Source organism: Callionymus lyra, chromosome 15 (genome assembly GCF_982586985.1).
Source record: "Callionymus lyra chromosome 15, fCalLyr1.hap1.1, whole genome shotgun sequence".
Classification (NCBI taxonomy): domain Eukaryota; kingdom Metazoa; phylum Chordata; class Actinopteri; order Syngnathiformes; family Callionymidae; genus Callionymus; species Callionymus lyra.
Genome location: NC_141832.1, coordinates 18,390,841 through 18,667,002, shown reverse-complemented (window position 1 = coordinate 18,667,002; position 276,162 = coordinate 18,390,841). Strand labels below are relative to the sequence as shown.

Genomic DNA, 276,162 nt, shown 5'->3' with positions numbered 1-276,162 from the left:
AGCTGCTGCACACTCACACTTCTCAACCCATGACCTGGTTCTCGGACGCATCAGGGGTCAAGTCAACGTTCCCATATTAGCCTATAAATAGACCCTGGCAGCTGGTTATTACCTAAAAAGGAACCTTTCAGCCCTGATGTAGGCTCTTACTGCAACCTTTTTTCAGGTTGACATATTTATTGATCTTTATCTTAACACTTCAGATATCAACAAGGTGAAGGATTCATTTATTTATTTGTATTTGCTTTGTTTAATTTTATTATAAAAACGTAAATAAAGTTAAAATCGCGATATTTTCGCAATATTGTTTAGCAAAGTATCCTTTATTTCCATTTCTTTGAACGAACATTTTATAAAGTGTTTTGTTGTTTTTTTGCAGCCTAAGTATTCCTTAAGCCTACTTATAATTTTATATAATAATTTGATATTTTCATAGATAAACACAGGTTTTAAAGTATCCTTTATTTAAATTTCTTTTTGCAAGCTTTTATGTTTACCCATATTGTTTAGCAAAATATCCTTTATTTAAATGTATTTTTACGAATGTTTTATAAAGTTATTTTTATTATGTTATATTTAACCTCGATTATATACAAAAACATAATATTTTTGAGCAACATACCCTTCATTTTGAAATCCTTTTTTATTTTTATTTAAACCTTTAAATAAAAAAAATTCGGCATTGATTTAATATATTTTAAAAAATACGTTTTAGCAATAATTTTTAGAAAAAGTATAGTTTGTTTCAATTGTTATTTTAAATAATACATAAAGTAATAAAGTACTGTATTATTCCCGATTATGAGTAGTTTTACATGATATCCTTTAGTTAAATTTGTGGTTAAGCATCTCTCCGATAACGACAAAAGATTCAGGTGCTGTTATTTGCTTAATGTGATTAAACTGTGCGACTTTAGGCATTTTGAATGTTGTTTAAAGGAAAATGTGTTTTACTTTCCTAACCTGACAATTTGTTTTAGCTCTGAGCCCAATTATCTGATTGTTGTGATGCAAATGATGTTTGCCAAAGCAAAACGTGTTATTGTGTCAGTTGAAATACATTTGAAAATATTTGTATATCATTGTTTGGAATTGAGGATCACTAATGAAACACAAACACATTCAAATAAGGTTCTGCTTTTTTGTTTAAGGGTTTATTTCATCAGTGGATGCATTGCAGGCAAATTGTATCGCAAAAGTTTGAAAACAATTGTAAAACTCTCTACACTCACTCAAAATGCAATTATTCCAACTTGGACAAATAGCTCGGACTCACCCCAAATCCAACATTGGTACGTCCCAATGTTTTTTTTAGATTTACCTTTTAGTTTTCAGGGTTTTTTGGATCCTAATGGTTTCAGGAAATCAGTCTATAAAATTAAAGTCAAGTCACAAAACCAAAAAATTATATCGCTTATAAATACTGATAGTTTGAATCAAGGAAGTTATAGATCTACTCATAAGAAAGAAAATACAAAAGCTAAAACGTTTTTGTGATCTAACAGGAAATAATTAGATTTCCTCTCTAGTAGAAAAACCCAAACCTGCCGCACATTGAAACCTTATTCAATGTGAGTCTGTGGTAAAAGGTCACTCTGTGTGTAGGTCTTTTATTTTCTACATTTAAGAGTAGATTCTTGATTTTTCTCAGTTAAAGTGACTGTTTACTGTACACAGGCTGCTACCAGGGTGACTTCCTATGTTCTCTTATGTCTTGGCCTTTCATAGTTTTTAAATTTGTAGGTATTTTTAAATTTGTATTGCTTTTGATTTTTCAAGACCTTTACAAATAATTATTACTTACTGACTTACTTACTTACTTATGTACTTGGTTCCGACAGGTGGCGCTATACAAACAAGTGAGTAAGACATTTATATAAATGGTTCACTGAAAATATTAATTTAATAATTGAGTTTTAGTTGTTTAATGTAATTTGGACCAACTTTCTTTTGTTTAATGGAAGTTTAACTGGAAGCTAATACAGAAAGCTCCTTTTTACGTTATGTTTCATGTAAAGTTCATCCATTTCTTTCAGTTTGAAATACATGCTAGCACCTTTTAATTTGACGACTCGATACACAAACCCGCACAAAAGGCCCGGACAGAGCAGGTTTGAACTTCAAGCGTCACAGTCATCGGAGCTAGCGTGTCGGCTAACAGTCCGTCGTCATCCGCCAGCTAACAAGATTTGATCACATTGTGTCAATGTGTGGACGTCATGACACCCCGCCCTTTTGTGTCTTCACACATTCGTCCGTAACCGAGCAAATATCTGAAGCTGATGTAACGACAGACGGGAACAAAGGATGGAACACGTACACCTGCTCGAATATACCTGTGGCCTTAAAAAGAGGATATGTGAAGCTGAGCCACTTTGTTCTGCGCTGTTTGCTGCTAGCATGAAGACACACACCAAACAAAGCATCAGTAATATAGTCGGCCTCGCACTTTGTTTGCCAACTGTCTCTGCTCATTTGTCGCTTCGCCTCGGGCTTTGTTTGATGTGCACTGTGACGACCGCCGCCGACAAACTGACCAATCGGACGGCGGTTGCAGCTGCAGGAAGTGAAGCAGTTGTGAAGCAGTTTTCAGATAATTCATTATTTAAAAAAAAAACATGTATAATAGCAAGTTACAGTCAGGAATGGGGATGTTTTTTGGCAGATAAACTTCAACACAACCACATAACTTCACTAATTACCGCACAGGAGTCACTGGTACCGACCAAAAAAGTGATCTCCCATGATGCCTTTCTACAAACTGCTCTATTTAATGTCAGCTGATGGGTTACTACAAAACTGTCTTGAGCTGTGTCTCAAATCACATACTTCACTCGCAGTTAGTATGCATCAGGATAATGTACGTACTAACTAGTACGCTAATTCTCGACAGATAGTATGTCTCAAATCAAACACTGCTGCTACACACTAACCCGAAATTACTCGACAGCTTCTTCTTCTACTTCTATTTAACGATGATTGCGAGCAGAAAAATGAGAAACAAAATATTCGCAAGATATTTACGGCGGTATCAGCACTGGAGATGTGCTACTGCTGGCTGAAAATGCACCTGTAAGTATATATGTATATATATATATAATGACTTAACTTCCGTTTACACGTCAACTTCACTAAGATGGCGGCCGTTTAGGGTAGAAAGTGTCCATCGATCCATAATCAGTTTTGTTTGCGTTTTGGTACACCAAATATTACATTTTCTGATACTAAGAATTGAGACGCACTTATGCAGTAAAAATACGTTTAAGTACGCAAGTATGCAATTTGAGACACAGCTTTGGAGTTATTTTTTGCTATGTCAAAGGGCTTAAATGCTGTGATTGGTTAGCTGGGCGGCAAAGCTTTATGGGATTTATTCTGGTCACCGTTACTGAGAGAGGGTTGTTGAGAACGATGGCAACTTCAAATAAAGTACCAAAAAATATAATATAAATAACAACATAAAAGTCAGTACTTAACTGAATGCCAGCAGTTTTCAGAACTGCAATAAACAAGCCTTGAAATTTCAAACCTGACTAACAGTGGCATCTCTTCCCAGAAGCTCCGCACACCGAAATCTGGATCGACATGCAAAGTGCAGTTAAGTACTTTTGGCAGCGGGGCCACGGAACGGATTGTCCTCCCAGTTCTGGGCTTCGCTCCACTCACCACAGTGTGCAGGTGGTGTATGGAAGCAGTACATTTCTGCCTGTTGACGCTCCCAAAAAAACTGAATTTCGCTTCTCAACCTGTGAGATAATCTAGCGATTGTGGTCAACTTGTACAGATTGTCAGTCCTTCCGAAGGTTGTTGGAGGTAAAGACGGCCGACGACAAATCCACGGGTCATGGGTTCATTTTGAGCCTCACCCGTTGTGTGTGTGTCCTGTTCTGTGCGGCAACAGGGGCTGAAATACATCCACCTCCACAACCGGCAACTATCCTCTGACTTGTCGTCTTCTTGTCAGAGCTGTCTCAATTAAAATACTCGCAAATCTGTCCGCGAACAAAACCGGGACACTCCTGTTGTCTCGCCTCCTGACGCCCGTATAAATAGCCCTTAATAAATACAACATCACCGGGCAAAAGATGGCATAGAACTCCATTCGCCACTTTCATGCTGATCCGTTAAACGCTCCTGTGGAAGAGTGTGGCTGTAATACATCCATCAAGTCCGGGGTCTTTCCTTGCACTCTTCGCCAGCTGGAGGAACCTGGACGACGTCCAAAGGAAGCTCAGCTGGCGTTCTTATCAGATGCCCGGACTGCTTCGAACCAACTCCTTCCCACGAACAAGCAGCTGCTCCATGCCAAGCAGGAATGCCACCCACCTTTCCAGGAAAACTCAGTTCGGAGCCCATCATTCTTTCCTGTCATGACACAGGTTGGAGCCAGGTACTCAAGAGAGACCAAGCCGGCCATAACTCATTACGAGGTCAGCATTCATAGTTTTATTCACTCGGCGTGGCCGTAATCTTTATTTAGAGATAAAGCACGAGCATCCAGGAGAGGCTCGGATTAGAGCCGCTGAAGGAGAAGTCCGTTGAGGTGGGTTCATATATTTCACAGTAATCAAAATAAAATGGTAAAATTAATTTCTCTCTGTAATTAAAAGAAAAACATCAATTTCAACACTGGATTAATGTATTTATAATTACATTTTACTGTTTTTTTGGATTACGATGTAATAAAAATCAAATAATATTGTTCTATTAGCATATGTTTACCAAATGAACATTTGTTTGATGCATTTTATAATAATAATAATCATCACTTTTCGGTTTTTACAAAAACGTTCATTTTATAGAATAATTTAATTATTTAAGGCCCAATCCGTATGATTTAAAATGGTGTTTCTGGCTCCCCCTAGCACTTCAAAGTGTAATTGCAATTTCATAAATTCTCCATTTTGCAACATCTGGTGTTATATTCCTGGTAGTTAACAAAAATGTTGTCACTGGCCTTTGGTGCTTGGTTGTGATTTTTCTATTGATGATTCTGTGTATTCTCTTTTATTCAGTACTGACAACAAAATCATTCCCATGTTGTGTTTGTAAACGTTTATTTTCCGTACTTCATGATGCCATTTCCTACCTGCATTCCCACATGGTTGTGCAAGAACATCACAGAAGTTGTTGAGCTGCATTTAACCTTGGAATACGTCATTTTGAAAAGGAAGAAAAACATTCGACATCATTTGATTATGTTTTAAACTTTGTTTTATTTAATTTTACTGTATTTTAATAAATCCACACTCTAGTATTTTATCATTAATAATTCATAATTTTTTAGTTATTTTAAAATCATGCTTAAACAAAGAAAATTAGTTGGTTTAGTCGTTAATATGAGAAGCTAACGTTTATTCTTCCCACAGTGGGGAAATTTGAAATGGAATTTAACTTTATTTTAATCAAAATAAGCCTGGAAATATTTGAATAATATAATCATTATAACACGTGCAGAGTTAACAGAAGATTTGTTGGACTATGGACTAAAATACAATCATTTATTGTATCATTTTTATGATATTTGTCTTTCCCCTATTCATTATTTTGTCTAAGTTTATGACTGCAGTATGCTTTATAGTAGCTAATCAAATATATTACAGTTTTGGGAAAAAAATAATGCATCTTAAAGAAAAAGGAGATATTTTCTCAACCCTTTATATCTGTCAATTATACTTGTTTTGACTTTGAATCTCTTTTTTTTTGTAATAAACAAAGTAGGTAATCAATTATAAATGTATAAATGTTCTGATACAACCATGTATTAGTCAGTATATGAAGACAATAATAAAAAAGGATATTTAAATAAAATAATATTGTCAACATGTTTAATATTTATTTTTTGTCAAAGTGTAAACCCCCCTCAGGTCCACTTCCACTCATCCTAATTGTTTTTGTTGTTTTGAGAGCTGTTGCTGTTTACACACCTCCATGTTTACTCGGCAGGATGACAGCAGCTGTGTTGGAGGGTGGTCTAGTATGGCAACAGCTCTCCTTTAGCAACACTTCTACTGTAGTCCAGAATGGATTTGCACATTTTTCCACATGAAATAATCCACATCTGGTGCAGACAAGATCTCCTGTCGCTGCACATATGTTATCAGGAGAAGGATAGACTCGATAAAAACTGAGTGTTTTTTGCTTCTTCACCTGTTTTTAGACAAAAAGTCAGAAAAAGTTAACAACATCCTGCTCTGTAATCGGTAATAATTGCTTATCTGGCTCAGGTTTTGGCAACTTGTCATCAATTCTACATTCACCTCACTTTCACACAGTCAGCATGCTAAATATAGCTGAAGGACACTGGCTGCTGGCCCGGTCACCGCCCCCCCCCCCGCTCGACCGACCGACCCACCCACCCAACACCACCTCTAACTGTCGATAAGTGAACTTCTCCTTCGCGGTCGGCGTCTAACCTGCAGTGTCACAATCATTGACAGCACAAGTTAACTGTACGTTTTTTTCACCGTGGTTCCGCACAAGGAAGGAAAAGATAAAGAATTAAGGAAGAGCGACGGTTTCCCAACAGATTCTGCTCGTGCGTTATTGACTGAATGATGTGAGACTTTTAAATTCCGGCGTCTCAACATCAAAGCGTGTTTTTTTTTTTTTTTTTAGTAGATAATTACCTCAGACAAGGAGGTTATTTGACCACATGCATGCAAGCTGTTAACAAAGTAGCTTTCAGGAAACGCTGACGACGGGGAACAGATTTTGAAAACGCATGTTTTAGCGGTTAGCATAGCTACTTAAAAGCTTAGCGGTGTTTTCTTTTTTATGCTATATTTTCTTTCCTTCTTTTAAGAGGAATATATACATCTATATTATTATATTAGAATTACGTGTTTATAACATTTCACTACGTTACACAACTATACTATGAAGTCTAATAGACCCTGAAGAGAAAACAACAAATGTGTTCACTATTAAAACAATAATCAACGATGCTAGCCTAGCTTGCTAGCATAATGGTAGCATTTTAAAGTAGTTTCATTGGCCCATCGTGTTTGAGTTGGACCCCATTTCAGAGTCATTTAAGTCAGACTTTGACATATGTAATAACACACATAATCACAAACATTTTCAAAAGTTGAAAATGTTTGTGATTATGATTAAAATCAAATGGATAGACTCGCGCAATAGAATAATTTGGAAAAAAGTCGCAGGCCGAACAAAATGTACATAAACAAAACTTCACATAAAAGGAAGTATGAGTCAGATGATTTTCTCTTTTCAATTTTTTTAGGAAAGGAACTTAATCTGAATTTTCGTCTTCATTTCGACATAAGTTTTGATGTCATTGAAGTCTCTGTATACTTGTATGTAGACTCTCTGTTCTTTATTTTATCTTAAACACATCTCTTTGGGTCCTTAAATATCTATTTGTGCAAACCATCGGGCGGGCCACATACAACTACTTGGCTGGCCAGATTTGGCCTGCGGGCCTTGATAATATGATCAGTTATACTCATTTAAAATGGCTGGTAACCTTTCCAGGGTGTCCCTCACCTTTTGCCCTAAGTTGCTGTGACGGGCTCCTTTTCTAAAGACATAAGAGGAAAATGAATGAAAAGATAAATCTTTCAAGGATCAATGAAACATACATGTCAGTGGATGTGTACGTTAGCAATGCTTTAGCATGTTTTAGCGCTGCAGCTGACTGTGTCTTTAAACAAAATCGAAGCGAGTTGTTCACATTTCATGCCGAACGATGAGAACGCTGCATTTTCCAGATGGTGCTAGAAAAACAAGCTCGCCGCTTCATAATGGATCCATAGTCTAATGGCAGCCAAGGCAGACTCCCCGGGTGTAGAATATCATGCAATTTCATAAACCCGAGGAGCCGCCACGCAACACAATTATTCTTCCATCGCACAGGTTCCGCGGCCCGTTTACGTGTCGACAGGCTGAGCCGGCGTGGAAAAGCCTTGGAACGCTCCGGGGTTACTGTTGTGGGGTAGCCGGAGCATGGCGGCGGGTGAGGGTTAACTGGGGCAAAAGCGGAGGTCAGAAGTTGAAGCTGCGAGTGTTTTCTGAGGACTTCCATTGACGAAAAGGCCTCCGTGCCACAGTTTTCCTCGGAACAGATGTGCCCGCAGATGTGTGATCCACGAGCCGATGTTTATATGAGTAGAAACCTGCACCAGAATTGGACGGAAAGACGAACGTTCTCGACTTGGTTTTTCGACACGAGCCGTCATTTGAGTCCACTTGATTCAGAGGAGACAGTTTCCGTGTCACTTTCTTCCATCGCCGTTTTTTACCGGGAGACGGACCGACTGTCACAAACAATCCAAACACAGCTTGATGTTTCACAGTTGGATTCCAGGTCAAGTGGTGCAATGGTTAAAGGTTTCCACAGCAGCCCTATCCCATTACATGGACCAACAGCTGTCAAACAGCAGTCCTCTGTTTCCTAATCCAGAGTGAACGGTTCCAGGTCCAACCCCAGTCGGACCAGGAGGGAACAGTGCTGACGGTGGAGCGAGGCGTGATGAGGGTTTAAGTTCAATGCTGGACGCAGCGGGGAAGGAAGTCCCATCTGAGTCATGGTCGCAGGGTCACGGAGGGTCAGTTCCTACCCTAAATCCTCAGGCCAAAGTTGTGTCAGATAACCTTCGACCCCCGCTTCGACTGGTCTTTAGATGTGATTTGCTTTGAAGAAAAAAAGTGCCTGCAGACCACATTTCTCGTGTTCCTCGGTTTTCAAATAAAACCTCAAAGAAAGAGGTTTTTTTCACAAGACTGCTTGAACAAATCAACCGACTTGATCAATCATCGGGACGGCATACGGCGATCCTCGCGGCCCCCTTTCAGTTGACAATCACTGGAGTTCTGCCGTCGGAGATGCTGGCTGTGATGCGGGGCTGCGGTGAAACCTAATCCTCGCAGCTGAAAGTCAAAGGGGAACAAGCTCGGGACTCTTAACAGAGGCACACATGCAGCTCAGGAAGTTACTGCACATGGCTCTGTCTCCAATCATCTTGACACGTGCAACTTGCACCGACTCAGCCGTCGTCGTTGGCAACCTCGCACACCAGTCTTAACCAATCGAACCTTGTTGAAAGAAGTGGAAAATATTTACCCTCTTAAAAGTGTGCCTTATGTTTTAATTTAGGTTGTGCTTACCGGCCTAGAATGGATTTTATCTGCTACACTTACAAATCTGTCAAAATGTTTTCATGCAAGTTTGATAAGCTACAATACCAGAACGCTGGATTTCGTAGTATTACTCTGCAAGGAGTTTGCTGGCAAGGTTCTGTAGTGTTACTCAGCAAGCTGTGTAATTTTACTCTGCATTGCCCTGCTTTATTACTCCGCAAAGTTCCGTAGTTTTACACCACAAGGTCCTGTAGTATTTCGCCGCAAGGCACTTTAGTATTACTCCCCGAGGCTCTATAGTTTTAGTGGACAATGCTCTGTAGTATTACTCCGCAAGCTGTGTAGTTTTACTCTGCAATGCTCGGTGATATTACAATGCAAAGCACAATAGTACTACTCCGCAAAGTTCCGTAGTATTACACCACAAGGTCATGTAGTATTTCGCTGCAAGGCACTTTAGTATTACTCCCCGAGACTCTGTAGTTTAAGTGGACAATGCTCTGTAGTATAACTCCACAAGCTGTGTAGTTTTACTCTGCAATGCTCGGTGATATTATCATGCAAAGGTCAATAGTACTAATCCGCAAAGTTCTGTAGTATTACTCCAAGAAGTTTTGTAGTATTACTCCACGAGATTCTGTAGTATTACTCCTTGAGGCTCAATAGTACTACTCCGCAAGGTTCTGCAGTATTACTCAACGAAGTTTCGTAGTATTACTCCACGAGACTCTGTAGTATTACTCCTTGAGGCTCAATAGTACTACTCCACAAGGTTCTGTAGTATTACTCAACAAAGTTTCGTAGTATTACTACACAAGGCTCTGTAGCATTACTCTTCAAAAGCTAAATAGTACTACTCCACTAGGTAACATAGTATTATTATTACTCCATAGGGGCCAAGTCTGGACCGTGCAGTCATTTTCTATGGCCTACTGAATAGTTGCCTCAAATTTTCCCCATTAAATAAGTTTTTGAATAAAGCAAAGAGCTGATACAGAGACAATCGAAGGCGGAATTAATTAAGATGAATAAAGACTTGATCCCTGTATAAACCTCTTGTTGAATACAGTTTGGGATAACAGACATGAGACAGGGACATGGGTGGGGGGAAGGAGGGTGCTCATAGGGTGTGGTGCCACCCCAATTTACTTTTCAAACTGATGTCAACTGTCGTATTGCAACCTCTCAAAAGTTCCTGTCCCCATGTTGCCATATTTCTAGATGCACCCCTGTGCAAGGACAAGCAAATTGTAGTTGTAGACAACAGTAATAAAGTACATGCTATCATGTTAACAACAGAGTAGCAACTACACTTTATCCCCTCTTTTATTTTCAACGTTTTTTCAACGTTACTACTCTCTACTATACTTCCACGTCAATCTGTACAGTTACATTTCTACTTCTCAGTGTAATGAAGAGATGCAGCCGTGCTACTTTCAAAACCAATTATTCAACATGTCCTGGTACCTCAACCTCACACCATATCGGGTTTTCTTCGACACATCCAAATGTGTACGAGTGCCCGGGTGTTAATCAACGCCTCGATGTCACATCCTGTGAGAGGACACAGCGGATTTCCCGGGACTGCCATGCTGTAGTTTTGTTAATGAAGCGGATTATGTTCAGTAATTCTATGCTGCAACTTGATTTTCTGGAACTCCTGTTGTATTATCAGTTTTATCTTGCCCTTTAAAGTATATACTTTATTGAATATTGTTTTGATTGTTTAAGCGCTTTGTGACCCTGGTCTGGAAAAGCACTATACAAATTAAAATTACTTACTTACTTACTTTTTTGTGACTACTTTGGTTTTTTTAAAGCCACAAACAGGAGTTGGAGATATTCTTTTTTTTTCATTTGAGCAGCAGGGGCTCAGTGAGGAGGCTCTAAAAATAAATCCAATGTTCCTCCAGGTCGGTGAGGGAAGGGGCCCCAGGCGTATTGTTCGGGGGGTTGGAGGATCTTGCCCAGAGAGTGCAGATATAGACCGACAAGCGGTTGCACTTTAATAATAAAAACACTTGGATTGATGATCCTCTCATATGTTCGGAGCGGCCATCCTTTTCTTTACTATACTAACGTGGGTGTAAATGTGGGGCAATGTGCATTAGAGTGTGTCTGTGACGGGGTGAGGGGAGGCTAGGCTTGTTGGAAAAGATGCATCTATGAGGCTTTTATTGATCTACAACAGCCTCGGGGGACCAGCCGGGGACAAGGGTTAAAAGTACCTAAAGGGGAAATCCAGTATCCTAATGTACGCACACTTTCTAAAAAAAAACTCTGATTGTGATTCAGTTGTATTCATAAAGCCGAAGCGGCGAGCGAGGGGTTAAAAGCCCTTCTAGGTGAGGAAGGAGTTAAAGCCAGCTGACTGGGATGTGTGGAGCGTCTTGGCACGGAACAGAAAAGGGGAAATGAAGGGATATTAAATGAGAAATGAGCATGAGCACTAAGAGGCAGGATGTGTCACGTGTTTGGCTTTAGCACCGGTCGTCTACCTCCAACCCCCATGTCTTCGCAGACGGCTTAGCGAAGTGGAGGATGGTTGCACAAAAGTTTCGACAATTCAGAGTAAAGATTAAGTGCTAAAAACCACAACTTTTTTTCACAACAAAACATCCTACCACTATCACTGGTCTTTTGTTTTCCTAAACTCTGTGTGGTGAAGAAAAGATGAATCAATTTGTTATAAAATTGACCTATTTCCAGACAAATTTGGAGATTTTCATTATTTATACAGCAGATGCATTCAAATTTAAGAGAGAAAAAAAAGGGGTTTAACAAAAGTGTAATTTTGGGCGTCAATTTGGAGCTAGCACTGTTAGCTTCTACCTTTTAAGTTAAGCACTCAGTTTACTTTAGATTACAGTTAAAAAGGTTATCCATGAAATGTTGGTCACAAAGATACAGTGATTTTACCAATACATAGTATACATGACAAAATCCGTAAAACCATTACATTTTTGGTGTGAAAACCCACAGCTACTATAACTTGTATTTTGCTACGGGTATCAGTAGTACTCTTAATACTGGTCTCACTAGTATTGTAAATATAAACTGTACCAGTATGAACAGTAATCCATGCAGTCTTTTATTTTCCAGGACATAAACAACATAACGAGTAAACAATAATATTTATTGAGTCATTCAAATATTTAATTTGTTTTTAATTCGTTTTTTGAGAGTGCCATTTATTTTTTTTACAGCAGATTAATTTAAACTAGAACACTTAGTATCTTATGCATCATTGTTGTGTTAATTTAAAGATAGTACTGTTAGCTTGCAGCTAAGCTAGGAGGTATAGCATTCAGTTAAGAATTTGTTTCACTGCACATTATAGTTACAAGTTATAATTGTATATAAGAAATGTTGGTTGCAAAGATTAAGTGCTTTTACAAATACATAGTATACATGACGAAAACGCTAATTCCACAAACTTTTTTTTTCTATCTATTGAAACTTGTGTTACGCTTCCAGTATCTACTGTAAATACTGATCTCACTAGTATTTTAAAACTGAACCAATGGGACCTTTTATTCAATGTGATCCTTTGTTTTCCTAAACACACACAAGTCAAAAATAATATTAAATTTGTATTTAATTTACCTACTTTTTTAATCCATACAATTGTGAAAACGCCATTTTTCTTATACAGTAGATACACTAAAACATTAAGAATAGAGGAATACTTTAAGTGTAATATTTTGGTTGATTATGAGCTAGCACTGTTAGCTTGTAGCTAAGATAGCAAGTATGTAAGAAAGCAAGTATTCAATTGACCTCATTTTCCAAATCATACTATGGTAAGAATACCATTTTTTATACAGTACATTTTTAAAATTGTAACATATCAAATATAAGTATAACTTTGCTATCTTTGGGTATATTAGGAGCTTTAGCATTAGCTTCTAGCTAAGTATAGCATTCAGTTTAGAGTTTCCAGTTGAAGTGCTTTCACCATAGATAGTATAAATGACAAAATCGGTAATAACATTTTTTTAATCACAAACTTTTGCAACTCGTAGTGTGCTCCTGGTGCCAATATTCCTGTAAATACTGATCCGGTAAAACTAAACTCTACCAGTATGTCCTGCAGTCAATGCGATCCTTTGTTTTCTTAAACACACACAATAAGTCAACAATAATATTTAGCGTGGTGATATAATAGTTGAGTCTATATGAACGAAATGAACCTACTTTTCCCACCTCAGACACATTTGGAGAGTCTCATTGTTATATACACACATGATTTTACTTTCTTTTTTTTTTTAAATATACTATAAATAAAGCGTATCAGAATTATTTTTTCACTCAAAATTACAGCTAAACATGCAACATATTTGGAATGTTAGTAGTTATACACTGTGTTTTACCCATATACTTTACATTTGTTCATACTTGTGTTTAAACGCATCTGGACATCACACAATGTTGTCGGTTGTGAGCTGCTCAGAATGTGTGCTGTCACTGTGACTGGAGGGGGGGCGGGGCCACTGGTGGGAGGGTCTTCCCGGGGAGTGTCACCGTTCGGCCAATCAACGCGCACACGCCAGATAGAGGGGGCGTGTCGCCCCGCCCACTCCATACTGTCCCAGCTGCAGCACGCTTTTGTTCCAACTTCACTTCTTCTGTCGCTCAGGAACTCAGGGTCCAAAACACGACAATGCGTGGTTATTAAAAGTCGATGTTGCGGGTTTTTCTTATTTTTAAAGAAGGACTTGAGAAGTTATTTGAGACTTCTTGGATAGTCTTTGGATTTTTTTTTTTTTTTTTCGCTGCTGGAGGATTTCCATTTGGACTGCTGTCATGTGTAGCGACCACCTTCACTCGATTGGTTCTTGAGCGTTTGTTCTTGATGCTCACCCCCCCACCGTGTCGGATATCTATGGAGAAAAAGTCGTGCGTGTTGTCACGCAGCTCCCGGAGTGACCCGCGTCCGAGACAGCCCCGTGAACCCTGACAAAGTCCTCCTCGAAAAACACACTTTTAAACCCCATTTGAATGCCTTTGCCAGGAGTTTGCTGGTTTCTGTGCTGCAGGCAGGGCTTCAGTTTGCTCGGACGCGACTATGGGGAGAAAGAGGAGGAAGAGTCGTTCGAGTTGCGCAACAAGGAGGACCTGGCTGTGAATGGACGGGTAAGAAAAATCCACCTGCGCGGGCAGCATCTCACCTGACATAGACCATAGATTCATAGTTTAATGTCTAACCCTTGTCTCTCAAAAAGTACTTTTCTAAGAGTTGCATTTTTTTTTGGATGTCAGTTCTGTGAAGTAACGTTGCATCATGTGCTGGTGAACATATTTGCTCAACTGTCTTGTGTGAATCATTTTTTTTTCCAAAGCAAACCTGTATCACTGGTGTCTGCACGTTGGTTGAGTTCATTTCATGTGCCTTGACTAGTTTAAGTTACATCCAAGGATATGTAGTGGTAAAAAATTCAACGGATGAAATGAAAAAATCATAATAATACAAAATAAACTAGTTTTTGTCAATATAAATGACTGTTAAAAATTCACAATTAACATTCTTTTTTATTTATTATAACTTTTCAAAAGATTATTAAAAAATGTCAAATACCATGACTTCAACAAAAGGCCACCTAAATAAATATATATACATATACACGTTTTGTATTTAATATTTTGGTTTCTTCTCGCTGCAGTGTTTTTTAGATAGAGATAATGAAAAGAGATAACCATTCATTCATTTCATTAAAGTGCAACTAAAGGGTTGATAAGTTTCTCTTAAATGGATCTTAAACCTGTATTGTACTCAACAGTGTCTGTTTGTACATAACTCTCTTAACATTGAGATATTTACATTTGAGAATGTGCTTAAGCCCCGCCCACTGAAAACACTTTCTGGAGATGAAATAGTGTTTGCCATAACCACACCCACTCTGCTGTGATTGGTCAAAATTGTTCGGTTTTGTCGACGCGCGTCATCAATCCTTAAAGTGTCCACCTCCAGGGGACTCATTGTATGAACAAAGCAGGGCGTGATTACAGCTGGCTGATGGAGGAGTGAAGACCATTATTGCATCATGATGGACTCTCGTAACCTCTCGTTCGCTGAGATTTGAGTCGGGGATGAACATTATAAAGTAATAAGTTCAAAACATGGTCATTACATGGGACTTACTGCATCTTGGAGAGGAAGACTTCAACGTTTGAAACAATATGAATAAGTCAGGAGAGCTGGAGTTAAACATTAGTTACCCTTCAATGTGACCCAATATTTACGCTAACTAGGTCTGGTATTGGATTAGTTTAGGACACTTGCGTGAAACACTCATGGCAGTCATTTAATGTTGCCCCCAGGATGCTTTGTTCAAATCAATCTAGATAATGTCCATGTAGATATTGTGACCTTTTACATAGTTTAAGGTCAGCAAAGGATTAAAGGTTATGAATGTCAACTAGTATACAAATACTTCTTAAAGGATTACAAACTGATGATGCAGGAAAAGGAATATGAAGAGTGTTTTTACAAAGGCTTATAAACGCAAATGTATAGACCCTGCAGGGATAATGGATTAAATGTACAATTTGTTTAGCCCCAGCGATTTACATGTCTTAAGGATTTTGGCCCCTTGTCTGAATCAGTTTGACACCCCTGGTTCAGACAGTTTAAAAAATACATACATCCCAACCCTTATGTGATGGAGTTTAACATCCCTGATCTAACACTTGCAGATACAAGACGTGTAAGTGCTAGCTAGGTACAGAGCCAAAGCTAACTGTTGTTTAAAATATCTTAACTTGCATTCTATTTCTGAGGAAATTACATGGACTTGCTTTTAAGTTTTAGCCCTCTGGTGGGTCTGGAATATATATATATATATTTTTTACTTCAGAAGCTGGTAAGAGATTAGACTTCCTACACAACACATTATGAAGTATTTCAAGTCAGCCTAAAGGGTTGCATGTAAAGATAATCCACTTATTTATGAATAAAAAAAGTAAACTCACAATTCTGAAACAAATTGAATCAATATTAACAGAATTTTCTCTGTGATAAAAGTGAAATTTGATAAATTGGTGCTGATTAAATAGGTTCTAAATCAGGGGTAGGAAGTTTGATTTTATAAGGGGCCACATTATATAACATGATGGTTTCAGGGGCCATCTAAAAAATAGATGCAATTAAAAGAAATGATCTTTTAAAGGGTAAAAACCTTAATAAAAGCACTACTTTTAACATCAACAATGTTATAAACATAAGCAAAACACTTTATTTTATTATTAAATATTTAATTTTAAATACTTTTTGTTGAGTGACTCATTATAAATGTGCAGATTGGCAAAAACAAAAGATGGCAATTACAAATATATGTGACATTATGCAGTTTTATTGAATGTTTTCTGTTGGGGAAAGAAAATCAAAATATTACAAATTAAAGTTGTTTTTTTTGTGCATTAACTGTATTAAAAAAAAAGAAAGGGAAATCACTTCAAGTTCTTTTTAAGATGAGAAAAATAACTCCAGCTGAGGATTACTACAAGCCATTGCTATTATAAGCTTGTGTCTTTGGAACAATGCCTCGAGTGTGTTCTTGCAAACTGAAACAACAGCAAGGATGAATTGTTTACAAACACTTTTGTGTTTGTTTATATTGCAGCAGAAGTATTAAAACAATAATAGCTCAGCAATTTTTGTTGCCTTTTGGACGGAGCTCACTCATGCGGAGTTTCTCGCTCGGGTCAAATGTTATGAGGATGATTCCAGGTTACAGTTTCACTCAGGAATTGCTGCTAAAGTGTAACTTTTGCGTTGCTTCAGAGGGAGACTTTGAGCAATCCCGAACACACACTCACTGATGCAACTCTTAAACTTGTTGAACGGATCCTGTGTATTTGGCCTCCATTCGCCCCGTTTGCAAATAAGACTGCAGCCTTGTCTTCTCTGTAATTTTAGTCATCTGATCAGGCACAGAGAAGTCAGCATTGTCCACCCTCTTGTGAAGGGGCATTGTTGAATTAAGGTACGTTCATTCTCTATGATATCCCCCACTGCCCCTTAATAACATTACTTTTTTTTTTTGGTTGTCTCTTTATCTATAAGATGGACCACTTGTGGTTATTTCTTTTTCTACTTCTGCGACGTTACGTTTCTCAGGAGATGTCGAAGGCAGATTCGTTGCACAGTTATTGCCCCAACAGAAGTCAAACAGTACCAGCAGCCGCCAGATAAGGAAACATCTGTTTCTCAGGGGTATCCGATGAGGTGTCGCCGTCTTTTTCTTGGCAATCTTATGAGTCGCTTAGTAGCATTTGCAGCTAATTTCTCTGCAGCATTGTTTTTTTTTTCCTCAATTAAACTCTGAGAAACGGATGTTAAGTAATGTTCGACTGATGGTAACTACCCCTTACATTAACCTGTCTCTCCTTGAAACTACATAAATTAGTATTTGACTGGGCTTTACAGTACTTGTGTGACAAATCATGATCACGATGGCATTTCCCGATCAGTGGAGTTTGTGGTGAACAATTTTTTTTTTTTGCTAGATCAGTCTGTGAAAATTACTTCATGAATTGTCTTTCAAATTCTCAAATGATCTGTCGGCTGACTAGCCGGGTCTATTCACACCTGGAAATTATGTCAAAATATATCGGAAAAGAGTGTGATATTTGATATTGGTGACTAGAAACACAAACAACAAATACACAAATCAACGTGAATACTTTCAAAAGCAAAAAGGTCCAAATATTTAAAGATCTTGTCTAAAAGTTGCATTTCCACTATTTTCTAAAGAAAATGACTCAAGAATTTCAAATATTGAATCGTATAAATTAACATGATGAACAGTCAGGTAAATACCTGCAGAAAATTTCAATTTTAACTTAAAGTGCAAAATAAATTTTGCCTTTACAAATTCTGCCTTTACTTCACACAAGTTTCATAAGTCACTGGAATTGCAATTTGGGAGAAATATGTGCGAGAAGGCAGTTTATATCTTCGGTTGAACTCGATATAGTAATAGTATAGTAATATTTTGTTATGCATATTTCACGTAAGAATGAAGTGACCTAGCCTCGTCAAATTTCGAAAATCTCTTAAAATCCAGACAATAACGGTCACAGTGAATGACTCATTTTTTATTAGACTGAAAGCATGACCAGTAAAAGAAACAGAACAGCTGTTAAACTATACCCAGACCCATGAAAACTTCGTTTTTTAACCGCCATTTAGTCTTCTCAAATTTGAGCAAATTAAACGGGTTAATGCATCATAAAAACTTATCTAGAGACGATAAGTCGATTTAAGATTTACTGCCACATAAACCGTCTGTACTTCAACTATGCACCGTTGGTCTATAAAACCCTACCTTGTCCGGTTTTACTTTCCAAACGTTGAACTTATGAACTGATCTCTTGATCTCATGTGTCCAAATATTGATGCAAATACCTTAATCTTCTTATAGAGTTGATGTAAATGTCTACAGAGTTAAATATGACGATTGATGAGCTTTGGTTTTTATTGAAGCAGGAAGTCAAATATTGATGAATTTGAATTGAGCTTTTCGGATTGCTTCAAAATGGCAGGAAGTGTCGACACTTAAGAAATCAGTCTTTGTGAGGCGCAGGTGTTTCCCCTTTGAGCGTATTGATTTTTCATTTGAAAGCAATCAATAATAAATAGACTAAATTGTGTTTCCACCGATGGCTGCTTCCACTGCTCAGCTACGGAGTGGGTGAATGAAAAAGAAGTGTGTCAATAGCGAGGAGGCAAGAATTAAGACCATGTCTGACCCACTAAGCGAATTTCATCAGCTGACCTGCCGCTAACCACCAATTGGTTCAGCCGCCGAGAGCGACTCTCTTCAGACTAATGACTGTGTGAATACTGTTAAGTTTCAAAGAGAACTTGGATGTTCAAAATGCTCCGATCGATTTTCTAAGTAGTTTCGTGATTAAGTGAGCGAGTTCTACTTAATCAAGAGCTGAAAAAGCTTCAGTTGAGGACAACAAGTCAGACTTTCTTTGTCTGTGTGTCCCCCCTTGGGCGTTGTGGTCTAAGCCAGTGATTCCCGACCCCTGTTTCGGGACACAGAAGGAGACAAGTTTCTATAATTTATTTTCTATGAATTATTACTGTTTTAAAAAGGTTTCTTTTAAAAAAACATGGTATTTTCTTTGAAGTAACATTAGCCTGTGCCTCTTGACTACTTCAGGTTGCTAGTTTCAGTCAGGTTTACTTAAAGAATAAATCTGTAAACTAGTGGAAAGATGTTCTTATATGAAGGTTGGTCCGTGACCTTAAACTGGTCCACGGTGCGAAAAAGGTTGGGGACCCCTGGTCCAAGCCACAGACTGTAGATAATATGGAAGTAGTATCTGTCACCCGTTATTGTTTCTATCACTGAATCATGATTTGGGTCGCGGCCATCTTAGAAAATTGGGTATCCCCGGTTTATACACACTTGGATCAGGAGGTGGAGTTTGGGTTGACTGAATTATGATATGGAGATGAAGCCCATATAAATGAAGGTATAGTTGCTAATATGAACTCGCTTGTCAGTCAAATCAACCACGTCCTTAGTATAGAAAACTAATAAACTGGAATATAATCAAAAGTGAATTGAAAAAAACCCAAATAATCCCTGGTAGATTGTATGCCGAAAGGTGAAATTATTGTGTGCCATTCTTTTTAACCTAGTCTTTTAAATATGTTTTTTAAAGCCTCAAAAGTCGGGTTGGCTGGGTGTGTAAGTGATTTGAGGGATTTTTGTAGCCAGCCTCTAGTGGTCACTTGATGAACTATAGCCTTTTGCACTTACATTGGCTTTACTTTTTAAAAAAGGATGTTGCCCCTTAGTCTAAACTCAAATACGTTTTTTTATTTTTTGGCTCCTGCAAGAGACGACCACAGCAACCCTTGGCCTCGGTGGAGTCTTCAAAACCATCACCACAATCTCCAACGTTTGTTATCAAAAGAGGAGTTCATCGTCTACAGTACCAAATACAGGACACTGCACCACACCAGACCTCTTGACTGAGACATTTATATAGATGGATGGTACTGAAGCCACATCCAAACCATGTCTCCTTCATATTTACAGTCTCCATTCAACAGCTGCCCAAATAGTTGCACTGAGATGAATGCTTCCCAGTGTTTGGACAGCAAGTCGCTAATTTTAGGAGAGGAAATCCCTCATTTAAATACATGTTTCCCCAGTAACTTCATTCAGTTTTGTATTCATCTCGAAGCAGCGTGTACCACAAAACTACCAAGGCAAAGTGTTTGGATAGAAGTGTGGACCAGAGTAACATCCTGTTAAGTTCTGGCACGTCCAGGCAGCTTCCTAGAACCATCACTACTGCCCTCTGTCTCCAGAGGTGTAATGGTTCACTGGTTTGTATTTGGTTTCCGTTGCGTCTCTGCCTCACCACCTCCAGGCCACACATCTGTTCTTCAGACCGACACTGGCTGAGCCCAAGCATTTCCTCATGGTTACTCAGCCTCCCAGGAGGGTTTGGAAGGCTTGAGGAAAGCGAGAGTGAAAACCAGCCATGGGACGAACACATCACGACATCTTTCCCCTCAATGCTTTGCTGGGCTCTGGGATGATTCATCTCCTGCCCTTCCAAAAGAAGAGCCTCTGCCAGGGCTCTCTGCGTCGCACGCTATCCATGTTCCCTATCCCGCAACCCATTAGCTTCTCTGGAAAGTTGTTTTTCTGCAAGTCACGTGATTTACTAGCGTATTAGACCAAATAAAACTCCAGCCAATGTGGCAATTTACTCAAATTTTGTGATGGGTATATATTGAGGTAGCAACAGTTTATTATATAATTATTGTTTTAGTGTGATTCATTCTGTTTTTCTTTATTTCAACACAATCCTACGGCCTTTCTTGTATTTGCAATAACTACCAAGTTGAATAGTTACCAAACACTTTTGATTCAAAACATATTTTTTCGGCGTCTGTCATATAAATAAATCTTAAATTGCATTCAGGCTTTTAAATTTGCACTTTGTGTTTTCTTAATATTTTGGAGTTAAAGAGGAAAGCAGAGGGCTGTTTCTGCAGGGGGGGGGGGCTATACTTAGGCTAGCCTGGCCAGTAGTGCAGCATGGTCTGGGAACTGCGAGAGGCCCTGAGCTGACATGGATTGGGTTTCAGGTAGACCAATAGTCCCTAGCAGAGAACCAGCCAGCCCCAGATCCACACTCAGGGCTCTGGTTTTGGAGAGAAAAGCAAAGCCGTTGGACATACAGTGTTGCCCTGCACACCGAGGGATGAGTCCAAATTATACACAAGTGAGCTCTTAATTCTGGGTTTTGTTTGAGGTCACGATGGGAACCTGGCCGCAGAGACTGAGGAAGGGGAACATCCTCTCGGATCCCTGGCTAACGGAGGGGGGAAGTCCTGGAATGAAGTGTTCATTGTTAAATCCATGAAATCTAATTTTTTATGTGTCTGGCTGCAAGTGGGAGCCTTGTTTGTCATCAGGGGAAACTTACCTCAGATTCCATGAAACGTCCAGAGGGGGATGTTTATGTCAATCACTCATTATTCATAGTTTCAACTAGTTAGTTTTGCACCATTATTAACCAATAAAATTATGTGTATAACTCAACAATTTAAGCATCGAAATGTTTTTAACTAGTCAAGACAAATTGATTAAGTTATTTGAGAATAATAATTGACCTTATTAGAAGCTGGATACGTGCAGCTCTCCTACAAAAGAGGCCTCTGTGTTCTAGCGCTACATTAATGAACGTGTCTTGCATGCAATATTTCTCAACACAGGATCTCCTCTTGCAACTGAAAGCCAAGCAGTATGAGAACAGAGGAGCTCTTTTAATCCCCGTGCCAGAAACGGCCACATGGCCTTTTAAAAAAAAAAATTTAACCACAGAAGACAAACCGTTAAAGGGAAAGCGGCTACCTGTAGGCGACTTCTAAGGACAGACCGGTGTTTGTTTTTGCTCCGTCATTTATTTCCTCTTTTTCTTGTGTTGACAGAGTCCAGCTGAGGTGACTATGTCTCAACCAACCCGCACAGCCAACGGAACTAATGGGTAAGAAGTTATGGAAGCACTTTAGTACGTTCTTGATGACTTGTACACTTAAATTTCAGGCCTTCTTAATATTTATTCTTAATGATAAGGTCGTCATGGGCGAATAAATTGTCTACCTTTCTCGCTTTCTTGACCTTTAACCTTTACAAAAAGTTTGTTTTGTATTTAAGACTACTAAGACTCGGCTCAGCTCAACACTATTCTGTTACGTCGCGGGTCCACCTGCCCTTCTACCTACTCGGGTGGGCTGGGGTGTCATAATATAGCGCGCCAAACTTGGATGCAAAGGTGTACTTTCCTGACACCAACAGGTCTGGACCTAGTCTGCCAAGAACGGAAAGACTTTTTTTCTGACGGACAAACTGTACTCGCAGATTTTTTTTTTTTTTAAATAATGGCTGGTTTGTTTCTTCCATTAGAAGTTTCGCTGATTATTCTTTAGTGACTTCTCTGACAAATCGGTGGCCAGCAGTCGGTCCACGTCAACTTTTTAAAGTGCCAGCTCAGCTAGCTTGGAACCAGAGCAGAGCAGGTACTAAAAATAATATCTGCTTTGCCGTACCTTGCTGGTGGAAAGGCGACACAAACCGGTTGGTGTCGAGTAGAGGAGGGGCTTATAGACGAGCTGGTGGAAAGGGGCCCATTAGTCCCTAGCATGTCCTGGGTCAACCCTTGGACCTTCCCAGGAAGGTGTATGTAAATGGGCTACCTTAACATTTTGGGTCACTACCCAAAGCTAATGGTTGTCAGAACCATAGTCTAGGATTCCGACAAGCAGATTTGAACAATGGCTGCTTCATATTTTGTTGCGAATCTTTCCATCCCAACATGGTTTTCCACCTGGATGTGCTGAGAAATGTAGTACTATTTAGTACTTTAGAGGTAGGGGACAACCAAATAACGGTGGAAATGAATCCGAAGGACACTGGTTGTATTAAACAATTTCCCGAAGGAGACCTCCAAAGTTGTTACCTTACCTTACCTTACCTTATAGCTGTCGTAACAGGTTTGGTACAACGTCGCCTTCCACAGATACAGGGAACCTCACATTTTTTTTTAAAATTAATTAAACAGTGGCTGAACCTTTAAAAAAAAGTGTAATCTTGTGTCGTTAACGAAAAAAACTGGTAGCGCCACACTATAAACAATTACTCTTACAATTACCATTTTGGTTTTCATGCTTTAAAAATAGTCTTTTGCCACAAACTTTATCTGGATTTACTCGTAACCAGACTTTTCTATTTGCAAGGCATCGTTATTTGGCTGTTGACTGAATCCCCCACTGCTTCTCACGAACTTCTCGATTCAAATGGTTGCGGTTGACAAGAGCGGGCCAGTGACAATAAAAAAAAAAAAAGAAGTGATTCATGGTTGGCTGTCCTGTGATCTCAGACACTGATGTGGCCAGACTCTGCTGTCTATCGCTGCCATCAGCCCCCCACCCCCGTCCTCCTTCAACACACACTCACTCACATCCACAGACGCACAAACCCCCTTATCCACAATCACTACTGTACATCTGCAGACTGGCAGGCGATGAGTCACAAAGCTTGTGTGGCTATCGAGCACATCAAATGACCAGACCGTAGTCTACGACAATATCGCCCAAGAATGTAGATTTGTGTGCAATCGCATCAGGTTTTCGGAGGTTTTTTTTTTTTCTTCTGATGAAAAGAAGCGAGAAGGAGAGCTGGTTAGGTGGAAGGAGTGAGTCAATCCTCTCAGCGCAGCACACCCTTCGGAGAGGTGTGGCTCTTTGTTTAAGCAACTGTGTCCGTGTCTCCCAAAGTGGAAGTGGCCCGAGGAGGTATGGCATCATTTACTGCTGGTTTTTTAGGGAGTGTGTTAAGTGCCTGGCTGTAATCACCACACTGAGTGCAGAGATTAGAGAGCAGGGTGCGTGGTCATTACCTGACTGATAACAGGTCACGCCTCGGCGTTGGGCTCTATTGGGAAAGAAACAAGCGAAGGTCACGGCACCACTGTAAATACCTACAAGTCTTATTTGCCACACGGGACTTTCCCTCCCGTTTACTGTAAAGGTGATTAAAAAAAATGGGTGGACATTGAATTCAGACATTGGTGTTGATGTTGAAGTGAGGTAGCCAAGTCAAGAGGTATCATTCTATTTGGGACCCTTTTCTTTTGGGAACTTAAGTCACAAATACCCAATACATATCATCTTCTCTGATCATAAAATACACATTTTGATATACCTGATGTTGCCAGGGCAAGTAGGGTTACATAGGAAATTAATAGAAAGTACAAACGTATAAATGGCAAATGAAAGCTAAATAATCCAGTAAATATAGACAATTGATGGCCCTTAAAATTGCAAAAATCATCCTTACTTGGAATGAATTAAATATGTTTTAATTGTTAGCAAAATTCAGGCATTTTTTAAAAATTCATAGGGGTCTTTCTCCCTGTTACAGTGTTGATACATATCATTTGATAACAGCAATAGAAAGTGTCTTTTGCTGTCTTAGATTGAATATAATACTAATACAGAGGCAGTAGTCATACAAAAAAACGGTCAACATTGACCAGTTGCAGTTGCAGTCAATTACCATAATTATTCTGTCCATAATTCTGTAAAAACTTCTTGTCTTACTCTTACAGTTTGGTTGTTTTTTAAAAAGTAGCTTTCTGGACACCCTTCACTTTCTTTGTATGAATTCTTTTTTTTTCACTTAAGCGAACCTGATACTTGCATAACTTGACCCGCACCATAGAGATATCACAACATTACACATATTTCAGTAAAAACACCACCACAGGAATGTCAGCAAAAGCCTTCGACAGGAGCCACCAAAATAAAAGTTGAACAACTCCGACCAATTCTTTAACCGCAAGTCGGATTTTGATTCCAAATGAAACTTGTATGTATGGACTAAAGTAGTATAGATTATTATAATAGTAGTTGCATTGCAATAAGTAAAATGTGTCTTTTTTTTCAATTTATTCAAAGAATTTAGTTGAGTTATTATACAGATACAAAATATCTCTGGTCTCAAGTGGTTAAAATCTTTTTGAACGATACATCGTTGATTAAAAAAAGCGAATACATTTAGATTTTTTAAACAACATTCCAGCAGTGCAGGAGTTGGAATGCGAACCTCATGTGTCGCTTATTGCAAGGCAGGATAATAATAAATTTGACGACTCATTGTTCCGGAGTAAAAAAAATAATTACAGCTTACACAATAATGTGACGTCCAACTTTTGATGTAAATGTGAAATTGTTGCATCACATTCCTATGAAATGATGATATATTGGACTTTTTCAGTGAAGTTTTGAACATTTTTACTCTAATATATACTAAGGCAGGGTGACAATGCTTCAACTGTATTATTAAGTACCAGTCAAACCAGTCATCCCACATTTCTAGACATGTATCACTAGTGGAAAAGGTAAAGTTTATACGTAATTTCAAAAAGAAGTGAGTGAAAATATGTTGATGTATCGTTTATTTATGTTTAAGCGATTACGTTTTTTTCTCTTCTTTACTGCGCTACAAGTCACTTACTCTGATAATTGAAGGTAGGTTTTCCTTCGGGCTCGGCGGGTGACATTCACAGACAAGACAGGTCTTAAAGTTGTCACGTCAAGTGTCCTGCCATAGACGCGTGTTTGCACAATCAACCCTCAGCAGCAGATGGCTTAGTCCCCGGTAGGTGTTGGTGATGGAGGTATCAGTGCGGGGCAGACGGGACAGGATTCCCTCTGTGTGCGTTCAGCACAAAGTGCAAAGCAGCTTGTTGCCTCCTGCTGAGCTCACGCTTGGATCTGTCTGACATCATCAGCGTTTCTCGCCCCCCCCCCCCACTGTCCTGAATCCCAGGTTCTCCTAAAAAGAGTGGCAACTTTTTGGTAGTGCAGCTGAGAAGAACCAGTGTTGAGGAATGTGTTTTGGAGAATAGGAGCGCGTGTATGTACGAACCATGTGGGTATTTGCGTGGAAAAGTAAGCCGTGGGCCCCTGGTAGTTGCATGTCTGTCATCGGCTCAAGCATCATGCTGTCACTCCACATCATCATACCTTATTTTCCACCCCGACTCGGTCTTTCCAAAAATAATAATTGCTTTTGTAACATTTTTTTTTCTCCCCCCCCCTCTCCCCGACTCAAAACATGACTCCCCCTCACCCCCTCTTTTCTTTGCTTAGTCCAGAGTTTCTTGGCTCTAGTCTTAAGTAAACAGCGTATTTTTAGAAGGGAGGTCATATAGGCCCAGTCTTAATCACCACATTCCCATTTTTCCCACCAGCCCAGATTCAGTCAGAGGCCCATGAAGTTCACTCACGTGCCCTGGGGTGGGGGGGTGGAAGGGGGGCAGCCGATTTGAAATGTATGACGGCGAGGATTACTTTCCATCGAGAGAGACGACGATCACAAAAGAGGAAATTGTTCAGTGGAAGTTCAACTCTCTGTTCCTAAAACCACTTTTGAATGTGGAGATGGTGCATTTTTAATGTTTTAAATGATATTTTAAATAGCCATCTTTTCTTTGTATTTACATTACCTCTGTTAGATTTCCATGACATCGGGCAATGGTATGGAACTATATCAATATTATCAAAATATTGGATTGTTGAATTTACTGTTATGTAATTTTTATGTAATTTATATTATTGCGGGTTGGGAAATGTTTAAAATGAATGTTTTTTTTTTCTCCACAAAGAGTATTAGTTATATTGTAATTCCTATAATTAAACAGAACATTTTCTCAACTAAATATTTTTTCTAAATATTGTCCAGTGGCACAACCATACCAACATTTTTAAATTGAATTTAAAGGGCCATGAAAATGATTTTCTTGAACTATTGGAATTACAATATCAATTTGTGTATCAATGTGTAATTTTATGTCATTTGGAATTAAATTATATTTAAAAAAAACTAACGTTTAAATAAAAAACATTTTTACTGTTAAATTCAACCATTCAATATTCTGAAAATTCGTTTAGCACTTTTAGTCACGAGCTGAGCAAATGTTGTAATGTTGAAACTGGAAGTGTCAAATTCCAGTGAATCCCTTTTGCTTTAATCTCAGTTGTATTGTTATTGAAAGTCTCATCGCATCTTAGTGGGTCACGATATAAACGTAAACATTTATCTTTTTTTATTTGAGTAAACCATCCGACAGGCCACATAAAAGGACTCGGTGGGCATGATTTGACACATGTAATTTAAAGCTATACATTTAAAGATGATGTAAGGAAAAACTCCAGATTGTGTTTGTTGTAGGCTGTCAGTTGTGGCGCCTCTCGTTCGATACACGCTATAGTATTATGTGTAATGGGCGCCATGCTAGTGTATATTTTCCAGCAGAGACAAGGACTCACTTTGTATGCTGCTTCATGTCAATGTCAATTCCACGGCGGTCAACTTGTCCCCCAGACCAAGGACACGGCTTCTCCCACTTTAATTAACGTCTGCCTTTTTGACAAGACCCTTTTCCTGAAATCAATAACCCCGCTTTAACCCGTTCCTGTTTTTATTAGATTTTTTTGCTTATTAATTTCATACCTAAAAAAAACAACAACCTCTGTTACTCTAGAAAGGTTCATGTTTGACAGCTGATGTGTGAAATTGACAGATGAAAGGACATCACTCTGGATGATTATTGATCCGATCGATACAGAAGCTGGTCGCTCCAGCTACTATTACAGTGTCTAAAGTAATTAAAGTGTTTGTTCATGGTTTCTGTGGACAAAAGGGAAGTTGGTGAACTGTACAATAACACGATCAAACCAAAGGAATTAGCAGGTTCTTCTGCAGGGTAATGGACTTCCTTTTTTTTTTTTTCCATTCCGTAATTCGAAATTGCATAACTTCCCTTTTTTTGTGAGAGAGAACACATTATCTCGACAAGATCAAAAGTTATGGAACTGAAATTCATAGCGATGAGGACAACAAATGACTCCTGTTGAAGATAGTAGAAGAAGGTTACAGTCCAAATACAGTTTTTGTCTTCGTGTGTCCTCGGACGTTTTTGCGATCTGTTCAGGGTGTCCTCTGCCTCTGGCCCCGAGTAGCTGGGATTGGTTTTAACCATCAACCCCTCTATAAAGATCCAAATAAATGAAAGAAATATACACTTTTATACAGTAATGTAAATCCTTTTTACGTGACAATTGAATCGGATACACTAAAATAAAATTGAATAACGGTGCTTTTTTGAGAACATAGCTCGATATAGAGATGTCAATCAAAATGAACTGCCATTGGTCCCGCCTTCCACTCTCCAAAAAAAAAAGCAAGGAGCATAGTTTCAGAGAACATTTAGAATTCAGAAAGCTCAACGTTATGAAGAACATCTACCCCTCCTTTTAAAAGTTGGGTGCATTCATTTAGAAGATACATCTAGAACTATGGGCAGTATAAGAGTACGACATGTCCTGCATTGGTGTTTGTAAAACAAGTTTTTGACCAGTTTAAGTTCTTAAAAACTCTGGTAACCTATGCTACATAAGAGCAGTGGTATGGATATATCTATATGAGCCTCAGGGCAGAGAAATACAGCCGACCCACATTCAACATGCATCCATCTATAATGCCAGTACACCCCCCCGACAATACTGTCAATAGTTGTCTCTTTGTCCTCATAGATCCGAACAGAGAGAGGATTTGAAAGGAGACAAATCGCTGGTGTGTTGAAAGGTCTCCTTGTGTGTGTACCTGCAGCTCGTGTGTGTACAAACACATCAAAAGGGGACAACATGCTGAAAAAAACGGCTTCTTCCCAGGAGCCGATTTGGGTAAAAAAAAAAAGAGGGAGCTTCTGTCTGTTGAAGTGAGCGCTCTCTGCTTCTCCTCTCCATATAAGCCCCATGTCAAATTGCTTCCTGTACTCCGCAGGAAGTAGCTCAGTGAAGGCCCCACTGTTATGGCCTCTGCTCAGACTTCTGGGAATGCGGGGGCAGCAGAATGTTGGGAAGAGGAGGGGGTTCGAGCAAAGATGCTGGACAGCTGTGGAGAGTCAAAACACTCGCTTTTAACCAACAACATGAACCCTTTTTTTTGGCTAATAGATCAAAACAGTGTGGTGGAAGCTCGTAAGGATTAACAGCCAGATCATTACACAACAGTTAAAATATAAAATGTCGAATATCATTTTTATTAGGAGGTTAATTTCACTGGAATGGTTTGTCTTCATCTATTTTTCTTTCAACCTGTTAATACATTTTATTTCAGTGTTTAAAAACCTTTATTATTGTTTTCTATCGTCTTCTCTGAACAGCCCACTGAACAAATACAGCAGGGTCAAAGTCGATTCTAAATAACGTCACTACTTTCCCTATCAACACAAGCAAACACTCACTGAATCATGGCTTTATTCTGTGAGTCATCTCCACCAGGAAGTAGACGCGAGAGTCAGATTGAAGCAAATGTTAATGGAATCGTAACATTTGACATCACACGCCAGGGCAGGAGTAATGACAAACTCAAAAGATAATCAACTATTTATTACAGTTTCTGATTGATTTGGAGCTTTGACCTGTGCAGGATTGGATGACAAGAGTTGGAACTTTTTCAGAAAATTTGATAAAACAAATAATAAACATGTGCTTTCCTAGAACTCTGATTTGCATAATTTGGTTGTGTAACTTTTAACAGAACATTTTTGCAAAAAGGCTCATAACAGCTAGAGATATATATCATATGACCTTTGAAACAGTGTCTATGCGTGAATGGTGCTTAAAGAATGAATGCAAAATGTAAAAACTTGAATAATAGGGATTTTCCAAAAAACTTTGAACAATACAAAGTTACTCCGTGTCAATAGAATTAAACTCTGTCTGTGTTGTGTTCTGTTAGTATAATTTTGGGGCTAAATCGAGCATGCATGAGAAGTGAGTTTCGATACGGAGCGAAAGTTTTGTGAATCGCTGCCTTGACTACAGTTTAGAATGCATAACTTCATAGGTAGAAAACGACAAAAGCAGCTATATAATCCAGCTTGTTACTACAGTTTATATCAGAACAGGTACCATAAAGGTACTATCCCTAAAAACGGATAACCATAGAACAGAGACACACAACCATTGAAATACACACACTCTATGGACAATTTCACTAAGTTCATAATTATCCTCTGTATGTTTTTGGACTGTGGGAGGAAACCGGAGTGCCCTGAGTAAACCCACACAACACAGGGACAAGATACAAACTCCACACAGAAAGGTCGCATGTTGACTCCCGACCTGGAAGCGAACAAGCAACCTTCTTGCTTTGAGACAATAACACTAACCATTGCGTCATTGTGTGCCCTTGAGAACTTACTTTGAAATTAATGGATATTTTAGCATCATAATCAGAGAGAACTTTATTGCCAGTGATGTTGGAACTAAACAGGAATTTTGTGAAAACAAAAACGGGAATTTATCGTAAATGCAAAAACTTAAACAATCGAACTTAACTGCATTTTTTTCCTGCCCTCAAGTCTTCTAACAAAGAAGCAAGGGCTGTGGTTTCAGGGAACATTTGGAATTTAAAATGTTACACGTAATGAAGAACATTGAGGATTGGTTGTAATTTGTGGTATTTTTAAACTAAACAGAAATATTACTTTTCAGTAGGATCCAAGTTCTAAAGGCATCTTGCCAAAGACTTGACTTATGACTTGAATAGACCCTACCATCAAGCTTTTTAGTAACGTTATTTTTATTTAAATATTTCTAAGGTTCACACTTCCAATACCTTTTGACCAATCACAATGGCCCGGAAGAAATGATGGATGTTTTAATGGTAGGAGAAAAATCCCTTGTTTTTTTCTGTCCGATATTCCATTTGTTAACATATTAAAAAAAACTTATAAATCCCCTTTAATGAGGTTAATACTTTTTATTCAGTTATTCAAAAGCAAAACAATGGTTAAATATATATTTTTTCAAACACTTGATTGTTAATACCAAGAAGGACTTTGAAGAATGGTCTCGATAAGGTTCCAAAAGTTGCCACAAAAGAAGGTATACCAGTCGTATTTAAGTCTGATGTTTGTCCTGCTTCATTCTTCGAGGGTATTTTTGGTTCAATGGCAAACAATGACAAGCCAGCCTGAATAAAAGGTCAATTCAGTTCAAGTGGCTGTTTATTCTGTTTCGACTGAGCTATAAATAAAGATGCATTAGACCAAAAACTATTCTGTTTTTTTTTTTAAACCGATGCTCTTAGCACTCCATGTTGGTACAAATGGTCATTTGTTTCAAATTAGCTCGTCCATAGCATGCAAACATCTACCCAGTAAACACCATAACACCATGTCTGAGTCTATATCTACTATTAGGAAGCCTGTCTGCATGCAATCCAGTTATGCAGCAGGGGTTAAAAAAACAACTCGCTATAAGAGCCGTCCTCTTATTTCTCTGTTTATTTTAACACGTTTCAATTGGAGACCGTGAGACGTTCCTCTTGGCTGCTGATGCGAGTTCCAGACTGTTACTTATGTCTTCATATGCAGAAAATAAATGTGCCCGTATAATGTTTCATTGCTCTCTTATTCGTATAGCAACACTACTGCGTGTGGGTTTTTCATCCAGGGTCCTCTAGAGTTCCTTTTTGAAACAAAAAAAAAACTTCTTATAGAACATGCCAATTTGCAGACAACGTTGTGGTCAGTGACAGGACAAGTGATTTAGCAGCTGTTTAAGAATTTTCCCAAAAAGGAGAGGATAGAGATTTCCACTTGTAAGAAGTTACACTTAAGAAATGATCAGTATATTTAAGGGAAACAATCATATTCCAGTCCTGTATCCACTGTATCAATCAGGTATTCACTTTTGTTTAGAAAATAAACTCTTATCAACACATTATCATTATAACTTTTGTTATTATAATAGGTTGTTGTTGTTATTATAACCTATTTGACTCGAGAATAACATTTATTTTTCAGCCAAGTATCCTTTTTGGTTGAGAAATTAAACTTCATTAACACATTATCATTATAAATAAAAGATATCAAATATTATTATTATAGGTTATTGTCTTAATTATAACTTTGACCTATTTAACACAAAAATAAACATTTTCAGCCAAGTATTTTTCAGAAAAAAATACCTTCATTAACACATTATTTTTTAATTTTTACATTATTGAGTTACTGTTGTTGTTATAATGGACTGTTATAGTGTCTCCCACAGTACCTGCTTTACAAAGCCATTTATCCGATGTTTAAAAAGCTGCTGTGCAACATGGAGCAATGAGGCAAAACTGCAAGTTTCTTCCGACACAACAGCCACGATTGTTTTGGTAACAATTGGACCATTACCCGTATCCCTGCAGGTTCTTAGAAAAGTTTTTCTTCCATTATTTTGGTCACACAAGGACTCATTGAAGCTTGTATCGTTGATTTATTCTTCGTTTATGTGAGGATAGAGAGTATCTGAAGTGGATCGAGTCGGTGATGTAAGCAGAGATGAAAAAGATAAGGTTATATTTGGACTCATTGATCCCTGACAAAGAACCTTCTGGTGTTGTCAGATCAATAAAGACATATATCAGCTCACGAATGTTTAGGTAACCGGAGGCCAAATATCCCCTGGAGAGAAAGATTCATTTCCTGAGCGCTGATCCCGAGAGGAAGGCGGACAGGAAAGAAGAAGGTTTTTATTTTCTCCTTCAGATAAAAACTATACATACGACTCAGATCGAGGAAGCAGATAAAACAAATCGTTAATTATTCAAACGAAACGAGGAGACAACGTCTCAAAACGGTCAAGACGTGGCAACAGTTTTACAGATGTTTCAGGGTTCAGGGCCCATCCAGACCCGTGACCTCTTGAACTTGTCTTCCCCTTGGCCAAAGTGAGCCCGGGGGGAAGGGAGGGCCGGCGGGGAGTCACTTCGGCGTCGCCGTGTCACGTTTATTTTCAGTCACTCGCTTGGTCTCGCTGGCCAAAGTGATAAAAGAGAGACGAGCTGTCCGCGGCGGCGTGGTATGCAACTGTGTGTGCTTGCGTGCTGCTGGGGAGGGAAAGTTTGAGAATGTCGAGGGCCAGATATTCAAGGAACTTCTAACCAGTAACCCACCCACCCCCCCATTTTTGTGACCTGATCCGAGGAGCTTGTTGTTGGCACGATGTTGCTAAAGGGGTGATGAGGAGGGTCACGATCCAAATGCGTGTCCTCTGCGGCCAATTAGCTGTGAGAAGGGAGACGTATAGGAGTCCAGCAGCCGTGGGATATTTACATTCTCCATCTCCTCCTCGTCGCAGGCACACCGTCCCAGACGCCTCCGAGGAGATGAAGAGCCTGATCATCGAGAAGGAGAAGATGAGCCTGGAGGAAGAGTCCGAGACGGTGGTCAAAGGTGAGTCGGCAAGCAGCCACTTGCATGACGTCCTTTTCGCTAACGCTAGATAATGACCTTTTAAAAGCTGATAAGGAATCATTTTAATTAACTAGTAGATGATTAATTATCCCAACTATTTACATTTATCTGACTTTGATGTCTTTAGGATTATTTTGAGTGTGTATTGGCGAGAACGATACGTATCACGATACAGGGTCAACAATGCGATATATTGTGATACTGTAGCAACATAGATGTATTTGTAGTTTAGTCTCAGTACTTGACTCTGGTGTTGCAGAATTCACAGACCACAGGACTCTGGATTCATTTGTTTTCAAACCAAAATATGTCCAAAAATCAGCTTTAAACGCTGCTAGAGTCGACTGTATCCTCTTGTCCTCAGTCATCGCGGGGATTTCATTGTTAAGCTATTATTAATTTATTAACATATTTAACAAAAAATATTTTTTTTAGGTAAAGTATGCTCTTTTCGTTGGAAAAATTCCTTATATCAAAACCATTTATATTGACATGATTATAGTTATTTTTGAGTTATTGTCTGTTAATATTTATTAAACAATTCAACAAAATATTTGAAAATATCTCAAAACATCAGCTTTAAACACTGCTAGAGTAACCTGTATCCTCTTGTCCTCAGTCATCGCGGGGATTTCATTGATTACCTATTGTTTATTTATTAACATATTTAACCAGAATTTTCTTTTTTTTTAGGTAAAGTATCCACTTTTGGTGGTAAAATACCTTATATCAAAACCATTTATATTTACATTATTAAAGTAATTTTTTAGTTATTGTCTTTGTTTTTTTATTTTAAAAATTTAACAACGTAATTTGTAACTATCTGAAAACATCAGCTCTAAAAGCTGCTAGAGTCGGCTGTATCCTCTCGTCCTCAGTCACCGCCGGGATTTCGCCGGATTTCATTGTTCCTTAAGCCGTGGCGGTTTAATTGCAACACAAAAATGAACAAGCCATTTGAATATTTGGATATTTTAGTCAGACAAAAATAAATAAATATCAAAACCATTTATGTTGACATCATTATAGTTATTTTTGAGTTAATGACTTTGTTATTATTCTTAAACAATAAGTATTTGTAAATATCTCAAAACATAAGCATTAAAATCTGCTAGAGTCGGCTGTATCCTCTGGTCCTCAGTCATCGCCGGGATTTCGCCGGATTTTATTGTTCCTTAAGCCGCCGCGGTTTAATTGCAACACAAAAATGAACAAGCCATTTGAATACTTTGATTATAATTCGAATTAAAAGCATTAAATCATTTAATTTACACAAAATGTATTTAAATAGAAACCATCAAACAACTATGATGAAAGTATCCATGCCGTTGTATATGGATACAGTATATCCTCTGCTGTATAAATATTTTCATTTTAATTAGAAAAGAATAAAAAATAGTAGGTAAAAAAAGGTTTTGGACGTTCTTCGGATCCTCCGCTGTGTAAATATTTTAATTTTAATTGGAAAAGTTTTCTTGAAATAGTTAGGAAACGTCAGAAAGGTTAAGATGAAAGCCACCTTTTAAATTGTTTAACAAGCGTTGTATATGTATACAGTATAGTGAATAAAATCTCGATATTTTCTCACACCCCTATAAATTCTTGCAAGCAATGTCCTGCTCCTGCGTTTTAATAAAAATGGCGTGTCTTGAAGAGTTTCTCGTTCATATCTTTATCTAATTAAAAAAGTTGGTTTTCTATGTCAAACAGGTGAGTCATGCCAGAACCCTGACTTGAGTTTTCTCAATATTCTAGCTTTTTTGCCAACGAAGCAAACGGCTTGAGCTTATTTAAAACCAGTAATGTGCTCCAATAATAAATAATACATTTGATTAAGCTTTTTTTAAAGTACTGTTGGGTTTCAGTTCTCTAAAATTCTCTAAAACTTCCTGCCCGAGTCGCCCGGTGCCGTCTGTCTCACATGTTTCATCACCCTAATTGTCCTGTAATAAGCACCGTTGAGGAGTCGGTGCTGTGCTGTCGCCCTGCAGCCAAACTCTGACCACATGTGGCCCACAGCTGCTCCCGCTCACTCCTCTCTGTGTGTGTTCACGTCGTCGTGGATAGCTACTGGCATCGCAGGCGCTTGTCATGCACGTCTGCCTGCTTTTGAGGAATGATCTCATAATATATTTTCGGATGACATTTTCTTTTTTTTTTTTTTTCATTTCTCTGGCCCCGGCTCGTTAACAAGGGCGGCCGGAATGCCTAATTCTGACGGCAGTTACCATGCGAGTTCGCAGAGTGTCACTCACACACTCCTATTCTTAGTAGTGAAGCAACTTTCTCAGAATTAGAAGGTATTCGTTGTCACTCATAAGTTTTTTTCTGCTCGGAGCCTTTTGGGAAAACGTCGTTGGTTTAGCAGAAAGTACACGATGTGACTTTATCTTGCGCTTAAGATTAAGAAAAGGTTTGATAAAACATAACTTTATATGTTTGGGATGGGTTTGTTTTTATGGTCTTTGGAAATCATTTAAAAGATTTGGCAGGTGAGCAATGTTTACACTGAGCACTTATATTGAGCAATAGTAGCAGTAAACGGTGAAATATGTATTCATGAATTTTTATAAGATCGCTCGTAGTCGCTTCAGGGCCAAACTAATGTGGCTTAAAAGAGTCGTGAGAACAAAATCAAGTTTCATTTTACCAAGATTTTTTTGTTGTCAACATGATTGAAACTGCAGAATCGGCAATAATACATGCACAAATTGACTTATATTCAATTCTGTTTAGAAACAGAAAAGTATGAATAGGCTGGCAAAAATAATAGAAACTTTTCTTTCCGCTTTCCTTTTCGCCAAAACCATCTTGTTTGTGTATTGGCGAGAACGATACGTATCACGATACAGGGTCAACAATACGATATATTGTGATACTGTAGCAACATAGATGTATTTGTAGTTTAGTCTCAGTACTTGACTCTGGTGTTGCAGAATTTACAGACCACAGGACTCTGGATTCATTTGTTTTCAAACCAAAATATGTCCAAAAATCAGCTTTAAACGCTGCTAGAGTCGACTGTATCCTCTTGTCCTCAGTCATCGCAGGGATTTCATTGTTTACCTGAGCCATGAATAGGCTGGCAAAAATAATAGAAACTTTTCTTTCCGCTTTCCTTTTCGCCAAAACCATCTTGTTTGAGCTGTTAGAAATTTCTCAATTACAGCTTGAAATACTTTGGTTGAAGCTAAAATACTTTAACAACATTTGACAAGTTCACAGTTAAAACATTCTAAGCCTGTACATGTAAGAATTAAACCAACCTAAATATTGTATGTTTGGATAAAATGTACAGTAATGGGACAAGATGTGTAATAACAGTTTTTTCATCTTATTTTAATCTCATTTTCTGTGATCCCTCTCTGTATTAACTTCACTGGCAGCCATTTACAAACTAAAGAACCCAAAGTTTGATCTTAAAAATAACCTAATTGAACTATTCAAGTAATTCATTTCTGTCTTAATCGTCCATCTGTCCGCAGATGCTTCTTTGTATTTCCTTCCCGCTGACACATTTACAGACTTAGAGCTTTGTATCCGTCATACTAACATTATATTTAACTGTGACAGTATTTGTCATCGAATCCACAGATCTACATTCTCCCTCGAGCAGCTATTGTGCGCATTGTCCCGCCCGAACATAAATAACCCGAAATAGAAGGTGAAGATGGAGAGGGACGAAACCGTTGGTGCACTTAATACCTCTAACTTTGCTCTCCATAAAAATATTTGAGCTGCATTTGCGGGGGTGCGAAATATAGAACGATTCCATAACATCACTGGATCTGAATAGACTCGAAGAGAACCTTCACGTTTAGCTTGATATGACTGGACGTGTCTTCCATGGATAATGCTTCAATCATGGTGGTGTATTAGTTTTGGATAAATGTGAAAATAACACTAAAAAGTCCATAGTTCTCTTTATAATAACCACATTAACATCTTAATAGCTATGACATTGTAATTACACAGTGCTTCAAGGCATTCCATGGTTTAATTTCTTTCTGTTAGTCACATGTTGCACATTGGTTGTATTCATAATCAACCTAAGAAAGTTGTTTTATATTTAGAATTAGAATGGGCCTAAAACGAAAGTAAGTTTTTCCTTTTTGTCGTACAAACTTAATTCCTTTTTCTTACGCTTATTCCCTTCTTCATTCTTACTTGGTAAACAAGTTCTTTAATTCAATAATTCCCGTTTTATTGGAAATTTGCGCGGATACAACAACCTCCCTGTTTGAGATCATTTCTCTTTTTATTTGTTTCCAATTCCCCCTTCAATGCCAAGCAACTCACAAGCCAATATGATGACAACCCAAATGATCAAACCTCCATCCAAATGACTGCAACTCTCTATGGATGCCATGTGAATCGGTTAATGAGCAACAGCCAGTTCTCCAGTTTCTTAAATGCAATGGAAAGTGGAATAAATGACACTGTCTGTTATCACGGAACAATCTGGTGAATCAACCCTTGTGCCACTTAGACCTTTTCCCCTCTTCTCTGGGCAAGAACACTATGCATTTAAAGAAAGAATGCCGCTGCTAAAATGTATATATTTCAATGAAGAAGACGCCTTTTGTCATCGTGAATCTGAGCCCTGAGCCGCCGAAGATAGAGACTGATTGTAAAACACGTGGACGAGTGACTGGGAGAGATGTTGACTCTGGTTTATTGACATAGATTTGTTGATTTACAGTTAAAATGAGCTGCACGAGGCCCTACTTTTTATGCTCCAATAAACCCCTGTTGACTCTGTCTGGGTCTGTTTTACCCTTAAGGGAAAATTGTTTGGAGTCTGTTGCAATGTAAAGCTCAACACTGGATGGAACATGATGTCAACAAATGGTAATGTTAAGCAAATGTCGATTGAAAATGATGTTTGTCGAGTAATGAGTGGGAATATTTACACATGCATATCCTCTTTGTACCTTTGTACTTTGTACTGTTTAACATTTTGCATGACATTAGCATTTAAACTTCCAGTGCACACTTTCATCTATTCTGACGCTTTCTGTTTTGCAGATAATGAAATGATAATACCACCTTTACCTCAAGGCGTATTTAAATTATAAAAATAAAAATCAACAAAACAGAACGCACAATGAATGCACAACTATAGCAATGTAGAGCATCCAACTCGAGACTAGCAGGACGAATCTCTGGTCTTTTATGTGCAAAAGGTATAAATGGTTTTGTTGTTTATATGTAATAGAAATGTATTGCGATATCATTTAACAGGCTGGAGAGTGAATGTGTAACTAGGTATTTTTTTTATACCATGCACAGAGTAGTATATTGCTTGTAGCGTCTAACTATAAAAATGAAGTACTTTATTTTATGATTCTTGTTAGATAAGTAAGTAAGTAAGTAATTGCTGGTAATGGATACATTTGGTTTATTCTACATTTTTGTGATGGACTTCTCAAGACATTTTATTTGTTCAGGCTTTTCCTTGATTTTCTGAGACTGTTGTGTTTGTCTCGGTGTTGTCCTGACCTTTTAAGTATTTATTATTTGGAGTACTTTTTGATTGTTTAGGCACTTTGAAACCCTGGTCTAGAAAAGTGCTCAATAAATACTTATTAATTACTTTCTTACTTATGTTAGCTAGCATATGTGTCACTAGTAAGCGACCAGGAAGTGACATATTTTTCTTCAATGATATAAAAGCTGAACTGCTTTTTCACAATTGCTCTTGTGAACATACAGTATATAATTGTTCTCCTTCCCAAAAGACTACTTGATGTTTATGCATAATATTGTATCAGGGACCCTTGCCTTTTTTATTTATATAGATACATGTTCTATTTTTGCTGTATAAATATATCCATTTTAATTAGAAAAGAGTAAAATATTTGGATAAAAAAGTTTTCTTGAAATTGTTAAGAAACGTCAGAAAGGTTAAGATGAAAGCCACCTTTTAAATTGTTTAACAAGCGTAAATAAAGGGTTTATTGGTGGGAAAGTACCTGAAAATGAAAGTGAAAAAAGTCTAAAAGATTAACACGTGAATGTGGGCAAATACTAACACAAAGTTCTAGGAAACCAATGTAGAGTAAGAAGGTACCAGGATGTGTAAACATTTGAAATAACCTGGAATTTAATGTTTAATTATGTCGAGATAATAATGAATTCTTCTATGAATTAAGACATTTAGTTGAAATAAGCATTTCTGGGGACATGTTTGCAAAAAAGGTTTCAAGACATATAAAAGTAGACTATAAGAAGAAACCTTTGAGCCTAAAGACAGAGAAGAAGGAGGGCGTTTGAAGTCAGTCAAGACACAAAAGGTCTGTTTTCTCAATATGTGTCTGAGGGTCTGGGACTGTGTGGGTCAGGGGCTACAAATGAAACAAATTAAGGGTGAGCCATAGCCCCCAGAGGAGGCATTAGCGGGGCACACAGAGCGATGTGATCCAGATGGGAGACGAGGGTCCTAAAAGTGTTGCTGCTTTTTCGTATCACTTGGATGGAAGTGTTGATGTGATTCTGTATATCTGTGCTAAAGACGTCGATGAAGCAGGAATGCCCTTCTCACCATGTCTGACACCCGTCGGCTTGTCTGCGTCCCTGTTGCGCGTCCTCAGGCGATCTTGACTCATAGTTTTTATTTATCCAGTTTGCGTAACTCTAGAGTATTGGCCGTGGCTATATCCGTTGGCGTCATGGTGGGTTTTAAACATGCCAGTTGCAGAATCTCCCCGTGACGAGAAACATCTCTGTTTGATATTGGAAATATGTGCGATATTCGATGTTGGAGTCTTGACTTGCGATATCGATATTAATGCGATATTTGCGCCAAGACGCATCGCCATAGGAACCGAGTCCAGCAAGCTGCGCCTCACCGTTCACAGACGGACAACAACGTAGAGTACAAACTGACAACTTTACAGAACCTGACACTGATTGGTCAAAGTGCGCATTTAATAAATGCTTAATTTATACAATAAAAAATAAAAAATGATTGCACAGTAAAGTGGAGCGACGTGGTGAGCACTTGGCAGCATCTCAGACTTTATTTCCAAGATAGAAAACAGAACAGATACCCAGACCAAGTCATGATTGGAACATAGCACGAGGAGTCCAATCTCCAGTTCGCCTTCTCCGAAACAATGTTGTTATTCACTGTACAGTGGTCCCTCGTTAAACGGGAATGTTACGTATCATATGTAATCCGTAAAGCAGCGACCAACCTTCCACCTCTGTACTGGTGACATGAACAGCTCCAATAATGCTTTGCCGCCCAGCTAACACAATCACATCTGTAGATCACTTTTGACAAAGCAGCAAAGACGTAGAATTTAAATACGGTGTTTTAGGGACCAATCAGTCGTTACTAAATAAAGCAGTGGGATTTCACTTTTTTTGTTTGCGGTAACTAGTGACACGCTCACCACCGGTTTACAACAGTTAGACCAATGATAAGAAGCTTTGATGTTCTTGATTGCAGCTTGCTACAACATACTTGAGCGTACACTGCCGTGTTTCTGGGTTAGTGGAACCGTAAAATGGTTAAGTACCATCAGTACCTTTTTGAATCCACTTGTATTCGGGGGTGTGATACCCGCCCCGTCTGAAGTGGTGAAAAGAACCTTCAGGGTTTTGGTTTTGGCTATATTTGTTGGGTTTACGATGGGTTTACACCTGCCACTTAAAATACTTTCTCAACTGGAAACACGCCGGTAAAGACTATTTACCGCCCACCACTCGCCCCTTTGTATTATTATTTGGATTGGCAGTCGATGCTCAAACCACTATAAGGCAAAGACAAAAACAGCTAGGGCCGGGAATCGGGGCAGATGAAAGTAATTTGGGAAAGAGTGAAAGCACAAGGAGGCAAGATGTGAGCTATAAGGGGGGCGCGCTGGCTGACAGGTGGCGCGCAGCTTGCTAACCGCGAAAGGAAGCCGTGATGCCCGAGTGGCGTCACTTCCAGTTTCACGAGTAAAGTTAAAGGTATGTCGCCTAATTGTTCCCTTTAAAGCGCCTTTCAAATATACATGCACCGACCATATGCACAGACTCGAGTCATCCCACAAGTATTGGCGTATAACATCCCGGCCCCCCACACTCAGCATCGAGTCCAGGTGGTCCGCTGCAATCCTCTGCCAGCCTCTCCGATAGCCCTCTGGTTGAACTCTAACCCTCGCGGGGATCTTCGTTCTCCCGGCAGCATCTGGCCACTTCTTCGCCAAACTAGTTTATTTATCGACAACAAGATTTAATTCAACTTTCGGAACAATTTGTGCACATAACTCACTGCTGTTTGGGAACGGTGGAACTGGGCCATCGCCGACTCCCAAAACCCCTCAAGACATTTCCAACACAACAATCTTGTATTGTAGAACCAGATCTGCCAAGACCAGCAGGCGTGCCTTTGAGCAACAACTCCGGCATGCATGAGTCTTTGTCTCCGTCGCACTTTTTACAGTACCCCTCTCTTCTTCCCTCAGTTTCTCTCTGTCGGCCACAGACTAGTAATTAAAGCGCCTGCAGACTTTTATGTCTTCACCATTAGCTGGCTGTATTTTTATCCCCCCCAACACACCCGTCGCACACATACTTTCGCTACATATCATGGGCGATCACAAGTTTTAGGGATTACTTCTGATTTAGACAGGCTGTTGGCTTGAGGCGCTTTGACAAGTTTGAAGTCATGGCACTCGTCCAAAAAAGGTGATTCATGTCAAGTTTTTCAACAATCGACAGTGATTTTAATCTTCATTTAAGTCTTTATTATTTTATTTTTTTATAACCGTTTTTGTCCATTTGATCATTGACGTGCTATTCCAGGCTTGTAAGAAGCAACATGCTTGTTATTATATAACTTTATTAAGGCAGTTATAGAGATATCTTTATCTATAAAAGGCACTTAAGTCTGCTCAGTAACCCTATCACTGGTGCTACAGGGGTCCTTGTATTTGGTCGGCAAAGGATAAAAAGACCAGAACTGCTTGTGCACTATAACTCTCTATTATTAAACTATATTAGAGCTCTGGAGCTCAAGTATTGAGTAACTTCGAGTCTTTTATAAGATGCAAGTTCTCCAACGTTTTTGGCTGACCATTTGCAACTTCTACATCATTTTGGACGAAAATTAAACCCTTTTTAGTACATTCAAGCATGTTAAAGGAAAACTTAACTGCATGCCCTTTGCATTATTCATTAAACTAATTTCTTGTCTTTTCTTATCTTGTAAAAAACCCCACGGCAACGCTGGCAAAAATGCAAACTTGAATAACCTGATGTTTCATTTGATTTTAATGGATTTAGACAAAATAACACAGCAATATTTACCCATGCTGGTGGAGTTTAGGGTTGCAGATAACACTTCAAATTCATAGAATGTGAACATGTACTACAGCATTTATTCAAGCCTGTTCAAAACAATAAATTACTATATGAAGACAGTTTTTTAATACCTTAAGTCTTTCAACCTGCCACAATAATTAATTTAAAATGAAAAAAAAACTTAAAATTATGTTTTACAACTTTAAAGGTAAAAAAAAGATATAATTTGAATAAAGGAGATCAATTATAGATCATATCTCTAAAATATAATTACTCCAAGAATATACAAATGATTATAAATTTTTATTTAATTCAATTTTCAAAGTTTTTTCCCTTCAGAAACGTACTAAATAAGCCGAATATTAAATGTACAATTCCTCTTTCCGCAGGGTGGCTGTTGCGCGAGGTTCGAGGAAATTGGATCAAGCAACGTCGCTTCTGGTTCGTGCTGAGCCAGGACTCTTTGGACTACTACACGGGACCAGAGAAAGGAGCCCGAAGACTGGGGACACTGGTGCTCACCAGCCTCTGCTCCGTCATCTGGCCCGACAAGCAGACCTTCAAGGAAACGGGTCAGTGGCACGCTGATATTTACACAAGCGCAGACAGACGAGCAGATTCGCGGCTGACTCATATTTGCCTGTAATCTCTGTTGATTCTAGTAAGTCGTGTTAATTCCCGGCTCTCTGGTTTTGCGTCAAATATTCTCTGGAGGTTTATGAGTTCAGGAAGCAAAGCTTGAGGCACTTCTAAGTTGATATCAATTATTAATGAACATGGGAAATATACACACGTATACATTTACTTTTGAAAATGAAAGACGTGTTGATAAACACCAGCTTTTATTGTCTTTTATCAGAAACAATCACTGTTTACAGCTGACGTGGTCAAAGTGTGGCCTTTTGACTGATTTTATGCAACATAAACTAGGCCAGAGTGAAAACATAAGAGCTTTTTTTTTCTTATTTTTTACTAGTTCACAATTAATATGTTTGATTAATATAAATCACACTTTTTAGGATTGTTTTTGTAAAATAATATTTCCTCAATTGAAACTGAAAACTGGAAAAATTGAAGTACCTTTATATTTAATATTATTTATATTATTATTTTAATTTGTCACACACTCTATTGAAATACAAACCAGAAAGAACTATGATAAAAATCAATTTGAAACCAAAAAATATAATCTAAACATTGATGTTGAATATCGAAACTGTATCTGAATAAAACAATCCTGTGTCAATATTTTCTCCCTACATTAAAACTAGTAAATTAAATAATTGAAGTATTGTATTACCTACACGTTTGTCCACGATTCCTCTATCATTTATATTTAAATAAGATGTATATAAAAAGATTAAAAAAAGAAATTAAAGTATAAAGTAGATGATGTTTTTTGATTTTACCCATTTTATTAAAGGCCCAGTCTTTAGAATTTAAAGTAGTGTTTCTGGTTCCCCCTGGTGTAAATGCGATGTCGTAAATTCGAGATTTAACTCTTTATTTTGTGTAGATTAATTTTTTTAACAAAGCTAGTTAAAGGCTTATTATTATTATTTTATTGAATTTTTTCATGTCAGTTTCTAGTTTTATCTTCCTGGTGAGATAAACCATCGCTCACTACTCTCTACTACATATGAAAACACTGATGAGTAAAGTAGTTCGGTCACATGACACTCTATGACACAGACTATCCAGACCGGTCGTCCAGACAAAGTTACGTAGTGAAGAGCATCGTTAAAATACCGTCTAGAGAGTTCCACTACATGAGTCATGACTGTTCAGAAAAAATGAAACCAACAACCAACAAAAATAATGTTCTTTAAGTTGATTTTTGATTGTTTGTGTTTTGTCTCTTAAACTGAGCATGAACAGATCTACATTACTGTAGCTACTGCAGGACGTTCTTTGTACTTCAGGAATCAGCGACTATGACGAATAAGTATCTCTTAAAATGATTGGAAATGGAATAACTCTGAAGAATGAACGACTGAGTCCAGAAAGGAACTCACCAGGAAATTAGTATTTAGTGTTTAAAAGAACCCTTAGTACGTGTATTGCATTACTACATAGCAAACGCTGCCAAGTCACGTAGCAGGAAAGCCTGATAACTGCCATGAGGTTTCAGATCAGACTAGACGGCCCGTCGTGTATCTCACACTTCCTCTTCGCCACCAGGAGAATCTTGAACAAGGACGTGTGTTGTGTAGCGTGTGCAGGAAAGAAAAAAAAAAAAACCTTGTTTGGTCTTGGTGTGGTCTGAGGTTGGTCTTCCACTGACCTTTAGTCCTCGGCGTGAATGAAAGAGGAAATCAAAGAGCCGGGCCGGTGTTGCCGAGGGTGTGTCGTTGTTGTACCCTTATGTGCAACCTGCCGCACCCCACACCAAACTTCCTGTTGGATAACCCTTTAGAGAAGTGTCAGTTAAATAAAGGTTAAATCTCTTTTTATGTTTAATCTCCCCAGGCTACTGGAGCGTCACGGTGTACGGGCGAAAGCACTGCTACAGGTTGTTCACCAAACACTTCAACGAGGCCGTTCACTGGGCCTGTGCCGTCCAGAAGATCATCGATACCAAAGCTCCAGTGGACACGCCGACGCAGCTCCTGATCCAAGACATCGAGGTTAGCTACGAAACGCGCATCACACCCTCCATAACCTTTTGACTTGATCAGATACAGACCACATGACTGAGACACACCAGAGATCTCGCTTATAGATCATTACTTTGTTGGTTACTTGGTTGTTCTCATTCTCACGAATATATAATAATAGAGGTTTGTGTTTCAAATTCAAGTTGTCAGTAAGATTTTTTCTATTGATTGCAAAGGTTGACTTATAATTTCACTTGTGTAAATAGCAAAGCTAATGTATCGTCAGTATGATGTGTAGAAAGTACAATGATGAATTGAACCTACACCTCAGAGCAAAGTTTCAATAGAAATTTTAGTTGCAACCATGATCCTGAGCTATACTAAAATGTAGTTGCACTTATTATTGCTTCCTAGACAAACTGTTAATTTCACTATCTAGAGACTTTCACTATTTAATACAACAGTTCCAAAGTTATTATATGTTGTAGACAAGACTAAGAAAAAAACAAAGTTTAGTTAAGTAATGGTGAGTCAATAGGAGCTTTGGAATAGTTTCTCTGCAACAATGGCCACATTATAAATGTAGTTTTTTTGTTACCATTTCAAGCTAGTTTACAGGCTTATTTTTCGAGTTAACGTGACCGACACAAGCGCCTTTATATGTCAAGAGTCACAGACTAATGTTACTTTGGAAAGTACTTTCAAAATGTATCGCAATTTAGACGGTAATATCAGGAAAACTGATATTATTTAATTTGGTTTTTTTTATATGCGTTCCGGTAACAAATGGCTTGCGGACATATTGTTGGGCACCGCAGTATATGAGCCTCGAAAATGTACCTAGCACAAGTAGATATTATCTAGAACTTTACCATTCTTTGCATCATGTTATATGGCTCACTATATGATAGTATCAAGATTAGGACTGCGGTATTGATTGGAGATTTCCGGTACCAATATTGGTACCTTCAATTCGATACTTGTTTTTTTGCTACCAAGTTTATAAGATCAAACGAAAAGAAAATGACATTATACATTGTACAAATCTCGAATTTAATTATTCAGCTTCAGTAAATTTTCGCTCTTATCTGTAAAATCTACAGAAAAAATAAATAACAAATAGTTTTCAGTGCAAAAGAACACTTGCTAACAAGTAACAAATGAATCCGATGTTCACTGCCTTTTCACTTTTAATCAGAAAGATCCACAAATCATCAAGATTTGATCTTGTGTGGGAACAGAAACATTAAAAGACAAAGTGTGTTTTGATACTCGGTACTACAAACACAGTTCAGTTTGTTGCCACACAGGAAATACCCAGTACTAATCATGATACGGTAAATTAAATCATTTTTATTTAATCCAATGTTCTAAAAATTTAAAAATAAAAATTCAAAATAATATTAAAAAAAAAAAAGGAAAACCACCTTAATGATTCATAATTGTTTCGGGAGCCATAAAATAATAAAAAAAATTCTTACATTTTTAATATTGATTTTATATCGGAGTCGAAGTATCGCAATATATTATGTATCAAAGTGTTTTCACACCTCAAGTCATTTTCGACTTTCTCTTAAATCATTAGCTTTTGGAAATGCAACAAATGGAACGCTAGCTCGTTGTTTTGAGAAGAATGTTGCAGCAGGAAGTGCTGGTCGTCTTGCATCACTCCGAGGAGAGCGGTGATGGGTACTTGTGGCAGGAGAGGTGGGGGTCTCGGTGTGAAGCAGCAGGGTCTGATAAGCAACCCTTGGTTTGGCCTCCTGTGTCTGTAATCTCTCAACACGAGCCTCTAATCTCAACGAAAGTGGTTAATCTGTGTGTCTCCGTCTGCCCCGGCCTTCAGAGGTTAGAATTCTAAAAGGTACGTTGAGTTCTGTTCGACGGCCCTCAAAAAACCCTCCCTTAGATGCCGAACCGTCTCACAAGACACACTTTCTTGAAACGGTTTTCGCCTTGAAAGTCAAGTTGGGGAACGAACAGAAGATGCTTTGTGTGGCCTCGGGTGGCTTATCTTTAAATCTCCACATTCATGTGCTGGCAGCTGACGGGGCAGAGGTAGCTGGCACACCACTTTTATCGCGGGGGCAGAGGCCATGTGTGGGATTGAGAGGTAGAACAAAGATCTGACGACGAGATTAGATGGTAAAACTGCTCATATTTATAAATCACACGCTTGGAAAAGAATGATTCCACTTTATTCAAATGCGTGTCAGGCAATCTTGTTATTCCTTTTTCCCTCCCTCCTTCCAGGCAGTGCAAGTGCTTTGTACTTCTGGGAAGCCATTATTATTTTGGAATATTTTTTTATTTGGCAATTAATACGAGCAGCCGACCGTTTTTGTGAGCTTTGCATTTCGTACCCTGATTATTTATGGAGAACGAGGAGAACTTTCTGCCCTCCGGCTTTGACAAAAACAATACAAGTTCAGTGCCGAGCACTATCGTCTACTTTCAATGAAACCTGATCACAGGGAAACTCAAAACAGGACTTCTGGCTCTTAATAATATGGTTTATTACTTTATCAGGTTCTGTTTGATGGATTAAAGTGAAGAACATTAGCAGCCAGTTACGCAAATCAGAGCTTATAAAAATATAAAAAGTATCGCAACCTTTGCACTTACGTGATAAAAGGATCATGAAGTTACTGCTTTATCAAATAAATTGAGATATTATCGCTCATTTAAAGTCGATGTCGGAAACGTCATTTTATTATGATTCATATGTCGGCTTCGTCTATTTACCTCTGCAAATGAGAATCAGTGGTTGAATTCTGACGTTGTTTTTGGATTACCATCTGGATCCAGACATATTTTGAAGGATTCATCAATAACTTTATTGAGTTCTACTCCGTCGACAAACTGGAGCTCTAGAAAACAAACATCGATCTATACTCAGTTTTGTGGGCGTGTTAGTACGCTTATTTAGTGTGCACGGCGCACTACATTCTGCGTACTAAGAATTGAGTCACACTTATGCACTAAAAATAGTTAAAACTTAAAAAAAAGTTTAAGTACGCAAGTATGCGATTTGAGACACAGCTCAAGCCTTTCTAAGGCCAGCCTCAAGTGGACACTCGATGAACTGCAGCTTTTGGCGCTTCCACAATAGCTTAATATTTTACTTGAATAAAACCAATATTGATTTTAACGGAAAATATACTTTCTACTGCACTTCAAATGCGATATTTTGTCACACGAAAAGAATTTGGATTTATTTTCTTCTTTCATTAAAGGGAAAACTTTAAAAGTGGAATTTGAGAAATGTATACACCAAATGAAAAATATAAAATATTAATTCTAACAAACTTTGAAACCAGCCAAATATAATAATAAGGCACAGATATGAAATGAATGCTAGATCTGTAACTAATAAATTGAATCATATTGTCAGTCGGGATTTATCAGGATTAACTTTATTGTGTGCAGTTATTCTTATGGCAATAAAAAGAACAAAAAACCGTCGATGCTGACATTTAGATCGTAATCTAATATACGGTGGTCATCGCGGGGTCAGAGCGAGAGCGACACGTGACAAAGACGCCGCAGAAGCACGTGTTCCACAGACTTCAAAACGTCTTGGCATGTCGGCGGCGTGCGGCGAGAAAACGGCGTCAACTTTGCCCCACTGAAGAGTCACGCCGGGACGACCGGTCGCAGGTTTCAAGGGGGGTCGTCGGAGGCGAGGACGAGCCAAAGTTGTGGCAACGTTACTAATGAGCAACAGGTGGCTGGAGGAGCCCGAGCATGGGAGCCATCTGCGGCGCTGCGAGGCATCCATCCACGCAAACACACTCGACTCATTGATACCAGCAGATAAAATATAACATGTCAGTCATGCTGCGCCGCTTTTGCTGGGTCATCACTTGACCTTCCTCCTTTTGAAAGTACCCAGAGTGGAGTTGTGTGACCCTGGTCAAGTCAACCTCGCTCACCCCTGACGGACAGACGCACTCAATCACCCTTTGACTCCTGGGGGCTCAGATGGAGAGGGGGGGGGGCGCTGGTGACAGTTTCCTCTTTACTATAAGCATATTTGTGTTCGTCTTGTAGGAGAACAAGTTCAACCCAGAGGTGGTGGAGCACATCTACCAGCACAACTCCATCCTCAAGTACACACCGGGTCCTCTCTACGCTCCACTGCTGCCGTTCCCTTATGGCAGCCTGGAACACACATGTGAGTACTCCAGTGACTGAAGTCGTATCCTCGAAAAAATCCCTAAAGTTTATATGAGTAGAAATAGAAACACAACAAATGTTCATTTTCAAGAGTAATGTAATTGAAAATTAGGATAATAAGTGTAACATTTAATGTATAAAATGATTAATGATCATTAAAAGTAACTACACAAGTCGACTTATAAAGTTTGTGGGTGTGTGTATTTGTGTAGCAGTGTGTGTATATATATGATAAAGTTTAATAAAAGTAAACAATCATTTATTATTAAGATGGAGTTGAAACTCCTCCTAAGAAAGTCATTTTCACACCAGCAGTGTGTGTACAGTAAACACCAAATGCACACACTTGCAAAAGTCGCTCGCAGGTACGACTCCACCAGCATGAAAGATGGCAGCTATTAATCTTCTCGCTAATACAGGAGATTAGTGTTTCCCATACGCGTTAGTTGTTGTTTTTCTGCAAAGATCCTGCGATCCGTATCGTAACGAAACGTCAGATATGATTGTTATTTAAGCAAAACATCTAATAAAGTAATTTAAAAAAAAAAAGAAGTTTTAAACTGAATAGTGAAATTAAAATAGTTTTATTTTTAAGTGCATTAAATAAACCATTACAAATTGGCCCAGACATTGACCTCAAAATCGTTTTACTGGATTAACATTTTTAATGGATTATGGATGAAGTAAATTATGTCTGAAAATAGTTTGGGGAAAAACTGAAAAATATTAAAAAATATATAAAATAACACCGTTTAAAAAGCTACTACAACCCAAGAACCTTTTGATCATGATCGGACAATTAAAATGACGATATAGTTTTTATTAAAACATTTTTTTTAAATGTATACATTGTTCTTAACAATCTATAAATAACAAATTTTGAATAAAAAGTTGCCATTCTCTACTTTCCTTGAATAGTTCCACGGTTTTACAGCTACAGCTACTGTTTTATGATGTTATACAGAGTTTTTTCTTTTATTAAAAAAAATGTAATGTTTATTTTAGTTGCAAGAAAACTCCTCCAATATCATTATTAGCCAGTGCAAAAAAGAAACCAAAAGAAAGACCTGAAGACAAATGTGTATGTGGTATCCCTTGTGTTGTCTCTGGGTCAAGGTGAACGACCTCCACCGCTGAATATGCATTTCTGGAAGCCTTGACCCCGAGACATAACGAGGGATACTACAAAAACATTTGTCTTCAGGCCTCCTTCAGACCTTAACACAAGGGTTAATAATACGTTGATTATTAATGGGGTCATGGGTCGTCAAAATGGTGCGATGGGAAAGTTCTGGCCCATGGGCAGCATGTTTCTCTGCGTTTATGAATGAGTAATAATATTTAAACAACACTCTGAGAACACGCTTCTTCTTTCTCTACCTAGCAACACTGCTCTAAATCCAAGAGGGCTATTAAAAGGCCTGTTCATCCACTTTTGTTTGATGCTATTTCTGCCACTTTTCTAAGCCATGGAGCTAAAAAAAAAAGGTGTTGCTATTAATAATATCATAGTGGAATAATTTAAGTGAGTTTAAATATAGATTCCAGCCCACAGTTATTTATGTGAAAGCTTCTAAATGTAACGGTTTGTGTGGATGATGACATTTTAAAGTCAAGAAAAAGAGGTTATTTCAGGCGCTGGAGCAGCAACAACTGAGCTCTGTCCTCCTCTAGACCACAGTGGGAAAGGCTACGGCTCGGTGCGTGAGGAGGCCGTGAAGCTCTTCAACTGCCTGCAGCAGCTCGAGTCCGCACGGGATCCCGTTCCCATCATCCAGGGCGTGCTGCAGACCTGCCTCGACCTGCGACCCCTGCGCGACGAGGTCTACTGTCAGCTCGTAAAGCAGACCAGCTACACGCCGGCGCCCAACACGGCCGCGCACCTGCGCTACTGGCAGCTGCTGACCTGCATGAGCTGCACCTTCCTGCCCGGCGTCACGGTTCTCAAGTACCTGCGCTTCCACCTCAAGAGGTGAGGCCGAGACACGTGTTCACGTACATACGTGATCCATATCCCCTTTTAAAAGTGTGGCTTGTGGGCGACTTGCGCTCTCTGCCTGTTTGTATCCGGTCCTCTGGAGGTCAGTTTTGTGTCCAGAAAGTTCCTGTTGTAATATATTTTATTATTTTTGTATTCATTTTATACATTTATTTATTTTGGAATTTTCAGCATTTTTTCGAGATTATTCTAATTTATATTCTTTTTTTTTTTTTTTTCATTCACTCAATATTTGTTTTTAACTATAAGATGTTTTGTTTTTGTGAATATATTTTCTTTGTGAATAGGTTGAGTTTAAAAAAAAAAAATGTTTAAATGACTTATTTATTTTAATCTCATCAATTAGTTCTGTTATTTACAAAATCCACCTTAATTGTATGAAATAAAATAGATATAAGGCAAACATAAAAGTTATTTTTTGTGCTAAATCTTTAATTTATGTAAAGTTCATTATTTGTCTGTTGCAAGTAATTTGTTGTTATTATTCTGGGTTCATTTTTGTTTTATACATTTGTTTTATGTATATTTTTTTTTTTGGGAAGATATTTATGTGTTTAATGTTTTAATTATTATACTAAAGAACATTAATATTTTTTTATTTTTTTTCAACTGTTTGTTTTGGTTTTATTATTTAAACTAGTTAAGCCTTCTATTCACCTACATATTCACCCCACCTATTATTATTGCCCTACGATCACATGCATGTTTCAAAACCTTTTTTAGCATTTGAATTATATATTTTTTAAGCCATGAACTGAGTGGGACAGCAGGTGAAGGGTCAGAATAGGCGAGGAACCGTTTCTTGAAATCACCATTAAGAGTGAAGAAACCTCTAGATTTGTGGAACTAGATCAGACTTTTGTACAGCCTGATCTATGCAGTACGAGGCAGTGGCTCTCAGACTGTATCTGTGTGTAACAAATGTGTTATTGCATTGTTATGAAAACAGTTTCTCCGAGCATGTTGCTACAGTCTCCATGTGTATTTGTTTACACAATAAGGCTCTTGATTCAATACATATCACGATACAGGGGCAACGATGCAATATATTGCGATATATTGTGATACTGCAGTAACAAAGGATATATTTGTAGTATTGTCGAGTACTTGACTCTGGTGTTGCAGAACTTACAGACCACATGACTCTTGATGAAGTCGTAACTGCGTTTTTTGTTTTGAAACCAAAATATATCTAAACTTCAGCTTTAAAAGCTGATGGAGTCCACTGTATCCTCTCGTCCCCAGTCATCGCTTGGATTTCTTGGAATTTTACTGTTACCTAAGCTGTTCCCTTAGAGGACGTAATGACTGCTGCCATCTACTGGCTGGAAGTCTAATTGTAGAAAAAAATGAACAAAGGCCGTAAATATTTGTGTTTTAATTGTAATTTTTTTCTTTATCGGAATATTTTATACTCAATTTTATGAAATATAAACCGTAAATTACTGATACAGTTTCATGAAAAAAAAAAACCCTCCTGTATTTAAGTGTATCAATATTTTCTTACACACCTACTTGTGTCGTTTTTCTCTTCCTGGAAGCTTCACTCATGTCATGATAGAAGTGAATGGAATCAAACGCAACTGTCGTCCCTGAACAACTTCCAAACATGTGTTTGGTGGTCACGTTGCACAGTGAAGAATTACAAAAAGAGAGTCATAAAAAAAACAATCATCGCAGACAGTATTTAAAAAGGCAGAGCAATGACAAGACATGAATTCTGGCCATCAAATCCAGTCCTAGACATCCATGCAAAAGAACCGGCGCCAAGACTTCCCACCACCAGTTTGGATATGGTAGCATGATATGCCTTTACATTGTTAGCATGTTCCCACAGACGGATCCAGTGTTTTTAGGACGGATTTGCAGGTTCTGAATTAGCCCCACTGTCCCGCACGCTAATCTTAGTTATTAGCAACTAATCTGCTGCCCCAATTTTCCTGTCTCGCACCATATCTATGCATGTGTCTGCACTGGGAATCGCTGCTGCACGCACCCAGGGAATGGTAGCGCTGTGTGTTTTGATCCCGGCGCTCTCACGATCTCTCTCTCTCTTTTTTCTCTCCGGATCAGTGTTCAGTCTGCAGCTGGGGCTAGAGCTGGGCAGTGGGCCCAGAACCCCCTTCATCCACTGGACCCGGTGTCCTGAGAAACCCCTGGGGAATGTCTGCCGTCAGACAGAATAGTCCAGAAGAAAGAGGAGCAGAAGTGTGGGGGGGGGGGGGAGAAAGAGTAGAAAAAAAGGGGTGACTGGAGTATCGGTGGGATCCCACAGACTCGGTGGAACATTCCTAATTATGTTTCGCGAGGACAAATCCCACCCTGTGGCCGTGGAGTTATGAGAGGGCCAGACGTGGTCGGACACAAGAGGCCCCTTTGAGTTTGTGTCGCGTTGAATGTCCTCGAAGATGTCGTTTGTTTGCCGTTGTTCCTCCGATGTTTACGCCCCGAGGATCGAGTTGCTCTTCCACTCTTTGTACGCTCGACAACCAAACCTCAGCTGGAGTCGACGCCGTCACCACATCTATGCTAGCGACGTAGGGGGTCGCTCCGGTCGATAGAAGTGGGAACACCTTTTCCTAGACCAGGTTTCCAAGCCTTGTTTTTGAGTCTAAACCAAAGAAAACGCACTTTATTATAAAAAAGTTGGTTTTCTTGTCATAGGTCTATGGAAGTATATCAGTGCCATTGGAATATTAATGTTTTTTTTTAATTGAAATTGTTTGTGGTATCCCTTTTTTTTCCATATGGCCTTCGGGTCACCTTGACCCAGTGAAACATTTCCTTCTTTTTTTTTTAAATAATTCAATTCAATAACTTCTGTATTCAAAGGTTGAATTGATTCTTATTAAATCATTATTTCAATAATCAATTTTTTAGTTTTTTTTGTTTGATATTTTGATATTAATTAACAATAATTCAAAAATAAACTATATAGATTCATTGTTTTTTCATTTATAGCCTTTTCTAATTAATGTAAAAATAGATGAACTATAATCAAACTTTTTTATGTTTAATTTTGAAGGCTACATATTAAAGAAGGATTGACTTTAGAACAAATATTTTTGAATAATTCTAATACCAAACAATTTTAATTCTATTTTTTTTACTAAATCAAATTCCTTTGAGTGATTAAATGAAATGATTAAATGAAATAACAATAATTCAACCTTTCAATATAGAAATTAAATTATTCGTTTTTTCAGTTATTTAAGTATTAAAAACAATATTCAATGCCTAAAATTCAAACATTCCACATTTAAAATGTTAAATTATAAACATAAATGTTAACAATATAATTGCTCCTGAACTTAGCCTGTTAAACTTGTTTGTAGATTATTATTTAATGATTAAAATAAACAAGATTATTCAACTAATAACGTATATAAAGAGTGATAGTATTACGAACTGTGTCACTATACGACACGGATGTCTAACTCGGTCGCACATCTGCCCAAAAATCTTTCCACAGTTTAAGTCTCAAGGCTGGAAAAAAAGGTTTATTTACTGAACATGCATCAGGCCAACATCAATTAACTTGCTGTGAGTTTGACTCGCGTGTCATTCGAGGACATCGCTTTTTCGGCTTTCAGCCCAAATGTAAAGCCATTGCCACCACAATCTTTCGATCAAAAAATATGTTTTTAGCCCAGTTTTATTTGTTTTTTGTGTGACTTTTCTATCCCTTAAATATGATTTTAAAAAAGTACATTTTTCCTAGCATAATTGAACTTAAATTATATACAATAAATAGACGTTTCCCCCTTATTTTTTGATGTATTGTGATACAGTTGATTTCTTTGACCTATTTACCTTTATCCTTTCTTTTTTTTTCTTGACTTGATAATACCAGTTACAGTACATTGCATATAAGGGAAGTAGTATAGATAATAAAACTAGTAATACGCCTGTTATGTTTTCACTTTTTTAAAAATGTGATGACGTTTTTATTTTCCCTTGTCGTTTTTTTTTTATCTTGAATTTAAAAATAAAATACACCAGACAATTTTAGGTCTGATACCCTGTTGGACTTTGCCAAAGTCAAATCTAGTTGAGTGTTATGATGAACACAGTACAAAGACCAGCCATAGGCATCGTTGTCAGGATTCCAGGTGGAGTTTTGAATCCAAACATCATGGTTGGATGTGAGCTCTCAGTGTTTGTGGTTACTTTAACTACACGCTTGTGTGGAGAGTTGGACGCCAAGGCTTTTTAATCCCGGATGGAAAAAATGTATTTTTCTTCCTAATGAAGTTTGCTGCTCCAGCCCTTCACACTTCTTCTTCTTCTCCTCCTCCTCGCCGCAGGATCCAGAGCCAGACTCCTGACTCGGAGATGGACAACTATGCGTCCTTCATCAGCGAGGCTCTGGAGAAGACCAAGTGTCGGGAGTGCGTGCCATCCTGGGAAGAGATCCAGATGCTGATGAGCCGACAGGAGATGTTATGCACGGTGCACTATCCCGGCCCCGGATCCTGCCAGCTCTACATCAGCTCGCACACCACGGCCAACGAGGTTTGGAAAACATTTGCCTCGGATTCTCTCGCTTTGAAGCGGGAACTTCTGTGTCCTCTAGCCAGCGCCGCCTCTGAGCTGATGGGTTTTGTCGTCTGCAGGTGGTGAGAAGGATGCAGGAGAAGCTCGGCCTGAAGGAGAGCAAGAACACGTTTGCACTGTACGAGCAGAATGCATTGTGGGAGCACCTGGTGATAGGAGGGGCTCTGATTGCCGACGTCCTCACTAGGTTTGCAACTTAAAATGGAAAATAATCTTCATGCTGTTTTCTTGTACTGAAGAAGCAAGTTTAATACCTTTTCCCAAATGATTTTGCTATTATTTTACTTTTTATATACATTTATTTATATTTATATATTTGAACTTTGTCATCTTTTGCACTTTTTTCTTGTTCTTGTTTTTATGAAACTCTCGTCTGCTGTGTACTGGAAACCCAATACCCCAAAGGAGATCTCCAGAGGGATTAATAAAGTCTATGTTATCTAATCTAAAATGTAATTACTAATTTCTTTAGGCCTATTTTTAATATAAAGCCCATTTCAGGTTCTAAAAAAGAATCTTTAAAGAGCAAAGTTTTAGCCTATCTAGCCTGGATCTTAGTTTTAACCCGCCCAAAGTCAGGACTAGGGGTCGTTTGAGGTCCTTCGTCAAAATTCAAATGGACTGCAACCTTTTTCATGTTGTGTATTTTTACTTCTTAAATATAATGAATTTTCTTTTTACGTGTCTCTACAGTTATATATTTTTTACATGTTTGTGAAAGTCAAATAGTGCTAATGATGCTGATAGGTAATGCTAATCAGACAAACAACGAAAACAAAGGCAATTATATTAGCATTTTTTAGTGTTGACTTAACCAGTTTGTAGAGTTTTCAATGCTAGGTTCAGGTTCCTGCTCATGTGTTTTTAACTATTTGTTAGTATTTTCGGTTTTGAAAAACAAAGTTTTTTTTGTAGAATGTATTTTTTTTACGTTAACAAAATCCGATTTTCACCTCATCACATCTCTCTGAACATAGATATTTTGTGGATTTATGTCCGAAAAAACAAACGTACAAAAAAGTGTTTTTCTATTTGAGAAAGTGTCTTGATGGTCGTTAAATCTCAACCTTAAATATCTGTTTGGGTCCTATCGTTGCATTTGAATACAAAACAAAGAGACGGCAGTTTTTTGAGCCACGAAATTTAAACTTTTATTGAGTGAAATATAAACCTGAGGCATTTAAAGTAGCCTTCGGCCTAATAAAACCGACGGGGCGAACCAGATTAGGCCCCCTGGCCTAGAGTTTGACGGCAAAACAAAATTGAAGTGGAATTATTTGAACATTGACTATGATTCAGGATCTTAAAATACTCTTTATTACGACTATAACTATTATAAGAGTCGGACGTAACACAGGTATGATGGACATGTGAAGCTCCAGACGGATGTTGGCAGAAAGTTTAGATCCGAGATTCATTTTCCAGCCCTGGGTTTTATCTCGTTTACATGGTAACGCATGACAAACAAAGACCCTGGTGCTGGGAAACGGGTCAGCGCGTTGAGGTTTAATCGGGTTGATGTGGTCTAACGTCTTCTCTGCTCTTGGGCGCAGCTTCTCCGCCAAAGACTCCGAGTGCAACTCCCAGTGGAAGCTGTGTTTCAAGCTCTACTGCCTCCTGGACGCCGACGGCATATCCGTGGACAGTCCCGAGTATTTGCTGCTCTTTGAGAAGGTACGAAGAGTCGTAGTAAATCCTGGTTTGTGGGAAGTTGTCTTTTCGGGTCTGATCCCGAATCTGGCCTCCACAGTGCCACGAGATGATGGTCCGCGGGCAGCTGCCGGCCTGTGAAGAAGACCTCCAGGCTCTGGCGGCGCTGAGACTCCAGAGCGTCGTGGGGGATTTCAGCACACACACGCCCTGCCCTCCTCTGGACGAACTGTTCCCGAGCGACATGCTGGAAACCCGGGTCCTCATGTCCCTCTCGGCCCCTCAGGCCCTGCCCCCGTGCCAAGTGGAAGCTCGGGACTGCCCCGAGGCGCAGCCGCGCTTTCCCTCGGGCATCCTGTCGGGGTCGCTGTGGAGCCACACGGCCACGGCGGCGCACAAGCAGCAAGCGGAGCTGGACCTGCGGCTGCGAAGCCGGTTGAAAGAAGAAGCGACTGCCGTGATGGGGTCGATCTTGGAGCGATGGAAAGGTCTGGCCGGATACAACCCACGGGACAGTATGGCCGCCTACCTCGCCATTGCCCGCCAGTGGTCGGGATTCAGCTGCACCCTGTACGAAGTGGACTTTTACATTGTGAGTATTTTTTAATATCCGTAAGTCTCTCGCTTTGAAAAATTACTTCAGAAATTTGTTGAAAGAGAAAAGATGTATGCATTTTCGTGGTTTTCCAAATCACCATATGGATCCATTAATAATTTGAAGGATTAGTCACTTGTTTTTTTGCACAATCCTGCATTCAGAATGAACTGCCCTTGCTCTTAAATTCAGTGTGTTATGCAGACAAGTTCTCAAACACTACTGCCCCCTGCTGTTATCAATGATTCTTTAAATGCTTTTACGCTTAAGTGCTTTTTCTAGGTTTATTATTTGACGACTCGCCAATAATTTTTGACTGTAATTCACCCGTATTTTGTGGTTCATGGTTACCATCGTTGTTGTCAGACTGTAAAAGCCCCTCTGTAGGCGCAGACCTCTACCAAGCAGCTCATTTCTGCCCACATAATGCGATTTTTCACCCATTGTTTTATTATTTTATTATTATAAATTTAAACTTCTTTCATTGGCTGCTGGGAACATACAAGGGTGTCAAAATATCGCAATTCTGTGCGACCCTTAAACACCTTCTAGAATCTAGATGGATAGATAGATGGATGGATGGATAGATGGATGGATAGATGGGTGGATAGATAGATGGATGGATGGATGGATGCATAGATAGATGGATGCATAGATAGATGGATGGACTGGTAGATGGATAGATGGATAGATGGATTGATGGATGGATGGATGGATAGATAAATAGATGGATAGATGCATAAATGGATGGATGGATGGATAGATGCATAGATAGATGGATGGACTGATAGATGGATAGATGGATGGATGGATGGATAGATGCATAGATGGATGGATGGATGGATGGATAGATGCATAGATAGATGGATGGACTGATAGATGGATGGATGGATATATGGATGGATGGATGGATGGATGGATGGACTGATAGATGGATGGATGGATGGATGGACTGATAGATGGATGGATGGATGGACTGATAGATGGATGGATAGATGGATAGATAGGACATGAAAAGGACATAGACAAAAGAAAAACACAAACAAAAGGATACAAAATAACACAATAAGGATGTGTTTATCTGATAAAAACACAACATCGTCTGATCTTGGATCTGTAATTGGAATTTCCGCTCATAACTCGGAGCTATTTGCTAACAGACGGAATGTCCTTGAACAAAGTAATACGACGAGGATGTTATTGATCCCAGCACCAGACCTGACACATGACATGCAGATGTCAAGAGTACGACAAGAAGAATCATTTGTTTTCAGCGTCTACATCCAAAGGTCTAACGACGATCTTTCGTCTCTTCAGAGTTCGTCGGGGAGTTTTTCCCAGAAGCTGTGGTTGGGCGTCGCCGCCTCGTCCGTGTCCCTGTATCGCCAGGGGGAGGCCGAGGCCCTCGAGTCCCTGCCCTTCGGCCAGATCCGCTCCTACGGCGTGTCCGACAGCAACACCTTCAAGATCACGGCGGGGGATCGCGACCTGCTGTTCGAAACCACCAAGGTAATAACTCACTTTTCAGCCGCTTAAATTAAAAATCCTGTCAATTTCCTGTGCTGCCGGGAGACGCGTCGTGAAAGCGTTTCCGCGCCGGGATGCCTGAGAATCATTTACTGTTCTGTGCCCCCCCAGACCCCCCTCACACTCCTGACAAAACCTCATTAATTTGGCCTAAAACGACAGCCGTCGCTAACCACACGCGCTGGCTTCCTGCCGCGGTTACTTAAAATATTTCAGAAAAAGCGTTTGTGAGCTGTGAAAACTTGATGATCACTTATTCAACAACACACTGGCTTTTATTGAAATCATAGCGACAGTGTCTTCTTAGCTTCACATTTGTACTCTTATTACTATACTCTTAAACCAGGGGCCACATTTCATACGGTATTCCCTGTGAGGGGCCATCAAGGAAAAATAAGGGAGCGAAAACTAAATAAAAACTAAATTTTATTGTATGCTATATAACTTTTTTTTTTTTTTTTAAACATAAAAAAGATCCAATATAAAACCCTTTCTACATATAATGTTTTATATTCACTTAAATATGTTCGAGGGCCAATGAATACTCACCAAACTGAACAAAAATTATATAGTCATATAAAGAGACTAGTAATGAATAATGTAAACAAATACAAAACAAAACGGTTAGTTTCTACATTATGTTTCGACCTCATAAGGGCCACATAAATGCAGTCAAAGGGCCACATTGGGGTCGTACTTATGTTCTAAACTCTCCGTCTGTACTCACCTAGCTTGTTTCCCTTCAGGTAATCTTCCTTTTATTTTCAGTCCTGAAATGTTAGTTAATGCCGCTCATCAACCAGTAACAAGTGTTCATTTTTACCTTAGCAACACCTGAGCTAGCACTGGTATCGACTTGCTTAGCTAGCAGGTATAGCTTTGCAACTTCTTTCACTTTACATAACAGTTGTAAAAAAAACAATACCTTCAGTCAAATGGGTTGGTAAAGTTAAACCTACCCTTGTTAACTACAAATTTACCAAAAATTTTGGTTATAATTGCGTATTTTCTACGCACCAACGCTCCAGTGCTGTGTCTCAAATCGCATACTAGTGTACTCAAAGTTAGTATTTTTAGTGCGTTAGTGCGTCTCAATTCTTAGTATGTGAAATTGAGTGCGCCATTTGGTACTAGTTAGTACGTACACTAAACTGATGCATACTAACTTCTAGTATACTAAGAGTAGTATGCGATTTGAGACACAGCACTGGTGTTTCACTTCCTACCTGTAATCCGCTACTGTTGAAAGAACTCCAGAGTCTAAGAGCTCTAGTTCCAATGGAATAGTCCCAAGAACAAAATTAGAAACTAAATTGTGTGAAAACTTTGTATTGACACGCGTTTGTGACATTTTAAGACTTTTTTTTTTCCCACGACGTTCCAGCTGCGCCACTTCCTGTCCGTGTTATTAATGTATCTTACCACTGTCGCGTTGTCGTAAAGACTTATTAATGTGACAGATTGAGTTGCCATGGATAAACGTCAGCAGGGTGAACAGAAGGGGGCTCAGCACACAGCCCTTGAAATGGTTTAATTTAACCTTCTTTAAGGCGTTAAATCAATATAGTATCCTTGTAATTTCATTATTATTATCATGACTGTGCCTCAGAAACAAATTTCACTGCAATAAAAGAAAGAATGGAACAGATCGGCATCAGCAGTTGCAGCGAGCGTGACTTCTTCTGGAAGATTCCGTTTGTTCAGCGACTGAGTGACATCATCTCGCCCGTGACGGTGCCAGACACTGGGACAAGACATCAATCTGACTCCCCCTCTTCTCTCTTCTCCCCCCCCCCCCACACAGCTGACTGAGATCATGCAGCTGATGAATGCCTACTTCAGTGCCACCCACCTTCAGCGAGGGAAGGGGGACGACGTGGGCATCACGCTCACGGACGAGCTGGCCCTCCGACACCTGACGTCTCCCAACGCCCTCCTGGAGCTGCCCTCGGAGACGGTGTGACTGCGGAGTCGCCCCCCCTGAAAAACTTCCCACAGTCCTCCTCCACGTGGCCTGTACCCCCCCCCCCCACTCCCTCTGCACCCCCAGGACCCTTCACCCGCCTCTGCTGGGAACGCCACTGCAGCCAAAACAAAGAGACGGCTGTTTTCGATCCACGAAAATAAACCCGAACTGAGAGCTTTACAGCTGAGGGGCTGGCCTGTGGTGGGCGGGGGTGGCAGGGGTCAGAAGGCAATGGCGGGGAGGGGGGGGGGGGGCTCTGTTTTTTTGCAGAAACCAATGTGGTCGCTGATGAGGTGTCACACACACACACGCAACCCCCCAAACCCGACCTGTCACGCAACCGCTCCTCCGCAACCCTGGACACAATGTGATCCCGCGACGTCAGAGTTTGGGTTTCTTCCATCACGAAAAGCTCTTTTTGGAAGCGTGTCCTACTTGTGTTTCCTCGAGAGCACTCGTCCGTCACGCACTGCTGTGGAGATCATTAACGCACACACACACACACACACACACACACACACACACACACACACACACACGTTCTCGTGCGGCCTTAAGTGGACCTCATCAGTGGCAGTTTTCATAAGACCGGGGGCCGGGGGGGGGCTGCCAATACCTGGAACTGTCGATGCAGCCATGCATGTGAACTCGAGAACTAGAAACAGATGTTTCGCTCACACACACACTTTCTGGAAATCCCAGATGATTGTGTATCTGCACAACAACAAAAAAAAAAACTCCCACCACAATCTGGATGTTTGGACTTGACACATCCCGGGCCGCTCGTTCGCAGCTCCTACCCCCTCGACGAGACACTCGTCCGACTGATCAGGTCATTTCGCTTCACGCTGTCGAAATAACAGGTGCTTTTATGTCGTCGTCTATTTTCACACAGAAAGCTAAAGTGGGTGAAGCCGAACTTTATCATTCGTCCATTCGACGTTTTCTCACGAGGGAAAAACAAACGCTCAAAAGAAACGTTAACCTAAATGTTTGGGAAGAATTTCAAAAGAATTCTTTTTTTTTTTTGAATAAATTATAGATGCTAAAAAAATCAATGAATGGAAAGGAACAAAGATAAGAAAATATTTAAAAAAAAGCTATCAAGATGTCAAACATCAAGGTTTGTCACCTTCGCGTCATCGATCCCAGAAGTCTCCACCTCCAAGGGACTTGTTTTACAAACAAAGCGGGCGTAAATGTATTAAGTAAGTAAGTAATTTTTATTTATATAGCGCTTTTCCAGACCAGGGTCACAAAGCGCTTAAACAATCAAAACAATATTCAATAAAGTATATACTTTAAAGGTCCAGATAAAACTGATAAGATGTTTTTATTTGTTCAGGCTTTTCCTTGATTTTCTGGAACTCCTATTGTGGAGAAGAATTTGGGAAGAATTTCAAAAGAATTCTTTTTTTTTATTGAATAAATTATAGATGCTAAAAAAATCAATAAATGGAAAGGAACAAAGATAAGAAAATATTTTAAAAAAAGCTATCAAGATGTCAAACATCAAGGTTTGTCAAACATCAAGGTTTGTCACCTCGCGTCATGGATCCCAGGAGTCTCCACCTCCAAGGGACTCGTTGTACAAACAAAGCGGACGTAAATGTATTATCTTAAATTCTGATAACAAAATTAGATCATTTTTGATCCTCAAAAAATGTGCAAGGAAATCTTTATCTTTGACTTAAATTCAATTAATTAATACATTAACAAAAACTGCCGACATGAAAATTTTCATTTTTCACCTTATGTTTTACTTCAAAGTAAATAAAAACCGATCAATTTCTTCGAGAAAACGATCTTTGTATATTGATGATATTGGATGAACGAATGATAAACTTTCACCCACGGTCATTGAACACATCACCTCCATGTCACGGCTGATCAGTCCAGGGTTGTTTTCATACATGTGCAGCAGACTGTTATTTTTTATGATTCACCTGAAAAGTCTTAATCGCCGAGTCGCGTGTGCCCCCTGGATTCTACCCCTTATGTGACACAACGATACTTTTTGGTTCTTTGCAAACACATGTAGCCATTTAATTTTGTTTTTGTGTTGACTCACAAGCCAATGATTAAGTGTAGTAAACGGACCAAAGATTTTTCTTTTAATGATTATTTTTTTTTGCTTTAAGAAAACAAACACTTAAGTTTCCACACGCCCCAATTTATTGACCCATAAATATTGAGTACACAATCCTGGCGCCAGAACTCAAATTTCAATCTTTTTTTTCTACTGCAGCTGCAGGCAGCTCCACCTTTAAGAAAATAAAAAAGTTTTTTTTGTATGAAGCTTGTTTGTATGCTGCATGGTACCTCTTTATGTAATGTGTGTGTGTGTATTTAGTTACTTTGCACTATTGTTTGTTTTTAACCTTCAAGGAAGTGCAATAAGACTATAAATACTGTATGTAATTAATAAAAAAAGAACACAATTTAACAGCTTTTGTTCAGCGTGATGTTTTGATTACATCTTTGTAGTTTTCAGTGGTTGATGAAGCTTCATGAAGCAGTGTCATGTTTTTTAAAGCTCAGTAGATGGCGCCCTTAGTTCAAAGATAATGTGAGAATTGGGATTTAAAGCTCTAGAGAGTGCCATCTAGTGGGCACTGAAACTGTATTTATTCGCTTTACCTGGTTTCTAAGATAAGGAATTGAACTCATGAAGAAATTAAATCTGAATTTGGGATCGACCAGTTCTAAGAGTTTGCATGTTAGTCAACTGAAACTCAAGAATATCTGTACTGTAAGTTTTATAATTTATAATGTAGTTTCTTGTCATTTTTTTCAATTTTATTTGAAATTAATAATGCATATTCAATTCCTACTTCTGTGTATGATTACATTTATTGTAATGTTTCTTTTTATGTATTTTCTTATTTCTCTGCAATTACTTAAATGGTTCTTATCATAATTTTCCCAGTAACATCTACTTTAACATTAATACTTAGTATTTGATTGAATTATGAGTCTATATTGCATTGTGGGTAATTTATTTTTCCTGAGTTTCTTTTTAATTCATTTTTTAAAATATCCAATTTATTTTTTAATTATTTTTTTTTGTAATTTGAAGAACAATATTTTGACGATTGATATAATTTTAATGTAGTTAAAAAAAGTTTTTTTCTTAAACCTCTCTACTTAAAAATCCTATTACCCCGTAATGGTGAATTTCTTTATCTACCTGTTGGGAATTTATATACATTCAATAAATAATTTAATATTATAATATCTTACATTATAAAAAGTACAAAATGTTTTGAATAAAACAAGTCTCTTGAGTAATTTTAAGAAAAAAGTGCAGCGTAGTAATATAACCTCCAATATTAGAAAACACGATTCTTTATTCTCATCTTCTCAAATAGGTCCAACAAGCAAAGCATCACGACGCATTCAGGGACTATTTATTTATCAGATATTTACATCTAGAGCGACAAAGTGTTCTTTGTACAAGTCCATGATGTTCCTGTGTTGGACATTTGTAACACGTGACACGCTCCAAGTTTGTCATGTGCAGCGATGACGATTAAATCAAGTTGACCAGCAGCAGAAACGGTCAATACACGGCGTCATGAAGTGACTGAAGACGTGAAGCTAACGTCAACCAAAAAGCCTCTGGTACAAAAATAGAGGAAACGGAGAAACGTTTGTTAAATATTGATGGAAGAGTCAGAGAAGATGAAAAGTCTAGTGCAGTTTACAGCATCTTTGTTATAAAGCAGGGAATCAGGCAAACAGTGAAACACAATAACTCGGAAAAACCGTTCACTGCTCCTGCGTTCCCCACGAGATGTAGTCGGGCCGCGTGGCCGCGCTGTACTCGTCCACCAGCTGCTGGACCACTTCTCTGGAGTTGTCCAGCTCGTCGAAGTTGTCCTTGAAAATGTCCTCCTTGCGAAACTGCTCCAGGAAAGCCTCGCGTTTCCGCAGCTTGTCGTACTGACGGCACGTTCGCTCAAACAGCTGTGGGTCCGCACAGGAAGAGAGAGACTTTCACAATAAAACCACGAAAAGACGAAATACTCATCCATCTTTAACTTATCCATTTCTATTTATCGTTACTAGCCTTAATAGGCAGAGCTTATCACCCTTGATCAAAACCATTTTTACATGGTTATGATGGAGACCTTTTTATGTTGCGGCTGCAGTAGCAGACTTGCGCTGTCCAGTCTTTGTTTAGTGAAGGCATTTCATTTTGGATACACGACTTATGTAGCTACGATGCAATGGGTTATTTTTTACACCATTATGCATCCTATGATTGTTTAGTACGATTAATTTGTATTTTTTCTTTTACCATACAATGTCTGGGGCTCACGAAAGAAAATGATTGACACAAAATATTACATGAAGTGATTAAACTTTTCAGAAAGTCTCAGAAACGGTTGTTTTGTGGCTTTAAAAAAAGCAATACAGAGTGCAGCCCTCTGCCAAGCAGCTCAATTTCAAATGTATCATGACTTTCACCGCAATATTCTTGTTCCCATTTCTCTTTCCTTGCTTTTGTAATATCATTTTTTGAATGCGCTCAGAGAGACGGCAGCGTTTTCCGCCGGCACAAAACAAAGCTACCGATCGTTGTACGACAACTTGACGAAGTCACTCACCGAGGAGATGCTTGTGTGGTTGGCCATCATCAGGCCACTCACTCTGTGAGCGGACGGCAGGTACGGGGACTTCCTGGACAGGGCCACCTGGATACTGGCGGGACCCCAGGGGATGAAACTGGCCAGTTTACGCTCCCGGATCCTCTGGAGGCTTTTGTGAACCTGCGGAGACATCGGTTATGTTTCGTTTCCGAACGCTTGAAAGATCTTCTCTCGGGCACCTGCGTGGGGTCCACTTCTCCCTGGATGATGTTCAGGATGGCGATGTAGCAGTGGCTCGGCTGGCGCTCCCTCCCCGTGGACACCATGACGTTCTTGGGCTGCAGCAGTCGCCTCATCACGTCCAGCACCGTGGTCTTCCTGACGCTCGCCACCTGAAGCGGTGAGTAAATGTTAAAAAAAAGTGCGACCCGAGGGTTGGGGAGGTGTCACTGACCGACTGGTCCGTGGTCAAGGGGGTGTAGCCGGTCATCAGGAAGTGCAGGCGAGGAGTGGGGATGAGGGAGGCGATGAGGCCGATCAGGTCGTTGTTCATGTAGCCGGGGTAGCGCAGCGTGGTGGTGCTGGCCGACATGATGGTGGAAACCTGAGGACGGTCTTAAGTCAGTCGCGAAGAACTAAAGATAGAGGAGGATTTTTTTTTTAAAATAAACTAAACTTAAAATGGAGTAAAAGGGAGTTTTTTCCCCCTCTGGCACTGGTTATCTGTCCAGGGGGGGCCTTGCCTCTCACCCTAGATAGCTGGGAAAGACTTGAAACCCTTAAGATTACGATAAAGTGTTCAACTAAAAATCTGATTAGAACAAATTAACGAGAGAGTGCAGGCAGGGTGGAACGTCTGAAAGTGGAATTGTTTTGTGAACAAAAATAATAATAAAAATATATATATATATATTTTAGCTTTTTAAAAAAAGATTTCTTGAATAAGTAATTGCTTCTTAAGAGTACACTTGGCTGTTAGAAAAGTCAGATAAGAAGATGCTTATGAAAAACAAAACCTTAATATAAGATAAATACACATTAAAAGTAAAAATGTATTACACTTGAGATACAAGTCTATCAAAACAGAAATTGCAAATAGTATTTTTTTCTTGTGCAACTTGAGAAAAACATGATGAAAAACAGTTAATCCGGTGGAGTCTCACTCACCAGCTGATTGATCTGAGAGAACGACGGGTTCTGAATGTGCAGTCTGTCCGTCGCGATGCGATTTAGAGCCGTGTTGTCCAGAACAACCTTGGATCAAAGGCAGAATTACAAGTGTCATTTTACATCATAACTTATGGTAAAAAAATCGTCATTTTATGGTCAGACTAAGGAGCAGACTTGGACACAGTGGAGGTTGTGTGCGAGGCGATGAAAGAGTGAAAAAGTGGCTCCAGGAACAGTGAACACTTGTGGACGATGACAAGAAACACTGCAGGGATTGTTGGGAAGATGCTATTAGCCCGGCGGCTAATCGAATCAGCACGTGGGCCGTGGAGGAGACCCAGTAGGAAGCAGATATTAATACGTCTGAGCTCTGGCCGTCTTTGCTAACGCAATTACCTTCTTCAGATTCAATAAATGGGATTTGTTAATCCTCACTGCGTCCTTGTCTGCTGAATATGTAAAGCAGAATCAGGCCAGGAAATCAGTTCCAATGAGACGACAGCAAAGTCTCATCGTCTCGTCGGTACGGTTTGTAGTTTTTGTTAAACTGGGAAACATTTTCTCACCTTTAGAGATACAAATTTCAAATTTACTAAATTGATCTTCAAAATATATTCAGAATTAATTAGACATGAGACTATTCATTTTTGGACAACTTGCTTAACTGTTACAATAGTGAAGCACAATATAATAATCTGACTATAATATATTGTTTTTTTTCTTCCATTTTGTCACATTTACTGTGATATTTTGGTTCATTTTGAACTGTCATTATTCATTTCTTCATTCATTCATTTTATTAATAAATGTGCATTCTCACTACTTCTCCTTACATCACTGATCTGATCCAGCCTTACACCCCAGCTCGGGCTCTGAGGTCTGTGGATCAGAATCTACTTATGGTTCCACGCACACGACTCAGTACCAGAGGAGAGAAATATTTTCAGGCTGTTGCTCCTAAGCTTTGGAACGATCTTCCTCTCTCTTTGTGCTTGATTCAGTCTACTGACTCCTTTAAGAAACATCTTAAGACGTTGTTCTCAGTATTATCTTGATTTTTAAAGTGTATATACTTTTTTGAGTATTGTTTTGATTGTTTAAGCGCTTTGTGACCCTGGTCTGGAAAAGCGCTATATAAATAAATATTACTTACTTACTTCTAACAGTTGTTTGATGTTACCCTTCACTACGCAACTTTGACTGGGCTCTGAACTATTTTACGACAATAGTACTGATGTGGCGCCTGAATTCATTTCCATAAGGTATAAAAGAACATAGTTTTTCCCCTATATCTAAAAAGGAATGGCCTCATTTTGTAAACAAAAGCAAATGCAGACAAAGGCAACCGTGCTGAACATTTTTGCAGACATTGTAATGACACTGTTCTAACATTGGAGGGAGGAAGAAAGAAAATGTTAATCTTACATAGTGGTGCTTTAACGCACTGGAATACAATCCCACTGAGTTAAGTTATGAGGTAAATAAGTACAATAATGATCATTAGTAAACATGAAGGAGAGAAAAATAAGAATCTGTGAATGATATCTTATATTAAAAATATAAATTGGTTCATTTGTTTTCTGTTAAACCTTAAAAAGGTATTAATGTAAAACCACTAATATTTTATTCTTAATTGAAAAACTAATCTGTTTCCTAATTTTGCTCTACGACATGATGCTCTCACCACACAGTCTGCATTCTGGGTGAGTCTCTTCAGAGTCAGCAGCGAGTTGTACGGCTGAACCACCACGTCGCTCATCTCGTCCTGGTTTGGGAAGACGGAGTACGTCTGCACCAGCTTCTTCGGGTACCTTCAGACAACAACACATCTGGTAACGAAATTAAAAAGGAAGGTGAAAATGTGGAAAGTGGCGTTTATTGACCTGTCGTTAAGTTTCTCCAGCAGGTAGGAGCCCAGCCCGGAGCCGGTCCCTCCAGCGATGGAGTGGCACAGGACAAATCCCTGTTGAGACAAAAGAGTCACTCATTACTTTGCAGTCTCAGCTCCAGACTGTGCCACGTGTGGCCTAAAGCCCACTGTAAAACTCCACTGATGCGGAAAGCTGAATGTGTGGGTGAGCTGCTGCCACTGTTCCTGGACACTTAAATAAATGGGTGTCGGGCTCCACCTCCGTCCCACCAGATTTAGAGGGGGGTTGGGGAGTGGAGCAGCAGTACCTGCTTTCCATGTTCACCCAGCTATTATCACCAGACGCTCGGCACGCCACTCCCTGCCAACGTACACATGCGTACACACGCCGGACCGACCTTCCCCGGGCAGAGCGCACACATGACTGCACACACCAAATAATAATGTGGGGTCGAGATGTGAATGACTTACAGAAATTGCAGACCTTTGAGGTAAAAGGCGGGTGTTGTTTTATGAGGCTAGCTAAAGAAAGATCAGCAAAAAATGAGGCTAAGAATAATTGTGAGGAGAGACGGCAGCTCGGTGAACACTGGCGGCCTTTTAACGAGCAGATTTCCTGGCAACTTCTATGGTTTAACATACACTTCTCTTTCATTTCGGTGCCAAGGATGCAAGAGGAAGGTATCGGCGCAGCTGTCTTCTTAGATGACAAAACACCATTTTGTTTGAAATTGACTTCCAAAGTAAACGTTAACAGGACAGTTACTTGATCCTAATGTTGGCAAATATTCTGGTTTCAACTAGTGAAAGCCAGAGATAACAAACTTGATATGTATTCGGGAATCTAGGAAAATCACAAAACTATGTTCTGAAAATGGTTGAACCTTCATATTTTAACAACTACACAGGTGAGTTAAACCTTTACTTCTACAACTAAACCCCAAAGCACTAAAACCATCACAATAGGAAAGCTTACAGGAGGTCAGTCCTACTTTTATTAAGATTTTTTTAACCCGTCCATCAGTCACGGTTCATCAATCCATTCTGAGCAACAACACAAAAAACATATTTATGTAATCAAATTTTAAATACCTCCAAACTGTCACTGCCATCAGCCTCTCTGTCAATGATGTCAAAAATGTCTTCTTGAATCTTCTTTCCCTGTACAAAGAAAGGAAAGAAATATAGACATTACTGCATCAGTTTGCTTTAGGCATTAATGGATGTGACTGTAAATATTTACCTGTGAATATCCACTCGCCCAGTTGTTACCAGCACCACCGCCGTGTTCTGACAGGTAGATATTCTCTGGGTTGTACAGGTTTGCATATGGAGAGTTGAGGATGGAGTGGATCACTCGAGGCTCCAGATCCAGGAGAACTGCTCGAGGGATGTAGTGTTCATCATCAGCCTGTAGAGTTATTCAAGTTAGTGCATCATAAAAAGTGTCAACAACACATACAGGAACAGCAAGATCTAACTCCAAGAAGACCGTTTTACCCCACACACTCCTTAATCTGATCGAAAAGGTTTTAAAATAAAGACTTTTAGACTCGATTAAACAAGCTTCATGTTTGTAAACCTACCATATTATTAGTCATGTGTATTTGCCACTTCCTTGGTTACACTGTTTATCACGTTCAACTCATTCACATTGTTTTCCTCACCACTAAACAACAACACTGATGACGTAGAACACATTTCCTACTGTATCAAGAATATCTAAAATTTTCGGATTGATCAAGTGTGCGCAACACATTAATCTTTCAACGTTTTCCAAGTTTTCACCCAACAAAACTCACTCCCAAAACATCTAATGCTAGCTAAATATTCATTGGTATCCCTATAATAATATACGTTAAACATGAATCAGTGAGTCTGCCAAATATTTTTCAAATCGATAGATTCGACCAGCCATGTTTAATGAAATTTTCCGTCACTTCAATTTTTTATTTAAACAACGTTTGCTGTGTTTGTTCAATCTGGGCTATGAATTTGCTTTTTCTATGCAATTTCCTAGCTGGAGTCATCTCAAAGGGATCAATGCAGAGAAGTCTCAAGAAATCCAAGTCTATTTTGAGAGCCACATTCTCCAATTTGACATCATTTAATTTATTTAAATGATTAAGATCATTATCACATCATGATTTTTCTGTTACTTTGTTAAGTAAGTAAGTAAGTAAGTAATATTTATTTATATAGCGCTTTTCGAGACCAGGGTCACAAAGCGCTTAGACAATCAAAACAATACTCAAAAAAGTACATGCTTTAAAGATCAAGATAATACTGGCAAGCTTTCCAAAGATAGCAACCTTTTTTTAAAAATTGAGAAAATAGACATACATTATATAAAATATATAAGTTGCGACATTTTGAAAGTTTTAGCACTGAACCCCTTTTGACTTAGTATTAAGGAGGTAAGTAAGTAAGTAAGTAAGTCATTTTTATTTGTATAGCGCTTTTCCAGACCAGGGTCACAAAGCGCTTAAACAATCAAAACAATATTCAATAAAGTATATACTTTAAAGGTTAAGATAAAACTGATATAACAACAGGAGTTCCAAAAAATCAAGGAAAAGCCTGAACAAATAGAAACGTCTTAAGATGTTTCTTGAAGGAGTCAGTAGACTCCATCAAGCGCAAAGAGAGAGGAAGATCGTTCCAAAGCTTAGGAGCAACAGCCTGGAAGGATTTCTTTCCTCTGGTCCTGAACCGTGTGCGAGGAACCATCAGTAGATTCGGATCCACAGACCTCAGAGCCCGAGCTGGGGTGTAAGTCTGGATCAGATCAGTGATGTAAGGAGGAGCCTGACCATGAATAGCTCTGAAAGACCAGAAATTACCTTTTTTTCCCGGTTTTATTAATCCATAAATTTCTTAATATTAATTAATAGAAAATGATAAACCACTGGTATTGTCTTTTCAAGACATGTTTGATAATACTGGTTTCATATGAATCAATTACGTTTTTAGTTTGTTACACACACACACCTAATATTAGGTGCAATAGCTCCATCTAGTGTGGACTAGGGTTCAACACATGAGCTGTGGTAACCTTAAACCAGATAGATCGAGTGTTCATCCAAGGAAAACGGGAATAAACAAAAGAAAACATGACATATGAAGTTACCTGATAGAAGAAAACATCCTTCCTGTCTGTCCCTTCAGTGGCGAACTCTTCGACGATCCCTTCTGGGCTGATACCATGCTCTGCACACAGCTGCTTCCAGAACTCAAACCCAACTGTGAAGCAGGAAATTGAAATGGTTAGAAAAAAACAAAACAACTAGCATAAGACATTGAAGTTAAGCTAACATGTCGACCACCGTTGTTTACAATGCATCTGTCGCTGTCATTAAATTATCATTACATGTAATAAGCAATGTGGATAAGCCGTTGTTAAAAACGTTTTATCTTGAAATATATAGTTCCATGACTGCGTTAAAAGCACAGCCGAGTAAACAGTTAGCAAACATCACGTAGCAAGACATGATGTGGTCGCTAACGTTTCTGCATTGAGGAAGAAAAAAAGGAGTGTACATCCCGTATGAAGACGTCACTCAAACGTACTTTGGTTCCCACATTGTCCCAGCTGTAGGGTTATGATTTCCCGAGGCATGGTCAGCCTTTAGTCGCCTTTATTTAGCGAAATAAAATGAAGAGAAACAAAACGGATCCCTGAACGCCTCACTGGCAGCCCGCTGCTTCCCGCTTGATGCAGCAGTGACGTCACATGCAGCCTCTTCGTTTGTACATTTATGAATGCAAAGATGACTTGAACTGAGCATGTCGCCACCTGCTGGCTCAATATTACCACGAGGTTCGCACACAGAAAAAAGTGTTTAAACCGATTTATGACAATTATATAACAGGTTTATTTACAGTTTATTAATATTGTATTCATGTTGTTTAAAAATGTGCTGCGTGGGTGACTGTCCTTTTTTACCCTTTAAAAAAATCTATAAACATGTTTATTTCTCCATAATTCATTGACATTTTTATTTGTGCAGACTTTTCCTTGATTTTCTGGAAGTCCTGTGTTGTTCTCAGTGTTATCTCGATCTTTTAAGTATTTATTTTATTAAGTATTGTTTTGATTGTTTAAGCACTTTGTGACCCTGTTCTGGAAAAGCGCTTTATAAATATAAATTACTTACTTTGTGACCCTGGTCTAGAAAAGCGCTATACAAATAAAAATGACTTACTTACTTACTTACTTACATAACAAACCATTTTTACAATCTCAGCCGCTATTATTATAGTTTATTAATGTTTTGTTAATGTGTTTATTCTTCAGAAAGACATTTAACACCCACAGTTTTGCTTCTTGCATTTCAAGTTCAGATCAACATTTGCTCGGTCATCTAGATAGTCATTTTAAAACTAAACTAAAAACACAATCAAATTTAACCAATGTATGCGTGTGATATCTTAGAGGTCTACGAGTTGACCAGAAATAAGTTTATTTTTTTCCTGTTTTATTAATCCATAATTTTCTTAATATTTATTACAAGAAATAATACTTAAACCACTGGAATCTTCAAGTTGTGTTTAAACAATACAATTCAATACAATACATTTAGCAATACATTTTTTTGATTCAGATTCTAAAATTGAGCCCCTTAAGCTTAAAACTAAACAATTTAAACTAACAATTGAAAACGCCAGGCAGTTATAGGCAGTTAACTAAATACTAAATACCAAGTAAGGATAAAGCAGGAATTGTATATACTAAGGAAAACACGTTAAAGATAAGATTTACATAATTAAAAAAATATATATTGTTAATAATTAACACAGGAGGCATAATATTACATACATTTTTAATAGTATCCTTATGAATGATTTAAAAGTAAATAAATAGATATTTGTAAACATCGCGTGTCACGTGATTGCATCACACGAGAATGTGTTACGTCACTTAATTGCGACACTTTAATTCAAAGAAAAAGATTGACTTTGTTTTAAAGTTAAAATATTGGTCGTTCAGTAACTTTTATTACATCATTTAAGAAGTGAATATAACAGACCAGTACCTCACACACACACACCTGGTGCTACAATTTAAGAAACTCGACTTTTGCGCGACAAAGATCAAAGTAAGTGATCATTTTGAGGAGAAATCGATTTTTCCCATTACCCGTGAACGCATCTAGAGGTGTCGGTCCGCGTGTGCACCGATTGGTGGATTTCGAGGCTAATGTAAAAAAAAAAACAGGTTACGCCATATTGACAGTCACGGAAACGAACGCGGTTGCTTAATGAAAATAACATGATAAAATACTAACTGTCAGTTCGATATATTCTCAATTCTCACCGAGTTTCATAAATGTTTTGTTCATTTTTTTTTAAGTATCGCGAGGTTAGCGTGTGGATGCGGACGTGGCTAACCGTTAGCTCAACAATCCTCTAGCATGTTGTTCAGTGTCGCTTCTCTCTCTGCCAGCACTTTATTTCGCTCCTTTAAAGTCCGGATTTTATAGACATTTACAGACGGGAGTAATGGCGGCGAGAGACTCGAGCTTTGGTCAGTCCGGGTCCGGCAGTGTTGGGCCGAGCGGGGGACGCTCCAGCGGCGAGAGGGACGACCAGGTGCGGGCTGTCAAAGCCGCTCTGCTGGCCAGGATTGGGCCTTACGAGCCGGTGCTGAACTACCTGCAGACGGTCCTGGTGTGGGAGAGACCTTTCCAGTGTGTCCTGCTCTACACCTTCATCTTCCTCGTCTATAGGTGAGTTTTTGATGTTCAACTCAAAATGTGTCATGCAGATTAAAGAGTGTTGGTGAGTGTGTGTTGTAGATAAGACACAACAACAACAACGTCTGCTTAAAGACTTGACAGGTGGATTACAAATGTTATCTGGAGATTCTTCTCACAAACAAACCGTTTTTAGTACTTTTTTAAACATTATAAACCTCCCTTCTTGAAATGACATGTACAAAGTGACCCCTCAAATCAAAAACTATCAAATTATACAAGTCAATCTCAAGTTTTTATTTTATATTTTACTTTAACATGTAAGTAAGTAAGTCATTTTTATTTGTATAGCTTTTCCAGACTAGGGTCACAAAGCGCTTAAACAATCTAAAACAATATTCAATAAAGTATATACTTTAAAGATCAAGATAAAACCGATAACACAACACGAGTTCCAGAAAATCAAGGAAAAGCCTGAACAAATAAAAACGTTAAACTTGATACAGATACTAAGGACTATATTTGATACCACAACGATAAAAAAGACCACTAGGAAATAGTTTTATAAACAAGAAAAATGCAAAAATAACCAGTGTAACAATTAACAGAACCACTCGTTAAATTTTGACAATAAAAACAGTTGTGTACAAAGAAACCGCAACTATCATGGCAAGTTTCAAGCCTGAGGCAGTGCAAAAAGTAAATTTAAATAAATAAACAAACAATAACAATTAGATACACTGACTAGACTACACTGAAAGACTCTATATAATTTTGGCAAATACGTATAATGTGTGCGAATGTTTACTGTTGTTGATGTATTTATCATGACTTTATTTATTATTGTGCTTATTTTATATTAGTTTTATGTTGTTTTTTTTAATTTATTTTCATTATTACTTCATTATGGTTCATATGTATTACTGGTTTTGTTGTTATCTTTAATATTGTAATACTACATTTCCCGAATGTGGGAAGAATAAAGGCATATCTTACTCAATATAGACTCAAGTTAGAAAACTGTTATTGTTTACAAGTTCATTGTATAATGAGGTGCATTTGAACAGAATATCCTTTTGTTTACCGTGTTCGGTTTAGTCCTATCAGATGATTTAATTTTATGGCTGGCAGCCCTCTGAGTAAATCCCAAAACTTCACAAGCCCTTAAGTTAATCCATCAAATTGGTACAATCTTAATAAATTCTTTTACCTGAATGACCAACTAAGGAATTACATTCTACTCATTTATTAATATCACCAAACAATTAACTGCATATTCAGAATTATTACATTTGTTCCTTTTTAAAAAGTACCATTAGAAAAGGAAAATACAGTTTCAATGAAAAACCTCTTATTTGTTATAGGCTTAAGGCATAAGCTGTCATACTTTTTTTTTTCTCTGGCTAAAACAAATACAAAACTATTTTTATAGAAGAAAGACGAGAAACATGAATGCTTAACTTGTATTAAACTTGCCAAGAGTCATTTCTTCTAGTCATTTTTAAGGAAAGTGCAATGCCATGAGCCTGCAAACAGTTCCACTTAACTGAGAAGTCTTTTGTATTTTTTTTTTCTTATTCAGTTTCTTTGTTCTGACCTCATACCGCCTGCTGTTCCTGCTGGCTGCTGGCTTGATTTTGGTGGTCTGCATTGATACATGGAAGAGCAAGATCTGGCCGCTCATCAAATGTAACCGCATGACTTTTACAGTACAATTTCAGCACTTGTTTTGTAAGTAGGAGATTGGCTCATTGCTAAGGAAAAGATTTTGAACTCAATAATAAAGAAAGTTATTTTGGTCGTAATAAAAAAAGACTCATTATTTTTGTTTTCCATCCACAGTCAGAAATCAGGAAGAATCTGAAAATGAAAGGTTTGTTTCGCCTCTACATATACTTAACATAAACATGAATCAACATAATTCTTTAAACATAATTCTTTAAATACTTTGGGTCACGCTGATCTCTTTGTGCAGCTGGGGTTTGGTGCAGCCCAACATTCTCAGTGTTCCCGAACTGTGCCACCATTTGGCTGAGGCCTGGGTCAGCTGTTCTGTCCTCGCCTTCTTGTTGATTCACTACAAGCGAAACAAACCAGGGAAGGTGAGTAAACCTCTTTGGCATGTGGCAACTTGACAATAAACGGCGACTCCCAGTTGGTTTAGTTGCCAGGTCAGGATTAATTGTGTGTTTGACAATGTGATGGATGAAGACAGTTTATGACAACATCACACTTTAAATCTACCTTGTGACGTACTTACGTTAACTTTCATGTCATGTGTTTTTCCCCCTCATCAGTTCTGTGTCCTGACCTGCACAATCTTCTTCTGCCTGGCTGTATTTGGGACCTACTTCCCTGGAGCGTGGATCATTTTTTCTCTCGGTAAGTTGCAGACGTTAAACCAGTTTAATTGAAGGTGCAGACATCCTGACTAGGTTGGCAGAGAAGCGGGGCATGACTGCTGCTGTTAAAAATGCATGGCCGGTGAAACAAGATCAGTGGGGCCTCAGCACCGGGTCCGTCCCTACGCGGTGATTAACACCAAGATCAGGGAAACATGCAGCTCAGTAAGGAGGTCAGAAAGAGGCCGGTTTAATCTAATAACCTGGGTAAGAGGGAGGTCTTGCCAAGGCCTGCTGACGTTCAAAACAATCAAGGCTGCACGCACTCTTTCTGTCAACAAGCTCCTCTTGTTGACTTTTGATCGGGATATTTGATCCTAGTGAATGGGTAGATGATGCTTCAGGAAGCATTGTCCTAATGTGCATAGACTACTGCTCGCGTGCTGAAATAATTACGCTATTCTGATTAAAAATAAAGCTGCAGTTTACAGGTTTTCTTAAAAGATATTCAACTGATGAATCTAAAATAAGGACCTAGTTGTCATTAAAATGTTTTAAATAGAAAAAAAGTCTTACAAATGTGATCACTTGACAAGTAAGATATTATATTGCTTTGAAATCGGAAAATATATGGCAACGTTTATGTATTTTAAATGAGAATTGGTTGTCCAACCAACAATTTCTTCATAGCAACGTGTAAGTGACGTGTGTATTTTCAGCAGGAGGTTCTTTTTTTAATATAACCTTACAGCAGTAGGCTTGAAGAAGTAGCAGAATCTTTCTTTCCTGCAGTGCAGAAGAATAAGTCTGAAACTGTTTTGTGGCTCACAGTCATGTGGCTCCGTGGGACCGTGACTATCATGTTTACAATACTTGTTCATGATATGTGCTTTTGTTTTCAGCTGAAAATGTTACCTATAATTTACACAACATTTTTTTTAAGAAATACCATAGGATCTCACAATATGATTGATATACAGTAGATTAATTACATTTTATAAACATGAAGTACATCGCATCTGAACGGATTTTGAAAGTCAGTTCAGACATAAAAACTCCTCCTGAGCTTTACACTAAACCTGGCAGACTGACTCTCCTGAGGACACTGTCTGGTGCAGTTCAGCATGGAGATAAACAACAACAACATCAGAGACGCATTAAAAGCCCAGAATTAAGCATGGCAGACAGAGCCAAAAGAGAGGCAATAGGCCTGACTTGCTGGTGAAGTTAAATGTTAGCAGTAATGTGCTGTTGTATTGCTTTCATTCCCAGGACTTGGAAATTAATTCATTGCTGATCACACTGCCGAAATCTTAACTTCTTAACCCTTTTTTCTATATATTTCTGATGTGTGATTAAATTAATGCCCGATTTACTTATGGATATAACTTATTGAACATAATTTAAAAATATAAATGTTTAAATAATCCTTAACTTAAATGTTCATCCTTGTATTGGATAGATGGATAGATAAACTTTATTACTGTACATTAAGAATCTTACACTCGACTGTCATCCACTCGCGAAATGTTGTGTACATCAGCAGCAAATGTGTTCAACCCTATTGTTAAAATAAGCCAAAAGCATTTGTAGTAATAATCTTTTTTCTCTCCCCCTCAGTGTTGTTGAATCTGCTGTTGCCTCTGCTGGAATACCGTAGGGTCTTTCACTATGTGGGGGTGATCCTGGAGCCGGCCCTGCAGTGGTTCGACTTCAGCGATCATGGATACATGATGTCAAAGCCCATTGAAAATCAGTGTAAGTTCAACGAATACAGTGAAAAAAACACTTGCTGATGTGTTTATAACAATAAAAACTTTATTATCCTTATTGCTGTGTACTGCAGTCCTGAGAAAGTCCATTTATAGTGCTGCTGGAGGAGATGCCAGTGACAGTGAGGAGGAGCTGGCTGCGTTCTGCCCGAAGGTCAGTCTCGTGTTTAAAAAAATAAATAAAAATGACATTGAAATTAAAGCCAGGGATGTGCTATCAAATGTACTTAGAGGCCGGTAATTCAGTAACCGTCAAATCAAAAGAAAGAAGACATAAAGTACAAGAGCATGAAAACTATATATACTAAATTATTAAAAAGAACAAAAAGCCAAAGTTAAACTGAATTTTGTTCAATTTATATATATTTAATTCTAATACTTATCACAAAACAATATGATATATAACACTTTCAGTTTCACTTTCATAGTTGTACATTGATACAGTCAAAGGGCTGCATGTGGCACTTTGCCCAGATCTGGTCTAGGCCCGGGGGGTCACATGCAGCCCTTTGACTGTATCGATGTACACCAGTACAGTTGTCGAAATGTCAAATGGCAGCCAACGATTGTAAAAAAAACAAAACAAAAAAACAAACAAAAAAATTATAATTTGAGTGACTATTCAGATCATTATTAGAAAGATTAGTTTTTTTTGTTCGGGTTTTTACGTTTACAATTTCTTCCACATATGTAGTCGAGGCTTGTAACCATTGTGTAACCGGTGACACACAGTTACGCTATATAACCACTAGGGTTCTACCTCTATTGAAAGACCTCCTAATCACATCACAACAAAGCCCCTCCAGTAGTTATGGAAAAAAAAGTTAATTGTTGTTGACCCACTTCCAATACTAAATTATAGTCAACAAAACATATAAATCACAGAACTTAATTTACTGTATTTTTCTTTTACTATAATCCTTATTTATTAAATCTGCTTTTACCTACAGAACTAGAACAGGTTAAATATGGTACACGAACCACCCTAGTATTACTCCACGAGTGACTGTGGTAACCCCCCCAGGCTCCATAGTGTTACTCTTAGAGTAATACTACAAAGGAGGACTTTGATTTTCTGGAACTCCTGTTGTGTTATCAGTTGTATCTTGATATTTAAAGTATATACTTTATTGAATATTGTTTTGATTGTTCAAGCGCTTTGTGACCCTGGTCTGGAAAAGCGCTATACAAATAAAAATTACTTACTTACTTACTATGTTAATTTTGTATTTTATGAACATTTTGTATAAGTATAAAAAACAATCGTTCATGAAAGATTGTCATCGCTGCCAATGAAGTCTCAAAACTTTATTGACACCACATCCCATGACGAAAACAAACACGCCTCATAGGTCAACTGCACAGTTACACAAGTAGATGTTGACACCACTACTTTATACCTGTATTTTCATTAAAGGCTTTATATATATTTTATTGGCATATTAAGGTGCATTTTATGGTGTTTTTTTTCATGCATTTTCAATTTTTTTTTTGATACTTTTAAAAATGTTTTCCATCGTATGATTGATCCCCTCACAAAAGTCTCAGTATATAATGTGGCCCCTGATGAAACGTTATTGCCCACCCTTGACCTCGACACACTGTTTTTTTATCATCCACTCCTAGTTCGATGATGCTGTGGTTGCTAAAGAGCTAGCACTCACCGACTCGGAACACTCGGACGCTGAGGTGTCTTACACTGACAACGGGACATTCAATCTGTCCCGGGGCCAGACTCCACTCACCGAGGGGTCTGAAGGTGAGTCGGGGGGAAGTCACTTCAAGAAACAAATCTATGCCAGTTTGTGTTGAAATGTCTTTGACTTTGTTTGATCTCGTTCAGATCTCGATCGACACAGTGATGCAGAGGAGTCGTTCGCTCGGGACCTCCAAGACTTCCCCTCCATCAACCCAGACGCCACACTGATGGACGACGACGACGACACCAGCATCGGACTGCCCAGCCTGGGCATGTCCGGGCTGCAAAGTCACCGGGACTCGGTGATGGAGGTCGAGGATCACCTGGACTCAGACCAAGACGACCTAGACGAGGACCTGTCCCTCAGCAGCCACCCGGTCGTCTCCAGGTTCACCAGCGATTTAACCGGGGAGCTGGCGGGAGTCATCGCCAGCAACATGATCCAGGCGGCGTTGGCCGGAGCGCTGCAGCCTCAGCCCCCGCCGCCCCAGCGCAGGCGCGGTCCCCCCCGGGCAGCCTCCCACCAGAGCCACCGCAAACAGTCGAGCGCCGAGCTGGACGCAGACCTGGATGCTGACGACTTTGAAATGCTGGATCAGTCCGAACTGAACCAGATGGATCCACTTGGAGGGGGGGGCTCGAGACAAGGGAGGAGCCAGGGTTCAAGCTTCTTGTCCAACCTTTTAGGTAAACCTCAGTAAAAGATGTGTGCCTGCGTGTGTGCGAGTGATTTAGAAAGCGTCTATTTTGAGGAATGGATGCAGCGTTTTTAGGTCTCAGCAGCCCTACTTTTGTTTTACTCAACAACACTGTGAAGATCCTTTTCAAGTCAACCTTTAAACCCTGATCATCGTGATGAAAATATCTTTGTAAACAGAGCAATAGAAGAAAAAAAACAGCCATGTATACGACCAGCTTCTTTGAGCCGGGACAGTCAGGGAGTCGATGAAAAGCCTCGTGAAACAGCATCTTCACGTGGCAGATCTGCCTGGGACCAAAATGAACATTCCTGTGTACTGAGCTGAGCCAAGTTGCTATGGTAACAACTATTTGGATTACAAGCTTAAGTAACAGTTGATCTTTTTATTTTAGTCAGCATAATGGAAACTCACTTAACACTTGAGCTGGTTTCTCATTTCTTACAAGTGAAATTCAAGGCCATTTTTCAGTTAAACTTAGAATGCATGACGATCCCTTTGAAGGTTTATATTTTGTGCGTTAGCCGAGTGAGCTCAGTTTGCCGTGTCAAAACGCTGTTTCAATGAACTTTAGCAGTAGAATGAACTTTTCACCTCTGTTAAAATTCTCTGACACTTCTGAAGTCGCTAAATGTAGAAATAAAATACCTTTTTAGCTGCGTGTTGCTGGTCAGTCGTCATTTTTGCTGCTCCTAAGTTTATGTTACAAAAGTCTGAAAATGCTGATTTATGTTTTGCAAATCCATTTTGAGAGTTTTAGAAATATACATTGAAGTCTAACTGAAGTATATTTGTATACCGAAGACACTTTCGTGTTCGGAAATACAGTTTGACAAAGCGATGAAAGTGTAAGTGTATTTAATCGGCTGTCTCTGGTTTTATATATTGTTCTGATGTGCAAAATCTATATTGAATAAATTTGTTATGTAATTAATTGTTTGTATTCCTTTTTACCTCCTTAAAAACCATGAACCTTTTCACCATTTTATCCTGCACATGAATGAAGATAAATACATTATATGTTTGAGCTATAAACAGCTGTCTATTTGAAAAACTTAATTAATATTGTTTAGCATCTAAACGTTACACCACGCTGAATTTTCTAAAAGTATTTTAATATTCGAAATTAAAAGCTGTACCTATTTAAAAAAAAAAAAAAACTAAACGAGTATTAAAAACAGAATATTTTAACTCGTTTGTGTTTCTTTAAGCGCCGGAAAAGAGTTTACAACTAGGTCTTTGGTGAAGATGTTTGACTCTAACCTGTTTTTTTTCTAATACATATAACACTAATATTGTTTTGAGCAAAAGTTTATATATGTTTTTATTTTCATAAACGTGACTTCTAGTGAAGGATGAATCTACTTTAGAGTCATTAAACATAGTTTCGCATGGTTTTATTCAGTTTACGAATATGTCGATTTTAAATTCACTCCACGTTAGCATCTTCACTTACATAGACGATCCTTGCTATGACGCGTATTATGCGCCAAAGTCAGAACGGACTAGAGAAAAGTTGGAGATCTGAGCGGATCCAAAAATGAGTAAAAAAGATAACGGTAAGTTCTGACCATTGTTTTGAGTGTAACGGAATGTTTTTATGGAATGAAATGCATTCTTAAATCCCACTGTAGTATGTATGCTAAAGCTAACCCGCTGCTTCATGTGCACACTTTAGGCAACATTAAAGTGTATAAATCTTGGCAAAACTGTCAACATCTAACCACATTTTATTTACAATGTATTATTCTAATGAATAAAAGTGTTGCCACAATTTAAAAATGAACGGCAATAAATAAAAAAAAAGCAGTGTATGTGGCTCTAGAGGGCGCTATATTAAAACCTCCATTATTTCTCACAACTTTATTTAAACTCTATCAATTACAGGTGCGGCCGTCATCCTGGACTATTTAAACGAGAAGAACCGTCCTTACAACGCCCAGATCATCTTCTGTAACCTCCAGAAACAACATGGTTTGGGCAAAACTGTGAGTCTTGGATCATAAGTCTGTAGTTGTGTTTGTTTGTTTTTTTCTTGCTCATGTGTTTTGTTTGTGACACATCAGGCAGTGGTGAAGGCCCTGGAGCTCCTGGCTCTGGAAGGAAAGATCAAGGAGAAGACGTACAACAAGCAGAAGATCTACTTTGCTGACCAGGTGAGAACTCACTTTGACTTTTTATCAAAACAAACGTCTTTAAAAAAATCTTTATTCGTGGTGCGACAACAACACAGGCTCAGTTCAAAGACGTCAGCGATGCAGACTTGAAGAAGATGGACGTCAACATCTCAGAGCTGACCTCGGAGCTTCAGTCTCTGAGCAGCAGCTGCAAACAGCTGTCCACAGGTGACACCTTAGGACTTCATTTCTCACTTTTATGTGCCTCTGACCTCGAGCGATCGTTGCAGATCTGAAGGAGCTCAACAGCTCGCTGACCACGGATGAAATGCTGGCTGAGATAAAGGAGCTGAAGCAAGAGTGCGCAGGATATAAAGCGCGCCTGGAGAAGATAAAATCAGCCGCTAACCATGTCACACCAGAAGAGAAGGAGAAGGTGAGAGAAGTTGGCTTCCTCAAGATCTTTGCTTCTATAAACGGATGAATTTGTGCTGACAGGTGTGCAAAGAGCGAGATGTTTACGTAAAGGAGTGGAGGAAGAGGAAGAGACTGGTGATGTGCCTTTGATTTCTCATTTCCTTTTATCCCAAGTGTATATCAGAATTTTAGGGTTCATCATTCAGAATTTTGATTCAAAAATTGATCAATTATAGCATCAAAACAATTTTTCAGCATAGCCGTGGTGTTGAAATCAATCATAATTGGCGTCTAAGTCCAGAACAAATGTATTTTTATGAACCCATTTTTGAGGTTCAAACTATTCTTAAAAATGTTTGTTGTCCTTTGGCAAAAAGTCACTTAAAATTCCTTTCCTGCGGGATCAGTTTTATTGTTATTGGAAGTCTCTTGATAATTGTTTAAATTGTTAATCTGTTACTTATCTTATCTTAAAGGTCAACTAATGTGTTGATTTAAGTGTATCTTAAATAGATGTTGGACCTGTATTGTATCATCAGTATGTGTCTGTTTTTGCAAAACTCTTAATTTAAATATTTACATTAGAAAATTTGCTTAAGCTCCGCCCACTGAAAACAGTTTTCTGGAGATAAAATCTTGCTTACTATCACCACACCCACTCTGCTGTGATTGGTCAAACATCAAGGTTTGCAACAAATCCCGGAAGTCTCCACCTCCAAGGGACTCGTTGTATAAACAAAGCGGGTGTGGTTATAGCTGGCTGGAGGAGAATTGAAGCCATTATTATGTCATAACGGACTCCGCTCTCGTAACCTCTTGTGCGCCAAGATTTAAGACGAGGGAGAATTTTATAAAGTAATGACTTCAAAACATGGTCATGATGACTAACTGCATCTTAGAGAGGAAGATTTCAACATTTGAACCATGTGATTGAGTCAGGAGAGTTGGGTTTTCTCATTAGCTGATCTTTAAACACTGATTTCTCTACAAACCCCCATATGAGATAAGAACATTTGTTTTATCGGTTAAACCATCCAGCTACTTAGTGAAACCTGGGGGTCTGGATTTGATCGGTCAAACGGGCCAGAAATGTGCTTAAAGACTGAACAGAAATTTGTCCCAAAACTTAAAAGGGATTAAAAAAAAAGTGAGTAGCCAAGCAACTTTGATTGTTTTTCCACAGCAATACACATAGTCTGAGTTACCCTCTATAATTTGATTTGATGGAGTAAATTTGCTTCAAGGTTATTAATCGATCCATAAATGTAGATGATTTCAATAGTAACACAAGCCCAGATCACATTTACTTCTACACCTCTCCAAGCAAATAAGTCTCTAGGTAGACAAGTCATGGTCGAGTGAAATCAAAGAAAAAAAAAAAGCTAGATTAACTTAAGTGTTTTGAAATAATTACATCTGTATAATAGTAGATTGTATCTGCTGTTGGACTTCAACTGATGTTGACTCATGAACTCGCTTTCTTTCGTTTCTCCAGGCGTCGGACATGATCGACGCCATCCTGGAGGGATATCCCAAAAGCAAAAAAGAACTTCTGGTGAGTCAGTTTTATTTATTTTCTTCCCCACATCTCCATCTAAACCCAGTATATCTTCCTCAGGATGAAGTGGGAATAGAAACAGACGAAGACAACAAAGTTGTGATGCCAAACAGTTGAAAGAGTGATAACATTTTTTATTATTATTATTTATAGAATATTCAGAACGAATCACATGACTTAAAAATGAAAATATATTTGTATTTACACAAGTTTGTTGATAGTTGTGGTTGTTTATTTTTCCCTTTTTTTTCATGTAATAAAACACCCCTGAGGTTGAACACAAGGAGGGAACGTCTTCTTCAATCAATCACCTGATTGTTGTTTTTTTTCTTGTCCACAAAACGTCCAGTTGTGGCGTTTAAACAAACTTATTTCCTCGTTTCATATTTAGACCTGATCTTTTTTTTTGTTTAAATTACACATACATTAAACACACATAAACACAAGTTTGGTTGTAGTCCTGGTCATCCTGACTAAAGTCAATTAAATACACACACAAAAAAAAGGAAATATTTTCTACAAATACTTAGTGTGGCTCCCTTATTGTCCACATTAAAACCAGCTAGAAGTCGGTGATCATGTGATTGAAACGAGCCCTGATGGTCAACCTTTGGGTTGAAGCTTGTTTTGGGGGTGTAAACTTCTGTAGAGTAGGTATGAAATCAGCAGACGTCACATGATCACAGTAAACGACGGTTGTACCAGTGCATTTGATTGAAGCTAAGACGCAGGTCAGAGTTGAAGGTCTGACGGTTAAAGCAGCGACGGTGTTTTGAGGTATTGCAAAAAAAATCGCAGGAGTGAGTATTGAGTCTTTTTTTTCTGTCAACCTGAGAAGAGACCGACATTCCAGAGCTCCGGCATTCACGGCCGTCAATAGAGGCGCCCGTTGATCTGGTGAAGGACTCCCACCACGAACTCTCTCAGCGTCTGAGGAGAGAAGAGGTGGGTTTTAGATGTCGTCAGAGGCAAAAAAAAGGATAAAAGGTCGTGAGCGAACCTGAGGCTTGAAGTGCTCCTCGATCCAGCTGAAGACGCACGCCGACAGCTCCTGGAAGCTGTTGACCGACACCGAGGTGGTGAACGACTGGAACAGCGAGTCCATGATGCTCTGAAAGATGTTGAACTTGACCTGGTCCGACACCTGGTCCTCCCCCTGCTGCGGGTGGTTCTGGTGGGCCTTCACGATGTGCTCGTAGTTCCTGTGGATCACAGACCTATTCACACCAACATCTACCAACAGCATGATAAACCCTTCATGGGACCAACTTCCAAAACACATCTTAGAAAAATAAAAAATTGAATAAAGCTGTAGCTTTCAATTGACTTTAGTTTTGACCTTGAAACCAACGTAATTAATGAAGGGCAGCGAAACACTCTTGTTCTTCTGGCAAGTTCTTCTTTTTTTTTCTTCTTAATGCTGTTCTTCAGGTGAGTTTTTCTTCATCTTGTTAGTCTCCTTCAACTTGTTCTTCAAGTGAGTTATTATTTGTATTGTTCTTCATTTTCTTATTCATCATGTTCTTCAAGTTCTCCATCTTGTTCTTCAGGTGGGTTCTTCTCAATCTCGTTCTTCAGGTGAGTTCTTCACCTTGTTCCTCAGGTGAATTCTTCATCTTGTTCTTCAGGTGAGTTCTCCATCTTGTTCTCCAACTTGTTCTTCAGGTTCTTTTTGTTCGTCTCCTTGTTTATCAAGTTCTTCATCTTTTTCTTCAGGTGAGTTTTTTGTCTTGTTTTTCTTCATCATGTTCTTCAGGCTCTTTTTTTATCCTGTTCTTCAGGTGATTTCTCACCTTGTTCATCTCCATCTCGTTCTCCAGGTGAGTTCTTCTTCATCTCCTTCATCTTGTCTGTTAGGTGAGTTGTTATTCATCTTGTTCTTCAGGTAAATTATTCTCCATCTTGTTATTGAGCCGAGATCTTCTCCTTATTGCAATTCTTTCAAAAAGTAGTTCTATCTTCAATCTCTAGCCATCAGTTCCAGCTCATTGACTCTCACAAGATTCGAAGCCATGAAACTTCGGTCAGTACCAGGTACTCTACCCACTGATCTATCTACAGTTACTCTACCCACTGATCTATCTACAGGTACTCTACCCACTGATCTATCTACAGGTACTCTACCCACTGATCTATCTACAGGCACTTTACCCACTGATCTATCTACGCACACTTGTTTTGTTAGATTTATTGCAACATTTATTATCAATTACAAAACATATTTTCATAATAATGATATTTTTTAAACGCCTTCTACATTTTAAACATGTTTAATGTATCAAAAGGTACTGTTAAAGTAGATCAAATCTACCGATATTACATATCGCCAAACAGCGCCACCATGCGGTCGTACGCGAGGGTATTTGTGTTTAATTTACTAAGGTGTTTTTGGGGAATTTATAATACTTGTTTATCCAGATAAGAAAAGTGTATAAAATATTAAACCAGACCCAAAACAAACACTAATGTTTTCTCACGTTTTCATGATCTTCAGCGCCGTGACCTCTTTTCTCAGAACAGAAACTTCCTCTTCTTGTTTCTTCTTTTCTTTGTGAAGAAAATGAATATAGTCGATGGCTGAAAAGAAGCAGACGAGATTAAGAAAAACATTGTCAGCCATGAAGAGGAAGCGCAGCCACAACAGCAACAAAAAAAACCCCCAGAAGCATGACATCTTACCTTTCTGCAGGACCGTGGCCTTGCTGATCTTCTGCGCTCCCACGGCGAACTCAGACTGCTGATGACACGTGGGCACGATGGTCATCAGGTCATCGTAACCTTTCTGCAGACATCGGAGAATTGGGTTTTTTTAATAACGTGGTGGAAACCACGAAGACAAGCCGCCTCACCTTGATAGCATCTCTTCTCTTCTGCTCGGCCTGCGTGTGCGCTTGTCTCCGTCTGTCCTTATACGAGTCCTTAAACGACGTATCGTGTCTGCAGTCGCTGTCTTCGTCATCTAGGGTAGGATTTTTAAAAGTTAATGGGCTACTTTGCTTACTATAGTAAAACAAAGGGAAGGAAGTGAAACAATGAGATTCTTAATTATAAAAACAAGTCACCAAATTAAATTAATCATTTCTTCGCTAGCTCCTCAGCACTGGCTCCCTTCAGGGCTGTGTGCTGAACCCCCTCCTGTTCACCTTGCTGACATTAGTGTTTCGCTAAAAAAGGCATCATATTGGGAAGGTTTGTAAACCACACAGCAGTGGTGGTACGTATCATTGACAGCTCTAAATACAGACAGGAAGTGAAACTACTGAAGAAAGTCGTCTACTAATTATAATCACTAGTATTGTTTATTTTATTTTCACCTGCTTTAAGAGGCATCTTTATTTATTGTGTTTAATAAGTGTTTTTTTTTTTTTTTATATAGGTATAGCTTTGAATTCCGTTGAAACCAATGTAATTAATGGAAAACAATTGGTCAAAACAATCTTCTTCTTCAGGTAAGTTCTTGTTCTTCAGGTGAGTTATTCCTAATATTGATCTTCAGGTGATTTCTTCTTATTATTGTTCTTCAGGTTTGTTCTTCTTAATATTGTTCTTCAACTTGTTCTTCTTAATATTGTTCTTCAACTTGTTCTTCAGGTGAGTTCTTACATCAATGTCTACACTCGGTCTCAGCAACACATTTCATTTAATTCCAAGTAAATAGAAAGACAAAAAAATCATGGAATCCAAGTGTGCACAGATCTAGTTGTGTGAGCAGCAACGATAAGAAGATTTCTGAAAAACTCACAAACACTAACTAAATTCAAATATCTGTTTCTTGTCCCATAATGGACATTAGAGGTGGAGGGGAAAAAAAAGTTTAAATTGCAATATATTGTTATACTCTTTTTTTGCCATTAATAATAAATACACTACTTTTTTAATATTTATTTATTTTTACACAAAAACACATTATGGGTATTATTTTGTTAAGAAACAGGTTCTACATAACACTAAGACAATGGGTATTGTTTTGACTGTTTAAGCGCTTTGGGACCCTGGTCTGGAAAAGCGCTCTACAAATATTAATTACTTACTAACTTACAACCCACTGTTCAGAAAATAATTTCCCAGTTTACATTAACTATTTTAGTAATGTCGGGCACTTGAATGTGTCCAGCTTTACGCCTTGATATGTGGAAATAAAGCACTTTAATGTTGTGGACAAGTAATGGGTAATGTGCAACAATATTTTTTGTAATTCTAATCTTATCTTATTAAGCTTTTTTTAAACTGAAACGGGTCCAAGTTTACCTAAAACAAGTTGCTACTGGTTTTTTCAGTATAAATGTCCTGATACTTTTAAGACATTTTATTAATGTAAATGCACTTTTATGTGTCCAGCTGCAGTGTTTATTCGTCTGTACACTGTTGTTCTGGCTGTCTCTCAAAATGTCCTTTTAGGTCTGTCCTTCCTTTCTTTTTCAGTTATATATGTATGGTGATACACTTTTTTTTTAATTGATTTTCACAATAATAATCAAACACAGAAACATTACACACACAGGTCAAGGTTCTAGATGTTCAGTCAAATGCAGATTTGCTTTAGAAAAGTATAGATAACAAGATAAATAGAATCTGAAAAAACAACGATAATAAAAGAAAAAGTAAATAACCCTTAGACTAAAACACAAACGTGATATATCTTTAATGAAATTTCTTGCAATATATTGAATATCTCAGATATCTGTGATATTATAATTATCATTTATTATTATTATACAGTATAGTGGGTGAAATATTCCCACAGTATTGAATCATAAGTTGCCCATATTGTACAACCCCTTATGGGCATCGAGTGAAAATGTATTTGAAATACATTCTGAAATGTAAGTAATTTGTATTTATATAGCGCTTTTCCAGACCAGGGTCACAAAGCGCTTAAACAATCAAAACAATATTCAATAAAGTATATACTTTAAAAGGTCAAGATAACACTGAAATGTTTGAGCGTTAAAGTAACAATCTAATCATGGTTAAACTTCATAGCAGGAAATGATTTTAGAATAAAACAACGTTCATTTTCAGATACATTACCTGTGTTGGGGACGGATGACGCACTGGTGGAGCCGATGCTGTTCGCCCTGGATACCACCGAGCCCTTCTTGCCAGATTCCGCGAAGAAACCTTGGAAGATCCGAAGTCAGAACTCAAAACACACACTAACAGGACATGACAGGAATATAAAACAAATACTCACTGGGGTCGAAGCCACTGTCGCTGAAAGCCCCGTCGGTCTGCTGAGCCATCGCCAGTCAAGACAGAAATGAGGGGGAAAGAAAGAATAAGAGACTCAGCAAGACTTGCTTGTAATGATGTTGTCCTACATCTGGACAATACATCCACTGGTCACATGACCCAGAGACTGATCGCCCACTGAGTTGTGTCCTGATTGAAAACGATTTAAGAAAGAATAAAGACCACCAGTGAGAAAGTAATAACTACATTATTGCTCTGGGTCACCAGCACACAAAGGTTACTGGTAATCGCAGCAGAAATATTGGGACTTTTTTTTATTTATTTATGACGAAACATAAGGAAACTAATCTATGACATATTATCAAAACATTAGATTGACAATATCAATGCCAACAACACGTCAACAAAAACTGATCGTCACACACGGTTTTCCTCGTGTAAAAGTCACACTTTCTGACGAGGATTCAATGTTTTTAAAAAGTTGCATCAAACTAACAAACGTTATCACTCGTACAAAAGCTAATTAGCAGCCGAGCTAACAAAGCGCTTCTGGTTACTGAACTTTGAGTCATAAAGACGAGCCGGTGACGTCAGCGCCACACGTACAAAAACACGATAGAATAGGTTTTAAGTGGAAGGGAAAAAAAGTGAAAGAGTTTGATAAAAAATCCATACTTTCCAGTGGTCGTCGGGAGACCTGGTCGGGTCAGTCATTTTGGAATGCGAAAATAACCACTGTCCATGGTGAGTTCAAGTGTCGTCCGGATAATTTGAAGTCAAGTCTGTTTATTGTTCGTTTTCGTTTATTTATTGCTTCTTTTTTTGTGTGTGCTATTCATACCATTATATATTGCCTGAATAACTACTGGAAATCGTGACTGACGAAAATAAATTAGCTGGTGTCAGTTTTTGTGGAATTTATTAAAAAAAAAAATTTGTTCAAAGATATATCCAAATAAATGCAGTAGGTTGGATTGGTTTAATACAAAATATCAAATACATCGCCAAGACAGGTTAATTAAAATTAATTATATGATAGTGTTTTTGTTTTACAGTTTTTACATTTTTTCTCGCAAATAACTGACATTTTATTGTCACATATAATCGGGATGTATCTTTTTTTTTTTAAATCAATGTATTTCACCAAAATATTCACACACAGCAACATTGCACACACAAGGCAAGTTTCTAGATGTTAAAATGCAGCTTTACTGATAAAGAAAGTATAGATAATTTATTGTTTTTTACAAATAAGTTAATGTTTTGTCTTTTTTTACGGTTTTGAACCCATTTTCCCTACAGCTCGCGAACGCAGCATTTTTCTTCGTGTAGCGCTACGGGTTGAGCAATAGGGGGCTCTGTTGTGCAACTGAATCACTCGACCTTTGACCTCTCGTGGTTAATAATGTGGCGTCAGGGGAGCAGCGATGTAGTGCAGATCGAAGTGTTCAAGTAGTTTAAAAAAAAAGATCACTTTTCCCTGAACCTTGTGGATGGTTTCACTCCTGCACATGCCTTGTAAGAACTCTAGGGCCTCTCAGTCTTGGTCATGTGACTTTTTATTTAAAAATTAAAATGTAACACTTGTTACATGGAGTGAATCAACGACACACTATTGTCTTCCAACGGCTTCGTTTTTCACCTTGCGCGCTCCACCCTGTTGCCATCATGTGCAGGAAGTCGCTCTTCTGCTTTTGCTGGTCTGTGGTTTCTATCTGTCACACTCCCCTCTCTTTCCGCTCGCCCCAACACTCCGACTCTTCTCTCACTATAACCGTCATGCGTAAAAGGTAGATGTTCTTTTGGGGCGTCGGAGAAGATGAGAGTCATCAGTTTATAACCTATAAGACCGTTTAGTTTCTGGCCTGTTGGTAGTTTTTTTTTGGACGACACACCTGTCGCCGGGTGGAAATGCTCTGATTTCTCACCGGATTCTCACCGGAAGGCGTTTGTGTACAGCTTTCCTCCTGGATTACGTGTGGAGACTAGTGATGGGGAACGTCGGGGGCTCCGAGCAGGAGCCGGCCGAGGGCCAAGAGGGCCGGGGATCCGCCGGAGGAACGTCCGGAGGAACGACGAGCGAGAAGAAGCAGCAGCAGCCGGCGACCCCGAAACTGCCCATGCCTGAGGAACAGGAGCTGGAGGAGCGGTTCAGTGAAGTGCTGGTGAGTATCTGCTGGAGCCTCAAAATCTTTAAGAAAAAAACCCTCAAGGATTTTAGAAGAAACTTGAAGAAAAAAAATTGGTAAAATGCTGATGATACAATCTGTGTAATACAAGTGTTCAAATAATTCCAAATAATTGAGGATATCTATCTATAATATTCAGCGTATTTAAGTTGTGGTTCAGTGGAGCGTTCGCCGCTTCGAGGGGGAAGTTGAGCAACACATGCACGCGAGAGACGGCGAGGCCGGAAAAGCGACTGTTTCACCATCGAACAGGCTTATGTGACGAGTCTCACGCCTGAAACTAAAAACTTAAAGTTGCTCTAATCCTAACTGAAATGTTACAAAAAAAGACTTTAGAAGTGCAGGTATTTGAATAGACAAACCCACTGAGTGATGGCTCTCTTAGAATCTTTTTTTTTTTTTAGTAAAAAGTACTTTTTAATGTCTGATTTTTGGTTAAACACACTGTTGCATCATTACACGACTTTTCCAGAAGTATGACATCACTTCCTTAAAGGCAAACAATGGACAGTACATCTAATGGATCCATTTGGACTGTTGTTTAAACCCAACAACATGAACATGAAGTAAATTCCACTTTGAAGCCATGATGAATGAATCTAATTAAGAACATTTATGACTGATATATATATATATATATATTTAAGGTTAGTGATGTGTTGCTTGTATATACTAGTAAATAAAGTAAAATCAATTTGTAAATGAATAAGTCAATTAATCAAGATTTAAATATTATTATTCTAAACATTCACATTTAATTAAAACGTCGTCATAAACTACAACAAAAATAACATATATTGCAAAATATATACTGTGTATATATATATATACACTATTTAGGATTAGTGATGTGTTACTTGTATAAACAAGTAAATAATATTTAGTCTGTTTTATAAGTATTAACTTCCTTAATTTGTAAGTGAATTAAGTAAAATAATCAAGATTTAAATGTAATTATAAACACAAATATTTTATTAAAACGTAGTAATTTTCTATAACAAAAATACACGTATATTGAAAAATACAAATTTGATAGTTGGATATAAAAATCGGGATCTAAGAGCATAAATAAGAATGAGATAAGAATTTATAAAAAGTATTCTTCTCTATCTCTCTATTTAAGTTTCACAAATGAAACGGTGTAATGTGACTTATTAGAAAAATACTCTTAAAAGATTGATTAATTTAAATGTTAAATGAGTAAAAAACTTGAATATTTTTTAGAATAATTTGTTATTTGATATTTACTATTTAGTTTATCATCATCATGAAGATTGTGGTATAAAAAATATTTATTAAATTCTTTATGTGTCTTTAAATTGAACCACCTGTAAAGTGTATTTTAATATTAAAAGTTCAAGTATTTTCATGAATAAATATGAGTCTGTTTCTGTTTAAATATGTAACTTGTGCCAAAACGATGAAGCATGAATATTGCACGTTGACAAGAGTCCATTTTAGATGTAGTGTGATGATGCATGTGCACGGGTGACCTGCTGACCTCTCACCACACTCTCACCTCTCAGAGCCACATGAACCTTCCCCCGGACAAGATGCAGATCCTGAGTCAGTACGACAACGACAAGAAGTGGGAGCTGGTCTGCGATCAGGTGAGAGCTTCACACCCTCTGCTAGATCGTTCTTCTCGATTGTGGTGAAGTGTGGTGAAAAAAAAAAAAAAAAAAAAAAGTTTCTGTTTTGGTGGCTGAAAGATCGGTCGTCATGGAAACGCTGTCATGTTTACACAAACAAGTGAATCACTTCAAGTGACTCTTGTCGTCTCTCAGGAGCGATTCCAGGTGAAGAGTCCTCCGTCCACGTACCTGAGCAAGATCAGGAGCTTCTACCTGGATCAAGTCGGGGTTCCTCGTCGAGTGAGTTCCTCAAAAACTTCTCCTCAGTTTCGATTCCTTCAATTTTAACATTTTGTGCTGATTCAGCACAAGAGGAAAATCCAAGAAGCCACAAAAGCTCTGAAGGACTTGGAAATCTCACTGCGCACAAACCACATCGGGTGAGTGGCGGACTTTTATTATAGTTCTAGAGAGTCGTGCCAAATTGTCTTCACTTTTTTTTTTGTGACTTCCTGTCCTCAGTTGGGCCCAAGAGTTCCTCAACGAGCAGAATAAAGGTCTGGACGTGTTGGTGGAGTATTTGTCTCACGCCCAGAGCGACGCCTGGTCAGACTTTTTTTTTAAATTTTCATTCGCATTTTCATCCACAAAATGCACTTTCATGATCCAACTTTTCTTTTGACGTCTCTGGAACGTCCAGGTTTGATGTGGACACAACAGAAAATGGAGGCTCCTTGTCTCACAGAGGGAAACCTGCTCAGAAGTCGCTGGAAGACTTGACCAAGAGCCCCAACGGCTCGCATGGCGTGACCAAAGCTGCTCGGGCACTGACAGTGAGGTGAGACATGTTAATCACGTGTAAATCAGTGTCATCACACTCCTTTTTTAAAATGATTGAATTAAATCATTTCTATATTGGAAAGTTGAGGTAATTATACATTTTTTTAATCGAATATTTTTAAACTTAATGTTTTTTACACATAGAGTTTGATGTTTTTATTCAAATCATTCATAAATAAATGTTTAACCAATTCTATTTTTTAAATTCAAAGCCTTTTAAATTCAATATAAAAATGTGCACTTTTGTTTCAGGAAATGAAAACATTTCCACTAAGAAAAATTCGAAAAGTTAAACAAATTTATAAACTCTGAAACAAAATAAAAAATTCTAAAACAAATTTGCAAATATTGATACAAATTGAAAAACTCCGAAACAAAATGACAAATTTTGAAAGAAATGTACAAACTGTGAAACAAATTTTTAAATTCTGAAAAACATTTACAAATATGAAAAATTTTGACAACCTCAGAAAGACATTTACAAATTCTGAAACATTGTATAGTGTTCTGAAACAAATTGAATAATAATGTTATAAAATAACAATATTAAGCTTATATTGTTTTGAGTTGGCTTTTAAGGATTCTCCACTAACATAAAAATGAATGTTAATTTATTCTTCTGTTAATCTAAAAATCCAAGGAATGAAAATTCACAGAAATATATGTCAATCAAAAAAACAAAACAAAACAAAAATATTTATAAACGGGCAAATCTTTGACTTAATTTTCCTTTTTTACTTTAAACAGACGAGGGTTGTACTTGCGATCACTGGTGTCAGACACAGTGTGTAATTAAAAATCAAATTCAATTTTTTGTATTTTATTATTGGTTTTGTTATATTGATTTATATGTATTAATTTAATAAAATATGCCAATAGGTTCAAACTAATGTGTTGTTTTGTCCTTAAATAAATTAAAAAAAAAACTTGCTTTTCTATGTCTTTGATTCATGATTTTCGTTATGTAAAAATACATTTTTTTTTCTAAATCATTTCTATGCTCAACAGAATCAGCTCGACGTTGGGAAACAAGATGCACAGGAGGATTCCTTCTGTCCAGAGAGACGACATCCATGTGTGCATCATGTGTCTGCGAGCCATCATGAACTACCAGGTACTTTTGTACACGTGACTTCACATGTACTTTGTCAGGTTCTCATAGTCGTGAGGATGTTTCGTTGTTTTCGTTATTTTAGTGGTCAGCAGGTGGCGCACTCATTTAAAAAAATCATGACAATTTTCCCCCCCAAAAAATTACAAACCTTAATAACTTATTTATAATTTACTTAATTCAGGAAACGCATTAATAAACTCTGAAACAAATTTAAAAGCTTAAACAAAATGACAAATTAACAAACTGAAACAAAATTTACAAACGCGGAAACAAAAGTAAAAATTTTGAAACCCATTTAAAAATTCTAAAACAAAATTACAATGTCTGAAAACCACTATGAAACACACTTACAAATTCTAAAACAAATTTGCAAATATTGATACAAATTGACATTTTTCTGAAACAAATTTGCAATTTCCTACACAAATTAACAAACTCTGAAACAAATTTACCTCAAAAAGACATTTACAACTTCAGAAACAAATGTATAGTGTTCTGAAACAAATTGAAAACTCCTGAAACAAATCTACAAACTCTAAACCACATTTATGTCTTATCTCTGTGAATTTGTTTCAGAAATTGTTTTAAACTCTGAAACAAATTCACAAACTCTGACCTGTTGGTTCCAGGAAATTCTATTGTATATGTGTCATAGTTTTTTCATTTGTTTTAGTCAATTGTATATTCGTTTCGCAAAATTGTAATTTGTTTCCAGAGTTTGAAAATTGTACGCTTCTTGCACGCTGTTAAAGACATCTGTTCAAAGAAATATACTATAGAGCACAGAGTGCCATCTAGTGGATAAATAATGACAATACTAGATCAGCCCATCACTAATTATAGCCTCAACAATTCAAAACATGTCAATCAATCAAATATAATAAACAAATAAAAATATTTCCTGTGTGATCAATGAAATACAAAAAAAAAAAAGTGTAGTAATTATTCTGATAAATTAAAAGTAATACAAAAAACAAGATGGAAGATTCTACAATGTGCATATTTAAGGGTTGGCTCTAGTTTTCAACTGTAAATAAAAGCAATTTATCAAACGAAATCCGATGCAAAAGTGATGTTTTATCAAGTTAACTCTCCTTCCTTCAGTCAGGATTCAACCAGGTGATGAACCATCCTCGCTGTGTGAACGAGATCACACTCAGTCTCAACTGCAAGAACCCCAGGTGAGTGTGTGAGTTAGTGAATGTGTGTGTGTGTGTGTGTCTCACCTCTTGCGGTGCTTCACAGAACCAAGGCTCTGGTGTTGGAACTGCTGGCTGCTGTGTGTCTGGTCAGAGGTGGACACGACATCATTCTCTCAGCGTTTGACAACTTCAAAGAGGTTTGTATCACTCTTTTATCTTTTTCTTCCTCATCATCTCACCATCAATACTCCTTCCTTTACCTGCACTTTCCGCGGGAGCAGTGATAAAATATGCACCACTAGGTGTCAGTGTTTCACCATGTAGTGGGTTCGGGTCGTGACCTATAGTATTTATAAATACCCTTTTTTTTTTTTACTGTAATACTTTTATGAATTGTTATAGTTGTATCTATTACCAGTTATTGATTTTTTAATTTTAAGGGAATTTCAAGGTAATTAATAAAAATATTATGAGCTTCAAAAATTTCAATTTTAAATGTTATTGTTATTTATCAAAAGGGAAAGTGTAAAGATATGAAATAAGTTATGATTGTAATAATGCAATACACGTTATACTTTTCTAATATTGTTAATTTCTCTTTTTTCTTTACATGTGTCCCTTTTTTAAGTACTTGTTCATCAGAATAAATAATCATCTCTTTTGTTTTGTATTTATTTAAAAAAAATAAATGAAATGCATTAAATAAAATAAGAGCCACTTTTCATTAATGGTCGAATCCATTAGACATCATTAACTGTGTAATTATTGTCTTAATGTAAAATAGTTACGTAAATGTGAATAATTAAAAAATAAATTGAATTTATTCAATAAATCCATAACAAACGTGATTGTTTGTTGATCAAATCTGTGAGATTCAACCACTCTTTTTCTACCATGTGCATCTTTTTTTATTCCAGGCGAGCAAAGAGAAGAATCGTTTCGAGAAGTTAATGGAGTATTTCATCTACGATGACAGCAACATCGACTTCATGGTGAGCGAACGGACAAGGATAAAAAAAAAAAAAAACAAGTTGGAAAGAAAAAACTAAAGATTACACCACGATTATTGTGCAGGTGGCCTGCATGCAGTTCATCAACATCGTGGTGCATTCGGTGGAGAACATGAACTTCCGCGTCCATCTTCAATATGAATTCACTCACCTGGACTTAGACAAGTTTCTGGAGGTAAGTACACGTTCAGGAAAAACGTCTTTGTTTTGTCTTTTATTCAAACGTAAATGAGAAAATAACTTGAAAAATTAGATACAATAGCATCCTATTTGTTTATATATATATATATATATATATATATATATATATATAAAAATATATAAAAATATATAAAAATAAATAAATAAATATATATATATATATATATATAAATTTCAAATCTAAATATATAACTTTTTGTTTTAGGACTTGGTTTTTCTTTTCTGTGTCAAAAAATAAATAAATATATATATTTATTTATTTATTTTTTGACACAGAAAAGAAAAACCAAGTCCTAAAACAAAAAGTTATATATTTAGATTTGAAATTTAAATGTTTTTTTTTCGTCTTTTTGATTTTAACACAAGATGGAAGAATTTGTAATTATAATCTACTTAATACAAACTGGGCAAATTGTGACCTGGGGTCCACTTACAGGCCGGTTGACGCTATTTATGCGGCCCTTAGTATTTTTACATTATATAAATTATCTTTAATTTATATTTAAATAAATATAATTTATTAGAAACAATTCAGTATGATACAATAAAAACACAACTTCTTACTTCAATATATTTTTTCAATTTCACAATTTGAGGGTTGTTGTTTTTATTTGGTTTATCTTTGTTATATCAACTTAATAACTACCAGAAGTTGTCTTGATATGACGCCGGTCAGAACCAGAACCTCGTCACATTACTATTATAAAAATAAATCTTAAAGTATTTCACTGAATAAATACTTCTTTCATCAACTGTGAAAAGATGATTTTGATATAATTAAAATGTGTGTGTTTTTTCAGAGTTTAAAGCAGACGGAGAGCGAGAAGTTGCAGATTCAAATCCAGGCTTACTTGGACAATGTTCTAGACGTGGGCGCTCTTCTTGAGGAGGTTGAGAACCGAGGGGGGGTGCTGGAGCATGTGGACCACCTGCAGGAGAACAACATCCAGGTCCGCCGAAAATCACTCGGCGTTAATATTCAGTTTGTTTTTTTAAAACTGTTTTTTATTCATGTCTTAGTTGAGCACTGAGATGCAGGAACTTGAGAAGCAGATGACGGAGAAAATAACCGAACTGGAAAATCAGCTGATTCATGCCACGAAAGAGACTGAGCTTCTAAAAGTAGGAATTCATCTCCATGTGTCTTGATCCGTCCGATTTCTAACTTGCCTCCGGTGCTCGCAGGAGAGTCTGATGGAGTCGATCTCTAAGGTCAGCGCTCTGCAGCAGCGGGAGCGGGAGAAGGAGCTGGACTTGGAGAGGGAAAAGGACCGGGAGCGCCTCAGCAGCGTGGCCTCTCAGGCCGCGTCCGAGCTGGAGCAAAAGGTCCATGAGCTCCACGAGAAGGGGCTGATAAGACTTGGTCGCACGGCTTCTGGGTCTCTGGACATACAGGTCGTGCCGGTCCAAGTCCAAGTGCCCGCTGCTGCTTTAGAGGCTCACTCTGGTGCCAGCGTTCCTTCTGCTCTTGCTCCACCGCCCAGTGGAAGTCCTGAGCAGACTGCCATCCCTCCGCCACCTCCGCCTCTCCCTGCAGGTTGTGGTGCGCCCCCTCCTCCCGCACTTCCTGCTTCACACCAGATTGGAGATGGGCCGCCACCTCCCCCTCCACTACCAGGTTCTGGACCACCACCTCCACCTCCACTACCAGGTTCTGGACCCCCACCTCCTCCTCCACCACCAGGTTCCGGGCCCCCACCTCCACCTCCACCACCAGGTTCTGGACCTCCATGCCCGCCCCCTCCACCTGGTGGTGGACCACCACCTCCCCCTGGTTCAGTACCACCACCACCCACTGGAGGTGCAAGCGCTCTTACTGGTAAGACATTTTCTAAATGTCCTTCTTTACCCGACATTCCAATAAAAAACGTATTGTCATTCATCTGACAATGTGTTTTTCTTAGGCCTAAAGAACAAAAAGTCCATCAAAACAAAGTTCAGGATGCCTTTGCTAAACTGGCAGCCGTTGAAGCCCAATCAGGTGACTGGCACCGTTTTCAATGAGCTGGATGACGAGCAAGTTTTGGGGGTAAGTTAGTTTTACTTGGATGTTATGAGGTAGTGCTGGGTCTCCAATGTACTTTACCAGGGGTGAAACAATGTGGTGATACTGGGTGATTGTTGCACTGTTGGCAAAAGTACTTGCTTTCTTAGTGCAGTAATGAAACGTGTCTTTGTCTTATGGACCATCTATGGTGATACAGTACCATGAGAAAGAAGTGCCGTCCATACCCACTGAGCAATTGCTGAAAATTTGTATTAATATTAAAGAGGATACGACTCTTGGCGTCACTAAAATTGGACACCCGGTTCCTGCACAAGTGTATCTTTACAAGTGGCCTTTTTACAAAATTTGGTTCCAGGGCTCGTTGCACTCTTGAAATACTCTCATCTTTGTAGTGTTTTCTGTAGGAGTAGGATCTTCGTTTTTGATGACCCTATGACCCACACATTTTACTTGCAAGTGAGAAAGAAGAACACAGAGTTTACCTGTCTTAATCCTTTCTGAAGCACAGAGCTGTTAGTTCACTGATATATCTTTGGCACATTTCACAAGCCTAACCTGAAGGTGTGTATTTTGGAGAGCCAAACAAAGGAGTATTGACACCTGTCACTTTCTTTGGACTGTGTAGGAACTAAACATGGAGCTGTTTGAGGAAAAGTTCAAGACCAAAGCTCAGGGAAATTCCAAAAATATACTCGACAATAAAACAAAGAAATCTCAGAAAGCTCCAAGCAAGACGTCGTTGATCGATTGCAACAAGGCCAAGAATCTTGCCATCACGCTGCGAAAGGGCGGAATCGACCCCAGTAACATCTGCAACGCCATCGAAAGGTTTGTTTGGTTCCTGATCTCTTTTTGAATTATCTTGCTTGACACCAGGTGTATTTAATGTTCAGGACTTTCTTGCAGATATGACCAAAAGTCAATTTCGATTGACCTCCTGGAGCTCCTGGAGCCTTTCATCCCGACAGACTTTGAGATGAAGCTGCTGAATAACTACGAGAAGGATGGACGTCCTCTGGAGGACCTGACGGACGAAGATCAGTTCATCATGCGATTCGGGAAAATCCCTCGTCTCAGGCAGAGGATGAACACCCTCACCTTCATGGGGAACTTCCCGGAGTCGGTCAAGCGGCTGCAGCCGGTGAGATTTGTGACCGTCGCAGCGTCGAATATTATCCGACCTCCTGACTTTGATGGTTTCATCCACAGCAACTGAACTGCATCATTGCTGCGTCCAAGTCCATCAAGTCTTCAACCAAGCTCAAGAAAATATTGGAGGTAAAGTAGTTAAATGTGGAGATCTTTGACAAACGTCTTCTTTAGATTGTAAAGATCTCTGTACTCACAGACAGTCCTGACTTAAATGACACATCAAGTGAATCCAATTTTTACAATAGGCCTGGCCTAGAAGCTTGGCCAGCACCCTCTGGCATAATCTATCGTCTAAAGGCTGATGCTTGGGACCCTTCTTCGCCCAGAAAGTCACTTTTTTTTGCCTTGGTTGACCCTACATTACTGTGCATCAGCCTGTCCAAGTATTGGTTCCTAAACTTCACCATGCCAGCCACCCACCCCCAAAAACACTATTAGCCCATGGCCGGGGGACACCCTTGCAAAACATAGAAAATCCTTAAAATATACAAATAACATCAACTTTTGTGTTTTCCCTTACTTTTATTCAATTTTCAAAATGTATTATTGGTTAAGCATTTTGGGGCAATCTTGGTTGTTTTCCTGTTTGGCTCTAAAGCCATACTTGATGAATGCTGCCTCATATTTTGGAATTTTCGATGACGATGACATTATTTTTTCTTGTCAAAAAAACTGTACTTATTCATGTTAACTAGTTAACTACAAGCTAATTTGTAACGGGTACAAACAGCCAGGTTGACGCAGAATGTGACATCATCACAGGTTAACCCTTGTATTGTCTCTGGGTCTTTCAGGCCTCCGGGTCACCATGACCCAGAGATAACACAAGGGTTAGGTACAATCTGGAAACTGAAATATCAAGGCAGTTTTCGTGTTGCATGTTCAGGGGAAATGATTTTAAATGTTTTATATTATTTAATGATTTATCAAATTCCATTCTTCCCTTCAATTTTCTGACGCCTCCCTAGCGCCCCCTGGCGGCCACCACTTAGAAAACCACCAGTAGATCATGCTTTCCATCACACAGGTGTTTTTTCTACATATGTTAGACACTCTCAGAGAGTTCTAGAACCTGTTCCAGAGAAAGACCATTATCTGAAAGCTTGCGTAACATTGTGTCTCCTCAGATCGTTCTGGCCTTTGGGAACTACATGAACAGCAGCAAACGAGGGTCGGCTTATGGTTTTCGCCTGCAGAGTTTGGATCTTGTACGTTTTTTATTTCCGTCCTTTACTTTGCATTTTGGAGAAATTAACTGTTTTTGCTTCAGTTGCTGGAAACCAAGTCGACGGATCGCTCGCAGACGCTGCTCCACTTCATCACCACCATCATCAAGGAGAAATACGCCGACCTGGCCAACTTCCACACGGAGCTGCACTTTGTAGACAAAGCAGCAGTTGGTACGTTAGTAAACGTTTGCTCCGAGTCTAGAGATGTAGTTAAAAAAAAAAACCTTCTGAATCTGTCAGTGTCCCTGGATGGAATCCTGCAAGACATCCGCTTGTTAGAGCGCGGCATGGATATGACTAGAAAGGAGCTGGCGCAGGACGACAACGTGGTACTGAAGGAATTCATCAGCATCCACAGCGAGTCGCTGGAGTCTCTGATTAAAGACAGCAAGACAGCGCAGGTTTGTTTCCACGAGGGAGACGCCGTGTAAACAGCGTGTCGGACTCGCACCTGTCACTTTTTTTTTACAAATCTCTTGTAGGAGGCGTACGGCTCCGTGGTGGAGTATTTTGGAGAGAACCCAAAGACGACGCAGCCCGCCATGTTCTTCCCGCTGTTTGTTCGCTTCATAAAGGCATATAAGGTGAAGAGTAATCTTGAGGAACATTTGTACGAGGCGGAGGAAGTGACTGGGTTTATTTACAGAAAGCAGAGCAAGACATCGAGCAGCAGCAGAAGAAGATGGAGAGCGAGATGAACGAAGAAAAGGACTCTCCTTCGCCCAGGAAAGCTCAGAAGGTGAATGCAATGATGGCTGTCCAGCAAATGCATATCGAGGGTGGAAATGAGCGACAGTTGGCGAGATCAATTCACTGAGAGGGAGTGAGACAGAGAGAAGGATGCAAGTAGAGTGAATAGCAGGGGAGGGAAAATGCACCTCATTATAGGCTGTTGTAAGGGGCCATCAAAAAAAAGGGAACGCTAAAAGGAGCAGAAAAACTTTAATGAAAACAGAAGAAAGAGGATATTATAAAACAAATGTAAGATGTAATTTGATTGTGTATTATGTCATTTTCCCACTCATTTTGTTTAATTCATTTAAAGATCCTTGAGAAAGAGACCAATTTTTATATTTTATAGATTTTGTAACCACAACAAAAAACAACAAAATAAAAAAGATGAAATTTAGATCTGCCATGACGTCATAAAATGAAGCAAAGTAGTTGTATTGTCGTGGAGTCATTTATTTATAATACACTTCATTTAGAAATGTATTTACAAAAACATTCAACAAATCAGTACACAAATACAATCGAAAAAATGCATACAAAACATGTAAAAAGACAGCTTTTTTTGGCTATTTATTTGTGATCATTTTTATAGTTTGACAGTGACCTCATGAGGGCCACAGAAATACAGTCAAGTCCCGCATTCGGCCCCTAGGCTGCACATTGCCTGAAAATGGTGTAACAATAGGAAATTAAGTCTAAGAAGGGATTTGTATTACACTTCAAAGGTTGGTTGGAGAGCGTCGTTTCACATTTTCGAGTGTAGAAAGACCACTCGGTTGCTTTCTCTTTCCAAACCACTCTTTAAAAAATGTTTTTTATAGTAAAACATGTGCTTAAATCCCGTACAATAAACGTTGGACAAGAGGCTATTACTAAGTAAAACCATGCCATTGTACTCATAAAAGGGTAAATAAGCATGAATGAATTTTATTAAAAATATTTTTCATCTTAACGCATGTGTCATTTCAGAGTCCTATGACGCCCAAAATGCCACAGATGGATCTGATAGCGGAGCTGAAGAAGAGGCAGGTGAAGCCGCAGGTGCGCGAGGGCAAAGATGGCGCACTGGAGGACATCATTACCGGTGAGTAGATATCAAGCCTTAAATGAAAGTAAGTGTCGTATATTTACCTTCAGTCGTCTCCTCAGATCTGAGGAACACTCCGTTCAGACGAGCAGATGGACGAAGACCCCCTCAGCGACCGGACACTTGAGTCACCTCCTTTCTTTTAACCTTAAAAAAAACAACTCCAGGAGCGGAACTTTAAAATATACTGTATATAACTTTGACGATACTCAACTGTTTTCTAACATTTTGTGTGACTTTGACGTGTAAATAGAATTGAAATATTTGGTTTAATAATCTTTTTCCCTGCTGATAAAAAAAAGTGCCTCTCGGTTCTGTTTTGTGGCTGGAAAAATCAAATAAAACAACTTTTTAATCAACATATTGGAAGTGATTTTGTTGTTGTAACTAGTCGGTATTTAAAAATCAGAATATTCCCTTTTCTGCCTTTACAGTGGGAATTTTAAGTCAAAATTAAAGGTAAAATATGGAGAAATATGTTATGATAAAGAAACATACAAACACAATTGAATCAGGCATTCAATTTTTTTTGTCAGATTTATTTGGTATTTTTGCACAAATATATACATTTATATTATAGTTAAAAGGTTAAGTTTCACATTTTCGAGTGTAGGAAGACCACAAAGTTTGAGTGATCAAATCGGTCGAATTATACCTTTTTCGAGCCTTCAAAAAACAACATTTTACACATTTGGGCAACACTTTTTTGCGCTCACATGGTGCGTCTGATATCATACTTAAGTATTCCGACATTTTTTTCCATTTTCGGACACGTCGATTTTTGCCCATTTTTTAAAGTTTGAGTGAAAAAAATCGGTCGAAATATACCTTTTTTCGAGCCTTCAAAAAACAACATTTTAAGCATTTAGGCAACTTTTTTTGCGCTCACATGGTGCGTCTGATATCATACTTAAGTATTCCCACATTTTTTTCCATTTTCGGACACGTCGATTTTTGCCCATTTTTTAAAGTTTGAGTGAAAAAAATCGGTCGAAATATACCTTTTTTCGAGCCTTCAAAAAACAACATTTTAAGCATTTAGGCAACTTTTTTTGCGCTCACATGGTGCGTCTGATATCATACTTAAGTATTCCCACATTTTTTTCCATTTTCGGACACGTCGATTTTTGCCCATTTTTTAAAGTTTGAGTGAAAAAAATCGGTCGAAATATACCTTTTTTAGAGCCTTCAAAAAACAACATTTTAAGCATTTAGGCAACTTTTTTTTGCGCTCACATGGTGCGTCTGATATCATACTTAAGTATTCCGACATTTTTTTCCATTTTCGGACACGTCGATTTTTGCCCATTTTTTAAAGTTTGAGTGAAAAAAATCGGTCGAAATATACCTTTTTTAGAGCCTTCAAAAAACAACATTTTAAGCATTTAGGCAACTTTTTTTTGCGCTCACATGGTGCGTCTGATATCATACTTAAGTATTCCGTCATTTTTTTCCATTTTCGGACACGTCGATTTTTGCCCATTTTTTAAAGTTTGAGTGAAAAAAATCGGTCGAAATATACCTTTTTTCGAGCCTTCAAAAAACAACATTTTAAGCATTTAGGCAACTTTTTTTTGCGCTCACATGGTGCGTCTGATATCATACTTAAGTATTCCCACATTTTTTTCCATTTTCGGACACGTCGATTTTTGCCCATTTTTTAAAGTTTGAGTGAAAAAAATCGGTCGAAATATACCTTTTTTAGAGCCTTCAAAAAACAACATTTTAAGCATTTAGGCAACTTTTTTTTGCGCTCACATGGTGCGTCTGATATCATACTTAAGTATTCCGACATTTTTTTCCATTTTCGGACACGTCGATTTTTGCCCATTTTTTAAAGTTTGAGTGAAAAAAATCGGTCAAAATATACCTTTTTTAGAGCCTTCAAAAAACAACATTTTAAGCATTTAGGCAACTTTTTTTTGCGCTCACATGGTGCGTCTGATATCATACTTAAGTATTCCGACATTTTTTTCCATTTTCGGAAACGTCGATTTTTGCCCATTTTTTAAAGTTTGAGTGAAAAAAATCGGTCGAAATATACCTTTTTTCGAGCCTTCAAAAAACAACATTTTAAGCATTTAGGCAACTTTTTTCTGCGCTCACATGGTGCGTCTGATATCATACTTAAGTATTCCGACATTTTTTTCCATTTTCGGAAACGTCGATTTTTGCCCATTTTTTAAAGTTTGAGTGAAAAAAATTGGTCGAAATATACCTTTTTTCGAGCCTTCAAAAAACAACATTTTAAGCATTTAGGCAACTTTTTTCTGCGCTCACATGGTGCGTCTGATATCATACTTAAGTATTCCGACATTTTTTTCCATTTTCGGAAACGTCGATTTTTGCCCATTTTTTAAAGTTTGAGTGAAAAAAATCGGTCGAAATATACCTTTTTTCGAGCCTTCAAAAAACAACATTTTAAGCATTTAGACAACTTTTTTTTGCGCTCACATGGTGCGTCTGATATCATACTTAAGTATTCCGACATTTTTTTCCATTTTCGGAAACGTCGATTTTTGCCCATTTTTTAAAGTTTGAGTGAAAAAAATCGGTGGAAATATACCTTTTTTCGAGCCTTCAAAAAAAAACATTTTAAGCATTTAGGCAACTTTTTTCTGCGCTCACATGGTGCTTCTGATATCATACTTAAGTATTCCCACATTTTTTTCCATTTTCGGACACGTCGATTTTTGCCCATTTTTTAAAGTTTGAGTGAAAAAAATCGGTCGAAATATACCTTTTTTAGAGCCTTCAAAAAACAACATTTTAAGCATTCAGGCAACTTTTTTTTGCGCTCACATGGTGCGTCTGATATCATACTTAAGTATTCCGACATTTTTTTCCATTTTCGGAAACGTCGATTTTTGCCCATTTTTTAAAGTTTGAGTGAAAAAAATCGGTCGAAATATACCTTTTTTCGAGCCTTCAAAAAACAACATTTTAAGCATTTAGGCAACTTTTTTCTGCGCTCACATGGTGCGTCTGATATCATACTTAAGTATTGCGACATTTTTTTCCATTTTCGGAAACGTCGATTTTTGCCCATTTTTAAAAGTTTGAGTGAAAAAAATCGGTCGAAATATACCTTTTTTCGAGCCTTCAAAAAACAACATTTTAAGCATTTAGGCAACTTTTTTCTGCGCTCACATGGTGTGTCTGATATCATACTTAAGTATTCCGACATTTTTTTCCATTTTCGGAAACGTCGATTTTTGCCCATTTTTTAAAGTTTGAGTGAAAAAAATCGGTCGAAATATACCTTTTTTCGAGCCTTCAAAAAACAACATTTTAAGCATTTAGGCAACTTTTTTCTGCGCTCACATGGTGCGTCTGATATCATACTTAAGTATTCCGACATTTTTTTCCATTTTCGGAAACGTCGATTTTTGCCCATTTTTTAAAGTTTGAGTGAAAAAAATCGGTCGAAATATACCTTTTTTCGAGCCTTCAAAAAACAACATTTTAAGCATTTAGACAACTTTTTTTTGCGCTCACATGGTGCGTCTGATATCATACTTAAGTATTCCGACATTTTTTTCCATTTTCGGAAACGTCGATTTTTGCCCATTTTTTAAAGTTTGAGTGAAAAAAATCGGTCGAAATATACCTTTTTTCGAGCCTTCAAAAAACAACATTTTAAGCATTTAGGCAACTTTTTTTTGCGCTCACATGGTGCGTCTGATATCATACTTAAGTATTCCGACATTTTTTTCCATTTTCGGAAACGTCGATTTTTGCCCATTTTTTAAAGTTTGAGTGAAAAAAATCGGTCGAAATATACCTTTTTTCGAGCCTTCAAAAAACAACATTTTAAGCATTTAGGCAACTTTTTTCTGCGCTCACATGGTGCGTCTGATATCATACTTAAGTATTCCGACATTTTTTTCCATTTTCGGAAACGTCGATTTTTGCCCATTTTTTAAAGTTTGAGTGAAAAAAATCGGTCGAAATATACCTTTTTTCGAGCCTTCAAAAAACAACATTTTAAGCATTTAGACAACTTTTTTTTGCGCTCACATGGTGCGTCTGATATCATACTTAAGTATTCCGACATTTTTTTCCATTTTCGGAAACGTCGATTTTTGCCCATTTTTTAAAGTTTGAGTGAAAAAAATCGGTCGAAATATACCTTTTTTCGAGCCTTCAAAAAACAACATTTTAAGCATTTAGGCAACTTTTTTCTGCGCTCACATGGTGCTTCTGATATCATACTTAAGTATTCCGACATTTTTTTCCATTTTCGGAAACGTCGATTTTTGCCCATTATTTAAAGTTTGAGTGAAAAAAATCGGTCGAAATATACCTTTTTTCGAGCCTTCAAAAAACAACATTTTAAGCATTTAGGCAACTTTTTTCTGCGCTCACATGGTGCGTCTGATATCATACTTAAGTATTCCGACATTTTTTTCCATTTTCGGAAACGTCGATTTTTGCCCATTTTTTAAAGTTTGAGTGAAAAAAATCGGTCGAAATATACCTTTTTTAGAGCCTTCAAAAAACAACATTTTAAGCATTCAGGCAACTTTTTTTTGCGCTCACATGGTGCGTCTGATATCATACTTAAGTATTCCGACATTTTTTTCCATTTTCGGAAACGTCGATTTTTGCCCATTTTTTAAAGTTTGAGTGAAAAAAATCGGTCGAAATATACCTTTTTTCGAGCCTTCAAAAAACAACATTTTAAGCATTTAGGCAACTTTTTTCTGCGCTCACATGGTGCGTCTGATATCATACTTAAGTATTGCGACATTTTTTTCCATTTTCGGAAACGTCGATTTTTGCCCATTTTTTAAAGTTTGAGTGAAAAAAATCGGTCGAAATATACCTTTTTTCGAGCCTTCAAAAAACAACATTTTAAGCATTTAGGCAACTTTTTTTGCGCTCACATGGTGCGTCTGATATCATACTTAGGTATTCCGACATTTTTTTCCATTTTCGGAAACGTCGATTTTTGCCCATTTTTTAAAGTTTGAGTGAAAAAAATCGGTCGAAATATACCTTTTTTCGAGCCTTCAAAAAACAACATTTTAAGCATTTAGGCTACTTTTTTCTGCGCTCACATGGTGCGTCTGATATCATACTTAAGTATTGCGACATTTTTTTCCATTTTCGGAAACGTCGATTTTTGCCCATTTTTAAAAGTTTGAGTGAAAAAAATCGGTCGAAATATACCTTTTTTCGAGCCTTCAAAAAACAACATTTTAAGCATTTAGGCAACTTTTTTCTGCGCTCACATGGTGCGTCTGATATCATACTTAAGTATTCCGACATTTTTTTCCATTTTTGGAAACGTCGATTTTTGCCCATTTTTTAAAGTTTGAGTGAAAAAAATCGGTCGAAATATACCTTTTTTCGAGCCTTCAAAAAACAACATTTTAAGCATTTAGGCAACTTTTTTCTGCGCTCACATGGTGCGTCTGATATCATACTTAAGTATTCCCACATTTTTTTCCATTTTCGGACACGTCGATTTTTGCCCATTTTTTTAATGTTTGAGTGAAAAAAATCGGTCGAAATATACCTTTTTTAGAGCCTTCAAAAAACAACATTTTAAGCATTCAGGCAACTTTTTTTTGCGCTCACATGGTGCGTCTGATATCATACTTAAGTATTCCGACATTTTTTTCCATTTTCGGAAACGTCGATTTTTGCCCATTTTTTAAAGTTTGAGTGAAAAAAATCGGTTGTAATATACCTTTTTTCGAGCCTTCAAAAAACAACATTTTAAGCATTTAGGCAACTTTTTTCTGCGCTCACATGGTGCGTCTGATATCATACTTAAGTATTGCGACATTTTTTTCCATTTTTGGAAACGTCGATTTTTGCCCATTTTTTAAAGTTTGAGTGAAAAAAATCGGTCGAAATATACCTTTTTTCGAGCCTTCAAAAAACAACATTTTAAGCATTTAGGCAACTTTTTTCTGCGCTCACATGGTGCGTCTGATATCATACTTAAGTATTCCGACATTTTTTTCCATTTTCGGAAACGTCGATTTTTGCCCATTTTTTAAAGTTTGAGTGAAAAAAATTGGTCGAAATATACCTTTTTTCGAGCCTTCAAAAAACAACATTTTAAGCATTTAGGCAACTTTTTTCTGCGCTCACATGGTGCGTCTGATATCATACTTAAGTATTCCGACATTTTTTTCCATTTTCAGAAACGTCGATTTTTGCCCATTTTTTAAAGTTTGAGTGAAAAAAATCGGTCGAAATATACCTTTTTTCGAGCCTTTAAAAAACAACATTTTAAGCATTTAGGCAACTTTTTTCTGCGCTCACATGGTGCGTCTGATATCATACTTAAGTATTCCGACATTTTTTTCCATTTTCGGAAACGTCGATTTTTGCCCATTTTTTAAAGTTTGAGTGAAAAAAATCGGTCGAAATATACCTTTTTTCGAGCCTTCAAAAAACAACATTTTAAGCATTTAGGCAACTTTTTTCTGCGCTCACATGGTGCGTCTGATATCATACTTAAGTATTCCGACATTTTTTTCCATTTTCGGAAACGTCGATTTTTGCCCATTTTTTAAAGTTTGAGTGAAAAAAATCGGTCGAAATATACCTTTTTTCGAGCCTTCAAAAAACAACATTTTAAGCATTTAGGCAACTTTTTTCTGCGCTCACATGGTGCTTCTGATATCATACTTAAGTATTCCCACATTTTTTTCCATTTTCGGACACGTCGATTTTTGCCCATTTTTTTAATGTTTGAGTTAAAAAAAATCGGTCGAAATATACCTTTTTTAGAGCCTTCAAAAAACAACATTTTAAGCATTCAGGCAACTTTTTTTTGCGCTCACATGGTGCGTCTGATATCATACTTAAGTATTCCGACATTTTTTTCCATTTTCGGAAACGTCGATTTTTGCCCATTTTTTAAAGTTTGAGTGAAAAAAATCGGTTGTAATATACCTTTTTTCGAGCCTTCAAAAAACAACATTTTAAGCATTTAGGCAACTTTTTTCTGCGCTCACATGGTGCGTCTCATATCATACTTAAGTATTCCGACATTTTTTTCCATTTTCGGAAACGTCGATTTTTGCCCATTTTTTAAAGTTTGAGTGAAAAAAATCGGTCGAAATATACCTTTTTTCGAGCCTTCAAAAAACAACATTTTAAGCATTCAGGCAACTTTTTTTTGCGCTCACATGGTGCGTCTGATATCATACTTAAGTATTCCGTCATTTTTTTCCATTTTCGGACACGTCGATTTTTGCCCATTTTTTAAAGTTTGAGTGAAAAAAATCGGTCGAAATATACCTTTTTTCGAGCCTTCAAAAAACAACATTTTAAGCATTTAGGCAACTTTTTTTTGCGCTCACATGGTGCGTCTGATATCATACTTAAGTATTCCGACATTTTTTTCCATTTTCGGAAACGTCGATTTTTGCCCATTTTTTAAAGTTTGAGTGAAAAAAATCGGTCGAAATATACCTTTTTTCGAGCCTTCAAAAAACAACATTTTAAGCATTTAGACAACTTTTTTTTGCGCTCACATGGGGCGTCTGATATCATACTTAAATATTCCGACATTTTTTTCCATTTTCGGAAACGTCGATTTTTGCCCATTTTTTAAAGTTTGAGTGAAAAAAATCGGTCGAAATATACCTTTTTTCGAGCCTTCAAAAAACAACATTTTAAGCATTTAGGCAACTTTTTTCTGCGCTCACATGGTGCGTCTGATATCATACTTAAGTATTCCGACATTTTTTTCCATTTTCGGAAACGTCGATTTTTGCCCATTTTTTAAAGTTTGAGTGAAAAAAATCGGTCGAAATATACCTTTTTTCGAGCCTTCAAAAAACAACATTTTAAGCATTTAGGCAACTTTTTTTTGCGCTCACATGGTGCGTCTGATATCATACTTAAGTATTCCGACATTTTTTTCCATTTTCGGAAACGTCGATTTTTGCCCATTTTTTAAAGTTTGAGTGAAAAAAATCGGTCGAAATATACCTTTTTTCGAGCCTTCAAAAAACAACATTTTAAGCATTTAGGCAACTTTTTTCTGCGCTCACATGGTGCGTCTGATATCATACTTAAGTATTGCGACATTTTTTTCCATTTTCGGAAACGTCGATTTTTGCCCATTTTTTAAAGTTTGAGTGAAAAAAATCGGTGGAAATATACCTTTTTTCGAGCCTTCAAAAAACAACATTTTAAGCATTTAGGCAACTTTTTTCTGCGCTCACATGGTGCGTCTGATATCATACTTAAGTATTCCGACATTTTTTTCCATTTTCGGAAACGTCGATTTTTGCCCATTTTTTAAAGTTTGAGTGAAAAAAATCGGTCGAAATATACCTTTTTTCGAGCCTTCAAAAAACAACATTTTAAGCATTTAGGCAACTTTTTTCTGCGCTCACATGGTGCGTCTGATATCATACTTAAGTATTGCGACATTTTTTTCCATTTTCGGAAACGTCGATTTTTGCCCATTTTTTAAAGTTTGAGTGAAAAAAATCGGTCGAAATATACCTTTTTTCGAGCCTTCAAAAAACAACATTTTAAGCATTTAGACAACTTTTTTCTGCGCTCACATGGTGCGTCTGATATCATACTTAAGTATTCCGACATTTTTTTCCATTTTCGGAAACGTCGATTTTTGCCCATTTTTTAAAGTTTGAGTGAAAAAAATCGGTCGAAATATACCTTTTTTCGAGCCTTCAAAAAACAACATTTTAAGCATTTAGGCAACTTTTTTCTGCACTCACATGGTGCGTCTGATATCATACTTAAGTATTCCGACATTTTTTTCCATTTTCGGAAACGTCGATTTTTGCCCATTTTTTAAAGTTTGAGTGAAGAAAATCGGTCGAAATATACCTTTTTTCGAGCCTTCAAAAAACAACATTTTAAGCATTTAGGCAACTTTTTTCTGCGCTCACATGGTGCGTCTGATATCATACTTAAGTATTCCGACATTTTTTTCCATTTTCGGAAACGTCGGTTTTTGCCCATTTTTTAAAGTTTGAGTGAAAAAAATTGGTCGAAATATACCTTTTTTCGAGCCTTCAAAAAACAACATTTTAAGCATTCAGGCAACTTTTTTCTGCGCTCACATGGTGCGTCTGATATCATACTTAAGTATTCCGACATTTTTTTCCATTTTCGGAAACGTCGATTTTTGCCCATTTTTTAAAGTTTGAGTGAAAAAAATCGGTGGAAATATACCTTTTTTCGAGCCTTCAAAAAACAACATTTTAAGCATTTAGGCAACTTTTTTCTGCGCTCACATGGTGCGTCTGATATCATACTTAAGTATTCCGACATTTTTTTCCATTTTCGGAAACGTCGATTTTTGCCCATTTTTTAAAGTTTGAGTGAAAAAAATCGGTCGAAATATACCTTTTTTCGAGCCTTCAAAAAACAACATTTTAAGCATTTAGGCAACTTTTTTCTGCGCTCACATGGTGCGTCTGATATCATACTTAAGTATTCCGACATTTTTTTCCATTTTCGGAAACGTCGATTTTTGCCCATTTTTTAAAGTTTGAGTGAAAAAAATCGGTCGAAATATACCTTTTTTCGAGCCTTCAAAAAACAACATTTTAAGCATTTAGGCAACTTTTTTCTGCACTCACATGGTGCGTCTGATATCATACTTAAGTATTCCGACATTTTTTTCCATTTTCGGAAACGTCGATTTTTGCCCATTTTTTAAAGTTTGAGTGAAGAAAATCGGTCGAAATATACCTTTTTTCGAGCCTTCAAAAAACAACATTTTAAGCATTTAGGCAACTTTTTTCTGCGCTCACATGGTGCGTCTGATATCATACTTAAGTATTCCGACATTTTTTTCCATTTTCGGAAACGTCGATTTTTGCCCATTTTTTAAAGTTTGAGTGAAAAAAATCGGTCGAAATAGACCTTTTTTCGAGCCTTCAAAAAACAACATTTTAAGCATTTAGGCAACTTTTTTCTGCGCTCACATGGTGCGTCTGATATCATACTTAATATTCCTACATTTTTTTCCATTTTCGGAAACGTCGATTTTTGCCCATTTTTTAAAGTTTGAGTGAAAAAAATGGGTCGAAATATACCTTTTTTCGAGCCTTCAAAAAACAACATTTTAAGCATTTAGGCAACTTTTTTCTGCGCTCACATGGTGCGTCTGATATCATACTTAAGTATTCCGACATTTTTTTCCATTTTCGGAAACGTCGATTTTTGCCCATTTTTTAAAGTTTGAGTGAAAAAAATCGGTCAAAATATACCTTTTTTCGAGCCTTCAAAAAACAACATTTTAAGCATTTAGGCAACTTTTTTCTGCGCTCACATGGTGCGTCTGATATCATACTTAAGTATTCCGACATTTTTTTCCATTTTCGGAAACGTCGGTTTTTGCCCATTTTTTAAAGTTTGAGTGAAAAAAATCGGTCAAAATATACCTTTTTTCGAGCCTTCAAAAAACAACATTTTAAGCATTTAGGCAACTTTTTTCTGCGCTCACATGGTGCGTCTGATATCATACTTAAGTATTGCGACATTTTTTTCCATTTTCGGAAACGTCGATTTTTGCCCATTTTTTAAAGTTTGAGTGAAAAAAATCGGTCGAAATATACCTTTTTTCGAGCCTTCAAAAAACAACATTTTAAGCATTTAGGCAACTTTTTTCTGCGCTCACATGGTGCGTCTGATATCATACTTAAGTATTCCGACATTTTTTTCCATTTTCGGAAACGTCGATTTTTGCCCATTTTTTAAAGTTTGAGTGAAAAAAATCGGTCGAAATAGACCTTTTTTCGAGCCTTCAAAAAACAACATTTTAAGCATTCAGGCAACTTTTTTTTGCGCTCACATGGTGCGTCTGATATCATACTTAAGTATTCCGACATTTTTTTCCATTTTCGGAAACGTCGGTTTTTGCCCATTTTTTAAAGTTTGAGTGAAAAAAATCGGTCGAAATATACCTTTTTTCGAGCCTTCAAAAAACAACATTTTAAGCATTCAGGCAACTTTTTTTTGCGCTCACATGGTGCGTCTGATATCATACTTAAGTATTCCGACATTTTTTTCCATTTTCGGAAACGTCGATTTTTGCCCATTTTTTAAAGTTTGAGTGAAAAAAATCGGTCGAAATAGACCTTTTTTCGAGCCTTCAAAAAACAACATTTTAAGCATTTAGGCAACTTTTTTCTGCGCTCACATGGTGCGTCTGATATCATACTTAAGTATTCCGACATTTTTTTCCATTTTCGGAAACGTCGATTTTTGCCCATTTTTTAAAGTTTGAGTGAAAAAAATCGGTCGAAATAGACCTTTTTTCGAGCCTTCAAAAAACAACATTTTAAGCATTTAGGCAACTTTTTTCTGCGCTCACATGGTGCGTCTGATATCATACTTAAGTATTCCGACATTTTTTTCCATTTTCGGAAACGTCGATTTTTGCCCATTTTTTAAAGTTTGAGTGAAAAAAATGGGTCGAAATATACCTTTTTTCGAGCCTTCAAAAAACAACATTTTAAGCATTTAGGCAACTTTTTTCTGCGCTCACATGGTGCGTCTGATATCATACTTAAGTATTCCGACATTTTTTTCCATTTTCGGAAACGTCGATTTTTGCCCATTTTTTAAAGTTTGAGTGAAAAAAATCGGTCGAAATAGACCTTTTTTCGAGCCTTCAAAAAACAACATTTTAAGCATTTAGGCAACTTTTTTCTGCGCTCACATGGTGCGTCTGATATCATACTTAAGTATTCCGACATTTTTTTCCATTTTCGGAAACGTCGATTTTTGCCCATTTTTTAAAGTTTGAGTGAAAAAAATCGGTCGAAATATACCTTTTTTTCGAGCCTTCAAAAAACAACATTTTAAGCATTTAGGCAACTTTCTTCTGCGCTCACATGGTGTGTCTGATATCATACTTAAGTATTCCGACATTTTTTTCCATTTTCGGAAACGTCGGTTTTTGCCCATTTTTTAAAGTTTGAGTGAAAAAAATCGGTCGAAATATACCTTTTTTCGAGCCTTCAAAAAACAACATTTTAAGCATTCAGGCAACTTTTTTCTGCGCTCACATGGTGCGTCTGATATCATACTTAAGTATTGCGACATTTTTTTCCATTTTCGGAAACGTCGATTTTTGCCCATTTTTTAAAGTTTGAGTGAAAAAAATCGGTGGAAATATACCTTTTTTCGAGCCTTCAAAAAACAACATTTTAAGCATTTATGCAACTTTTTTCTGCGCTCACATGGTGCGTCTGATATCATACTTAAGTATTCCGACATTTTTTTCCATTTTCGGAAACGTCGATTTTTGCCCATTTTTTAAAGTTTGAGTGAAAAAAATCGGTCGAAATAGACCTTTTTTCGAGCCTTCAAAAAACAACATTTTAAGCATTTAGGCAACTTTTTTCTGCGCTCACATGGTGCGTCTGATATCATACTTAAGTATTCCGACATTTTTTTCCATTTTCGGAAACGTCGATTTTTGCCCATTTTTTAAAGTTTGAGTGAAAAAAATCGGTCGAAATATACCTTTTTTTCGAGCCTTCAAAAAACAACATTTTAAGCATTTAGGCAACTTTCTTCTGCGCTCACATGGTGCGTCTGATATCATACTTAAGTATTCCGACATTTTTTTCCATTTTCGGAAACGTCGGTTTTTGCCCATTTTTTAAAGTTTGAGTGAAAAAAATCGGTCGAAATATACCTTTTTTCGAGCCTTCAAAAAACAACATTTTAAGCATTCAGGCAACTTTTTTTTGCGCTCACATGGTGCGTCTGATATCACACTTAAGTATTCCCACATTTTTTTCCATTTTCGGAAACGTCGATTTTTGCCCATTTTTTAAAGTTTGAGTGAAAAAAATCGGTCGAAATATACCTTTTTTCGAGCCTTCAAAAAACAACATTTTAAGCATTTAGGCAACTTTTTTCTGCGCTCACATGGTGCGTCTGATATCATACTTAAGTATTCCCACATTTTTTTCCATTTTCGGAAACGTCGATTTTTGCCCATTTTTTAAAGTTTGAGTGAAAAAAATCGGTCGAAATATACCTTTTTTTTAGCCTTCAAAAAACAACATTTTAAGCATTTAGGCAACTTTTTTCTGCGCTCACATGGTGCGTCTGATATCATACTTAAGTATTCCGACATTTTTTTCCATTTTCGGAAACGTCGATTTTTGCCCATTTTTTAAAGTTTGAGTGAAAAAAATCGGTCGAAATAGACCTTTTTTCGAGCCTTCAAAAAACAACATTTTAAGCATTTAGGCAACTTTTTTCTGCGCTCACATGGTGCGTCTGATATCATACTTAAGTATTCCGACATTTTTTTCCATTTTCGGAAACGTCGATTTTTGCCCATTTTTTAAAGTTTGAGTGAAAAAAATCGGTCGAAATATACCTTTTTTTCGAGCCTTCAAAAAACAACATTTTAAGCATTTAGGCAACTTTCTTCTGCGCTCACATGGTGTGTCTGATATCATACTTAAGTATTCCGACATTTTTTTCCATTTTCGGAAACGTCGGTTTTTGCCCATTTTTTAAAGTTTGAGTGAAAAAAATCGGTCGAAATATACCTTTTTTCGAGCCTTCAAAAAACAACATTTTAAGCATTCAGGCAACTTTTTTCTGCGCTCACATGGTGCGTCTGATATCATACTTAAGTATTGCGACATTTTTTTCCATTTTCGGAAACGTCGATTTTTGCCCATTTTTTAAAGTTTGAGTGAAAAAAATCGGTGGAAATATACCTTTTTTCGAGCCTTCAAAAAACAACATTTTAAGCATTTATGCAACTTTTTTCTGCGCTCACATGGTGCGTCTGATATCATACTTAAGTATTCCGACATTTTTTTCCATTTTCGGAAACGTCGATTTTTGCCCATTTTTTAAAGTTTGAGTGAAAAAAATCGGTCGAAATAGACCTTTTTTCGAGCCTTCAAAAAACAACATTTTAAGCATTTAGGCAACTTTTTTCTGCGCTCACATGGTGCGTCTGATATCATACTTAAGTATTCCCACATTTTTTTCCATTTTCGGAAACGTCGATTTTTGCCCATTTTTTAAAGTTTGAGTGAAAAAAATCGGTCGAAATATACCTTTTTTTCGAGCCTTCAAAAAACAACATTTTAAGCATTTAGGCAACTTTCTTCTGCGCTCACATGGTGCGTCTGATATCATACTTAAGTATTCCGACATTTTTTTCCATTTTCGGAAACGTCGGTTTTTGCCCATTTTTTAAAGTTTGAGTGAAAAAAATCGGTCGAAATATACCTTTTTTCGAGCCTTCAAAAAACAACATTTTAAGCATTCAGGCAACTTTTTTTTGCGCTCACATGGTGCGTCTGATATCACACTTAAGTATTCCCACATTTTTTTCCATTTTCGGAAACGTCGATTTTTGCCCATTTTTTAAAGTTTGAGTGAAAAAAATCGGTCGAAATATACCTTTTTTCGAGCCTTCAAAAAACAACATTTTAAGCATTTAGGCAACTTTTTTCTGCGCTCACATGGTGCGTCTGATATCATACTTAAGTATTCCCACATTTTTTTCCATTTTCGGAAACGTCGATTTTTGCCCATTTTTTAAAGTTTGAGTGAAAAAAATCGGTCGAAATATACCTTTTTTTTAGCCTTCAAAAAACAACATTTTAAGCATTTAGGCAACTTTTTTCTGCGCTCACATGGTGCGTCTGATATCATACTTAAGTATTCCGACATTTTTTTCCATTTTCGGAAACGTCGATTTTTGCCCATTTTTTAAAGTTTGAGTGAAAAAAATCGGTCGAAATATACCTTTTTTCGAGCCTTCAAAAAACAACATTTTAAGCATTTAGGCAACTTTTTTCTGCGCTCACATGGTGCGTCTGATATCATACTTAAGTATTCCGACATTTTTTTCCATTTTCGGAAACGTCGATTTTTGCCCATTTTTTAAAGTTTGAGTGAAAAAAATCGGTCGAAATATACCTTTTTCGAGCCTTCAAAAAACAACATTTTAAGCATTTAGGCAACTTTTTTCTGCGCTCACATGGTGCGTCTGATATCATACTTAAGTATTCCCACATTTTTTTCCATTTTCGGACACGTCGATTTTTGCCCATTTTTTTAATGTTTGAGTGAAAAAAATCGGTCGAAATATACCTTTTTTAGAGCCTTCAAAAAACAACATTTTAAGCATTCAGGCAACTTTTTTTTGCGCTCACATGGTGCGTCTGATATCATACTTAAGTATTCCGACATTTTTTTCCATTTTCGGAAACGTCGATTTTTGCCCATTTTTTAAAGTTTGAGTGAAAAAAATCGGTTGTAATATACCTTTTTTCGAGCCTTCAAAAAACAACATTTTAAGCATTTAGGCAACTTTTTTCTGCGCTCACATGGTGCGTCTGATATCATACTTAAGTATTGCGACATTTTTTTCCATTTTTGGAAACGTCGATTTTTGCCCATTTTTTAAAGTTTGAGTGAAAAAAATCGGTCGAAATATACCTTTTTTCGAGCCTTCAAAAAACAACATTTTAAGCATTTAGGCAACTTTTTTCTGCGCTCACATGGTGCGTCTGATATCATACTTAAGTATTCCGACATTTTTTTCCATTTTCGGAAACGTCGATTTTTGCCCATTTTTTAAAGTTTGAGTGAAAAAAATCGGTCGAAATATACCTTTTTTCGAGCCTTCAAAAAACAACATTTTAAGCATTTAGGCAACTTTTTTTTGCGCTCACATGGTGCGTCTGATATCATACTTAAGTATTCCCACATTTTTTTCCATTTTCGGAAACGTCGATTTTTGCCCATTTTTTAAAGTTTGAGTGAAAAAAATCGGTCGAAATATACCTTTTTTCGAGCCTTCAAAAAACAACGTTTTAAGCATTTAGGCAACTTTTTTCTGCGCTCACATGGTGCGTCTGATATCATACTTAAGTATTCCCACATTTTTTTCCATTTTCGGAAACGTCGATTTTTGCCCATTTTTTAAAGTTTGAGTGAAAAAAATCGGTCGAAATATACCTTTTTTCGAGCCTTCAAAAAACAACATTTTAAGCATTCAGGCAACTTTTTTCTGCGCTCACATGGTGCGTCTGATATCATACTTAAGTATTCCGACATTTTTTTCCATTTTCGGAAACGTCGATTTTTGCCCATTTTTTAAAGTTTGAGTGAAAAAAATCGGTCGAAATATACCTTTTTTCGAGCCTTCAAAAAACAACATTTTAAGCATTCAGGCAACTTTTTTCTGCGCTCACATGGTGCGTCTGATATCATACTTAAGTATTCCGACATTTTTTTCCATTTTCGGAAACGTCGATTTTTGCCCATTTTTTAAAGTTTGAGTGAAAAAAATCGGTCGAAATATACCTTTTTTCGAGCCTTCAAAAAACAACATTTTAAGCATTCAGGCAACTTTTTTCTGCGCTCACATGGTGCGTCTGATATCATACTTAAGTATTCCGACATTTTTTTCCATTTTCGGAAACGTCGATTTTTGCCCATTTTTTAAAGTTTGAGTGAAAAAAATCGGTCGAAATATACCTTTTTTCGAGCCTTCAAAAAACAACATTTTAAGCATTCAGGCAACTTTTTTCTGCGCTCACATGGTGCGTCTGATATCATACTTAAGTATTCCCACATTTTTTTCCATTTTTGGAAACGTCGATTTTTGCCCATTTTTTAAAGTTTGAGTGAAAAAAATCGGTCGAAATATACCTTTTTTCGAGCCTTCAAAATAACAACATTTTAAGCATTTAGACAACTTTTTTCTGCGCTCACATGGTGCGTCTGATATCATACTTAAGTATTCCCACATTTTTTTCCATTTTCGGAAAAGTGATTTTTGCCCATTTTTTAAAGTTTGAGTGAAAAAAATCGGTCGAAATATACCTTTTTTCGAGCCTTCAAAAAACAACATTTTAAGCATTTAGGCAACTTTTTTCTGCGCTCACATGGTGCGTCTGATATCATACTTAAGTATTCCCACATTTTTTTCCATTTTCGGAAACGTCGATTTTTGCCCATTTTTTAAAGTTTGAGTGAAAAAAATCGGTCGAAATATACCTTTTTTCGAGCCTTCAAAAAACAACATTTTAAGCATTCAGGCAACTTTTTTCTGCGCTCACATGGTGCGTCTGATATCATACTTAAGTATTCCGACATTTTTTTCCATTTTCGGAAACGTCGATTTTTGCCCATTTTTTAAAGTTTGAGTGAAAAAAATCGGTCGAAATATACCTTTTTTCGAGCCTTCAAAAAACAACATTTTAAGCATTTAGGCAACTTTTTTCTGCGCTCACATGGTGCGTCTGATATCATACTTAAGTATTCCGACATTTTTTTCCATTTTCGGAAACGTCGATTTTTGCCCATTTTTTAAAGTTTGAGTGAAAAAAATCGGTCGAAATATACCTTTTTTCGAGCCTTCAAAAAACAACATTTTAAGCATTTAGGCAACTTTTTTCTGCGCTCACATGGTGCGTCTGATATCATACTTAAGTATTGCGACATTTTTTTCCATTTTCGGAAACGTCGATTTTTGCCCATTTTTTAAAGTTTGAGTGAAAAAAATCGGTCGAAATATACCTTTTTTCGAGCCTTCAAAAAACAACATTTTAAGCATTTAGGCAACTTTTTTCTGCGCTCACATGGTGCGTCTGATATCATACTTAAGTATTCCCACATTTTTTTCCATTTTCGGAAAAGTGATTTTTGCCCATTTTTTAAAGTTTGAGTGAAAAAAATCGGTCGAAATATACCTTTTTTCGAGCCTTCAAAAAACAACATTTTAAGCATTTAGGCAACTTTTTTCTGCGCTCACATGGTGCGTCTGATATCATACTTAAGTATTCCCACATTTTTTTCCATTTTCGGAAACGTCGATTTTTGCCCATTTTTTAAAGTTTGAGTGAAAAAAATCGGTCGAAATATACCTTTTTTTTAGCCTTCAAAAAACAACATTTTAAGCATTTAGGCAACTTTTTTCTGCGCTCACATGGTGCGTCTGATATCATACTTAAGTATTCCGACATTTTTTTCCATTTTCGGAAACGTCGATTTTTGCCCATTTTTTAAAGTTTGAGTGAAAAAAATCGGTCGAAATATACCTTTTTTCGAGCCTTCAAAAAACAACATTTTAAGCATTTAGGCAACTTTTTTCTGCGCTCACATGGTGCGTCTGATATCATACTTAAGTATTCCGACATTTTTTTCCATTTTCGGAAACGTCGATTTTTGCCCATTTTTTAAAGTTTGAGTGAAAAAAATCGGTCGAAAAATACCTTTTTCGAGCCTTCAAAAAACAACATTTTAAGCATTTAGGCAACTTTTTTCTGCGCTCACATGGTGCGTCTGATATCATACTTAAGTATTCCCACATTTTTTTCCATTTTCGGACACGTCGATTTTTGCCCATTTTTTTAATGTTTGAGTGAAAAAAATCGGTCGAAATATACCTTTTTTAGAGCCTTCAAAAAACAACATTTTAAGCATTCAGGCAACTTTTTTTTGCGCTCACATGGTGCGTCTGATATCATACTTAAGTATTCCGACATTTTTTTCCATTTTCGGAAACGTCGATTTTTGCCCATTTTTTAAAGTTTGAGTGAAAAAAATCGGTTGTAATATACCTTTTTTCGAGCCTTCAAAAAACAACATTTTAAGCATTTAGGCAACTTTTTTCTGCGCTCACATGGTGCGTCTGATATCATACTTAAGTATTGCGACATTTTTTTCCATTTTTGGAAACGTCGATTTTTGCCCATTTTTTAAAGTTTGAGTGAAAAAAATCGGTCGAAATATACCTTTTTTCGAGCCTTCAAAAAACAACATTTTAAGCATTTAGGCAACTTTTTTCTGTGCTCACATGGTGCGTCTGATATCATACTTAAGTATTCCGACATTTTTTTCCATTTTCGGAAACGTCGATTTTTGCCCATTTTTTAAAGTTTGAGTGAAAAAAATCGGTCGAAATATACCTTTTTTCGAGCCTTCAAAAAACAACATTTTAAGCATTTAGGCAACTTTTTTTTGCGCTCACATGGTGCGTCTGATATCATACTTAAGTATTCCCACATTTTTTTCCATTTTCGGAAACGTCGATTTTTGCCCATTTTTTAAAGTTTGAGTGAAAAAAATCGGTCGAAATATACCTTTTTTCGAGCCTTCAAAAAACAACGTTTTAAGCATTTAGGCAACTTTTTTCTGCGCTCACATGGTGCGTCTGATATCATACTTAAGTATTCCCACATTTTTTTCCATTTTCGGAAACGTCGATTTTTGCCCATTTTTTAAAGTTTGAGTGAAAAAAATCGGTCGAAATATACCTTTTTTCGAGCCTTCAAAAAACAACATTTTAAGCATTCAGGCAACTTTTTTCTGCGCTCACATGGTGCGTCTGATATCATACTTAAGTATTCCGACATTTTTTTCCATTTTCGGAAACGTCGATTTTTGCCCATTTTTTAAAGTTTGAGTGAAAAAAATCGGTCGAAATATACCTTTTTTCGAGCCTTCAAAAAACAACATTTTAAGCATTCAGGCAACTTTTTTCTGCGCTCACATGGTGCGTCTGATATCATACTTAAGTATTCCGACATTTTTTTCCATTTTCGGAAACGTCGATTTTTGCCCATTTTTTAAAGTTTGAGTGAAAAAAATCGGTCGAAATATACCTTTTTTCGAGCCTTCAAAAAACAACATTTTAAGCATTCAGGCAACTTTTTTCTGCGCTCACATGGTGCGTCTGATATCATACTTAAGTATTCCGACATTTTTTTCCATTTTCGGAAACGTCGATTTTTGCCCATTTTTTAAAGTTTGAGTGAAAAAAATCGGTCGAAATATACCTTTTTTCGAGCCTTCAAAAAACAACATTTTAAGCATTTAGGCAACTTTTTTCTGCGCTCACATGGTGCGTCTGATATCATACTTAAGTATTCCCACATTTTTTTCCATTTTTGGAAACGTCGATTTTTGCCCATTTTTTAAAGTTTGAGTGAAAAAAATCGGTCGAAATATACCTTTTTTCGAGCCTTCAAAAAACAACATTTTAAGCATTCAGGCAACTTTTTTCTGCGCTCACATGGTGCGTCTGATATACTTAAGTATTCCGACATTTTTTTCCATTTTTGGAAACGTCGATTTTTGCCCATTTTTTAAAGTTTGAGTGAAAAAAATCGGTCGAAATATACCTTTTTTCGAGCCTTCAAAATAACAACATTTTAAGCATTTAGACAACTTTTTTCTGCGCTCACATGGTGCGTCTGATATCATACTTAAGTATTCCCACATTTTTTTCCATTTTCGGAAAAGTGATTTTTGCCCATTTTTTAAAGTTTGAGTGAAAAAAATCGGTCGAAATATACCTTTTTTCGAGCCTTCAAAAAACAACATTTTAAGCATTTAGGCAACTTTTTTCTGCGCTCACATGGTGCGTCTGATATCATACTTAAGTATTCCCACATTTTTTTCCATTTTCGGAAACGTCGATTTTTGCCCATTTTTTAAAGTTTGAGTGAAAAAAATCGGTCGAAATATACCTTTTTTCGAGCCTTCAAAAAACAACATTTTAAGCATTCAGGCAACTTTTTTCTGCGCTCACATGGTGCGTCTGATATCATACTTAAGTATTCCGACATTTTTTTCCATTTTCGGAAACGTCGATTTTTGCCCATTTTTTAAAGTTTGAGTGAAAAAAATCGGTCGAAATATACCTTTTTTCGAGCCTTCAAAAAACAACATTTTAAGCATTTAGGCAACTTTTTTCTGCGCTCACATGGTGCGTCTGATATCATACTTAAGTATTCCGACATTTTTTTCCATTTTCGGAAACGTCGATTTTTGCCCATTTTTTAAAGTTTGAGTGAAAAAAATCGGTCGAAATATACCTTTTTTCGAGCCTTCAAAAAACAACATTTTAAGCATTTAGGCAACTTTTTTCTGCGCTCACATGGTGCGTCTGATATCATACTTAAGTATTGCGACATTTTTTTCCATTTTCGGAAACGTCGATTTTTGCCCATTTTTTAAAGTTTGAGTGAAAAAAATCGGTCGAAATATACCTTTTTTCGAGCCTTCAAAAAACAACATTTTAAGCATTTAGGCAACTTTTTTCTGCGCTCACATGGTGCGTCTGATATCATACTTAAGTATTCCCACATTTTTTTCCATTTTCGGAAAAGTGATTTTTGCCCATTTTTTAAAGTTTGAGTGAAAAAAATCGGTCGAAATATACCTTTTTTCGAGCCTTCAAAAAACAACATTTTAAGCATTTAGGCAACTTTTTTCTGCGCTCACATGGTGCGTCTGATATCATACTTAAGTATTCCGACATTTTTTTCCATTTTCGGAAACGTCGATTTTTGCCCATTTTTTAAAGTTTGAGTGAAAAAAATCGGTTGTAATATACCTTTTTTCGAGCCTTCAAAAAACAACATTTTAAGCATTTAGGCAACTTTTTTCTGCGCTCACATGGTGCGTCTGATATCATACTTAAGTATTGCGACATTTTTTTCCATTTTTGGAAACGTCGATTTTTGCCCATTTTTTAAAGTTTGAGTGAAAAAAATCGGTCGAAATATACCTTTTTTCGAGCCTTCAAAAAACAACATTTTAAGCATTTAGGCAACTTTTTTCTGCGCTCACATGGTGCGTCTGATATCATACTTAAGTATTCCGACATTTTTTTCCATTTTCGGAAACGTCGATTTTTGCCCATTTTTTAAAGTTTGAGTGAAAAAAATCGGTCGAAATATACCTTTTTTCGAGCCTTCAAAAAACAACATTTTAAGCATTTAGGCAACTTTTTTTTGCGCTCACATGGTGCGTCTGATATCATACTTAAGTATTCCCACATTTTTTTCCATTTTCGGAAACGTCGATTTTTGCCCATTTTTTAAAGTTTGAGTGAAAAAAATCGGTCGAAATATACCTTTTTTCGAGCCTTCAAAAAACAACGTTTTAAGCATTTAGGCAACTTTTTTCTGCGCTCACATGGTGCGTCTGATATCATACTTAAGTATTCCCACATTTTTTTCCATTTTCGGAAACGTCGATTTTTGCCCATTTTTTAAAGTTTGAGTGAAAAAAATCGGTCGAAATATACCTTTTTTCGAGCCTTCAAAAAACAACATTTTAAGCATTCAGGCAACTTTTTTCTGCGCTCACATGGTGCGTCTGATATCATACTTAAGTATTCCGACATTTTTTTCCATTTTCGGAAACGTCGATTTTTGCCCATTTTTTAAAGTTTGAGTGAAAAAAATCGGTCGAAATATACCTTTTTTCGAGCCTTCAAAAAACAACATTTTAAGCATTCAGGCAACTTTTTTCTGCGCTCACATGGTGCGTCTGATATCATACTTAAGTATTCCGACATTTTTTTCCATTTTCGGAAACGTCGATTTTTGCCCATTTTTTAAAGTTTGAGTGAAAAAAATCGGTCGAAATATACCTTTTTTCGAGCCTTCAAAAAACAACATTTTAAGCATTCAGGCAACTTTTTTCTGCGCTCACATGGTGCGTCTGATATCATACTTAAGTATTCCGACATTTTTTTCCATTTTCGGAAACGTCGATTTTTGCCCATTTTTTAAAGTTTGAGTGAAAAAAATCGGTCGAAATATACCTTTTTTCGAGCCTTCAAAAAACAACATTTTAAGCATTTAGGCAACTTTTTTCTGCGCTCACATGGTGCGTCTGATATCATACTTAAGTATTCCCACATTTTTTTCCATTTTTGGAAACGTCGATTTTTGCCCATTTTTTAAAGTTTGAGTGAAAAAAATCGGTCGAAATATACCTTTTTTCGAGCCTTCAAAAAACAACATTTTAAGCATTCAGGCAACTTTTTTCTGCGCTCACATGGTGCGTCTGATATACTTAAGTATTCCGACATTTTTTTCCATTTTTGGAAACGTCGATTTTTGCCCATTTTTTAAAGTTTGAGTGAAAAAAATCGGTCGAAATATACCTTTTTTCGAGCCTTCAAAATAACAACATTTTAAGCATTTAGACAACTTTTTTCTGCGCTCACATGGTGCGTCTGATATCATACTTAAGTATTCCCACATTTTTTTCCATTTTCGGAAAAGTGATTTTTGCCCATTTTTTAAAGTTTGAGTGAAAAAAATCGGTCGAAATATACCTTTTTTCGAGCCTTCAAAAAACAACATTTTAAGCATTTAGGCAACTTTTTTCTGCGCTCACATGGTGCGTCTGATATCATACTTAAGTATTCCCACATTTTTTTCCATTTTCGGAAACGTCGATTTTTGCCCATTTTTTAAAGTTTGAGTGAAAAAAATCGGTCGAAATATACCTTTTTTCGAGCCTTCAAAAAACAACATTTTAAGCATTCAGGCAACTTTTTTCTGCGCTCACATGGTGCGTCTGATATCATACTTAAGTATTCCGACATTTTTTTCCATTTTCGGAAACGTCGATTTTTGCCCATTTTTTAAAGTTTGAGTGAAAAAAATCGGTCGAAATATACCTTTTTTCGAGCCTTCAAAAAACAACATTTTAAGCATTTAGGCAACTTTTTTCTGCGCTCACATGGTGCGTCTGATATCATACTTAAGTATTCCGACATTTTTTTCCATTTTCGGAAACGTCGATTTTTGCCCATTTTTTAAAGTTTGAGTGAAAAAAATCGGTCGAAATATACCTTTTTTCGAGCCTTCAAAAAACAACATTTTAAGCATTTAGGCAACTTTTTTCTGCGCTCACATGGTGCGTCTGATATCATACTTAAGTATTGCGACATTTTTTTCCATTTTCGGAAACGTCGATTTTTGCCCATTTTTTAAAGTTTGAGTGAAAAAAATCGGTCGAAATATACCTTTTTTCGAGCCTTCAAAAAACAACATTTTAAGCATTTAGGCAACTTTTTTCTGCGCTCACATGGTGCGTCTGATATCATACTTAAGTATTCCCACATTTTTTTCCATTTTCGGAAAAGTGATTTTTGCCCATTTTTTAAAGTTTGAGTGAAAAAAATCGGTCGAAATATACCTTTTTTCGAGCCTTCAAAAAACAACATTTTAAGCATTTAGGCAACTTTTTTCTGCGCTCACATGGTGCGTCTGATATCAAACTAAACTAATCTTTAATAATAGTTTAAAAGTTTCTCTGTTTTTTTAAGTACTCAGTGTTAAAATGCATCAGAATAACACAGAACTAGTCTATTCTTCTACCTTCACAGTAGGAATTTTAGGTGAACGTTGAAGGTAAAATATGGAGAAATATATTATGATGGAAAACATTGAATCATTAACTTGACTTCGCTTCACATTTTACTTCTTTGGTCAAAAACCCTTCTTTTTTTGTTACCCAATTATTTAAAATCAAGAGCTGATTATTTATCTTAATTATTTTTTTTAAAGGAAAAAGAAAACTCTTTTGTGTAAAAAGAAATTTGATGTATTTTTAAAATTATCTTCATTTATTAATACATTTCATATGCATATTTTAATGTATTATTTACTTCTTTAATCTTTTTGAATTATATCTTATTTTATGTATTTATTTTAGCTTACATGTATTTGACCACATATTACAAATACTAGTGATGGTCTGATGAAGCTTCATGAAGCAGTGTCGTTATTGCCACTAGATGGCGGTCTCTGCACTATTTTCCTTCTGTACTGTTCTATTGAAACATCACATCATTGTTAAAGTGATGGCGCCACCTACTGACCTCTAAACAACATGACACTGCTTCATGAAGCGTCATCAGACCATCACTACCACATACTATTCTATACTTGCAACACCAAAGAAAATTGACTCTGATATATTAATGTATGTATTGTATGTATGTGGACCTATATAGTATATAGTATATAGTATATAGTATATAGTATATAGTATATACTATACAGATAATGACTTGGCCAACACACAAAAAAAAACACACATCCGTACAAGAAGAGCTGCACTTTTATTGGACACACACAACCACAGCAAGTATGTACAAAAGACGAGGGTTCAACCGCCGACCGTCTTCTCACGGGAAAAACACACATTTCTCACAGAATATTCTGGCATCCACACCAATAAATTATGTCAGTAGGCTTTTTAAATTCATATATATATATATATATTCATATGTACCATATTATAGAGCTACTTTTCATCTTTTTCTTTTTTATTTCACACTACTCTACAAATGGTTCTTTCTGCCCCAAAAAAACCTCAACACCTGCGGTGCCTTCAAAGCCCTCCGGACATTCAACACTCAGAACATAATACGACCGAACATGCCTTTTGTCACAAATACCAAAATAACTCTCAACCTTCCTCTCTTTCTTATCATTCTTTAGAGATTACATGAAGACAACATTTGTTTTAATCACCGTGCGATTGCTTTAGACTATACATGCATTTGTTTTTGTTAAATACCCCATCTTTTTTTTTTCTTTTTCTTCTGGATTATTGGTTGGAATTACTGTCTATTTACAGGTCGACTTTAAGATTCACTACTTTCCACGTCTTCGGGAAACACCCACACGTTCATGTAAAAATACATATATATGTACAGTACATACTATGTAGGTTTATCAAAGAGATGATGGGAAAAAAGTTGGATTTCTTCATCTATCTTTTTTTTTTTCCGTTCATCTAACCGTTTTTCTGATGACTCATCACATCCCTCCATCACGACACAGAGGATAACAAAGCTGTGTCGCTTCATCTCGTCGGAGCAGCAAGGCGGGATTTTCGCTCGAGCCCAACGAAAAAAACGTTCAAAGTCGCCACAATTTTTCCACTTCTTCGTTCTCGACTGAAATCCCTTTTTTGACGAACTGAAGCAGCGCGTCCTAATATGATGGTTTCTCTATAAATCAAATCCAGAATCAAAGGTGTATCTTACAGACTCGTCTATACAGAGATTTTTAAACAAATATAAAAAACATCTGCGTATGAATAAATCATCTGAAAATGAGTTAAAAAAGAAGGATTCTGTACAGCTAATATAGAAAACTGAAGCCATGGTGACGTTTGAATTGCATTAAATCTAGACCTATATATATATTTATATATATTTATAATCACACTTTTCTCCACAAGTATAATATTGTACACAAACATCTCACTTAGATATACGTATAGAGCGTTCAAGTTTGCAAGTTCTGATTGCCGACGCGGCGGCCATGATGGCGCCGCCGCTCGCTAACGCACGAGCGTAGCCGCCGCCGCTTCTCCTCGCCAGACGCACATGCAGCAGGATTTTTAAGTCGTGGATTCTGAGCGTGGAGCAGCATGAGTAAGTGAATTTCTTTCATCTGACTTCACTCCATCAGAGGAGCGAGGGCGAGGGATGGCGGCGCCCGCGGCGAGGCTTAATCCACTCACGCCGGCGGAGCCGGAGGAGCTTTTTATTCCGACAAGTGCCGTTTTCGAAGAGTTCTCTTTAACATTTAGACAAGATCGTAAATCCGTGCTTTGTTGACTTGTGCTCACGTGACCCGGAACATGACGGTGGACGCACCAGGCACTCGTTCGTTGGGTCCATACAGGGCGGGATTAGAATTATAGTGTCGGATTATAATGTCGAGGGTCTTCGTCTGTGAAGAAGTGAAGTAAACCCAGTCCAATTATAGTAATATAATTATTCTAAAACTGTGCTTACAATTAAAAAAGTACAAACTAATAAATAAATAAAATGTTGTCGTAAGGTATAGCTTATAAATAAAGTTTGCTCTTGTAGCTTTCTGTTGCTAAGCAAAGCTCAGTCCTACGTAGCTTATCTTTAAAATAGTTTTGTAGCAGAAATGTATCAAAAGGAGACGATTTTAACTTTTTAAAACACTTTTTGCTAATGACGGCGTAAATGAAGTGTCTCTAAATTTGTATCATTTCTTTCATAAATAGAAACATATACAAGAAAAAGGTAGCTTTTCTTCGTAAATAATTATATATATATATATAAGATTTTAAACAATTTATTCTTTTCATTTGTTCAATAAATGGATTTTATATCTGTATAACTCTTGTGTCTTTGGACCGAACATAATTTGTGCCATTGATCATAAATAAATGAATTAATATGAACAATAATTTTCTTAATCCAAAGTCATAAATGTATAGCAAATGTTATCTATTCATTTGTTTTTGTTTTGTTATCATTCAATCTTTTTCAAACAAGCACCATTTGCCAAGAATGTAGAATAAACATGGCCCAAATAAATCACCAGGTCTCTACAAACTCCCCATGAATCACCTTCAACAACTTGTTTTTTTGTCAAAGGTCACAAATAAAGGTTTCAGTTCTAAATAAGAGACTTGAGAGGTTGTAGGTTTGGATCCTCTTGTCCCTGTAAGTCGGTGGCTCTACTCTGAGTCTCTCTAGTGTGCCTCGCCTGGGTGTGACTGTGAGGAGGGCGTGTGAATCGCCTCAAGGCGACTGTGGTGAGAGGAAGGGGAACAGCCGAGTCTGAGGAGCAGAAGGAGGTAGTCCGTGAGCGGTTATTTGGTGATGAGGACTTCGTATCTTTGGGTGACACTGTGAGCTCTTATTCATACTTAATCCTTTTTCTTATGCTACACTTGACCGTAGTCAAAGTTTTTGTACCACTGTATCATTATTTTTTATGTTAAAAAACACTGAATGGTTATATTCTGTTGCAGAGAAAGACCACTCGGCTGCTCCACACCTTTGTTTTTTTTTCAATGGCTATATTGTGCAACCGATCTTTCCTTCTCTTATTTGAATAAAACTGAAGAGAGACGGGTTAGTGAAGCTTCGTGAAGCATCGTCCTCATTTTCAGACGCCACTAGAGGGCGCTCCCAGCTTAATGATATTTGGCCTTGACCAACTCTTCAAATCATTTTCAAACAAAGATCCGACACCGGGTGAGTTCTGAAAATGAGACTTCGTGAAGCTTCGGGGAATTTCCGCTGATCAAATGGAACCAATCCAACGGAGCAGCGGGCATGACACGTGAAAAAATGTAATAAATCGTATCCACAAAATCCTTATTCATGACCATGAAATCCAATCTACTTCTTCTCATCACTATCCTAGATAACACAATTGGTTCAAACCCTGCAGTCGGCATTGTAAGTCTACATGGGTTTTCTAGTTTGATTATAGTAGACGTGCATGGATTCTTTTTTTTACTATGTCATGTCCGGGCTTCCGTACAATCCTGATTGCCGCGATAAAGATGAATTTTGTGTGTAGTTTCTGTGACTTTGTACCATCAATGTGCTGCTTGAAGACGTTCATCTCTATGTGCTTGTATATCAGTGTGCTTCTAATTCAAGTTTTCTTTTTTTTTTGGTGCTCCGATATTTTATCTTGATCAGATGCAGGTCAGAAGGGTTGAGGCAGTGAAGATGTTGATCTGACTGACAATCACGTAAACTCTCGGAGGGACATTTAGCACCAGACCAGAACAAAAAAGTCCAGTTTGAGATCATTCACTGTATTTTCTGTAGACAAGCGTCAGCTCGTGTTAGCTTCCTGTGCTATCTGACTGGAGGGGGAACATTTGAGATCAGGACTTCTTTTTACAGCTTGTGCCACATGTGGAGGAGGGGAAACGAACGGTGGATCTCATTATTCGTCACCGTGAGTTGCCAGAGTCTCGGTCCAGCGACCCCTCGCAACTGTCGGAGCGCCGGCAGCGAGGCTTGGGGAGCGGCGGGCAGAGGGGCGTCAAAGAGGTCGGCGAAGAAGGAGACAGAGAAGAAGTCGGGGTGGTGGGCGACGAAGAAGACGACGGGGTCACGGTGGAGGACGAGGAAGAGGAGAGGCTGCGCGTGGAGGCCGACCTCTGCTGCTCGTCCAGAAGCCGTCGGTGGTGGCGAAGGGCGGAGGACAGGAGGAGGGCCTCGGTGTTCAACCCGGCCGCCGACAGACTGGCGAGGAGAGCCTTGGCCTGGCTGGGGGACGCCGTGATGGGGGGCATCGCCCCGGCTTGGGGGTACTTTCTGAGCCCGGCGGCGAACGCTGCCGCAGACGAGCGGTTTGACAGGACCCCGCTTTTCAATCCGGTGAAGTACGACTCGATACTGACGGGTCCAAAGGCCTTCCAAGGGGGGAGGGAAGAGAGGACAGAACAGGTCGAGAGGGTCGGGGGTGCAAAGAAACGAGGGTTTAAAGGGGGTGTTAGAAGTTTCAAAAAGTCTCAGACGTGGTTGTGGGTTGATCCCCCTGCAGCACCAATGCAAACATGCCCGTGCACACACACACTTTGACCCTGAAGGATGTAGGGGTCAAACGAGGGAGGGGTGCAGCTGCCAGGTCAAGGTGAGCAGAAGGAACACACTGGACTTCTACTGCTGCGGAGTCACAGGCAGGGGGCGTCGGTCACAAAAAGGGGGGAAGGGGGGATGGTGAGGGGAGGGGGGGAGTGAGGGAGGGATGAGGACAGAACAAGACACGTTATTCAGGTCGATATTCACATGTTTTGATGGACAGGTGACTGACACACACACACAGGGCCTACTTTATTTTGACACTCGTTTTAATGATCGTTTCTCATTAAATGCAAAATAAGACAAACGTCATCTCTGTCCATTCCTGCGATGTAGTGCAGGAATGAGTCAGTAGATGGCGCTGTCCAACGGGTTCCACATTCACTAGAAAGTAAATAGTGACTCAACCGAACGTGAAGGAGAATGTGTTTGTGATTTTTTGGGAGAATAAAAAAGGTTAATAAGATTCCAACAGAGGCCACACAATAGAGTGTGAGAAGGGACATTCACAAAGCAAAGATGTATCAGTAGTTCAGTGTGAAATATGACAGAAAAACAAAACAATGACAAATGTGATTATTAAATGGAACTTCCAATATAATGAGGAATTGAACCTATTTTAAAATAGCAGATATTGTTAATTAAAGTTGAAAAAAGAAGATTTTAATCGACCAACATCGAATTTTACATGTCATCTTCCATGATTTATTTCATTAATATTTGTTTAATTTTATATCATGAAGTTTCTAACAAAAGAAAGTTAAAGCAAACATAATTATGTTTTTTTATTCTGTATTTTCCTCGATTACAGTACATTTTAAGTTAATATTTCCACGTATTTTAATTGGTTCTTTTCCTCATTTATTATTAGTTTATCAATACATATTACTTGTTAAAGTACTGTATTTTAACCCTCAAAATGAATCGAAAGAAAGACAAAGTATTACTTTATACATTCTTCGTTTTTCTATTGTTATTAAATATTTTTTATTGAGAATCTTTAAATGAAAGTTTTATACAATATCTAGACTTTTCATCTTTAAGTTTGGCAAACCAAATTTGCTTGGTCCCTACTTTGGCATTTGGCAAAAAATGAAAAAATATATAACTTGGCCTAGCTCTTAACTAGCTGCTACTCTTACTTAACCCTGCCTGCACTCTACTCTTCACCTGCAATGTAACTGATTATTATAAACTCCTCTAGCTTTCACCCCGAGCTTACTCTCGCTTCAAATCACTATACCATCAGCAAACACCATTGTCGTTAGAGACTTTTCCATCCGTCTTATCCTTCCGTGGATCAGTTTATAATAAATAGTTTAGTAAAGCTGTTCCTCAAGTGTGTTAAGAGCATCTTGATGACGTTTCATGAAGAAGATGAATATTGTATTATGAAACCTCATCAACACATCACTAGGATCAATTAAGCAAACCAGCGAAAACATTACCTGTGTTGTTCTCAGTATTATCTTGATCTTTAAAGTATGTACTTTTTTGAGTATTGTTTTGATTGTCTAGGCGCTTTGTGACCCTGGTCTCGAAAAGCGCTATATAAATAAATATTACTTACTTACTTACTTATACTATTGATTTTTAATGTTATTAAAACTTTCTTCTTTCAAGTCTTTTTTAACACATTTTTGTCACTCAACTCTGGAAAACCTTATTTATCACTGTTATTAATCCCTCTCGTGTGAAGTTGGTCTTGAAAGATCTGATTTTAAGTGAAGGTAGATGTCAGTTATTAATTGAGCGTTATAATAGAGTAAAAGAGGCAGATGGCAAATTAAAGGCACTTTATTCTCGATCGCTATTAGTGGAAATAAAACCCTCCGTTTAACCGGACTTGAGTTATTCTGCTCGGTCCGCTCCTGCCTGAACCTCCTTCTATATTAAGAACTTCTCTCCTCGAACAAGTTCATTTCTTGAGTCTGTGCCCAGGCCGAGATGCCCCAGAAGTGTCACTTATCATCTGACCGGAATAGAAGTATGACCAGCGATATCAGGAAAACCAGTTTGGTTGTCCAATTAATCAATGGGGGCACCTGCGCCCCCTCTCTGCCGGGGGCGCCGGGAGCCCCTGAGGAGGGCACATGTGATGGTGGGAACATCCGTCAGCGGGGAGCAGGATGACAGATCGTGGGGATCAATGGGCAGAGGTCGAAGATTTTATTTCTGGTTCCCCGAGTTCTTGCACAAACACTTGTCGAGGTGAAGTGAAGTCTGTTAATTAGCCATGTAGACGTGAAGAGACGTGATGAGTTCAAGCTCAGCTGTTTCATTAGCCTGATAGATGATCCTCAGGTCATACATTTTCCTCTGCTCTTCTTTTCTGCTTCTCCAAAGTGGAGAAAATAATTAGTTTTTTAATTTCTCGGAAAAATTCTTCAATTAAATGTTGAACTTTTAATATTTAGGATTCTACGAAACTGGTAAATGACAAATGTTGGATTTGTTTTAGTCAAATGAAGCTTCATGAAGCATTGTCTTTTTTAAATTGATTTAGCACTAGATGACAGCTTAAATATTAGAAATAGATTATAGAGAAAAATGTCTTTTCAAAATACCATGTTTTAAACATCGGAAATATTGTCTTTGCTAAGCTAAAGTTGCAATAATAAAGTGTATCATGACTATCTATAGTCAACAAGTGAGTGAAGCGTTCTTGTCATGATAGCTGAGGTGCTGGTCACTATTCCACGGCTTGCATTTGGGTTTTGTAACGCAAAAATTAGTTTTATCTGCATTCAAATTTTGTGTTTGTTCTGTCGAAGTCCAAAAGCCCTAAATAACTATGAATTTACAAATTATATTATTATTGCTTAAATTATTATTAATTAATTAAAGCCTGTGAATACAGTGATGATAATAATGATTATCCTTTCAGAAGGAGGAGGGAGCTAGAGCTGAGCCAGAAGACACAATTCTAATGCATAAACTTTAGTTATGGTCATGAGCAAGAGCAAGATCTGAATTAAGTTTTGAAGAAAAACGGTAGAAGCCACTCAGGCATTTTCTGGTAGCTTTTCTGGAGAGTTTTAGGGATAATGTTTCAAGTTCAATGGAGGTTTTCTGGGGAGAAATACGTATCCGCCTTGTTACAGTAGACCAGGAGTGTGTAACTCAATCACACACACAAAAAAAAGACGCAGTCAAATTTTGACATTATCTTTTAAGTCTTTGAGTCTTTATTTATATTAATTCTATCTTTGAATCACCTTAACTTATTATTTAAATCCATAATCTGTGTCCCTTATCTTATTTTAAACACTGGCATCTTCTTTGGTCACCATATCATAAACAATGATCTACGTTGATTTTGAGCCAACTCTCCAGCGGGACACGTAAAACTGACCAGAAACTGTTTCCTTCAATTAAGAAAAATCTCTAAATTTAGGAAAAGGATGTCACAACACAATCTGGAGCTTGTAATCCATGTATTTATGTCTTTTCGTTTAGACTATTGTAACAGTTTGTTTCTAAACAAGAAGGAGTTGTCTCGCCAGCAGTTGATACAGAATTCTGCAGCAAAAATTCTGACCCGCTCTAGTAGAAGAACTCACATTTCCCCGATCCTTAAAACTCTTCACTGGCTTCCAGTTTCTTTCAGGATCAAGTTCTGGTTCTTACTTTCAGATCTATTCATGGTAAATCAGTGATCTGATGGATCTACTGACTTCTTCAAGCAACACCTTAAGTCCTTTTTACTTGTTCAAGTTTTCTCTGATTTTCTTTGACTCCTGTGTTTGTATTATGTGTCTTGAACTTTTAAATACATATTTTAGCTGTATTTTGTTTTGTGACCCTGGTTTAGAAAGGCACTTTACAAATAACCATTACTTACTTACTTACTTACCTACTAAAATGATATATATTATTTCATTTTTAAGGTTTTTGATTTAGGGTTAATGACATATGAAACACCATTTATGAATTATACTCTTTTCTTTATTATTCAATAAAAAAATAAAGTTGCTTTAATCTAAAAGAATATTGCCTTATAAAAAAAACTTTATTTTCAGTTATTTATTTATGCAAATAAATCAAGTACATCAAAAATAACAATTTTAATTAAGAAAAAATAGGTTGAATTAAAAAAAAAAATTAAACACAAAAATGTATTTGATTTAAGTTATCTTTATAATATTTGGATAATATTATGGTTACAATAGGACATTTTTCTTTGAATTATTAAATCCATAAAAAGTCGGTTGCATCATTACATTTACGTAATTTTCTTGTAAAAAGTGAAGTGAATGTTATAAAGTTATGAAGTGTTTTTTATTTTTTATTGAAACATTTTTTTTGGATTGTATTCATCTATTAAATGTATCCCCATTTTTATTAAAGGCTACATAAAAAAATCAATAATTTACAAAAGTTTTAGCTTTTTATGGAGTTATAAAAAAGTTAAAATCCCAAAACCGACCTTTCCTCACGAAATATCACTCCTTCTAAATGATATTTTCAACAATAGAACTTGAGAAACTAGGCACGTTTGCGTCACCTTCTTTGGGATTTGGAGTAAATGTGTTATTATCACGAGGCCTGTTATCAACTTCTGCACCGTTTCTATTGTCACTAACAAGTGAGTCATTGTAATGGCTTTGCTTGGCAGCTGTTGGTTTCTCTTTGTTTGAACGCACCACCCACTTCCCTCTCCGACGCTTCCCTCTCCGAGGATCCTGCCGTCACGCGCTCGGCTTCTCCTCCACTGTTTGCAAGCGTTTGTGGACACAAAGCCTGCTGCGTGTTGGTGTCACACTGAAATAATGGGATTAATTCCGCTTTTATGACGGAGAATCCACTCAGAGTGAGAGTGAGGACGGGCAGTGTGTCAGTGGTGTGGAGAAGGAAGGAAGGAAGAAGAATAAAGGGGAAAACGTGAGAGAATTAATGAGGGCGAGAAGAAGAATTGGCTTGATGGTGAATAATCGCTGACTGCGGTGACTCTGGGGCGATTACACTGCAGAGATTTCCACGAAAATTCCTCTCACACCACCAAAGAGTCATTAGTCTCCACAATCTCTTTCTCCCTCACATTCATCTCTGAGTGTGTGTGTGTGTGTGAGTGTGTGTGTGTGTGTGTGTGTGTGTGTGTGTGTGTGACAGCTCTGTTAGAATCCCAGGCCTGAGGTTTAGGTGCACTTCACTGCTTCAGCTGCTTTGGAAATGACATGGACATTAAGCAGCGACAAGATGCAGAAGTCGTCCTCTGGCCGTGCTGGACTCGACACGCCTCAGCGCTTTAATTCCACTCGCCAGCACAGGCCCGGCCGGAGTTCTCCCGCCTCGATCATGACTTGAATTTAAAACACACGCCTGTCAATCACTCACTCCAGACACTTGTTCGTTGAGCTGGACAGTTCATCTCTAACTCGACCTCCCCGGAGAGACCAGGAACACACGGTTTGCTCTTGTGAATGTAGAATCAAATAGAAGTTCTAGGGTTTTTGAAAAAGATTTAGTTAAAAAAGACACTTGTCTATTAATAATAATATTCAAAAATGATTCTATTTTTTATAATTTCCTTAATAATTATGTATTTAACTCAAACCATTCAGCCTTTCCCTTCATTCAATCATCATTCTATACATTTTGTTAAAACAATGCAAAAATAATTATACAATTGAAATATAAAAAACATGTAATTTGAAAGCTAATTCGACTTTAAAGAGCAACGTCTTGTGTATGTGTGCTATAATATAATAATTTATATATATTTTTTCCTTCAGAATTGTGCATTTATTATTTAAAATTGTTTATTTGATCAGCTTTTCACTTTATTCAATTATTATTCTAAAAATATTGTTAAAAAGATCTTTTTCATTATGTTTTTATACCTTTAAATGCGTGTCTTTAACTCAAATTATATAATTAATAAGTATTTTTCTATATTGTTATTAAATCTAAAACATAGATGCTCATGATTAAAATGCAATTTTTTCCCCAATACATATACGTTTATTTAATTATTTTTGTGACTAAAATATTTTTTCAAGCTCAAATGCAATTCAAATAATCAAGAAAAACAATAAGTACTAGAACAAATGTATATCGTCAAGTTAAAAAAGTTATATTTCTGGTTGTATTCAAATCATTTTTATACTTTCATGTGAGATGTAGAAATAACGAAGAGGGATTCTTTGGGTGGATGGTTGTGAAGTGATGACAAGAATCGGTGTGTGAAGTTTGGACGGACTACACGCTACTCTTGGATTCCAACTTTGGTGAAGAACGAGATGAAAGACAGAAGAGCGTTTGTCTCGTCGTAACATTCTACCCTTAGAAAAAATATCAAGAATCAAGGGAGGAATCCGGAGTAGCGTGTAATGGGTCTGCAGAGAGGCTGCCAGGTGGAGCGTGTCGAGCTAAAAATAGACGCTACCTGCTGCTGCTGCTGGCCCTGGCTTTTCAGGAACTCCTCTCTCTTGCTGCTTTTATTTCTGTCCATGCTGTTCTGCTGCAGATGCTTCAGCTTGGAGGCGGCCGACGAGTGGACCGCTTTGCCAGCGCTGGAACTGTTTCCACCCTGAGACAGGACAGGAAGGACACTGTAAAAACTAAACTATGCAAGCAGTAAAGGATGGAAGAGTTTATCGAGAGAGGAGGTATTTTTTAAAGGTCTGAGCTCAGAGTTCTGAGAGAACGACTCAGTTTCAGCATCTATCAGCGGAAAGTGAGTGAGTTTAATGATCTCTAAACACACTCACAGTTCAGCTCAGGTTCTCCTGCACACACACACACACACACACACACACACTCGGAAAAAATTATACACCATTAACTTCTCTTACTGTCAAGTTTTCGTCGTCACACTTTTGCCTAAAGTTTAAACTGACTCATGAATAAAAACTAAAAAACTCCCACGCATCTGAAATGTAGCAGCTTTTTTTTTAAACACTAAATGTTTTCATATAAAAAACAACTGTACGTCTACAAAAATGTTCTTTTAATTTGAAAAAAAGGAAAAAGGAAAAAAATGGGTGGAAGACAAACCAGGTTTTAGAATAATTTAAGAAAGTTGGGTTGAGTCCTGAAGTATAGGCTCAATATTGCGTAACAATGGCGTTGAGGATACAGTCGGGGTCACCAACTTCTTTTCAACTGCGATCTACTAAAATGCTCAACGCTAAGAGCATCAGTTTGTTACACACTTCTGAAATAACTACATATACTGTATATTACCTCGGATGATAATGATACTTCTCTAATAGAATAATCAATTTATTGATTATACAATAATTACCAATGGGGCAACCAGACCGGAAACAAAAAAAAAAACTAAAAAAGGTGGTTATTGTATGAAAGACATTTTTTTTGGATTGCAGGTCACCTGGTTCTCACGTTGGTACGCCCTGTTCTAGAGCGACGACTGTGGTGACCCAAATTGTAAATCCAATGAAAGTTTTTCTCTAGAGTGCTGTGTACAGTAGTGTCACAGCGTCTTGTATTCCCAATTGTGTTGGCACCAAAGTTTTATTCCTATTAGGGATCATTACAAAACGAAGGTGTCCTGACCATGAATTGAACCACAACAACTAGTTTGCATTACAAATAATCTAATAAATCATAGTTTTATTTATGTGTGGTTTAAACTGCATTTTTTTTCCTTTAAAAGAGGTTGAGAACCACTGCAATCTATCTATCATTAATACTAATGTAAATATTTCAATTAAAAATTGTTTTGTACACACAAACACATAGTGATGAGTACAATAGAGGTCCAAGATCTACTTAAGACACACTTAAATCAACACATTAGTTGCCTTTTTTTTCCTCACTGGCCGATTTAAAATTGCATTTTTTTTTTCTTCAAAAAGCTTTTTAAAACTTCTTATTTAAGGTGGATAGTTACTGGTTGAGAACAAGTTGAACAGCAATTGAAAACCGATCAAACATCCCAAGTTTCCAATCAAAGTATTCAGCGATCCAAAAGGAACCTTCAACAAAAATGATTGGATTATAAATTGTGCGGCAGCAGTTAAAGGCCATACAAGTCAATAATAAATCAATTAAAACCTTTCTGTATCTCGACCGGGAACAAAATCAAAGACCATCTGTCTAAAGACATTAAAAATCAATTGTACTTTTGAAGTTTGTAGCTTAAAACTGACGAACCCACCCAGAGGAAAACGTTTTCTCTTGCACCAGATTTTTGTTTTAGTTGTAGTTTGAGCATTAAAACAGACTTTCATTCTGGTCTGCTTTGGTAACTGACGATTTGAATGAAAATAGGAGTCTAGGATGAGAGTCTACTTTATAATATCAAACGATGAAACGTTGAATATAATTACAGTTGCACTGATGAAACTCCGCGTTAAGACTTTGTAATCCTGGCCCGTGCACATGGGAACACTAGCTGGCTGCACATCAGAAGGCAGCGCGAGCCACGTGACGGCGTGACTGTCGACTGGAGCCGCCGCCCGAGTGGGAGGTTTCCAGTCTGGAGCGAGCGCCAATGTTTCGCAAGCTGTCAAACACGCCTCGGCGAAGTGGCAGCTGAGTCGAGAACACGCCGACGTCGCCCGATAGTCACTTGTCTTTCTTGTCTTGTTGATGGGATGAAAAAGGAAATTGACTCAGTGAAAATGGAGGTTTTCTTAAGGAGCCCAAACTTACTTTTTTAAGGAAATAACTTTGTGGTTTGTGAGATAATTTTTTTAACCAATGTCAATCAAACATTTCCCATATAAATATATATATATCTTTCTTCTATTAAATGAGGATGTTGTTAATACAACATAAAAATACATTTTTAGCATTTGAAATATCTTTGATATAAATTAGCTCAAAGGCATTTTTTCCAGAACTTGATTGCACAACACACATGGTGGCAAATCTAAAGAAGCTAATTCAGAACCAAAGCCAAATATAATCAATATTTTATAATATCATCATTTCACCAGATTCCAATTCCAACGAAACCCGTTTTTGAGTTATTTTTCTAAAGCTCAAGATAAACGTGTCCTTGGTAGATGTAAAGTCTGGACATTTTAAAGATAACGATGAACAAAACTAGTTACAAAGGAACTTTGAATTCAAAACAACAATAATTCTATTATGTACTGATTTAAGTAATGTGAGCGCGGAAACATACTCAGCAATGGACCTGACTCAAGAGAGTAATGCGGCATGTCCAGTTTGGTGAAAACCAGGGCTTAAACTTCCTAAAAACTTTTTTGTCAGTTTGAAAACAAGTCTATCCAGAGCAGAGTGATTCATTATGTTCCAATAATAAATGTAAGCAACATTAAAAGTGCATCATAGAAAAGTCAGGCAGCATAAAAGCCTTGAAGGCATCATCCAAGAAGAACCAGAGAAGCTCAAGATGGAGTTTGAGAAGAAGAGCAGCCGTTCGAAAAAGAGGTCCACCATTATAGAAAGCCACCAGAAGAAAAGGTAAGTGAAGACAGGAAGTAGTTCTTCAGAGCAGAGGTGAACCTTGGTCGATGATGGAGTCAGTCTGGGCGGCTTCGGCGGCACCGGTGGCTTCTTGGTGTCCATCTGCTCAACGCCTGACCGAGAGTCCATCTCTATCAAGGTGTTCTCCAGGTCCCGGATGGTCTCCTCCAGACTGTCCAGTCGCTCGTAGGTACTGCCGCACACATCGGAACTCCTCGGCTTAAATGGATCATCTGCACATCCTGGTGTCTCTCTGTGGTTTCCTGGCCCAGGAAGGACTTCAGGTTCAGTCTCGACAACATCAATGGTTAGAATACTCCTCCCCGTCTCCAACCCTCTCCTCAGAGACTTCACCAGAGCACGGTGCTGGTTCTGGCCCGTAGAGAACTTCTCTTTGGACTCCAGGATAGAAAGAAGCAGCTTATAGGCTTCGGTCAGTCTGAGTTCCTCCCTGAAGAACACCAAGAGAGGTCGCTCTTGAAACTGTCCCGATGAGACCCCATGAGAATCTGATACGATGGTCAAGGTCTTCAGATTCACCCCCAAAATACTCCTGAGCTCCTGAGCCTCGGACTGAGAAACGAAGCGGATCTCCATCTCCGTCAAGAGCAGAGTCACTGTCGGTTCTTCATCGACCGGTGAGGATCTCCGGACCCTCAGGTCAGGCTGTGGACGTCTCTGTATCGAGTCTCCCCTCGTCCAGGTCTGAGACAGATTCACCGAGTGGTTTGCAAAACCCCTGCCAGGCTTCTCCGAGTCAGCAGGTGAGGTTGATAAACACTCTGTCAGCACTATTTGAGGAACACGAGACAGACGCCTCACCTATGAATTAAAGCAGGAGTTAAACAAAATAATACAGCTCAAGTCGGCTGAAATAATACGAGTGTATTTTATTATTTGTATATATTTAATGTATTATCCTCATGTTATAAAATTCTATTGTAATATTACATTGTTTTAATGTATTTTTCTGTTTATTTAATCAATATATTTATTATTACGTTCTTCTCGTTTAAATAAAAAATGCATTTGATATTAAATACATTAATAAATTATTTTTTTAACTGCCTGTGTTTAAATGAATGTTTATTATTAAAATATCTGGATTTTTTTTTTATTAAAAGAAACATTATAAAATAATATACACAAAAATAAATAAATAAATATATTATAAATATAAGAAATACATAAAAAACAATAAAAAACACCTGCTTTTAGATTGCAATTAGTCTATTAAATTGCAAAAAACACTTGAATTTCAAATGGAGAATCTCCATAAATGGGTCCACTCTTAATAAATGGGCAAATATATATAAAATTGTCGAAAATAAACATTAAATATAAGAATGACAAATGTAAGAAAAGGCGAATGGAGAAAACCATGTTCTACAGCAATGTAAATATATTTAATTAAGTTAAAAATAAATAATTAAGTCCAAAATAAACAAAATAATTGATCATTAACTCAAAGGAATATTTGTTAATAAACACTTATATTCAGTGTCACTCTTGTACGGGCCATGGAAATACCAATTCACATTTTATTATTGTTAAAACAATTAAAGGTAAAAGTGTGTTTAAGTGTAAACTGCAGCTCACAGCACTCAGGGCCAAACACTGTTACCTCGGTACCCGGGGCATCAGGGGGCCCCAGGTCTCGTCCGTGGGGGGGGTCCCTGTCATGAGGCTCGGCGAGCGAAGAGGATCGAGCGAGTCTGACGGGTATTCGCTCAAATAGCTGGAAAAGCGTTTTTATTACGACCCAGTGAATTCAGATTATGAGCTAAAAACGTCTGTTAAACTTTCGGAAAATATGAATAAAAATCAAGCAGCGATCAAAGTCCATCTGTCTGCCGTTGATCTGTGAGTCGAGGGTGATGGTGTGTGAGACCCTCGCGCCCGCCTGGGGGGGCCGAGGACATATGGTACCTGCTGCGTGAACATGTGGTGACGGAGATCAGTGCACCTTGTTTTTCATTTGGTCAGATGATAATGAGGTGAAATATGCCAACAAAACTTTTGTTCTTTGTCTGATTTAACTTATTTTCACTGGGATTAAATAAACACCGTCCACCAGAAAACATCAACAACAAATTGGTTTAAAAATATAAACTTATCGTGGGAGAAAATGTTTCCCGATGACTAAGAAAAGTATATAAGTACCATCTGAATATAACAGTTGAAATGTTGAAACTTTGAATTTACTATTTATTTATTGAAAGGTTTTTATTAAAATTATTAAATAATTGAATAAATAAATACAGTTTAATATTCTTATAATAACCAATAACTCTACATTTTTTTCTAAATTCAATACTTTTTTTATTAGTAGCCGTTTAAATTCAATATAAATTGTTGGTATTAAATGACAACATTTTAATATTTTAGTGAAAAAGCTTTCAGATTTTTTTAAAATATTTAAATAGAGTTGGATATTGTAATTCCAACAATTCAAAAAACATTTTCTAAATGTAATATTTTTTTTATTTGTAGACTTTTAAATTTAGTTTATAAATCTGGGAGTAATAGTTCCAACATCAAATAAAATTTATTTATTTACGAAAATATTCATTTTTAAAAAATCAATTATGCAAAACAACAAAAACCTATGATTGAATTCAATTATTGAATAAAAAACAAAATTTAGGTTTTCAATAAAACATTATTGAATTAAATGATTCAATACAAACAGATATAACTTTTCAAAAAATAATTATAGAAATAAATTATCAGATAAAAACACATTTATGTTTTCAATAAAACATTATTGAATAAAATTATTTTGTAACTTTTCAATAAAAAAATATATTAAATTAGTGAATAAAAACAAATATAATGCATGAAATATATGAAAAAAGTCCAACATTTTAACTGTTAAATTCAACCATACAACATTCTGATGACACTGATATACGTCCAAAGAAGACAAAAAGACGGAGAGTTTCACTTGTTTTTACCTCTAGTTCGGCGGCTATTTTCGCCTCCTCTCCATCTCCCTTCTCCTCGGATGCTAGAGTGGGGGGTGTGGACGCCGGGCGAGGGTTTTCGGACACCGTCCTCCGCAGCTTCATGTGGGTCTTGGGCCCATCCGTCTCCTCGGAATCGGATTTCTGCGTTTAAAGATGAGCAGCCATGTCTCAATTATTCACACTCTTATCAAAAAAATCTCGCTGACAATCTCGGCTTCAAAAAAACAACCTTGGGTCGACAAAAGCTACCGTTATGACCTCTCTCTGAGATTAGATGATAATGCTGACGCCGATGTTTACGGAAGTTTTCCCTACATTCTTCATTTGTTAATAAACATTCTGGCTGAGGTTCTGTACGACACTTTACATCAGAAGGGAAAAGCGCTGGCTTGTCATTTTTTCTGTTACCTTCACACTTTTCCCGGGAATAAGTGGCTCCCCACTGCGACTGGTCAGCCCGGGAGAAGAGGGGAAGCTGCGTCTAGGAGGAGGCGGCGGAGGAGACTTGGATGGTTTCTCCGTGCGATAGCGAGGGATTGTCAGCTCGTCTGCAACCAACAAAGAGTGGAACCAACTCTTAACTTACAGGGTCATTATCATGTGTTTCAATGAGTGCCTTGAGTGGCACTGAAGGGCTGATGAAGCTTCATGAAGCTTCAGTGGTTTTAGTTCTCAGAAGGGAAGTGCCTTTAAAAGAATAGCTGTTTAAAGCTGTAGATTATAGAGCAGTAGTGCCATCTAGTGGGATTTGAACATAATGATACTGCTTCATGAAGCTTCATCAACCCCATCACAACAACATAGTCCAGTTGCCGGTCAAGTTCTGGCAATTAGGGTTGAGTATTGTCAAGAACCTGGCTCTACCATCTATCATCATCTATCCTTGTATCCATCTACCCATCTATCCATCTATCCATCTATCAATCTACCCATCTACCCATCTATCCTTCTATCCATCTACCCATCTACCCTTCTATCCAGCTATCCTTCTATCCATCTATCCATCTTTCCATCTGCCCTTCTATCCTACTATCCATCTATCCTTCTATCCTACTATCCATCTATCCATCTATCCTTCTATCCATCTATCCATCTATCCATCTATCCTACTATCAATATATCCATCTATCCTTCTATCCATCCTTCTATCCTTCTATTCATCTATCCATCTACCTTTCTATCCATTTATCCATCTACCCTTCTATCCATCTATCCTTCTATCATCTACCCTTCCATCCATCTATCCTTCTATCCACCTATCATTCTATCCATCTACCCTTCTATCCTATTATCCATCTATCCCATTATCTATCCTTCTATCCATCTATCCTACTATCTATCCTTCTATCCATCTATCCTTCTATCCATCTATCCTTCTATCCATCTATCCATCCATCTATCCATCTACCCTTCTTTCCTACTAGCCATCTATCCATCTATCAATCCATCTATCATTCTATCCATCTATCCATCTATCCTTCTATCCATCTATCCTACTATTGATCTATCAATCTATCCTATTATCTATCCATCTATCCTTCTATCCATCTATCCATCTATCCATCTATCCATCTATCCATCTATCCATCTATCCATCTATCCATCTATCTATTCTATATCACTGCACCAATATTCGCTCACACCCTGCTTCCAACAGCAGGTTAACAACCAAACCAATCACTCACCAGAACCATTTCTAGAACCGCCTTCTTTCCCGGAGATCCTGTGGTGAGGCTTGTGAGGACGGTGCTCCGGAGTCCCGGTGGCATTCTGGGGGTTCTGGGAGGAAGGCGTGTTGGAAGAGGGCTTGATTTGCTTGGCAGCGAACTCCAGGTCTGGTATCGCCTTCATCAGCTCCGCCTGGGTCTCCTCCAGAAGCCGGTTGATGTCCTGAGCGCTGTACTGGGTCAAGCTAGCTCGCTTCTCCTCCCAGTCGCGCTCTGCCGCCTGAAGAGCGAGAGAAAAACAATCAGCCAAACGAAACGAAGGAGCTCAAAAGTGGATTCCTACCAGCCGAACTTCCATGGACAGAGCTTTGTCGGCTGCACTGCGGCGCTCCAGCTCCTCCAGAGCTTTCCCCTTGTGTGGCACAGGAGGGTGATTGTCCTTGTGGTGTCCTGACGGGTTCCCGTGGCTCCGACTCAGACTGGCATGAGGGCTCCAGTTGGACAGACTGTTCCCTCCGCTGAGATCGTTGATGGCGAGAGCGGGGCTGTTGGGGATTTCGAAATCCGATAACTTCCTCAGTTCATCTTTGTGCTTCGATGAAGGATTGGAAAAGTCGTCCTGCTTCTTCCACACGCCATCGTTCGCTTGCCTGTGCAGAGAGATGGAACTATATTATAGGTACATGGAATTAAAGACCATATATACAATACATACAATAAAAGTAACTGTTACAAAGTTCAATTTAATAATCAGTTAATCTCAGCCCCATCCTGGAACAGTTTTGGTCATGTGATCCAAAAAAAAAGACTGATAGTAAAAATGTGACAAACTCAAATTTACCACGTCATGTCATTTTGAAATTGGGTTTAAATTCATGTCAATATTGTGACCTTTAAATAAGTCAGTGTTCAAGGACAAAAACAGAAATAAGCATATATTGATCCTCTAAGATATAATGACAGTATCTGAATATTTTTAAAATGGTGTCACCTACTTTACGACACAGCTTGATGAAGCTTCATAAGCCGATCATTAGTAACTATGTCACCTCTGCTTTATCAGCTGAGGAAGTTTGCTAAAGTTACCAAATGACTCAGCTGTGCAATAAAATTCTCAAATATTGTATTTTATTTTGTATTCTAAGATGTAACAGCATGACAAACAATACTAAACTTATCAAACATACAGCAAATAATCACTATTGACTTCTTCTTCCATTTACTTAATACAACTCTTGTACTTTTTTTTAACTATTTTTTTTTACGTATATTTGTAATTTTTCTGCACGTTATGAAAACAGACTTTTACTATTAAACCAATGCAGAAGTTAAAGGCAAACGTTTTTTGTTATTTCAAATATAATTGTCACTGATAAAAGCATGTAGTTCTGATTTTGCCTTAAAAAAACAAAACACAGAACTCTCCAAAACTCAACAATTTACTAATCATTAATTACTACTAATGTTACTAGTGTGACAAAATTACACTAAAATAAAACTGTAATTTCTCTTCTTTTTTTTAAATTCAGAATATACTTTCATCAGTATTTTTGAGGAGGTTTATGATTCTTATATATTTTTTTAATTCAATGTTTTATGCTCAAAAACATACAAAGTTAAAACAAAAAAAGGGATTGTAATATTTATATGAATAAAATACTATCAGACTAGTTAAAAAAAACACAAACAATGATCATGAATGAAGTGAAATTTATACTTTTGAATTGATATTATTATATGTGTGTAAACCCTATTTCTAGTGATGGTCTGATGAAGCTTCATGAAGCAGTATCATGTTGTTTAGAGGTCAGTAGGTGGCGCCCTCAGTTTAAAAATGATGTGGTTTCATTAGAACAGTTTCTCAAAACAAAGAAAAATAGTGCAGAAACCGCCATCTAGTGGACTCTGACAACAATGACACTGCTTCATGAAGCTTCATCAGACCATTGTTACATATTTCTTCACAGCTCAATAACATAATAATAAAAACTAATAATAATACATTTATAGCGATTTTTCGGTCACACAAAGACGCTTTTTTACGAAAAGTATGAAAATAAAATTAGGAATGGTGAGTGATTTAAAAAGTTTTGAGTGAGTCCGAGTCGCAAACTCGCAAACTTCCCATACACGTTATATTTGTTTTTACATTGAAAAAAAAGTTATGAGTCTCGTAGCCCCCCAAAAAACCCCAAAAGCTGCTGAAAAAGCTAAGTTTCGACACAGGTGGAAAAGCATGAGTCATACCTGCGCATGGTGCTGAGCGTGTCTGTGATGGACTTGCAGCGTTTCAGCAGAGCGTCCAGTCTGTGCGGCTCCTCCTTCAGGAACTTGACGGCCTCCACCTCCACCCGCAGCACCACCCGCATCTTGCTCTGCAGGCCGGGGAATTGATCTGCGGGAGAGAAACACGGCAGCTGTAGCGCGAGGCCTGGAAACGCAACAATGTTCATCGAACTAGCCGGACAGGGAAGTTCATGAAGTCACTGAGATGATTCATCATCACCGCTGAGGACGACGAGGAGATAATCAGAGCCGGGGAGAGTAATTAGCGAGCGATGAAAGTGCCTCGCCGGGACGGAGTTGATCTCCGTGCTTGGAATGTGAAGTTGGTGGGACTTACTTTTGAGCTCGGTCAGAGTCTCGCCCAACTTCCTGAGGAGGGCCGACTTCTCCTCCAGCTCCTGCACTGTCACCAGCTTGTGGTTGACAGACGACTCCTTCTGGATCTCCTCCACTGATTTCTCAAGGTCGCTGGGATGGAACAGACAGAGAGAAAAGGAACGTCAGGAGATCCACTGTGCACACCAAACGTTCAAAGTTTAGAGCCTGGATAAATCTAGTTAAGGGAGTCGTAAGTGAAAAAGTGAAGTGACATTTAAACAACAGAAATCAAAATAAATATAATAAAATGTCAGGTGTTGAAAAAAATGATTTTTCATGAGCTTTTCTTTTACAAAAAGTATATTAAACAGATTTAAAGTGTTAACAAACATTTAAATAAATAATAGGATTTAAATGTAATTGAAAATATGAATCTTCAGTTTTAATCATTTTTGTATAAAACATGCCTTGAAAGTCTTATAAAGGCCCAAATTGCATGTTTACCTTAATATGAATTACGAAGTTTAACCTATAAATTATATTTAAAAAATGTATTCATAAAAAAAACAACTAATAAATGTAATTAGGAAAATAAAATAAAAATCCTCATATTTTCCTGTCCCAGAGTTTTACATACCAACCCATAACCCCGGGTGTTCTGGACGCTGTTTCATTAAGTGCTATCGTGTCAAACTCCTGAAGGAGCCAAGGTCACAAGCACCCACAAAAAAATATATACTCTTTTTGCTCTTTTGTAGTTAGATAGGGTTGGTTATTTTAAACTTTATACCTTAAAAACACTCAATCAAACAAATTGACTTTCTTAAACTTGACTCCTTTCTCCGGGTCACGGGAGGGTGGAGCCTGTCCCAGCTGCATAGGGTGAGGGGCAGGAGACACCAACTCCATGTGCCCAATGCTTATACTACTAAACTGTAGTACTTTTTAAACTGAATAAAACACTTGTTAGCTTAGCAAGTTGCTAACACCTTTTTATCAATGTGTATTATAAAGGAATATCATTTTAAATTAAGGACGTTAATAGTTTTTGAATATAATACGATTTTAATCTGGTGTCACAATAAAACAATATAATATTAATAAAGATGTATTTTTTAAGTGGGAAAACATTTTTTGCAGGCCAAATGTGTCTTATATTATGTGAACATCTTTGAAAAATGGCGAGAGTATTGCACAATAATAATTATATTTTAAGCAAGGATTCTTCAGATTCAGAAACACTCCAAATTAAAGTGTTAAAGAATACAACAATTACATAATATTTTTACAGTAAAATAGGAATAACATAGCACAACCGTTTAATATTTATCATAAACAGTGTTAACTTTCATTCAGTTCTTATAGATTTAAAAAGGTAAAGAAGTAAGTGAGGACACGATAAACAGAATTAAAAGGTTAAAATGCAGATATATAAATAGATGTGAATGATGTTGTATAACTTTAAAAAAGTGTCTCTCAGCTTTCCAAACAAAAGAGAAGTCAAACAAAAACCACAAAGTCATGAAAGCAAGCCAAAGCCCAGACTAAACAGACATCTTGAATTAATCGGCTTTAAGTTTTGCACGTATCAGTAACGGCAGCACATTGTCTGCTGGAGAAAACAGACATTGATTAAACAGAGATCATCCAACAGTTCAAGCAATTAGTGGGAAAAACGGAAAACGCTCCTCACAGCGCCATCAGACATTATTACTTCTGAGAATATTTCTTCACACGACACACACCACATCCCATTTCCAGATGATTAGACCTCAAGGTAGAGCTCCTTGCTCTCATTCTGCAGTCACTTCAATTAGCCGCACGACTCTCTCGTCCCTCCAATCTTAATAAGCATCTTGCTCGACGGCAGCTTTAATTACAGACATAATTCCATCGTCTCACGCCGACACAGAAGACTCAGGTAAACTTCTCTTCCACACTGAGAGCATGAGAGTGACACTGACTGCAGCTGCTGGATGATGAGCTCCTCCTCGTTGAGATACTTCAGTCGCTCCTCCTCCACTAGGAGGCGCTGTCTCTGCAGAGGATCCTCTTGTTTCCTCAGGGCGTCAGCCACGCGCACGTTCAGCTCGGCCCCGGTCCTCTTGAGCAGAGAGCGCATGGACTCCTGGTTGTCCAGCTGCACACGAGGAGAAAACACACAAACACATCAGGATGCAACACAAACATCAGGATGCAACACAAACATCAGGATGCAACACAAACATCAGGATGCAACACAAACATCAGGATGCATCCTCGACATCATCTCTTTCAGAAGAACTCCTATTTTAACACTGATGTATTTATAAAGTTGATCGAAAAAATACTTTAATATACACAATTGTGCAAATTTATAATTTATTGGGAGTTTTTAAACCTAACTTTTCAATTGGTCAAATAAAGAAGAAGATGTTTGAGGTAAAAGTTAGGTTTTTGTGAGTTTAAAGAAATTATGTCAATAAAAAAAACTCTGTAAAACAACAGCATATATTTAATAAGACAACTATTGCAGTTTATTTTTCTAAAATTAAAGTGTCTCAAATGTTTGTGTTCAGAATATTCTTTCAATTGTTTTAATTAAAGTCTGTTTCTTGGGGGTTAAAATTCTCGTGAAAAAAAACCTTTTGGTTTATAAGGCTAGCAAGTGTCTTCCTTTGTCGTTTAAAAATGACAAATTGTGATGTTGTCAGCAACAATATTAATTTGCAAATACTTTTTAGGCCAAATTGATATTTTTAAACCAAATCACATTTTATGAAAATTAAAAAGAAAAGAAAGAAAAAAAACAATTAAACATAATGTATATATATTTTTTAGTTTTTTTTAATTAAGAAATCAAGTTTTAAATTCATAGCTTTTATCACCATCTTTAGATATTTCAAGTGTCTGAGGCATTGAGCTACAACCTGGTCCAGGAGAAGCATGACTGTCTTATAACAGGTAGAAAATGAAGAAGAAGATTGACAGAAGAATCAATTCCATGTGCCATATTGGATCATACATTTGCAGACCTTCCAGCAGAGGCGTGAGCGGTTACATTTCTCAAAGGGCCACATTATATGGTGTGACAGTACTGAGGGACCGTAAAGCCGAAAGACAGACTCGATGAAGAAAAAATGATTAAAAAGTCAATTTAAAAAAATTACAAATTGTATTGTTGTCAGCAAGGATGTTATTATCGTGAGCATTATAATGCCATTCATTTATACATGTTTTTAAAAAATCCAAATAGCTATTTATTATTTTCAATTTTTTTGCTGTGTATTATAAAGAACAAAACATAATCAACAAAAGGACAGAATAAGAGAAAGACTAGTCCTTGGAAAAAAAAACAAGTTTACCTTGTTATATTTTTAGCTGAATATGTAACAAATTAAATTATTAAAAATTAACAATATAAGTTAGTTTGCCATCACAAACATTTGAAAAAAGATCAGTTTATTGGTTTAATTACAGACTAAATACAAACTAAGGGTCACATTTTTAAGACATAAATCAATTTGAGAAACAACATTTAGCATATTAGCTACATCCAGAAGCACATTTCTCTCTATACTCAGAGATAAGGAACATCCTCCATCTTGTCCCTCATCTTTGGGGCCAGTATTCAGTTTCTTAGACACTTTTAAATATGTGGCCAAGTCCAGACCCTCAACCCATTCATTAAATCAAGTGTTTAAACATTTTAATAATAAAATAAAATGCCGTTGAATAAGGACACTTTTCTACAAAAATCTATCCTCTGTTGCATTGAATCTAAATGCAGAAATAGAGACGTATAAATGAGCAGGAGAACCAGAGGCTAGCGTCCACACAAACGTCTTTGGAAATGTATTTTTGTTATTGCCTGATTATTATCTACTTTTTTTTTGCATTTGAAATTTGATTGATAGAAATCAGTTGGCATCACGAAATCTGCATTATAAACACAGCTTGTACAAAAAAGAGCAGTTTGAGCTGCAGATTTCCCCGCCAAGATTAGCCTTCAAAATTCTTGCGGATCCGGATGGTAATTTCAAAACACCAGAACCAACTGTTCCTTCTCATAAACAACATCGCCTGAAAATGTTATTGAAGTGTGAGACATTTTGCTGAAGGGCATAAGCTCCTTGGCAGAGGTAATAGTGCCACGATAATGTAATTTTTGATAGATTCCTAAATCTACTAGTTGATTATTTTCAGCTGCGATGTTACTTTTTACGCTGAATTGCAAGTTGCATGATGTATTCCAGCCCAGTTTGAGAGCTGAATGTCGAGGAAAAGCACGGCGAGATACAACTTGTACCCGCTCTACAATATCAGGGAGCGCCTGTGTGTATTTGCATGTGCATATATTCGCAGTACAAGCGTGCACGACAGAAGAGCCGAGCGTGAATTTAGTGTTATGAATGGAAAATCTGACGGGAGAATTCCTTGTAATACAATTCCCTGAGATGAAAGCACCTGGTAAGCAGAAAAAGAATGAATAATTGATAAGCAGTTTCGCTGCAGGAAGCGAAACAATGCCTCTAACGTTTTCAATGGCCCAGTATCAAGTGTTGTTCGTCCATGAATGAAGGCAAGGAAACTGCTCGACAAATGCAGGGATGGTCGCCACTGGTTGGGAAATATATTTTTTATGACAAAAACGAAAAAAAAAAAGATCTTGCAGGTCGGCACTTTCAGAGACTACTAGTCTATTATTCATGAGTGTCATGCAAAATGTAGGCATCTGGTCATTGCCACAGGCTACAATACAGGTCCAGGTGTAGGCGTCACACTCGGCAACACAGATGGGTTAACAGGGAAGCGTCGCCTTGCTGCCTCTGCTGTTTGCAGTGTCGGTGCCGAGGCAGATATTAGCTCCTGTGACTGCTGTTGAGCAAGAAATACAAGAAATGCATTACCACTCTCCCTCCTGTTCCTCCGAGGATTCACGTTCTTCTTCGCCAATTTCGACATCCTCCAGCTCTATGGTATTATAAAATAACCTAGATTTCTTTTCTTAAATCATACCTTATTATTTATTTTTATTCAAATTCTAGGATACTTATACATGAACAGAAGACAAAGCTACTCATTACTCATAGCTTCACTTTGCTCACTAGTTTTTGAGTCACTTATTTAACAAGCGTGACATATACATTTAAATTGAATTATGTAAACGCCAAGTCAATGTTGAGGAGCTTATGAGTGCGACAAATTGTTGACGCCACAATATGGAAGTGCGAAATGGGACATGATCAGACAGGGTCAAAGCTTCAAGGGCAACAAAAGTGTTGATTTAAGTGTCTCTTGAATAGATCTTGGACCTTTATTGTATCATCAGTATGTGTCTGTTTGTACAAAACTCTCTTTTCATTTAAACATTTACATTAGAAAAGGATTTTAAATCCGACCCACTAAAAACACTTCTCTGGAGATAACATCTTGTTTACCATAACCACGCCCACTCTGCTGTGATTGGTCAAACAAAGTCTTCACCTCCAAAGGACTCTTTGAATAAACAAAGCGGGCGTGATTACAGCTGGCTGGAGGAGAAGTGAAGCCATTATTCTTTCATAATGACCTATTGAGTGATGGGAAACTTCATAGAGCTGATATCACCTCAGGAGCATCTGTTCAAATCTGTTTTTCATGCGTTGGATTAATAACTTTAATTCTGCTTTGATGAACCACCATTTTGACTCTCCACTAACTTTAGACTTAACTTTTTGTCATGGGAAACCAAGGACCACTTTGGTGCGAACGTGCTTTTGGAGTCACATGATTGCCTGATATAGTAATCTGTTGGTTATTTCTACTGACAATCTTTTGTTTAGTTTTGTCAGAAAATCTTTTCATAAAACTTAATGAACTTTATAAATGGTTTGCCAGTCGTATGATTGCTTGACTGATATTTGCAAGATGTTGTTTGTTATTGGTTAGCTTACAAGCATTAAGTATCTTTGGTCTGATTACAAATTGGGACAACAATAAAAGCTCACCTCTAATGTAATAAAACCAGTGTCAGTGTTTTGGATAGTGCTCATAATACACAAAAACAAACGCCAATGATAATCATATAACAAAATCAGTGCCTTTTGTGTTTGGGTCCACTTCATGACCTCTTGAAAATATTTCATATTAGAAGGATGTGAAGACTACTAATCAGCCTGTAGCCGCAAAATACAATTATCAAATTTATCAAATTAATTCAGTCTAATTTCACACTTTAAAAAATCCAAATCATTCCTTAATGCTGTATTTTCTTTTTTAAATAAATGTAGCCATATGTATAAAGATAATGTCTTCGTTCTACCGTATTACTTACCACCCCTATATTTGTTATGACTTTAACAAAAACTTTCTTTAGGTGAAGTCAGATAGCAGATGAAATGACAAAAACGTAACAGGAGCCAAGGTCTTAAGCTGGCACATACCCACACAAGACGAAGACATTCATAAGACAAACTGTTGAAATGACATTATTTTCAGTGGTATTGGCAAATAAGTGGGATTTTAGATGTATTGTTTACTTGCTAAATGATGCTTGCTGCAGTAATATACGTATCGTATTGTATTCACACGATACAAATTGGTAGTAATAGATATTTGCTTGTAATGAACAGACTAGAAATGTAATCAATTCTGCAAATGTGTTTAACTCAATTTCTAATAAAAAAAATGAATCTCTGAACTATCTTTAAACCTCAGGAATGCTGGGTCAGTAAATAAAAAAGGTCCACGCGTTAAATACCTGCGTCTTGCGTAGCTGCGAGAGCTGCTTGCGAATTTCTGTGGCGTTTTGCTGCAAACCGTGCAAGTGGAGCTTCATCTGCAAGCGACCAGCGCCGTTCAGGTGCAGGTTGGAGGGCGGCGGCGGCATCAGAGCTAGAGGTGCGGATGGTGTGTGCGCTGCCAATCAGAGCAGGACATACAGGTCATGCAGAGTTGTTGGAAAAATGAATATGTTAGTTCACTGATCTTCTCTCTGTCAACAACTGAAATAAAAAAGTGGGTTACACAAAACAACCAGAGGAGAAAGTGAAAGCAAAGCCCACACATCCAAATTGGTTTTGCATGGCGTTATTAAGGAAGCAGCTGGTGACTTTGAAATGTTTGCGAAACAGCATTCATGCTAAGATGCACTTGGACAACGATTGTTAGAACACAGAAAAGGACAGCAAGGATTCCATACAAACCAGGAGCCTCCGTAATAACTCAAGAAGCCATATCTATGGATCTAAAACTTTATTGGTCTCCAAGTAGCGACACACAGACATGCTGTTACTTGAAATATGTCCAACTATACCATTCACTGTAGAACATCCCGAGCTTGTAGATTTAATCATTTGGATATTTTATTGTAGGCTCCTTCAAATAAAGTTCAAACTTATATTCTGTCACAGCTGTGTGGCTTTAGGTGTAAGCTATTGCTCAGTTGTTTGCAAGCTAACTTAGAGCATCTCATAGCACACAAGCTTTCTGCAGTGGATCTATTTGATCAAATTCAAAAAATAAATTATATTTTTTACATACAGGGAGTGAGATAAGTTACTCAGCAGGTATTGATCTTCTAGGGGTGTGGGAAAATATAGTTATTCAGATATATAGCAATATCTTATTTTTTAATATTGTATCGATTCAACAGCACTTTGTGAAAATTAAAAAATGATCTGAACGCTTATTCAATTTAAATTTGTGTTGCAATTAAACTTCTGACAGTCATTACGTACTCCACAGCTAAAGGAAATCCAGCAATGGCAGATGAAGAGAAGATACACTGGACTCCAGCAGCTTTTTAAGCTGATGTTTGGACATATTGTCGTTTCAAAACCAAATAAAGATTGTAATTCTTCAGCACCAGAGTCAAAAATATGGATATATTGTTGTTCATAAAGCATCACAATACATTACAATATATTGTATAGTTGTCCCTGTATAGTGAAACGTATTGTAGCGCTATATTCTTAGTTAAACTGTGATATCATATTTTATACTGACTTTTTCGGGACAATTTCAGTTGTACCAATAAAAAGTAGTCCAAGCTATAAAAAGTAGTAAAAAAACTGGGCTAACAGAAGCCAGCGGATCTCAGACCACACTTTTTTCCACCGCTTTTTATCTGAAAATGTTGCAGATTAGCCTCTAAATGCTAACCACGCTCACCACTGTCCTCGCCAACAATTGGCATCAGACCAAAGCAATGGAAAAGAGATGGGTAGTTAAATACCCTAGAGGGGCTGCATTATATAGCGAGACTGTATATAATGTTTAATGATGCACTCATTCACAAAGGTTTGAGCTGTCCCTACTGCATCCAAACATCTTGACAGAGACAGGACAAAAGACCAGGTCCACCGGGAGGTAAACATCAGGACAGACACTGCCAGTTACCCAGCAACAGAACACAACCCACCACCGGGGGCAGAGAGCCAGGAGAGAAGAGGTCAAACCATAATAAAATAATACAAAAAATGAAGAAAGAGGGGCGAGATAGTAGAAGATGGCAACTACCTTTCTTCTTCTGACGTCCAGCTGGAATAAAAGAGTTCGCCAGTTAACAATAATGAAGAGAGAGCTTGATAGCAGGACGAGGTGGGAAGAAGAAGCTCTTTGATGTGATCCAATGATGAAGCCTGACAACCGTTTTATCGACTGCTTTGGAGTACATGACTTTGGCGATGATTTAGCATCGACGAGTGAAGTAGCTTCAAAGACCAGCGCACCGGAGGAGCTCTCGTAGTGGGATAATTAACATAATACAGGGAATATATGAAAGTTTTACTCTACAAATTATGAGGCTACCTTTGAGATTCATGAAAAAAAAAAGGTTTACATCATTTTTTGGTAGTACATGTTTTTAGGAAGGCCCTGATAAGAAGAGTTTTATCAAACATTACCACATGCAAGACATAGTTGCTTAAATTTGTGATGTTTTCATTTGACTCGCAGCTGATTCTTTTTGATTCACAAAAGTTGCCGATAATTCAAAATCCCACCTGCCAAGTCATTTTATGTGGCTTAAGGGATTATTGGCTCAACATCAACGATAAAGAGAATAATGTTCGTTTTGATATTGTGATGGATACAAATTTGGAGCTAAAGTAACAACTATATACTGTAGTAGGGGTGTGAGAAAATATTGATACACCAATAAATGATATACATGTTTTTTCATTTAATTGTATCAACAATAAACAGCATTTTATTTTATTTCAATACGTTTTTTCTTTCAAATTACATTTTATTGTTATTAGAATTATTATTGACAATGCAATCCCGCAAGGTTACAGCGATGACGGAGAACGAGAGGATACAGTCAACTCCAGCAGCTTTAAAAGCTGATTTTTAAACATATTTTGACTTAACTTATCGCAATATATTGAATATATACAACAACAGTATTGCACTATATCACAAAATATTGTATATATTGTATAGATTCTTACCAATACACACCCCTACTCTATAGGAAATTCCAGTGAGAGTAAAACTGATATAATCGGAAAAATACAGAGATAAAAGTTTCAATACTTCTGGTAAAGGACGCTTTGTTAAATACATATTTTATTGCGATCTAGACTGCTAAAAGTTTTGCCCCTTGTGAAATGGGGTTTGACTCCTCTGTTCTAAAACGTAATTGACAGTCTAATAATGTCACTCAGGTACATCATTTGATTGTTATCGCATTGGTCAACTTAAGAATGTCTTCAAAATTTGGTACTAAACGTTCATTTCCTGGTCATGGTGTCCAACTGGAAATCAAACGACGACACATCTCATCAAAGTGAAGTTACATCAGGTCCACATTTCCAGACTCAATCAAAAGTTTTGATCATCGCAAACTGCCAAAGTGGAATAAGAACATCGAGTTGTATCTCTCTGTTCCTCGGTGATAGGCCGATGGGAAACATTTTTTTTTTAAATCGAAAATATATTCAACATTATTCTTCAATAATGTTAAGAAGTGTGCGACAGGTTCCGTTAAAAGTTTCAGTTCCGTGAAGGCTTTACTCACTTCCTGTGGCGGAGCCGTCGCTGTTTGTTTCCGTCTTGTCGCTGGAAGAGAAAGGTAATGGCCGTGAGAAGTCGGATCCTGGGTCCGGAGGGCAGCCCGCCATCATGCAGAGACGCAGCAGGCCGCATCTGAGGATCAACGGCCACAGGGCAACGCAATTACACTGCTAACACTAGCAGGGAGGCTATCAGTGACATCATCATCAGAGAGGCTGGCATGGTCGTGATGGAGTGTAATTCACACGTCTCTATGTCTGGATGTAAATCGATGTGCATTTCTGTGTCTGCTCTTCAAGGGCTATTCAGGCGATTATAACGGCAAGTCTGTTGTTTGTGTCAATAAGCGGAGCCTCTCAGAGTGTAAGTGGGTAAACAGAGTGGTTGTCATCTTACGTGCTGTCACTGTCTGGTGCTCTGGTCAGCACACTCTGGACCAGGCCCGTCAGGCTGGCTATCTGCTTCTCCATGGCCTCCATTCGCTCCAGACGATGGTCCCTGCAGATAAGAACGGCTTTAGTCTTTTCAGATAAGCGAGATATTGGAGTTTTTTTTTTTTTATCTTTCAGGTGAAGAAAAGATAGTGGAAGTCAAAAAGCTGAGTGCTACATTTCCTTGTCAGCTGTGACCGAAGGTTATTACTTTTATAGGAAAGTAGAGAAAATAAGCTTATATCGACAAAAAACTCTGATTTGAAAACATGTTTAAAAGTTTAATTAATGAAATTCATAAAATAATAAACAGAATTCATTGAGCAAATTGAGAGTGATCGCCTTAAACCATTCTCAGTCCCTCATATGAAATACTGGCAAGCACTTTTTCATAGAGGACAATTTGAAAGTTGCTTTTTATACTGTGAAAAACATGCTAGTAAAAAACTTGAGTCATGTTCGCTAATAGTTCAAAGAATGTATCCCATTACACAATTATGAACTTCAAACCACATTTTAAATATGAAACCATATTTAATACCCACTTTGTTGTTCATTAAATACAAGATTCTTCCACCAATTCATTAAAAATGATATATTTAAAGTAAGAAGTACTCTTGAAGAGATTAAAAATAATAAGAAAATAATATATAAGAGTTAAAGTTATGTCTGGGAATTCTGCTTCTTATACATTTCTGACAAATAAAGCGAGTTTGTCAAACTACATAAAGCAAGGGGCCAACGTTGAAAACGCAAACAGCGGCCGGACCATTTTATATTATCAGTCTCCATTTAAACTAACTAACATTTTAAACAAATGCAACAACATTACTGTTCGAGGCTCAAAATTAGAAAAGAAGAAACAAAAATGTACTCAAAAGCTTGTTGAATTGTATCATCCACATGTGGTTATATTTACATGTTTTTTTAATCACAATATATCACATCTAGCATACAACTGGTATTCAATAGTTGTTCAAATGTATTTTGCGGCCACATAAAAGGACTTGGTGGGCCATATTTGGCCCCCTGTTCTGAGTTTTATACGTATGAAATAAATAAATAATTGCTGTAAATTGTAAACAGAAAAAAAAAGCAAACATCAGGCCATATATTGCTAATATTCTTTGTAAATTCTAAAGACAAATCCTTTACTAAGATATCCCAGAAATACTAACTATAACTAAACAATGATCTTTCATTGTCAGTAAGATCCATCCATCAGTCTATCTATCGATCAATCAATCGATGGACATTCCTATAATAAGTTAGGATTTTGTCAACAGTGCGACACAAGCATTGGATGAACATTTTTTGACTGACCTGCTCGTGTCCCCGTCCTGCCCAGACAATGAGGATCCGAAGCCAGGTGTGGCCCTGCCACCCTCTCCGGGCCCTGCTGTCAGGCACAGAGGCTCAGATCCCGAGCTGGGTCTGGATTTTGGACTCTCCACGAACACGGACGAGGAGGCCGAGTCTTTGCGGAAGGTCTGTCTGACCGGCGAGGCCCTCGGGGAGCTGGAATAGTCTCTGTCCCGCATGTCTGGGATCTTCTGCGGCGACGAGGGGGGCATTCTAAAACCCATACCCAGTGTGGCGGAGGAGTACGTGTCGGAGTATAGTGAGCCTCCCGGCTTGTACAGAGAGTCCTCCAGGTCAGCGGCTGCTGAGTAGGTGCTGAGGGACCTCACGGAGCCTCGGCGGTATAGACCGGAGGAGACTGGGAAGCTAAAGGGGTCACCGAGCGCCGCCAGGGACTGGGTGGAGGCGATGCTGAGGCGCCCTTCATGCATGAGACTGTAGGGGTCAGCGTAGAGAGCTTCGTTCTTCATCAGGGCCAGGTTTTTAGCGGAGACCTCTTCGTCGGGCTTGACGTCCCGGCGCTCCAGGATGGCGCTCGGCGAGGGCGACAGGTTAGCACCGTGGCTGGGCGAGGAGTGGTGGGAATGTCGGGGCTGCTCGTGCTGGGGGTGGGACCCCGCGAAGGACGGCGGGCGCCCGCCACTGTACGAGAGGCGGGAGCGAGACGGGGAGCCGGACGAAGCCGACGAGGAGGAAGGGAGGGTGTTGAGGCGGCGGGTTGGAGACGAGTCGCGGGAAGAGTAGACCATCTCCCTCTGGAAGGGAAAAAGGAGTTGCCATGGTGACCAACAAATGAGCTCAGTGGGTTTAACAAGGAGAGCAGTGAGATCTGACGGACACTGGCCAGACTGTCAGTCCGACGACCAAACAGGACAGAATCTCCACAGACCAATTAAACGTCCACTGATCGAGTCTCAAACAAACAGAGTTTTAGATGAAAAAAAACAGACTTTATATGCAAATAACATACATATTTTATTTAGAAAATGTTATTAGCAAAATTAAGGCCACAGGTTAAGTTAAACAAAGGTATTCAAAATACTATTGTACACATAAATCCGTGTAATCATTATAACAAAAGTGTGAGTAAGTAAGTCATTTTTGATTAAAAAGACTTGGAGGTAAAACTACAGAGAACTGGCACAGTAATACTACAAAAACTTGCATAATAATAACACGGTGCTTTTCTGAGTCATACTATGTGGACCAACAGAGTAGCGACCCTGATTCACGCAGAGTTATACTACAGAGAATTGCTGAATAATACTACGATGATTTGCAGAGTAATAGCAGTGAGCCTTGCAGAGTAATACTATAGAGACTTGAAGAGTAATAGCACTGAGCCTCATGGAGTAATACTAGAGAGACTTGCGGAGTAATACTACATAGAGATGCTGAGTAATGCCACTGATCCTTGCAGAGTAATACAACAGAGACGTGGGGAGTAATACTACAGAGACTTGAAGAGTAATAGCACTGAGCCTCGCAGAGTAATACTACAGAAAAATGCAGAGTAATACTACATAGAGATGCTGAGCAATGTCACTGATCCTTGGGAAGTAATACAACAGAGACTTGAGGAGTAATAGCACTGAGCCTCATGGAGTAATACTACATAGAGATGCTGAGTAATGCCTCTGAACCTTGCAGAGTAATACTACAGAGACTTGAAGAGTAAAAGCACTGAACCTCATGGAGTAATACTACAGATACTTGCGTAGTAATACTACATAGAGATGCTGAGTAATGCCACTGATCGTTGCAGAGTAATACAACAGAGACTTGGGGAGTAATACTACAGAGACTTAAAGAATAATAGCACTGAGCCTTGCAGAGTAATACTACAGAAAATGCAGAGTAATACTACATAGAGATGCTGAGCAATGTCACTGATCCTTGCGAAGGAATACAACAGAGACTTGAGGAGTAATAGCACTGAGCCTCATGGAGTAATACTACATAGAGATGCTGAGTAATGCCTCTGAACCTTGCAGAGTAATACTACAGAGACTTGAAGAGTAAAAGCACTGAACCTCATGGAGTAATACTACAGATACTTGCGTAGTAATACTACATAGAGATGCTGAGTAATGCCACTGATCGTTGCAGAGTAATACAACAGAGACTTGGGGAGTAATACTACAGAGACTTAAAGAATAATAGCACTGAGCCTTGCAGAGTAATACTACAGAAAAATGCAGAGTAATACTACATAGAGATGCTGAGCAATGTCACTGATCCTTGCGAAGTAATACAACAGAGACTTGCAGAGTAATAGCACTGAGCCTCATGGAGTAATACTATAGATACTTGCGGAGCAATACTACATAGAGATGCTGAGTAATGCCACTGATCTTTGTGGATTAATAGGTCAGAGACTTGAAGAGTAATAGTACTGAGCCTCACAGAGTAATACTAGAGAGACATGCAGAGTAATACTCCAGAGACTTGCGGTTTAATACTATATAGACTTGCGGGGTAATATTACAGAGATTTAGAAAACATATCTACAAATCAAAAGCTCCAGATAAAATGAAAATATGACTTTGCTTCCATTTTCTTAACAACAAAACAAACAGAGAGAAATTAATCACCAGATGTTGTTCTGTTTTTTTTTCTTTAACCTAAATAACCATTTTCCTTTATCTTTCTATGTACATTTTATTCATTCTAGCTTTACCAGGCTGCAATATGTGATGCACAGGAAATCATTTACATTATTCTCAAAAAGCATTCAGTGGAGGATGTATAATCACAAAATAAAGCAGCGATTGTGTGCAGCTCCCAGACTAGTTCCACGGTTAATGGCTCCTGTGTTCAGAGAACGGAGAGAATAATGGTTTGCAGCGCTTTGTCAAATAATACAAAAAAAAAAAATGCTTTCCCTCAGGCTTTTTCGTGATTTTCACTGATGGCAGAGGATGTAAAAAAAACACTCATTTCATGAAGGAATATTGTTCCCTCATGATTGTGAAGCAACAGATGGTCGAGTAAGAACATGCATTTCCAGATGGAATAGCGTCGGAATCACAAGAACAAGATGGCAGGTAACTAAGATTCTAATTAAACGTACTTTTACTAGATTACTGTTTTAATCAAACCAACTTAAAGTAGATAATTTCATTTTTTCTGTATTCGTCTGGGAGACATTTCCTCTCCTGTTATTTTATATACATATTTTACCAATTTTTTGGAGGATGAAGCTTATATTTTTTAGAAGTATATCACGTCCAGCATACAACTAGTATTCAATTGTTGTCAACATGTCTTTTGCGGCCACATAAAAGGACTTGGTTGGCCATATTTGCCCCCCTGGTCTGAGTTTTATACATATGAAATAAAGTAATAATTAAAAATTGTAAAAAAAAAAAAAAAATTGCTGTAAATTGGAAACATCTAAATCAAATGCTTCAGAAAATTATTATTTTAATGAAACCAACTTAAAGTAGATATTGTCATTTTTCTTTATTCGTCTGGGAGACATTTTCTCTCCTGTTATTTTACATATATATTTTACCTATTTTTTGGTGGCTGATTAAGCTTTTATTTTTTAGAAGTCAGTAGGTGGCGCCCACATTTAAAAAATAAATAAAATCTGTTTCACTAAAGTAAGTGTCTCTGAAAATAATGACTTCATGAAGCTTCATCAACCAAATTATATCATATTGCAAACGTATTCATTTATGAAGAGAATAATGTGGTTGTTTGCTATCTATGCTAATGCTAATGCTAATCATTGCTAATGTTCAAAACAAAATTTAACTCACAAAACATATATTCCACGGTAATAATGAAGTGAGCGATGAGATTTAACAATGAAAAGTGGTGAACCTTTATAATAATAAAATGAGTTTTGCCAATAGAAATGGAACCGGTCCTTACCCTCAGGTCTCCATTGGCCAGATGTGGGGCGGCGGGGTACGATGCATAGATGGGCTCCTTGCGGTAGATCTTGATGATGCTTCGGTCCTGGATGTCGCGCACGTCCTCCAGCTCGTAGAAGACGTTGCGCGCCTCGTCTTTGATCAGGATGGCCGTGTTGGGCGACTTCAGCATCCCCGCCGTCAACTTCTGAGGGAACATGTGCACGATAAGGGCGTGCAGCGTGTCCAGGCTGGTGAGCTCGTGGGTGATGTGGACGCGCCGGGTCTCATCGCCGTACTGCAGGAACAGCACTCCTGAGGAGAGCGTCAGGAAAACATGGAGATCCATGAGAGAGCTTTCTGTTGACTTTATTTAGTTACAGCTAATAGATTTATATTCCTTTTTTTGTGTGAAAATGTGTTCTTTTCTCTGATTTAAAATACATTTTATTTCTTATTAGCAGTGAGAGACAAATTGTATACTTTACACATTTTTTTGTTTTCTTTTTCAATTATTTTGTTTTTTAATTATGACTAATGTAAGAAATTGAGATACAGGAAGGACATATCACCAGATCAATTCTAAATAGAACTTAAGTTATCTTTTTATTCCTTGGTAATATGCCTTTTCATTACTAAAACTGCAAAACTGATTGAGTAGGAATTGCTAACGTGCTAACTTACAAATTTAAATTGTATTTATTTGTATAATTTAATACCAGATAAAGTCTATAGAAAATATTAATAACACTTTTTTTCCTTTTCCTCATGACCAAAACTACAAAACTTCATCATACATTTTGTCATGATTAGAATAAATAAAAATGATTAGCAATAACTTTTTCTTTTTTTTGTATTATTTATAATATTATCAATTCTTTTGGGTTATTCTCATGTCTGAACTGTTTAAAGATATACATAAAATGTAACTGTTCATCCATAATTATTTGAGGATATAAAATATAAAAATAATACATGTATGATTGTAAAAGTAAGATAAAATAAACTAAAATATCATGTTATATTTACGCTCTCTTAAAACTTAATTACTTTTCAAATGAAATTTTTTTAACCTTCAGTTTTCACATAATATTAAGGCAATGTTTTAAAACCTTTTCTTTACTTCTCTCTTTTGTTTTCATGCTGTATATAATGTCCCCCTCAAGGAAATGTGTGGGTGTGTGTTTGCATGTTTACATCCAGAATAAAATTAATCATATCCAGAGTGGTTTAAACACGTGAGATGATGTAGTGTTGAGTTCAAATAGGTGTCTGAGGCCTGACTAACCTGCAAACTCATCTTCATACACCGTGGGACGAACAACAAACAAAGCAAAAGAAAGATCATTGATTAAAAGTCAGATGATATTCGTCAGACAGAGAAGAAACACAAAGCATTGTTAGAAAGAAGAAGAGGAGAAATCTGTTTTGCTCAAATCTTTGCACATAGAATATCATTCAAGAAGGTGTTTTATCACAGCTGTTCATTTGTTTACTTCGGCATCTCAAGGCCATTTAACGCTCAACATTCCTTTATATACAGAAGGTGTAAAAAACAGTTCACTCTAAAGTTTTATTGACTATAATTGTGACAAATGTTGTTTGGGGAAATGTTTGCTTTTAGATGCAACATTAACCTTTGTCTAATAACTTTTGTAGAGTTTTTATCTGTTCTTCCATTTTATCAGAGTTCTAAAGTGACTAAAAGACATCAGTGTCAAACTCAGGCCCGGGAACCAAATCTGGGCCGCCAATGATGAACTCAAATCTCTACCACTTGTTAATGTCAAAACATGTGATTAAATGTCGTTCAAGTAGATTTTCTGACCTGAATCAGAGATTCAAATTTTGGTATTTTCATCTTGCTTTTTTTGCTTCATTGATAAGATTTGGGTGTTTAGAGAATAGCCTTTGATAGTTGAAATAGAGACTAACAATGTATTCTGTTTAAAGGGCAACTAATGATTGATTTAAGTGTGTCTTAAATATATGTTGGACTCTATTGTACTCATCAGTATGTGTTTGTTGGTACAACACTCTCTTTTCATTGAAATATTTACATTAGTAACCACTCCCACTCTGATGTGATTGGTCAAGCATCAAGGTTTGTCACCGCACGTCATCAACCCAGGAAGTCGATATAGCTCAGATGGTAGAGTGGTTGCCTGCAGTCCAAAAGGTTGCAGGTTCAATCCCAGCTCCAGACAAGCTTGTGTCGTTGTGTCCCTGAGCAAGACACTTCACCCTGATTGCTCCTGATAGTGAACTTGGCGCAAGTGTGCATGCCTACTCACATCAGTATGTGTGAATGGTTGAATTTCCCCTCGGGGACTAATAAGGGATTCTAAAAAAAAAAAAAAAGTCTCCACCTCCATGGGACTCGTTGTATAAACAAAGCGGGGTGTAATTAAAGCTGGCTGAAGGATGATTAAAGCCAGTATTACGTCATGGACTTCACTCTTATAACCTCTCGTTCGCCAAAATTTCAGACGTTTTCACATAGTTGCCCTTTAAACATTTCTCCACCTGACTTGTTTGCAACTTGACCCCTAGCTTGATGGAGTCTGACACCCCATTAATTTCATGGCTTTTATATTGATTTCCAATTAAAAATAAATCAAGAAAAGACTAGATAGTGGAAGTAGTAGTTCTGGTTCAGCTGCCTCCAGGCCCGGCAGAAAGTCATGACACATCCCACCTCGAGGGCGTCTAAATCTTAACCTGGAGATCGAAGCTTATTCTGGCTGGCTGAGCGGGACAACGGCAGGCTCTGGCGGAATCGGTTCATCCGGTTAAATCCGATCGGCATGTCGGCTTCAGACATGGTCTCCAGGGACTCGGCGGAGGCGAAAGAGAGCTTGGCGGCCTGGTCGGCGAGCCCAGACTGGGTAGACTGGGAATGCCGAGGACTGCGACTCTGCAGGGGGGGGGGATAAGACAGATTTGGGTACACAGTCACAGAAAATCGAGGCAGAGAAAATGGATTGGAAGAGGCGGATGGAGGCAGAAAAGAGAGCGTACACGCACACACAATGGAGCAAGTAACACGATTATCAAGATCTTGACAATAGTTTGGCGACAAAGTATTTGCAACAAATCCAGCGTCACAGTGTGAAATGTCAGTGGAGTGATGCAATTGTAACGCAAACAAAACGATTAACCGGTTGAAACGTCCACACACACACAGCAAACAGAACTCTGACCCACATCACTTTCATCCTGACAGTCGTGTTTCCCTCAGAGGTTTTAAATGTTAAGTACACTTTTAAACAGGTAGTAGTTCACCCAAAACAAATCCAACTTTACTAATTTTCTACTCACACTCATGATGACTAAGGGTTAGCATTATTTTTCTAGTAGTCGGTGGCTTATTGGAGTTTGAAACAGAATTGTATGTACGGTCATGAACAGCGTTCCTGTCCAAAAAGGCACACTTTTTTATATAACTTTTTTGCTTGTCTTTTTGGACAAATACAATTTGGATATGTACAATATCCAAAATATTCCCAACCTTGAGTCGACATGACTAAGGGTTGGGTGAGTATGAAACAAGTGAAATTTGAATTTGGTGCAAACTATCGATTTAAGATATTTGACATAAATGATTCATGATACATTTTTCATGATACAACTATTAACCATCTTATCTATTATAAGATCACGTTGCTGAAATTAACAAATTGTTTGTTTTTTTTTGTGCCAAAGTTACATATATCTAAGTAGCAGACATTTTTCAACCACAAATTATAACTTCTTATTAATTCATTGAATCTCAACTTTTTCCTCACAATTTAACTTCCAACTCTACTCAGAGTAGTATTTCTGAGTTGGAAGTTAAATTGTGTTCATATGAACATGTTCTTATACCAAAAAATATTTTTTGCTACATCCAGAATCATGAAATTCATCCTTTGTTGTATTGAGATGTTCAAATAATAATAAGAAAATGGATATTATAACCTCTCATCAACGAAAAATGTATTTTAATTAAACCTTCTACAAATCTTACATTTTCGTGTTGTGATGAATAACACAAACAACTCTTCTTCGCCTACTGAAGACATCAGGTTTAATTATCCAAGAATAAATCCTCTCTGTTTACAAAAGTATACTCTAGATCAACACGCTCATATATTTCATGAGATCTACTCTGACCTACAAAGTCTCGTCACACTGAACTAGATTAGCCTTAAACGTAGACGTTTCCTCCTTGAAACTCCTCCAAGCTGTTAGTTGATAAACCACAATCTAAAACATGGCAACACATCCCAAAGTGTACAACATCAATATTTATGATCGTTTATCAAGTGCCTCAAGGAACTACTTAAGAATACTTAAGTTACATACAGTTTAGTAAATTTCCTTTTTTTTTTTTTTACCTGCATAGACAGGGGAAGGACCCCTTTGAGAGAGACGATTTGACCAAGTGTTTTTTGACCAAGACGCATTTTTATGAAGCATTTTCATCCAGATCTGGCTTTTATGTCGTTGTTTTTTCCAATGATTTTTCCCATTTCAGAGACTGAATATTCCACTCTTGAGCAAATCTCACAGTGGATGATATTCTGCACTCAGGCATCTCTTACAGTAGAAGGCTGGAGAAACTAGGGATGAGCTCAGTGAACCGGGATCTTCCCAACGCGAGAGTGTCTCCTCCGGCTCAGAGGCTGCCGTAATGAGCTCCCAGAATGCCGTCCACTGTTTGCGTCGCGAAAAGACAGACACATTCCTGCCACGGCGGCGGTGCCCGTCTCCACTCGGCTGCATCGGCAGCACAACAAGAATCCTCCTTTTCTAAAGGACCCGCAAGACTGCAGCGGCTTTTTTTGTTGCTGTAATTAATGTGAGAGTGACAGACGGACACCTCTGTGCTCGCTGACTCCCAGCAGTGGCCTGTTTCGATTCACCCATAAACACACGAGCGCGACCACACATCCGTTTAACATTTTCGTTAATTGGGCGAGAAAAAGCAGGAGGCAACGTCGCCCCGAATGATCCCGATATGCCAAGTCATGAAAAATTCACAAATATTTTCATACATATTACAAACGGTTATTAAACTAGCTTGTTAGCAATTACAACATTTAAACGACCTTGAAATATAAACGGCTAAAATTCCTTGTGAAATGATAATGAATCCGAGGCTGTCCGTCGCACACACACTCCCGCCCACTGACTGATGGCGGTGGCCCGGTGGAAAAAACAGTGCCTGGGCTCTCAGGGACGTGAGGATGTTGACAGATAACCCCCAGCATGTTTCCTAACAGGGTCATTCATCTTAACCGGGGACCACGGCTCACAGCACCGCTTGCCAAGAGAACACTGCACCCCCTTTTTAGAAGTCAAACATTTGAAGCGATAATAAACGAAATAATCCAAGAATTTGTTCCAATTCTTTACTTGGGTGTTAAAAAATATGCTTAACGGAGCAGTTTAGGATATGAATTCCTTGAGTAATTGTATTCAATTAGAATACAATTAGAGAGTAGCTGTTTAATTTAGCTTAGCATAAAGCCTGGAGGAACATCCTGGCATTGCTCCTTAAAACGAAGTACAAAATAGCTTGTGGTCTTAATGTTTTTTAAATCATGCCAAAGGGGCAATTAAAACCAAAGTTATCCACCGATTGTTGGAGATCTCGCTCTGCAAAATATACTTAAGCTTGCATCTTTTTTTTAAGTACTGTGATTTGAGAAGCATTTAAAATAACTTTAGAAAACATTTTGGTTGAAAAACACAGCATAGTTTGTGTAAGGGAAAACATATTTACCTTTGCCAAGAAGGTTTTTGTCTTTGTGAACGTTCTTTATTGTGTAAGTAAGACAACTTGAGATAATTATGGAGTTCTTGGAAGATTTAGGGAGGTCTTCTAATAGTCGTAATTCAATTGAATGGATTTTTAATTCTGCTGCAACGAATCCAACTCTTTCTAACGAAAAAAAAGGTTTTATTTAAATCATCTCACAATCAAACTGAATTAAAATCAAATGTAGACACCAAAGTATTATTATTGGTTTTCGAACCGTGGCCCATTTATTCTGCAATTCATTGTCTTTTTTTGGCACTTCGGGATATCATTATTCAGGATTTTGACATGCTTTTAATTGTCTGTAAGACAATATTATTAACCATACATCTCAAATCTGTTACAGAACACAAAAGCGTGGTCTGACAGAAAAATATCATTCGAAAAGTTAATAATTTATTCGAAGACCCAAGAAGCTAGTGAATAAACAAGATTTGGACATCGGGTCCTTGACATCCTTTAGCTTTTAGTCCACTTAACCTTTTTTTTGTAAATTAATTTTCCTTCTCTGCATACGTCATTGTGAAAGCTGCATTTGCCACAACTTTGCCTGAAACATGTACTTTTTAAATTGTCATCAGTTTACCTGTTGGTGTCGTCTTCTCAAGAAACTCGGATGTGGTCATCCAAACTTTTAAAGACTTCTAGACAGGATTGCTCGAGTTAAGCAAAGCCAAGAACTCCTCTAGGCTAACACCACCAGTGCACTAATGGTCAGTAATGGTTCGATTCTTGGTCGGGACATGACATTGTTTTAGTAGCAACACATTTCTTGAATCAGAGACAATGTTCTTTTTTTCCCCACTCGATGTTGTGTTTTATGGCATATTGGCAGAGTAATGTTCTGTGTCAGGGCTTCCCCAGTAAATAATGATTAAGAGGGTCAGTAAACGCGGTAATCACCCTCTAGAGGTGACTTACAAGGGCGGCTTCTCGTGGGATTTTGGCACCAACAACTCCGATATAAAGACGCATCACATACACTCTATACAACCTTATACTGTATAGCTTCTTCTTCTTTCCTGAGGGCCAGATATGTGCCAAGTCTATACTCTACTACTAAAGTAGTTCCGGTTCACTGTTAGGGATAAAGAATATAGATCCACAATGTTATAAATTATTTAAGCGGCAACAGTAAGTGTCTCTTCATGATCCTTGGTGGCTCATGGGAATATGTGGGGAATTCCTTTTTTCAGTTTCAAATTTTTCAGTACATTCTTCACTACTTCGTCTTCGCCGAAAATCAAAGTGTCAAGTCATCCAGATTGGGGAAACTGTAGTTTTATCTGTTTTTTTAAATGATGGGTGAGTGGGTCATGAAAATGACTTAAAGGGTTGGATTTGAGTTAAGTGTATTTTAAAGAAAAATATAAATGAATAATTCTAAGTGAAGAGGCCACTGGAGTTTGTACAATGACCTGTATGATTCTTAAACTATAATATTCTGATCATTGAACCATACAAGACTTAAAAATGTCACTCTTTTCTACAAGTTTATTAACCGCAAACAAACATGAAACAGGAATTTTTCCTCTAATTTAATTTTAACAGTATTTTAAAAGAGCCAATGTAGTTTTAGTTGGCACAAGGCTTTTACATGTTTGTTTAGCAAATATTCAAAAGTACTAACTAGGGCTGGTTAAATTGTATAGCCCTGCTGCATAGAGTTTTTTTAGAGGCAGGTTTGTTTACTAATTACACAAAAGTACATATTGATTTCTGTCTTTTGTGGTACTGGAAAATCAAATAAACAACTAAAGAAGTCACAACTAAGAGCAACTGATCTCTTGATAGGAAAGCGAACTGATAAAAAAAAAGAAAGATTGTTTGATATACCAAATTGTCGGTGCTCATCCTCATCCGTAATTCTATTATTATTATATTCTGAACAAGGAAAAAACACAACTAAATAAAGAGACATTCAAATGTAAGAATATGACACGTCGTGTTAGATGTCAATTGATACCAAATTCTCTCTAGAGTAAAATATCTATATAATACAATTGCATGAGCAGGTGCTAACAATACGTTAAAACCTATGTAATCTGAGCCAATTTTCCTCGTTCTCATCCTCACTTTAGGTCAAATGCATCCCAGCTCTCAAGATCCACACCATCAGAAAAGATCTCAACAGCGGTCAATTACTGTCGAGAAACTGCACAGAGGGCGGAACAAGTCGAGAACAGGATGATCTTAACATGGCGCAGAAGTGAATGGAGTGGAAAGGAGGCCACGGCTGCCTTGACAAGAGGCCTCCAGCTACAAAATGCATTATATGCAGCATCCCACAATATCTCCGGCTGCGCGGTATATAGACACGTGTGCGCGCTCGCACAGCGGCCCAGCACCACGTGGCTCTGTTTTTAAGGTCACGGCAGTCTTTAAATGTCGACAAGATCACATCAAATACCATGTGACACTTCCATGTAGCGTCTGTGGTGTTATTTACCTTTGCTGAAAGGGCAGTGGCAAGTTTGGTATCATGTGCTTCGAAACCTTTGTGAAGCGAAGTTGGTTTATTGAACTAAAATCAGTTTCAAATCCATTTTAAAAATCCTAAGCATGAGTAAACGTGGTTGAATTTAGAAAATGTTTGTGTTAAAATAAATCTTCTAAGCGAGACTTTCAGGATATTGATAGGTGTGAAACTATGATGAGGTGTATTGCTCAGGGACACCTGAGAGACAAGGTGATAAATGGTTAAGAATGACATTCCTAAAACCACTCACAGAACCTCACAGATCCTTTTTTTTTTCCTTGTTCTTTAGCTTTTCCTCTCTTCTATCTCTTCTCCCACCACAGTCAAGGCTCCTGCTGAGCTGCTTTACGGCGACACATCAGCCTCTGCATTTAACTTCTAAGCCAAAGGCCAAATCTGTAGCAGCCCACACACACACACACACACACACACACACACACACACACACACACACACACACACACACACACACACACACACACACACACACACACACACACACACACACACACACACACACACACACACACACACTCTTTATAGGAGTTTGCATGAACTTCTGGGAGTGAATGAAGCATAAGAAACACTGCCGAGATATCGATTCCTATCTCACACCTCTGATCGGACCTTCGGCGTCATTACTTCCCCCCAATTTTCTCCCCTTCTTAATCAATACTGAGCCAGGACATAAAATCCTTAAACATCATCAAGATGGCCGCTTCTTTACAAAACTGTGAGGCGTCGATACGTGCAGCAAATTGCTGTGAATTACACTTGTATCTGATCCGTTTCTTTGGAGAAGCAGCGGGTGAAGAATGATCGTGGAGAGGAGAGAATAATTGCAGCTGGAGAAAGTTAGCAACTAATGGGCGACAAATAATTTGAATAGATTCACAAAAGCTTAAGACCGGTTGATGAGCTTTAACAAAAATTTATCTAAAGTCTTCTTTTTTTTTAAATATAAAGTAACACTCTTTTTTCCTCATTCTTACCAAGACAAATACATGTATAACCATGTACACTAAGTACCACCTAGAATTAGTAATTCATTTCTAATACTAAATACATAACATAGACTGTATATACATTTTAAATCATTATATATGCACAGCCTGTAGATTTACAAACAACCCTGAAACTCGTTATTTATCTTTTTTGTGCATATTCTGACTTTGTCAAAGACACCGTTTGAAAAAAACAACATCACCACAGAAGGTGACATCACTCAAACCTTGACATGAGCCAAGATCTCAAGCAAGTTCCTACACAATTAGTTTGATTTATTTGCACATTTCAATCCAGTGGCAAAAGAGTCTAGATTGCAATAAAATATCAAAACGACATTGATCATTTTTTTCAATATAGACAGAAGAACACAGCAGTGAAAACTAGCAATGAAATATCGTTGCTTGGCAACCGTTTAAAAAACACAGCATAGGGTGATTGTATAAATATAAATATGAATAAGTTATAAATAGAGCAATATAATATAAACCGAATAAATACAAGTTTTAAATATTGCATATAATAAATGTATATAAAAGTATAACTATGAATATCAATAAGTAAAAAATAGTGCAATATATATATTTAAATAGAACAAATAAATAATGTTTAAAATAGTGCATTGCTCGAAGTTATATTGCATTCAGCAGTCTGATGGCCAGAGGGAAGAAGCTGTTGCTAAATCTTTCTGTTATACTATATATATATGATATATTAGGTAGTGTTTTTAATCTTGTTATCTAACTAAAATGTATGGCCCAAATACTCCACCATGCTAAGAGTAAGTGTCTTTTAAAGAAAAACATAAACAATTCTAAGTGAAGATGCCACTGGAGTTTTTACGATAATTCTTAAACAATAATATTCCAATTATTGAACCGTATAAGAGTCAAATTTCTCTCTTTTCTATAAGTTTATTTAACTGCAAACAAACATGGAACAGGAACTTTTTCCTTTAATATAATATTTTAAAAGAGCCAATATAGTTTTCGTTGGCACAAGGCTTTCAATATTTGTTGAGCAAAATCTACTAACTCGGGCTGGTTAATTTATAACGGCATAAACAACACCACATGCCAAACACGCGTGGGCTCTGTGTGTTTATTCGTGATTTATTGCCGTCGCAGCTTCGAAAAATACTGCTGTTATTCAGCGATTATGCTGCTCCTGAGCCGCACGGTGACTTACAGCACGGACACTTTACTGTGCCGGCGAATGCAAGTCAGCAAAATGAGACCAAACCTGGCAATGAGTCAGCTTTTCTAGTAAGCCCCGTACACTGCCGGTCAAACAGTCTCATATTTAATATTTGCACGCCAGATTGGCTTTATGGGGCCACCAATCCAGCGCGGAGTAAACATTTGCCAACGTTATATACCTCGGCGTGTGTGTGCTGGGACGGCAGGACTCCGTCTCATATGTCTTTTGATTTAAGGTTGAAGCTGGTCTGGGAGTGAGGGAGGTATTGTTTAGCCTCACCCGTGGGTCGCAGCATATGGCTTTTTAAATTCACTGACATTTCCACCCTGTCCAAATGATATTTGAGCAGAAATTGACGGAGGTATACACAGTGGATAAACCCTCGGGCTCGTTCTCTCTGTCTCACATGGAGGACATCAATACGATCAGACCCGCCGTTGTTTCCATGGTGCTCTGCCAGCGTTGCAGCCGGTGAGGTGCAATGTCAACCCAGTCGACACCGTGTGAACAAAAGTAGCGGGAGTCTGGATGAATTCCAAACAAACAAACTTTTTCTATATAGATGCATTTTAGATGTTTGGAAATGTACCAGACAAAGTCCTAAAACTGTAGATTATTATTATTATTATTATTATTATGATATTGTGTATATTTCCTTAGAGACACATCTTAGACAAAGGCTGTTTTCAGGAACATCAAGCAAAACTAAAGGAGCGATAAGAAACAAAAATAATTAATAATACCAACATACATATTTAAAAAAAACATAACTTTATTGAATTTAATGTTTAAAAAAATGTGTGTAAAATTATATTTTTCATACGTTATGCTACTACATTCCTTGAATCTATTTTTTAAATGCCAATTATCGTTAAATTAAACACACGCAGCTGTGAAATCCATTCAGGCTAAATGTAGCTAATTGATTATTTAACGCTAATTCAACGTGGTTACAGCTTAAGCTAACTAATTGGCGAGTAAATGTAGTCGATGCCCAATGAAGCTTATGATGCTAACTTGGATTTTAAAGGGAAATACTGTTTGTGATATGGTCTATTTGGGAACTTATCTACAAAACTAACAAAGAACAAAACTAGTTTATGGAGTCAACCATTGTGGGTCACCTGGGAGTATTGTTTCTTTAGCAAAACAAGTTATTTCCGAAACAGTTAAACTGACTCAATACAAGCTACAATGCTGCTAATGATAGACATAATAGCTGTGCTAATATGACTCAATTCTTTCACTCCCCTTGTGGATCTATTCTCAAGTAAACATGATCAAAAAATAAAAAAATAAAGTAATACAGTCAAGATAAAGATGCAAATATTTAGATTTTATTAAATTTATATAACAAAATATTTTTGAAGGGCAATAAATACTCAGTCTCAGACTCATTTTAGAGACTAGTAATTCGTAATTAGTAAAAAATTGTTATTTTTAGTTAAGATAACTGTTAAGATAACAGCCAAGTGAGCAGCGAAGTCCTAGCTCTTCCTATGAAGAAAATGTTTCTCAACGACCAATTATAGAACCTTAGAGGTGTTAACAAATAAAAAACAAAAAAACAAATCAGGCCCTAAAATTTAAATGAAGGAGTGCAGGTCATTGTTTGAAAGCGATTCAACTGCTTCAGCTCATTGAAATTGAAGAAACATCTTGGTATGTGAGGTGAAACGTCTTCCTAGAACTCCACACAGTCCAGAAGACTTGCTTTTCAACCACTTGGTTCAATCAAAGAGCTATTTCAACGCCTGTACTACGACAGAAATGTACCGTTATAGTAAAATACCATACTTATAACATGTTTTCGGAATGAACAATACTTTTTAATTGCTTATTAATGACAAACTGCCCAATCCGACCAAATTTTTTACATTGCATATATAATATAGCAAATCCAATTAATCATATTATAAAGCGCCTAAAAAACTAAATAATTACATTTCCTCCCCATCGCTATTTCCATTATTCATTCATTTTCATTTTCTCCTGCTTATTCCATTATGGCGTTAGTGGGGGGGCTGGAGTCAATCCCAGTTTCTTTGGGCGAGAGGCGGGGGACACCCTGAGCGTCCTGTTGTGCCAGTCTGTCGCAGGGCATACAAGGACACACACACACACACACACACACACACACACACACACACACACACACACACACACTCGTACCTAAAGACAAGTTTCCAATCAACCTCTGTATGTTTTTGGATTGTGGGAGGAAACCGGAGTGCCAGGAGGAAACCATTGCTACACGGGTGTAACAAATAAAGTCCACACAGAAATGTCGCCTTCATTCCATGCAGCACTCACTGTTTTTGCAGTATTTTAATTTACTTGGCCAATAAAGTTGTTTTTGATTCAGATAAATGCGTCTATGTATAGCGTGTATAGATCACTGCCTTATATATTAAGCTCCACATTGTCCATCTGCAGTGGCTTTGACTAGTGGATAAAGGATTCAGGAGCTTCGGCCATGACTCATGGCTCTGTGCTTAAGTCAAAGCATTACTTCCGTTATGTCTCCATAGCACATCTGAAATGTCCTCTTAATGCGTCGGCTGGTCTGACTAATACTTCAGCGAGGTTTCACTGCTCTCCGACTGAGGTATCATAAATCCTGAGAGAATAGATGTCTGAGGCTTAAATTGAGGAGCCGAAGTTTAAGCCGCCCAAGCCTCTTCTATTCACCTCCACACCCCGCTACACACACACACACACACACACACACCCACACACACACACACACACAGTCTGAGGATGGTTCAGAAGTCAAGCGATGCAAAGTCACAAACAGGACGCACACATGCATATTCAGACGGACTGAGACTGGAGGAATAACCATGACGACGAGTTGGTTCAGAACTGACCTTAAAGCTCCAGTAGTTGGGTTGTTGCTGCTGTGTTCATGTGAGAAGGGAGAAGAAAATGAGACGGCGTTAGAGAACTCTGCTCAACAAGGACAGAATATAAAACATACTTATTCAATACCACAATATATTCAACTTCTGGTGCGACTTCATCAGAATACAGTTGACAGAGACTCAAGAGGCTAAAACTACGTAACAATGTAGCCTTCAGTAGTTCGCATGATGGAATTATATTTGGGATTTAAAAGGAAATACAATTCAAGACACTTTCGGGAAATTCTATATTAAAAATCGAAACAAAGATGATGAACGATGACCAAGTGAGTTCATCCAGTTCAATCTGACAATAGCTAGCAGCACCATGCTAACAACTAGCAAACACAATCTTGATGCAACACTAATAGACTCAGGGACTCATTCATTCCTGTTGCTACTAGACTTCATAATTCTGATTCTCATCTTTCTACATGTATCATCTGGAAAAAGCTTCTTACCGATAAGATACGATTGTCAATTATTTTAGTTTTTTACTGGTTAGTCCAATTCATTGAGTCATACTTCACCCATTATGTTCAAAGTAATCTGTTCTTTTTAGAGTCATAGGAAGAAATATAGATCCATTTTAATGTTGCGACTGACGCTCAGGTGTCTTTGTCTTCAACTTCGTCCAAAATGACAAACTTAAAAAAATCGAAATACACCTCCATGGTGCTCAAATAAATGTTATTAAATATCGCAACGCGTCAGTCTACTGTCTGCACTGAGCCCTCATGATATTTACAACAACGACTTATGGTCTATGTAGCATGTTAGCCTTTAAACTTATGCTACAAAGAAGCTTAAAATATAGACTTGTTTTTTTTGGAACAATTTCTCTTTTCGAGGCTTAAATTCACACTACAGACGAGCAGTATGGAGGTATTCGCATGTTTTTAAGTTCGTCTTTTTGGCGAAGACGAAGGCAATTGTGTTCTACTCGCTACGTTAAAATGGTGATATATTTTTGCCTTTAACTCTAAAAGGTAACAGATTTATTTTGAAAATGATAAAACCTAAGCCGACTTAAGGGAGAGTAGAAAATGAGTGAGGTTTGAATTTTGGGTGAAAAATAACTTGTTATGCTTATTTTAGTAACAATATTTTTCTCTACTAAATTTAATTTTTTTGTTTTTTGTTTGTTTTTTACATCTTTTCATTATATTTCGAAATATGTTTCAAAAATGTTTTCTCAACAGATTTTGAAATAAAGTGCCTAATATTTACATGTTTCCCCTTAAAGGTTCTTTTTATGATTACATAAAATACTATATATATATTATTCCTTGCTTCGTAATTATTTTAAGCAATCATTAAACTAAATATTCTTATACATATTCTAAATAAAATAAATAAATATATATTAATTTACATACCTTCACCTCTTTAAAACCACATTTAAAATAGGTTCATGTTAAACATTTGATATACTACTTATAGTGGAGTGTGGTTGGACAATAGTTAACGGTAAATATCCAAGAACCTGACTCGGGCGGGTGTCTGGTTACGCTGGTCCACCCGTAACAAGATTGTACTGGTGGTTTCCGATGACCAAGTGAGAGGAAATGAAAACACTGAAATCAAATCAAACACTCCGTTTTCCCTTGTTGGACTCTCTCCCAGAGTCCACCAGCACACCACTGTTTCTCTTCCTCCATCCAGATCCCTTGCTTCTTTCATGCACCTGCTGGGATGTGTCTTTTTTTTTTTTTTAAACCAACACCTCATTTAACTATCCTGCCAGAACTACTCTGTATCTCCCATCTGCTCATTTGCTCTTCAATCTGCCCTGCCGTGTATAAAAAGGATTGTATGACGGCCAGAAGCCTTTAGAGGTTACAATAAAATTTTAAAAAATTAAAAAGGGATTTCATGAATTTTAATTTTAATCTGAACTTCTTTGTACTTTTAATTCTTATCCCGAGTCTATTTTCTCCGGCAGCTTCCCCGATAACTCTCGTGGCACTTTACCAGGAATATCGACGGGTTCGGGGTAGAAATAGTTTGGGATTACTCTTTATCAACAATGTGTGATGTAGCTTCAACAGATGTGTGGAAACATTTAAACTCATTATCATCCTTATGGTAATTTCATCTGTTCATTTTTCCTCACAGGAGTCTGTTGGCTCGCTGACAAAACATTCCCCTTTATTACTTTAGTCACATGTTTGAGGCACAATTTCTCGCTACATTTGTTTTTATTCTAATGGAATTATTAACGCCAAGTTTTTAATTCACTTTTTCATTACATTTAGTCTTTTAGCATCTTAGAATCTCCATCCGTTTAAAATACCATTAAACTTTATCTGCAAATATTGGTTTGTTTATGCACAAAGTATTTAACACTAAGTTTATGATTATTCTGAGAGAATTCTCCATGCTTTGGTTAAGGTACTTAAAAATAATGTAATACATTCAATTTAATAAATTTTTCTTATCTACATTCTGTAGTACCGCGTACTGTCATTCAATTACATCAGAGTGTAAAGAGATAAGGATCGACTGTCTCTATCAAAGACCCGGTCAAGACTTATTGAATCTGTCGATTACCCAAATCTTTAATAATAAAAAATAGATTTTATTTAATAAGACACAAGGACACCATGAAGACAGATTAAAAACAACAGTAAAAAAGACAACATCAAGACAGGAGTTTTTAAAAGTTAGTTAAAAACACATTTTTTTAAGGGAAAAGCTACAATGAAAACTATACAATGATAATTGGAGTGAATAAGTTTAAAAAAGTTTTTTGTAGGCTGAGTTTTAAAAATCAGTTTGTGCTTTGTATTCTCATTGTAAGAGTGAGGGGAAAATTGATCAATCCAAGTTTTTTTATTTGCAAAACAAAAGAGCCTCCATGATGTCTGACCAGTGTAATTTTAGCAGAGTGGTTAGAGTGGGAGATTTAAATTGTAGATAATAATAGTAACTTTGTGCATAGCATGGTGGTGTCCCATTTCTCAAGGTAAAACTTTGCTGAAAAAATTATAAACAATTCCAGTCGTCCTTGGATGACTGGCTTTTTATTATTTGACCACATCAGCAGTGGATTTGTCATCCTTACAAATCTACAATAGCCGTCATCGCCACAACTACAATCGAAAGCTGATTCGAAATATTTGGAGATTTTGTTTTGAGGGAGAATTTTTTATCTTCAACTATGTAGCCTAAACAATCTTCGGTTTACTGAAGTAAATGCTCAGTATTTTTGTTGTTGTGGACACGTCTTGTTTTTTAAGCGTTAAACGCAGCTGAGGTAAAGGCTCAGCTGCAGAGCTCATGTTTCGTCACTGATCAATAACATATTGATATTCAATGAACGGAACCACTTAACAGTAATCTATATCCACATTAACCTTCAAACTGGACTTAACTGACTTGTTGCATCTTAAAAGCAGAATACAAAATAAATTCTTGAAATTTACTGGACATCGGCTCACAACATATATAAGAAAAACTCTAGCAGTTTATGGATTGGAGTTTGAAGGAATATGTTTATATCATGTAGCTGGTGAACACTAGTAGTACTACTGACCCATTCACACAGAAAAACCTTGTAAACATTGAGCTACATTTTTTTCAAGTTTTTTCCCCTTTTCCAAAATAATGCAGAGAACATCTAGCGACCAGAAGTTTAATTGAATAAATGCTGGGAATATTTGAATGTTAAGTATATCAAATCATTTGATTAAAAAAAACCGTTGTTGAACTGTAAACCATAAATTAACTATGTTTAACAATAACCAGCCCAATAACAACAAATTAAATTAAAAAATGAAAGAAAATTAGAGAGATATCTCACAGCATTGATAATATCTATAACCCCTATTATTCACCATAGCAATAGATGGATAGATAGATACCTGACATTTAACAGGGAGAGCAGCCAAGAAAATAATCTGTAAAAGCTACATTGCCTCCCCAGGGGTCTACTTCCTGATATGGCTGCCAAACGAAAATCGTTGCACCGAAGAGAGGTTTGAGAACGGTCACTGCTAAAAAGAGAAATTGGACATTTTTGTGGAAAAGAGTTTGAATTACATGTCACTGTCCCATCAATAAAATGAGTAAATGTTTTCTCCTGGTCTGTTGGCACATTGGAATTAATTCTGTTATCTTAAGTGACATTGGCCCAGATTCCATTGTTCTTAAGGAGGTTAGATTAAGTTTTCATCTAAGAAGGAGGGCTAAAGTACTGTTGTTTCCCAGATGCTTTATTCACTGTCTTCTTAAGGAACCCTAAGATCAAGCTAAAGACCCCTTATAATAAGCTTTTAGTGGGCTTTGGCAACGCCTTTGTAAGGTGGATCCTACAGTATCTGCGTTCTATCACTGTTATCTTGATGTTTTTTTATGTGTAGTTGCTAGAAAGTCCATATATTTTAAACGTTTTGTATGGTTTATAATAGTGGAAAACATTAAGTTGTAGTGTTTTTTCTCATTTTGTTTTAAAATTCCTACAGCCTTGAATGCATTACAGGTGAATGGCGATCGGTTTAGACAAAGTTGAGGCGTGTCAGACATATATGTTGATTTTTTTGCCAATTTAAAAGGGTGACTTTAATGTTGTTTTACAGATGTATTCGACTCAATAAAATAATTTCATATTTAACAGCTTAGTCGTGGTAGTTCTATAAACTGAAATATCCTGAATTGTGTGGTAAACTTAAACAAGTTCTTCACTAAGATAGCGTATGCGGAAATGTACAGTAGTGTGCTATCCACACTCAATTGGCGCAGGAAATTGAGTGTGGATCGATGGACACTTTCCACCCTCTTCCATCTTAGTGACGTGGATGACGTTTTGTCTAGAGCTATGTCACTAAACCGAAGCTACGTCATAATTTTTCAAATGGTGGTGCCGGGGTACGACGTAAATGTCTCGAGAAATCACTAATTTTACCACAAAACAGCACAACAACAATAATAACACAATGAAACACAACTGAATAACTTGTTCCAATTGGCGAAAATCGCCGTCAAGTGTCGGCTATAGGCTTCCAACAGTCGGTAGCAATCATCGATAAAAAGCAGTAGAAGAAGAAGCTGTCATTTCTGGTAAGTGTGTAGTGGCAGTGTTTGATTTGAGACAGTACTATGTCCAAGCGTCCATAGGTCAAACTAATCTAGTCATAAAACTGCTTCAAGATTGTATAACTGACTTTTGTTTCCTAAAAATAACAGCCTGAATGCTACAGAACCTCAAGTCTGAACCTTACGAGTACTGAATGATTTGGAAGCTTCAAAACTTTGTCATACTTAGCGATTTCTGCAGCACGAAGTCAACGATAAATCACTCTGCCTGATAAAGCTGAGGTATCTTGTGTATCTAACTGCAGTGTGACAGGAGATCCAGTGCGGTCGTCGCCGCCGTGGCATAAATAATTGTCGCCGGCTTGTTCAGACAATGTTAATGATTTTACTTCCACACACAGCTAAACGACTCTCCGGGCGGGTTTCAACTGTGCAGAAGTGATTTGTGGTCTGGTGTGTCTGCCCCTGACAGTGATCCCCTGTTTGTTACTTTAATGGCACTTACTCACAGTTCACTGGGAAAAGTAAGCACATAAATTATTTTACCGCCCGTGAATACTTGTGAGACTGACAACATCTACGCCACTTGACTTTTCTCTGGAGCTGACGCTCAGACAATTTAAGTTATAATTTATTCAGAAATCAGTATGGTTGAGCACGGGCTTTTGGAAAATTAATCTTTATCAAGTGTCACGTCCTTGATCTTGTGGCTTCACCTCGCACGTTGCTTTCTGTCAATCCACTTGTTGGGTTTGATGAGAAATGTGGTTGATAATCTTGTGAAAGCACTACAACTTTACCTCTGGCTGCATTTAATTAAAATAGACGTCTAATGAAAGTGAAGTCAAGAGGAAAGTCACGGGGTAAGATGAGATAAAAGTTGAAAATTGCCATGAAAAAGTCAAGTAGAAGAAGAGTCTACAAGTTCGAAGTATCTGTGAAGTGAAAAAATACAATTTGGGAAGAACATTCGTCTGTTTAACACATTGTGGGTAAAGTTTGTGAAACAAGCCATCAGTGGATTGTGTGTTCCTTATTCAGAATATGTTGACGGTTTAAAGGTGGGGTAGGTGTTCTTCAGAATGTGAATTTCAAATTTAAAAAGTCCAACCCTCTCTTACATCCTGGCATTTCAGTTTTTTGTTTGTCAGAGTATTTGACAATTTGAATGCAAAACGTTTGAATGGGATTTTAAATCTGTCTCAAACTCACCAAGTCGTTTGCTGTGCCATGCGCGAGCTTTAAATGACTATTCAATATTATTTTAATGAAGATAAAAACTGCTTCACTTAAGTCCTTGTTGACATAACTTAATTTCCAGAAAGCACGAAGGATTTTAATATAGAAAAAGGAGATGGTAGGAAGTTTTTTGAAAGCGAAAGATGTTTGTTCTTAAAGGAGAAAAACAATATGTAGGAAACTCAGTTCATGACTCAGTTAAAGCCAGTATAATGATTATTAAAATATAGTCCTTCACTAGATAATATTTGAACACTTAAGGACTCTTTAAAAATGTTTTTTTTTTCAGTCAGTGAACTGAGATAATGAGTGAGATAACTCCCAAAACCTTCCTTCAAGCCTAGAAGAAACTAATATTAAATCAATAATTGGCTGGTCAGTCTTAAATGTATATATACTGCATATATATATATATATATATATATATATATATATATATATATATATATACCCATTCACATCCAGGGCATACATTTCTTATAGATTTCTTTGTCCAATAAGATAAAACTTCCAATTCATATTCATCATTCATATTTTGGACATGCCCATTGTCTTTTTAGCCTAATGAACGTTATTGCGAACGTGTTTATTCTGGTGTCTGTGAACTCCACTCTCTCTCCGGTCATCTTCTGTAAATAGGTTGCCAGATTTCTACAGAAGAAACATTTCTAAAACAAAAGCATGTAGTCGATAGACTCAAACCAAGGATTCGTTCCATAATCATTTAAAGAACTTAAAAAAAAAGGTTGATGAGGATAGAAAAACCTTTAATTTATGTGCAGAATTTGCCCGTCGACATTAAAGAAAATCTGCGTGCCTTGACCGTGAACGCATCATTTGCTACTGTGAACTAAATAGACATTAGAAATATAAACCCTGGTTCTAAAGGGTTCAAAATGAGATGATCTGGATCATGAGCACATCAATTATTTAATTTATATATGCCCACTTTAATGAAAGACTTATTTTATCATATTTTATTCATGTCATGTTATTTATATTCATTTCATGCATTTTCTCCTTCAAATTATTCCACTTATTCCTGTTCTTTTTTTACAACACTGACAATAGATGTTTTCTGATTCTGATATGAAAATGAAATATGAGGCATTTTTAAAACGTTAAAACAGATATAATAGGTGTAGACGGGGCATTCATTTTGAAAAATAATATCTGGTAGCAACATAGAAACAAAATAACTATGAATTAAATCCTTTTTGGAGCGGTGAATTGAAACTATGAACTTTGAATTGAACTAGTTCCTTAGTGGAGCTGTGAAATAATAAAAAAAATAATAATAATTATGAACTATGAAATAAACTATTTCATTTTTAGAGCGGTGAACTTGATAAAAAACGAAGTCAAATTATGAACTATGAACTGAACTAGTTTGATTTAAAATCTTTGAATTTAACTTTGAACTAGTTCACTTTCTCAACACTGTTGTTTGTAGCAGAAGCCCCCAGTCTCTGTCTTCCTGACTTTATTATTCGAACAATTTATCAATGATGGAATTTTAATTTTGGGTGAACTATCCCTTTAGGCTGGAAAGGATTTACAGTACAAAGTGAACTATCAATAATATTGATATTAAAAAGAAAACCCACTTGATTTAGAATTATTTTTTGGCAGAAAAACCACGACCGACTTTTCTTAACGAGAATTCCTGCACGAAAGTTCACCGAGGAGAAATATTGAATTGACATTTGAGGGGAAAAGACAAGTGTGTGTCGGTGCTGCTGGATGAATATTTTAAGAGGACCGTTCTTCAGTTACCACGACATGATGGAGTGATCAACAGTGAGACGAGAAGTCCAACAACAGATCCACAACTTCATGCATAATAAATGACGCACCGTTAGTGACAACACAGCGAGACAAAGAGCCATTTCAGAGCGATTCTGTTCAGTTTCAAAGAGCCGAGCACCTGTTGTTCTTCCACAAATTAGCATTCCGGATGAGAGGCTTGGAAGCACATGAAGCACAAACGCTCTCCTGCTCCGTCAGGTAGTGATTCTGCCTGGAAGGTGAAGACATTTGCAGGCATGTGAAGCTCCGGCAGAAGGATAGAGGGCTGAATGAAACGCCGCGTTACCTGACCTGCATGTAAAGCAGCCTGCACTCACAACCCCTCCTCCATCCACCTTTTTCTTCCACATGTCGTCATCCCCTGTGCCAATCCCCCCACCCCCCGCTCCTCTCCCTCATTATTACTACTTACTATCGCCTTTCACCTCCTGCCTCATGTCTGTCACCTCAAAAGGAGAGAGCGACATTTTTTATATTTAAAAAACATGGTATTTTCCTGCTCATACAGATGTGGACGCCATCACCACAACAACCATAACAAACAATAAGAGGCGTGGACTCTAATCCCAGCTCTCCTCATCACACACACCGACACACTCACACACACCAACACACACACACACGGGGGTCTCTCGGTCTCACCTACGGTGCACCTGTTCCCGTCCACAACTCCGGTCATGTCCGTCCGTCCATTAAGTGCCGCAAAAAAATCCACTCGCTTCGCCCGTCTCTCCCTCCTCCTGCTTTTACAAACCTCACCCCCACCTCCTCCTCCTCCTCCTCCTTCCTCACCCAATCTCCATCTCGCTCTCCACGAGCACATGCGACGGAAACTCTTTATTTAATTCATTACAACACCAGCCGATTAACTCCCTTGCAGATGGGTGTCTGGCTGCTGCTGGTGCCGGCTAATTGAGCATCGGGGCTGCTTGACTGGCTGCTGCACCGTTTCCCAGCTCCTCCTCCTCCTCCTCCTCCTCCTCCTCCCCCCTTCCTCGCCGTCCAAACTCCGACAAGGAATCGAGGGGCTTCGCCGCGACCCCCACCTCAAAATGCAATGTCACTTCCGAGCGGTTATTTGTTGCTTCATTAATGAGCGATTACTTCTTCTATTCACCGGCTGACCTTTGCAACGAGATACCCCCGCTCGCCTTGTATGGAGGAGGTTACCACGGCAACCGGAGACTCCACCTGGCTCCCTCCCTCTCTTTTACTACTTTACATTCCCACGATGGCCTTTTTCTTCTTAATTTGTGCTTTAAACAAGCAAACAGCAGGCATGATGACATGAAGCATATGTTGGTGCAGCCGTGAGCAAGTGCAAAAAAAAAAAAAAAAAAGTGGCGACGCTTTAAGCTGTAAAAGTGACGATGCGAAAAGGGGGATTTAAAGAAAAGTCGTTTATAGACATCAATAATTCTCAATAAAGCAGGATGTTTAATGATGAAGCCTTGATTTAAATGAATAATGACTCTCATTGAAACGTAATTGTATGGTCGTTAAGGAATAAAAAAGAAAATAAGAATCCTATTTTTCAACGACATTATATGATTAACAGTGTTTTGGGACCTACATTAATATCCCTTTTCCCTAAATATTTAAATAGTTTTTTTTATTAGAGTAGAGGTGTGAGGTTTATATTTTATTTTTATAATAACGACTGCTTTTCCATACTGTACATCTATTATGTATAATGTTGATATTAATGTAAATCTATTTATTATGTTTATTATGACTTAAAAAATAATTTTTGACAAAATTATTGAGTCACACTCTCTAGTTTAGTCTCTATTCAAACATGATACTGTATCATGATGCTTCACCTTAATAAGTGTTTGCATCAGTTGTATGTTTATTATATATACTGTATATATATATATAAAGATTTGTTTATTTGTTTATAAATTCAGAGAAACTGTGAGAGTTTCCAATGCAGCTTCAAATTTATTTTATTATTTCTATACATTTTATTAATATTTTGCTATCTTTATCCTCAAAACCAAATTTCTTGGAACTGTTCATCTTTTTTCTTATTATTATTATTATGACTCTAAATCAGTACAAACCTTTGTTAAAAGTGTTGAATTAATAATAACAAATTAAGAAATTAACTTTATCTTTGTACCAGTTTATTTTGTTATTTTTTATCTTTAGTAATAATATATAACAATATTCTCTTGATGAAAATACCTTTTTCTAAATAGTGTTGCTTGTTATATGTATTGATAGTTTAATAAAATATTTAATAAAATATAATATATATATATAGAATTCTATGGTTCATACTTGACAAGATATAATACAAAACTACTGTAGATAATATGTCCTACAGTACTGTCGCTTTTAATCCTATTCATCCATTATATATTGAGAAAAAATCATTGGAACTTGTTACGTTTCTCAAATGGCTGATATTTTTTAATTTCTTTTTATTATTAAGATTTGAATAATTAAACCGTTCGACTTTTAAAGTTCAACTTTTGTAATGAATAACTTCCAAATACTTATTAAGGAGTCTGAATAAGCAGTTGCATCTTTTGAAAATCTACTTTTATATAGTGATGGTCTGATGAGGCTTCATGAAGCAGTGTCATTATTGTCAGAGTCCACTAGATCTCTCTGCACTCATTTCCTTTCTTCTAATGAAACACCGCATCATTTTTAAACTGAGGGCGCCACCTACTGACCTCTGAACAACATGACACTGCTTCATGAAGCTTCATCAGCCCATCACTACTTTTATATTTTCAGAGGAATAAAGGAAATAAGTGGTATATTTCCAAATTAAAAGAGGAAACATAAATAAAATAAAAAGTTTCTTGTATTTTCCCTTATTCACTCCTGCGTTCTGTATTTCCACTTTATTGCCATTTACCGTTTCTGAATTATTTTAGAATTATGGCATTGCTGGTATTTCCGTATTCAAGAATTAAACGACACATTTGATCAAAGTTCATCATCAAGTATGTTGCATATGATGAGAATCCAAATAGCTGTCAGTGAAGGAAAATGTACAGTGTATTCATATATTTTAGATGTTTAGTTATATAGAATTTAAATGATGGCAGATTATTCTTATTGTGAAAACGTTTGTACCTGTGCCTGCTCTCGTGCGGCGCGCTCGGACGATCCCCTCATGCTGGCGTGAGAGGGCGACGGAGACGGCGGGTTGTGATGAGGGCTGTGGTGCGGATGCTGCAGCTGCTGTTGCTGCTGCTGCTGCTGCTGCTGCTGCTGCTGCTGGTACTTGCTCTTCAGGTGGTCCATGAAGGCGTCCCTCTTGCGCTCCATGTCGGCCTTGTGCAGGTTGGTGAGGGCCTCCAGGCTCTGGGCGGCGCTGACCGTGTGCCGGTGCTCGGACGTGTGCACCAGGCCCACATTGGAGAACCTCCGGCCGCTGTTCCCCAGCGTCCGGTACTCCCGAGGATATTCCAGGTCATCTGTGGAGATCATGTGACTTCCACCACGCTCGGGATCTAAAGGCAGGAAGAAAAAAAAAAAGAAAGGAGGACACAAGTGAACAAGGAGGAGGAGAAGTGCCGCCCCAGGAGCATTCGGAAAGACGTGAGGGTGGAGATGCAAGAACACATGTGAACGAGTGGAGCAGGGAGGAGGAGAAAAGTAAAAATAAAGGAACATGAGGGACGGAGGGAGACAGGAGGGGAGAGTAGAAAGAGCAAAGAGAGGAAAGAAAAGAGGACGAGATGTTAAACTATTTGCCACTAGGACACAGTGGTTCCCTGCAGACGTAATTCTTTTCAACTTGAAAAGGAAAGGAAAATGGGAAAATGTAATCCCTCAGCTACAGATCAAAGGAAGTCAGTGAGACTGAATTAGTTTTGCTTCAGATTCCTTTGTGGCAAAAGTGTTGTTTTTTGTTTTTGTTGAAAGAATATCGTTGTTAATAGATCATAAAAAAATTAATTATTCTATGAGTGATGTGTGGTTTACCTGAAACTCGCTTTTAACTGATCTTTAAATTGGATATTTCTAAATATTAATCCACTTTAGAAGCTTATGCGAGTAAAAAAGGTTAAATTTATTCTTAAAAAAATGATTTAGATATTTATATATAGACAAAAGATCACACTTGACCACATAAAAACAAGAAGTGTGTCGAACTTAAGGCCCCCCTAAGGCCCAGAATAGGTTTAAATCAGTGTAGTTGGTACAAAATTAAATACAATTGAAAGGGAACATGAAAAACTAGATTGTGTTATTAAGATAATGGTGTTAAAATGTTTGTGTTATTTTCTAACAAACATATTTCCTAAAATATCAGGAATTTTTATTTAAAATTTTTAATTAAATTATTATTATTATTATTATATTAATTTCTTAAATATTTCAAAGTGGGCTAGAAAAAAAGGCATAAGTAAACATTAAAAGTTATTTGTTACTCAGTCAAAAAAGTGTGCTGAAGAACAAACAAAAAATAAATTACATGAAATTTTATCTTGACTATTAATAATTCATCTCAAAATCATCGATCAAATGTGTAACATTTTGAAAATACTGTACTTAAAATATAGTAATAAAATATATTTTTGCCTTTAAATACCTGAAAATTCAAGATAAAATCAAGATGCACCATCTTAAAAAAGTTCATAAATCTCGCTAAAATGTTGTTTTCTTATATCAAGTATGATGAGATATATTTAGTCTTAATCAGAAAAATATAGTTAAGTAAGATTCTAATGGTTCCTAGGTCTGGACCACTGATCAGGATGTGAGGAAAATCTCTTTTATGTCCCTGAACTTTCATCCATCTGAGCTCCTCCTCTGATATTGCTACATGTTCAGTCTCCAGAACCAGGACCATCTCGGTGACGACCCTCATCAGAGCTGCAAGGGGCAGTCAGGAGACATGCAGGACAGTCGGGGGAAATGGGTGGAAGCACAAGAACTAAATGAAAGATGAGGGGGGATGAGGGGTGGCCGTGATTCGCCCGGAGAGAGTTACCTTGCTTGGGGAAACAGACCCCGGGGGTGTGGGCTAGAGAAAGAGAAACATGCGAAGGGTTAATCCGTGTGTTTGTGCGCAGACAAACACGGCAGAGGACGGTCACGTCAGAAAAGAGCTATCATGAGAAATAGCACTTTCTCTGAGGAACAACAGGTTAATGCATGGTGACATGCTTCCAGATGCTTTCAGGGGTTAACACATGACAACATGAATCATAGAAGGTTTCACAGCCGACGCTGGAACACGGAACTCACACAAGCTGCACAATAACATCTGACAGAAGCTTCAAGATGATGCGTCTTAACTGTCTTAAGAAAAGTGTAACACTTTCTAGTCTTTTTTATGACATTTTTGGATGGTAGTTACACTATTTGACACTTAATGCATGCGTTTATTTGGAGTTTTAACTCATATTTCAATAGTTTCAACATTTATCTTCATGTCTAATTAGGGGTGTGAATTATGTGATTAATCATGATTAAGTAATCAATAATGAATAACTTTTTTTTAAAACCATTAATCATTTTCTTTACCTTTACTGTTACTGTTTCTGTTTGTTGGTTTAAAAAAAGTAGTTTTTGTGCGTCTGTGTTTTCTGGTCGGGGTGAAAACAATTATCTGATCATCGACTGTTTTAGTAAATAGTATAAAATTAGGTTTTTTTTTCAATGTGTTAACATCAATTTAAATAGTCCTGATGTTTTATTTCTATTTTCTAATGATTTAGATAAGAAAACAGCAGTGGAAACTAAAAGTTTCACTTAAAATACAGCAGAAAGTAAATGACGAGAACAGCATTATTTTAAAGTCTGTTAAAAACAAAAAATACTATATTAAACTATATTTAGATGCTTTTGTATAATATATATATATATATATATAAATACACGTTTTATTATGTTACAACAACACATTTAAACGTTTAGATCAATACATTAAATGTCACAATTATTAATATCTACTTTATTTAAAGTTATTTAAAATATTTAATTATTTTTGTATCATTTTAAACTATCATTTTAATGTTAAATACCCTTTGTTGATGCTATTTAATTCAATTATTTGACTTATATTTTAGATAACTTTCTTTTCGTAATAGTTATTGTTATCTCATTTAAATACCTGTCAATTATTTAAAATAGCTCATTATTTAAATCAATTGTACTGTACAGTTTTCACTTAGATGATGGAAATGTACCGTTGCCTTCTATACAGATCGATTCATATATGCAGCAGAACAAAGTCGCTTCATCAGCACTGGAGACGAGCAGATGAGTTCTCCAGCGGGTCATGACCAACAAATGGACCACAGCGGAGGAGGCAGATGTCCAGATGGAGACCCCGACACACTGATGGACAAACTCTGACACAGCATTCCAGAGACTCCTTTTTCGTCTTCCAGCAATTAAATCAACAATTCATCCTCAGAGAGCGACTCTCAAGTATCAGCAACAGCTTAATAATAAGTGCAGATAAACTGAGTTCAGGCGCGGTGCAACACACTGACCTTTCGCTTGATAGCATTAGCATTGAGTTGTGCAGAGCGCGAGCAACCCCACTTTCAGCCTCCTAGATCTCAGGTTTACACTTCATTAGGCGGAGGTTTATTGAGCACGGGCGAACGGGGAAGTGACTCCAGAGCCTCATTACAATGGCCGGCGTGACTCGACAGGGTCGCAATTATCAGTGTGTTATAGTGACTGAACAACTAGGATGGGAGAGGAAGTAGAAATAATGCAGATCGTCAAAAATATAACAGCAAATTAACGTTAGCTAACGCAGGCTGCTACACTGCAGTTTATAATAATAAGGAAGCATGAATTAATACACATGCTTATATTGCATACCCTGAACATGAATAAATGAACACTTTGATAAATACATTACAGAATTTTGCGGTTTGACTGTTAATGAGGAAAAATAATCCAGTGACTTTCGGTGTGTTTAAAAAATCAGGAGAAAATACCGCAATACTGTAGTTACAAGTATATATTTGTAGTATTGTTGAGTACTTGTCTCTGGTGTTGCAGGATTTACAGACCACATGAATCTTGACAAAGTCGTTACTGCTTTCATTTGTTTTGCAACCAAAATATGTCAAAACATCAGCTTATAAAAGCCGCTGAAGTCGTCTGTATCCTCTCGTCCTCAGTCATCTTACAGGATTTAATTGTTGCTTTAGCCGTGTAATGGCTGCTGCCATCTAGCATCTAGAAGCTTAATTGAAAAAAAAAAAGGAGAATGAATTTACGAATAATAAACGATTAAATAATAAATAATGAACTTCTTATAAACTATGTCCTATGAAGGTTCTCATTCATCAAGGTCATGTTTGTCTAAATGGTTATAAAGTGAGGCAACCCGACAATTACAACAACTTTATTATAGAGCAGTGTTTAATGTTTAATGACTGGAATATAAAGTATTGTTTAAAATGGAAAGCATCTGTGTGTTTAAATCAAATTTGCTTGGCTTGTGAAAAAAAATACTGCTGGACCAGATGACACTAATGTAAAAAGTGGACATTTGTTTCTACCTTGACAGGTAAAAATAACAGTAAGTAAATTCAGATATCAGGAATGTTAGCAGTACTGCAGACATAGTAAGGAACATTTTGTTCATTTTTGTGTTTTAACAAGATAAGCGACTTAAGAACAGCATCTTCTTTAGAGTTCTTACAAACATTTGTATCAGTTTTTAACTGATACCAGATGGAGGACTTGTCCAAAACGATTACCTATAAATTATCTTTCCAGAAGCCAAACGATGCTTCAGCTTGAGATGTGTTTGCAAAAAGGATGAGGATGTGATCCAAATTCAGAGGAAAAGGTCACTTGGCTAAAAAGTGAGTTGGTTGTCTGATATGAAAAAAGCAGAGGAGGAACAACTGTCAAAGAGAACTCTTTTCAAGAGTCATTTCAATCATGGTAAGGGGTTAAAATGTCTGTGTATTAGTATCTGTTAATAACTTTTTCATAACTTATGAAGGAATATGAGCAATTTTCTTTACTAATAAGCGAGTAGTGACACAAATACAGACGATAACATCTAATCTATTAGAGATGTTTTTCTTTATTCTCTGCTCAACAAAAAATGATTCTAAAAACTTCTAAAAAAAAATGTAGTCCATTTTTGAGTCACTGGATGTACAATATGACAAAAACTTTCAGGTTCAGAATAGTATCAACCGAAGATGAAAAAAAAAGAGGTACGATGAAAGAGGAGAAAGGTCAAGAGGGTGAAGTCGACACTTCTACAGTCTACAGCTACAGGAAATAAGCCAATTATCCTCGGCTACTGGTAATTGGAGCTCGGTGCGCTCCAGTGGGAACAGTTAAGACAAATAACTAGGAGGGAACAGCGAGGCATGATTAAACAAAACCTTCCCCTTCAGCTCTCAACTTAAGAACGACAACACGCTCACGACTTAAACCTGCCGTCTAATAGCAATGCATGGATCTTTAAACAGCTACACAGGCGGCTGTTGTCTTCCACTCAGACAGAAGATGACACAGCAGGGGGGCACATTAAAGTCATCTCTGGAACGTTTAGGACCACCGCTGTGTCAGGAGAAGGATGGTGATAAGTGGGCACTGATGGCCAGGCGAGCCATCAGTCATCTGTGCTGACAGGAGAGCCTTAAAAACAATGGTCATGAAGAGTCTTTACATCTTGAAATGAGATGCGGTTCTAAAGACCACCTGCACATACGCGAGGCACTTATAGAAAATGGCGAGCAGCTCCAGACAAATGTGTGGTTATCTACCTGAAAGATAAATGCAGATCACAGGGTAGTGTGAGAAAGAAGGCGGCGAAACAGAAAAGAGCAAAAATAATGAATGCTTTTCTTTCAATTTTCTTTTTTTTTTCCCAACCAATACTCTCTTGAAGAGTGGAGTGTCAGGAAAATGCTAATGGTGGTTTCGACCCGTCCGTCTATCCATCCATCCATCTGTCGGTCTGTCTGTTCAGCCATCCATCCACTTATTAAAAATATGAGTCAAACTACTTTATGTTGTCATCTTCAATATATTATCCATCCATCTACCCACACATTTATCCATCCAATTATCCACCCATCCATCCATTGATCGATCTATTCATCCAAACCATCCATCCATCCATTAATGCATCCAACATACGCTAATTCAAATCAAGAGCGACATTTCTTCATGTGGTCGTTAGCAATACATCCACTCATCCATCCATCCATCCATTCACTTTTCTATCCAACCATCCAACCACCTATCTATCCAACCATCTATCCTTCTATGTATCCTTCTATTATTCCACCTATCAATAAACCCAACCATCCACCTATCCATACTCTAATTAAAAACAAGATTCAAAATTTTTTATTTTGTCGTAACAAATATATCTATCTATCCATCCACCCGTTAATTTATCCATTTCGTTAATGCATCCATCTATCCATGTGCAATTCAAAACAAGAGTCACATTTACTCAACTGGTTGTCTCCAATTTATCCATTCATCCATCCATCCTTCTAGTATATGTAAATTAAAAACAAAAGTCTAATTTATTAATGTAGTCTTTACCAATATATCCATCCATCCATCATCCATCCATCTATCTATCCAACCATCCATCCATCCATTCAATCATCCATCTATTCATCCTACCATTATAGGCTAATTAAAAACAAAAGTCAAATTAATTCATGTTATTGTTACCAATATAACCATATATCCACCTATCCATCTATTTATCTATCTATTTATCTATCCATCTATCCATCCATTCATTCAACCATCCATCTATCCAACCAACCATCCTTCTATCTAACCTTATATTCCACTTATCCATCTATTCAGCCACCTATCCATCCATCCACACCCCTATTAAAAACGAGTCAAAATTCAATATGTTGTCGTTACCAATACATCCATCTATCCACCCATAAATCCATCCATCAGAAAACAAAACCAACACATGCTTGGACCACCACTTGTTTGTGTTGACAAGTGTGTGGCATGTGTGGGTTGGAAAAATGTAAATGCAAATCTAAACAAGAGGTTTTCAACCTACAGTGCTTCACAGATCATCTCAGCTTGAACAAAATGGTCTTGTGTGGAACAGTCAATACCTCCTACAACATATGAATATAAGAATGCTGAGCAGGGGGCAGACTCTAATGCATCCTCTGGATAGACCGTCCACCACGATTACTGATAATCCGATCTCTCATTGATCCCAGTAGGGAAATATCTCTTCCTTCCAAGACTTTCCCACATGCAGATATTAGCATCTGGGCCCAGACGTTCTGTGTAAATAAAGGCTAACTCAAGCCATTTGATTGAAAACCCACAGAAAATACCTTCAACCACATCTGCGATATTAGAGGAACCCCAGTGGACCTGATGTCTGGGGACAGAAATGAAGCGAGGCTGGAAATAAAAAAGCTCAGAGTAAGGCTGGTTCAGAGGTAGTTGAGCTGCATTCATTTGTCTCCATTTCATCTTCTATTCCGCCTTGTTTCTTTCACATCAGCATGTGTCAAATCTAATAGTCTGTGTATACATACAGAAGTAGCCACAGAAACAACAATGCAGAAAGACAGAATTCCAGTGTGCCTTCTTGATAATCTCTATGGAGTCAGCAGAGCAATTCGGCGTGCACTGCCGAACCGCAGAGTCAAGTGATGAAAGACGTGAAACACAAATAATAGCATTTGCAGGCTGGAAATGTTGTCACCTCTGGTAGCAGCCACTGCAACTCTTTGTGCTGTCAGTGCGAGCTACAAAAAAAAAGTCAGTTGTTTAAAGACACATATTTATGTCTTTAAAAATAACATTAAATATTACCACAGGGAATTACTGAGATACTCATTTCTAGCCTTTTTTCTCATCATCTTTCAGAGACTTAAACTGTGACCAAATAATTTGTTTTCAAACATCATGTCTATATTAGATTCGTATCTGAGATAGAGACAAAAATGTAATCGTATATATTTATACCTACATCTATATCCATATCCACATATTTATACAGAACCAACTATGTGAACATACTAATTTATGGACTTTCAGTGTCACTGCTAAACACACAGCTGATCATATTCACTCACTACAGTTGTACAGTCAAATAAGAAATGTATTTTCTGGCCAAAACAAGGTTACATATGTCCTTCCGCGTGCCATTAGCCTTCATTTTGATACACATCAGTTGGCTGAAGTACTTTTCCAACATTAAGCTTGTGCCTATTTGCTGAGTTGAATCCATTTTATGTATATTTGTTTTGTTTTTTTAACCGCTTACAGGAGGAGCTACCACTTTACCTATATTAAAGATAGGAAATTGGAGTGGTGAATTAAAATTGAACCTGTACTCAAAAAGTCCGGACAGTACCAAGACTGTAGAGCATTTTAACAAGGAATGACCAAGACCATGAAAGACCATGTCAAGCCCAAAACTTGAGACCAAGACCAAGACCGTGGCCATGACTATGACCGAGACCAAGATAGATAAATCAAGGACAAGCCTCATCCAGATTGAGATCAAGACCAAATTCAAGTCAATACCAGGACCATGATAAACACAAGACAAGGACAGACCAAGTAAAGCCCCAGACTTTAGATTTAGGCCTGGACTGTAAAAAAGCTGGAACAAAATAAATAAACCACACACAAAGTAAACAAAATAACTTGCTCTAGTTGAAGAACATAAGCATCATATTGGGATACATTTTGAAAATTCCTCTTTGTCAATTGATCAATGTATTGTACTGAGTTATGTCAGCTTTTTTTTCCATCAGTATAATTTATGGAGTTTTAAAATAATCATGCTTTGAGAAAAGTATTATGGCCCATGACTGGGTGAGATGGAGAGAACCAGAGAGAAAGATAAGATCAAGATCACTGGTCGCCAAGTCGCAGACATAACCAAGGCCACAAATTAGTTCAAGACTGGTCTGTACAACAATACAACTAACATTTAAACATTTTCGTGCAGAAACTGTGTTGAATAGCTGGTGATACATCATTATTTCACCTTTGAATTGTACTGTAAGAGTTAGAGTCTTGCTAAAAACAGCTTGAATTATTATCTACTGAAGGGGGAAAGAATCTTTCTTACATCATCTGTATACTTCACTGTTATTTTGCAACAAAAAGAGACAACAAAGACAACCATGGTAAACAGGGAAAACAGCGTAGCCAGACTGTCCTGAGGGTTAAATGTTTATCATGTAGGATTAGTACCTGCTTCTTATCTTGCACAATCATCTCTTCGGATTTTACTCGGAAAAAGCGAGTTTAAGGCGAAATCTGAATCTGAAAGAAGGCGGCTAAATTGAAAGCAAGATGGAGGTCAGAGGTACTAGACGTACTCCATGTGACGGCTGCCAAGGACTCCAACCTGAATTGCTCTGGTTTAATAGGACATTATTTGTCCCTCGGGCGGCACAAAGAACACGCGACTTCCTGGACCCTCACGAGCACTCACTCGGCTTCAACCACATTTTTTTTTAAATGACCTAAGAGACGGTCATTTTTCATTTGATTTTGCTCCGGTTTTACTATCTTCAGCACAAAAAGAAAAAGGTCTCAGGATGACTGTAATGATGTGAAGTCAATGAGGTGAAGAAGCTATTAGAAAAAACAGGCTTAACAAATTGAATAAAAAGGTCATTGCTTAATTAACTGAGCATCAATTAAGAGAGGACCTCGCAGCTTCAAAAATCATTAGTCGTTTTATTATTGGTTTTGTGTCATTGCCAACCGTCGTGACTGTATCGTAGATCGCACACACTGGATTCTGTCTTGTAGCTAAACGTGTCCGTCAGAGGATATCTGACAAATATGTTATACACATTATAACTAAATGTTTTGGGGCAGTTTTTTAAGATTGGGCTAAAAAGCAAGCAACGTAAAACGCTATACACGCTACTAAAATGGTACTATCTTGGTAATAACTGTTTTAAAATGGTAACAGTGTTTGCACAGGGTGTGTGGGGCTGTAATGGATTAAAATTGGTCACAAATCCATGAAAGCTTTTACAAATATGTATCTGTACTGTGATCCGCAAATGCATGACTCGATTTACGAATTGGTAACTCGATTTATAAATGTGTGTATGCCTGGCGTGTGTTAGACCTTGCCTGGGATGCTTGAATTTGGTTTGAGATTTGTATGCTTTATTACAAATGACACATTGGTGGACAATGGTACAGATACACAAACACATCTGTAAAGGCATTCACGCATTTGTGACCATTTTGAAATAGTGATAATCCCATAGATATGTACACACCGATTAAATTGATATTTATATAGTTATAGATATATAAATAACCCAAACTGTTTATCCTTCACTATGAAACACATAGTAGTGTGCCTCTTTGAAAATAACGCACCATTGTGTGTTGTCTTGATAAATTTCTTAGCAAGTTTGCACAAGGTTTAGTACTAAAAACTGTACGATGTTGCTCTTTTCGTAGAACACTTGGGGGCTTAAAGTCAATGCCAGCTATCAAGGTGAAATAAACAGAACACTGGTTCATCCCACAGTGGAAGAAAAAACATGAAACATCCATAGGTTGTTTACTCAAAAGTGAGTGTGTGTTTGAGTGGTTTTTGTATCTCTAGACAGGCTGTTGATCTGTCCAGGGTTTCCCCTGCCCACAACCCTATAAGTGGTATAAGAGATGTTTTTGGACTTTAAGAAGACATTCTTTTTCTTCAGACAGAGCTAATGACCAACAGCCATTTTCCTTCATAAAGTAGAAGCTGCACAGGCAGTAAAATGAGAAGTTAGTGTTGTGAGTAATATGTGGAGCTACTGACTATTGACACAAACATAACAATGTGTTGCTTTTTTAACCTTCGGAATGATGGGTATTGATGCATCATTATGACTACTAATGATAGCGCTGTGTAGGAGTGCACATCTGTGTAGGACTACAAGTGAGCAAGGATGGATATTTTAGAAGAGGATGAGTGAGATGGAGAGAGGAAAGAATGAGCGCTGGCAGGAATGCGGATGAAGTAGAAGGTAAGTCTCTTATTGATCGACCTTGTATATCACCAATCATTTCAGCTGTTATGCTAATAGCTGGGATAGCTTTTTACTTTCACAGCCTAATGAGATAAGAAGAAATGACGTGCAGTTAAAAGTTAAAACACAAAGAAAAAACAAACACACACAAAAAAGGCACTTCAAATGTAATTATTGGATTAAACATTGTGAATATTTGACTTTATTTTGGTTCAGCTAAAATCTTTTTGATCTCAAGAACAAACTGTGTTGTTTACCGAACTCTCTTTAAATGGCTCTTAATAGGAAGAAGATTATTGTTAAGATCTTTTTTTTTATGGTTAAATTGTCGGGTGCTAAATCTTTTGTAACCATCTCTGAGTTGCCTCATAATTAAATAAAATTACACTGGCTGAAAAAGTTTTTTGGTTACACTTTAGAATGGGGAACACATATCTACTACGAATAAACTATACTTATATCTGTATTAACAGCAAATTAGTTACTTAATAACCATGATTAAGTACTAATGCACACCTTGTTCATTCTGACTGAAGTAATTAAATAAGTCAATATTAACTTCTCTCTATTTACCCCTTATTTGGTGTGAGTACAATGAAGTAAGTTCACCATTAATATTACTTTCTCTTTTACAGTAAAAAAAATAGTCTTTATAGCATCGTATTACTTCAGTAGAATATAGACAAAATGAACAAAGTGCGAGTTAGTTACTTTATTATGATTAATATGTGACTGATTTTCTGTTACTACAGATATAAATAATTAGCTGATTATTGTCATTTATAAGTGTGTTCCTGTTTTGTTTTTTTTAATAATTTTGACATTGTTGACAGGTCACTATATAAACATGTAATTGTATAGACTTAAAACTAAACTATATTATCTATCGTGTGGCCCAAGATATTTCTTGGTGGCTAAATCAATGTAACTTTATTTATTTATTCACATACCGAAAAAACTAACAAACAGTAATAGGCTCATTTAATATTTTTTAAATGTTTTATATGCTTGACAATATTATTATTATTGGCTTTCAAAAAAATGTGTTCTTTTAATTTATTTTGTATTTTAATATATGCGTTTGCATGAACACCACATTCCTAACATCATTATAATGATGCTTCTGTTATGTCCTGCTTGAAACCCGTTTCTTGTTAAATAAAACAGGAAGTCGTTGTTTAGGTAATGATCTTCTAATGATGTTAAATCGTTGTACTGTGAGCTACGGTCCACTCGTTAGCTAGCTAACAAGAAACGTCTCGCAGGACATCGTGAGCCGTCGGATTAGTTGGGTTACTGCCATGGGGTATCAATCAAACGGGCAAATTATGTTGCACATTAAAATTCATTACATCAGCTGATGAGAAGATTTACAGGCACAGATGTAGTTGATGAAGGGGCAACACATTCAGCGTAATGGTCTGGACAAGAAAAAAACTGTGAAGGTGAGTTTGAGTGCCATAGTACAAAAAAACAAAAGTCATTTCAGATGAATAGCATTTAAGGAATGGCTTTAAAATGGCTGGATTATTTGATTTTGATTTGCTGAAAAGGAAGCTTTCTAAAACACAATTTTTCATATAAAAATATAGATTAAGATATATATAACTGTATAAGTTTTTCTGATACCTTTACTCATGCTAGCTAATAATAAAGATCTGTGCAAAGTGGGGCGCGAGGGGGGTTTTCCCTTGTAGTTATGTGGCCCCAATACATTTAGAGAAAAACAAATAGAAAAAAATATAGATTTGTTAGTTTTACTTTTACAATCTATACATGTTCATGTGTCCGTTTTGCCCATATATAATGTATTTAATAATTTATATTTAGAATATTCTAAATAACATTTATTAATTTAAATAGTAATAGTATCAATATTTTTTACTTATTGTTAATATACTGGCTTTAAAACAATTTTGATCAATTTAATTAAGAATGGTTATCTCTTTATTTATTTATTATTGCGTTTTATAGTCTGAAGACCCCTTACAACAATCATAGTAGAAAGGAAAATTATAAAATTTGATGACAAAAACTGATGCTTGCTATGTTGCTAAATTAAGACATTTCTAGGACACCAACTTATCAAATCAACAGTCCTTCAAGTATCAAGACAAAAGCAAGAGCCTTAAAAAAGCTCTTCTCACCTTAGGCAACACACCATTTTGAACCGATTACTGCAATTATCATCTCTTGTCTGCGACCTGGCAGGAAGACGAGCACCGTCACCGCACAACCAGGAGCGACTGACACAAACCGACAATTTAATTTGAGCGCTCTCGCCAAAAAATGTTTCTATGATCGAACGGCGGGAGGCGAAAATTACCTCAAAAGGAGGTGAAAACGGAATCAATGGGATCAATCAGAGCTGCCAGTTTGGAGCTGAGACGAGTGGAACATCTGTCAGAGGATCGGTCGCCGTGGCAACGGGCCAGCTGTTTGGCAAAACTCTCTGCAGTTTGCCAGCCTCCGTATACACTTGATACACATTTGTCAAGCGTGCATCCGTTTAAGGCGTCTACAAGGCAAGGCGGTGAGAGATACAGCTCTTGACAGATGTGGCACACTCAGGGCAGGGAAGATTACAAGTTGTCGAGTCAACGTGTCGGAGATGCGTGTCGTGATGCAGATTGCCACATATCATGCTGTGAACTCTGTCACATGACATCAGAGGACGCGATAATGCAGCCGAGAGCTGACGTGCAAGATCACGTTCACCCTTATTGTTTCATCGAATCCCTGGTGTTGAAGCCTGATCGAAACATACATGTGTTGAAACAACAACATCTGTGTTTGTTAAGAAGAGAACAGGCTCACGTCAAAAGTGAAATCTAATTTGCAGGATCCCAGGAAGCTGCTACGTCTGCTGTGATCTGAGGACAAGTGTGGAGATGTACGACACACGCACACAGCAGTCCCTAGTGGGGCGTCAGAGTAATTGCTTGCTTCATCAGTCCCCAGATTATAGGAGTGCTACACGTGGATCATCTCACGCTGCGTGACTGTTCGTCACCGGGCATGAATTATAGAAACTAAGATGGCTGACACAGACCTGAGGGAATGTTGACGCTGCGTCAATGGTGCAGAGGAGCAGAATATATATTAGGCCTGGAGGGTGGATGGATGGATGAATGAATGGATGCATGTGTGAGTGGGTGGATGTGTGAGTGGATGGATGTGTGAGTGGTTGAATGTATGAGTGGATGGATGGATATACGGATGGTTGGATGTATGGATGGAAAGATATATTGTTGTGTGGGTAGATGGATGGATAGAAAGATGGATTGACGTGTAGGTAGATGGATGAATGGATGGCCAGAAAGACGGACTGATTGGTAGGTAGATGGATGGATAGATGGATAGATGGATAGATGGATAGATGGATAGATGGATAGAATGATAGAAGGATAGATGGATAGATGGATAGAATGATAGAATGATAGAATGATAGAATGATAGAAGGATAGACGGATAGATGGATAGATAGATAGTAGGATAGAACGATAGATGGATAGTAGGATAGATGAATAGTAGGATAGAACGATGGAAGGATAGATAGTAGGATAGAATGATAGATGGATATAAAGTAGGATAGAACAATAGATGGATAGATAGTAGGATAGTAGGATAGAACGATAGATGGATAGATAGTAGGATAGTAGGATAGTAGGATAGAACGATAGATGGATAGATAGTAGGATAGTAGGATAGAACGATAGATGGATAGTAGGATAGAACGATGGATGGATAGATAGTAGGATAGAATGATAGATGGATATATAGTAGGATAGAACAATAGATGGATAGATCGTAGGATATTATGATGTATGGATAGTAGGATATAAGGATATAATGATAAATGAATAGTAGGAAAGATGGATAGTAGGATAGATGAATAGTAGGATAGAACGATGGAAGGATAGATAGTAGGATAGAATGATAGACGGATATAAAGTAGGATAGAACAATAGATGGATAGATAGTAGGATAGTAGGATAGAACGATAGATGGATAGATAGTAGGATAGTAGGATAGAACGATAGATGGATAGTAGGATAGAACGATGGATGGATAGATAGTAGGATAGAATGATAGATGGATATATAGTAGGATAGAACAATAGATGGATAGATCGTAGGATATTATGATGTATGGATAGTAGGATATAAGGATATAATGATGGATGAATAGTAGGATAGATGGATAGTAGGATAGAGTAGGATAGAAGGATAGATGGATAGTAGGATAGATGAATAGTAGGATAGAACGATGGAAGGATAGATAGTAGGATAGAATGATAGATGGATATATAGTAGGATAGAACAATAGATGGATAGATAGTAGGATAGAAGGATAAAACGATGAAAGGATAGAGGATGGCTGTATAGAGGGTGGATGGATGGATGGATGGATGGATGGATGGATGGATGGATAAATAGAAGAATGGATAGTTACCCTAGAATGAATCAGAAAGGGTTTATACTTAATAGTGTTTCTAGTTATAATCAATAATTGTTTGTTTAGTTAATGACCCGTTGAAATGATCATCAGCAGTCGTGACTGAGGTGTGTGTGTGAGTGTGTGAGGGGGGGGGCACACAGATGGATGCAGGGGCGTCCATGTAGCTGTTGTGGGAGAATCAACAGCCAGTTGGCAACAGACAGAAGATGATGAGTTTTCCATTACCAGCACAAGACGACGCTCACTAACCAACACAAACAACAAGCGAGGCTGAAAAAGAGAGGAATTAACAACAACAACAACAGCAGCGCAGCAGGCCTACACTCGTCTCTGCCCACAGACATAAAACAGAAGGTCAAACACTGACCAGTAAAAACCTAAATCAGTGTGTGGAGGGCAGTTGGAAACCCAAGGGCGTGTTTTGCTGCAAATGGAAGACGGTAAAAGGTAGAAAAGTTTTCTGCCCTTATCACAACTTTTATGAATCCCTCAGCTCACTTAGAAACCACTGAGTGCAGACGTCTGTTGTCTTGACAACAAGTCTCCTCTCACGGTGTTTCTTCAGTTATTATTTCTTCAGCAAAAACATAACAACACTCAGAGTTCACCTTTTTTCACTCATAAAATCACAATTATATTTGTGTATAACAGTACATTTATATAATTGCGCCAATGCTAACAAAAAGATATTTTATTTATCAAGAAATCATGCCAGTACAATAATAAATTAATATTTGTTTTGGCACAAATGGAAGGAAAAACTCTGCCAAGCAGCTCATTTCAACATATAGTGCAAGTTAAATCCAGAATTACTGTCTGATAATTATAATTCTATACCTTTTTAGCATTTGAAATCATTGAGAGTTGAATTTAAATCAGCTCAATGTCAGTCTTTTGACTTCCCTTTATGGTGTGGGATATGATGATTCAATTTCACTTTCATTATTCACGCTTTCTTTTCCAGATCGTCTACCTTCATCAATCTTTTTCCCTGTGAGTGTTTCCAACACCGTTTTATTTAACATTTGCTCCTGATTTGTTTCTTTTTCCTGAACCTGTGAGCCATGTTTCTTTCTATAGTGAGGTGCTGGTGAAGCTTCATGAAGCAGTGTCATATTGTTTAGAGGTCAGTAGGTGGTGCCATCAGTTCAAGACTGATCTGGGGTTTAATCAGAATTGCTGTTCAAAGCAATAGGCTATGAAGCAGAGAGTGACACCTAGTGGGCTCTTAGTATAAGGACACTGTTTCATGAAGCTTCATCAGCCCATCACTGCTTTTGAACATTGAGATCAAGACTTATTCACTATATTTTAACTTTTACATTAAACTTTTTCTGATTAAAGAACATATTTTAACTTTGAGTGCTTTCTCTGTGATTTATTAACAATTGAACTCGACTTGAGAAACCCAACAGTTTCTTTACAGAGTCTAAAGGGTCCAAATGGTAATCCAGAGCAACTACCAAGTTTCATTATGTACTCCTTGTTCCATTATCAACAGTTTCATTAATATAATGTTTTTAGTTACTTTGTAATGGAGAGATAACAACAAAAACCAAAGCCATCCATGGCAGTGACACTTTATTTACCAAATGTAATGTATGTAATTTTATTCAAGGGATTGAAACTCAACTGGATATTAGAGGTCCTTTTTGTTAAGAATGTTTTGTCAGAATTCGCGCCATTTTATTCAACAACATACCTCTACATTCCAAGCTATATACATAATTCCATTTGAGGTTCTTTTTTTTCTTAACCTTCTGACTTTGCATCATATGAAGGGCCATGGAATAACTCGTCTCATGAGCTATAAATAGTTTAAGACCCATAATCTACACTGAACACGATTTGCAGGTATGAATCCTTTTTTTTGGCACTTTAAAGTGAAAGTGTCAGCTACCTGTCCAGGGTGTCCCACGCATTCCACCCAAACTATGTATATAAAGAGCTGCAGCCAAGAATGAATACAATGAAACCAATTTTTAATGCATAAATATTTTCCAGCATTTTTACAGTTTGCAATGCATTTTTTGGACGAGTTATCTTGGCACCCATTGCTGTAAACAAATGCCACCCACCATTTGACTCACAGAGCCAGGAGAGCTGCAGCATATTTCTCTGCTTGCTTCCTATAGGCAATCGAACCATGAGGGTCGGAGCTAAGTAAATGTGAGTTTAATCACCAACAAACTTATTGACAACACTAGCTGTGACTCTTACTAAAGTAATTTTCAATTTAATTGCAGTCTTTTAGCAAGCCGATAGATCTGCTTTTGGAAAATGATTTGTGTTGGCATAATCAGACGTGTACACAATAAACACCAGGGATACAAGGACAGTACCCTGAGGCGCCCCTAGGTTTACCCAACACCACCACAGACTTGTACCTCTTTGACTGGACAAACTCTCGTCTGTGATTGCAATGAAAACTATAACAAATATTAAAACTGAAGAATACAAATCTGATATAAAATATTTGTATCAAAACATTTTGTAAACTTAAAATTGGTATATATTTTGGGTTATATATATTGTTTGGACAACTTAATAATACTGAAAAAAAACATTTCAATTAGACCTTTTATATATATATTTTTTTACAATATCACTTGTTCGCAAAAAATTCAGTTGCAACACATTTATAAAAGAATCCAGTTATTAGGCAGTAGTTGTGTGACATAATCTCCAAGTTTAAAAATGGGATAATAAGACAAAATAACATGATTTTGTCTTAGTGTTGTTCTGTGAATACATCTGGAATTAGAAATGTTTTAAAGGTTTTGTTAATGAATAAAGCGCTTTATTCTGGGATAAAACGAAGGAAGAAAAAAAAAAGAATCCAATGAAATCAAACCTTTTCATTTGACCAATGTAGGTAAAGTAAGTAATGATTATTTGTAAACGTGTTGCCATTATAGATCTGAATTCTGTTTAATATTGTTAATACTTAACCGAATAATATTGGCAAAAACACCATTCCAATGAGCCCCTTTTTTTATTAAGTCATGTGAAATTAGCTCCTTGGCAGTGGCATGCTCTGTTTTAGTGCTTTTCACCCAAATTAACATAAATTAGGATTTTTTTAATGTTTTTTTTTTTAAAAACAACAAAACAAAACATATAGAGAAAGAATCTAGTCATTAAAGATAAATTGTTATGTGACATCATTCTCAAGCCTCGAGGCCAACGTGTCCTTGATGCTGACATTCAGAGCTTTGTGTAGCATTTAACCAGTGACAAACTGGCATTTACAGTGACTCCCAGGGGCCCATCTGATCGAATATTCCCCCGTTATTATGCTGCCATTCACAGCCACCAAATGGTTACATATGCCTAACGCGTCCTTGGAGCTAAACACTCCTGCCCCTATCTGGAGAAGAAAAAATTAAAGCGGGGCCCCTGTGGCAATTATCTCTTCCAGCGTGCCATTTAACATAAATAGAGACATCAAGTTACGTCTATTCCCGTCATAGTTCACCCCTCCTTCTTCGTTGCCACCTGCTGGCTCGACAACAGTTCTGAGTGCGGCGCCCCGGCATCTCCCGGCGCTTTCTTGGCCGACAGCTAATCCGGTCAGCACTTAAGCTGACTCACGACTAGCTGACATGGAGATTGACTAAAGCGCGAGTGTGACAAAGACGGCAGTGACAGGCGTCTGGAGGTGGATGAAACTTCCAAAGAGAATTAGAATAAGCAGGCGAAGGAGGTTGATTAAGGGGACGAGGGAATAGTATCAGGAGCCAAATCTGGGTAGAAGTGGGTCAGGAGGATTTTGCAGCGTTTAGGGGGTGAAAGATGGCGAGCAGCGAGGGAGGCGTCCAAGTGTATATTCACACACACTCGCGGGTCCATTAGTGCGTGTGAGACTGGCTGGATATGAATAGTCTGCGGAGTGTGTTTGATGGAAGGGAGCTCCAAATGTAATGGCAGGACATTAATCTCAACATCTCGAGAGGGTCGGATGTCCCAGAATAGAACGAGGCACTCCGGAATCATTCAATCCCGCTTCCTGACTCTTGACTCTTCCGCTTAATTACGTGACATTTAGGAAATGATTCACGTAAGGTTGATATCTTTGGGACGCACAACGTAGGATATATGGAATAATATATTGCCATATAAATGTCAGGACTTGTTTATCTTTCTATATGCGACATTTACGTTTGTTTAATCCTTAAAACTTTATTGAATTAAATAAACTTTAATTGCATGTTGTGAAAGTCATAACCACAATAAAAAGACGAGCGGTAAGGAACTCATATCCAATGGCTTTAAGGAGAAACAGCTTACAATCGGATCAATAAAACATTTATCTAAAGATTATTTTATTTGATGCTGTGTCTCATTGTAATATCTTTTTAAAGGGGCTGGTTATGCAGCTGCTGTAATAAGGCAGAGCAGAGAATGATACTTAAATCCAGATGGAACCAGAGATCACCAACATAATTAAATAATCCCTTAATTTCCTGAAAATGTAATTGAAAACAGGAAAATGAAAAAAAGCAATCATGTGACCTGTTACTAGTCTGGGTCAAAACAGTATAATCCACCCTTTGAAAAGCTTATATGTGGTCAATTAAATATATTCAGCTTTAGTTTTTTTAATACATTTTCAAAAATCTTTGGGGCTATTTATAAGGAAACGAGGTTTATTCAAACCCAAGTTTTACTACAACGGCAATTCATTTCAACAATTTCGTGCTTTATTATCATTTTTTAATCCCATCAATCTAATGATTAATCTTGAACTTTTAGCTCTTGTTTGTAAATTGTCTTTCTTTTCCCCGTGTTGTTGTGTTTTGTGTAATAGATGTCCATGCTAATAATTATCTTTTATATTATTGTTATAAAGTTTTTTTTAAATCAAATGATCTTAAAATCTGAAATTATGAAGTGGAAATTGATTATTCTGGTCATCTTAAAACAGTTGTTTTTAGGTTTTTTTTATGGGTTATTAACTTACAGAATCTTATACAGACCTGATATTTTATTTTTATTTTCTAATAATTTTGACAAAAGAACAATATTCACCTGCTGGTGGAAGCAAACGGTTGCAGGCAACACTTCAAAAACAGCAGATTGTAAATCCAGACTAGAATCCATCTATACTATATTTATATTGTTGATCTTCCACAATAACTTATTTTAAATGAAAAAAAAATTAGGCTATTCTCAGCTATTTCAGATGAGATAAAAAAGTGAATCAAAGAACAATTAGTTACAAAAATAATTAATTAATCGCTCAATTTAGCTCCAAGTGTAAGATCTTCTAAGCATCACTTTTGTTGTGTCAATATAGTAAAACATAATTCAAAACAAATGTATAAATACAAGGAATATAGTTTGCATGTTTAAAAGTCCTAGAGAACGATACAAGTTGATCTATGTGGACCATAGAGACACTTGTCGTCTGATACTGTTCCACACATGATTAAAGTTGACTTAAAGTGTCACATAAAACAGGTTGATAAATGTAGATATTTTAATATATATGAATCTTGATTTTTTTCCCTCCCCTCTTCCTTCATATTGCATCTCCATTGACTTAGCATCTGAATTCCCTGGGCTTGACAGTCGTGATGTATCCTCGTCCCCGAATAAAAATTCTTGCCTGTCACCGCCGTCTGTTCTCCATCTTCTCCGTCTCCCTCATCACTCACTCCGGCTTATATCTGCATCTCTTAACATGCATCACTCTTTCAGGCTTTAAAATGGAAGAAAAAGGGAAGCAGGAAAGTACATCATCTGCTGCTGACATCTGCGGGTCCTCTGCTCCTGACCTGCACTTCCTCTCGGCCCCTGGCTACTGCAGCAGATGTGCTCAATTTGCTCATATGGCCCCCATGGCTACATCTTTGCCCTCATGTCATCCCACGTCTCATCACAAAGGACCATCCGATAATCCCGGCATGAGAAAGTGTTGCGTACAGACCCTCTCACACCAGATACTGTGTCAGGGTGCAAAGCTGACACTGAGTCGCGTGAATGAATGAGGTCCAATATGGCCACGGGCCAAACCGAAATCAGCAAAGCTGCTTAAAATAGAGTGATCATTAGCTGCGATCGGCTTATTGATCCGTCTGCCACCACGAGGGGTTTTAGTTCTCTTCCTACCGGTCTTATCGACACAGCGCTTCTTGGGGTCAAAATTGAGCCTTATAACATTTTTTTTTATCATTCAAATGTTCATATAATACAGCATAGACTACTTGAAGTGATCTTTCAAATGCTGATTTTCTGTCTACAGGATTGTCATGATTTCAACCATCAGATGTGTTTGTAAGATCTTGTCTTGGTCTTGACCACGCAACGTCTTCATGATCCATTGTCTAGAACTGGTCTTGACAATCTATGGTCTTGACCTGGTTCTGACGATCTATGGTCCTGTCGGTCTTGATTTGGGCGGATTGGATTGTCTTGGTGCTGAAAAACCTCTGGTCTTTTCTTGTCTTGGACTTGTCTCAACATATGGTTTTGTCTTTGACTCGGCCATTTCAGGCCTTGGCTTGTCTTGATTCCTCAATCTATCTCAACGATCTTGGCGGTCTGTGTTCTTGTCCTGGTCTCAAAGGGTTATGGGTTGGTCTTGACTTGGTATTTATGGTCTTCTGTATGTTTGTTGTCTTGTTTCAATGATCTATAATCTTGCTCCCAAGGGTTTATGGTCTTTTCTTGTCTTGAATCCTCAATCTACAGACTTTTCTTGGTCATAAAAGTCTACGGTCTTGTCTTGTTACTATCTTGACGGTCTATGTTCTTGTTTTAGTCTCAAAAGTGTATGATCTTGGTCGTGACTTGGTCTCAATAGTTGTCTTTTTTCTTGTTTCTTGTTTCAATGATCTATGGTCTTGGTCCCAAAGGTCTATGGTCTTTTCTTGAAGGTCTATGGTCTTGTTTTTGCCTACGGTCTTGATCTAGACTTTGTCCCAATGGTTCCTGGTCTTGACGGTCTTTGGTCTTGGGTTTGAGGGTCTCTGGTCTCACACATTCTCTGGCCGTAGTAGTGGCATCATCTCTGTCATAGTGTCCATCGAGAAGAATATTGGTGTCGTCTTGAGCTCGGCTGAGGCGGCCTTGACTACAAGTGTACAACTAAACCATACATGCAATCTTAGTAAATCAAACAATCCATGGTTCACCCTCAAACTTGCAAACAGTATTAATGCAGCTTCTTAGTAACTCGACCATTAAAGCCAAAATACACAAGTTATATCTGCCTCCCCCCAGTGTTGGAAAAGTGGAACTGCAATCCCATTAGTTCAATGTTAAAAAAACAAGACTATAGTGGTGCAAGTTTAGGCTTTTATATTCCTGGTAAGTCTCTGAATACTTCAAATAAACAAATTTACATAGTAAAGAACATCGTTAAGATAATAGCTGAAGAGCTTCTACATGAGTGGTTCAAAATTAAATTATTACATAAAATATGAGAGAAAAAATGAAATATACACGCTACCTCCAGGAGCTCACTGAATAAAAAACTTGTTTAAAATCCCTTTCATGCCAGTCCAAGCCACAGTGAGAGAAAACATTAAATTATAAACTTGTTAACTACGCCTCTCAGTACCTTAATAAAATCCAAGACCAACACAAGAAGCCCCCCGGAGGCTACTTATAGCAACTAACACTCACATTCTATTAAAAAGCCTTAAAGACAGCAGGAGGAACGCGGCCTTATGCGGCTCCACGAGCTGTTGAAGTAAATTCTCGTAATTACCTTTCAACAAAGGTTGATTTGGACATGATGTGTTCTTTGGAATATTAACACTGAACGTTTTAGGGAGCGTAGAGATTGGCAGATTCTATTACGCTCCCGCAAATAGCCCACAGACACAGAGGAACAACAATTTCCTTCAAGATGCAGTTGAGCCATAATTTTATGCAGCAGCACTTTTTTTTTTCTTCTTTGTGCTGTAAATTGTTTCGTGATTGCTGTGTTTATAGGTGCATGATGGGAAATATATGCTGATTTAAAGTGACTTTAATGACATTATAGTCACTGGAATCCTTCCACACAAGTGCAACATTTGAATGAAGAATTTATTTTCTATTGTTGAACATATAACTTGTTAAAGGTTCTAAAATAACATTTAATATGTTTGTTTATGATTATTTTATGATAAACATTGAATTATCATCATTTTTACATGCATTAAACAATGGATTTTTTTTTTTTTTATATTTTAACTCTGATATTTGTCGGTCCCTTACTACATCCCTCGTAAATGATGTGGCCACTCAAATCTCATCTCATCCTTCATCCATCCATCCAATATCCTTTCTTCCTTCCATCCATCCAGTATCCTACTTCTATCCATCCATTGTCCTTCCTTTCATCTATCAATTATCCACCCATGGTTACATCCATACAACAATCCATGCTTCCTTCCTTCATCATAATATATCACTCATTATCCTTCCTTACACCCATCCCTTTTTTCGTCCATCCATTATCATTCCTTTTATCCTTTCATATTTCTATTAATTATCTTTCCTTTCATAAGTCCATACATACATCCTCTCTTTCTTCATCCACACATCCATTGTCCTTCCTTCCATCCATCCATCCATCCAATATCCTTTCTTCCATCCATCCATCCATCTTTTTTCATCCACCCATTATCATTACTTTTATTCATCCATCCATCCATCAAACTATTCATTATCTCTCCTTTGATGCATACATACATAAATCCAATATCCTTTCTTCCTTCATCCACACATCCATCATATATGCTTCTTTCCTTCATCAATACATCCATCCTCCTTCCTTTCATTCATCCATCCATCTACAATTACGTTTCCTTCCATCCATCCATTGTCCTTTCTTGCATTCATCCATTATCCATCTATGAATCCATTCATTCATCAATTTATCTATCCTTCCTTCTTTTCATCCATCTATCCATCCGACCTTCCATCCATAGCTCAATCTTTCCTTTCACCAATTTACCCAAGCATCCATCTATCCATCAATCCATCAATGACAGAAAACAACATACATTACATTGTGCTGCTCTTCTTTACACACAGTACCAATATCAAGAATCTGATACCGTCTATCATTTATGAATGGTATCTGATAGGAGAGTTTGAGCGCAGTAAAGCCGAGCAACGGCTTTGTTTAGGAATTTAAAACAAATTGAGAAAAGGAAATAGTCGATCTAAGCAAATCAAAATATCATTTTCTTGGTTTAATATAATCTTTATCCTTGTTTATAAAGTGCACAGGTGGTATCAACCTTCAATGCCAGTGATATGAAGTCACAATATGAGCGTAAACATTATTTGTTTCACAGCCGGGAGGAGATGTCTTGTTTGGTGAATGGTTTTATTGCTTCACTGAGATTCTGTGAATATTAGACCAGAATGTGTGTAACAACTGAAGAAATATTAGATTTCATAACATGGCTCACATCTATTGTTCAAAGTCAAAATGTATTTTTTGGAGGGTAAAAAGAATCAGCGGCAATATTAGCATTGCAGATAGCTTCTAAATATAAACTGAAGACTAGTTGTGAGAACACAGCGATCTGTGCTGGGGGCTGACTGTTCGTGTCATTTCAATAAAAGAGCAAAAGAAAGAAAACGCATCAAAGAGAACTTTGAGTGTAAGACAGAAGTTGAAGAAATGCGGTTGCGGCCTTTCATCATCTGCTCTCTCTTCACGACCAATTTCACCCCCAACATCTCACTTCTCAGTAGCTGCTGCAACAGCACGGCTCAGCATTTCAAGTCCAAGTTGTGAACAAAAAAAAAATGGCAAATTGACATGTGGCGAGGAAAATCTCAACTTATTACATGGCATTACAACATGCTACTCTGGCTGGATGTGAAGCCGAGTTTCATATTTCCAATGGCCTGGAGTCAAACGCAAGATTGAGGCTCAAAAAAAGGAACGTAACGTGGAATAACTAACTTTTCTGGGTTTATCCAGGATAGCTTGGATCCACTCACTTTTTAATTTATTTAAAAAAAAGGCTTGGGTGATTACATTTTCTGACTGTGACTGTAATAAGGATCCGTTCAATTGTAAATGAATATATCTAGAAGTGCAATAATACCAGGATATTTCAAATGTAATTTGAAACATTTTAACAATTTGATACTTCATTTTATTAACCTTTTTTTTAAATATACAGGTAATAAATGTATGCGTAAAAGTGATTTGTGAATAAAAATGTGTTTGTAAGGGACCAAATAACACCCAAAATGGGGTTAAAATGGGGACCTTGAATTAGAAAAGGCAATGATTTATCTCAAATATCTTCCTTCATGTTATATAGCTTCTCTCTGACCTTATAAGGGCCCCATAAATTTAGAGAAGGGGCCACATGTGGCCTGTCAAAATGCTCCTAATCTAATCTGTATACATGTAAAAAGTATTGTTCTTGTCCGTTCACTTGGTAAATTGTTGTTGCCTATGTGCAGTTATGCAGAAAATAACAATAATTAAACTTTTCATTGACTCCTTATTAATCTCCCACAAGTCTCTGTTGCTTCCATCCTGCAGATCTTCAGGTGGTACAAAAGGTTAGAGTGACAAGTTCCTCCTCGTAAGGCTTGTTCATACGTTTCTTTATGTGCTTCTCAAGCACACAATTGACAGCTTGAACATATATATATATATAGAAAGGCACAGGAGTATGAAGCGTGACACAAATGAGGAGCGGAGATGAGTCCACTTGTTGCTAATGAGCTGTCAGCCACATAATGTGTGAGATTGTGGACTTTTTTTTAACCAGTTATCTATCATACCAGCATGATGGTATTAACTTGTACTGTTTCAAACCGTGTAAAGAAGCTATAGTACTTTGAAAACATGTACTTTAAAAATCCTCATTATGCTTCATTTTCATTACAATAATATATGAAAAATATTCAAGAGTAGTTAAGTGTGGCGTCTTTATCAAATTGAATACTTGATTTAAAAAAACATATTTTAAAAGGTTAAATTTGTTAAGTTGTCGCACTTGAAAATTAATCCAAATTTCCTGTTGTTTTCATAAATGTATTTATTCGTTCATTTTCTGCTGCTGACTCTCTTAGCTGGGTCACAGGGTAGGTCATCCCAGCTACTTTGGGCGAGAGGTGGGTGACCCCCTGAACATACAAACTCCACAGAGAAATATATTTTAGGGCTTGAAGCAAACCTGCAACCTTCTGATGTTGGTGGTTTATTTTTTTGATGATATAGTTTAATTTAAACGGTGAACTTAATTAACTTTTATATTTGAATTTATTTGAATATTGAGTATAAAAACATGTTTAATAATTGGAAGCACAATATTTTTTAAATAATACATAGTAAACTTTTTTTTTTCTTTTAAATGATAATAATCAATAATGAAAAAAATTAAACTTTTACATGTTTTGAATGAATTACACAAATTATTCAACTTTGAAAAATAAATGTTACTACTACATTAACCTTTGAATTTCCTTATTATCTGGTATATTGACACAAACGAATACATTCCCAAGTCACAAAATGTAATGATCAAATAAGTCGGACTTGGATGAGCCGACAAGTCATGTGAAGTAGCCAGATTGATAAACATGTTAGTTTAGATCCAAAGCATTTACGACATATACAATGACAAACATAATCATTTCCTGCTATTTCTTCCTCAAAGCAGAGCTAATGGTCCTTAAAAGGAGTTGGTGGAAGTGGTTTTGACTTCGACTATTCGATCTATAAAATACCTTATATGATTACATATCATTATCAGACAAGATCATAATGCTATAGCCATGTTTTAATATTAAATAATCATGTCCGATCATGAACTACATTGATATAACTGCAGGATCACTGAGAGTAACCAGCGAGGACAGCTGTCTTGTTGCAACAACTTCATCCAACTATCTTCTCAACATCTTGCTAACAAGTACGAGCCGACCGGTCCGAAAAAACGAGCCAAACTTGTCTCGGTCTTTTTGGCGTGAAAACGACACAACAGACTGAAGCATTAAAGTGGTGGGGAAATGACTCCCAGCAACTTAAACATTTATGATCTAACAAACAAGCGAACATCAAGCAGGCAGAACAAATAACGACGACTGACTGGATAACAAATGGCTTAAACGGCCCCGGTGGGCACGAGAGGAAGCGATCGGGGGGGAAGTTTGTGGAGAAAGCTCGTCATAAATGAGGAAGACGGCAGATGCTGGAGTCCTGGAGGAGCCGCAGAGCTCCACAGTCTTTGAACATCCAGGAGGAAGGAAACAGACAGCAGCGCTACGTGACTCTCATGACAAGAGAGTGTCACACATAAACACACCCCTCACTGCTGCTGGGTGACGAACATTAAAACATCCACTAAACGCGAGACAAGCAGCCATAACATAAATGAGGGTGTTAAAATTAAAACAAGGGAAGGGAACCACTCCACATGCCCACCTGAGGCTTTCCCAGCATCCTCCATCCGTCCTCTCGTTCTCTTTTATTCTAGGTTATTCCAGAATTCTCACTCATCTCAAGGTGCTGCCACTACACTCTGGCTGGAATATTGTGAGTAAACTTCAATGGAAGAGGGAGAAAAGACAGGGAGGGACAAAAGGAGAGCGGTGGTGGGAGAGGTGGGAGAGAGGAGGAGGTGAAGAAGAAAAAAAATGACGAGGGGCAGAGAAGAGAGCGAGAGACGAAGTAAGGCTGCCACTTCGGAACATTGTCTCCTTCCTCTCTGTCCGATTGTGTGTCCCTGACTGTCCGTCTTAACTCCCCCAACCTCGCCTTCTCCCTCATTACGTCCATCTGAGTGGGTGAGGGGTGAGGGTGGGAGGACACAGTGTTCATCAGGCACCTCAGAGTCTGAGTGCATATACATATATATATATATATATATACATGACGCTCTAAGGATGAGGCGACTGTCTATTTATGCATAACAAGCTATTAATTATTCATCACAATATAGTCTATTTAGCATAAGTGTATCACTGATAAACATGGAAAAACATGTAAATGCTAAAACAGGGGTGTGTGGCTACGTTTCCTCTGAGGCTAAACGACGTGCTGTGGATGTTAAAGCCATGAAGGGATAAAAAAAGAACATTAATGAGATTGGAAAAAGGAAAATAAAACCAAAAAGTTAATCGACGAGGGAATTGAATCTTCACGCTCAATGATTTTTATCGTTTATTATTTCACAATCTATTTGATATAATATGATTTTTTCGATGTCAATTCTAAAAAACAGAGGGTAGGATATGATAGTACTTGATTTTCAAGTATTTCCAAAATTGAAAACGTACAAGATTGGATTGAGAATTTATTTTGCTTGCAGGTCAGACTGTATTAACACATGGAAGAAAATGAAGTTTATTCCAGCTGGAATAGAGCTAGCAATGAACAACATATATAAATATAAATGTTAAAATTATAGCCATTTAGCTATGGAGGACCACATCAATACAGTCAAAGGACAACATCTGGATATTTCACATAAGTTTAAGCAAGTCTGTGTTTTAATCAAATAACAAACTAGTTTCTTGTGTGCTCAAACTGAACAACTTAATCACAGTTTCACCCAAATATGTGTCTAAAATCAGAGTTCTTCGTTCAGTAAAGGGAACACTGGAGCACGACAGCGAGTGTCCTGTCAACCAGCAACACCAGAAGATTATTGATGCTCCACTGCCATGTCCCACTTCCTCCTCCACTCCTCCAGACAACACCTCCCTCTCTCTTCCACCTCCATCATCCCTCGTCCACCTTCTCTTTAAATCTCTTCCATTTTTATGTGATTTAAGCGGGGAGTTTTAATTTGATACACCTCCAAAACAGTGTCGCCCCGGGCGATAGTTAACATGGACTATATCTGCATCACGCTTGGCTCTAATAAAAAGATGCATGTATACAAAAAACCCTCCGGGGCGCTCTCTCGCTCAGATAAATATAGCCGATCACCGGCTCGAGAGGAGACAAAAGTCGTGCCGTGATGATCATTATTGGACCCAGATGTGAGATTAGAATGGAACCTTCAGACACTTACGGTCGACAATCAAAAAACTACTTTGAGTTTTCAGTTCATTTAAGTTACACACATGTAGCTTTTTGTTTTCATCAATATATAATAAACATCATATGCAACATGTAACATTTCCTTGATAGGTAACAACTAGACAAGATGTGCAATCTGTATGATATACATTCCAACAGAAAATTCTGATAAAACCTGAGGAAAGTAATGCTCACCAACTGAAGGCTAAAAGCTTAATCTTTATTTTCTATTATAGCAAAACACCCACATGCAAATGTTGTTCTGAAGTAGAGGGAGGTTGAGACATTAAACAAGGAGAGCAGAAACAAAAGTACTTACATTTTCTTTATCTACTCAAATAAAAGTGTGGTGGTACTTTTGGGAGCATGTTACATTTTTAATGTATTTTTTTATCTCCTCTTGAACTTTTTTGCAGTACATTTGAAAAGTCGTCAAAATTTGAATTATACTCAATTTAATTTTTGTGTTTTACAAATCATAATCCTACAATAGTAGATTATTTAACTACAATAAAACACAATCAAATTATTTAATTTCAACTGTAATCAAACAATTTACAACTGTTATTAGTCTTTTTTTACTTTAAACGTCAATTTTCAAATCTATTCAAACAATTTCAAACTATTATCAAACAATTTTCAACTTTAATTGAAACTAATTCAACTTTAATCAAACAAATGTAATCTTTAATTAAAACTGTAATCAAACGATTTTCAACTTTAATAAATAATATTCAATTTTAATTAAACAATTTAACTTTAATAAACAATGTTTAACTGTAGTCTAACAATTTTCAACTTTAATAAACCATTTTAAACTGTTTTTTTTTTAAATACTAAAGTCAAACCATTTTAAAATGTAGTAAACAATTTTCAAATATAACCTAGCAATTTTGTACTGTAATCAAACAATTTTCAACTGTATCAAAAATTGAAAATTCAACTTTTATTTTTAACTTGATTTTTCTTTATTTGAATAAAACCATTATCAACTATATTCTAACAATGTACAAAACTTTAATCAAACAAATATCAGTCCAATGCAAACATTTTTAGCTGTAATTTAACTGAACTAAACTACTAATATAAGGTTGCAAAAATAATTTACATTTGTAATCAAACCATTTTCTGCTGATCAATTAATTTCAAGCTCCAGCTACGACTAGTTTCATGTTTAAAGTTGTTGGAAAGAGTGAAAAATAGCTTCTTATTCTTCCTGATAAGAAAATGTGTTGTCATCTGAGCAGGTAAAGAAATGTACATTAGTGAATAATTGATGCTCACATGCCTGAACGATATTTAAAAACACGATCACGCGGTGAACCCCCGCAGATGTCTCCTCCTGTGCACCTGCTGACTGACGCAAGGTTAACAATGGCCACATGGGGGGCTCGACTCACCCCGGACGATAAACTAGTTAAAGACTAGTAAACATGGATTGTTGGCGCTCCGGGATTCCTCGCTGCATTAACGGCGGTGAGGCGTCTAGTTAAGATGATCCCCACGACTGAAGCTACAGTTACTGCGAGATATAAACGAGTCCTTGTCGACCTTCTAATGACTCGGACTTGTGTCCAACACTGCAGCAGGTATTTGCTCACCCGGTTGAAAAAAGGGAAATCCAGTCATTAGGATGATGTCCCTCTCATTTGTGTCTCATTGTGTTAGTGGGATTTTGTGTGTTTGCAGTGAATCCTTCAAGATTTATTAGCCCAGTTACTGCAAGTCAAACCCTCTGACGTGCAATTATGCTCCATCAGCAAATAAATGATTTGCCTATTACAAGCTGTAATTGGTTATGGAACAACGGGTGCAATATATTGTCTGCTTGTTGCTTCTTTCTTACTGTGTTCTGGTGGTGCCCCCTGTTTACCCTTTCTTCCTTCTTGCACTTTCCCTTGAGAGACCCTTCCTCCCCCCTTCTCTCTTTATCTTGAGAGTGAGGCATCTGGAGACCAGACTGCGTCTCCGCCTCCCTCTATCATATTCAATCATCACGATGTTTATTCAGCTCTTCATCCTCTCCTCCATCCCTGCACTTCTCGTCTCTCGCACCTGCCTTCATCTCACTGTCGCAGCACTCACACTTCCTCTATGGGTTTTTAACTCTCAACTCTTTGATTCTCACGAGCGACTTCATTTTGAATCTAAAAAGTTGATGGAGTTTCCGTGGACTATGATGTTTGTTGATGAATAGTGACGGGATAATAAGGTGACTACCTTACTCTACTAGGTGACTAGGTGGCGCTCTGAACCACTCATTCAATGAAACGCTTTTAAATAATTGTTTAAACTGAGAGAGATTCATGAATCCTCACCAAACCATCAGTGATTTCTTCAAGGGCCACATTATATACAGTGATTGCTATACAGAGGAGTAAAGCCATAGGAAGAAAGCGACGTTTCTGTCTTCTCGTTTAGACTATTGTAACAGTTTATTTTGGTGTCTTAACAAGAAGGAGCTGTCTCAGTTGATACAAAACCCTGCAGCGAGAACTCTGACCCGCTCTAGTAGAAGAACTCACATCACCCTGATTCTTAAAACTCTTCACTGGCTGCCAGTTTCTTTCAGGATCAACTTTAAAATTCTGGTTCTTACTTTCAGATCTATTCATGGTCAGGCCTTGACTGTATATAATACATTGTTTAATTCATTTTTTTAATAAAATGTTTTATATATTTTACTATATAAAGTAGAATACATGAAGAGCAAAACAAAGTGTTATTGTGCCTTAAAATAAACAGTGCAATATTTAGTTTTATACACATAAATAATAGGAAGAAAGAAGTGATTTAAACCAAGATTCTTTAAGAAATTATATTTTGAGTTGTAGTAATAAAATTGTTAGTCGCCCACAACTTTTCGAAATGGTCACGCAAAAACAATTATATATGTTATAGATTAACAAACCATTTTACTTTATAATTTTTTACAGAAATATAAATAATAATCCTAGTTGTGAATAGTGTATTTTATTGAAATGTAACCGTGAAAAGTATCCTACAGTAGAAAAGGTGACAAGAACACAGGTATAAATCCTGCATGCATGTTTAAAGTATACGTTAAAAACTACCATCTAAACTGAAGCTCTAAAACTAGACGGCGCATCTTGAACAAGGTATAAAAGGCACAGTTGGAGCCGTTGAATGTTACGAGCCGTTTTATTTCAAGCACTGACGATAAACCTGTAATGTTTCTTGCATTGTTGCAATATGCAGTAAATGTTGCTCTGAGCTAATGAGATAAGGAATTAGAGCAAATCATGGCAAAGTATGCAGAACATTCTCCAGCCTATCTGTCACACAGGACGACAAATTGTCCTCGTAACTCAGATGTTTGCTCACTTCCCTTGTAGGAGACTTCTTTACCGAGCAAATACAAGCTGAGACGCAAAGGTCTGAAAGAACAAATGTCAAAGTCAAAGAGATGGTGTTCCAATATTCATCAGCAACTGCTTGTCTTTATTATTACACTACAAATGTTTAACATTTCATCTTCTACTTATCATTTGTTTAAGTATCTATATGCACTAAAATAATTATGATAATAATGTAGTAAGACTGCCAATAAAAATGTTTACAATAAACTGAATCAACACGAGCCATAGAGTGGTTTCTCTGCAACAAGATGGCCTCGTATAGAGTTTTGTATTTTACTCATTTCCATGATTTTACGGACTTACCTTTTGAAACTTGACATCACAAGAATCTTGACTAGTGAACAGTCACAAGCTAAGGTTGCTTTGGAAAGAATCCTGTCTTTTTTTTCTAAATAATACACTAATTTAAAGATTAATAATCAAGAGAATATAAATATATTCAATGCCATTTTTTTCTGTATGGCCACGTAACAAATCTCTCTGACCAGCCCAGTGGTTAGGAGAGACATAGTTGGAAGAGTCAGAATAGTCAGAGTTAGAATAGATTAAAAAAAAGTTAGAAGAGTGTGAGAAGATTCATAGTTCGAGAAGTTAAATGTTTAAATAGTCAGAATAGTCTGTGTTAGGATAGTCAGAATTAGTAGATTCACAGTTAGGAGAGTCTGAGTTAGAAAAGTCAGTCAGAAAAGCGAAATGAGTCAAAGTTAGAATAGTCAGAGTTAGTAGAGTCGGAGTTAGGAGAGTCAAAGGTAGAAAATTCAGAGATAGAAAAGTCAGAGTTACAATAGAAAAAAAAAAAGTTAAAGAATCCGTGTTAAAATAGTCAGAGTTAGAAAAGTCAGAGTTAAAAAAGTTATATGAGGCAGAGTTAGAGGATTCAGAGTTAGAAAAGTCAGAGTTAAAATAGTAACAATAGTCAAGAATGGAAATGTCAGTGTTGGAATAGTCACAGTTAAAAAAGTCTCAGAGTTCGAAAATCAAAGTTAAAAGTTTCACAATAGTCAGAATAGTGAGAGTTAGAATCCAAAAAAGTTGAAATAGTCCGTGTTAGAATAATCAGAGTTAGAAAAGTCAGAGTCTGAAAAGTTAAAAGTGTCACAATACTCAAAGTTAGAATAGTCAGTGTTAGAATAGTCAGCGAGTTCAAAAATAGTTTGCATAGTCAATATGGTGAGAGTTAGAATATTTATTCTTCTATAGTCAGATTTATAAGAGTCAATAGTCACAGTTAGAATACATTTTAAAAAAGCTTAAGTTGAAAGAGTCAGAGTTAGAAGAGTCAGAGTTCGAAGAGGTAAAGTTGAAAAAGTCACCTTGGGAATATTAAGTTAGAAGAGTCTAGAAAGGTTCTAGACAGAGGAAATGCTGGAAGAAGAATGTTTTAAAGTACAACGTTTACAGGCTTATAAGAAATACTGAAGTGACTCAACGTATGGCTTCAATTCCACTCCTCAACTTACGATTAAAAAAACAACTGTGCAGCAGTTTCCTCCTCCAGTGGTCGAGTGGTTGAATCGAAGTAAGTCCTGGCATCTCTCCCACACTGACACTAATTACGACTCCTCGTTCCAGTTCAACAACCTCTGTCCTGCCACTTGACGCTGGACCAGTCGGCTGGAGAGAAACTTCCAAACCTGCGGCGAGAGCGACCCTTTCTCTTAACAAGACCACTGTCTTTGATAAAAAACTTGAGTGACGACCAAGAATTAAGCTCTTCTGCAAACATCTCTCGGATAAAAGTCGGGCCACTGAATCACAGTTGTCAATTGTAGTTGAAGAAACCCCGGACATCATTTGGGTCACTCAGAGAAAAACACAAGGAAGAAAAGGTAGAAATAGCCTTTTGTCCTTCAGTCGAGGAAAAAAAGTGGGAAAACAAACTCCACTTTATTTCCGCGGCAGGGGTCGAGGCACCCGACTTGCACCCGAGCAGCCGCTGACGTGCCCGGCGTGGGAATAGCGTGGACCTATCAGCACCGAGTGAGCCGACACGGATGGATGGCAGCGAGGAAAATCAAAGGGAAGTCTAAAACCTTTTTTTTTTCGTATTTTCTTGCCAGGGGCTGACCACCAGGCCCCGCATTCAGATTCTCACGTATCCACCCATATCAGACCCGGGTCCGGCCCCAGCCTTCAATCAGCCGGTGCTCTTCCGGAACGCCGTGATGATGTCTGTTCGTGGACGATTTGTTGGTCTCTGCTGCAGCCATTCACTTTTACCGAGGCGGTTATAACTCAATTTTATTTGATCAGGATCCAAACAACCCCAGCTGCCGCGCCCCGTGACAAACGACCCGAGTCAGATGGCGCCGATGAGTCACACTCGCGGCGACAAGACCCAAGCTTTCCCCGTTCAGAAAGTGAACGTGTCAATCATGCAAGAGTTTTTCTACAGCAGACGAGGACAGGTTTCTTTTAATTCAAAGAGTGGCTTCTGTACTCGCTGAGGGATGCACCTCTCGCAGGAGTCGCTGGGAAGATCATGAAAAGAAAATGAAGACGCATCAGGAGGGAAGAGTTTTCTTCAACACAACAGTACTACTACTTTGATAAACACTTCACGACATAATACAAGTAACTTTCGGTTTAATTTTATGGAAAATAAAGCGTTATTATTTGTTATTAGAATAAGTTTTCTTCTTTTTTTTAACATGTTTTAATTTTATTTTCTTAAGTAATTACATTAAGATCAACAATCAAAATAATGATAAAATAATATAAAATGTAAAAACATTGAATAAAATAAAAATAATAATGTACACTTCAATATAGTTACACATTTTTATTTCTCATTCCCCTATAAAAAAGACATTAACTTGAAGTTCCCCATTAGTTTCCTCCAGACTACTTGAAATATTTATTTATTTTTCTGTTATTACAAACATAATGTATGAATAATTTGAAACAATTTCATAATTTTATTGTTGTTTTTTTCCATTTATTATGTTTCAACAATTATTGGTATAAAGATACTTAAATATCCTATTTGTAGACAATATTTTGATATATATTCTTAATTAAAAAATGAAATAATACAACAAATAAATACAATATGAACCTCAACATCATTCAAACCATTGTCTATTTTTTTTCTTATCATATCAAGGCCATTTTATTCAACCCTTTTTTTTTTACTTGATGGCCACAGTTATAATATAGGAGGGGCATCATAGCTCAGATGGTAGAGTGGTTGCCTGCAGTCCAAAAGGTTGCAGGTTCAATCCCAGCTCCAGACAAGCTTGTGTTGTTGTGTCCCTGAGCAAGACACTTTACCCTGATTGCTCCTGAGGGCAGATTCGGCGCCATGTGGTGCAGCCTACTCCCATCAGTATGTGTGAATGGCTGTCAAAGCGCTTTGTGACCCTGGTCTAGAAAGGCGCTATATAAATAGAGATTATTATTATTATTATTATTATATACCAGTATATTTATTTCAATTTAGTTTAAAAGCATCTCTTGTAGCATCACATACATGAAAGTCTTTGCTATGATTTTCAATCATTTCCTCAAACAAAGCAATGTTGACTCTGTAAGTTAAGGGAGGTCAAGCCACGACCTTGTGTCTTGTTCTCATTTCTAAGTAATGTCTCGGATCAAACCATCAGTCAACGGCGGTGGCAGCACTCCATCACACTTCTGAGTCTATTCGGGAGGCGCCGAGAGTTAATGTTTGAATCCTGAATTGGGTCCTTGATACAAGGGCGGGAGGGTCGTCACGGGAGACCTCGAGTTCAGGAGTTATAGAGAAACGCACAACTATTTAAAGAAGACCATGCGGACGCGAGGTTGACAAGCTTGACTCACATAGTTGGACTGTTTTCTTCGTCATTTTTAAAAAGTAATTTTGACAAAGTTACAGTCATTTTAAAAATGACAGCTACGATTGTTATTAAGGTTAATAACGAAGGTTCTTTGAGAAATTATTATATTAAAGAGCTATTATGGCTATTTAAATACATTTTATTAAATTATCCATTCAAGTCAAGTGAAGTTAATTTAATCATTGAATTTGTTTTTATTGAATAATTAAATTAAATGATTCGAATATAAATAGGGTGATTTTTTTTATTGTTATAAATTATTGTATCATTTAAATTTTAATAAATAATAAAATATTTTGAAAGGCTTTGAATTATTTTTTTTATTCAATTTAAAAGGCTATGAATAAAAACGATATTGAAACTAGGAAATGTAGTTCAAACTTAATGTATAAAAAAAATGTCATTTATTTATGTAAATATTCCAATTTTTGTATTCAATAAACAAAAAACAACCTATTTATATTTTAATAATTTGATTCAATTATCAATAAATACAAATTCAACCTTTCGATGTTCGAATATTTGAATTCAATAGTTCCAAAAACTAAATTAAAAAACGTTACAACATTTAAAATGTTAAATTAAAACATTCAACATTATGATGACACTGATATACTTTTTCCGTTTTCACACTTTTTTGGTAAAACTGTGAAACTAATCAAGATTTTTTTATAACTGCCAAGTAGCAATTGTATTTGCTACATTTACATGTTTTAGGAAATTTCCCAACTTTTTTTCCTTTCTTTTCATTTCCTATTCTTAAAAACAATTTGAAAAATAATCTGTAAAAATTGCTTAAATTTCATAATTCATAAAATTTCTGTTAAAAAAAGTGAATATTACTTCACCTGTATAAATGTGATAAAAATAAATAAAAAATATATATAGCTTATATCCTTAGTTACAGCATTTTATCTTAACAAAAATGTATTCATGTTTTTTCCCCCTCATCATATCAAGGCTCTTTTTTCTTCATCCCTTTCTTTTGGCTGGACGGCCGCTCACAACAGTCACAGTTAATAAAACCACCTCAGAGCTTGTGTTCATTAATCCACTCAATAAAAGCGGTGGACAATATTCAACAAAGGCTTCGCTGCCCACAACAAGAGCTGGAGCCACCGTTGTTCCAGCGGCCTCCACGTGAAGAGCCAGCTTTAGATTAATCATCGCGCTGCTACCTCAGCACTTCTGTGAAACTGCCCTCTCAAGGTCCATCCATCAATCCGGCGTCCCTGGTGGCCGACCCGTTCTATGATGAGCCGGACGACATCCTTCAGAAACCCGATCAGAGCTTGGACCGGATTCTTCTCCCGATAAAAAAGCTTCCGATATTCCCACTCAGGGGATGGAAAACTAAACAAATATTCCGAGGCAATTCGCCAGACATTATTAACCTTAATAGATGCAACTTTCTGTGACGTCCTGAGCAGCTTTTAATGGCGGCGAGAGAGCGAATGGTCGGCGGTGATGTGGAGAATCAGTATTCAGTAAGCGAGGACATGAACTCAGTCAGGGCTGAAGGGGACCCAGAGGGAGTAGCTCGGCTCTTTGACTGGGGGAAGTTGGACAGGACTGTGTGACATATTGATCCACTACTGGTTCAGCGGCTCTGCCCGGCGCCTTCACGATCATAGCAGCACTCTGTCAGTCCTTCTATTCAGATGTTAATTTGTGGTACTTGAGATCTTAACATGCTGCCCTGCACAGTACCAGCCATCAGCATCACGAGAGGATTATCAAGCGGCTGTTCCGATGAGCAGAATGATAATGACTGCCACGGTAGACTCACCCCTACAAATGTGATATAGCAGAATTGCAGAAATACTGCATTTTGTGTCTCAAAATAACATATAAAAGAGTAAAAAACAACTCTTTTCAAATTAGCATCTAAGATATGAATTCTGTGTTCTCATGTTTTACCTATTTTGAAGTAAAATGGCACCAAAAAGAGAATAAGGGACCAAAATAAGACTCTGAAATCTTTGTCCAATATCTGTATCAGTAGCCATTCCACCTTATAACACATATTTTCTGTTACCGAGACACTGTTTCTTTAAGTGACATGAAATACACCAGATGACATCATTCAAACCCTTGGATTTCCCACACAGTTTGATACCTTCAATTTGCTCTTTTTGCTTGTTAAATAAGGTCATTAAAACTTAACTTTACCATCATAATAGATGGAAAAATTGATCATATTAATCATTAATGAAGATGCTGAAATGGAGAGTAAAGTACATTTTAAACAGAATTAAAATGCTGTTTAGTCGTAAAAATTACCTTATTTAAGACATTACAATATTAATTCTGTTAATATATCTATTTAGACAATTTAAGACAATGGACATGAAAGCATTATGGGTATTTTTCACTGTCCCAGGATGGTGAAGATGGTTTTTATCCGGACGAGAATATAAAATAAGAATAAACATGTCGATAAATTCATGATTCTCAGGGAAGATCTTCATTGAATTGACAGAACTATGAGTGAAAATCTTGTCTCTCTTGGAAACAAAACAAAGCAATTGTGCTGATAAACCTTTTTCTGTTGAGGTTTTGTCCACACAGCTATTGACAAAAATGATTTGTGTTCAGAGTAAAAGAGCAAATTGCGATTGTAAGCACTAATTGGCTACTGTTAGATACACGTGTTTCAAACAAGAAGTGGTATTTAATGAGCTGGAGTGTTTTATGGGGATATATATACAGCTTCAGGGTTTTCAGGGTTTGCTAATGAAATTTGTTTTTGGCTCTTTGCTGCTGGCGTTTTTGTCAACTATCATCACATGCACAAATATGTATTAAAGTAAGACCTTTTAATGCACAATGGACAAACTAGGAATGCAGCAAAACACTGAAAGAACTCGGCCGGAACAGGATGCTGTGATGACACGAAACAGGAAATTATATTCCCACTAAGAACACAGATACAGTTAAGAAGCTATTTACACACGTTAATAAATCAAGGAATGAACACTTATGTGAAGGAAATAGTCGAAGAAACACTCTGTCTGTTGAATATGTTTCCGTGTGAGAACTTGTCAGTTGACACATTCAAATGATGCATTTAATTGTTATATTGAATGCATCATTTGTATATTGAAATACAAAATGCAAAAAAGAGTGTATTCGCTCCTATGAACAAATGAACACACAGTCTAAAAACCTAGGATGACAATTTCCTTCATCTGCGAATTGTATTTTCAGTTACTTATGTGTCCGTTAGTTTAATAATTATTATTTTACATTTAACAAATGTGTCACTGTCCCTTTTATATCAAAATCCTTAAAAAAAAGTCAGGCTTAACTGCTTAGATTCTCTTTCAGTATTTCAGTTTTCATTTTTATTTTTATTTTGGTTTATCCAAGTGCAAACTATGTGTTAAATCTGCAACTCAAAACCTGAAATTAAACATTAAATTGTGAACAAATAGAATGCGACCTGGCCAGTGATCAGATGCGTAATAATAATAATAATAATAATAAAAATAAAGCTAATTATATGATCACTGATGAAATGACACTTTGACACAATGGAAAGTACAAAATTGAACACACCTGATACCTATGCACACCTGAGACCTAGTAACACTAACAATCACATGACATATTGGAGGGAAAATGTGCTCAATTTGGATATTTAGGGATGTAGTCTCTTAGGGGTCTACTCACTTTTGTTGCCGGTGGTTTAGACATTAATGGTTGTATATTCAGTTATTTTGAGGGAACAATAAATTCACACTGTTATTAATCTTTACACAGATCACATTCTATTGTGTCAAAGTGTAATTTCTTCAGTGTTGTCCCATGAAAAGATATACTTCAATATCTGCAGAAATGTGAGGGGTGTACTCACTTTTGTGATACACTGTATACAGTTTTTATTATGTATATTGGGACTAAAATAAAAGATAGCGAGAAGTTACTGACTTCTCAACTCCTGCCCCTTGGAAAATATTACATTGACTTCTTCACAACGATGCAAACACAATGAAGAATTCAGTTTTTATAAATAAATTTAGAGAAAAAACAATTTACTTGAAAGGTAGTGTGGAGAGTGCACAGCCTGCTGCTTAAGGTGGAGGCCATGTGTAGGTGGAGAGATACTGGCTACCAGCACGGCCATCTGGGTGGGATGTCTACATCGACTGCAGCCAAGGATGCACTCGACTGAACTGATCAAAACTTTTATTTCTCTCTCCAGCCTCATGCACAGAGCTTTTAGACTGTAACAAAATGTTCTTCAACAGCTTATTTTTCATTTTAGAAAATGACAAAAAAAAATATGGTAGCTGTCCAAAAGTTTTCTGATGAAAATACTTATGAGACCGAAAATGTGCTGCATCAGTCAGGCTGTTTGGGATTATCCCAGACGAGTTGATTCAGGGGGATTTAAGTTGTTCGCCGTCACTTTGAATACGTCGTCACACTTATTCTCACCTTTCCTTATGGAATGATCATTTCTGGTGACACGCTGTTCATTCGTTTTCTGCTTCTTCTCTTATCAGCATCACAGGGGGCTGGACACGAAAAATACCTCATTCATTTGGTCAAAATGAAAACAAAAAATACTATGATTTTTTTTTTCTGGTTAAGTGAACCAAATCCAGATCAATTAAAGTGTGCAAATGTAATTAATGGACCAAAATGTCTTTGAAAAAGTTGCAATTTGTTTTGTTTTTTAACTGACATTTAACTGAATTTATTAAATCATTATTAAGCTATTTTTTTTTGGTTTAGATTCTATTTACTGGTATCAATCTGAGAAAAATATTTGCTCATGACTAGAGCATTTTTTTTTCGGCAGCCATCCTGGTTCTACGATTGTTTTGTTAAAATTAAAGTAAGTAAGTAAGTAATATTTATTTATATAGCGCTATTCGAGACCAGGGTCACAAAGCGCTTAAACAATCAAAACAATACTCAAAAAAGTACATACTTTAAAGATCAAGATAATACTGAGAACACAACAGGAGTTCGAGAAATTAAAGGAAAAGCCTGAACAAATAAAAACGTCTTAAGATGTTAAAGTTAAAATATAAAACCACATATTTCCTAGTTTTGAATTAAACATGAGATTGGCAATGACTTTTGCGGTAGGTTGTTATTTTTATTATCTAGTTGTTTTACTGCCGTGTTACAAGCAATTTTCAGAAAAAGCGTGTATTCAAATAAAATTGTTTAAATGTGTCTCTGTGCCATCTTTTCATGTTAATATTTCATAATACAATGTTAAAAAAAACTTTAAAATGTGGCGCGGCTCATACTCTGGTGCGCTCCATGGTCCAGAAATGTAAATCTTTAAATCAATTAGTTTAATATTTGCACATAAATATGAGTTGTTAGTCAATAGTAAACCTTTTTCTTCCGACTACATTCCGTGTCACAACTGGAATTTCATCCCAAATTATTCTTTGACCTTCTTTTCTGATCTAAAGCTGCCATACTGGTTCTTTCAAAGCTAAGACATCAATCATCTTATCTTCCAATCTCTGGGCAGATGTACGTCGTTATTTTTCAACAACCAAGCAAACCCACAAGAACTCCCCTGTTAACAGGTGGGCACAGAACAAGTAATCCTTGTCTCTCTCTTGAGAACCGTGTGGATTTATTACACTAATCCTCTGCAGATCCTGGTGGAACTCTTAGTTTTCAACCCAGAATCCTCCTCTCAGTCTCAGCTTGGCTTTAAAACTGAGGTAATCAGTTGTACTTTGTAAGCCTAACTACCTTTGATGGGTTTAGACTATCAAGTGTTCGCTAAGGAAGCATCTGTCGTGAGCTGGTGGAGGCGTGCACAGACATAAGAAACACTCAGAAACACAAGCATCTCATTTCATATAAGTGTATGTAACTGAATGGACTGTATCTATCTCTACATTCTAAACGCAGCCATCCATCCTTGTTAATTATTTTCTCTGGCACCTCATCTGTCTTCATGAGCCTGATTGGCCTCCCAGGAGCACTGCCGAACCCTCATTGGCTGAGAATATCAAACAAGAAGTCTGATTCCCAGGACGCCTCGGCTGAGCCATTGTCACGAGCCGACACCAAAGAGATTTGATTAAGGGCTGCCAGAGAAAGGAGAGAGCACACGAGCAGACGTGTGCAACAATGTGGAGGTGCCCGTTTCACCTGCAATGCTGGAGCAGTAACGATCAACCTTCAGTTCATCAGGTCGGTGGAAATGCCACGACATTTGCTTTGTTTGTGTCGTCTGTTTGACTGCGTGACAGTGTCAATGGGCGAACAAATTAAGGAACGTTTAGAGTGTGACGAATGTTAATGACCACATGAACACCAGCAGCACGAACACTCCTGTTGTGTTCTCAGTATTATCTTGATCTTTAAAGTATGTACTTTTTTGAGTATTGTTTTGATTGTTTAAGCGCTTTGTGACCCTGGTCTCGAAAAGTGCTATATAAATAAATATTACTTACTTATAGTGTGAGGTGTTGATGGGCATAAATGTGTGGATATGTAAAAGAATAAAGGTAACGAGGAATTCTGACTATAGTCAAATGAGAAAGAAGTCATTATATTTTTGGGACAAAGAACAGCAGCCTGTGTTGTTGGCAGCCAAGAGACTTGTAGCCAAAACCAATACACAACCAAGACACGACCAAGACAGTTGTCAAAACCAAGACAGTCTTCAAAACCAAGACACGACCAAGACAGTCGTCAAAACCAAGACACGACCAAGACGGTTGTCAAAACCAAGACACGACCAAGACAGTTGTCAAAACCAAGACACGACCAAGACAGTCTTCAAAACCAAGACACGACCAAGACAGTTTTCAAAAACAAGACAGTCTTCAAAACCAAGACACGACCAAGACAGTAGTCAAAACCAAGACACGACCAAGACAGTCTTCAAAAGAAATACACGAGACTTGTAGCCAAAACCAATACACAACCAAGAAACGACCAAGACAGTTGTCAAAACCAAGACACGACCAAGACAGACTTTAAAACCAAGACACGACCAAGACAGTCTTCAAAACCAAGACACGACCAAGACAGTCTTCAAAACTAAGACACGACCAAGACAGTCTTCAAAACTAAGACACGACCAAGACAGTTGTCAAAACCAAGACACGACCAAGACAGTCTTCAAAACCAAGACACGACCAAGACAGTTGTCAAAACCAAGACAGTCTTCAAAACCAAGACAGTCGTCAAAACCAAGTCACGACGAAGACAGTTGTCAAAACCAAAACACGACCAAGACAGTCTTCAAAACCAAGACACGACCAAGAAAGTCTTCCAAACCAAGACAAGACCAAGATAGTCGTCAAAACCAAGACAAGACCAAGACAGTCTTAAAACCAAGACGCTAGTCAAAACCAATACACGACAAAAGCAGTCTACAAGCAGATTCCCTTTTGTAAAATGTACAAAATAGTGTTGTTTCTTGCAACCTGTTATAGTTTTTGCTAGTCTTTGTCTTTGTTTCTGTCTTATTGTTTTTGATTGTTTTAGTCCATGTTTTCCTTAGTCTAGTCCAGTTTTAGTGTAACATTTTAAGTCGGAACATTTTGCCTTATTTTAGATTATCCTTGGTTACTTCAGTGTTGTGTTTAGAAATTAAACTGCTGAAATTTAAGTTTTTGTCAAGGCTAATTGATGACAAAATAATGAACTAACATTATATTATAAAGGAGAGGGAAAATTATCTTGTCAACTATTACACCCAAGACAATTGGAGACAGAGACTAAGATAAGACCAGAGACCATCAAGACTAAAACAAGAACCTGACTAGCAACCAGTGAGTGTAGTGAGCAGGTTATTGAAGTGAAACTTCTGGTAAATGACATCAAGTAAAGTACTTGAACTCTGTCTATGTTCCCATGTTTTTGCTGAGAGTTGTCTGGACATTTTTGTCCAAAGTTATAAATGTTGTATTGAGGATGGATGATTTGATGTTTTTTTTTAATGTCATGTAATTTTTTCTGACCACACTTCCCAAATTATATCGAAGCACTTGCGAAAAATAACTTTTCCAGTGATTTCTTAGCAAAAAACGCTGTTTCACTGTTCAAAGGCATCTTAGACGAGCCATTACAGCTATTTTTATGCACTTAAGAGTGAATCTTCAGTTACTGGCTTCAGAGATATTCAGTAATTACTGAAAATCAACAAATGCTCAAAACACAACAAATGGAATTATGGCAGAACGTAGATTTTGTTCAGGCAATTAGTGAAAGTTATTATGAACCAGGAATATTTGTATCTCAGTTTTCATGTGTGCATCCAAATTATTCTTGGCATTTCTGCAGAGTAAATAATAATTAAAAACTGCATTTTCTGTCTGAAATTTATTTTAGGAAAAATAATCAATACCTCTTATATTGTCATCATCACCACCAGCATCATGATACTTAGTCAGCACTTAGTGAATAATTCCAAGCTGTTTGGGTTCAGATATAGCTTCTCCATCTGGTCACGGGTGTGTCCCGTTAGGCTCTACCAGCTGGATGTTCATAGGACGACTAAAGAAACACTCGCCATGTCCTCATGAGCAGCCTCAACAAACTTCTGTCTTCTAAAGCACCGATCTAAGATGGATCAACATTGGTCGTCCACAGCTCACCTCCAACTCACACCTAAAGCGGTCATGGCGGAAAATAAAGCTTAAAAAAAACCCATCATAGGACTCACACGGAGAGCAAGATGCGTTGGTGATAGGATCGTTCATCCAGGAAAGCGCCTATAGAAGTAATTTCCATTTAAATCACTTTTAACTTCATAACTGCAGCGTGTGCACCAACACATCCCTCTGTCTCGCTAGGACTCCATCCACAGACCTTATGACAGAGACGTAGAGGTCTTGGCGAATCAGCTGGACCTTTATAAATGTCAATTTCAACATACGTTGTATTGCCGCAACTCAATTCCAAAGGTCTATGCACAACAGAAAAAAACACAATCAGATTTTACAAGGATAATGTAATTTGGTGAACTGATGATGCTTCAGCCTTATCACGGACAGAAAACCACTTTTGGTAGAAATAGTGTCTCTTAAATGGATCTTAGACCTCTATTGTACTCATCAGTATGTGTCTGTTTGTACTAAACTCTTTTCATTTAAATATTTACACTAAAAAATGTGCGCAAGCACTGCCCACTGAAAATGTTTCATTTTTCTTGTTTACCAGAACCACACCCACCCTGCTGTGATTGGTCAAGCGTTGAGAATGCTACCACGCGTCATCGATCCAAGAAGTCTCCACCTTCAAGGGACTTGTTATACAAACAAAGCAGGGCATGATTACAGCTGGCCAGAGGAGGAGTAAAGCCATTATTATGTCATAATGGACAAGCTCTCGTAACCTCTCGTTCGCTGACACTTCAGACGGTGGAGAACTTTATAAAGTAATAACTTCAAAACATCGGCATAATGAGGGACTTACTGCATCTTGGAGAGGAAGAAGGAATTGAAGTTGGGTTTTCACATTAGTTGCCCTGAAATGTAAATCCATCACACAACGCAAAAAGCAATGTGCGATTTTCTATGAATTATGTCCAACTCAAATATGATTGACTTCCTTTCTATCGGCGTCATTGCACTGATACCACAACAAAAAAGTATTGACATATTGTTAAACCCTCTTTGGAAGTGATCGGTTGTAGAAGATTCACGAAACATTGTCCAATATAACAAATGTAGACATTCTTCGTAGAAGTATTCTCTGTCTTGATACAAGTCTTAAAAGTCGCCAAAGAGTTAAAAGGACGCAGCACTGGACTCCCGGGAGAGAAAGGTTCAATCCTGTCGCCCTCGTCAGGGCCAGAACAGAGGAAAGCACTCTATTCTGCGCTAGTTCAATAAACCCCTCCCAAGACCGTCCAGCTCTTGGCCTTTTCCCTTTTGTGTGTCTGAGCGGCGATAATGGCAGACTGTCCGTCACGCAAGGTCTGACCCACATTCACCGGGTGAGGAGAAGGACGAGAAGAGGGATGACGGGAATATCTCACAAGCTAACCCGGGGGGACCAATCCCCTTTCGACTAAAACCTCTTGCCTCCTCGCGCAGACAAGGTTGAACAGGAAGCTGTAAAGACAAGGTTGCTGCCAGCCAGCGTCTTTAAAAACGGCGCTGGGATAGACTGAAAAATGACTTGCGCTTTCAACTAGCAGAAACCGTCTCATTAGGTTGGTAGGCCACAATGCACCGCTGACTAATTCATGGCCACTGAGACGTAGTTAAGTCGCTTTCAGCTGCGAGCTCTGGCTTTCTAGGACTGTATTCAGTGAGATCACACCCTCCATACAAAAAAGACATTGTCTTTGCCAGTCAGAGAGAGAGAGAGAGAGAGCGAGAAAGAGAGAGAGAGACGCCTCCAGCTACCACACCTTACTATGGCTACCACAAGGGACGCATAGAGTAGTGAGGAGGAAAGAGACGAAGGGCAAGACGAGATATAATCGGATCCTCAAATGATGGCAGAGAAAGAAAATTGCAGCTAAGACGTAGGGATAATTTTACGCTCGAGTTAGATCCCAGGAAAAGGTCATGTATAATATCCTCTGAATGCTTCACAGAAAACTTGCTTATGAGGCACCGACGCGCATTAAAACACAGATTACAGCGTCTCTTGAAAAAGAAGCATTAGGGACTTCAAATTTGTAGCAACTTACTAATATTAATGTAAATAACTAACAGCCACATATGGTTCCCTTCTGCTGCTGCCTCTCTCAGAGACTGAGTGCCCGAGATAAAGTAGTCCTTTCTTGTCCAAAACAGACTTTCAAAACACCCAAGAGCCGGTGGAGGGAGGCGTCATACTACTATCTAGAAAGGGATGAGTTTAGAAAAGTGAAATATCCAGAACCTAGTTTGATGACTGGATGGCAAAAAGGGTTATTTATGGTGGAATAGAATCATTTTGTAAGTGACTTAAAGCGACGGACGAATCCAAAAACCTGACGGAACATGTTACCCAGGCAAATATGTACAGAAAGAAACTTCGCTGAGAATAAATGCAAAACCTAAAAATGGCAAATCCAACATTTTGAATCAAGAGACTGAAGCAGATGATGAAATGTTTAAAAATGAATTTTAACTCAACCTTCGCCTTCACCAGTAGATTACATTATTCAGCTTCACTCAGTCAAGCTAAAATTGTCTTTGATCGAATGTGGGATTTCATAGGGAATAATAAATGGCACTGCGGAGGTGTCGGGACAAACAACGACAGAAACAAAAGGTGTCACGTTGAACATTGTGTGAAGCCACTTCAACTCCACAGAGGCTCCAGAAGACAAAGGGTGCCAGTGAAAGAGTGGGAAAGAGAATATATTTATAGTTATACTGAATAACAGTGCTTGGGAACAACTGTTAAACACTCGCTTGTGAAGGGCCTTGCAAAAGCTATTCAACTGGTTTGACTGCTTTGTATTATAAACAGTGTTAATCAAGTTGTTGATCAAATTACTTTATATTAGTCACTAAGTTACAGTTAATAGTTACTAGTTTGGATAGTAACTCAGTTACTTTAAAAAGTTGGGGAAAAAAATGGTAAGAGAGGAAGAACAATCCATTTCAGTCAGTCAGTGTTGGAGTAAAAAACTAAATCAGAAGAAAGTAAGAACAATAAATTAAATTAAAAAAAATAAAAACATTAATCTCAAACAAGGATGGTGTATTACAGATTGGAATGGAATTGTTCTAATAATAACGACGGTAGAGGTTTTAAGAAGAGGTTTGGAAAAAATATGAGGTGTGATGGAAAATAAAATTGAAGTAAACAAATCTATAACAAATAGTGTGTACAAACAAATTATAAATAACAATAAAAACTTACAGATTGAAGCAATTCTGTTGTTTACCGACAATTGTTGAACGTAGCGAATGCAGGGTTTGAAGTGCTCTACCAAGTGAGCTTATTGAGTTAAATGGTGCTAGGTTGATAACATGGTATATAACACAGAGGATGGATGGACAAGAAGGATTTTGTATGTTCACGTTGACCTTCGAAACTGTAGTACTGGGTAATGCACTTGAAGTACTAAGTAAGATGGTGCCTGTTCAGTTCGCAGTAATGATAAAAGCGTTTCGACTTACAAAGCTAGCAAGTATAGCATTTAGTTTAAATTAAGTAAAAATAACTAAAATAGATACATCGATTATGTAATACAAACGTTTTAAAATGTTGATTCTTTAAACCAGATTCTTGTGTATTAAATGCATTTACAATTTCTGCATTCACTTTCTTTCATCAAGTACATTTCACCCTTTTGTTGTTGTAAAGCAAATAGTTGTTTTTCTTTTTTTTAAACTCCTGCTACAGAAAAACAACGTCTTTGGTAATCCAAATGGATAAAATAATGTGTTGTTTTCTTCCTCCTGCTCAGTTTGAATCCGCTCTCTGAGCATCCTCCATAACTCTCGGTGTCCTTCAAATGTCCTTGAGTGACAGTGCAACTGCGGCGTTGCTTAACTGTGACTGTGGGAGGCTCCCAGTGTGTGGGTGACTTCTGCCTGGCTTCACATCTAGCTGTCGCTTATCTCAATCATGCACACTTCTGCCATGGCGTCCACCAACGCCCAATCCGTCTAGCACTGCTGTCAAATGCAGCAAAATCACTCTTTTTCATTTGCCTGTGCCTCACTTTTTGTTGTTTTTTTTTCCCCCAGCAACAAAAGCATTTTTCCGAGACTGTCAACCAGATGATGATGTTTCCCGGCTGCTTAGAGAAAAGGCCAAGGACATGTTTGATGTCTTGACAGTGCTTTGTCATGGAAATTGAGATAATTATTCTCCAAATTCCTTCAAAAAGCCTTTTTTTCAGGACTCAGGCAGGTTATCTCAGGCGAAGGTGTGTTTCAATGCACCCGTATCAACAATTATTAAACCTAAAAAATGATTCCGGCTTCTCGACATAAGGTGCCAAAATTGCCTGATGAATTCTGTTGCCGATAATCAAGACGAATAACTGTCATTAGCAACAAAGAGGTGCGTGCAGACAGAGAAACAAACACACTCTCCGTCCCTCTATCTGTGGAGAAAACACCACAAATAATAGAATAATTTAAGGGAGAAAAACAGTTATTCAGAAGCCACAAAATGTGGTTCTATGTTGATTAGAAAACAGAGCATGTTTAATTTGTATCTACTCTTCAAGGATGCAAGATTAGAAAGATCACCAGAAAGAAAGAAAAAAGAAGCTACAATAAAAACAAAATACACTACGTGAACCACTCAACCTCCTTCATGTGAGGTCGAAGCAAGAGAACATGAAGCAAATATTAAATATATGATGTGAAGCCGTAAAGCATTGTCAGCAAGTATGTATATAATGTCCGAGAGAGTCCATTGTTTTTAGCAGCTGGTTGTATTGATTTTTGTAGCCATTGACAACCTGTTGTTTAGCTTTCCATTAACAACACACACTCAAACACAGATAGGTTTTTGGTGCGTTTTAGTCAGCGATAACGATAAAATATGGACTAAAAAGTGCTAAAATGAATATATAAATAGTTTGCCCGTTAAATTTGAAGCAATAATCCATCTAAAGCACAATGAGATTTACTGAGAAAGTAGAAAACCCTCCACCTGTACATGCGACTTTAAATACTGTCACAACTCCTGCAATATTAAAAATGACCTTTTAGTAACAGTGAACAATCTTTCTACCTCGACCACTTGCAGCATCATTAACACGCCCACTGTTGCCTTCAGGGACCTCCTCATTCCAGGTGGCAAAATTTAAAAATACATTTAAATATAATATTTGGAAGCTCTACTTGATAAGTGAGGTCCCAATCAGATTATAGAAACAATAATACAAATATTAACATGAAGATTTTGTTGTACTTTCTTTCATCAAGTATCTTTCATTGACATAATTCAAGTGATATATGTTGATAAAATGTTGAAATTAAAGGTGCACCCTACTAAAAATATTATTATTTTTTACTGGAACTTTTCAATAGCTATACTCTGGTAATGCCATTTGTGGCCTCAATGCTGTTATGCAATCTAACGGGAATGACGCATTGAAATTAATGGCGTGTAAAGAACAGATTCATTACAGTTAATCATTATTGCTTATTCAATACAGTTTAATCAGGAAGGGCCATATTTGCCCTTTCACTTCAGAAACTTAAAGCTAGTTATCATTCCTATATGTCAATGATACTCGTCAAGTCTTATTCTACTAACAGTTACCGACACTTTGTTCCTCTTCCGAGGTTCCTTTTCAAAACCTTCTGAACATTTTCAATGGACTGAATAAAGCTAATTAGGCAGCCTGTCTGTTCCTTCCTTGCCTGGAAAGTGGAGGAAGACAGACGCTGATATTAAAAGGGGTGTAGGAGGAAAACAGGAAATTGCATTTCCCTTTTCCATTCCGCGATCAATGGCGGTTCACAGTCATGTAGGCTAGCTCCTGCCGACGACAAACCACGCACACACAACTGTGCACGTAGAGAGAGGACATAATGATGGAGAGAGAGAGAGAAGGAGGTGAATATCGCAGCAGTAAAAGTAGCTTTAAATGATTTATGAGGTGAAACAAGACTTGCCATTAGTTTGTTTAGAGATCCATACATAACAATTAAAGTAAATTAGGAGAGGGGAGCGTGTCGGGCTCTCAAGGCTTCCTCTGGATTGAGCCGCTTACCTTCCCCAGCGTCCTTGCATCCTAGCACCAGCACCTGGCTGACTGACTCCCCATCAGATATGAACACCTGGTAGTCCTCCCCAAATAAGCCCTCCCCCTCCACGGCCAGCAAACACCCCTGATCCATCGCTGAGCTACGACCAGACCTGCGGACGCCACCGAGTCAAGAACAACATTTCAGCGGTGGCCACTATTGACATCATTTTCCCTCCCACTGACACATCACGCCCCAGTGGTCGTCGGATATAGATTACACACTGAACACACACAAAAAGATCTTGACTAACGGCATCCTCTCTTATGCTCGCTCACAATCTCAACCTTGCATCTGCACTCTTCACCAAAAGCATGCTTATTCACAGTCGGCGCTGGCAACCAGCGCTGGAGGCGGGAGAAGCACTTCCCTCTTCCACACTTTCTCTCCTCGCTCCATCTTGCTCTGCCCATCTCTGAGCTGCTTTGTCTGAATAGGTTTCTGTAAAAGGCCAGAGATGAAAAAGCCTCTCTCTCTCTCTCTCTCTCTCTCTCAATGCGAACGAGATTGCAGAAGAAAAAGAAAAAAAAAAAAAGCTCAAGCTGCTGCAAAAATTTCTCCGTGCTATGGTGTTTTTGGAAAAGGTATAAGTAAACTCAGCAAATGATTGCTTTTTTTGTTGAGTGTTCTGGAAGGAATTCAGACACTTGTCTTTTAAGTAATACTTAATTATAATTGGTTTAAATACATGGAGAGGGGAGACAAAAAAGGGACGAAAAAAGTATAAAGGTAAAAGAAAGAATGAATTGATTTTGTTTATAGCAAAAGTTAGGTTTTCCTAAACTAGCGACCTTTACACCTAATACCAAAGTTAGTCACTAAAGCCACATGAAAAGAACATTCATCCCTCGCTTCCAGAAATACATATGCAGTGATGGAGGTCATTCACCTTGACCCTGAGTCAACACAAGGGATAGCACAAACCCATTGTTTTCAGGCCTTCGGGTCTCCTTGACCCTGAGCTAGCACAAGGGTTAAGCTAGATTGTTACAAAGGTTCTAGTTGGAAATATAATAAATAACCTAAACATATAATAATCTGATCCTTGTTCAGTTACCAAAATGTCCAAAAAGTTGAATTCTGTTCAACTGTTTTTGCTAAATTACAGACATACACCAAAAACAACTCCAAAGGTTAGGGTAAAAGCCCTTTTTTTCACGTCTCCAAATATCACAATTGATTATGAGGAAAATTCCTTTAAATCAGGGTCCCTCAGGGCAGGTTTAAAGATGGCATTATATTTACAGACCAGCCAAAATACCAAAAACAAAATGCCACACATGCACATGGACATCTTCCTTCCTCCATCTTCATTCCTGAATGGCACCAAGGGGTAGTTTAAAAAAAAAAAGGGGGTAAGACTTCTTCCACAAACCGTTTGCCAAAAGTCACCCAAGAGACACAAAGCTGTTAAAAAACTGATAACACACGACGACTGAAGAGCTGCAGATTGTAGGAGAGTATAGGGGGCGGTTGCTGGACTATCACCGGTAGTATTTGTAGAAATTCTGTTACGGTAAGTAATTGTACTAATAACTGAGGGAAAAGTCTGAGAAAAAAAACTGTTCTTGCCTTGGCTTGGCTATCTATTATCCAGATTACGCGATAAAAATTCCATTACTCCGTCACGTTAACAAGAATAACCCAAAACCAAACTGCACTATTTCTGACTCTGTAGACTGAGAGATAAAGATTATCATGAGACATATCTGACAGTGCAAGTCTTCTTTGACTGGGTCAAACAATACATTCTATCAACTGGATCAAAGATGGCCCCTGTGTCTGTGGTGGAGGTTTGAAAAGGATGGCGAGGATTTGTAGGTGAGCGGAGGTTTTAATGCAGGCACTTTATTGGATGCAGGAAGATCATTAGTATTAGGTCGTAGGGATTTACGGCCAGGCTTTAGTGAGGATAAGAACCTTGGTAGTTTTACTTTTAGCTGACAAAGTCTTTGACAGGAAGACTGAGTGAGCTCCCTTTTCGTATTCCAGGACTTGGACTTTATAGTGAGTGGATAAAAGGTGGGAATGACACTAACAAGCGAGTACGACACAACTGTCGTACTGTTTGTTTAGTTTTACAGCTTTCTCGTTAAAAAACAGGCGAAACAAATGTACATGTCTATACAGAGTCTGAAGAAAGAAACGAGAAACAAGACTTTGTTGAATCCATACCCCCCCCCCCCTCTCTGCAGAGAGGAAATCAAGCATCCTTTGCTGTCTGCAGGTAAATGCCACCAGAATGGATGAGTTAGGAATCAATAGAGAGGCGAACTTTAAACATTGTTTACTTGGTTTGCTTCTCTGAATCTGCCAATTGGATCTTGAACGATTCAGCTACATTTTACCCAGAGAGCCTTTTTCCTTTTTCCAATATTTCCCACCAGAAAAGCCTTGTTTTTGTTTGTTCAGACTCCTAAAGTCAGTGAGCTTGTATGCTTGAATCTCTTGTATGCAATCATCCTACTGCACTGAATGGCTGAAAACATAAAGGATCATTTGCTCGTGCAAACAAATATAAAAAACAATGCTAGCATTTTCTAAGAGCCATGGAGATGTTCAATGTTTCTGTGACTGCATAGGTAGAAAGTTCACATCATTAAGTTCTGGGCAAAGATAGAAACATTGGCCTAAATCAATAATAGGAGTGTATGTTTTGAGAAAAAGGAGATCTATTGTATCTTTGGTGGGTAATGATGGTGCTTCAAAGACTGAGTTGCATTGTACATTTATGGATTCAGAAAAAGAACTGTGGGCAGAGAGACCCTTAAACAGGAGGTCAGGAATGGTTCATCTTGTATACTGTGTGTTTTAAAAATGATTATTTTTTATTGCATTGTAAAGCCAAAGTAGAAGAAAATCATGTCAAAATTAGGATCAAATGCCTCGGTCCGGTCCCAGGCCAAGTGGTTGGAAGCCACTATTTGACTGCATAAGATCTAATACAGGTATCCTTGTGCAGCCTTTGTAAAAATGAGGGCCATGGAAATAGAAGTGTGTCATCAACTACTACATTGATTCACAAACCATTTGAATCTAGAATCAGTTAGCAAGGTGCAATAGCTATCGCTGAAAATAATCAGCTCTGGGTTTTGACCCATTAATCCTTCCAGTAGGAGATGAAACAATATCCGGCCTATTTTACTTTAAATACCAATACAAACAACTACACATTTCCTTATTGACACTACATGGCATTATTCATATTGAATACTTAATAAATATCAAATAATCTAAATTAACATTTTGTTAATACATTAACATTGTTTTAAGCTTAAGATTGTTGCTTAACAACAAACCGTTTCCTTATTAACTGTATAACTGGAAAGTATCGTCTTATGAGAGAATGTTAAAACGATCGGGTTGAAAACATGGTATGGAATCTGTTGTTTTTTTTATAAACAATTATCGTGAGTCATGGAATGACACAGTTTATCAGGATTTTCTGTATCCCATATCACCCGATCCTAGTACCAGCAACGGGCTAAAGGCGGCTAAAACAAAACACAAGCAAAGAAACCTGATCTCATCCTGCCATCATAACCGTCTAAACATCATCTTTGCCACACTAATGCCACGTCCTCGTCTATATTAAGCTGCAGATCAATAAGGAAGAATAATGTTGCTGTAATGTGACCTCATCCCAACTCTGGTACCAGGATGAATACGTAATTTTAAGACCTCCCAGAGACCCAGCCGTACCAGGGATTAAAATCAATCAAATGTGACAGAAGAGCAATTGAGCTGGGTGCCATCTTTACGATGCCTGTGTTTCTGCCATGTCCTAGGAAATTTGATTAGCAGAGGCCAGAGGCAAGCTGGAATCAAGAGAGAAGACAGAGACATCCTTGGTGGATATGATGTTTGAGAGGGCAAAAGTGTCCTGCTTAATGAGGGCAGACACATTTACACGAGGGGATTCAAACCAGAGCACCGACCACAGCCTTATCAAGCATTTAAAATGTAGCTTTTCATTACTGACGTGTACTTTTCACAGTAGAATAAACTTGTCTCTGCCGATTAGCTGAGTAGGGGATTGCAAAAAAAACAAACACAATGTCACTTTTAGAGGAGAAACTCAACTAGCGTTGGTTTAGGTCAACAGGAAGACAATTTAATAATGCTTCATCTGGGATTTCGGATCTGTTTCAAAATAAAAGAATACATCCTTTATCATCGCAGATGTGCGGTTATTCTTGTGAAACCAGTGGGCGAATACGACAACATTTTTGTACAATCGTTCTTTTGCAATTACATAAATGTGTTGATTTAAGTGTGTCTTGACCATTTTACATATATATTGACATTAGAAAATATGCTTTTCTTTTCTGGAGACTAAATCTAAATCTATAACCACACACAAACCTGCTTTGATTGGAGAAGCATCGAGCTTTGTCACTGCACATCATCAATCCCGGAAGTCTCCACCTCCAAGAGACTCGCTGTACAAACAAAGCGGGGCGTGATTACAGCTGGCTGGAAGAGGAGTGAAGCCGTTAATACGTCATAATGGACTCTGCTCTCGTAACCTCTCGTTCGCTGAGATTTTAGACGGAGGATAACTTTATAAAGTAATACATTTAAAAAATGGTCATGATGAGGGACTTACTGCATCTTCAGAGTCAGGAGAGGATTACAAATTATTATTTTTTTAAGGCCAAATTCAAGCCATGATGTGTCAGCGTGAAGATTCAACTGGTGGTGACGATAATAACAGTGACTGACATGAGTAGCGGCCAAGGAGGCGCAGGTGCAAAGACACAAGTGTCTTTGGCTTGTGTCAAAGTGCAACATGACAGAAGACTTATTGAATGTGAGGTCACATCTCCTCTGGTGATTTCAAAGAAAAGATTCGGGGAATGAAGACAGCCATTTCTATTAATGGTCTCTTGAAAATAGCAAAATTAGCATTTTGGAAAACAAATATATATAGTATACTTACAAATACATATGTATCATTTAACACTTGCTTCAAGTAGCTTTGATGCAGAAGGTTGATGCAAGTATGAGTGGGAGTAAAAGTAAAACAGTCATCCTTCACTTAAAGAGTGGAAAGATAAATACACTATTTGTATCACAGCGTTCATTTTCTACCATCATCACACATTAATGTAAGTACCCTCTTTTGTTAGGTGTGAATTAAATACTACATATAGAGAGTATTCATCTTTTCTTAAAGGCTTTTAATATTGACTTATGAAAAAAATACTTCTTAAGGTTCTCATTTTTGACTAATGGAAATGAAAGACATATTTATATCAGGTTCTATTTGAAATATTGACTCCACTTAACAACGCCATATAGAGATATCTAAAAATGACAACAGCTCCATTAGACTATAATTATGTCATACTTTAAATCAGAGTCAGCATAAACTAATGATATTCTTGTGGAAAATTCTCATTTCATTTTTCTATTTCTTTTCACAATTTGAATTAATTAAATTACCGTGATTTCCCCTGCAATTTTCACATGCTTACCACCCTTCATCTTTATTATTATGCAGGTTATCAATTGATTCCAGGGGTTAACAGCTTCCAGGAGTCGCTGTAGTAGGAAGCGAAGAGCGAGACAGAGATGATGAATGTAATTCAAAAATAGTAAATAAGATCCCGGAACAAGATGTGGTGGTATTGCAACAAAAGCTGGATGTCAACATCCATTAAATGGATAAAAAAAAGGAAAGTTGGATTTTGTTGTACACATTCGATTTGTTCATAATACACACACTCTCACAATCAAAAAATGCATATGAGATGGGGGTCGGGATGAGGTCGGAGACGGCAGCGTAAATAATTGACCCAATGTACAGAGATGACACAGTAAATAAAAGCAAATGGCAATAACTTAATTAGACCAGACAATAAATGTTCTGGTTTTTATCTTAACTATCATATTGGATTGAACTGTTTAAAGAAAAAACAATAATATAATTTATGTTAATATTCAAGTGTGCTCTACAAACCAAAAATGACATTAACAATGCAACAATATATATTTAAGGAAATATGAAGTATCTCTGTTTGCTGACTTATATACTGGTCTGGAAAAGCGCTATATAAATACAAATTACTTACTTACTTACTTACATATATTCTATGTTGTTCAATTATATGTTGAGGGCTTTTTTGATTTATATTTTTGTGTATGAAGTGTTCTCAGTAGTAAATAACATCACGTTTACTGTCAATATACTCAAAGCATTTATTCCAAACATGTAATCACCACTGTTATCAGAATCTAATCTGTTCCAAGATGATCCATCACTTTTTTCCTCCCAGACGCCGTCACAGCTAATAGAATATTTAAACTGCATACAAGAAATATTATTTCCAATTATATTTGCTTTTCACAGCTGCCAAATTCTCATTTTCTAATGGGGGGCATATTGTAATTGCTTTTTCCGTCGCTCACCAAATGAACATTATGGGGACCAATTTTTCTAATCTCGGAGCACGAAACTGTATCGACAGTCATTTTTGACTCCATTAGTCCACTGTTTAATTCGAACATCGCCTGATTGTTTAGTACACATGTATTTCCCAGCTGCTTGGAAAGTCTACTGTCATCACCATTATGCTGAACATCCTCTAACAAGATGTCTGCGTTTCAAAATGTCACAGGGACTATGATCCGAGTTTTGGCTTTCTTGTCAAAGCATCGATTCAGACGCAGCAGAAGTCCCGGACGCCCCTGAACTACTTCATGGGACGCTGACAGACGAGGCGAAGGGAAAGGGAGATCGATGTTCTGCTGCAGCCTGGTTTATTCCACTGCGAGGACAAAGCGAGTTTAAGCAGAGGATGACTATGAAGAGGCACATTTGGAAGGCAGCACAGAGCTGATGCTGTCTCCCTCTGACCTTCCTCTGCTAAACCTCTTCACAAACACCTCATCTATTGTCGGAAATGATTGTGTGGTTAATCTGCTGCGCACATTCCCCCCATTTATGCATGGATTGGGAGAGAGAATGGAAGTTTCACAGAAGATGAGATGGAGGAAACGGCTTGTGCAGGTGTCGATGTGACACATCTGTAGGCATCTATAGAATAGTTGTAGTTGAAATCCTTCATTTTTATCCTTTCAGAGATGCTCAAGACTAAAGATTAATATGTGTTATAATATTAATATTTTTTTTTTTTCGCATTGCAATCAAGGATTTTGCAAAGGGGGCTTAACCATGGATTGCAGGGGATTAAGTAAGATTTAAGTAAAGCAGCAATAAGCAACATTTTCAAACATTCTTTGTTCATATGTTCGCCCAGAAAGTCTGACTATCATGTGACCACCTTTGTAGCAGAGGGTCAGAGTGTGTTGTCTGATGAAGGTCAAAGATGCAAAAAAATGTCAATTTGGGGATTTTAAGGAGGATGAAAGACGTCAGTGTCTTCCATTAAATTAGCTATATTTGCCATGATAACTGCAGCCATGTGTGCACACTTACACATACACACTCTTTGGAATTAAAACCAGACAATGCTGAAATTAAATGAATAACCATCCACTAAATATCTTCCAAAGTACATTCATGTACATTTTCCTTGATCCTGTATATGCCCAGCTTCTTAAGAAACACTTAAGTTCACCAGAGGGTCACTGTTTTTGCCCAAAAAACTGCTTTGAGAAGAAGCAAAGACTTGAACATATAAGAAACGAGGGCATAGCATGAAATATACAAAGTGCTCCAAGTACAACCATAATGAGTTCAGTGGAGATAAGTCCAAATACTGCAATATTAATGCAGAAAAAAAAGAAATAGTAAAAAAAAAAGTTAACACAAGATATTCCCTTTATGACTAAAATCAACTAGTTAAAGTAACAGCAAACAGGCATGAGTAACATGTCACAATTGTGTGTATTTGACAACACAGTTTGAGGTGATTAACTTTGATATTACTGGCAAGGTCGTTCAGCACAGAGTAAAACCTGTGAGCAGCTGTTGAATTCAGCTCAAAATAAGATAAAAGGCTAAATAAACAGGGAGAATGAGCAACAGAACCTTACAAACATATGGTGAACGTATACGTCCAGCAGCACGACGACCGCAGAAGAGTTGAAAAACAAGCCAACGTGGCACCAGTGCCGCCATTATCGTGACGGAATTATGTTGAAAACTATTAAGGAACTTGTGCTTCCGTGAGTATTAGCTCGTAACACCTGGAGCACCATTCAAATGTTGAGTCGGTAATCCAATGTCTTTCATTCCAAATCTGCACCTCAAACACACACAAAACCTTTTTTCGCTTTCCTGGACAAGGTGAGACTTTTCTTCCTCACAGGGAGATGATGCATTAACATGCTGTCCGACAACTGTTTTGGCTTGCAAGTGCTTAAAAACAAACTGGGACCGGCTGCAAATGCAGGAAGGATCAAATTTTTTTTTTTTTTTTTTCTCACCACTTCCACCCGCTGAATGCAAATCAACAGCGGGGATGTGAATCTTCGGAGAAACTTTCTGCCCTTGACACATTTCACAACAGTTGCTGTTGAAAATGAGAAACGCTAGACTGAGACAAATGTACAAATGAAGGAGTGTTTCTCAAGCGACGCTTTAACAATCCATCTTCTTTCTCTTCAGGTTGTCCAGGGTTATATAAAAAAAGTCATGTGTTGACAACCATGAGTCACTTTTATCTATGGAGAGGCCTTAGAGCTAGTAATAGGTATATTTTTTATCAGTTTTAGTGACAAGAATAGTTGTTAATAGGGCAGAGAGTGCCATCTAGTGGGTTTTATAAATATGACGATACTGCTTGATGAAGCTTCATCAACCCCTCACTGCCGAGAGCAGTTTTATATATTATTGTATATATTTTTGTTTCACTTTGTATTATACACAGAAGAATATAGACAGTAAATAAAATATAAATTACCTACAATAACGTAATTTGCTCTCTTTTTCGTGGCCATGTAAATAGCTAAAAAGATGTTAAAAATGACTTTGTGCATTTCATGAGCGGTCAAAAATATAAAAGTTAGTAAAAAAATATATATGTTTTTCTGTAAATGTGAATTTAAATTCTACTTGTTTGTCTTTTTACAATTGAAAGTTCTACTCTAAATTTGTAACCAACATCCCAAAGTCTAAAAAAAACATTTATTTTATATCATCATGACAATCATGTTTTTAATTATATTTTTCTTTTCATAAAACTTGTGATTTATACCCATCCTGCATCCCCTGCATGTTCTAACTTCGAGCCCAACTGTTGGTTTCTTAAAGTAATATGCACCTATCACAGAAACGTCTTATTATCAACAGTACTATTTGGTAATAAAATTGTACTTAAGTATGTGAGGCAAACGCATTATTAATCTAAAAAAAAAAGGAACTTACACAACCATCTGCTTGTCTAAGACAAATCGCTGACCTTTTTTTAAGACATTTAGTCATAAAAATTCTCCGAGCAAAGCCGGAGCTGTGAGGGTTACTCGTTGTAAGGTTACGAGCTGCATTATTGAGCGGCTCGGCTGATTTTAAAGATGGTCGAAGTCCTATTAAGTGTGCCATGGTGCACAAAGGTTGGATGGTTTCAAAAACCTGTGTTTCAAAAAAAAACTAGAAAGCAACATGAGATCATCAGCACAAGTGTGTAAAAGATAATTGGTGCCAAAAAAGGGATTATGGAGAATTTGGATTGCACTGCTATTTTTTTCAACCTCTTCTATTTACTATCAATTAAAATCCAAAGTATGCAAGCAAATGCTTATCCAGGGGTAAACAAAGGTTGCTTTACTGCACAAAATGCTGGCTAAGAATCACGCCGGTGCAGAAGCTGTTCCAAACCCACCTGCCGTCTGATTTAGTTTCTGCAATTCAAGTGAGACGTTCAACGTTTTGCTGCTTCAACATCCCATTCCAAGAAAAAAAAGGTAAAATGGAACCTATAGTTTTTGTCTTGCTTTGAAATGTGCTTCACTGCGGAGAAGAGAGCGAAACAAAGTTAGCAGTTATGAGGGATTAAAGACAACATTGGCGAAGACGTGGGGACTTTCCACAGCAGAGAACAACTAATGAAACCAGTAAAACACAATCTCGCCCCCCTGCTGTGCAGCCCTGCAGTCCCCGTCTATGAATATTCAAGGTTTTGTTTCGGCGTGTTCATCTCTAACTTGAGATTCAGGCAGGAGTCAGTAATTGATGCTGACTAAATACACTGTTGCCACCAGCTCAACTGTTTAGACATCAGATACGGATTCGGGGACCAAATCTGTTTAATAATTTACTTAATGAATTCTGGGGGATCTTTAATGTAGGAGTTTATCAGAGAATACAAAACAGTCTGGATGTTTAATAAAAGTTGACTAAGAATCTGTGTAGCATGAATAATGCTATAACATACCAGCTAGTTTAGCAAGTTGCTAACGGTGCTAGCTTTAATAATTCTGAGGTTAAATTCATAACCCATTAATTTCAATTAAATAAAAAATATATATAAATAATGTATTTTCTAATACCAAATCGCATTTTTGTTTAAAAAACTAGTATTTCTCGGGGGATTAAAGATATATCTATCAGCTATTCAAAAATGTATACTTCATAATAAATAAATAAAAATAATTCTATATTTAGACTGAACCTACTGTGAATTAAATTCATTTTATTTTATTGTTTTTACATTTTATAAGGCAAAGGTTATTGGTTAAGTTAATGGTAAAACTTATGGCAACTTATGACAACATTATTAAATAGTGAATGTTTAATGAAGCTTCATGAAGCATTAGCATTATTTTTTAGAGTCCACTAGATGCCACCTAGTGAGCTCCAAAAATATGACACCGTTTCATGAAGCTTCACTTATATAGAGTTTTACAAACCTCATTTTTAGAAGGGTTTAAGTCAAAACACTTTCTACATTCTTCAAAAATCGAATGTAATTTAATTTTGGCTCTTAATTTTGGAAACTCAACTATGTCTAAGTAGATTTTGCGACTCTATAACAGTTTAAAAAATAAAGGCTGCGTCACTTTGTCAAGGAATTCTAAAACATTATGAACACTGGATTACAATACACAATCTTAACATCTTCTATAAAGTTTTAAAATGCATTATAATGTATCATCAACTTATTATATTAAGGACTTTCGTAGAAAGTGTTAAAAATCAAATTCTTCAGCTCTATTTTTCCCGTCAAAAACTGCCATGGATATGAAAGAAAGTGTTTATTTCATACAAGAAAGAATGTGTTTTTGAAGCTTGTGTTATTGAAACTTCAACCAGAGCCTCACGGGAATACTAAAGACGGCAGAACTTTCAAACCATCAATACAAAGTTCTCATTCTTTGATCAATCTTTTAAATAAAAACATGGATTTATAAGAAAGGCTACTTGCAGAGATGCTCGTCTCCAGAGCCTTAGTCTCGACTGTGAAAATATTTTTAACAGTATTTAAGTGAGAGGGCCCCGCCGATGTGCAAACTCATCTTCTACCTGAGGACATGTTCGTCATGAGTGGCTGGTGACCTCTTGCTGTACTTTTTTTTTTATGTTCACATTGATCAGGCCCGGCAGGATTCCTGCAGCAATACGATAGTTGGAGCTGATCTTTCTTGGTGATGGCTTTTGGCATCCTGCTGTGCAGGGAGGGGAGCAGATAGGCTGCTGCACCGCTGGACAAATGCTCAGACTCTCCCTCTGGCCAAGCAGATGCCAACCCAGAAAAGAAACTGTACGCCAAGAAAGCAGCTCAGCCTGTGATGGAAGGCCACCGGAAAAAGAAACACACACACACCTCTGATCAACATCAACAACGGCACATTAATTAGAAACACTGTCCACGCAGAAAAAGCAGTGCTTGTTTTCAAACAAACACTGAAAAGGTCAGATGCTGAACGTATGGCCGGTGGCTGCGGTGTGCATGCCAAATAAGGTTAACACGTAGTTCAGCCGCCTAAGAAAAACACCGCTAAGTGGGGTCATGACAGGATTTGGTCCCATTAAGAATGCATGAAATAACAATTTTGTTTTCTTCCGGCGGATTCAAAAATAACTTTATTTACCTGCTGTTTTCTGCACAAACAGTGATGAGTCATGAGCCGCCCTAACACATGTAATAATATGGGGGGAAACTAGAATGCAACGCCTTTCCTAGTCACAAATCACGAAAATAAAACATGAATCTATTCGGTTAATAATCAAAATGATCATAAAAATAGATTAAGAGTGAGCACCTAATCATATTTTCTAAGATTTGCGTATTCATTAATAATGTAAGCTACTCGTGTACTAGGGGTGTCTGAGAAATACTAATACAATATTAATTTTAGTTTTTTTCGAGAGAAACTATCTTTGCTCTATAAATATAAATGACTTACTTTATTCAACAGCACTGTATTTTTTTCTTTTATCTAAACGTTTTATTTACAATTCTTCTTTTTTTTTGGCTTTCAAATTCCTATTATTACTTAATCATAATTATTTTATGGTTTACATTTCAATGAAGTGTGTGTTAAATAAAATAATCGGATTTCTATAAACAGCAAATATTCAGTATGTTCATTTTTGTGCTGCAAGGAACAATGAATGTTATCAATTTCCCGAAAGAGATCTCCTGAATCCATCCACCGGCGATGACTGAGGACGAGAGGATACAGTTGATTCCACTTTTCAAATGTTTGGTTTGAAAACAAATGAAAGCAGTGACAACATAATGTGGTGTGTAAATTCTTCAACACCAAGGACAAATAGAGTATTACCAATATAATCGTTGTTATTCACGATATATCGTATCGTTGCACTTGTTTCGTGATATGCATTGTATCTGCAGATTCGTGTCAATAAGCAGCTCTATTGTCTAGAGTTTGACGCTGAAAAAAGAATACAGTAGCTAAATGTGATGACGGCCAGGGCTACATAACCACCTGGCCGGGGTCACTGGAATAACTTCGGATAAGGGGCATGGGACACCCCTAAAAAAAAAAAAAAAAGGTGTTAAGTTTGCACATCTGAGACAAAAGGATCACAGAGTTTTTTAGTTTTCTGATCTCCTCACTGCTTCTTCAGCGGACAGCTTCTCATAACCAATCACTTCTGCAGCTTCAATTACTTTTACTTATTTCGTCCTCAGTTGCCACATCAATTTCTCTTTAGCAAAGTCATTTGCGGAGGTGGTTAGTGGGAACCTCTGTGACATTACGCATCAGGGGCGACATGAGAAATCAGGTTATTAACAAGATTTTCTTTTCCTGCGGTAGATGAGATTCAAGAAGCCCCTGATTAAACGGTTACCCCTAGCGACCCAGCAACAGATGAGCATTTCAATATTGATTCATTTATTTTACAAAGCCTTTTTTTCTGGATTATTAAGGAGAAGGTAAGATATTTGTATATGAGAGAGAGAGAGCACATGTGGAAACTGTGGTTTTGAAGAGGAGAGGCAAACATGGAGACGACCAATGAGGCTCATGAATGTGACCAATGAAGAGAGAATTGGTGTTACTATGGAGGATGAGAAAGATATCTTAAATGTAGGAGGGATAACTTGCTTGGTAACAAATGAAGGGAAATGCTATAGATACTGTATTAGAAGTTGAACATAGATCATGTAAAAAGTAATATGTTTTTTTATGAATACATTTATTGATATTCAAGAATATTACAGCAGGATTATTAATGGCTACATAGAGGACAATATTACTTCAAACCTCATTTACGGTCATCAATTCTAAACAGGCAAAGCGAGCCTTAAATTGAATGATCATAACAGTGGACTTTAGAATCCATGATGGCAAAGATGCTAATAATGATAACTATAATCATATTAAATTGTAATAACTCTGGATCAAAATCTAAATATAGTGTAGCAGGTGGCCAGATGTCCAATGCGGTCGCGCCAGCAAACCTGATGACATACCGCTCGATGTAATGCATGCAGCACCTGGATCACGCATTCATCCTTTAACCCCAGCGCCTCGTAGCTACCGTACCCAGAGCAGCCTGTGTTGAGCGTCGCTCGCCGCAGCCTCCTGTTTCCTAGTAACAGTGGGAGGGAAACAGGAGCTTCATGTGCATGGATGTATTGATTCGCAATCACATTTCTGAGTGAGAGCGCATTTTGTTTCCAGTGCTTTGGTGAGGCGGACAACATGGAGTTGTGTTTCGGCTTTGATGGCCGTGTGATGGAATGTTGAGAGTAGATTGTTAAAATGATGCTTTTAAAGCTTAAAAAGACCAACAGAATTGCTCAATCATTGTAGATATATATTTTATTTTGTAATTCCGGTGGTTCTACAATAGTATGTGACGTCCATATTATCATTTATATATTGAGATCTGTTGCTTTTTTGTATCTTAAAATAATGTGATATAAGAAAAAATAAACATCAGTATGTGTCTGGTTGTACAAAACTCTGTTAATTGAAATATTTACATTAAAAAATCTTCTTAAGCCCCGCACTATCCGCTAGAATCAAGGACTCATTCATTCCTCGGGCTATTAAATTGTACAATTCTGAGTTCGGGGCAGGAGTGGAGTAAAAGTATCTGGATGTTCTGTTCTATGTTAGTCTTTGTATCCTTTGTCTTGTTATTTTCTTTGATCTATGTTCTTTATCTTTAGACTTAGATTGTATCATCTTGTACTTTCTCTTTATTTCCCTTTGTTCTTGTTCTTATTTTATTTATTTATTTATTTGTTATGAAAAATTGCTGTATTGCTGTGGCTAATTGGAAAAAAAAACAATTTCAATAAAGTTCTACCTACCTACCCACTGAAAACACTTAATTTAAGTATAAATATTAATATAAATAAAATATTAATAATCTGAAACCTTTCATGAATTTGATTTGATAATGCATTTCCAAAACACCACAATCCTGTGTTGTTATTAGATTGCCGTCAATAAACGTTTTCTGATTCAGACTTTGCATTGCTGGGTAAAAAAAAAAAGGTTTCTTAGGTTTGCACATCGGTTGAAAGTGGGTCGCTGATGGGATAAAACTGTCTCAAGGTTGAACACGAGCGATTCAAAGACTTGTTGCTTTGTTAAATAGATGCTTGAAATAAAAAAAAGGCAGAGCCTGTTTAAGAAGTCATCTTGAGGTGGTTCCGAAAATGGATTTATTGGAAAGAGTTTTCACCGGAGATACTTGAAGATCCACCAGGAAACTAAGAGCTTTTTCTTTTTGCCTCAGTGTGTTTCTTAACCACAATAGAACGGCATATATTCCTAATGACTGGTAAACCTACAGTATTGTTTTGATTGTTTAAGCGCTTTGTGACCCTGGTCTGGAAAAGCACTATATAAATAAAAATTACTTACTTACTTACTAATGTCGAAGCTTCATCCTTCCCTCACTGATGAACAAAACACTGATGCGAGGAAACCAACATTTTGGGATAAAGTTGGTGCTCCACACTGTTAAAGAAACTCACACCTTTCTCCTGGTACACCAAAAACAAATGGTGGAGCAAACAACACAGAAGATCTAACTAAGGGCAGATGGTCTAATATTTAGCCAAGATGATCATCCATCTACCATCGCTTATCCAAATCTGATTCCCGACAGGAAGCAGTCCTCCTTCAGTACTTCTCAGAGGATACCAAGTTGTCTCCAGCCTAACTGGAACCAGAACATCGCCTGAAATCTCTCCTGACCAGCCTCCAGGGCCTCTGAGTGGACTTTTTAGACGAAAAGTTTTGGATCTACACTCCTGTGAGTCCAGCACTTGCAAGACGAACCATAAAGGTCATGTTCATTGAATCGGAAGTATTGATTTAACAGTGTTGGACGCATCTTTCCGTTAAAAAAAAAGGTTGACTCTTCCTAACCTTAAGTCTGAATTCTCTCCTTTTAACGTCTTTTTAAAAAAAAAAAGTCAATGTCAAAGAGGACGCCAGACTCCTGGGTTTCCTATTAATACCTCACACTGAGAAGATGGATGTCACCCGACTAATCGATGGTGAGACGCGGCACACGAAGCCGGAGAAATACATACAGGTCTGTCCGCGGGGAAAGCAGATCTGACCTTTTCATACCGGCTGCACTAATAGCATGTGGCAGAGGGTTTTGCTTTCACACGCAATGTTTCTGTTTTCCGTGCAGAACGTCCGGATTTTAGGGCTCAGCTGGGCTACTTTATATTGCAAACCTGATCCTGAAGTAATTACATGTACATTATGGAGCGATATAGTGGGAATTGGTTTTTCTTGTGTGAAGGGTAACTCCTAGTGGGGAAAACGAGGAAGGAAATTAAATGCGAGTCACAAGGTTTCAGCTGAGAATTCGCTACGCACACACACACTAAACGCCTCATAAAGCACATGCAGATTTTTGAGCCTACCTAGCCACTGGCACATATCAGGCAAGGTGTTCAATTTAAAACAAGTCTAATTGTTGCCAAGTCTCAAGGCAGTTCAGGGAAAATCGGATGGTTTCTTGTACAAAGTGATTCCAAATCAGCGTTTGAAATTCCAACTGGGCAAATGAGAGCCAGAAGAAAGGGTGGAGGCGTCTACAGAGACGAGGAGAAAGTTGGATCCAATCAAAAACAGAAGGAAGCCGTTCTGCCCAGAATCATCAGAGCCTCCACGCTGTGCTTTCTCTTCTACATCTTGACAAGGAAAATCAAAAGTGACTTTGACGAAATCGGGGGACGCAGCAATCCTGGTAAGAACATGACACTGATTTAAAATCTCAGCATATACTTAACAGCAACATCTTCAAATCTAATTTGCTGTTCTCAAGGAAACCCTCGCGGCTGCTAAAACGTTGAATTAGTGATCAGCGGCATCCGAGGAAAAACAAATGCCAGGAATGAGTGTACGGCCCAGAGGTATTAGGATCCCCCGGACTGGAACGCACTTCAACAGACACACACTTGTGACTCAGCTAAAATTACATTGGATTCTTTCAAACGTTAATCGGTTTTTAAGCATCATCATCATGAGCAAATGTAGCTCCACTTCGAGAGCACCGATGTCCACCGAGGTCCTTGTAATTCATTTGTTTTTCTTGGAGTGTGGATGAGATCTTAGAGGCCTAAATGTTATAGTACCAAAATGTATCATTATATTTTGACAATTTACATCTCAGTATACATTTTAATTTATGCAGGATTGTGCATTATCAAGTAATCTTGGGAAGTCTATTACTTGATTTAGGAATCTAGCCGGTAAACATAATACACCAAAGAGAAAAACTTCTCAAAGTTGTTAGGGGTATATTCTAAAATTCTGCAAGAAATTATCTGTCTGAGAATACATACGAATAGAAGATATAATTTTAGTTTTCTTTCTAACAAAAAAAAACAAGCCAAAAAGTGTGAAAAATGTCTCATTCAAAACAAAGACCAGTTGTTTTATAGACAAATGTGTGTATCATATTCTATCAAATTCAGATTTTCTGGATGTTTTTCCAAGGACCCACAAGAGGAAACGAGACGTTGAGGGAAATTTCTATAGATAGAAATCTAGTGGATATACGTTAGATATTGTCTCAGAGGAAAATGATAATTATTCTTTGTGGAAGATGAAACATGCAAATATGGCATTCAAATATGAATTGCTTCCTAATTTCAGTAAACCACATTGATATATGTATCACTAGTTCATCCATTTCAAATATTTCATAAATGTTTGGGGTAATGCTATAGGGACAAATAAAACACCACCTCATAAAAACAATATGTATCATAAAACTGTCCACTAGAGCAATACAAGCCCTTCTTGGCAAGTTGTCTTTCTGGAGACAAATCTATAGAATATTTGCAATAAACGATCAGAGACGGTGATGGTTTATTTTATGCATTTTAACAACAACAGCTTAATATTCTTGAAGGTTAATTCATATATGTTGGACTAGTTTAGATTCTAGTAGGGAAACCTTCTTGAATTGACACCTTTGCACATTTAAATACAACAGGGTCACAGGGGGGCATTCCAAGTTACACAGGCCGACAATAAGGCAACGCCCCTGATTCCACCATCTTGCTTTTAGCCTGCAGCAACCAACCACTGTCCCATCATGTTGCCACATCCATGAGCAATGCTTGAAAACATGCAGGATTCTACCTAGAAACTCTCGCCTCCACAGGTTTTAAAAAAGGAAGACCAAAAATAGCCTAATGGATTAGTCATCAATGACGAGACTATTTTTATTATAGGTGGTTGTGTCACTGTATTAAATTACACTCATTCCTCGTCTGCACTCTTGAAATACTAGTAAAAATAATAATAAATATGTGTCAAGGTTAAAACGAAAGAGTGTATTATTGTTTTTGATTCCTGCTCTTTGTCGACATCATGTTCTGGTCAATGTTTCACCAACATGAATAATATGCTTGTTCGTCCACTTCAGATTCCTATCGAATAGAAGATGACAGAAGAAACCCAGAAACATCTTTATATGCTCAATGTCTGTGTCAAGAGTGTTTTTGACATTCAGTGACGAGCTGAATCAGCCTGGTAATGTTGATAACCAAACTAACCCGGACAACATTTTAAGCAGCCTGCCATGAAAAGAAAAACAACAAAGAATGAATTATATTTTTTGTCCAAATACCAAAAGAGAGCTTGCTCGAATGTGTCAGTTGGGCCTCTGGCTAGCATCCTGCAATACATCTTCTTGACATTTGTACTGGGAAGCACGTCAAAGATATTTGCCAGAACAGCCAAATCAGGTTTGAAGATGAACTATAAGAATGCAAAAAAACATTGCACTAGACATGTCTCTGCAATGTTGCATTGGCCCCTTAGACCAGTGGTTCCCAGTAAGGCATTTGTAGAAAAATATTTGATTATTACCAATTTAAAGGGCAACTAATGTAAAAACTAAACTCTCCTGACTCACTAACATGTTTCAAATGTTAAAGTTTTCCTCTCCAAGATGCATTAGGTCCTTGTTTTGAAGTTATTACTTTATAAAGTTCTCTGAAATCTCGGCAAACGGTGAGAGTTTGACTCCGTTCTTGAGAGGTTACAAGAACGGAGTCAATTATGACATAATACTGGTTCAATAATAATAATGGTCCAGCAAGCCTTAATCACGGCCTGCTTTGTTTATACAACAAGTCCCAGTGTAGGTGTAGGTTGTACTCTTCCAGGAATGATGACATGCAGTGACAAACTTCCATGCTTGACCAGTAAAGGCAGTGTTTCAGTGGGCGGGGCTTAATCACATTTTCTAATGTAAAAATGTAAATGAAAAGAGAGTTTTGTACAAACAGACACATACTGATTAGTACAATAGAGGTCAAAGATCTATTAAATATTACATCAACACATCAGTTACCCTTTTTAGATGTTTTGTTTAGAAAAAAAGACTTTTCTCTAAAGAAACATTATTATGCGACACTTAGTATGTTAAGAGACTTTTTTTGGTCAAATTTACTAAAAGAATAAGCCTATGAACAATAAAAAAAATAGCAGAATAAACAACTATTTGGGACCATCCTATTGAAACCAAGCGATAGCTCCCTTTGCTTTAAGAGTTATGTTGAGATGTATTTTTCATTTTTAGTGAAAATACTTTTGACATTTAACTGGTCTGTGGCACAAAGAAAGGTTGGGCACCCCTGCTCTAAACGCTAATGTCAAAACATGTACCCAAATTACCTTTTATTCCCGAGTTCCAAATCCAGACTTGTCATGTGAATATTCATCTCATTATCTCAAGACTTTCACACATTGATTGCACTTTACACACTTTCACGGAAGCGGCGTTCGGATTCCACTTTCAGATACCGATGAGGAGTATTTTAATTAGTTGCAGGATAAGATATGCTCCTCTCATTATCCAGACACTAACTATTGTCTGAAACACAGCGTACCATTTTGTAATCACGGACCCGTTTATAAGTTTCAATCACTTCCTCTTCCCGTGGCTCAAGGTAGTTGTGCGCCGTCAGCGAAAACAAACTCTTTATTAGCGACCGTTTTGTCGCATCCTGCAAACAAACACCTGACTGCACAACAAGCTGTTTTATGACTCAAGAGGACGAGGCTTTCGCTGAGCTCATTGAGGGCAGCAAGAGTTTCACAACAAATCACTGTGGAGCAACTGAAGACTTCTGAGTGGGGGAAACTAAAGGATAATGTGGAATAAACTGCTCTTTTGGATCCACGACGCACTTTCTTCAAGCTCAGGTTGCACACACTTCCGTGGTGTAATTTTATATGCTGCCTCTAAACTCGCTACAGCTACAAGATTTGCTGTTGATTTATTGTGTAAGGCACAACATAAATACACAGTTGTACAACCGGACATGATTTGTGCACCGACGCACAAACTTTTCCAGTTGACAGCATCACAATAGATTGCCGCTGGAGGGCTATTTATCTCGACTTATATGCTAGGTTTCCTTTCCATTGAGAGAGAGCGAAACTTATTTTGTCTACACATTCCACAGTGAATATTCAGGTAAACCTTTGCTACTTAATGAAGATGCATGATTAATTCATTTGGATTAACGCTGACAACTAAATATGCAATGCAATTATAAAAATGACTTCATTAACACACTGACCATTTCTCTATTTGGTCTCACACGTTACATTTCGTTTCATCGAACAAAAAACACAACCTCTACATCCGAATGCGTTTTAAAAATCAAGATATATAATCAATAAAATGAAACTGCACTGAGGATGTTATGTGACGTTGTATCTTTGTTTTTCAGCAGAATAACTAAACAAGATGATTGTATTTCAATGAAATTTTCAGGAAATATAGACAAAAAACATGATGTTTGTCGTCGTTCCGGCTCCAGGAATCATTTAAACATTTGCCACGTTTTGTAGAACAAGCTACATCATGACTTGCACAAAGCTCTTTCTCTACGGCCACCTGCCGCCCACTTAAGCACAATATTTGTGTATTTCAAATTCAATAAAAGTAGAAAGCGGCTTGCGAGATGTCTGTGCTCTATTGAGGGTTTTTTTCTTGTTAATATTTGTTCGTGGTTTCGAGACCACTTATTACTATGGTTTTAGTCTCTTTGTCTTAGGATTGTGGTCTTAAAGCATAATTATCGGTAATTAATTTTCAGCTTCTTTAATTATATGCATGTTTAAACATTGACATGTCTCTTTACAGTCCTTTGACTGATCTGGATGTTGTCAAAATTAACTCAAATTACAGCAAGTTATTGTGTTACTTTTTCTTCTCTTTTACATGAGTATTAGCCCTGGTCTTAATCTAAAAAAAAGTCTTGGTCAGGACAATCTCTGTGCTGGTGTGGGAGGACAGGCCTACATAATGGGGGCTGATAGTTTCGGTGTGAAACAAACAAGAAAAACAGGACTACTTAATGGATTCTGAAAATGTGTTGCACGCAAGAAAAAAAAGTGTGGTACCAGCGGACATATCTCTCATGGGTTCCACTATGATGAACACAAAATGAAATAGTTCTGGCTCGCTATTAGACCCAAATTCCACAAAGGGCCCTTTTCCACATATTAGTTTTGCTAGCTTTGTTGGTTTGTAACCTTCAGTTCTCAAGGCTCTACTTAAAAGTTATGTTACAATACCATTGATAACAGATACAAATAAGCACCTTCAAAGCAGTAGCAGGAGCTTTGTCATTTTTAGGTACTCGGAGTAGAGCATATAGGGGAGTCAATTTTAAAATCTATAGGGGGTGTCAAGAGCATTGCAGAAAGCTACATGTAGGATTAGTGGACAAGAAGTATATCTCTCAACGTCTGATTATATGTTTAAAGTGTTTAAAATCAAGGGTAAAACAAGCAGATCTAAAAACAAATAGCGGCAAATTAATTATTAATAACAGATGAAGATGGAGCTTTTCCATGTATTGCAGACATATTGCTGCACATATATGTTGAGAAAACACATGTCAGTCAACATATGGAATCTTAGAGCCCGGTGCAGTAGCAGCCGAGATGATATGATTTTATCAGACATGACAGATACAAGTATGCTTTCAGCTGCTTCAGCCACTTCAGATACGTCCTAAACATGTGTCGTTCCTCTCGCTGGAAGCATTGCATCATCCGCAGCCAATCAGAAGCGAGCATTCATGGGGCTTTGTGTGGCACAGAACCGGGGAGAAAGAGCAGGTGTTTGACTTTAGCACAGTGGCGGCACAAACACAAACTCATTTGCCTGCAAAGTATTTGCCTGGAAGCAAATGCTGAAACAGTGAAACCTGATCTTTGTTTGATCAGCCGCGGACTTCAATGCTGGGATGATGACGGGGTTGGTTTTCAGGTGATGCTCTCAATTGTAGGGTGGATATTATCTAGAGATGCCTCATCTCCCACATTCACTTCTTCATCCGATTGGTTAACATTAACATCAACTTTGAAACTATTATTCATTCCATAACAACGCTTTTAAACTGTATTAATGATGATGGCTCGTCCTATTATCCTTTCCGAACAACGATACGCCACGTTTGTCGTGGACGCTGCATGCAACACAAAAAAGCATGAATCCAGCTCGATTCATTGACAGCTTAAGTGTGCACAACATAAAAAATGCAGAGGAATGTAGAGACAGCAGGAGACTGAAGGAGAGCCTCTGAAGCAAGTGGGTGCTGGGAATAATGCACATATGGGTGGAAGATGAACGAGAAAAAGATACTGGATGACTAAAAACTATACTGACCAGTTGTAAAGGAAAAGATAAAAGTGAATCGTATAAATTCTCCTCAAGCAAATAGTTGCGTGCGGCAGCAGCACAGCGTGATTGTTAATCTTTAGGAAATTGACTTCTTTCTCTCATTTCTTGCCACTTTAATCCCTTTAAAATACAAATAGAGTCTAATACTTTGTGACCTGCAGATATTTAACCGCCGTTCAGACACCCCCGAATGCCCGTAACTCCGGATCAAAGTGAAGACCAGAATCGGTTGACGCAGGAGTTCAAGGACATACCGTAAGAAATAAAGGATCTTTACCTAAAATAATTCCTCTCACGTACCGAAAATAATACCAATCAAAGAATCCACATATTCAATAAAAGGGATCAACGAAGATTTACAACCAACCTCTTAAAATAATCACCAATACAATGGTTTCTAGACACAGATGGGTAATTACATCCTTGTCAACCTCCGAAAACAACCATCAAAACTCACCTGTCCACCTACGCAACAGCCCTTTTTTAGTCTTTTGTTCCTTTGGACTTGCCGTCTTTCTTTCCTTGTCTTTCATATTGCCGCCTCTGTCGCTGCCTTGACACTAACGACCAAATATCCCTGGGTGACAGACAAGCGAGGGATGGGGAGGAGAGGAAGGTAGAGAGGCAGGTGAGGGAGAAGGAAGAGTAATGGGTGGATGGGTTTGTTGTAGCCGTGACGTACGGCCCTCTAGTTTGAAATGCGATGCCTTTCTGACTTCCCCTTCGCTTTTTATCTGCCGTCATGACGCCTGTCAGAAATCATTTCCGGCTCTGTAAACAATGCATTTCCTTTTTTCTTCCCCATCTATTTTCATGAGCAGATGACAGAGCATCTCAATTGTCACTGTGCTTGTGAAAAAAAAGGACATTTAAGAATAGGTTAGAGAAAACCACATTTGGATGGATAAAAGGGATTTAGTGACCAGAAGATGATAGAGACAGACACAGCGCTCAGGGTTTGACCCACCCATTCAACCGTTTACAACACCATCCCCCCATTTCTGAGGCGTAGTGTGTAATTGTTTTTTTAGCCAGCAATTAGTATTTCTGTCTAATGGTCTTCTAGCATCATCCCTCTGTTAACCTACTGGAGGTGGTCTTCGGGGCAGCCACCACGCCTCCAAACAAGCGCCAGCTAAACACAAAACCCTGGCTTTTATCAGCTCTTTTTTCTCCTCACACCGTCAACACCTGCTTCGCTGATGGTCCCCAAGCCACCCCCCCCCCCCCCCCACACACACACACACACACACACTCCTATCTCCTGCTGCTGCCACTGGTTGTCCCTCCACCCATCCCTTCTCATCACCTTTGCCCTCATCATCAGCGGCAGTCCTCCCCAGGTATCTCACTACCGACCAATCTTTCCATTACCAGGTCCTCCAGCATCACCTTCCTCCAGAGATGCCTCACTCTGGAACCTCCCCTCCACCTCCACCCCCCCGCCCCAACCCATCCCTTGCTTTCACAGAATGTATCAGCTGGTTGGACAGCGCAAAGAAAAAAAAAGCATAATCATAAAAAACAGAATGTAAGAAGAGAGGGTTGACATGCCTTGGGATGGTGCATTGCCCATGCTGCGACACGGACCGCTGCAGCTGAAAGTGATCGCTGTTTCCTGTTTCCCCTCCTCTTTTTCCTCCCTCTCCTCCTCCCTCTTTGCTCTCTGGTCTTCACAAAGCACCGGGTTTCTCCTTTTTCCTTTTGCGCTGGTGTCCCCGCAGATCCTATTCGCTCCTTCTATACCTTCCTCCCGTTTTTTCCCTTCTTTGTCTTGCTCTGGCGTCTGGGCTGGAGCCTCCTTCGGCGAGATGGATGTGGTCCAGCGGCACAGCCCCGTGTACGCCTGCGAGCACGTGTGTGTGTGTGATAGCGAGGTGAGGGAGGCTGGATGCGAGCGAGAGAGGGAGTGTGAGCAAGAGGGGCGTATTCTTCACCAGCCGTAGGAGAATGTGTGCATGCCGGTGAAGGGATGCTCAGCTCATAACTAAGAATGAAACCCACTCTCTCTCACTTGCTCACTCCATGCCTTTTTTTTTCCCCTGCTCATAACACATTATACTCTCTCTTAAAGATGCAGGCAGGCAACACTGCTCTGGGCACAGTTCATGATATGCTAAATAATTGGGGAGTCCAGGGATATATTCCAGGGAGGGTGGTGGTGGTGGTGTTGGGGGGGGGGGGGCTCGGTGGATAAAGCTTGCAGGGGGGCAGGAGCGGGAGAAACGCTTGTGGCAACTACTGTACGAGAAATAGAGTCGGGGCGGTGCTTGTGAAATAGAGAGAATGTGAGTAGAGTGAACGCTTGAAATGTACCCTAGTGGCCGCAGCAGCTAATGATGAAGCCCCCCGAGGCGGCGTTGTAGTGGATTGGCATGGCAACCAGAGCTCAGCGGAGGTCGAGACCGACAAGGGCACCAGAGGAAGGTAATCTCAGGATCGCGGTTTGTTTGTGAACACAACAGTCCAGACTACTGCTCTACATTGTTAAACACCACTGTCCATTCCATTTTATTGCACCTATGATGAGTCAGAATCCATACACATATGACTGTACAAGAATGCCCACAAAATGGACAGACAACGGGAGGTTGTGGCGTGGCCTCATCAACGACCCAAACCACTGTGAGGCGCAGAAAAACAAAGAGATGATTATGGAGGTCTTTCCAAGCACCACACACTGTCCATCAACAGAGCTACTGTGGAGGAACTAAAGTTCTTCACATCTCAGCTGACCGCACCACTGGCTTCATGATCTTCATCTACAGTGTCAAAGTGCAGGAAGTTGGATGAACTTTCTCCTACAAGAAAGTTAAGGGGTCCTTCATTCTAATCTTCAGCATCCTGCCCTAAGGGTTGGAGGTACAGGAACCCTCGGGGAACACCCGCTCCACACACCGCTGCCCATCTCCCTCCTGACGACTCTATCCGACTATCAGTAATGGACTACTACTGGTTCAAGAGACCCATTTGTTACCAAGTCGCACCAAATTAATGTATTCAACGTAACTCGTAAGACGTCTGTCTTGGGTCGGGTTTTATGGTAAACACAACTGGAGATTTTCTGTGGTGGCATTACATAGTCACAGAGAATAAACCCTTTTGCTTTTTTTTTTGCTTTTTTTCCACAGTTCAGAGGTCCTTGAAAAGAAACAAAGCCGATCTATGATGCAAAAATGGCCCTCAGTCCTTCTGGTTCCATGGTGTGACTGCAGCATCTTTTGCAATTCTCTTTAAGCATTTGTATCAAACTGCATATAGGTTTTTACTAGTGCATGTGATTTACTTTTATTCAGTCGTATTCTTATAGATAGTCTTTTTTATAGTGTTTTTAATGTATTTACTATTTTTTTTTTTATTAAATAAATGTGCTGCATTTTGGAGGGAATCAACAACAAACACTTTTATCTAAAGATTGTAATAGCTAACAGACTTGAACGTTCTGTTGTGTATTTACAAATATTAACAATTTTATCCAATTGTTTACATTATAAGGACTGTTTAGGAACTATATAGTGCTTCCTTTTAAGTTGTTGAATGTCCTATTATGTGCTATGTGTGAATAAATTGAATACTAAATGAATTAAAAGCCTATTTGATCATCAGGGTTATGCATTTTTAATCTGTATTTGACTCCAATATACAAAATAAAGCGCTTAAGATGAGAGAGTAAGAAAATCACTGCATTCAGCTCAATCTTGACACACAGAGCTTTGCTCAAGGACAAAGACGTGTCAATGAATGGATAGAAGGCGACCTTTAACCTCCCTGACAAAGCAACTTCCTGAGCCTCGTGCCCCGGATCAGATGTTATTTAAGGACAGAACCGTAGGAGGTGTAAAGCGAGGATAGTAAGAAGAAAAGTGCCTGGAGTGGAGGATGAGAGTAGAATGTTGATGATGACTGTCAAACACACACAGACTTTCTCCTTTTAACGTCTGCTGTCCCGGCTAATGGGTGCTGATGAGCCAAGAAAGTAAAGGGGAGCGACTAGAAAGTGAAATGGCAGGAGATGGAGAGATAAAAGAGGACGGAGGGCCTCTTCGTGATGAGAGCCATGAATAATGTATGGATATGACTTACACAACACGTCCACTCGTCCATCTTGTCCAGATGCTTCATTGGCTCGTGTCCACCTATGTGCTGAAAAACAAGCCTTGAGTGAGACTGACCAGTCCAGTTTGAGGGAAATTGTTTCATCATTAAGTTGATGGTCACCGCTTCTGTTACGGCAACAGGAATTTACTACCACTTTTTTCATTTATTTATAATTGGGTTATTCTATTAAACTGATCCATTTCATGAATGTCAAAAAAAATGTGTTCAATGAACTTATCATTGAAGTAATTACACAACACATGTTTCAATGTATTACTCAATATAAATCCACAAATATATATATATTTTTTAACCAAATTTCATTGATTCAATAATGCTCTTGACTCTTAACTATTTATTTTTTAATCATATATATAGTATCTCCTGTAGTTTTCAATACCATCCCTTAAGACATGTGTTCTGGATATTACAAGATTTTCTGTAGTATGATTTAGATGAAGCCTTTACAGGAGCCAAGGTCTCAAACTGGCAGTTTTCCCAAATATTAATATTAAGAATATGAAAATGAATATCGAGATTTAACCCTGAGGTTAAAATATATTTTTGGGTGTTAATGGCAACCATTTTGTAAAAAAAAAAATGGGTGTTTAGAAAAATGTATTTAAAATGTACTGTAATTATCATAGTTTGATTGCCCAAGGAAAAGGCACAGAAGTCAACCCTGGCAGAAACCTTATGAGAACCAGGCTGTTGGCAAGCGGTCCCTAATGCAGATCAAGGAAATTAGGGAGCAAAGAAAAGGGTTACAGGTTGAAAAGAGTCTCAAGCTAAAAGTAAATTCCTTAAATTAGAAATCCATGTTGTTTTTGGTCTACACCAGCTACTGTACATCCTCTTTAATAAGAAGTTTAAAGATCCTCCTCGACTGTGGAGTTTCATCAAAGTTCTAAAGTTTGTAAAGCTGTATCTCATGTGTGTCTTAACAACTCTTGTGACAGAAAATCATCAGAGGACTACAGCGAGAGCCAAGATATCATCATTCATTCACAGTAAAAACGACTCCCTTGGTCATCGTCAACGTCTTGCAAAGCAATATTTCAGATTTAAGGAGCGTCGGGAAAAGTTCTGGTTTTTATGTTTTAGTTGCATATGTACGGAGTTGATCCCGACCGCTCACGTGTTTTGAGGACATTTAATGAAGTGTTTTCTTTCCTCTGGAGGCGTTTCTAACCACTAAGTTTGTCCTGTTCGTCCTCTTTTTCTCTCTGATGTGAGCTCATCGACCCAGAAATCCTTAGCACTTTCTACGGCACAATAGATGGGTCCTCGCCTGAGTGGCCATCGGAGTTTATTAGAGTGGGACTGCGAGGAGGCAGGAGATAAGTTTGGTGAACTGGGGGGTGATCAGAGGAAAAGAAAACAGTCGAACATCAATCATCTCTCAACCTTGTCTTCTCCAAGTGCATGCTTAAATGCAACACACATTACTCTCTGCAACCTTCACAGCTCACGCCGGCAGAGAACAGCGCCGTGTGTGGATTCCTCCGGGTACAGGTCATAACCGTGAAGGACTCGACGTCCACGTTGATGGATGTCACCCGTCTTTTCTGTTCGATAATACCACATTACACAGCTGTTTTTCCATTTTATGACAAGCATCCGTCTTGTCTTTATTTGAAACTTTCACAAGCAGGAAACGCTACACATTTAAATAACAACAATATCGGCAATAAAAAATATATAATATACAATATATATTAACGAAGATGTACCGGAGTTTAAATTGGATTTTAGGAAGGTTTCTAAAGGTTACTCACTTGAGTGGCTTCTAACTGCTGCTGCTCACGTACCAGTTCAGAGCCTGCAAAAAGAAAACAAAACATGACTATGACTTTAGAAATTAAATAATATACCAAAATTGTTTATTCAACAGCGAGCTAAGATCCTAAGCAAGTAGTAAACTCACTGTTTTCTCATCATAGAGGACCCAGAGCCCTTGGTATGGAAATTGTTTTTGCAAGAATTCTGAATCATGGACCATAGTAATTATATACTATATGTTTTTACTTTTAGATATTGGAGAATAAATCAGAATTGAGCCCATTTTGTACATATTCATATTTGAATATTTAGTTATTTTTGAAGGACTTTAACAAATAAAAACGAATAGTAAAGATATTTAAATAATCATTACAGATTAATTCTTCATATTTTAGCTTTAAATGATGTAGTGTGACTTATAAACTTATACTCCTATGGGTTTAAAAAAGTTCTCTCTATCTATATGCATTTTCAGTATTTTTCTACTTGATAACACAATATAAAAACATTTTTTAAATCCACTTTTCCTGTAGTCATTTTCTCACTTTAGACTCACATACTCTCTATATAGTATTTAAACAATGACCTTGATTGTGTAACTTTGTAAGGAACACACCATGAGCCTATGAGTTTCACGTGACCACAAACTGTTTTAAAGCCAGTGGGTAAAAGACGGTTTTCACATTAGGTAGTGAAAAAGTGTTTCATGTTAGCAGGAAACTAATACAAAAAAACTAACACAAAAAGAGCCTTTATCTTGCCTTTTACTGCTCATGCAGTATTTGGCAATGACGCCAGAAGAAAGCATTTGTAATCTTACGTTTGTTGCATGACATTTTGCACTTTTACAATTTGTTATTTTCTTTTACAATCACGATAAGATGTTCTGATTTAGTCAACACTATAGAGCAAAACATTGAAATAAAGACATCATGTACGGTGCATGAGTGGAAAGGTTTATGCGACTATAACGAAAACAGCAGCGATGTATGGTTCGGCGACGATGATGATGGTTTATGGAGGATGACGAGAACGTAGCAAGCATGGCTGCCTGTTTACCGCGATGCTCCGGAGCAGCGTAATGACTCAAGTCATCAGTTAAGGCAGAAGAAATCATAATAATAAACACAGTGGAGTGGAGGACAGATGTGACAGATGTTCCAATCCAGATTGTCATTTGAAACTGACCTGAATGCAACCCATTCCATCCAATATTTGGAACCCAGACAACAATAACATATACTCATAAACCAAATTTACAAGTTTTACATCTCTGATGGCTTCACGTCTATTGCCGTTACTGTGGGATCTTCAAAACCATCGTCAGTTTCAATATTGCTTAAAATGATGTGCTTTGTTAAAGTAGAAAAAATAAAACTGGAAAGATGTGCAGCGTAATGAGCAATGAGGGAAGAATAGGTGGTGGGGGGGGGGCTTTATTTACATAGTATTTTGAGACAACAGACGTTGGCACAAAGTGCTGTAAAAAGAAAACTTAAAATATAGAAAACATTTAAAACAGTTAAGAACACTAAGATACTACAATAATAGCAAATAAAACAATGGAGAGGCACTAAAAACGGCTACAGTCTCATGCTGAGTTATAAGCTGTATTTAGTTGTTTACTTTTGTGCTACAGAAAAATAAATCAAACGTATGTATGACAGTATATTGTTCATTTGCTTGTCAATACATGACATATTTAAAAATCAATTTAAATAAGGAATATGCACGGTAAAATCAATAGTTTCATACATACATTTCATATTTTTTATAAATATGATGAATAAATATCAAATATACAATGTATATATAATCTATAGGACTCTGTGATTCAACATCAATTGACACATATTTATGAGACGCATGATTCATCAATTGAATGGACGATACATTCTTTTCACAGCAACAACGTCTTCTTTTTATCCACGCCTCAAAGGTTCTTGGCCGGCGAGTGTGTGTGTTCGTCACCGCCATCTCACTGGACAAATGTGTTTCCATGGCGATAGGAAAGTCAAGAGATTTGACTTTATACGATGAAGAAGAAGAAGAAAAAAAAAAAAAGTAAAGCAGAGTCACTGGTGAACTCTGGTTCCCCGTGGAGTGTGTGGGTGTTGGACAGGATTGAACAGACCCAGTCCAGGCACAGGAACACCGCTGAGCACCTTCTGTGAGCGACGCTCGCCAAGAAACGTGGCGGGAGAATCGTGCGCAACAGGATTAGATTTAGCCAAAAACATATTGAAGCCGATTCAATATTGATTTGGAGAGTTACATGTTGTGATCGGGTCTAAGGTCAATTGCACGGGAGTCCATTAGAGGTCACCTCAGTTTGATTTGGAGCAGCTGGAAAGCTCACAATGTGCTCAAGGGGCCAGTGGAAAATGGCCTCATCAAGGCAGGAGTAACAACGTGATGATGATGTTACATTAGTGGAATCATTATCTCAGGTTAATGTCCAGTGAGTTGCAGTCGAGACTCCACCACTATAGGCTGGTGTGTAATTCAATCATTAAAAGACTTTCCTGCTGACTAATCATCAAAATCATCTCCATCTTTTGTTCTCCCACAAGTGTTTCTTTTTTTTTTTCTTCCATCTCTCTCCCCTCTTTCCACTCACACTCTATAAATACATAGGGGCTGTTTCCAAGGTAACGACTCTACGGAGAGTCACCTGATATCTGGATGTGGGGAGAAAAGAGGTCAGCTGACTCATCGATTGTCACCAAATTGTCTTTCCACCTTCAATGTGACTTCTGGGGCCACAGGAGGAGACGATCGATTCACCTGAACGAGAGATGATGTCATAGCATGACTAGGATTCAGGTTTTCTTTTTGTCACGGCAATAGCACGATTACACAAATTTAAAAGGAATCTGAAGGTATGAAATTTATCTTGAGAAAAATGGTTGGAAACTTGGATTTAAAGTTGAATAAATATACGTTTAAAAAGTAGTTATTTTCCAATATTTTATTTTTTTACAACATCTACTGTTTATGAACTCCAAATGTATAATAACTCTTAAAACTTAATTCAAATTAAACCGGTTTTAAAGAAATAATTATTATTGCGATTAACGTTAAATTTGTATGATTTTTATGTTGTTATTTAAGTTTTAAAATTAATTTATTTTATCTGTTTTATATACTTTTATCTCTTTAAAAAAAATTTTTTTTACTTTATTTATTATTAATAATACACTGAACATTTTTTGTTTGACTCGAAATGAAGGGGGAAAAAAATCAAAGCACTAAGGAAGTCCATGACATGTCAAATTAACGGACAAACAAGAAATATCTTAACAATAATATTAACAATAACAAAGCTACGATAATGATTAACCCCACAAGGGAAGTAAAATTGGAGAAGATAGCACTGCATCCAAGAGGGAAGCAAATTAACAATTCTGTGTTTTATAAAATGTGTAACTTGATTACTGTAAGACATGTTTTTGAGTAAAATCACAATACTATTGGAAAAATATGATTATATATGATAAAAGAAAGATACTCAAACAAAAAATGTCCAACGTAATATGAAAATATACTAAATTTAGAGCTTGTGGATATTATAAACATTAAATAAAATGTGATAATGTGAAAATCATATTTATATAACATCTAAATTATATTTATAAAGTTACATTTATATTTATATGAAAAAGTCGCTTTATTCTTCTTTACAAGTTTGTATCTCTTGTTATGCTGCTTTGTTCCCAACATTCAACGTAAATTAGTTTTTATCACTTTGTATTATTCGTTATTAACTTAACTAAAAAGACGCTGTCCAGTGTGAGGTGGAACATTAGCGACACTTGCTGGTTAACTTACGAGCCTTCACTTATTTTAAACGCTCGCTAAATGTTCAGTACACGTTTTGTATAAAACATTGTTTACTGCATGATTTAAGCTACTTTTATTCCACAGGAATCAGTGGCAACATGAGTGACAGCTCTTTTTGTGTCTATTTAAAGACCACAGAAAGTGTGAGAAATCATTTTTGACATGTTGATTTAAATTCCACAGCTCCATAAACAACCGTTTAGAGAACATGAGAACATCAACCATACGTTTAAAAAACAAAATCCAGACTGTCTGATGTGAGACGATCAACAACTTGACAGTTGACTGACATCCCTGACACCTGCCAGATTGTCAACATCAGGAATAAATACGAGCGTAAATAACTTTAGACCCAGTCGTCAGTGAGATGCGTTTGACCTACATAAGCTGGTCTCAAATCAATCGATCAAAATATAGAATGTGTTTTTGTACATTTTAAAAACTCTCTAGTTAATTGTATACTTACGGTTACCAATGTTTGTTTTTGAGGGATTATACATTTGTTTTGTTTTTAAAAGGTAAATATCAACATCAAAACGTTTTTTTGTGGGATTTGAAGGACTTTTAAATGGAATTTTTATTACACTTCTATTAATATAATTCACCTTTTTTTGTGTCGCCTACCAATTTCTGCTTTTTATTTTTTTTGAATATACATAATTACTGCTTGAAAAATTAAAATTATCATCATAATAACTTTTAATTAAATAACTTTTTAATTAATTTCCTTTTTAGTAATCTTCCTAATCAATTGTTTTTCTTGAAATTATTGGATCCATTTTATTTATATTTTAAGATAAAAATGTATTTGCAGTAAAACCGCAAAGTTAACACAATATTTGCAAATGTATTTTCTATCTAAATAATCCATTATTAGTGATGGTTAATATCGAAAATATATGTTGTGATATTTAGGTGAATAAATATATATTTTTACAGCCCTATAAGATGCATATATATATATATATATATATCATATATAACTGCATTTTTTATACATGCCCTGCCATGGACTGGCAACCTTTCCAGGGTATCTCCTGCCAAATATACATAAACATATATATTTTAATGTATTCATGTTAAAACGTATCGAAAACATTTTTTCCCCATTCATTTATACAATGTTGAATGTTGTAATGTGACCAAAACTTGTTTATCCCCATTTATTGAATTTAATTATTTAATTATGCACATTAAAGAAAATATTTTTCAACATTACATCCTCATATGGCATTCTACTATTTATTTTAACAAATTAAAGTTAGTACTATCTCGGTTGATTTAGGCAAACCATTTATTTGCTAAATCTTTTTTTTTTTTTTTCAAAGTCTCAACTAAGAGCCACGAAATAAGTGACGGTAACGTATAGTTTTCTCCACTAGATGGA

The 276,162-nt window shown here is 37.5% G+C and overlaps 7 protein-coding genes across 13 annotated transcripts; 4 read left to right on the top strand and 3 right to left on the bottom strand.

The window, feature by feature from the left end:
• The first annotated feature begins 13,647 nt into the window (after window positions 1-13,647).
• On the top strand, window positions 13,648-64,272 carry plekhh3 (pleckstrin homology, MyTH4 and FERM domain containing H3). Its single transcript, XM_087808593.1, has 13 exons — window positions 13,648-14,238; window positions 22,076-22,131; window positions 33,350-33,444; window positions 43,152-43,334; window positions 45,232-45,389; window positions 49,413-49,536; window positions 51,213-51,510; window positions 55,845-56,052; window positions 56,154-56,281; window positions 57,648-57,768; window positions 57,845-58,336; window positions 59,657-59,848; window positions 61,671-64,272. The coding sequence occupies exons 1-13, from the start codon at window positions 14,104-14,106 to the stop codon at window positions 61,827-61,829; spliced, it is 2,349 nt and encodes a 782-aa protein (XP_087664719.1). The 5' UTR covers window positions 13,648-14,103; the 3' UTR covers window positions 61,830-64,272.
• Window positions 64,273-65,162: 890 nt separating this feature from the next.
• tubg1 (tubulin, gamma 1) lies at window positions 65,163-73,262 on the bottom strand. Of its 2 annotated transcripts, none has more exons than XM_087809601.1 (11): window positions 73,159-73,262; window positions 72,598-72,710; window positions 70,711-70,878; window positions 70,560-70,628; window positions 69,481-69,560; window positions 69,282-69,408; window positions 67,595-67,681; window positions 66,882-67,031; window positions 66,667-66,819; window positions 66,446-66,607; window positions 65,163-65,801 (listed from the first exon to the last, which is right to left on the bottom strand). In XM_087809601.1, exons 1-11 carry the CDS (start codon window positions 73,253-73,255, stop codon window positions 65,604-65,606), a joined length of 1,404 nt encoding a protein of 467 aa, XP_087665727.1. In that variant the 5' UTR covers window positions 73,256-73,262; the 3' UTR covers window positions 65,163-65,603. The 2 variants fall into 2 exon arrangements, with proteins under 2 accessions (XP_087665727.1, XP_087665728.1); XM_087809602.1 differs by having other exon boundaries at window positions 73,038-73,176.
• A 1,247-nt stretch (window positions 73,263-74,509) lies between these two features.
• retreg3 (reticulophagy regulator family member 3) lies at window positions 74,510-82,608 on the top strand. Of its 3 annotated transcripts, XM_087809384.1 has the most exons (10): window positions 74,510-74,566; window positions 74,951-75,196; window positions 76,746-76,894; window positions 77,006-77,036; window positions 77,139-77,265; window positions 77,461-77,545; window positions 79,126-79,263; window positions 79,352-79,431; window positions 80,904-81,036; window positions 81,121-82,608. In XM_087809384.1, exons 2-10 carry the CDS (start codon window positions 74,970-74,972, stop codon window positions 81,675-81,677), a joined length of 1,527 nt encoding a protein of 508 aa, XP_087665510.1. In that variant the 5' UTR covers window positions 74,510-74,566; window positions 74,951-74,969; the 3' UTR covers window positions 81,678-82,608. The 3 variants fall into 3 exon arrangements, with proteins under 3 accessions (XP_087665510.1, XP_087665511.1, XP_087665509.1); XM_087809385.1 differs by lacking the exon at window positions 74,510-74,566 and having other exon boundaries at window positions 74,674-75,196; window positions 76,746-76,852; XM_087809383.1 differs by lacking the exon at window positions 74,510-74,566 and having other exon boundaries at window positions 74,674-75,196.
• A 560-nt stretch (window positions 82,609-83,168) lies between these two features.
• On the top strand, window positions 83,169-86,073 carry psmc3ip (PSMC3 interacting protein). Its single transcript, XM_087808465.1, has 8 exons — window positions 83,169-83,233; window positions 83,562-83,662; window positions 83,741-83,830; window positions 83,908-84,019; window positions 84,082-84,227; window positions 84,290-84,343; window positions 85,704-85,763; window positions 85,827-86,073. Exons 1-8 carry the CDS (start codon window positions 83,215-83,217, stop codon window positions 85,881-85,883), a joined length of 639 nt encoding a protein of 212 aa, XP_087664591.1. The 5' UTR covers window positions 83,169-83,214; the 3' UTR covers window positions 85,884-86,073.
• On the bottom strand, window positions 85,880-91,708 carry mlx (MAX dimerization protein MLX). 2 transcript variants are annotated; one of them, XM_087808462.1, is made up of 8 exons: window positions 91,635-91,708; window positions 90,961-91,000; window positions 90,798-90,887; window positions 88,616-88,725; window positions 88,446-88,548; window positions 88,244-88,343; window positions 86,767-86,968; window positions 85,880-86,696 (listed from the first exon to the last, which is right to left on the bottom strand). In XM_087808462.1, exons 1-8 carry the CDS (start codon window positions 91,671-91,673, stop codon window positions 86,640-86,642), a joined length of 741 nt encoding a protein of 246 aa, XP_087664588.1. In that variant the 5' UTR covers window positions 91,674-91,708; the 3' UTR covers window positions 85,880-86,639. The 2 variants fall into 2 exon arrangements, with proteins under 2 accessions (XP_087664588.1, XP_087664589.1); XM_087808463.1 differs by having other exon boundaries at window positions 90,961-90,997.
• A 994-nt stretch (window positions 91,709-92,702) lies between these two features.
• fmnl1a (formin-like 1a) lies at window positions 92,703-105,596 on the top strand. Its single transcript, XM_087808461.1, has 25 exons — window positions 92,703-93,124; window positions 94,675-94,758; window positions 94,936-95,022; window positions 95,089-95,162; window positions 95,245-95,328; window positions 95,423-95,560; window positions 96,571-96,676; window positions 97,781-97,857; window positions 97,922-98,015; window positions 98,736-98,810; window positions 98,893-99,003; window positions 99,830-99,979; window positions 100,050-100,151; window positions 100,215-100,848; window positions 100,934-101,058; window positions 101,663-101,865; window positions 101,944-102,178; window positions 102,247-102,315; window positions 103,317-103,397; window positions 103,460-103,589; window positions 103,659-103,819; window positions 103,901-104,002; window positions 104,065-104,157; window positions 105,120-105,234; window positions 105,300-105,596. Exons 1-25 carry the CDS (start codon window positions 92,951-92,953, stop codon window positions 105,362-105,364), a joined length of 3,369 nt encoding a protein of 1,122 aa, XP_087664587.1. The 5' UTR covers window positions 92,703-92,950; the 3' UTR covers window positions 105,365-105,596.
• Window positions 105,597-130,110: 24,514 nt separating this feature from the next.
• srcin1a (SRC kinase signaling inhibitor 1a) lies at window positions 130,111-266,989 on the bottom strand. 3 transcript variants are annotated; one of them, XM_087808592.1, is made up of 22 exons: window positions 242,437-242,572; window positions 193,119-193,151; window positions 191,252-191,631; window positions 180,038-180,067; window positions 169,399-169,594; window positions 167,966-167,977; window positions 166,697-166,992; window positions 162,776-163,569; window positions 161,418-161,519; window positions 161,026-161,153; window positions 159,522-159,542; window positions 157,762-157,919; window positions 153,005-153,180; window positions 151,060-151,190; window positions 150,684-150,831; window positions 148,780-149,086; window positions 148,455-148,716; window positions 147,178-147,317; window positions 146,758-146,910; window positions 143,861-144,622; window positions 140,779-140,930; window positions 130,111-134,179 (listed from the first exon to the last, which is right to left on the bottom strand). In XM_087808592.1, the coding sequence occupies exons 1-22, from the start codon at window positions 242,561-242,563 to the stop codon at window positions 133,762-133,764; spliced, it is 4,926 nt and encodes a 1,641-aa protein (XP_087664718.1). In that variant the 5' UTR covers window positions 242,564-242,572; the 3' UTR covers window positions 130,111-133,761. The 3 variants fall into 3 exon arrangements, with proteins under 3 accessions (XP_087664718.1, XP_087664717.1, XP_087664716.1); XM_087808591.1 differs by lacking the exons at window positions 130,111-134,179; window positions 143,861-144,622; window positions 242,437-242,572 and adding exons at window positions 134,261-134,479; window positions 266,607-266,989 and having other exon boundaries at window positions 140,784-140,927; XM_087808590.1 differs by lacking the exons at window positions 130,111-134,179; window positions 143,861-144,622; window positions 242,437-242,572 and adding exons at window positions 134,261-134,479; window positions 265,510-265,648 and having other exon boundaries at window positions 140,784-140,927.
• Window positions 266,990-276,162: the final 9,173 nt, after the last annotated feature.

Coding starts and splice junctions, on each gene's coding strand:
- psmc3ip (XM_087808465.1), top strand. Junction 83,663..83,740: donor AACATGGTTTGGGCAAAACT/GTGAGTCTTGGA, acceptor GTGACACATCAG/GCAGTGGTGAAGGCCCTGGA. Junction 83,831..83,907: donor AGATCTACTTTGCTGACCAG/GTGAGAACTCAC, acceptor ACAACAACACAG/GCTCAGTTCAAAGACGTCAG.
- retreg3 (XM_087809384.1), top strand. CDS start 74,970: ATGGCGGCGAGAGACTCGAGCTTTGGTCAGTCCGGGTCCGGCAGTGTT. Junction 77,037..77,138: donor GAAGAATCTGAAAATGAAAG/GTTTGTTTCGCC, acceptor CTCTTTGTGCAG/CTGGGGTTTGGTGCAGCCCA. Junction 77,546..79,125: donor GTGGATCATTTTTTCTCTCG/GTAAGTTGCAGA, acceptor TCTCCCCCTCAG/TGTTGTTGAATCTGCTGTTG.
- mlx (XM_087808462.1), bottom strand. CDS start 91,673: ATGACTGACCCGACCAGGTCTCCCGACGACCACTGGAAA. Junction 88,726..90,797: donor GTCATCCGTCCCCAACACAG/GTAATGTATCTG, acceptor ATCCTACCCTAG/ATGACGAAGACAGCGACTGC. Junction 88,549..88,615: donor AGAGAAGAGATGCTATCAAG/GTGAGGCGGCTT, acceptor CGATGTCTGCAG/AAAGGTTACGATGACCTGAT.
- srcin1a (XM_087808592.1), bottom strand. CDS start 242,563: ATGGATCAGGGGTGTTTGCTGGCCGTGGAGGGGGAGGGCTTATTTGGG. Junction 161,154..161,417: donor GCACCAGACAGTGACAGCAC/GTAAGATGACAA, acceptor GTTGATCCTCAG/ATGCGGCCTGCTGCGTCTCT. Junction 134,180..140,778: donor CAGCAGCAGCAGCAGGTAGC/GTCTATTTTTAG, acceptor CGGATTGAAAAG/CGGGGTCCTGTCAAACCGCT.
- tubg1 (XM_087809601.1), bottom strand. CDS start 73,255: ATGCTCAGTTCAAGTCATCTTTGCATTCATAAATGTACAAACGAAGAG. Junction 70,629..70,710: donor GGGCGAGTGGATATTCACAG/GTAAATATTTAC, acceptor TTCTTTGTACAG/GGAAAGAAGATTCAAGAAGA. Junction 69,409..69,480: donor CTGGAGAAACTTAACGACAG/GTCAATAAACGC, acceptor TGTTGTCTGAAG/GTACCCGAAGAAGCTGGTGC.
- fmnl1a (XM_087808461.1), top strand. CDS start 92,951: ATGGGGAACGTCGGGGGCTCCGAGCAGGAGCCGGCCGAGGGCCAAGAG. Junction 95,023..95,088: donor AAGTCGGGGTTCCTCGTCGA/GTGAGTTCCTCA, acceptor GTGCTGATTCAG/CACAAGAGGAAAATCCAAGA. Junction 99,980..100,049: donor TGCAGGAGAACAACATCCAG/GTCCGCCGAAAA, acceptor TTCATGTCTTAG/TTGAGCACTGAGATGCAGGA.
- plekhh3 (XM_087808593.1), top strand. CDS start 14,104: ATGCCTTTGCCAGGAGTTTGCTGGTTTCTGTGCTGCAGGCAGGGCTTC. Junction 43,335..45,231: donor GCAGACCTTCAAGGAAACGG/GTCAGTGGCACG, acceptor TAATCTCCCCAG/GCTACTGGAGCGTCACGGTG. Junction 57,769..57,844: donor ATTTGCTGCTCTTTGAGAAG/GTACGAAGAGTC, acceptor TGGCCTCCACAG/TGCCACGAGATGATGGTCCG.